The sequence below is a fragment of the Thamnophis elegans genome, chromosome Z (genome assembly GCF_009769535.1).
Source record: "Thamnophis elegans isolate rThaEle1 chromosome Z, rThaEle1.pri, whole genome shotgun sequence".
NCBI classification, from domain to species: domain Eukaryota; kingdom Metazoa; phylum Chordata; class Lepidosauria; order Squamata; family Colubridae; genus Thamnophis; species Thamnophis elegans.
The window spans coordinates 43,447,800-43,685,308 of record NC_045558.1 but is presented as its reverse complement, the minus strand read 5'-3'; the positions used below and the strand labels follow the sequence as shown (position 1 = coordinate 43,685,308).

At 37.7% G+C, this 237,509-nt stretch overlaps 2 protein-coding genes across 2 annotated transcripts; both read right to left on the bottom strand.

Moving 5' to 3' along the window:
- Window positions 1-68,303: 68,303 nt before the first annotated feature.
- CHN2 (chimerin 2) lies at window positions 68,304-166,502 on the bottom strand. Its single transcript, XM_032237338.1, has 11 exons — window positions 166,422-166,502; window positions 155,406-155,437; window positions 153,889-154,002; window positions 152,677-152,965; window positions 111,085-111,162; window positions 89,274-89,358; window positions 79,635-79,808; window positions 76,972-77,049; window positions 72,450-72,587; window positions 72,265-72,370; window positions 68,304-68,867 (listed from the first exon to the last, which is right to left on the bottom strand). Exons 1-11 carry the CDS (start codon window positions 166,500-166,502, stop codon window positions 68,696-68,698), a joined length of 1,347 nt encoding a protein of 448 aa, XP_032093229.1. The 3' UTR covers window positions 68,304-68,695.
- A 37,266-nt stretch (window positions 166,503-203,768) lies between these two features.
- LOC116521142 (mRNA decay activator protein ZFP36-like) lies at window positions 203,769-205,691 on the bottom strand. The gene is given in 4 exon segments (XM_032235837.1): window positions 203,769-203,774; window positions 204,906-205,199; window positions 205,202-205,548; window positions 205,595-205,691. Coding segments are annotated over 4 exon segments (744 nt in total).
- Between the last annotated feature and the right edge of the window lie 31,818 nt (window positions 205,692-237,509).

Genomic DNA, 237,509 nt, shown 5'->3' with positions numbered 1-237,509 from the left:
GCTCCTATAAAGCCTATGGAGCCTGGGGAGGGCGAAAAAAGCATGCAAAAAATGGGGGAGGGCTGCCTGTAGTGCATGCATGCATATTGGAGGGGTAGTGCATTGCATTATGGGTACAGCATGCCCGCACATGCTCCCCCCTGCGCTCCCCCCACTTATGGCATGCGAGCCAAAAAAGGTTCGCCATCGCTTATCTAGAGGGCAGAGAAGAGCAACAAAGATGATTAGGGAATTGGAGATTAAAACATTTGAAGAATGATTATAGGAATTCAGCATGTCTAGTTTAATGAAGAGAAGGAGGTGACATGATAGCAGTGTTCCAGTATCTAAGAGGCTGCCACCATTTAGATATTGTCACCTCTGTATCTGAATGCAGCATGACCCGTCAAAACCGCGGTCGACAAAACCGCGCTCAACGAAAGCGCGTACCTGATGTCATCAGCAGTGCGACAAAAAAAATTACAAATAAATTAAATTGAAATTAAAATAAAATTAAAGCAAGCCGATTCACATAAAGGTAAGGGTTAGGGTTAGGTTAAGGGTTAGGGTTAGGTTTAGGGTTACGTTTAGGGTTAGGTTTAGCGTTAGCGTTAGGTTAAGGGTTAGCGTTAGGTTTAGCGTTAGGTTAAGGGTTAGGTTTAGGGTTAGGTTTAGGGTTAGGTTAAGGGTTAGGTTTAGGGTTAGGTTTAGGGTTAGGTTTGGGGGGGTTAGGGTAAGGTTTTCGCTTTATTTTTAAATTTACCGCTCACAGCGCGATGTTTTCATCGCGCTGTGATGACGTCACGTACGCGCTTTCGGCGCTTTTGTCTACCGCGGTTTTGTGGTGGAACCGAATGCAGAATATGAACTAAAGGATGGAAACTAATCAAGGAGATATTGCATTTAGAACTAAGAAGAAATTGCCTGACAACTATAACAATTAATCAATGGAACCGCTTGTCTCCAGAAGTTGTGGGTGTTTCAATATTGAATGTTTTTAAGAAGAAATGGGACAACATTTATCTGAAATGGTATAGGGTTTCCTGCTTGAACAGGGGATTGGACTTGAAGCCTTCAAGGTCCCTTCCAACTCTGTTATTCTGTTAAGTACTTAACTTTGAGGCTAGGCTTCATATTAGTTCCACAAAAGTGCACCTACTATAGGACTAACAATCCCATTTTATCCCTTATTGTCACTAAAGCATTTGAAGACTAACTTTTTTCATATAATGTATTACTATCTCATGAACTTGGACCTCGTCAAAACCTGCATGCAATTTCCAATTTTCTGAATTCCTTAAAGATGAAATGAAGGTCACTATTTTACCATTTTCTTTTGGTCTAGAATTTATTAGAATAGAATTTCTACAGTTCATCATAAACCTGTCGCCTGAACTGTATTTTCAGATAACTTCTGTTATTTCATCTATCCTCCTCCCCCTCACTTCCTTTCACACATGCTAATGTCACCCATCTCTGCAGCTTATTCTTCTGCAAGACATATGGAGGACATGTTCATTCCCCCCCACCTTGCTGTGAGTCAAGGGAAGTAGGACAGGCAGCAGAAGCTGTAGACTCCCATGATATTTAGTCTTGAACAATTGGATCCCGTTATACTTAACCTTAAAACCTTGAAATATTTAACTTCCCCCCTTTCTATTTGTGTCATAATTGTACCATGGCAACTACACATAGCTGTACAATCTCTATTATTCAAAGGAAAAAGTATACTTAAAAACAACCTCTATAAGCAAGCTTGCACAGCCGAATGTAACATTTATTGGTTGAATTATGCACCCTACTCTATTAGCACTAATATATACTACCACATCTATGTATTATGATATACATAACAATGTTTTCAGCCTGGGCATCTTTAAGACCTGTGGATTTCAACTTCCAGAATCCTCTGATACAAAATACAAAAGTGGAAAAAAAATTGAGAAACAGAAATTTGGAGAAACACGACTATTAAGGCACAAGGAAACAGTTAACATCCCATTTTTAACTTGATGTTTTTCAGGGCAAGCAGACATACTCTCAAAGAAAGCAGTGGTTAGTGCTACCTTTTATCTCTATTTATTCAGAAGGCCTAGAAATATATTATGGGGATCTTTAGTATAGATTAGAGTGGGCAAGACATGCACTCTTTCATGGTATTAAAAGTCTCTGGATTTGTTAGGCCCAACTTTTCCAGCAGGCTCATTTTGCATTTTCAGAAGATTACAGGATTTAAGGCTTGCACATCATTAAGGTATCTATTTCAGTAATAAATATAAATATTCCGGAGTAAAACTCTTCTTACCTGGCTTCTATCACTATTAAGAATTTGTTCTTGAGTAATGGTTCTTCTCCTGAAGAAAGCATCTATCAAAAGGCCATTCCTGCATTATTCTTAAACAATGGTCTCTGATACCATGCAAACCAATTGAAAATCTGATCTAATGTGAATATCATAAATGTTATGATGTCTATGGCTGGGAAGCAGTACGTGACATGGTGCACAACATCATTATATGCAACTGGCAGCAAAGAAGTTGCCAATGGTACTATCAGAAACAAGAGGGTCCTGCAGGCACACCCAACAGGTTCATTTCTTTAAAATTTAAAATCTTATAGACAGTGTGGAGCATTAGCAATTTTTTTGCTAGCGAATGTCCCTCTGGATGTTCCTTAGATCTCAAAGCAACTAGTCTGGTTGCTAATGCTTATTGCTTACATGTCACAAATAAGGACCTTTTGAGGACACCTAGTTAGATAGTTTGAGAAACTGGACCCTCATCTAAAAAGCCTTTTGATATAATCCAGAAAGGCTCTTTATATTCTTGCATAATGCTCCACAACTATTTTAAGCAGCTCTTTCTTTACCTCATTAATGGCCTCCAGACTGAGTCATCTGTGTCTAGGGTTTGTTCTGCAAAGAAAAACTATTGCTATTACTAATCAACATCTTCTAGGAAAAATATTTTTTGAGGCATGCACCCACTCCTGGATGAAATTAGATTTTTCCTTTAACTGAAGCTTTAGGAAATTTAGACAGGAAGGTTGAAGATACTAGAAATAGGAAATCTAGGTATGCACAGGGGACTCAGAATATGGCAGTGGCCCCAGTTTTGAGCTGTTTGTGGATAGTATACACACACTGATTGTCATATCATAACTATTGTCTTACATTATAACAATGAAGACATGTTATTTCATTCTTTGAGTTACTTCCTATGTCAAAGTATGTTTGCTCCTGTAAAGAATAGCAAGAATATTTTTTTTTCTGTTTAGTTAAATGGCTACATTTTATCAGGAAAATTCTCCCAAATAAATTGATCTTTCCTCTTCCAGTTTTCTGAAATAAAGCTATCCATTTTGTGACCTTTAACTCCCTCCCATGTTATCAGTCATGTAGTTTTTAAATTTAACCACACCAAACATAGATTGAAATAACAGAACACAACTACACAATACATTTTAATGAACTATCCAATATTTTACTTCATTATTTTTATTGTTAAAAGATACATATTTTATAAACTATGAACATGCATTTATAGGGTAAAAATAGTCATAAACCCAAATATTGCATTTTGAAATGAATTAATTCAAATCAACTACTTGCTGGCTGACTCCATCTTGTTTAGATGGCTGCTTTTAAACAGAAATAGATAGGATATAGATGGTAGAAAATTTAAATGTTATTCTCAGAACAAGAGTCAACTAACAATATTTAGGAAGAGTAAGACACTTATTTTATCTGGAAAATATATGTCTCTCCCCATTCAGTCATGTCCACTTGTAGGAGATTGCCTGGATAGGTTCCTGCAGTTTTTTTGACAACGTTTTTCAAAAGTGGTGTGCCATTACCTTTTTTCTAGAGTTAAAAGAAACTGACTGGCACACAATTATCCAGCTGGCTTTGTGCCTAAGATAGAACTCACAGTCTCACAATTTTAGTCTGATGCTTTAATCATTATCAAACTGGTTCATAAACATTATGTTAGAGCAGCCTCAATAAGGCAAGATAATTATCAATTTATAAAGTTAGCAAAAAAGAGCTTTAATTAGGAAACAATGTAATGGTTTAATATTCATTTTGAATTGCACTTTGAACTACAATACAAAGATAAATGTATTTATCTTATTTCCATATCATACGCCTGCGTGACCTTTTTTGGACTTGGAAACTACTAAGCAGGATAATATTGGAGTTATTCTGGAATAAAGACTTCTAGGAAGTCCTAAATCCATTGGTTAAGTTAGCAACTTTAAAAAAAAAGTTGCTAACTTAAGCAAGTTAAAAAAAATCCAAGAAAAGGATATTAACCAAACACTTCTGACATTAGCCTTGAATTAACCTTGAATTAAGAATAGCTGTGCAGCACAGCTGCACTTTTCACAATTAAGTAAATTGCTCTTACTTTTGCTTCTGTCCAACTCTTATCTTCAAAGCAATTAGATTTTCAAGGACTAGATTAAAATGAAATTCTTTCCCAGATGTTGTGACTCTTTAGAATGCTAGAAATTTTTAGCTTTGACTACACATTGCCTTAACTTGGATCTTCAAAAGTACTTACATTTTGATATGGTATTTTAAAAGAAAACACTTATTCCTCTGGGAAAAAAATGCTGGAAACATACATCAAATACAAGGGCTGGTTCACAGACCATACTATACCCCGATTGGCAACTCCATTTCTAAAGCCCTTGGAATACTCTGCCATTACAATTCTTGAAAATAAAAAGCACAGATTCCTGCTACTTTGAAATGACAGAAAGATTTAAACTGTCCCAAATCAAAATTAAAACATTTCCCCCATATAAAAGGTTATCAATCTTTCCACAAACAAAATCAGACATATCTGCCTAGCTATCTAAAGTAAACCTATCCATTTTGTGACTTTTAATTCCCCATGTTACTGCAGCTGTTGATCATCAAATATCAGTCACCCATGATTAGTCATGATTTGTTTTTGCCATGGTTTTTGACTAATGCTCTCAACAAGGTATTATACAATATAGGTACCTGTTCATATATAAATTTAAATCACTCACTTTTATTCACATTGAAATTCAATTCACTTGAATTTGAATTCTTCAAACTTCCATTAAAGTTTTCTACATCTACTGTATCTCTTTTAGCAACGGCCAAACACTTTTTTACAGAATCTGATCATAATCAGCTCTGATATTATTGTTCATATCTAAACTGAGGAACTTGAACTGTTATTTTAAGTTGCATCAAAAGAAGTACATCTTCTAAATCACTGCCAGCCCTTTGGAATAGTCCAACCAGAAGACCAACTTTATGAATGTTAATATTATTTTTATTATAAGGTTACTTACAGTAACAGAATCTTGCAAGTCTTCCTTCCTTGCCTTTATGTTTAAGAGAACCAGGGAGGATCAAGTCTGAGACATTTTCTCAAATTACATTCCTGCTTTGGACTCAGATTTCTCCTATCTGACTGTGGTCTTTGTTATTCTCATTACAGTCATAGATAGTACCTGTTCTACTTTCTTTGGTATATTGAGTACTACATTCTGTTATGTGCACCACACTTTACAAAGTTAGACCAATCAGTTCAATGAAGATAAAGAGAATCAGGGAACTGGAATCTATGCTTCATGAGAAGAAATGATGTGAAGTGAGCATGACTGACGACAAAGATAAGTAAGGAGAGGGGAAAAAAGTTTTCAAGTGCTTGAATGGTTGTCAGAAGGAGGTCAAGACCCGCTCTGCATTATCCTACAATGCAGGTACACAGGATATAGTTATCAAAAAGTCAAAATCTACTTGAATTTTACAAAATAATTTCACAGTTTAACCAACAGCTTAGGAAGATGGGTTCTCTTCATTATTCATGTCAAGGACAGAGACATGCTTTAATTTAGATTCTTGCATTGAGCAGATCCCAAATGATCCCTTCAAACTCTGAATTTCTCAGAACTCAGGGATGAAGGAATAAGAGAAATAAAGAGGTAACAAGTAAAAGAACACTTTAAATAAAAATTGTAATATTCTCCAGCACTAAAAATACTTATAGGAGTTTTCACCAAATGGATGCTTCTAATATGTCGTCTTCTTTCAGGGGCAAGTTCCATAACATTGTTATTGGCAGCCAAAAGCCACCACAAAATCATATTTCACCACACACACACACCATTCTTAAAAGCTTGTTTGTGTCTGTAGTAATCATCCCTCCAGACCACATTTCTAAAGAGTACTGTATACTCAACTGAATACATTTTTAAAAGTTATTTAATTATTTTTAAAAGATTAGACTTGCAATAAACATAGAGATAACATAGAAGTACCTACTGAATTATTTGTTTAGTCATTTCACCTCTAAATAAATTATTTAGTAAAGGCTTCTGTATCCATCTATTTTCCTCCAAGGACTTCGGGGCTTGACTTATCTCCACAACAACATATAAGATTGGCAAAGGCTACACACTACAGGATTAGGGAACATATGATCACACAGATGTTTCTGAACATCAAGTCTCAGTAGTCCCAATTAGAATGAACACTTTAAAAATTCTGGGAACTATAGTTTAGCAGCATCTGGAGGCCTCAAGATTCCTGCGGATTCGGGGGGGAAAACAATGTAATTTTGGCACTGATTTCTTTCTTCACTCAATTTAAATTCAGTTACTAAACCATGCCAAAACTATTAAATACAGGTACATCATGTTAAGTCCCATATCAAGCCTGATTATGTGTCTGCTTATGTTTACATTTGCTCAAGAGCCACTGAACAGGAAGAGGAAATAGGAGCTTGGCAGTGGAGTTCAACAGAAGAATTTATGGAAGTTCTTAACAAATTTTTCCTCTACGTCAGGTTTGTGCTTGGCTAACCTGAGCGCTAAAGCCATTTCCTCACCAGTGATTTATGGTAATCTCAAGCCATTGTTGGAGTATTATAAAGCATGTCTTTGATGGTGATATAGTGGTACAGTAATGGTTGATTTACTAGGAATACCAACTTTGAGCTATCAAGGAAATAAAAAAGGGAACAAGAAGCAAGATGAGGAATCCTAGAGGGCAGAGGAGATGTGATTGCATTTAATACAGAGTGTCCTGATACTTGATAGCACCTTAGCATGAGGAGCCAAAACAAAGGCATGCCAACTGGAATAATCGGGTTCTGGGAAGCATATTCTCTGCCTGGAGCATAGAAAAAAAATGTAACAATGATTTCAAATTGTTGAAATTTGAAGTATATTAAGTGGAGTCTATGATAATGGAGTCCAATTATCATTTCCTGCTATTCCATGTAGATCAAATGATACTGAAAAAAACAGCCACAATCACTTTATATGGAATTGAAAGGTCCAGAACAGAAGTTCAAAATCTAGGGAAGTGTTTGAAAGTCCTCACAGCTGAAAGTTGCTATGTTGAGAAATCCTAATGTAGGGGCTCAAATGGTTTTGGGACATGAGGGGGGGGGGGAGAAAAATATTAAGAAGTAAATTACTTTTAGCTAATCATATTTATTGGAGACATTTGGATTCTGAGACTATAATTTTAATTACTGGGATTGATGAATTGCTAATATGAGATTGACTGTATCTCAGATACACAGTAGACATGCTATAAAAAGGAAGAGTGTAGCTTTCATGGAATAGATTAATCCACTCAATACATAATCAGAAAATTAGCTCATGAAGATAATGGAATTAAGAGTAACAATGCACAGAATGTGTGCAAAATGAAAAAAAAACTAGAATGCAGTCCAGAAAGGACAATATTTAATGCACATGATGTGCTCATGTTATGTGACAAGCGAAATCTGATGGGATGACTATTCTGATTTGAGTACTGCAAGATAAAAGGGTTCAAAACAAGCAGAAACAAATGGAATGGATGAAGTGTTAAAATAATCCACCCATATTCAGAAATCCAAGTAAATGAATACCTGGAAGGGGATCCAGGAATCAGTAAGCTTATCAACCTGACATTAATTCATGACCTTAAAAGCACGTCATTAAAAAATTGTTTCAAACCTCTAGAGATCAAAATGGTAATAGATACCAGCATGAATTTATTAAGCACCAATATTTTCAATTTAAAACCATTTTTAATCTAAACATTTATTTGGCAGATAGTGGGAGTGTTATACTACAGTACATTTTAGCAAAATATATTACAAAAAATGAAATTCTTATTAGCAAGCTAGTTAAATGATAATTAAATGATATGATATTTAAGTTAATACATAGTTATCTCAAATATCATAGAGAAATACTGAGTCAGGTACTATGATAATAGGTTTATCTTGTTCAATACTTTATTAATAGTCTGGTGAAAGAGGTAAAGGGAATGCTTACCAATTTGCAGATGATACCATCTTAGGTAGGATAGACAGTAGACAGAAATAAGATTTAAAACAGCCTTCATAGGTTAAGAAAAATAAACCGAAAATAGCAGAATTACATATAATAGAAGACAAATGATTAATTTTTACTTTTCTTTTTTGCTTGGGAAACAGAAAACAAATGCATATAGGGTGGGGATACTTGGCTTGATGACAAGTACTTGCATAAAAGATCTTGGATTGTTGGTTACAAAGTAAGAATGACCCTGTGTACCACAAAAAAAAATTGTACTACAAAAAATCAAATGCAATGGGATATGTGAAGTATAGCTTCTAAATCATAGCTAGTAATAGTTCCATTTCAACAGAAGTACCATAAGCAACAGAAATTGTGGTTGTAAATCGAGGATTACCAGTACCTAAAAGGATTTCACATTGAAGATAATCAATAGTTTCTATTTTTCCAGAGTGTAGAATATACAGTAGAATAATGGTTTTAAGTTTTAAGAAGATTTATTCTGATTAAATGTTAAGAAGAAAAAACTTCATGTGAAAAGTAGTTCAATACTAGAAGTGATTACCTAGAGAGGTGATGGGTTAAAGGAGCTCTAACTCAGGTCTAAAACAGGAAAGCAGAAATTGCACAATCTATGTGTTATTAAGTACACAAGTACTAAACAAAACAGAGTTCAGCAGCTCATGTGAATTCAGTGGCATGGAAATCCTTTTATTTTTGCAACTTTACTTTCTGTGAATAAACTGGAAATGAAAACTGGAATTGATTTCATCTCAGTAGTTCTCAAAATTCTGAGCTAATAAATCTAAGAATTCAACCCATTTGGGCACTCCCAGGTGCTATACACTAATTCATTTGACTGTGGCTCAATAAACCTTTGTAACTCTTCTAACCCCTCTCATTTAGATTCACTATACCTAGTGAATTTCCACAAAACTTATTTTTAAGTAATTGCAACTGAAAGATTGAAATCACATAGTTACGGCTACAATAAGCAAGTAATAATTAAATGCATTGGCCAATATAGCAACTTGCAAATATAGATCCACCTACAGAAGCCCCCGTGGTCAAACCAGAGGGGAAAATTTATTTTCTGCCAAGTGCATTCAAGGTATTTTCAAAAGCCAAATCCAGGCAATTTATAAACCAAACCAACATCGTTCTTTTTAAGCAGTCTTTCATAAATTATACAATTCAATGATCTATTTCAAGCATCTGTAAGGTTTGACAACCTACCAAGTATCCACTGTATTTTTCAGAGTTCTACAGTTCCAGCTATTCCTTTGGCACCTACAGCCACCAATATCTTCAAGGGGATACTTTCAAGGTCACATGTTCTTTTTCCACCCAGTTAAAAAAATCAAGAGGGTTTGGATACTGTTGGTGCATTAAACTGTAGATGCTTGGAGGCACAGGATTTTCAGCATTAGCAATGAAAAGGAGTCCTACAATTATTCCACCTTTTCTTTCTTTATATCTGTTCCCAGAAAAGGTCTTCACAACAGAATAGAATAGCAGAGTTGGAAGGGACCTTGGAGGTCTTCTAGTCCAACCCCCTGGTTAGGCAGGAAACTCTAAACCACTTCAGACAAATGGTTATCCAACATTTTCTTTAAAACTTCCAGTGTTGGAGCATTATTATTATTATTATTAATGTTGCCTTATTAACATAATTCACTAGCACTATCTTCTCTTCTACTATCTTATCTTTTGTCAGAGAGCATCATCTTAATATGTAAAACACCTGCTTTCCTCTGCGAAAGTCATGAATGCAACCCCTACTCTATGTCCTCCCAAAATCCAAGACTACAATACCCAAAGCTTTGGTATTATGTATCCTGCTCATGGGAAATGGGTATGAAAGACAGACGTGTTGTTATATAACTTAGCCCCTTCCCCGCAACTAAATGGAACTTAGTTCTTTGCAGATAGGTTTGGGATTGTGCTAATTTAAACCCGCAACCACCACCACCCCGGAGGAATATCGTTTTTAGCTGAAATGCTTCCCCGTCGCGCTCTAAACTATGGCTTGTTGAATAGCTCCGGGTCTAGGATTCTCAACATTGAGGTTTAACGGTACGTTAAGCCACATATGGTTCAGCGTGATGGGTAAACCCCAGCAGAAAGAAAAACAACGCTATCCAGGCAGCACAAGGCGGACTTTATTTTATTTAGGATGGGGTTGAGGAAAGTGGGGTGGGAAGGGGACGAAGGCGGAGGTAAAACTCCTTGGCTGGAAAGGCAAATGGCCACACCGCTCCCACAGCCCCCGTATCAAGACAGAAATAAAGGAGTTAGGGAGCGCATGGGTTGATTTTCACTGACCTGGAATAAGATAGGAAGAAAGCCCAACCGGCCGGTCTTCGTTATCCGCCAGCACCAGCGCAGCGACTCCAAAGCTACAGAATCCGGTTTCCCTCGATCCGGCAGCAGCAGCGTGGGAAGGTAGGCGGGGCGTCGGTGGAGCTTCGCCCTCACGCTCTCATTTATCCCTGGAGTTCTGATGCAGCCGCTTCCAAGTTGCGGTGGGGAGGGGGGTGGGAACTGGTGAGCGAACTTGGGAGACCAAGCTAAGAGGCGAAACATACAGGCGCAACCCCTGGCATGGGCCTTTGGGAATCCGCGAGACGTCCAGATTAAAAGAAGGATTTTAGCCCTGCCTGAAGTTCGGGTTAAATTTTTAACTTGGTTCCCTTTAACTTTGGTTTTCTTAAACAGCGCCAAGGCCAGCGGGGCTTCTCTCCGTTGCCATAGGAGAATATATTACCGGTTTCAGGAGCTAGAAGGTTGATTCTTGTTCAGCATTTCTAGAATTCCGATTAAGTGGAGCCTGCTTCTGGGTCTGGGCAGAGGGCCGCCCATTTGTGGAATCAAACGAGAGGGCTCTGCGGGTAGTTTCCACCTATGAAACATGAGGTATGAGTGCACCTAGGAGAGACAGCTTACTTGAGGGCTTCCGAATGTACTGTGTGCTATACAGTTGCAAGGTACTGTTTAGATTGTCTGGGGAAATTGGGAGTTAAAGTGTGCACATACATATAAAGTTTAAAAATGCTGATTTAGGGCCAAGCAAGAATCCCCCCCCCAAAAAAAGGAATCCCCAAAGAGGGACACGGTGGTTCAGTGGCTAAGACCCTGAGCTTGTAGATCAGAACAGCCAGCAGTTTGAATCCCTAGCACTGCGTAAAGGAGTGAGCTCCCATTACTTTCCCAGCTTCTGCCAACCTAGCAGTTTGAAAGCATGTAAAAATGCAAGTAGAAAAATAGGAACCACTTTTGGTGGGAAGGTAACAGCATTCTGTACGCATTTAGTCATGCCGGCCACATGACCACGGAGACATCTTTGGGCAGCGTTGGCTTTTTGGCTTTGAAACGGAGATGAGCACCGCCCCCTAGAGTCGGGAACCACTAGCACATATGTGCGAAGGGAACCTTTACCTTTAGGAATCCCAAGTGTTTATTCTCTACAAGCACAGGGGAGCCTTCCATCTGTCTCTTGAGTCATTGTTTACACTGTCCAACTGTCCATTCCCCTCCCCTTCTCTAACATTGGGGGAGAAGCTGCTTTCCTGCAATTAAATGCACTAAAGGTAGTCCTCAACTCATGACCACAATTGAACTTATGATCAAAATTTCTGTTGCTAAGCGAGACAGTTGTTCTGTGAGCTTTGCCACATTTTATGACCTTGCCACAGTTAAGTGAATCACAGCAGTTAGGTTAGTAGTACAAAAAGTGAATCTGGTTTTCCTATTTATTTTACTTCTCAGAAGAATGTAAAAGGTAATCGCATAATCCTCAGATATTACAACTGTCATAAGTATGAGCCAGTTGCTAAGCATCCAAATTTTGATTACATAGCTACAGGGATGCTGCAATAGTTGTGAGAAAAATGGCCCTAAGTCACTTTTTCCAAAGCTATTGTAACTCTGAATAGTTACTAAACAAATGATTGTAGGTCTACCTGTATTCTGTGTTACTCTTCTCTGGATATTTACAATATTTTCCCAATCTGTTAAGGCACTTACCTGCTTGGGAATAAAAATCAAATTAATCTGATAATATTTGATTATAGTAAATGTTGTCCCAAAGGTGCTTTTTCTGGAGGCAACTGGAGTTTCTTGTTTCTTGTTTTTTCTTTTGAAGATGTTTCACTTCTCATCCAAGGAGCTTCTTCAGCTCTGACAGCTTTGATTTAAATCCTTCCATTCCCCACTATCCTGTCAGAGTTAAAGAAGCTTCTTGGATGATAAGCAAAACATCTTCAGAAGAAAAAAAACCAAGAAAGTCCAGTTGTTTCCTGGAAAAAGCACTTCTGGGACAACCATGACCTGAATGACTCAGAATTTCTACAGATGTATAGTGCATGAGGGTTTTTCAGCATTTTCAGATTCTTACAAATCGTGACCCGTCAAAACCGCGGTCCACAAAAGCACAATCGACGAAAGCACGCATTTGAGGTCATCACAGCGCGCCGAAAAAAATTAAAAATTGAAATAAAAATAAAATTAAAGCAAGCCGATTCACATAAAGGTAAGGGTTAGGGTTAGGTTTGGGGGGGGTTAGGGTAAGGTTTTTGCTTTATTTTTACATTTTTCGATCACAGCGCGATGTTTTCGTCGTGCTGTGATGACGTCAAATGCGCGCTTTCGTCGATCGCGATTTTGTTGTCCGCGGTTTTGTGGTGGAACCCTTACAAATAGATCCCAATTAGAAACTTCCAGCGAATCCAAGCTATACTTAGTAGTCTGTCATTCTTTGAATGTCCTTCAAAATTTATTCTCTCATCAACTAGCACACTTCCTGTTATCCTGAATTTCTCAAAGATTATTATCTGTCCTCTAACTGTCAATCCAGGGTATCTCCTAGTCAGTCTATACGAATCAGACGTGATCCTACTTAAAGTGATGATTTTGGATTCTCTTTCAGCCTGCAATTGAAATTCAAAATATTAGAACCTGTTTGACTATGAAGAAAAATACAATAGGTCTTAATGGAAAAGCACTGAGATTTTTTCCCCAAGTGCCTATATATATAGGCATTTATTTTATTTATTTATTTATTTTTATTTATTTAACAGCACATATACAACACACACACACACAAACACACACGCGCACGCGCACGCGCACACACACACACACACACATATATACGCATATATTTAAAGTCTCAACCCCTGGTATGCCCAAATATGGGAGGAAGTTCACTGCTTCCATTCTCTGTCCATCGGCTCATCATAAGAGACCATCCAGACAGAAACCCAATATTTTTACTGTTGCCTTTGTTACTTGTGTTACTTTGTTATTTGTGTTGTATTTGTGCTGATAAATAAATAAAGGGAGACTAGTATAGATCTATTTCAAGCTATTTAGCTCTCATCAGCTAGCCATACCCTTACTGGGATTAAAGTCACAATCAGGGGTTGTGACTTTAAATATATACCTTTCTCCCTGGCTCAGCTGATAAGGAGAAGAAATCAGCACAAATACAACACAAATGTAAGAAAGGCAACAGTAAAAATATTGGGTTTCTGCCTGGATGGTCTCTTGTGATGAGCCGATGGACAGAGAATGGAAGCAGTGAACTTCCTCCCATATTTGGGCATACCAGGGGTTGTGACTTTAAATATATACCTTTCTCCCTTGCTCAGCTGATAAGGAGAAGAACTCTGTGGCTTAATGGTTAACACATCTGCCTAAGATGCAATACAACACAGGTTCTAATCCCAGTAAGGGTATGGCTAGCTGATGAGAGCTAAATAGCTTGAAATAGATCTATACTAGTCTCCCTTTATTTATTTATCAGCACAAATACAACACACACACAAACACACACACACACACACACACATATATACGTACATATGTATGCATGTATTTCCAGTTCTCCCTTTCAAGACAAACAGCACAGTTGCTCAATTTTCCAGTGAAAAATCTGAATTGTATTGAACTAGGAAAGCATTTTTTACAAATATAACAGCAAACACTTCCCAAAGTATTAGTCTTCTAAAAAGTAAAGTCTTCCTTCCCATCTGTTTTTCTGAGCACCACACTTGGCATGATACTAAACAGGTGCCTTGTGTAGTATTGTGCTTTACAGCGATTGATTATCTTCTGGGATGTCTGGTGGATCCCTTTATCATTAGCACTGAGGTGTTGCTGGGCAGGGCACATTAATCAAACATGGTTTTGGAGGGAAAGTCAGGAGATTGATAGTTGGCTTGTTCTTCTGGGGTAGTTTAGGTTTGTTGCATGTAGATAGAATTTTCAAGAGTGCCAAAGGAATTGGTATTGCTTATAGGTCAGTTGAGCCTCTATTGAAAAGGCCAAGTATTTGTCCCAGTGGGACTATGTTAGAACAAGCTTGTAGATTGCTAGGAGTATTTCTATTTTGGTATTTATTTTTCTATACATAAAACTGAATATTGTGTATTCTCTGCAATATTTCTAGAAATAACAGAAAACCATTAAATGTGTAAAGTTCACGAAGAATTGCAAAGATACCTGTTTTAATTTATTGTTCATTTGCTTGACCCTTAGATGTATATCCTGCATTTCTTCAGAAGTCATCGCAACAAATATTTTCTCCCATTCCCCCCCCTCCCCAAGAATAACTTGTATGGGCTGATTGAACTGAGATGCTGGTCCAAAATCATCTGGTAAGTTTATTGATTGAGGCTGGGCTTGATCCTAATCAATACACTAAACTAAGTTTCTAGTTGCAAATATGTTTTAATGCAGCGAAGGGGAAAGCTTTCTAGCTGTTGAGACCAAAGAGGATATCAGGATCTTTTTGAAAGAAACCCTAACTTCACAGCTTCATGCATATTCTGGTAGGGTCCATCAATCAACCAATCAGCCAGTCAAATTAACTTTATTATGATTGTTCACCAATGCAAAAAAAAAAAAGACTAATTCTGAGACAGCAAAAAGAAATAATTTTAAAAGAGAACAATGATAAAATTGATCTCGGACACTGCTCTCTTGGTATACTGCCACATGATTTAACTGCTAGAATTGATTGTTAATCACAAAAGAAATTTTGCAATGAACGGTTCTAGGAAAATGTTGATCAAATATGTGGTTAATCTATGGGGAAAATCTATACAGCCAATTTCATAACAGAAAACAAAGTTTCTAAAATGGACATTTCTGCCCTAGGGATTTATCAAGTTGTCCAGCTATTCCGGTGATACTAATTTACTAGATGATTTTTCACAATGATGGTTTGTGATTCCACAATTCTGAGAAAAAGGAAAGCAAAAGAAAGAAACTTAAAATAGTCCCATCTTGATTATGTTTAGTATAAATTGGGACAGACAAGATTGTGTTACTCTACCTTGCCACAATAATCCCTGGAATCTCTGGGTGTCTATTTTTTAAATTCAGTATACTTTAAAGGGTTGACATTGCTAGACCTTAAAAGGATCTTGTTGAACTAAAATAAATACTAACAACAGCACCCAGAATGATCAAAGAGCAAAGCAACTCCCTCTGTTACAATACTGGAATTCTTGAGTTCCCAAAACAGAAATGATTATTTCAGCTGGCTGGGGAATTCTGAGAATTAAAGTCCATACATCTTCAAGGTTAAGAAACACTGTTCTAGATAATAACATAGCTACAATTGCTTGTTACAATGTTTTGCCAAATCTTAAGAATTGCATGCCACTCATTCACTGTTTTAAATAACCACAGTTGTCCTTATTCAGTATAGGCACTTTTATTTTCTTCCTTTCCACTTTCCTTGATTTAATTGTGCTCTCAGCTTCTATACTTAATAAAGAATCGTGATGTTCTTGTGTATTTTTGTAGAACAAGTTCTTTCTTTCTCTCTTTTCCAGGCAGAGCTCTCTTGCACAGATCCTGCCCTCTCTTTAATGCTATTAAATGCTCCATCCAAGTACAGGCCATCCTTTTCATTGATTCAGACTCAATATGCAAGCCAAACTCTCACTCCCCCAATACATACTACTGTTTGCTTCTCCAAGACCTTATGATTCCACTGTAACCTAAATACATTTCAAAGAAAAACCACAATAAACTTTTCAAACCTCTTGTCACAGTGCAGTAGGGATTTTTTGCCCTCCCCCTCAATTCCTTTCATAGGCTAACAATTACCCATCAAAGAAGGTATAATTGTACCTTATTTGGCTAGCCTTCACAGTATGGGAGTATCAAGCATTCATACCCTATTATTTAACAGTAGGACTAAATACCATCTCTGCAAGTTAAGGTTCACTGTTAACAATAAGCCAGCATATATTTAAGCAAGCCTTTATTGAAGATTCTTTGTGATTCATAAATTTTCCATTTTAAACCAGTAGGTGAGATTCTAAGAACTTTTGAATCAAGATTTACTGTGTTCCATTTCATAGCAAAAGTGAAGGGGCAAATCAGAAGTTATGTGAAACTCTGTAATACCGTTCCCATTGGAGAATGAATGAAATCTAAGGATAATCAGAGTTTTATCACAGCAATTGCTATCCAAATGGTTATATATAGATGTTAATACTTCACCCTTCATTTGCATTTCATTTCTTCAGAATTTACTAGAAAGCAGTATGCTTTGGACAGCTTTGGACAACTGGCTGATATCAAAAGGTTAAGCAGAGTCATAAGACTGGATTGGGTGATTATAAGAAAACCTTAGAGCTATAGATGTGCCTGGAAAACTATTGCAGATAAAAAAATAATGTTAAGTCACTTCCCATGTATTGCCAAGATAATTCCGTAGACAAAGCCATGATTCAAAGGAAAACCAAACACACTTCAGCTACTGTCTACAATGAAACCCACTGAACCTGCATTTTGGGATGAAGGGATATATTTTGTTGAAAGGAAAGCAGCATATTTTTTGTCTCCAGGCCCAAAACATTATGACTCTTAGTTGCACGATACCTCATTGAGTGGATCCAGTATTGAAAATTAGAGTAGTGTGAGTCAGCTTACAAAGTCCCTAAACTAGACTAGACAGGGGACATAGTACAATTTAAGAATGCATGCTTTGTATCTGCAGGCTGACTGCTTGTCAGTAGACATCTATGTTGATGTTCAGTGAGGAAAGCTACAAAATAAATGCTTGTGCTTTACAATAATAGGAAAGCATGTAGAACTCAATAGAGCAATTGTAAAAGTATTAGACAAACTGAGAAATACTACTATATCAATGAGAGAGAGAGAGAGGAAGAGATGGGGGAAGTATTCTCATATTCCCAGTAAAGCATTAAGATCATCCTTGTCCAACCTGGTACCCATATTTTCTGCAGGGGTTGATAGGGGTCATAGTTACTTATAATTTATAACCTTCATTGTCATTGTACATATATACAATGAAATTGATTTAGTCTCTACTTGTGAAATCCATAACAAAACAAGTCCATAATATTTGGGACTGTCAGTTTGAAAAAGCTTCTTTAGGCACACTATGTTAATAGATGGCCACAGTGGTGTGTTGGATTATTTAGAATAGTCTTATTTATTCTTGTTGGTTTTTATATGGTTAAATGCTATTTTTAAAACACTTTTTTCATTTTATTCCACTAGAGGGAGAACTTGCAGTACAACATAACAGTTTCCTCATCCAAGAACTTGCATAAACTCAGATTTATTTCTATAGGGATTATGTAAGGGCAGAAGACTATTTCTGGCTCATTATCATTGTGAAGTTCTGAACTAGACAACTTGTTGAAGGGAGACAGTTCTCTTGAGCTTGCTACCTTGAGAATTCTGAGAGTTGAAATCTCTGCAGATAGCAAACCTTCGCTGAGACAGTAGCCTTAAAAACAAAGCTTGTCTGTCGGCTGTGGATTCATAGGGAATTTAATCAGCCTGCAGTTTGTAACAAGTTTATCTAATCCACTTTAATTTATAGATGATAACATAGGTATCCCAAGACTTTTCTTTTTATTTGTCTGATTTTTACAATGCAATTCTCAAAAGGAACAAAAACAAAGAGAAACATGTATTATTGTCCTTATTTAGAAAACATATTTTCTGAAGAAATCAAATGCTCAAGGAATGTCTTTGGTTTGGGTTTTTGATAGTCCTTGAGTTATGACGTTAATGACCCTGTCCATCTGGTTGCATATCACGGCAGTCTTTAGGTGAAATGTCTTACTTAATGATCTCCTCAGTGAAATGTTAAATGAATGTACAGGTTATTAAGAGAAGCATGGGGTGCCTTGGTGGTGTGTGATATTGCAGGTCTAGCACAGGCCCAGAGACACCTGTGTTGCCACTCTCAAGGCTTCCCCCATCCCTGAAGCACCCCATGCTCCGCTTCCCATGCCTTGGATCCCCACAGGCCTTTTCCCATTCTCACTGGTTCCTACCAGGCTTTAGGCATGCTTCCCTCCCCATCAGGCCAAGCAGCCCTCTCTTCTCTTACCTTTTGAAGACCTCCGAGGCCTTCCAGAGTGCCAGAATTATTTCCTTCTTTGTGCGGCTGCATGATTCAATTGTGAAAGTGGCTGCCATTTTGCCCCAGCCATGAAATAGCAGCTACATTTGCGTCACCATTAAGCAGCCTGAGAACAAACTGCTTTGTTTTGCTGTCTTAACGAGATCTGTACAGTGTTGTGGGAACTGTACAAATCATTACAAAATGAAAAAGTTTGTCTGGAAGTTGCCATTTAACCCTGCCTACAAACAGGCAAGACAAAATGGCAGCCACATTTGGGTCACCACTGCATGGTCCAGGGACAAACTGCTTCATTTTTCTGTCTTAACAAGTTCTGCACAGTGCTACAAAAGCATTTTGCAGTGTTCTGCACTGTTTTGTTTTGCTGTAATAAAGCAAAATATCTATCTAAATAAAACAAATTGTAACAAAAAGAATATTTAGTAAAGAGTGGAAATAATAATGCTAGGCAAGAAACTGCATAGAGAAGCATAATAGCATGTTCCAATGAATGAATTATTTCCCCACAGCATGGGCAGAATATCTGAGGGTGAGTTTTTGGCATTTTTGGTAATGACCATCAATAAAGTACATTTAATCTGACCAAAGATAAGGTTTCTGAATTTTGAGATCATTGTGACATTGAGATATTTACCTAGTGGAGAAAAAGGGCAGAGTGACTCAAGAAGATATTTCTTGGGAGAGCTGGAAAGTTTGTTTGCAGTTTCAATGGCCTACTGTTTGAAATTAGCTAATATGCATTCATAGCCCATAAAAGTGATGGCTGGGCATGGAATAGTGAAGTTGCAATTTGGCATGTATTTTCTGGTGCCAGGAATACTGAAAGGTATCAGTAATAATTAAAGGAGTCAAACCGACTGGAAAAAAGGAGAGCATAAGCCTATAAAAGATGAAAATCCAGGCATAAATAAGCCAGTTTCATGGCAAATAACCATGTTCCAAATGGAACGAGGTACTGTAAAGGTGTTTCTTAAAAGTTGGACTAAACTCTTTCCAAAGGAAGAAATGACCTCAGTTCCCCGCTGAGCTCCAAAAAAGAGTTGGATTCAGATCTTAGCAGAAAAAACTTAGATAACTGGGGTTATATGCTGAGCCCTTTGGAAAAATAAAAGGTCTAAAAAGCCACCACTGTTGTGCATTTAAAATAACATAGTCAACACAAAATTTTACAATGGCTTGTAGTTTAAAAGACAATTCCAGATATCTAAAGGCCTTGAATATTCTATTAGATAGTTATTTGGTCACATCAGAGGTGGGTTCCTACTGGTTCGGACCAGTCTGGCCAAAATGGTAGTGATTTGGCAGCCTGGGTCACTGGAACCGGCAGTAACCCAGGCCTGCCAGGCTCTGAACTGGTTCTCTGGGTGGTGCTATAGGCGTCTCCATCTTGTTTTTTTACTTTTGCGCATGCACAGAGCATTTTTTATTGCAATGCGCATGTGCGCACGCACATGCAGCATGGCTACAAGTGAACTGGCAGTAGTGACTGCTGGAACCAACTTCTGGTCCACATATGTCTTTGAATGCTTAATAAAAATCATGACCTTGGTTTTAAAGTAATTTATTTCTAGGTCTTTTTGACAATACTTAGCTAGTATATGAAGCACCTATTGTAGGCAATCTGTTGTTGAAAAAAAGAAGCACCGCATCATCTGCATTCAGAATAGAAATGTATCTATTTTTCAATTTTTGTGATTGAAGGAATTAGCTATGGTATATAGTTTGTTAATAAGAAAATTAATATACAGATTATTTTTTAAAATGGGGAACTAGAATACACACTTGTGTCACTCCCCTCTTAGCAGGAATTTCTTTGGTGCAGTATCCTTGGGCATTACCTGACATTGCACCTACATCCAGGAGTTGTCCATATAACTTGGATATAATTAAATATAATTTTTTATCAATTGAGGAAGAATTCATTTTTTCTCCATAGTTTGGATCTGGAAATGAGGTCAACTGCACATTTAAGATTAATGAATGCTACATAGTGATGAGCACACTCCAGAGAGGTATTTCTGAACTAGATGTTAGATTGAGCAGTATTTTTCAACTAGTTGAGTGATTGAGCGGCTTTCTCTGATGCCTGTTAGCTAAAACATTCTTAGTTACAACCTAATTCAGAAGCTTATTCTACAAACATCTAGCATATTGTTTGCTGATCCTATTGAGAAGGCTAATGGGGCAGCAATTGGTGGGTAATCTCTGCCTAATTTTTTTTATAGATCTGGATCACCAAAACTAGGCCCCAATCACCAGGAAACTTAGCATGATTCTCAATGTAGTGAATAGGGAAGGCAGGACAGGAGAAATAAAGTCATTTCCATGAAGGTAGTTTTGTTGTTGTTTGTTTGTTTCCGGTATTATCGAATCAATTTTGTAACTTCATAGCCTGACATAGTATGTCAGGAAGGGAGCAGATGAGCTTCATGGTCTAGTTCCTTTTCAGGTGGGGTACATCTTATATGTAAAACAACCTGAACTGTTCTTCCAAATTGCATAAATGATGAAATTCTTAGTTTATGAAAAGCAGATTGACAAGTTACACATTTCCAGAATTGAACTAAATTCTTAAAATGAGCAGCTGAGATTAGTTGGCTCCACAGACTGAAACACAGTCCAATTCTTCTTTGCCTGTAATGACTGTTTATATTTCCTTTTGAATAGGAAAGGAAACTTTTTATATTCATTGAAGCAGGAAACTAGTTTTCTTTATTGTGTGGCAAGCGTTGATTCCTGTTAGCACCAGTTGGATGGGTAGAGAGAATTGGATGAAGAAACTAAAACTAGTTGAATATAAGTTGGAAAAGTCTGATCAGGGGCTTGGCATCCAGAATAGTTGTGTGTAATTGAAGTGCTTCATTAGGGGAGAGCATGTGGGTTAATTTGTCCTTTGTCTGAACTGTACAATTTTTCAAATGTGTTCCTTGGGGCTATCTTTGAATAGAATAGGGAATGTATTTAAAAAGGGAATATCAAAAAGTTTCAAAAGCAGCATGTTGGTACAGTGATCATTCTCAGGAGAGTTGTCAATATGGAACTGGATAACTAAGGGACATAAATTTATTGATTACAGCAATGTAATCAATCAGAAATGGTCTTGTACCTGTTCAATGTGAGAACTGTGCTGGATAGTCAGTAGTAGCGGAGCCATTTATAATTTGCAGCTCTGGTCTATAAAATGTCTGCAGCATCTATAAGTCCATGGAATTGCAAATGTGGTCTTTGGAATCTCTAATAATGAGGGAAGATGGTCTGCAAATTAGTTGAATTTTGAAAAATTTGGCCATCAGCTGATTATCATTTGAACCTAGTCTGCATTGAGATTTCCTGCAATGATGATACAGGCAATAATAAAGTGTATGTTTCTTTGTTTATATACTGCTTTTATTATTTTTGCAAATAATTCAAGGTGGTGAAAATATCCAACACATCTTCCTCCTCTTATTTTTCTAAGAACAATCCTGTAAGGCAATTTAATTGAATAGCATTGATGTAATTTTCTGCTTTTCTACAAAGTTCAACAATACATTGTTGAGGGATATAGAAATCAAAGGGGAGCAATTTATTTCCAAATATATTAATAATAACTGTTTGTGTGAGATTCTCAAATGGGTCTGTTGACATAATCTCAATATTTAGAATGGTTGAAATATGGATGCTCAGACCGGTACATTGTTTACCTTGTCCCATGCCAGGACATTTTAAGCGGAAAAATGATTCATATCCTTCAGTAAAGAGATCATGTTGATCATGTCTCCTGAAATATAAGGATGCTGAACTTATAGAGTCTTTATTTCTGGCTTCCCATTCAGCAATATAATAAGAGAACAAGGATAGCAATTCTGGTGTAAAACTTTCTTGTTTGTTGACAGAGGGAGTGACTGGCAATGTATTGAGGTCTGTGAATGAATGATATGGCTCATGCGGTCATTCTAGAGATGAAATGAAGTCCAAAGTTCTTCAGTATCTAGGAAGACACACTGTTTGTAATTTGGCCAGCCTTTGTGTTATTGCTATATGAAGTCACATAACTTTTGTGGTGTTTTGCCCTTAACATAGTGAACATTAGCAGGTTATTTTTTTCATGTCAGTATAATTTGTTAGAGAGGTTGTTCCATCCTGGGTGATGATTTTTCCCCCCACCTCAGAGGGTGTCATTCTCATTATTTCCTGTGATTCCTGTGGCAAAATTTTGCCTAGAAGACTGTAGTATATGACAATTATTGAATATGTTAAGCAAATTCTTTGAAGTTTCTGGATATTGGGCTATTTCAACAGGAGCAGGATGGAGGAATTTGGATTTGCTCCAGGGCCTTAGTGTTGATGATCTGCATATCTCAATTCCATAGGTCAGAGAAGGGGACGTCTGCCAATAGGTCTTTTCTCAAAGTGATGGCAATTGCCTTGGTAAAACCAAATCATTTAGATATCTGGCTACTTTATGTTTTTCTAAAATTGTACAATATCTAATAATTTCAACTTGTTCTGAGTCTGAAAGGGCACTAAAAAGTTAATCAGATTCCCCCCCCCCCCAAACAAGGACTATGCAGTGTCTTGCTGTGGGTAGAGCAAATTATTTGCCTGGGGAGTCATATCTCGGGGCAGAACTCATAAAGTGTCCTTAAGGTTATCTAAACACAAGTGGTCAAGACAGATTGGTTTAGGAGTAGACAGAATTCTTCTGAATAGAACACGTTTGTAGGGGGATTTGTTTAGGCTATAGATATATTTGTGATTTAAATGTCTCTCAGCCTTAGTTGCATGCCCCATGGGGACTTGTTTCTCTTTCCCTCTAGGAATGGCTATCTTTCTTTGATCATTGCTTTCTCTTTTCTTTGGGGTAAGGGTAAGGTTCCCATGGCTTTCTTGCTGGCTGCTTTGATCACACACTGTACAAGAGATCTGTGCTTTAACAGGGTTTTCAATTGACTGGTTCTCAATATGTTCCGCAAAGACTCTTTTAAGGAGTTTGATTTTGATTTTAAAACGTCAAAGATAAAATAGTTTGCACTATAAGCAGACCTTTTTTATTTCGAAAGTCAGTTACATTTTTGTTCTTAAAGTTTATCAGATTTTTAATCACAGCACTCATCCTATATAGGTAGTCCTCAATTTAAGACCACAATTGAGTTGCTAAATGATAAATTTGTTAAGTGAGTTTTGCCCCATTTTTCGACTTTTGTTGCCACATTTGTTAAGTGAATCACTGCAGTTGTTAAATTAGTAACACGGTTGCTAAATAAATCTCATTTCCCCATTGATGTTTCTTGTCAGAAGGTTGCAAAATGGGATCATATGACCACAAGCCACTGCAGTTGTCATAAATGTGAGTCATTGTCAAGCATCTGAATGTAAATCACATGGCCATGGAAATGCTGCAAGAGGCGTTAAGTGTGAAAAATGGTCATGTCACTTTTTTCAGTGCTATTGTAACTTTGGACCATCACTAAATAAAGTGTTGTAAATCAAGGAGTACCTGTGATAAGTGTGCAGCTGCTGAGTGGATTGCAGCAGAGGGGGAAATTCTCTTTCATCGAAGACAGGGGTATCTACAAGTTATTGACTATCAATCCTTACTTGTAAATTCCACTCTAAAGCATCACATGCATTGGAGGTATTTAGGGAATAGGAATAGTTAGAAAAGTTGGTTGTCTGCTGGTTAGGTAATTGCCAACTTTCGAATGTTTGGTAGGTTTTGATGTAACTTGTGTTGCAGAAAATGTACAATGTCTCTTTTCCCACGATGATTAGTAGTGTCCTGGAGTTTTCTCAGCTCTTTCTAAATGTTGTGGTTTCCAATAAAGCATTAGAGGATGGTATTTAAAACAATTAATTAAAACTACAGTGATAAATACTTTTCTGGAGGAGCTCTTTACAGAGGTTGATGCCTCTTCACCCTATATATATTTAAAATATTAAATAAATAAATATAATTCAGTCTCAAATGTTACATTCTCATTTCTGGAAACACTAAGGAATTATCCACTATGAGCACTGATATTCCTTAAATCGCCTATACATTATTCATTAAAGTGAAGCATTAGAAAGAATATATATTTCTTATGAATTAGGAATGCTATATGATGATTCGCCAGGATAAAAGGGATAACCTGGATTTGTCTACCATGATACCCTCCAAGTATACTACACTAGATTTTTCTACCTAGAGCAGCACTTCTCAACCTTTTATTTGAAGATGTGGGCTTTTACTTACAGAATTCTTCAATCAGTCCTGCTGGCTGATGGATTCTGAGAGTTGAAGTCCACATATCTTCAAATTGCCAAGACGAGAAAGATGACCTAGACCACAGTTCCTATTTGCACTTCAAGGCGAGCAGACTGGGAAGAAGAAGGCAGTTAATTGTCAGTTGCAGGAGTATCTGTGGGGGATTTTTTTTTAAAAAAGTCAAATTGGCAGCTTCACCTATGCAGTTGAAACTCCTTTATACAAGCATCATATGCATAAGTAAAAAAGAGTGGAGCTTTGCATGGCCAGCCTGCCATCTTGGCTTTTTGGACATTCCTAAAACCACCTCTATGAATGTGTGCAGTGCAACTGCCATTTTCCAAAGGCAACATGAGATAACTACCAGTCTGGGGACTGCATTAAATTGAAACCCTTAATATGCACCTCGGGCAGTTCCAATATGATTGAAAGCACTCTAATCCGGAAATGCTCAACCTGATCTTTTGCTTTCTGGCCCTGATTCTTAGTTGGCTCCATTCCAGCATAATTCCACTGGATGGAAGAAAAAGTGACAGAGAAACAATTGAAAGCTGTGTTAACTAAATAAGCTCAAATTAACTGAATGGCTATACAGGAAAAATAACTGCTCAAAATATGGCAATTTAAGCTTGTTTTTCCACACATAGTATTTGGTCTCTAGTACTTGTTGAAATCAGATGTTTTAATATTCTTTGAAAAATAGAATTGGAAAATGTACAGAATTTTCTTCTAGGGATTTTTTTTTTTGAGGGGGAATAAAGAGACTATTTATTTATTTTATTTATTTATTTATTTATTTAATTTATTTGTATGCCGCCCTTTTCCCAGAAGGGACTCAGGGCGGCTCACAACTCAAAAAGGGAGGGGAAATACAAACAGAGTTACAAAAACATAGAAACCATACATAGTTAAAAGCACAACAATCATACCATTCGAAGTGGGGCACTGAGTCTTTAGCCCCAGGCTTGTCGGAACAGCCAGGTTTTAAGGGCTATGCGGAAGGCCTGGAGGGTGGTGAGGGTACGAATCTCCACGGGGAGTTCGTTCCAGAGGGTCGGAGCAGCCACAGAGAAGGCTCTCCTCTGGGTAGTCGCCAGTTGACACTGGCCGGCTGATGGAATTCGGAGGAGGCCTAGTCTGTGGGATCTAATTGGTCTAGTGGAGGTAATTGGCAGTAGGCGGTCTCTCAAGTATCCAGGTCCAATACCATGAAGGGCTTTGTAGGTGACAACTAGCACCTTGAAGTGTACCCAGAGATCAACAGGCAGCCAGTGCAGCTCGCGGAGGATAGGTGTTACGTGGGTGAACCGAGACGCACCCACGATCGCTCGCGCGGCTGCATTCTGGACAAGCTGAAGTCACCGAATACTCTTCAAGGGCTGCCCCATGTAGAGCATGTTGCAGTAATCCAGTCTAGAGGTCACAAGGGCACGAGTGACTGTTGTGAGGGCCTCCCGGTTCAGGTAGGGACGCAACTGGTGCACCAGGTGAACCTGGGCAAATGCCCCCCTGGTCACAGCCGACAAATGGTGTTCAAAAGTCAGCTGTGGGTCCAGGAGGACTCCCAAGTTGCGGACCCTGTCTGAGGGGCGTACTGTTTGACCCCCCCAGCCTGAGAGGTGGAACACTTGGCCAATTAGTAGGAGGGAAGCACAGCAGCCACTCGGTCTTATCTGGATTGAGTACAAGCTTGTTAACCCCCATCCAGTCCCTAACAGCCTTGAGGCCCTGGCACATCACGTCAATCGCTTCATTGAGTTGGCACGGGGCGGACAGATACAGCTGTGTATCGTCCGCATACTGGTGGTATTTTATCCCATGCCGTCGAATGATCTCACCCAGCGGTTTCATGTAGATATTAAAGAGGAGGGGGGACAGGACCGAACCCTGCGGCACCCCATACGTTAGGGGCCTAGGGGTCGATCTCTGCCCTCCGACCAACACCGACTGCGACCTGTCTGAGAGGTAAGAGGAGAACCACCATAAAACAGTGCCTCCCACCCCCACCTCCCGCAGTCGTCGCAGAAGGATACCATGGTCGATGGTATCGAAAGCCGCAGAGAGGTCAAGGAGTACCAGGATGGAGGCATGACCTCCATCCCTGGCTCTCCAGAGATCATCGATCAATGCGACCAAAGCGGTTTCCGTGCTGTAGCCAGGCCTGAAACCCGACTGGAAGGGATCTAGATAATTGGTTTCCTCCAAGGACCGCTGGAGCTGAAAGGCCACCACCTTCTCAACAAAGGGGAGGTTGGAGACTGGACGATAGTTGTTTAGGACGGCCAGATCCAAAGATGGCTTCTTCAGGAGGGGTCTCACCACCGCCGCCTTTAATGCGGGGGGAAAGACCCCCTCACGAAGGGAGGCGGCAACAACCGCCTGGATCCAGCCCCGTGTCACCTCCCTGCTGTTAACAACCAGCCAGGAGGGGCACGGGTCCAGTACACATGTGGAGGCACTTACAGCTCTCATGGCCTTGCCCACATCCTCAGGGGTAACAGCTTGAAAATCAATCCAGTGATGTCCTACCAGATTATCCCTTGGTGCCTCAGCTGGTTCTGCAGAATTGGAGTCCAGGTCCGCCCGAAGCCGAGCAACTTTATAAATAGAATGAAGTTGCTCCTGATTGGAAGACAAATAAATGCCATTTTTCCTTAACATTGCTCAATGCTCCACATTCTCTCAGTATTAACTGCCATCCTCAATATACATAATTATTAGAAACAAAAATATAAACATTATAGTGCTAAGAAGCATTGCGGAAATCAGCTGTTCTACTCATTCGGGTAACTTAAGTGATAATCATATGCTATGGATCATGCTATGGAGATGTAAAAAGCATCTTTCCTTAAATATCTTAAGAAGGAGCCTCAGTGCTGATTCCTAGCAGATTAATTTATCAGTAATTTTTGTTTTTCTCCATCAAAATCTGTAAAATAAGTTTGGCTTCCATACCTGCATCTCTAGAATAACCTTTGAACGACTGAAATAAAGGCTAGCTTTCTCCAACCTGTTGCTTTTCTGTAGGAATTTAGAACTCCTGTTTCCCAAATTCCCAGATAATTTTATGAATTGCAGCCCTGATAATATTTGGAAGCTGCAATATTGGGGTGAAACAAGTACTTAAGGCAATTTGAAATACTTTCTTAGCTTTAGGTCTAAATTTGAATGTTGGCTCCGAATGCTCCAATTCCAAACACTCCAACACAAGAATTGTTTGTGCGATTTTATATATAATTAACATTAATTAACACTTAACACAGAATACTATTTGGGCATGCTTACTGCTTTTACATCAGAATACCTTGCCTCCCAAAAGCGTAAGTTTGATAGCCTGTAGGTCAGGAGTGTCAAACTTATAGACTTATGGATTCATCATACACAGGCCACACTCACCTCAGCTCTGCAAAGGGGAAAAGTGCCATGAAACATCATGTGACGGTAACGTGACGGTTATGTGATAGTTACGTGACAGTTACATGATGGTTACTTGATGCATCCAGTTTGACAGGTGGTGTTCCAGTTCTAATCTAAATGATTCCTGATCTAAATACAACTAATACTATATTTATAATGTATAATGCAACAATAATGATCCAAGCTACTGCTTAACTCTCCATAATGCTTGTTTTAAAAATAAAAGCCATATGACTAAATTCATTACTTGGCTTCAGAGCTAGTCAGTTTTCCAGAGGAAGGGAGGGAGTGGTCACATGTGGGTATTCTCAAAGCCTGATTGGTTCAAAGACTGAGCAAACTCTTAAATACTGCTACTTCCAGTCCTATCCCAGTTTCCTCTCAGTCTTTCTTGGTCCAAGTACTGTTTGAGAATATTCCATAGGTAGGCTTTGTTTCATTGCGATCTGGTTTTCTATTTGGCTTAATTGGGCACCTTTAAATTTTACAAATTCTAAATCCTCGTTGCTGCAGCCCCAAGGGACAGTCCTCTGCCTCGGGTGGTTAGGTTAGGGCCCTGTGGGGCATCCAGCCTCCCCCCCCCCCACGGGCCCGGAGCCTCAGCCCTATCCCTGGGATTGTGGGTGTGCCAGCTCCAGGTGCTGCTTCTGGGAAGGCAGCAAGCCTTCCCGGGCGAAGAGAATGAATTTCGGCTGCTGCAGAGCCACCGTTTGATCTGGGCAGCTGCTGCGTGTCTCCTCTGTTTGCTGGCTTTGCAAGGGGAGTTTGGGGGCGAGGTGTGCATGCCAGTTGGCTACGTGGCTCCCCCCGTCCTTATTTAGAGCAGCGGCGGCTTCTCAGAGCAGGAGCGAAGCCACGAGTGTTTGTTTTAGCCCCCTGCCACTGCAAGGAGTTCTGGCGGCCATTTTGTATGCCGCCACGTGCGCAAGGCCCTTGCCTCGTTCTGCGGCCATTTGTGTGGCTCAGCTGGGGGCGAATTTGGCCGAGTCCCTCCACTCCACCCAGCAGGCCCAGGTCCCGGTGGGGCCTACAGAGGCCAGTGACTTCTCCTTCATCAGACACATGAGTGGGGCATGGAGGAGGGGTCAGATCTTCCCCAGGGTCAGGAGAAGGCCCAGTGGGGGGGTGGAGGCTTTAGTGCAGGGGGGGGGTTTCCCCTTACTAGGCCTAGCATGGTTCAGCACCCATCTAGGGCCTCCACCAAGAGGAGGCCAGGAGACAAATGGCCATTGAAAAGTCTTTTGCCTGAGCAGAGACGGGTCCAAGGTCTCAGGGCCTACTTCCAAGGCCTTTGTCTGGGTTTTCTTCCCCTAGGGATTTCAGCCTTTCTTCTCCTTCTGCCTCTCCTGACAGGGCCCTCTCCTCTTCTAGGCGGAGAGGCTCCCCCTCTCCCTCCCCTTCAGTGTCTCCAGGTTACACGGGGTGGGGCGGTGCAGTCTCTTGGAGGGCTCTTCCAGAGGCTCTTGCTCCTCTCACAGGTGACTCCCTTGAGGCCTAGTTCCTCTTATGGGGATGTGGAGTATTTGGAGCATTTACCAGAGGGTATCAAAAGGCTATTTCTCCTGCCTTTCCCGGGGCTTTGCCCAGAAGGACAAAGGCTCCTTTTTCTTCCAGGCATGGGGCCCTGGGAAGGGCCCAACCTCATGGTTCCTCTCCTTCCATGGTTGGTGGAGTTTCGGTCATGGGGGTGGAGAACCTCCAGGTCAGGGGTTCTCGATGATGAGAATGCAGGCCCCTCAGATGAACCATTCTCTGCAGGCCTTTTTGTCCCAGCCTTGCGCAAGGTTCCATTGGACAGGGCAAGGAGGGCAATCATGGTGGGGACCGGGGACCTTCAGTGCTCCCACCTGGAGGGTTCTGACCTGGCTATGTTTCTGCCACGGCCACGAACAAGGAGGGGATTCCAGTTCCTTCCTTGTTTATGGAGGTCTCCTCTGTGGATCTCCTGGGAGTAATGGCCACGGGCGCTATAACGTGGGGCAGGCTTTGCTCAGGCCGTTCAGTTGCCAGCCATTGACAACCCAGTGGCTGCCCTGGTCTCCTTCCGCTCCTGTGGTATCTGGCGAGGCGGCAGGTAGGTTGAAGCCGGAGGATAAGCAAGCGGCACTTACCTTAAGGAAGCACTTGATGCTGCTTCATGGACTATCAGGTCCGGGGCCTTGGCTTCTTATTTCAGCCACACCACAGTCATGTGATTTAGCAGCTCTGGGAGCGCATTCCCATCCAGGGCTAGCAGATTCACCAAAAGGGTCTACTCTAGATCTGGCGGCCTTCCAGCTTCTGCTGCTGCATCCCTGGACACGGTCAGCTGGCATCCAGTGCCTTGGCCTCTTTGGTCCCGTCTCGCAGGCTCTTATGGCTGCGCCAATGGCAGGCCAAGTGGGATTTGGCTGCGGATCCGTTCAAGGGGCCTAGTCTCTTTGGGGACACCCTCGACCCCTTTCTGGTCAGGGATAAAGTCAAAAAGAAGGTTCTGCCACCTAATGCTAAGAAGCCGGGTCCGGGTCTCATCCTTCCCATAGGCAATAGTGTAGAGGTTCAGATTACAACTATAACAGGCGTTTTTCTTATTTCCGCTCTGACAGGCAGTTTCCCAGGTCGTCCTTTCAGGACAGAAACCATTTCCTGCACCAGTCCAGATGGCCCTTTCGTGGGGGAGGTGGTCGTCCCTACCACTGAGGGAAGTGACTCAACTCCAGGTCATCCCTTAGGTGGCTGCCTTTCCCCCTATGCGGAGCAATGGGATGAGATGGGTCCCATTGGGTCCGAGCCAAACTTTTTCATGGTATCAGGTTGGAATTTCTCTCCACCCCTCCGAATCTATTCAGGTTGTTCCCTCCGTCCCGGAGCCTGGAGCACCGCCACCTGTTGGATCAGGCCATCACCCGCCTTCTCGGCATTCAGGCAGTGGAAGCAGTTCCTCTCGAGGAGCGGGGCCTGGGCCTCTACTCCAACATGTTTTTGGTCCTGAGGAGCTCGTGGGGCTGAGGGGCTATTCTGGCCCTCAAACGGCTGATCCGTTTCTGGTGTACAGGCGATTCTAGATGTCCTCCCCTATATCTATCCGTCAGGGCATCAGTAAGGGGGACTTTTTGGCCTCGGTGGATCCCACAGGGACCTATCTTCACTTCTCTATTCTGGCCGGTCTTTGCAGGTCCCTGAGGTTCTCACATGGGTATCGCCTCTATCAATATAGGGCTCTTCCCTTCGGGCTGTACTCGGTTTCCTGGGCCTTCACGAATGTTCTGGTGGCCCTGGAGGCTCATCTGCGCTCCGTCCTGGCAGGACTCCAATATTATTAGACTATGTCTTGGTTCAGGCGGGGTCTCTTCCTCAGGCCATTTCGGATCTTCAGCTCACCATCCAGAGTCTTCAGAGCCTAGGTTCTCGGTGATCTTCTCCAAGAGCCACCTTTCCTCTTACACGCGCATTCTTCCCCTTGGGACAGTTATATACTCCGTGTCAGGGGTAGTGCGTCTGGCCCAGGAGCGCCAGAACAGCCTGGGTCACCTGGCAGAAAGCGTTCGCAGTAGTTGGTTAGTTTCAATCCTCTCTCTATCTCTGTTATTGGGCAAGTTGGGTTCTTGCATCGGGATTGTCCCGTGGGCTGGACTTCATCTTCGGCCTCTCCAGGGGGAACTCATCCCCTTTCAAAAGGGACATTTGAGCAATTCTCTTCAGTCCCTATGCCTCCCAGTGGGAGTCTGGGTCTCGCTGGGGTGGTGGCTGTCTCTGGCCATTCAGCGGGGCTGCTGTCTCTGGGGGCCGGCAGGGTGACCATCACCACAGATGCGAGTCTATTCGGATGGGGGGCCCTAGTGGGTTCCCAGATGGCTCAGGGTAGGTGGTCGGTCTTGGCTCTCCGCCACAACAATTGGCTGGAGCTGTGGGTGGCCCTCCTGGCTTTGCGGCACTTTAGGCCTCGGTGGAGCAGCATCACATTCTTCCGGACATCCAACAGGGCCGCCAAGGCCACATCAATCGTCAGGGGGGGACCCACTCTCGGGCTCTCTGCCTGGAGGCTCTGAGACTGGGCGCCTGGGCGGGGGGGACGTTGTCCTGGTGTTGAAACACTCTCCGGGCTCTCCAACGTCCGGGCGGAGTGGTTGAGTCGGGCGACTCTGGACAGGGGCGGTGACAGCTCCACCCGTCGTTGCTCGGATGATCTGTCAGAGGCTCTGGTCTCCTCTGGTGGATCTGTTTGCCTCGCCATGAACTCCCAGCTTCCTCAGTTTTTTCACCTGTTTCCAGCCGAGCTCTGCGGAGGGCACGGATGCCCTCAGGAGCCGGTGGCCCTCAGGCCTTCTTTTTGCATCCCTCCCATTCCCCTCGTCCAGCGGACTGTGGGGAAGGTGGTGGTGGAGACGGCCCTGGTCTTAGTGGTGGCCCCTTCTTGGCCCAGGAGGCCCTGGTCCGCAGGCCTAGTCCAGCTGTTGGTGGCCCCTCAGTGGAGGATTCCTCGGGGGGAGGTGGTCTTGCTGCAGGGGGCCTTGCTTTGCCTGGAGCCCGGTGGGTCCATCTGGCCGCCTGACTCTTGGACGGTGGCTGCTGAAGGAGGCTACCCTGTCCGCTGGGGTATTTTGTACCTTGAGGCATCTTGGTGCACTTCTACGACCCGCATCTACAATTCCACCTTGGTGGCTTTTGACCGGTGGTGTTCTCCTCTTGGCATTTATCCCGACAGGGCCACTATTCCTAACGTCTTAGATTCCTGCAGAAGGGCCTTGACAACGGGTTTCACGGTTGTTGCACCGCCAGGTGGCGGCTTTGTCTTTGGTCCTGGGGGCTGTAGGGTCTTTTTCCTTCTCTCAGGTTCCCCTGATCAAACTTTTTCTGTAGGGGGCGGCTAATCTCAGGCCTCCCTCCGTCCACGGGTTCCCCATGTGACATCTCCCCCTAGTTCTCAGGGCTTTGACAGGGGCCCAGTTCGAACCTCTTCGGTCTGTTCATCTGCGTTTTTGAAAGTGGTTTTCCTGGTGGTGGTTGCCTCTGCCCGATGTATTTGGAGTTGGGCGCCCTGTCTTCCAGGGTCAACCTTTGCCGTCTTCTCCAGGACAGGGAGGTGCTTCGCCTTGATCCTATCTTCGTCCCAAAGATGAACATTCCCTTTCGTAGGGCTCAGGAGATCATCCTGCCCGACTTTTGCCCAGGCCCAGGCCCAATGGCGGGGGGAGGCTCTGGCATCAGTTGAACATGCGCTGTGCCCTGCGGATTTACCCCTGGTGGACCAAGGGGGTCTGTAGGTCAGAGGCATGGTTTGTTTCGTTCCAGCTGGGGACGTTTGGTTTTGGGGTTTCCTCGGCCACTGTTGGCCATTGGCTGCGTCAGGCCATTGTGGGGCCTGGGGGCAGCTGGTTGTCCGCCCCCGTTGGGCATCATGGCCCGTTTTTACTAGAAATGCTGTGGCCACGGCGGTGGGGGCCAAGAGGGCCCGTCTGCTGATGTTTGTCGTGCAGCCATTTGGGCTTCTCCGACGACTTTACCTGACATTATCATCTGGATGCCTTTGCTTCGGCGGATGCGTCGTTTGGTCGTTTGGTCTTGCAGTGGGTGGCAGCTGATGCTCCCCTTGGGCCTTAGTGGTTTCCTGTTCTCCCTCCCTGGGACTATAGCTAGGGTATGTCCCACATGTGACCATTCCCTCCCTTCCTCTGGAAAAAGAACGTTGGTCTTACCTGAACATGTCTTTTGAGAGGAAGGGAGGGGATGGTCACAACCCGCCCTGAGTATTGTTCTGTTGGGGCCAAGGGGAGGGCCCGGGTGGTTCCCGGGGGGTTTTGGTTGTTGGTTTTTTTTGTTGTTTCAGTTCTACCGTTCGCCTTCGTGGAAACTGGGATAGGACTGGAAGACACCAGTATTTAAGAGTTTGATCTCAGTCTTTGGACCAATCAGGCTTTGAGAATACTACATGTGACCATTCCCTCCCTTCCTCTCAAAAGACACGTTCAGGTAAAACCAACGTTCTTTTATTAAGACATTACACTTTCAAACTTGATAATTTCATTTCCCTGACTATTTTTATATCTGAATACCTATGTTATGTTAACAGTATTAAAATAATTGGACCTTCTTGCATTAATAGTTGCAAGGTGGCGCAGTGGTTAAATGCAGCACTGCAGGCTACTGCTAGATCAGCAGGTCAGTGGTTCAAATCTCACCGGCTCAGGGTTGACTCAGCCTTCCATCCTTCCGAGGTGGGTAAAATGAGGACCCAGATTGTTGGGGGCAATATGCTGACTCTCTGTAAACTGCTTAGAGAGGCCTGAAAGGCCTATGAAGCGGTATATAAGTCTACTGCTATATTGCTATATAGTTATATGATGGAATGTCCAGTTAAACTGGGCAGAGATCAAGAGGGCCCTAAGTTTAGAGTTGCAGAAAGGGACAAAGGCCAGACCTTCCCCAGAATTCTTGAATCCTTATCTTGTCCTTCCCAAGGAATACAATCAGTCTGGTGAGATTCTTGTAACATTCTTGACTAGCAATAAAACTACTTTTGAAACTTTTTATGAGTACTGATTGCTTTTATCTGACATACTAAAATGGATTATTGAAGATATTTTGATCACCTGGAACAGGTCAGTATTTCTCTTAACTGCTTTAAGATGTGTGGACTTCAATTCCCAGTATGCTGGCTGAGAAATTGTAGGAGATGAAGTCCAAATATTTTAAAGTTGATGAGGTTAAGGAATACTACACAGACAATACAACCATCCAAAATTGGATGTGGGTCATATAGTGCACCTTGTATATTTCTGGGCTCACGTGTTATATTAACTCCAACCATTACCATTTGGAAGCCATAATGTATGGCTTTGGATAGCGCATGCTAAGCCAATTATGGATTATTCAGTAAATCATGTTCAATCAAAATGTGGCTTACAACAATTGCAAAGCCTTTATTATGAATTTATACCAAATGGTAACAGAGGAAGGAAAGGCAGCAACATATTTAGAGCATTCTCCACCCTAATCATCAGACATGTCAGGTACCTATATTTTCCTTTGGAAAGAACAAAAGTTTAAATATGTTTAATAACCTTTGAATCATAATTTTCAATGTAGTTCTATATTTTCATCCCAGGATTATTTATATACTCCAATTCAGTGTTTCACTTTTTATTATCTTGAGACTAAAATTTATCTAATGATAGGCATACATTAGACCAGGGGTGTCAAACTTGCATCGTTATGGTGGCATCACATGACATATCGGGACTTAAACTGGGTGGGGACGCAGCCAGCACATGACGCATCCTGCCTGCAGGCCGCGAGTTTGACACCCCTGCATTAGAAAGCCAAGGAAAAAAAGATAAACCCTGAAGTAATAATTCAACATTGCCTTTTTCAAGATTGAAATGATTTTTCCCCAGGAAACAATTTAAAAAGCTTTTAAAAATATTTTGGAAGATTCAGCATAGAAGGCTTATAAAATAATATAAAATCCTTCAGTAAAGGACTAGTCCAGGTATTCAGCAAAAGAAAGGGGATGCTAATGATAGAAATAATAGAGAATTTCAGTCCAATTTCAACTTGATACAGACAAAATATGTAAATTTATTCTTAAAAATGCAGCATTAGCTGATACCCATTATCAAAACTTACTGATTTTAGTTAATTTTTTTCTAAATAAATAGATATAAACCACCCAGAGTCATTTTGTAGCGTGAGATGGCTGTCATATAAATATAATAAATAATAAGATTACATCTTTAATAAAAAGTACCTGTACACACAGATTAAGAAACAGGACCACAAAAAATAGATGTAGTAGCAAGTTACTTACTTTTACCTAAACAAATTGTATACCGATTTCTTCAGACCACCAAGTCTCAAGAGTTTGACCTAGTTTTTTTCAAAAGGTAGCCTCATCCGTAGAAATGTAAATAAATTTGGCATACAGGTAGTCTTTGACTTAGGGCCACAATTGGGCCTAAAATTTTTGTTGCTAAGTAAGACATTTGTTAAGTGAATTTTGCTCCATTTTATGACCTTTCTTGCCACAGTTGTTAAATAATCACTGCAGATATTAAATTAATAACTCGGTAAAGCTGGTTTTCCCCTTGACTTTGTTTGTCAGAAGGCCACAAAAAGGGATCACATAACCCCAGGGCACTACAACAGTCATAAATATGAGTCAATTCCCAAGCATCTGAATTTTGATCATATGGCCATGGGAATGCTGCAGCAATCATAAGTGTGAAAAATGGTCATAAGTCACTTTTTTCAGTGCCATTGTAATTTCAAATGGTCATTAAATAAACTGTTGTAACCTGTACTGTAAGAAAATGTTCGGAACAAAGGCATATGCAGGGTGGGTAAAACATATCAGGATATTTTGTGCATCTGTGGTTCATCAGGACTTTAGTTACACTTAGCATGGCTGCCATTTTGAATCTGATTTTTTATTCATTTACAGAAGGAATTGTATTCAATTCTTTGTTGTATTTTTTTCTCTTTGGAAATACTTTCTGATCATATTTAGAGACGAGATTGAGTCATTTGCCAGGATGATAGTGCTTACCTATCAACTAATATTATCTTCCAAGAAGCCACATAGTGTACAATGCGGCATGAGAGCAAAAAAACTCAATAACAGTGAAGAAAAATCCTGCATAGCAATACTAATAGTAATTAGACATATACAACTTTACAGAACTTTACAGCCCTCTCTAAAGCAGTTTACAGAGTCAGCCTACTTCCTCCAAGTATCTGGTTCCTCATTTGGAAGGATAAAAGCTGACTCAGCCTTCAGCCTGATGAGATTTGAACTTCCAAAAATGCTGGCAATACCGCATTCTAACTACTGCATCACTCACTCTATAAATTCAGTCAAGCTGATATATTAAGTAAAATATAAGTTAATTGGCTACTTGAGTTTTTATTATTTGAGAAAGGAAATAAGTATTCAGTTTGGCCTTACAGGTGGGAAATTCATTATGTTAATCACTTGATCAATTTATTGTTACAAAACACTCTGATGTAAGTTCAATCAGGACAAAGTTAGCCAGTGTGTTTCTTGACTCAGCAAAGACTTGTAGCTGGTTGTTCTTAGTACAAGTACTGAATCAATCCGTTTCAAAAAGATATGCAAAAATGAGATAGAGGTATTCTTGTATGTACACTAAACCATTTGTTTAGTGACCATTCAAAGTTACAATAGCATTGAAAAAAGTGACAGGGCTGGATTTCACATTTATGACCATTGCTGCATCCCCATGGTCAAGTGATCAAAATTCAGATGCTTTGCAACTGGTTCATATTTATAACAGTTGCACTGTCCAAGGGTCACCTTTTGCAATCTTCAGGCAAGAAAGTCAATGGGGAAGACTTAATGACTATAGTGATTCATTTAACAACTGTGATAAGAAAGATAATAAAATAGGGCAAAGAAAGTCAATGGGAAAGATTCACATAACAACTGTAGTGATTCATTTAACAAATATGACAAGAAAGATAATAAAATGTGGCAAAATACACTTAACAACTGTCTTTCTTAGCAATTAAAATTTTGGGTTCAATTGTTGAAAATTACCTGTAATGAATTATGTTGATCTTACTCTTTATGTTATAATTTATATGGGTCCTTTATGGCAACTGTCTATAAGGAAACTTGAATCCATGCAATATACATGAAAATGGAAACCATCACAGACAACGTCTTTACTTTTATATCATACAATGTAGACAACCCAATGTCGGTCCATAGCAATGAAATATATATCTTTTCTTTTCCTTCTTTTAAACTACTCCTGGTGTTGAGCAGCATAATCATTTAAAAAATAATGATGGCAGTGACTTTTACCTGGAACATTGGGGAAAAAATGAAGAGTTGATTTTGGCTACTTGAGAACAAGCTATTTTAACTAATGCAATAAGGCCAGAATTGAAAAATCATCAAATGATTCAAAGTGCAATTTGTGCAACTTGTGCAAAGAACTTGAAAAAACTGTAGATCACACAAACTAAAGATTGCACAAACTGATTATAAACAACACCATCAATAAAGTTATTCAAAATTATCCTATGTCATACTAAAACATTGGAGGGAATGTATAGTTGAAAAACATAGTCAAAATGAGCAGATTAAAATATTGTGGATGTATGAATTCAAACTGATTTTTCATAGCACACCACATTCAATTGTGGTTGAAAAGAAGAAAGTGTGGATAACTGATGTAGCAGTACCAGGGATAGTAGAATAAAAGACAAAGAACTGTGGAAGATCTCAAAGTATTTAAACATCTGAAAATCAAAGTTGAAAGATTGTGGCATAAGCTGGCTGGGTGGTCCCAATGATTATTGGCACACTAGGTACTATACAAAAAAATCTTGGATGACACTTAGAAAAACTGGCACATTGACAAAATTTTCATCTGTCAATTATATACTCCTTGGATTGGCACATATATTTCACTGATATAGTATGAAATCCTAGGTTCTTGGGAAAAATAGTGCATGAAGGAAAATAACTGATAGCTGTGATTTCTGCATTGCTATGCATATAATAATAATAATGATAAAAATAAATGATAAAATAGTGAGAACTGCATGGATAATATCTGCATTTCTATATATAAGGGATATGTAATGATAGGTCATTTATCCCTTTTAAGCAAGCCTGAATATTACTGTAATTAGTACTGGTGTACTAATTACACCAAATTATTTTTGTAGCCCATGTTGTCATTTGTACCAGCAGCTCAGCCAAATTTGTTTCAGATCAACTATAGTGCAAAAGAACCACAAATATTCCATCATCCACCTTTAGACACTGGAATTTTACAGACCCTGGAGATGAATAAATCCCTATCAGTGGAAATGCTGCCTTGCTACCTCATCTGGCTTCTTAATCTTTTCTCCTTTTAACTAAAGCCAAAATACCCTGGTATCTTTTCACTTGATGTTTAGAAGAGAGAGAAATGTTTCTAGTCCCCCCCCCCATTCCTCTCTTTTTTGACATCTTCCCTTGGCCAGGTAGAAGAAGCCTCTGAACAGCCATAGCAAATACAGTTTCCAAATTCAGCCTGCTGAGAATTTGTGATGGTTAGAGAGTGAAAACTTTCATAGTTGCATGGAAATGATGTTCTAGAAGCAACAACCCCACTACTGACCTAGAGACGGCATTTTAAATTCACTTAATGCCTCTAATGTTGCCTCATCACTATGATTGCCCTCTTTAATTTCCAACAATCAGAAGATCAATGTGAGACTGGGTTTATCAAGTATAATCCAGAAAATAATTTAAATCTAGAAAACATTAGAAGGACATGCCAATTGAATTAGGCATTTTATAGGAGGCAGCCTGCTTAATTGCTGCAGATGTGACATATGCTGTTTTTTTTGCATCCAACTGTTTTTTCTTAATAAACAGTTGTAATTTGACTGCAGTATCCAATTTATGCAATATTCTGTTGATGTAGCATTACAATAATTTAAAATTAATCCACCTAAGTATGCTTGTCTGGATTACCTGACAAAATTGTCAAATGTTTAACTATTACTTCTTGGGGCATATTTTCATGTACAAATAAATTCACACAATATTTAGATTTTTTTCTTTGGTTTTCAGATTGCCTTGCAGAACTGATCATGATTTTTTTATAAGATAGAGGATTTTGCTAATTATTAAATCTGCCCTAGAAGCAAACTGAGTATGCTAGAACTTTCCCAGAATCTTCTGGAATTCAGAAATGTAAATTAATTGGTAAAGTACACATGAAAGCTGTTGTAGGATAGATAACATAATTATTTGGATTGATATACAGATCTTACTGAATTAATTTTCTAAAGAGTGAATTATTTTGAAATCTCTTTTTCTGAAAATATAATTTTATTTTAAATGATAGGTCATAGGTTAATCAGAAATTTAGACTTTGGTTTGACCTTCATTAGTATTGTACAGAACCTTAATTGTAACTGGCAAGAAGATAAGAGTCAAGCATGTTATTTTATGATACCTGCTTTGCAATATTTTTGCATCACACTGATATGCTAGGCTGGAAACCTTTTATAGAACTGTCATAAAGGTTACCTACAGATCTAAATTACCTTGTGAATCAACCTCAGTTTCAGTCTTCTAATCTGCCAAACAATTTAGGCTTGCGAAGCACATTAGAACATGGGTCATTGTGACTTGGAACATGGTGCACTTGAGTCTCAGAAGCATTGCTATTCTTGTCATATGTCTTGCTGTTTTCTGAAACAGCACAAAACATAACAAAATAGCTATGAAAAGTGCCTCTCTTTTTGTATATTAAATGGTGATATTAAATCAGTATTTTTTTTTACTTCTAGACTTGGAAAAATGCAGTATGCTCCCTCCCGTATTTGGGCATACCAGGTGCTTTGACATAACACTTAATCATTTCCTTGGCTCAGCTGATAAGGGAGGAGAGGCTTAGGGGTTAATATAACTGCCTAATATGTAAAAACAGCCCAAGTTCGAATCCCAGTAAGGGTATGGCTAGCTGATGAGAGCTAAATAGCTTGAAATAAATCTATACTAGTCTCCATTTATTTATCAGCAAAAATGCAATATATATGTATGTATGTATGTATGTATGTATGTATACATACATACATACATATACATATACATATACATATACATATATACACATACATACATACCTATCTATAATATCACACACATACACACCTCAGCATATACAGAGTGTGTGATTGTTAAAGTTATATTTTTCTGTATTTGAATATTGAAAAGGCTTTTCAGCCACCAAGCACCCTAACTAGCTTTGTGCAAGTCAATGACCACCATCATATTATAAAATTTGATTTCTCGGAAATTAATAGAATTTGATGTATTTGGCTTTTTCTGTAACTTTTTTAGTTTAACTTACTTTACAAATATTTTGTGAATAAGGCTATGATATTGGCTGCTCCTTAAAACAGCACAGTAGCTGTTATGGAAACTATGGTGTTTTGCTGGAAGCTGCAGAAAATATCAAAAAATCAGAATTCATATTTCTTCATATATTTTTACTACTTTTATGTCTCACCATTGGCCAAAGTGGCTAGGTTTGCTGGGAGTCTTACTTCAGCAACATCTTGACTCCAAAGTCCCTATTCTTATCAGCCAATGATGGCGTACCACCCTTATTACATTTTACTATTAATGTAATGAAAATAGCCTATTTCTGCTTATTTTGCATATTAAACCATAGGACCTTGGTAGATAAAATGACCTTTATGCAGTGTTTTCCAGGTTTCATATTTGACATTTCCTGTTTAAAAAAAATAAGAATAAAATGACAGTTAGGAACTGAAAAAGAGTTTTTTTTAAAGTCTTTGTGAGAGCAGCTGAATATTTTGAAAGAAACTATCAGAAATTGCTTTGAAATCCTGAACTTTATTGATAAAGAAGGAATCCAGAGGAATTATGGAATGAACTGCAAGAAGTTGATAAAGAATGAATGTGAAAAAAGACTTACAAAAACGAAGAAAGGGAAGAAAACAATATTGAAATAATGTGATATCTTTGAACTTTAGCATTGGAAAAGATTTCTGGGAATACTGTCAACACTCTAGAAAACAAACTGATGGATCTTTGAACAAATCAGCCCAGAATTTTCACTTGAGGCATAAACGACCAGACTCAAAATATCCTACTTCAGACAGATTGTGCAAAGATCCAGTTTTCTAGAAGAGAATCTAATGTTAGGAAAGGTGGAAGGACAGAGAAGAAGAAAACGAAGACAGCCAAGCAAGGTGAATGGACTCGGTTACAGTGGCAATGAATGCATTCACAGATGTTTTCAAAGGGAAACTTCTCATCTTGTACGAGAAGTGAAATATTTTCAGGAGGAAAAAACCAAGTCCAGATGCTTTTTAAGATGTTCCTTTGGAAAAACCATGACCCGGATGATTGAGAATCTCCATATACAAGAACACTGGGAAAGAACCATTTATGAATAGATATAGAGAAGATCTGGTTGCCGGGAATGATGTCACATTATAATTTATATTGTGCTTAATATTCTTAAATATTTGGATCGTGAAGATGTTCTGCATATAATGGGGTTGTTGTATATGTGTATGAAATGTGTGTCATGTGTGCACATTGTTTATTCTCAAGATCTTGCTTTCTATTCAACCCTGGGTAGAATGAGGGTGTCTGGGGCTGGCTGGTGTGGCATCTTAGAGGGATGACTGAGGCAGTAGGGTTTTTTTGTTTGCTTTTAAATTATTCGATGGTTTTATTATTGTAAACCATGGAAACTTGCACTTTAAGAAAAGTAGTATTCAAATGTTATAAATAAACAAACATATTATAAATGTTGATTGAAACATAAGTGCTTGTGTTGGGACTCAGAAGAAGTAGTGTGTGTGCAAACTAAAAATGTTTTATCAGAAAGAACAACAAAATCCCTAAAAGCTAACAATCTATACACTAGGAAAGACATTGAGGGTGTGACATTCTTCTAAGGGTGTAAACCTATGAAATTATCAGATCAGTTTCTGAGGGTGTGGAACTTAAGCAGTTGTTTTAACTATTTGTGAATGTTTGCTATCAAATGATAGTCTACATCTTTGTCTATAACACAACTATTGGTTATTATTTTTTGCTTCTTTTAGACTTCTTCTACCAAATGTCAAGTAGGTAACAGCTGAATATAATTGGGCATATATCTCTGAATGAATATTGCAACAGTCTATTTTCCTCCCAAATACATTGTTCAGCTTCGTATTTGAATGAGTCACTGCATCCAAAAAAACATTGTGAATAAAATGCATTGATTTATCCTGGCCCATCTATATATGTATCAGCATTGTGTAGATCTTCATTATTAGCAATAGCAATTGCCCCTAAACTTATATACCTTTCATAGTGCTTTACATAACTTTTTGGGTGGTTTGTAGAGTCAGCATATTGTTGCCCAATGGGTGGGGATCCTCATTTTAGTGACCTCAGAAGGATGGAAGGCTGAGTCAACCTTGAATTGGTAAGGCTCAAACTCCTGCCTATGGGCAGAGTTAACTTGCAGTACTGCATTCTAATCACTGAGCCTCCGTGGCTCTTTTATTGCCATAGATTCTGATTATAATCCAGGTGGCCAACATCAAAGCTGGTGATCACAGTTATAGAATTCTGTAATGTTGGCTGATTTGGGGCTTTTAACCTATCACTGTAGAGAAGACATGGAAGAATGGAAGAACGTTTTAGCTCTCTGAAAAATAGAATTAAAGAAATAGCTAAAAGTAAATAAAGAAGGAAGAGGAAGATGGGTGCATAAAAAAAGACAAAAGCCAATTATTGTAGAGTAAATAGTTGAAACCTGACCTCAGTAATAACTGATTGTAACTGACCTAAATCTACAGAAATATCTAAGGAGAAATTTTATAAACTTTTTAAAAATTGCACATAAAAAGTAATAAATAATTCAATACAAATAAAAAAGAAAGAAAGAAAAAGACTTTGAAATGTTTTCTGAGAAGTCATATAAATGTATGCATGCATGCAGAAAGAAAGAAAAGAAGAAAGAAAGAAAGAAAAAAGAAAGAAAAAGAAAGAAAAAGAAAGAAAGAGAAAGAAAGAAAGAAAGAAAGAGAGAAAGAAAGAGAGAAAACTGGGTGGAGAAAGAGGAACTGATCCAACATCACCCTGCTGGCTTGAGTCTAGGAAGCCTAGACTTCACAAACTTAGGTTTCTAGGGCAAAATAATAGCAACTACATCAAACAGGTTCTCTACAGTTATGTTTAGCAGGATTTTACAGTTTTTTATATTTACATAGTGGTCCCCATAAATAGAAAACTAAAATAGATATACCAACAATCTTGACTCTGTAAATCAAGAGTCTGCAAATATTTTCTCCATTCCGATTAAATGGTCCTTCAGCCTTAATAGTCCTATAAGTTCTGAAGCTAGTTTAAGTTCCTGCTTTGTTCTATAACTAATTAAATTAATTTCCCCATTTGATTATATTTGAAAGAGATTGGGGGAGAATTTGTAAAATATAATTGGGATTCTAAAATAGATTCAGGTTTCTTGGATATGAATTATACACTTGCTGCCTTTATAGATGAAGAGGAAACTTCATTCCCTCAACTTCCTTCAATTAGTGTATTTTGGAATCTATCCCTGGATTTTTTCCCCCTGCTCTAAACATGAGCAGAATCTTTCTGCCATTTTATCATCTAAGTTGGCAGCATTTAAAAAAGCATCATGTTACTCTTTCTATCACTGGGATACACTGTTTTGAGCCTATTTAAATAGTTTGATTAAAAAAAAATAGTGCTCCATTGTGTTGGCTGAGGGTGTGCCTCATCCTGCTTGGCAAACAGAAGTTGGAAAAACCAATGCAGTAAAATGACTCTAACTAGCTCTGGAGTTAAGAACTGAGTACCCCCCCTCCCATAGTATATTGGTAGGGGGGGGGAAGGAAGCAGATAAATAAATGAAGTCAATCTAATAAAAAGGACATTCTAGAGGACAATTTCTAGAAAATTCACAGTAGCTCAAGAGAGCAATGCATTTTTATAGGAAGAGCAAGAATTCTTAATTTTGTGCACTTGAATGGGAAGAATATAGCAATTATTTATTCAATTGTACTTTACAACTATCTGTAGTACCTAGTTTTTCCACTGCTCAGACAATATATCTGAGTGGGTCCGGCTTCAGACCTGGTTACAGCACAGAAACCGCTTTGGTCGCATTGACCGATGACCTCTGGAGGGCCAGAGATGGAGGCTATGCGTCCATCCTGGTTCTCCTTGACCTCTCAGCGGCTTTCGATACCATCGACCATGGTATCCTTCTGCGACGACTGCGAGAGGTGGGAGTGGGAGGCACTGTTTTGCGGTGGTTCTCCTCCTACCTCTCGGACAGGTCGCAGTCGGTGTTGGTCGGGGGGCAGAGATCGTCCCTGAGGCCCCTAACGTGTGGGGTGCCACAGGGTTCGGTCTTATCCCCCCTACTATTTAACATATACATGAAACCGCTGGGCGAGATCATTCGGAGGCACGGGATAAAATACCACCAATATGCGGACGATACGCAATTGTATCTGTCCGCCCCGTGCCAACTCAATGAAGCGGTGGACGTGATGAACCGGGGTCTGGAGGCCGTTAAGAACTGGATGAGTGCTAACAAACTGGTACTCAACCCGGACAAGACCGAGTGGCTGTTGTGCTTCCCCCCCAAGAATTTGGCTAATATACCAACGCTTAGGCTGGGGGGTCAAATTTTATACCCCTCAGATAGGGTCCGCAACTTAGGAGTCCTCCTGGACCCACAGCTGACTTTAGATCACCAGCTGTCAGCTGTGACCAGGGGGGCATTTGCCCAGGTTCGCCTGGTCCGCCAGTTGCGGCCCTACCTAGACCGGGGGGCTCTCACAACAGTCACTCGAGCCCTTGTGATCTCTAGACTGGAATACTGCAATGGGCTCTACATGGGGTTGCCCTTGAAGTGCATCCGGCGACTGCAGCTAGTCCAGAATGCAGCCGCGCGAGTGATAGTGGGCGCACCGCGGTTCGCCCACGTTACACCTGTCCTCCGCGAGCTGCACTGGCTACCTGTTGGTCTCCGGGTGCGCTTCAGGGTACTGATGACCACCTTTAAAGCACTCCATGGTAGTGGATCTGAGTACTTGAGAGACCGCCTTCTGCCGATTACTTCCCTAAATCGACCAATTAGATCGCACAGACTGGGCCTCCTCCGAATCCCATCTGCCAGTCAATGCCGACTGGCGACCACACGGAGGAGAGCCTTTTCTGTTGCTGCTCCGACCCTGTGGAACGAGCTCCCCATGGAGATCCGTACCCTCACCACTATCCAGACCTTCCGCGCAGCCCTCAAGATCTGGCTCTCCCAGCAGGCCTGGGGATAGGCTTCCAATTCACCCGCCCGAGTGTTTGATTGTTGAATGAAAGTTGTGTTTTACTATTTTTTCTTTGTTCACATATTGTTCTGTTTTTGACCTTGCACCCCCCCTCCCCCCCCCTGTGGTTGTAAGCCGCCCTGAGTCCCCTCAGGGAAAAGGGCGGCATATAAATCCCAATAAACTACAAACTACAAACTAGGGTTAGCTGTTGTGCAATATTATGATATGTTTTATGTATTAACATGCATTAAGGAGCCACGGTGGCACAGTAGTTACAATGCAGTATAGCAGGATAATTCTAAAGCACTGTGAAGTAGTATATAAATCTAAGTGCTATAGCTATTGAATTAATGAATAAATGAATGTTTATGGTTAAAATCATAGCTAAACACATTGTGCTAATCTAATCTATAAATAACTGTTTAGTTTTGCCCAACTGTACTTAATTGCAATACATATAGTGAGCCGATACTTTCTAACAGTTAAGGTATTGGACAAAGTCTGAGAATTCAGATTCATGATCACCTGGCATGAAAAAAATATTGGGTCACTTTGATGTAATCAATATTTTTTTCATTTAATCTACTCTGTCAGATTAACTGTTGTATGGAAAAATGGACTAGACAGCTATACCATGTCTCTCGAGCTTCTGGAGAAAGTATGAGATCTAACACGAAACCAATAAATAAGCATTATTGTGTATTGATAACATGAGATTTGCTCTGATTACTCCAGATTTTTATGTATCTGTATTTATATATCCTCATCTCCTGCCTTTATTATTGTCTATTATTGCCTGGGTTTAATGATAGATTTAAAGTGTCATTTCTATACTGTGCTTTAAACCAGTGATTCAAAGATGGTAAATTTTGTAACATTTTGCCACTCTTAACTCTGGAGATCAAGTCATGTGACAAATAATGGGTGTGATCAGAGATGTGCTTTAGGAATGTTGAACAGGTAGAACCAATGACCCAATGTAGTCATTGGTTCTGCTTCCATATCACTCATTGTCCTCTGTCCTCTTCATTAGCATCACATTTACTTCATTTCTGTCTAACTCTTGTCACCTCCCACAGCTTCATATTCTCCCCAGGTTTCAGCAAGAAACATGTGAACAGACCTCATAACTATATTTGGGAAATAAAAAAGTTATGTTGTTGTTATTTTGCTACTGTTCTTGGATTACCAGATGTCCTGCAAAAGAAGGACATCTTCTTCATTTGTCCTCATATTCTCCATATGCCAAGCATGGCCCCGAAGTCAAATATTGTCCAGCTTTTTGAGTATTTTTTAAAAAATTGGATTGTTTTCACAGCAGTAGCCATTCAAATTTTTGGGTACTGTAACTTTGTAAATTGTTTTCTTTTCCTCATATAAGTATATAGACAGATTTAATGACAGATTTAGTCCTTCGGGATTGGGCGGCATACAAATCTATTAAAATTAACAAATTAGATTTATATTAATTTCCTAAATTCAGCAATTAGCTTCATTCCAGCTCCTTCAAAACTATGATCACTATAGTCTATAGATAACATAATTCATAGATTTTTATGATGACATTTGGAATCACGTTATTGTTAGTTTTATATGATTGCTAACATACACCATATTGCCAAAAGTATTTGCTCACCCATCCAAATAATCAGAATCAGTTGTGAGCAAATACTTTTGGCAATATAGTGTATGTTCTTGAAAATAAATATTTTTTGAAAAAACCAATATTTTCAGTTCTGGAAAATATAATTCCATGTTTTGTTATTGATGTTGTTATATGACATTGTTACATTAGCCAGGAGACCACAATGCTATTGCAGAGTAGTAGTTTTGCTGCCAACTTACCAGATCTGTTGTAGGAAATGCTCATATGCTTCCCAAGGTGCACCCCTGGATGGTGAGACAGCTTTGCAACAGAAAGAAAGACGAGCAGCTCTTCCTAGGCAGGAAGGGGGCATCCTAGAAGGCCCCCTTCCTGCCCGGAGCTATCTCACAACTGGGCATCACAACCAGGAAGGTTCAGAACCAGAAAGAATCTGACTGCCTGTATGGAGCACCAACTCATCTCCACACCAAAGCCCTACCTAATTATCTATTTGCATAGAACATGCTTTTGAAGTGTAAGGTGGACAGAAACTGAAGCGTGTAACAGTAGTTCACCTTGCTGTACAATGCTGGACTCAAACTGCTGGAGCAGAGACCTTCATTAAGTTACTGAATCACTGTGCCTCTAAATTCCATGTTGACCTAAATACTTTTTTTGCAGTTTATAATTTTTGTTATGAATGCTAAAAAAAGGTAATGGGTTAATGTGTCCTCTTTTTCAATTGTCTATTCAGATATCTGGTAACCCTATAATTCCTTTTTTTAAAGTCAGAATCACCCATATAATTCCTGTGATTATCTAGTTCCAGTTAGTTCACTCTAATTGACCTAACAAGCTACACAATAGCAAAATCTGTTTCAATACTGTTTTTTTAATCTTGTGTCTTTCCATTGGTTTCCTTAATCTGCATTACTTTAACTTGGAAGCTGCCCAATGAAGTTATTGGGGGTGGGGGGTGGGGAAGAAAATATGAATGAGTATTGAGAAATCTAGGAAGAGATCTGAAATCAGACCAGTCCCAATTCTATTGCAATTCCCTTATATCAAGCTTGAAAATAGCAAATAGGAACTGGTAAATTTTACATGTTTTTGCTGAGTTGAGGCTGTGGGTAGCAAAACTCAATAGTAGAGAAAGGCCTTGAAAACAGAGCAAAGATAGCATTCACATTTCCAGTTGAGTTTATTCCAATATTGGAAAAACAGTATTCTTGTTTGTTTATATGGAACTTTCTATCAGTGTATCTAAAGTAGAGAAAGGCCCACTGATATCCAAATATTTAAGACTTCAGCAATTTATGAAAGATACAATCATTCTAACCGAAATACACAATTGTTCTGCAATTTAATTTGCAACATTATCCAGTTAGAAACCATTTAGTGTCTCAAATTATTGGACTTACTGATATTACTCTTTCTTTAAAAGTTCTTTGGTAAGTTTCAAGTTGATCTTGTCATGCATTGTTGACTCGTAACGAAAACAGAGTGATATAAAGTTGCAGTGGTTTATTTAGGCAACAGGGGAGTGTTCTTTGTGGTATAAGGGAACAGGTTAAAATCGGTGAGTTTGTGGGAGGCAAGGGGAATGCACATAGGAAGACAAAAGCAGCAGTGTGTTCTTGGCATCAGTTAAAAATGAGTTGTTTGCAGATGGGGGGGGAAACATGGTTGCCACAAATAAAGCAAGTTACATACAGTATGTGAAATTGTGGTTTGAAGAAAATGATCCAAATTATTGTGGCTGCCTTCCTTCCTTCTGTTACAGTGCTTTGTGAGAAGACAGTCTTATTGGACTCAAGCTGAGTGATTTTGTGAACTTTGTGCAGTTATTGTGCCAATGTAGATAATAATTTGCCATTATCTTATTTGGGATGCTTGTAAAATTATTTAATTCCCCAGGCTATCCTACAGCCTTCAGTTATTCTGAGTTAGGCCAAGGTTGTCTGCATGCTCCCTAAAGCATGTCAATGTCAAATTCTTTGTGTACTGGGTATTGACTAGTGTAGTGATGTAGTGATTAAAAGTACCAGGCAACTAAGACACCATGGGGTCTAGTCCTTCCTTAGGCACAAAGCCAACTGGGTGAGCCTGGGGCAGTCACATTCAGCCCTAAAAGAGGAAGGCAGTTTTGCCAAGAGAATAGCATGGAGTTGCCAGGAATAAAATTAACTTGAAGGCACCCAAAAATTTTACTATCTTATTTGGTTTCCTTATCAGTAAATGTTATATAGTAAATGTTACATAGCAAAGCAATTTGAGTAGCTTGCAGTGAAAATAGGGCTACAAAATTGTTTCAGACTGTTATACTTTTACTTACATGTTGTACTATACACATTACACTTAAATTAAAGATCCACCTGCAGAGTTCTTAAGACGCTTAACATAACAATTTAATGAAGTATAAATACAGTTATGCTATGTTTTTTACAGGTGAAAAGAGGGTGATAATTTTGTTTATTGTTTTTAACCTACCCTTATTATTTTTATAAGTAACTAGAGCAGTATTTTCCAAACCTGGATAAATTACCCAAAATTGGCAATTAATTAAAATGGTTTTTCTTCATGTAATGATATGCAAACCCAATCACGAAGGCACATTTAAATAAGGACTTTATGATATGCATTTTTGATTATGAAAGAAAAAGTTTGGAAAGCATTTTGCTACAGCATGATTTGTTTAGAAGAATTAGCATTTGCATCTGAAAATTTACTTAATTATTTATATCTAATTGAAGTTTCTCAGTAATTTTTATAAATAACATTTTGGACATTTTAGAATAATGAATTAAAATAATTAAATACTAAGGAAATGAGGCATGTGTATTAGGACTGAGTATTCTATCTTTTTTATGCAAATGTTTTTTAAAGTAGTAATTTCATGGCAAAAAGTTTTTCATATAAGAATTAATTGAATTAGAGCCATAAACTATTAAAAGTCAATGAACTTCTACTAAGATCAGAGACTCCGTTAAGGTTTTTATTTTATGCCACATGGCTTCACTATTAATTATATCCTGATGAGAATTTTTTGAGTAAAAGTAGGACTGAGAACATCACACATTTAAAGCATATGTTTATGATTATTGGCAGTGACAACCAATGGAGGTCACAGGGAATGCAATGAACAGCAGTAGCATGAAGGTTGGCCATGCAGTAAGAATTTTCCAATTCCTGGAAGAATGAAGCTTAGTCACAAATATTCCTATTTAAGATTTATAGTACTTTTACCTCCAAGATTTATATTAAGGATGAGATATCTGTGGACTCCATCATTATTCTTCCCAGCATTCCTCAATTCAATTTCAATTTATTAAATCTATTTCCCAGCAAACTAATTAAAAAGCAGGAGGAGGCCCAAATAACCAAAATTAAAGTCATATAATCAATTATAATATTAGGTGTATTCTCCTTCTAGATTCTCTTCTGCAAAAAATCTCATTGGTATTTTTAGCATATGAAGATTGAAACCATACTTCTCCCATTAAAGGTTTTTGGTAGCTGCAGAAGCTTGTTATTTGGCTTAGATTACTGATTATGTCCTATCTTAAGTGATCAGATATATAACATTCTCCAGGATGAGATTGGACTATAACTCAATTTCCTGCTGGATTATCATATTTTGTTTTGCTTTTCTTTATTTGCCAGAACCCAATCAAGATTCAATAAAGCAGTCTGTGGAAAGCCACATGAATCAGTTTTTTGCATGAGATACTACTTCTAGGAATATTTTAAAAAAATATTACTTAAAGTAAAGTGGAGCATCATAATAAATAATAATCCAGTTTGAGCCAGTCATTAAATATTGAGGCTTATTTTTCATTCAATTCTCCCATATTGAATCGAGGTAACAAAACCTCTAATATTCTATCCAGTGTTTTGTTTTTATTATAATCAGCATAGATTCTAACATAAGGATTGTTTAGAAACATTTTGGAGTGCGGAACATAGAAGTAGGGCTGGGATGAGCCCCCTTGTCAATGCCAAGTCTCCTCTGCCAACTCACTGCTACCAAGTCATTGCAGGATAACTCAACATGGACAATTCTTGGCAGGGACAATTCAGTATTGGGCATTCAGATGGAGAGCCAGGGAAGTGAATAAGCAAGTGGGCAGAGTGCACAACAGCAGCAGCCTGGGGCATTTACATTTTCACATCCCCTGCTGCCACTGCCATTGCTTCCATACTGATGTCCAGGCTATTCAGAATTTGGACTATTTGGTGGTGGTAGTGGATGGGGATGAGGTAACAGCCATGGGCTTCCCATTCTCACATTCCCTGGCTGCCATCTCTTCCCCCCTCACCATACCACACACCACTGCCACCATCAAATGATCCAAACACTGAATGGCTTGGAGATCATAATGGGGGCAATGGCAACAACCATTGTGGGGGTATGGGAAGTATGCTGATGCCACCACTGTGCACTCTGCCCTCACTCACTGACTCTCCTCACTCTGATTCTCCTCACTCTGACTCTCCTCACTCACCCACCTGCCCATCTAACTCTCCATCTGGTGCCTGCAGCTAGTTGTCCCAATAGCTAATTGCCCATGTTGAGGTGCCTTGCAATGAACTGGCAGTATGAGTTGGCAGATGGTGCGCTGAATAATCCTAGAACCATGATGGCGAACGTCTGGCATGGCACACAGAGCCCTTTCTGAGGGCATGCAATTCTGACCCCATACTACTGTAGGGGGTGAGGGATCCTCAACCCCAGATCCCTCAAACCGCTACCAGACTGTGGGTCATTAAGAACCGGGCTACACAAGCAGTGGACAAGTGTACCAAGCTCCACTTGCACATGCGTAATTAGGTTGTGCGTGTGATACCATCCTCACCACTTCCTTCCAGCTGCTGCCAGTCCACAAAGCCAGAAAGGTTGGGGATTGCTGTTCTAGGTTATAAAATACTTTTTCTATCAGAGTTAGAATTGTGTATTACCTATTCAAGGCACGGTTTAGACATCCAACACAGACGTTTGATGGTCATGAAAACAACTTTTTATATACAGAATGACCCAAAGGAAATGTTAAAGCTTTACTATATGCTCTAAGACTGTCAGTGTGTCATAGTAATGCTGCATTATCATATCAAGTGAAATTCAAAAAACCCTGCCTCAGAACAGAGAATTTAGAGATGTTAAGATGATACATTGAATTAAGCAGGCACTCTTAGGCTAACCCATTTAGCCTGAAACCTTCTAGTTCTAGAATAGCAATTAGTAACTTGAAAACTATACTCTACTATTACAATGCATCATGCGATCTGTTTGATAGGAAATACAAGTATCATGCTCCTTTAAACAACTGCTTATGATTACCACAAGCAAAATAATAATATGCTTCCAGGTTTTTTGTTTGTTTGTTTTGTTTTTGCTTTCTTGAAGTGAATACAACTGGGAGCCACAAATACAGTAAAAGTGCTTCCAGATATACTGGTAAGCTACTCCTTCCTTCTCTACTCACTTCCAGATCAGTTACTAACATAGTTTAGAATCTGCAGGTGCTACCAGAAAGTTTGTCCTTGAAATAAGATAAGATAGCATTTCATCTTTCTCTTTTAAAAGGAGAACTTTTAAAACTCTATTGGGCAATAAAGGATCTGCAACATAAAGGAAAAAGATGGAGAAATTTAGATGCCTTATCTTTTTTTTGCTGCAATGAAAGAATTTTATAAAATTCATATTTTAAAACAGTTACTAATTGCAAAAGCTGCTCTGGAATAACTAAATTGCAAGGCCTCACTAAAACAGCAGTTTAGATATTAAATATATCCACATATCTGCTGGTTTTATATAAGAATATTAAGGACCTTTTTTGGGAAGAAGAAAAAATAAACAAGCCCCTCACCCAACCAAATAAATGGTGAAAGACTACACATAAAAAGCAAAGGGTGCATATTATGGCAAGCCTTAAATTTTTAACCATCAAACTAAGCAATAAACCATGGTTTATAAAATACCAAAGGTGTGTTCACTTATTAAGTTCAAACTGAACAATTAGATTGTTGTTGAGCATAATATGTGTGGTTTTCAAATTACAATAGTTCATGTAGTTTGAACTTATAATGGCACTGAAAAATGTGACCTATAACTGGTTTCCATACTTATAACCTTTGCAGCATCCGCTTGGTTGACTTACAACCACAGCTGAGCCCAGAGCTCTGTTGCTGAGATAGTTTTAAAGTGAATTTTGCCCTGTTTTCCAGCCGTTCTTGCTACAGTTGTTAAGTGAATCACTGCAGTTTTCAAATTAATAACACAGTTGTAAAATGAATTTGACTTCCCTGTTGACTTTGCTTATGAGGAGGTCGCAAAAGGTGATTAATGACTCTTGAACACTGCAGCTATCATAAATATGAGTCAATTACCAAGTGTCTGAAATTTGATCATGTTACCATGGGGATGCTGCAATGATCATGAGTGCGAAAAAGATAACTCAATTTTTTCAGTGCCGTTGTAACTTCAAATGGTTACTAAATGAACTGTTGTAGGTAGTCCTCATCTTACAAAAGTTCATTTAGTGACCGTTCAATGTCAACTGCACTGAAAAAACTAACATATCTTTCAAAGTGAGGATCTTTGCAGCATCCCCAAGATCATGTGATCAAAGTTCAGATCTTGGCAACTGGTTCATATTTATGACATGTACAGTGTCCCAAGGTCATGTGATCCCACTTTGTGACCTTCTGACAATCAGCCAATAGGGAAACCAGATTCATTTAACTTGGTTACTAACTTATCAACTGCAGTTATTCACTTAACAATAGAGGCAAGAAGGGTCGTAAAGTGGCAAAACTCACTTAAGAAATGTCTCACTTAACAACAGTGGTTGTACACTGAGGACTATCTGTATTATAAAAACTTAATCTGGCCCTTTGCTTTTGTTGCAAAATATTTAAAACTGGCACATGGAATGTGAGATTCTCCTTATAGTAAACCATATGACTTTAAACTGTTTTAGAGATGCTGGGTTAACTTCACCAAGATTACCTCTAATCATTTGTGATTTATGTATTGTCAAGTAATAATCATGTTAACTTATCCATGTGACTCCAGATGCACTGCAGTTGCAATCAGAAGTGATTTGTGTAAAAATGTGAATTTTTGTAGTCAGATCCAGGATGGGTAAAACTCAATGATGGACTTTAACTTTACAGTATGCCAGTATTTCTTATTTTGGATATAATTCTGTCTGAGATTCCCTAAAAATATTGCAATTTTCTAGATAGTAGGTTTTCTCTTTCCTCAGTATGTTCAACCAGTGATCAAAGAGTCATTATTGGCGGAGATGCATTACATTGGATTCCTAGATTGAAAAGCATACTGATAGTATATGATTCTGTGTAATCTCTAATTCTATATCCTATGTGAAAGGATGGGAGGTGGGGACCTCCAATTCACAAAGTGACTTCAATAAACCTGACCTAACCCTAAAGTGGAAAAAAAGCTAAGCATAGAACCAAACCGAAACCAAGAGAATATGCCTATATTTGGCACAAAATTAAAAACTTTAATCTTGAAATATTAAATTAAGAGGTACAGTTTTTAAAAAAATAAAAGCAATATTTCATCTATTGTTTCATACATTGATGCAACTGAAACTAGAACGCTTCCTGCAAGAGAGTAAATAATTCATAGTGACAATTTCATAGGGAATGTATTGTCCCTGCACGCATTAATTCATGGAGATGTGACCGAAAACAACGAACGGGTGCCTTTATCCTTCATTGCGTCATTCGCTGGTCTCGTCTTACATCGTTTTGTTGCCCCTGAAATGAAAGGCATGTCTTCAACTAAAATAGAAAAGCCCTTATCCCACCAGCAAGAGGGGAGATTTTTCCAAACTAATTTCAAAATAAATGCAGCGCCAAATGTTCATAGAGCAAAACCAATTCCTGCTGGAGGGAGGGCGAGGAACGAAACAAGCAGCAGTCCCCGGTAAAGACAAGCCCCTCCTCCTGTTCTTCTCCCCACTCCTCCACGCCCCAAGCCGGCAAATGGCAGTCAAGCAGGGCGGAATAGGAGAGAGCGCCGGTCACTCGCCCCGAGTCTCTTCGCTGGGATGCGCAGGCGCGGGGCTAGCTGTGGCAGCGCCGCCTCCACCGGCACCTTCAAACAGCTTTTGGGGACTTTCGGCGAGCAGGCTTGCGCGAGGTCGCTTCTTTTCCTTGAAGCGGCCAGAGTGGGAAATCCTGAGATTGCGACGGTTGCCAATAGGCGACTGGTTCTCCCAAGAGTCCGAAGAGTTGGGGGGAGTGAAGAGGAGCTCAGAGGGATCCAGCGGCGGAATTTCTTTGCTCTTCTTTCTACCGGATAGAGATTTCCACCAACTGCTCGGGGAGCTTTTCGCCCCGCCCGCCCCCGAAGGGGTTTTGGAGGCACTACTGCTCTCTGCCATATTCTGAAGGCAGAAAGCGCCCGGGTCTTTCCTTCCCCGTTCGGAGGGCAAGGGGTAGTTCGAATTTCCTGGGGGATTAAAAAAAAGAGGAAACGTTTCAGCGAATTTGCCAGGGCTGGAGCCATCACGGCCTTTGGTGCAAGGAACGGAGGACGGTGGTTTTCAGGATGCGTTGTGTTTCAACGCTGCTTCCCCTAGAACCTATAAGGTCAACTAACTGGGGAGTAACGATTTGGTACCTTCGTACCCAGCTATATCTGCCAATAGGTTTGTTATTTTACTCTAGAAAAGCCACATTGCCTATTCCCCCATTGGGACTTATTCCTACCCTCCAATCATTCAGTAGGGCTTGAAGAGTTAATCCTGTGCTCATCAGCAATGCAATCCTGATTTTTCATTTTTTCAAATGTGTAGTAACCCCAGATATATATTCAGTATAGATGATATTTACTTTTTCTCAGTCATAAGCAAGGCATTCAAATAACGCTCATGAAAAATAAGTTGCAGCACTAAGTTTTTAATCCAAAAATGATTGGCAAAAGACATGCAAATATTGACAAACTATTTATGGGAGGCTATTATAAAATACAATTAGGAGTGTAAACGAAGGAGGATATGACTATCCCATCTACAGATCTGGGGTATATGAAGCAGCTTATCAGCATCTTACTTTCAAGGACTTGATTTTTCTCAAGTGTGGAACAGACTTTTTCAGTATCAGTTTTGTTCAAAAAGGGCTGTGTCCATGCCTAAACACAAGAGCAGAGAAACTATGTAGACTTTAATTCAGCCAAGGTGCTTTGGAAAGTTAAAACCTTTCCATATGACATAGCTTCCTTTTATACTCATGAAAACATTAGCCATAGTTAAACCTTTCCAAGATTGGGCTCAGCAACCAAGAATTTAGTTGCTTAGCACTATTCATCCAAAGCTTCTTTAGTTGGAAGATTTAAGCACAGGGTATTTCTAGTGCAGGGGGTTTACAATGCACAGTGCCTCCTGATGGGCTCAGCTGTGGTGGCAGACTTGTAGCAAAGTTCATTGCTGTCAATTTGTAGAGATTAACAAAATGTAGATAAAATGGTAAGTTATCAGATTTCACAATTTTTCTTGTATGTTGCCCATGATGATCAGTACCAACAATAAGATTTATAGACTAATAATATTCTTCCAGTTTAAACAGGGAAAGGGTTGTACTGCCTCACTTCTTTCACACTAGTTAATAAACATGTGCAAAGATTGAATTGGAAAAAAATGAAATAATCTTGTAAGAGAAACTAAATGTTATACAAGGCTCATAAATCTTTGTCAGCAATCAATGTCACTTAGGTCTGAATGAGAAAAAAGATCTTAGTCTTTAAAAAGAACATAAATGTATACATTTGCAAAGTCTTCCAATCACAGAATCTTTCCTTGTGAACAGTTTTACTTTATCATCATCAATAAATTCACACAACATCTAAAGACAATTCACACAACATCCAAAGCCATTTTTTTCCAACTGAAGGTAAGAATTGCCTTTTTACTTGCAGGTAGCCATAGCTTACCTGCAAGTATTTTGAAGTGCATTCTGTTCATTTAAGAAAAATGTCTTGTTAGTTAACCAACAAATAAATATACAGTAGCAGAATCAACAGTTTATAGACTTTAAGATTATCAAGTACGATAAAACTTACTGAATTACCGAGAAGCATATTCCTTCCAGTAATATATTTAGTGAGAACTCACAACTGAGAATCATTGTATATATCTAAGCAATGGTGATAGATTCATAAAGTCTCTTCTGGTAGTGAGATGTTGAGGCCAAAATAACCTGTTTCCATTAGTAAATTATGCTTCTTGCTAGTCATAGCTAGAGGGCCCTTGTTGCATTCTTTACCAGAATTCGCCCTTAAGGCAGATATTACAGAGGACATGGCAAAGGGGGACACTTTATAGTAAAAGGTATTTTCAACTCTTACAGTGGCACAAAACTCTAGCTTTAAATTTACCAACTTTGAAATAAATCTTATAGGGTTTACTCAGTGCTACTGACTCAAATCAGACCATACTCACCACTGTTCCCTATAGTTGTTCTGCTGGGTCATTCAGGACAGTCTGGAAGAGTTCTGTGGTGTTCCTGCTTGCTTGTTGAATGTGCAGAAGGCTGTTGAGGAATGGTAAAAGTCAAAGAGGGCAAGCATGTTTCAGAACAATTGAAAAGAGAGTGGGGAAAGCTGATGTACATGTTTCATGGGGATTGCTTTAACTCCCATGAGATTTGAAGTGCAGCTCCATGCATCTTTGTTCAGAAATAGATCCAAAGATATTTAAGAAGATTTTCTCCGAGTTCAGGGGATTGTTTTACGAAGAGACGCATATAGGATTAAAGAACCCACCGGTGAGGAGCAAATCTGCAGGGATTCTTGAAAACACCAGGCGGAAATCCTCTTCCACTGGCAGGACTATTCAAGAGCGTGGAGCTGAAAGCCACCTCTGTTCCAGCTCATACAGCGCAACCGAGCCGCAAAGAGACTCTTCCTTTCACTGAGCACCAATACCACCCTCCACCTCCCGCGACTTTAGTACAAGGCGCTGGTGGAAGGCAGGGGGGAGGGTGTTATGACCGGCACACACTCGGCGCCGCGAGATAGGTGGGCGCCGCTCGACAGACCCCCCCTTCTTTTTTCCGGGAAGCGAGAGCGTGAGATGGAAGCAGGACGCTTCTCCCGGGCAACACCTGTGGAAGCTTCCCAGGGGCAAGACTGGGCTCTCACCTGTTCCCTTTGGAACTCACGCTCGCTCTTGCCGGTCACCAAGTGAATGGGAATAAACCCTCAGACCATCATCTCGCGTCCCGCGGAGGGATTGTAGTTACCTGTCTTTCCTGAGAATCTCGCTACCTCAGCAACAGGCTGTCTCAGAGTCAGCCCTCTTGAAGTGCCCGCCCGCTCCAAATGGGAGAGATCAACTTTCCCAGGTGAACCGTGTTAGGGTCGCGCAGTAGAAGAAGCTAACTTACTCCGAACAGCCTCTAAAGTCGACGGAAGGCAGCTTGGGGGGAAAAGGAACGTATAGTCACGAAAATACTTTTGTCCATTATTTTTAAATGCAATGTTGTACAATCTAACCCGCCCGATTCACTTTCTTCAGCTGTGGAAACTGTGCTGGGTACTTCTTGGGAAAACAACCAGGAGGCAGGTGTAGGTGAGCCCTTCAGTAGGACCCGCCCTTTTCTTCTTCAAAAAAGTGATTGGTTCCTATAAAAAAGCAATTTGACAAGCGTTGGTCTGCAGTAAGTAAAAACTCAGCAAGCTGTAACATTTCAAATAACTGGCAAGGATAGCTGTAACAGAGAGTAGGGTAAAAATTGGTCTTTGTCGATGTTGCAGTTGACAAATTGGTTCTCTTCTCTTTTTTCCCCTTGTAAATTGAAGATAAATCATATTGGGACTCACTAAAAGGCAGTAACAAATATTGGCAATAAAATTTGCATAACAAATATTGATAAGAAAATGCACCTAAAAGTCTCTGGGAATAATTGAAGAAAGCAACAAAAATTGAAGAGAAGAAGAGGGACTGTAACTCATCACATAGATAACTATATTTCTTTAGCTTATTTCATATCTGAATATTATTCCTATCTGTTTGGGGCAAGGGTAGAGATATCGTTTTCTGCTTTCTGGAGGGGAAATTATAGTTTAGCATTAAACATATGTTCAAGCAGAGACTTTAAGAGGGGGGACAGGAGGCCCCTGCAGTTCTAGGATTTTGTTTGTTTCTAACATGATTAAAGTCATGTTAAAGTATTATGTTAACATAGATACTTTAACATGACTTTAATGTATTCTGTTTGAGGCCCTGGAATGGCAGAATGAGTGAAGTTTCTTGGGCTAATCAATGTCCCACTGAGGTGATCTCCTAAACCAGGATTTCTCAACCTTAGCAGTTTGAAGATATGTGGATTTCAACCCCCAGAATACCCCTGCTGGCATCACATATCTAGCTTGATGTCTCCTGGATACAGAATGATAGCACATGGAAACAAAATTTTGATCTCAGAAGTACAGTTGAAGGTATTTTGACCTGGAATAGAAAGACAATCATAGAATGTAAATGTCCAAGCTATGAATAATGCCTCAAAGATTTAAGTTTTCTGTGTATGCAGTGTCAATAGTTAAGGTACTAATAACAATTCAGCTTATTTTGTGTTTATCCACTGGCATGTTTCCATTTCAGACTGATCAGTGTGGCTTAAAAAATAAAGCTTTTCAACTTATCACTTGCTTACCACCAAAATCTACAATTTACAAACAAACGTAATTTACAAACATATGCTCTTTTTTAAAACTACCACCTTTTCAGGTTTGTTTTAATACTAAAGATCTTTCTCTTCTTACCCAACCCTAAATGCATTAATAAAAGAACATAACATTTTTGATTGCTTTTAAATAAAAAGAATATGAGCTGAGTTCTTTCAAATTATAACCAATTTGGTAGGCTTAAGACACAAAAGAGCAACAAAAACACACAGAAAGCACATTACTTACTTCTACTTTTTCTTCCGCAGTCTACTCACAGTTACTGCTACTCCAATACTCCCCCAGCTGTTTCGCAGCAAGCTTTTATAATTCACTTTGCCTTGCTGACGCTGAGGAGAGGCCTTGAAAGAAGGAGAGAGAGAAAAAGCACAGGTGCTGGCAGGTTTGGGGGCAGCCTGGTCTCATGGTTATATGTAGTTTGTAAGGACATATGTAATCCTACTAAATGCCAACATTAGCATTCTAGAATAATAGAAAAGATAAATTATGCTTACTACATTTTCTTTTATTCTCTCTCCCTATGTGTGTCTTTACTTATGCCCCAATTGATTTCAGTGAAGTTTGGTCATGTCAATGACTTTACAGTACTTCCCAAACATCCTCCTCCTTTTTTCAGACCTGAAGAAGCTTCTTGGATGAGAAGCAAAACATTTGCCTTCGCTCGGTGAACACTCTGATGGAGCGCAGGAGTTCATGGCTTCCATGACAGCCATGGGCTTGACCCAGGTAATTCGAGGCCCAACCCACTCAGCGGGTCACACGCTCGACCTCGTATTCCTCTCGGAGCAGTGGAGTTATGATCTTGGTCTGAGGGGAAATGAGATCATTCCCCTGTCGTGGTCAGACCACTGCCTACTGAGGCTAGACTTCCGGAGGCCAAACCCCCACCGTAGGGAGGAGGAACCGACCAGGTGGTTCCGCCCCAGGCGACTTATGGACCCAGTAAGGTTCCAGACGGAGCTTGGGGTTATTCCAGATGCTCTCGCCCACAGTTCGGCGGAGACTCTTGCTGCTGCCTGGCACTCGGCAGCATCAGAGTCTCTGGACCGGATTGCGCCACTACGGCCCCTCCGGGTCAGCGGCCCACGGAGGCCTCCTTGGTTCACCGAGGAGCTCCGTGAGATAAAGCGCCGGAGGAGACGCCTAGAGCACCTGTGGAGGTCCGATAGGTCCGAGTCGAGCCGGGCACTGTTGACAGCTTGCACCAAGGAGTATATTCGGGCTCTAAGAACAGCCAAAAGATCACACATTGCCTCCTTGGTAGCGTCCGCCGAGTCCCGCCCAGCCGCCCTGTTTAGGATAACCCGCTCCCTCCTAAATAGGAGGGAGACGGAGAACCCCTTACAGGGTAAGGCTGAGGAGTATGTACAGTTCTTGGCGGACAAAGTTGCTCGGTTTCGATCGGACCTGGACTCCACTCCTGCAGATCCAGCCGAGACACAAGGGAATGATCTGGCAGACCATCTCTGGGTTGAGTTTCAGGATGTTGCCTCCGGGGATGTGGACAAGGCTATGCGAGCTGTGAGTGCCTCCACCTGTATACTGGACCCGTGTCCCTCCTGGCTGGTTGCCAACAGCAGTGAGGTGACACGAGGCTGGATCCAGGCGGTTGTTACCACCTCTCTTCGGGAGGGGCATCTCCCCACCGCGCTGAAGGCGGTGGTGGTGAGACCCCTCCTGAAGAAACCATCCTTGGATCCAGCAGTTCTTAACAACTACCGTCCAGTCTCCAACCTCCCCTTTGTGGGGAAGGTTGTTGAGAAGGTGGTGGCCTTCCAGCTTCAGCGTACCTTGGAGGAAGCTAACTATCTTGACCCCTTCCAGTCTGGCTTCAGGCCCGGTTACAGCACAGAAACCGCTTTGGTCGCATTGACCGATGATCTCTGGAGAGCCAGAGATGGAGGCCATGCGTCCATCCTGGTTCTCCTTGACCTCTCAGCGGCTTTCGATACCATCGACCATGGTATCCTTCTGCGACGACTGCGGGAGGTGGGGGTGGGCGGCACTGTTTTGCAGTGGTTCTCCTCCTACCTCTCGGACAGGTCGCAGTCGGTGTTGGTGGGGGGGCAGAGATCGTCCCCGAGGCCCCTTACTTGTGGGGTGCCGCAGGGCTCGGTCTTATCCCCCCTACTATTTAACATATACATGAAACCGCTGGGCGAGATCATTCGGAGGCACGGGATAAAATACCATCAGTATGCGGACGATACACAGTTGTATCTGTCCGCCCCGTGCCAATTCAATGAAGTGGTGGAAGTGATGAACCGGGGCCTTGAGGCTGTCAAAGACTGGATGAGAGCTAACAAACTGGTACTCAACCCGGAAAAGACCGAGTGGCTGTTGTGTTTTCCTCCCAATAATTTGGCTAATGTTCCATCAATCAGGCTGGGGGGACAAAATTTATACCCCTCAGACAGGGTCCGCAACTTGGGAGTCCTCCTGGACCCACAGCTGAGTTTTGACCATCATTTGTCAGCTGTGACCAGGGGGGCATTTGCTCAGGTTCTCCTGATGCGCCAGTTGCGGCCCTACCTGAACCGGGAGGCCCTCACAACAGTCACTCGAGCCCTTGTGATCTCCAGGCTGGAATACTGCAACGTGCTCTACATGGGGCTGCCCTTGAAGAGCATCCGGCGACTTCAGCTAGTCCAGAATGCGGCCGCGCGAGTGATCGTGGGCGCACCACGGTTCGCCCACATAACACCGATCCTCCGTGAGCTGCGCTGGCTACCTGTTGATCTCCGGGTGCACTTCAAGGTCCTACTTACCACTCACAAAGCGCTCCATGGTAGTGGATCTGGCTATTTGAGAGACCGCCTTCTGCCAATTACCTCCCTGCGTCCCATCAGATCGCACAGGGTAGGCCTCCTCCAAATTCCATCCGCCAGTCAGTGCCGACTGGCGACTACGCGGAGGAGAGCCTTCTCAGTTGCAGCTCCGACGCTATGGAACAATCTCCCCGTGGAGATCCGCACCCTCACCACCGCCCACGCCTTCCGCACGGCCCTTAAGATCTGGCTATCCCGTCAGGCCTGGGGATAAAAAAATCTTAGTTCGTCCCCTCCCGAATGATGAATGAATGTTGTGCTCTATTTTTAATATTATGTATTGTCTTATGTTTTTTGTCTTTGTACCCCCTTCCCCGTGTTTTGTAAGCCGCCCTGAGTCCCCTCAGGGAAAAGGGCGGCCTATAAATTATAATAAACATTCCAAACATTCCAAACATTCCAAACATTTTCAGAGAAAAAAAACCAAGAAAGTCCAGTTGCCTTTTTTGGGGGGAGGGAACACCTTTGGGGCAACCGTAATCTGGATGACTAAAAATGTCCATAGACATCCTTCTTTGTTTTACTATTTCCTATCTTGCCTTCTGTGTTGCCATTTTGGGAGTAAAAATTTGTTACATCAGGGACCGCAGCAGCGGCTGATAATTTTCTGAAGCAACATTTGAAGCTGGTGCCATTATAATCATGCAAATGATGTCCTGAAAGATGCACAGAACTACCACTTCCATGGTATCATTACTAACCACAATATCATTATGTAAGTGCAATGTGCAATGTTCCCTTTGATAAGACTTGTAGTTGAACACATCTGAAAAGCACCAGATTAAGAAAGACTGATGTGGGGTGCTAAAATTGATATTAAGTTCTTTGCTGTTATTCTCTGACAGCTACATGTTCCAGGACAATTGAAAAAATGTTTTGTCCAAACTCCATTTTGTTGATTCAGTATAATCTCCTTTAAACAATAGGTGATAAATAGTAACTGCATCAGTCTGTAGTCAGTGAAATTTGCCTACTCTAATACAGCTAATTTTCAACTTGCAATCATTCATTAGTAATTGACTGTTGAAAGTTACAAGGAAACTGGGGAAAAAATTACTTATGACTGTTTTTCACACGTACACCCATTGAGCACCCCCTTGCTGATCAAAATAAGGATCCTTGGCAACTGTTTCATATTTATAATGGTTGCAGTTTCCCAGGATCAGGTGATATACGACCTTTTGTGAGCTTCTGACAATGAAGAAGCCAGATTCACTTAACTGTGTTAATAGTTTAACAACTGCAATGATTCACTTAACATCAGTGGCAAGAAAGGTTGTAAAGTGGGGCAAAAATTAACAACTGTTTTTTTTTAAGCACAATTGTGGTGGTAAATCCAGAACTGTAGTGTAAAAACGACATTTACAATATAGCAAGAAGTTGTAGAAAACATTTGAGTAGAAGAACATGTATCTTTTCACTTCATTCTGCTTTGTTTTCTTGCTTTATTTTAGGAATCTAGGTTTATTTATTATCCTGATAATTTTTATATAATTACACTTTTAATTTAAAGTTATATAGACGTTGTGTTCAATGTGTGGTAATATTAGACTTCAAATGGAAAAAAAAGTATTCAATTCAAGCCACATTTGAGACTGTTGATCATTATTGCACATTTTCACATTGTAACACTTTTGATGTGATACCTTGTTAGCAAAAAAGGAGAATGTACATTTATTGGGTTTTGAGTTCACACCTGGACTGTCAATGCTGAAATCTGTCTGCAACAGTGCCCAAGAGTTTTCTGCTTTTCTCAAAATAATGAAATCAGTATCACTCATTGCAAGTTATTATTATTTTATAATTTATATAAATTGTACATTTTTGTAATTTTTCAGTGAATGACTGAAATACCTTGAAAATTTTAAATTTTACAAAAATGATTTCCCCAAATAAATATGTTAAAAGGATTCTGGTTTGAGTTTGTCATAGACAAAAATATGGTTAAATATTTAGTTGTGGAGGATTTATGTTGCTAAATGAGACAGTTGTTAAGTGTCCCATTTTATGATCTTTCTTACCACATTTGCTTAGTAACATGGTTGTTAAGTGAATCTGGCTTCACCATTGACTTTGCTTTTCACAAGATCACAAAAGGTGATCACATGACCCAGGGATACTGCAAACTTGATCAATATGATTCAGTTGCCAGATATATGAATTTTGATCATGGGGATGCTGCAACAGTTGTAGCTTGAAAATTGAAAACTGTTATAAGTCACTTTTTTTCAATGCCACTGCAGCTTTGAACAGTCACTAAATGAACTGTTGTAAGTTTAGGACTATCTGTAGGGAAAAACTTGAAACTGGTTAAATATTGGAGATGGTTGCATCTTTCTGTTAGGATATTTGACAAAAAATTCAGTTATTTGAGCCATTTACTTATATTTATTTACTGAAACTGTGTATGTTGCTCCGTGACAGATCAAAGCAGCCCTCAATAACATAGCCTTCAGTATGGTCAATAAAAATAAATCATCATCAATAAAATCACAAAATTAAAAACCAGTCATGGGATCAACACCAGTACTGTATATTGGGATGATCACCTGCATCCCAAACACATTGGAATAGAAGTGTCGTAACTTGCTGGCTGGATGCCTATGTGGAGTTTGCAGCAAATATTTTCTCTTTGTGACTTAAGAGAAAAACATTTGTTGCTACCTAGGATTAAACTCTCAACATTCCATCTGGGAGGTGAGCATCTTTACCACTAGGCCACCATGCTGCTCCAATTAACTATTTTCTGGGGGGTTAAAAAAAAAAAAAGAGGCCCATGTTATTCTGGGAATCAAGCAAACAAAGAAGTCTGACTTTACAACCAGAGCTTCCTAGTTTCACATACTTTGCTACATTACATATATAAGAAGTAGAGTTTCAACCCGGAAGAGGAGGAGATGCTCCTACAATAAGAATCGAGCCATAAGAGCTTTATTGGTTAAAAGCAGTGGTGGGATTCAATTTTTTTTAATACCGGTTCTGTGAGTGTGGCTTGGTGGACATGGAGTAGCTTGGTGGGCATGGAGTGGTTTGGTGGGCATGGCAGGGAAAGGATACTGTAAAATCCCCATTTCTTCCCAATCAGCTGGGACTTGGGAAGCAGAGAATGAATAGATGGGGGGAGGAAGATGGTATTTACCAGTTCTCTGAACTACTCAAAATTTTCGCTACTGGTTCTTCAGAACTGGTCAGAACCTTCTGAATACCACCTCTGGTTAAAAGTAATACTTGAAGTTGTATCTTTCTTGCAGCATCAATATACTGAGATGCAGCAGACTTCATCTGCCAATAGTTGTTGCATTTTGCAGTAAATTCAGCTTCTGAATAATCTTCAAAAGCAATACCAAGAAGAGTACATTATAGTAATATTCAAGTGTAAGATGATAAAGGCATGAGTGAGTGTCACACTGATTAACTCTTGTATTTAAGCTATAAAATCTCAAAAATACATAAAATATGTTTTTGTTTTACAGTGACTACAGTGTTAATGGACTTAACAGGTTTATTTTTTTCCATTTACACTAGCATAAATTACAAAGCATGTTTCACTTCACAAAATAAAATCATTTCCATACTATTTTATAACAGTATTTAGTATATAGCCTACAATATTCAAATTTGTGTAATTTAAGAGAATTTCTAGGACTATTATACCAGCAAAATCATCTAGCCCTCAGCCTGTTTCTATCTATCTAGCCCTTGTTGAAGGATAATTAATATACATTGTTTTCTTGCCCCAATTGGTCTTCGTCTTATTTCATTATCAAAATTACACACTTATTTGTATAGAAACCTATGCTCCCTGAAATTCAGGAAACAGCATAATTGGCTTTCAAAATTTGTAATTCATACAAATTAAGAGTACAGTTTAACAGCTTTTCATAGAGAAAATTCTGATGTACAATATTCTGATGTACAAAAATCTCATGATGAGAAATATGTATATTATTAGAATGAATTGCATTTATTATATTGACAGATCAGTCTCTAGAAAGACAGAATAAACCTTTTGTGAAATTTGAAAATGTACCATTTCTCCTTCATTCACCCTCTCTCCATTATTAATACATTTGCCAAAATACAACGAAGAGAAAAGGCTTAATTTAAACAGGTTTACTTTTATAAATATTGAACTCATTGGCATTTAAAAATAACACAAATTTAAATAAGTGTGAACTTTTTACTAAGTTCAGAAATACCCCAAAATCTGGCATTACTTATTTTAAATATAACTATACTGTATTTCAAGAAGCATGTTAAGTATAGTAGTTGATGGTATTGCCAATAATATTTAATTTTTTTTTAACAACATACCACTTTTGGGAGGTAAAATTAATGTTGATATTTGCCACATATTTACAGTAAATGTTCAGATGGATTTGAACTAAAATATTTTTAAAAAACATTTGCAATTAAAGAAATATGTCAGGATAATACTGTAACAGTGGTAAATGTTTTCAATATAGTTTAACAATAATGCTTAAGAAAAATATACATAAAATAATCAATGCACCGCATTGAATTATATTTTTGCTTAATAAAAAGACATCCCTAAAGCTAACGTAAGTATAAAATATATTTATAAATAAATGTTTTATTTCACCCAGACATATATAATTATGTCATACATGGATATCCATATAGAAGTAACACTAATGAACATCCTGATGCTAATCTCCTGGACAAACTAAGACATTTTGGTATCTATTGCCTTCTGTTTCAAAATTCTGAATGATAACCATTTGTTGCAATCTTGACAGTATCTTCTGCAATGTTACAATGACTAAAGATATCAATTCATATCTTGAAAGTAATATTGTATGAATAAGAATCTCATTGCATTAATTGCCCCTGTTTCTACATATAGTTCTAAATAGAAATGCATGTATGTAGACATGATCTATTTGTATATAATTATGTTCAAAGCTTCTAAAAAAAGAGAGAACTAAAATTTGTATCAAAATGTATTTGCTACACAGATGAACTTTTACAACTTCCTGGGCTGAGAGAGTTAATTTTAATAGAAATTGAGCCAGAATAAGATTTGGGATTTAGCTGAATAGTACTTTTTTTTTGCTTCAGTGATCTAAACAAATATACAATGTTTCATTTCTTTTAATAAGTTAACTGAAGAAATCTGCAACCTTTCTACACAGGGACAAATTGGAAACAAGATAAAAGATTAGACATTTGTTTTCCTAACTTGGTGAAACATAGCTTTTACTAAATATTTTAGTGTACATTTACAAGACACATAAAATGAAACATTGCTCACAATTCTTTTCATGAGGATTTATTTGAATTTAATTTTTATCGCAGATGGTTATAAATTTAGAGCTGTGTTTGTTTAAAACAAAACATCTTCATTTTCTATTAGTATCTGCACAATTAGCTTCTGGTACCGCATATCATTGAGTGTAGCAAGAGTGCTATCTTCTGGGGGCCTCATTAAAGTAGGTCCAAACACTATCCCCAGATTTTCAGCATTCATAAAATTTTCCTTTTCATTCATGGTAATCCTATAATGGGAAGACAATATATATATATTTCTTAGAATTGCTTTTTAAAATACTAAATTTTCTTTACATGACCAATAATTCATATGCTTCCATAACCCAGCTGCCAAAATTATTTTGCTCTTTCACAGTTCCTTATACTTATTTACTTCATTACATTACAAGATCCCCCAGTATCTTGATCTTTTCATCTCTTAACTTCTGATACATCCAGTGACATCATCTAAGTGTACCACTCCAAGCAGTGTATAAGCTTCCTTATTTTCATTTATTATTCTTTTTAGTTGTTTTACTTATTCCATCCAAGAGTATAACAAAAAAATTGTCAGGTGCAGCAATGACCAGAAACACACATGATTTTCCAAGTAAACTAATTTTTTACTACTCATGCTAATGCACAGTAATCTATTCAATGAACAGCATTATTTTGACATTAGTCAAGAAACAACAGAATTCAACAGGAGTTGAGCTTAGTCCATTTGTGGTTTAAGCTGATTCCCTCTCTTAACTCCATCCCTATGTTCTCCTACACAAATAAATATGATTATTTTTCTGTCTCCTGAGTACTCTCTAGCAGTGAATTCCGTGAATTCTCAGTTCCTTACAATATCTAAGATAAAGAATGTGTAACTAAATGTTTATGCGTATGTTAATTGCTTCCATCTTAGGAGTCTTTCTTACTTTTCTTAAGTCCCTCACAGCAATAACCTGAAAGAATATGGGCCTATGTAAATATTCCCTTGATGACTATCTTGTTTTAAAGCCTTCCTGCTTCTCTCTCTCTCTTCCCCCATTTTCTACACACACACACACACACACACACACACACACACACACACAAACACACACACACACACACAGAGTCCCTGACTTACAACAATTTCTTTTGTTACAATGGCACTGAAAAATGTAACTTATGACTGTTTTTCACAGTTATGACCTTTGCAGCATCCCCATGATCATATGATCAAACTTCAGATGCTTGGCAATGGGTTCATATTTATGACTGTTGCTGTGTCCTGAGGTCACATGATCACCTTTTGCAACCTTCTCAACGGGGAAGCCTGGTTTATTTAACAACTGGGTTATTAACTTATCAACTGCAGCAGAGGTGGGTTTCAAATTTTTTTATTACTGGTTTTGTGGGCATGGCTAAGTGGGGGATATGTGACTGAGTGGCTGTGGCCAATTTGACATCACTCATGCACACTCAGTCACATGACCCCCATACCAAGCCGCGCCCACTGAACTGGCCGTGAAAATCTTTGGTATTCTGATAGAGGGAAGGGGGGAGGGGAAGAGGGGAAAAACTCCCAAAAATAGACCAGTGGAGGATTTAGAGTGTGGAAAAGCCATAGGTTTCCTAGAAGGAATAGAAGCATTCAACTTTGCAGCCTGGAAGCCATGCCTGTGTTTATAAATCTAGCGGGTGAATGTGGGGGGCAGAAAACAATGGGAAGGAAAGGGAGGTAGATAGAAAAAAATGCAGGTGGAGATGCTGGACTGTGCAAGCGTCTAGGCTGAGGGGTCACAAACAGGCAAGCACGGTAAGGCATGGCAAGGGAGGGGGAAAGCAGTGGGGATCACACCCTGGCTACCATCAGCTGCTCTCAGTAGCATGCAGAAGGTTCTAGCTACCTCACCCCACCCCAGGTTCCTCCTATTGCATTCTGTTTTCATGCCTTTGGGTGGAGGGAAACAGGCCCTGCGTAGCATCCTGGCTCTGTGCTCTGCAGCCCACTCAGGCCCTGCTTGGCTGAGCACCTCCCATCACCACCGCTCAACTTACCCATTGCAGAAATTTGATTAAGCCAAGCAGCTCCTCTGCTCCACCCGAAGGCATGAAAATGGAACGCAATAGGGCGAACCCAGGGTAAGAGCACCAGAACCTTCTGCATGCTGCTGAGGGCAGCTGGTGGTAGCCAAGGTGTGAGCCTTGCTGCTTTCTCCTCCCTCTCTGTTCCTCACCTTGCTGTGCCTGCCTGCCTGTGACCCTTCAGCCTAAACGGGCCATGGTGAGAAAGGTGAGGTGAGCAAGACAAGGTGAAGTGGGCATTTCAGACCGGCGGAGGAGACAATGAAAAGCAGCAAAAAGGAGCAAGATCTCAGCCCGGCTGAGGCGAACTTGCAAGAGGAAGAGGTAGCTGCCACAAAAGGAGAGACAGTGGTTGAATTGGCTGGGGCATAGTGGAGGCCACCTTGAGCTTCTGGAGGAAAAACATAAAATAAATCTAACAAACAAACTTTTACTACTCAGGTTGTTATGATTGGTGCAGGATCTGTTGATACAATCCAGAATTGTCTTTCTATAGCAATAGCAGTTAGACTTATATACCGCTTCATAGGGCTTTCAGCCCTGTCTAAGCGGTTTACAGAGTCAGCATATCGCCCCCACAGTCTGGGTCCTCATTTTACCCACCTCAGAAGGATGGAAGGCTGAGTCAACCCTGAGCCGGTGAGATTTGAACAGCTGAACTGCAGATAACAGTCAGCTGAAATGACTGCAGTACAGCACTTTAACCACTGCGTCACCTCGGCTCATAAATTTCTATGGGCCTTTGGGCCACAGTATTGTGACTGTAGGGCACAAGCACGCATGTGCACTCCGGGCTTTGCGATTTTCTATGGCCCCCGCTACACTCGGGGGTGTTTTGGGGGGTTGAAGCCTCCTTTCCCCCTGAGTCTGGATCGGGTGAACTTTCCTCCCTCTTGCCCTCTTGCACAGTCCAGCACCTCCACGGCATTTTTCCTATCTCCCACCCTTGTTCTCTTCCCCCCCCCCCCCCAATCACCCACTGGATTTATAAACACAGGCGTGTACTCTAGACAGTAAAGTTGAATGCTTCAATTCCTTCTAGGAAACTTATGACTTTTCCTGGCTCTGCACTCCACAGCCCACCGGTCCCTGCTTGGCTGGGTGCCTCCCATCACCACTGCTCAACTTACCCATTGCAGGAATTTGATGAAGCCAAGCGGTTTCTTGGAGAGCCCCAGATCCAAACTAAATCCGGGCATTTCCCGCTGCCACTGCCCTCTCCTCCCGCCACCACCCTCTCCAGCATGCTGCCCCCACAGGCCAGTTCGGGGATGTGACCAGCCAGCCGTCACTACTGGTTTGATGAACCACGCTCAATTACCACTACCGGTTTGCCGAAACCAGTCCGAACCGGGAGCAACCCACCTCTGAACTGAAGTGATTCACTTAATAACTATGGCAAGAAAAGTCATAAAATGGGGCAAAACTCACTTAACAAATGTTTCACTTAACAACAGAAATGTTGGCTCAATTGTGATCATAAGATGAGGTCTACCTTCACACACACATGCACGTATGCGCACACAGGAACACGCACACACATCATACGCTCAAACCCCATAAAAATAAAGCAATGTAGCTTACTTCTTGAGATGAATCATCAGGTATCTAAGAGTCTCATAATGTGCAGCAGGAAGTAACATTAACACTTCATGGACAGCTTCTAGTCTTTCATCAACATTGCAGATATCTGTGGGACACAGTAAATTTTTTTAGGGGATATTATAGCATATAAGTGATTAATAAAAGAAATCTCTCTTAATACTTACTTGCTGCCTCTATGAATTTAGAGTAAGTATCATAAGTGATAACAGGAATTGGTAAATCTCTGAAATACAGCTTTAGTGCCCCAGCAATGATATTTATGTCAGGATATATATTAGCAGACACATCTGCCTTGTCACCATCTGGAAAAACAATGAGTATCGGTTTTAAGATTATTTTTTCTGGGGGTAAAGTTAACTACTTCTTGTCATAGCCTTTCAAACACTGATAAATAGAACCATACATGCAGCCCACACACCATACTCTTGATATAAAATTATGGGAAAACAAAAGTACAGTTTTTTGATGTAATGGGGGAAATTATCAAACTGAATCTGAAATAGACTATCATTAAAAACTCTATCTACATCTTAATATATTGTTTCTGTTTTCCTTATGTTGCCTGCAATATACACAATATTATTTTTGCTGCAACTGTAGAAAAATATGTTCTTACACCACCCCCATATAGATCATAGCACTGTTGCTTATATAATATGTATTATTATTCTGATTACAACAGTGAATCTATTCCTTATGATTTCATCAATCTGTTTTTTTAAATGCCCAAGGTTGTTAATGCTTTGATTATAATGAACTGAACAATATGTTTAACAATAACACAAATTAAAAATGAGAAAAGACTGTTCAGCCTCTAGCCAAATTACATAGTTGTCATGGAAATAGAAAGGTGCAAAAATAGGATGATAGGACTTTCCTATATCAATTTCAGTAGATGTATAAGGCCACGTAGGAAGAAATTATGCTTTTAGTACTCTGGTTTAAAATCCTTTATAGCTTTAAAGCTGGAAACTAATCATTTATTGTAACTCTGTAGATAAACATAGCTAAACTTTGTTTCTGAACTAAAAGCATTCAGAATTTAACTGGCTAGCACTAGCTAATATTGTAATACTTTGTACAAGTGGAAGTTTTGAGACAGATATCAGGCTAGCCTCTCATAAAATAAAAATTAATTTTGCAGAAAGTGTTATTTCTTTTGTATATTTCCCACTTTGCTTAGGAGACTGTAAGGGTCTTTTGTATTTTTATTGGTTTACTGATTTTGCAGATTGACTCTTGGCACTAAACTTGAAGGAATACATCCACATTTCTTTCTCAACAGAAATAATGGTCATCTGGAAAAGACAAGCTATAAATTTATCATATTAGCAGATTCATTTGTAACAAAAATGAGTTGAATTAAATCCTATTATTTCCAATTCAGTGTGTTGAAATTGGAAAGCAATTATTTAAAACATTATCTGGTATAGCAGAGTGAATTTACACATTAGCATCAGGGGTGGGTTCCTGCCAGTTCTAACCTCTTCTATAGAAGAGGTTCCACAAATCTATAATGCCAGTTTCAGCTTCCTCCCCCCTCCCGTCCCTACATCATCAAGATGAAGAGCGAGAGGAAGAATTCTGGGAGTTGAAGTCCACAAGTCGTAAAGCTTTCAAGTTTGAACACTCCTGGGTTTTTTTTTCTAAAGAGTTAGGAGTGCAAGGGTCTTGTAACTTGACAGCTTTAAGACTTGTGTGCTTCAAATGCCAGAGTTTCTTAGCCAACATTTTGGTTGCTAAGCAAGAGTGCTTTTAAGTGAGTTTCACCATATTTTACAAGTTGGCCACACCCATCCAGTCACATGGCTGGCAAGCCACTCCCACCCAGTCACATGGCCAGCAAGCCACTCCCACAAAGCAGACCACACATACAGAAGAGGTTATAAATTTTTTTGAAACCCACCACTGATTAGCATCCTACTCACTGCTACTCTTATCATCACAATATTTACTTTGCTATACTAGTCTCCTCCTATTTATCTCATATTTGTACCATAGAATTGGAATTATAAAATGTTGTTTGACAGTTCTATTACTCCATAGTACAATGAATGTTAAACTGCTACAAAAGTGAAAAAAATGTTTTTTTTAAAAAAACATTGCAGCTCTACATTATCGAAGAGATGGTAAACAAAAATGGTCTATTATCCAAGCCCTCATTACAAATCAAAACCATTAACTTATTAAATAGAGATGACATTGATAGGTTGTAAAAGCAAATTATATTGCAAAAGAGCTTTAAATAAAATTAATGCATATTGTTTTGCCAATGTTTTGCTTCAAGTAAAATAGGTGTTACAGAAGAAGAAAGCTTAAAAAGCAGGAATTTCTATCCTTCATTATAGCTATTAAAGAAATTAAGTCTGGTAAAAATATTGTTCAAATTTGCTGTGTTTCTCATGAGAATTAACATCTCTAATTAATATTCTTGAGTTAGAAAGCAAGGACATGACACTTCTGTGTCTAATCAATTTTCTTTCATGAATTATGAATATGCAACTTTTTACTTATGTGAAAATTACTCTGAAAATTGGGGTTATTTTATCTTTATACATATATAATATTAAGAGAAACTGGATATGAAAAATAGTAGTGCAGGTTTAAAAAAAACAATGACAGTATGAAAGCTGCAATGCTAAAACATTGATCAGGATTCAGCAAAGGGAAGATCTCAAAAATTAGTTACAGCAACATGCAGACTGTATTTTTCTGCTGTTTTCCTCTTTTTGTAATGAATGGAAAATCTGGCTTTTTATGAATTATTTTTCTTTAAATCAAGAGTAGAATTAACGTTTGTTGGAATAGTGTATGTGTAAGCTAGAAACAAGGAATAAATGCAGCATATAAACATTTCTGAACGTGTGTGAAGTGTACAAATTAAAATTTTTATGTGTAATGGGTAATTATTGTCCAATTTGTTGCATTCATTGGTCTAGTGGTTAAGGATAGAAGCCAGGAGACTGTGATATCTAGTTCTGCCTTAGCCATGAAAGCAGGCTGGGTGACTTTGGGCCAGTCACTCTGTGTCAGCCTAAATGATCTCTCCAGGTTGTGGTGATGAAAATAGTAGATATTCGTCACCTTGACTTATTTATCAAAATACAATGTTTCCCTGAAAATATGACCTACCCAGAAATATGTCCCAGCCTGATTTTTATGTGTGCCTAATATCCCCCTGTCCCCAAAATAAGCCTTAGTGAAAGGAGATGGGTGGGCATGGCCTGCATAGGAGGCAGTGAGCGCACTCAGGCTGATAGTGTTTGGTAGCAGCTGCAGACTGCGCAGCACAGGTGAGTTGAGTACCAGTGCAAGCAGCAAGCAGAGGCAGGGGGCAGGCAGGTGATCCAGATGCGCCACGCGGGATGCAGGAAAAGATGGGATATAAATAAATAAATAAAAATAAAAATGGGCACTCTCCTTTATGTTGAACAATTGCTATATAAAGTTAATCTCTAATGTTAACTATGGCATTGATTCTCCATTTTTTTTATTTTAAGTCCCATTAATCATTTTTTAAAAAGAATATAGTCCCAGCATTACCAAAACCAAAAGGCTTTTTGCCTTTTGAAGAAAGACATTAACTATGAATAGACATTCTATTATTATATTTACTACATACAGTATTTCAAAGCTTACATTTTTAGTGAAGTACTCAGACTGTTTATTTGTAAGTCCTATCTGTGGTACATGTATGACTTGTTATAAATCATTGCACTATGCCATTTTCAGTCAACCAAAAAATACATGCCATGCATGGTATAAATCAGGTGATTTCTGCTCATTCTAATCTCTAGGATAAATTGTGTTGCTGAAATATTCACAAGACAAAGATGAATAAATACATCCATAAAATCAAATAGGTAGGAAGTATAATTGTACAATTCTCTCCTAGTAGTCGGACAACATTACATATGAAATATTTAATATGAATCAGGACAAAGAAGCAAACAAAAGCTCAGAAATTAGTAATCACAATGAGGCCACTATGAACAACTTACACAATAAGGGTTTTATATGCTCGCAGAAACAGAATTGAACAATTCAACACAGTGTGCAACTGTTGCTGTATAACATTCATTTTCATTCAGAAGAATAAACAATCATTCTTGTATTCTTACTAAGAAGTTACAAGTTACACTAAATCAAAAGTCTTGATTTTTTTAAAAATCAGAACATTATCTGTCCTTATAATTTAACCTTGTTTTATAGAAAGTGCAGAAATAGCACATGATACAGCAGTTCTAGGAAGAAGGAATTCAAGTGTGATAGAAGGTAAAAAGGTTCATTTTTGTCTACAGCAAAGCTTCATATGAGCAAGGCTGGAGGTACAAATGAGGATTCCGTTGAAATATGTACTACAGTAAAAATGCAATTTAGTTTCCTATGGTAATTCATGGTGGAACTCCAGAAAACTTAATGTAGAGCAGAATCTGGCTTTACAGTACCATTATTATTTCATTATTGTGAAATAATGAGCTCTTCTGTGTATTTTGGGATACTAGCAATTCTTTAAATAGGCTTTATTTTGATGCATTTGGTAAATGTAAGTAGAAAATAAAAGAATCATGAAATATACAACCTTTGTGAGAAGTAAAATTTACATCGTTGGTACAAAAATCTCTCAAACCTATGAGAGAGTGCAATAAAACAGTAGATGTTTCCAAAGCTAAAGAATATTGTTACCTCGATCAAAGGCCATTTTGACATCTTCAATGTGTTCAGTGAACCCTGAAACTCTGTAAATGCCTTCTGATTTCAAACCTGCAAACCAAAATTCTATCAATTGCTGTTTACAGATACGTTTTCATTCTATGTATTTCTTCTTCTTCCATATTTTCTCAAGTTAATTTGCAACTACAGTAGAACCTCTGGTCCCGAATGCTTCTGACCACAACCAAATTGGGTTCTGACCAAAAAATTCACTTTTTTTTTTCTGCAGCCAATTTTCCCTTCTGTGCCCTTTTTTTGTTTTTTGTAAGTGCTAAATTTCCAAAATTCAGTTCGGATCACAAACAAATCAGTTTGCGGCCAAAGTTATGGAATGAATTATGGTCATGACCAGAGGTTCTACTGTATCTTTTGATAGATCTTTCATTTCAAGTGGAGAGTGTGGCTTTTATTTAATTTAAAAACTTTCATTTAATTTAATAAACTACAGAATTATCTTTTGCTAGGTTAAACATAGTTTAGTGACCATTGTTTTCTTCTTTGTTTAGAAATTGCACTAAGCAGAGGTTTTCTTAGCTCTGCAATGCTTTCTAATGGACTAGTGTAGTGTAGAATTGTTGCATGTAAAATGGGTATAGTCACTGTAGATCTTGTTGCAAAATAGTGGTTGGAACTCTGTTTTAAACGTAATAAGGAAGGATCTTCAAAACTGATGGCTTGTTTCTAAAAACAATTACATTCATGAAAGGAAGTTTCATGTTCATCCTTTTTTAATAGAATCCCTTAAGCCTGAAATCTCTTAGAAGACCACAAACCATTAGCATACTCATCCTGGACCAGAAGCACATTAGCAGTCAGTATAGTTTCTGTATAAGCAGCGGTTATAAGAAGAATTGTTTTCAAGTGGCTTTTGATAGCAACTTAGCTGCCATATTTTGCCTGAGATACAGCCTCTACATCATCTTCAAGGGTAGTCTCATGCAGTGCCTACTTCAGAGGGAAAATTACAAAATAACTACTAATTATTTCTGAGGAATTACTACACCACAGAGATAAATTGACCATCCCTATGAAATGTTATCCCAATCTAAAATACCTTCCCACGCTCATTTTGAATTAAATAAAAGTTATAAACCACAGACTTCTGCAAAGTGAAAGATTTCAGGAATTGTTAACATATTTGTAATGATTCATATTTCTGTTCTTGGTTGACTTATAAGAAAAAACATTTTAAGTGATATATATCTATATCTATAAGGTAAAGGTTCATCTTGCACATATGTGCTAGTCGTTCCCAACTCTAGAGGGTGGTGCTCATCTCCATTTCAAAGCTGAAGAACCAGCACTGTCTGAAGACGTCTCCGTGATCATGTGTCTAAATGCCAAAGGCGGATGGAATGCTGTTACCTTCCCACCAAAAGTGATTCCTATTTTTCTACTCACATTTTTTACATGCTTTCGAACTTCTAGGTTGGCAGAAGCTGAGACAAGTAATGGGAGCTCACTCCATTCTAAGGATTCAAACTGCCGAATTGCTGATCTTCTGATCAACGAGCTCAGTGTCTTAGCCATTGACCTACCACATACCATCTATATCTATATATCTCTATCTCTATCTCTATATCATCCATATCTATATCCATACCTATACCTATATCCATCCATCCTTCCTTTCTTCCTTTTTCCCTCCCACCTACTTCCTTCCTTCCTTCCTTCCTTCTTTTCTTCTTTCCTTTCTTTTATTCTAGTCTAAACACTCTTAATTATAGCCTTAATATTAAGGTACATAATTATTTTGATTTTCAATTATCTTTCAATAATTTTAAATTTAATAGAAGTTTTCAAAATAAATTATTGGAAAGAAAAAAAGTAAGTATGCAAAATTATTTAAATAATTAAATAACCTATATTAGCAAATGAAAAAAATGTTTTTTAGATTTTCTAAGATAGAATAAAAACATTTCAATGCTTTTCAAAATCTATGCATCTAATTAAAGCTGTGATGTCTCCCAGCTAGAACCAGTTGCACAAGCCAAATTCACATCAATAATTTCAAGTAGCCTTTCCCAACTTGGCTCTCTCCAAATGCACTATGGCCACAAGTCTTGGAATTCCTAGTCAAAATGCTAACTAAAATTCTGGGCTACAATCTCAACCCACATTGAGACCATGATCAGGGAAGCCTGCTTTAGGAACTAAAAACAAAAGGATGCTTCTTAACCTACACTCACTAATTTGGAATTTCTGATTAAAGCCAAAATCAATTTTAGAAATTATTTTACATTAAAATTACAAATTTCCTCTTTGTCAGTTCTATATGGAGAGGTCAGATTAAAAAAGTAACAGCTTTTTAAAGCTCTAATTATTACAGTTGGAGCATTATAAATAGGAACACATTCAGACCTATTGCAAATCATCCATCTTTAACTTGAATCTAACCTCAACTTACTCAGCTGATTGAAATTTAACATATGGGTTCTTAATCTTTCACTTAGAAAAGTTTATAAAAAAATGAAAACAAAATACAAATAATAACCTTGATATATTATTTTAATCATTTTTGAAATATTATTGACTTGATTATATCTAATAATGATTTATCAAAATATGGAATGGTGTCAGAATTTCAGTAATTGAAAAATTAGAATTCTGATTAATCAAAACATAAAAAACTATACCTCTTGATTCAATTTCCCGTATGCATATGTCGACCACCATGGGTCTCTGTGCGTTGTGGGCCTTGACTAGCGTAGTGAGATCACAGCAATAGACCCGCTTGATTCTCTTAAGGTCTGGTTGGCAGTCATTGGGAACATACTTTGAACATTGCTTGTGAACATTTAATCCACAGTCTGCCGAGAAAATATTAGGGTTAGTTATTTTTTTTATTGATTGAGATAAGTGGCTATATAAATTCAATAAATAAATAGTTGACAAGAATGAAACATGGGATATAAAATTATATATATTATATTGTATATGTTTGCATCTCAAAAAATATTTTTAACATATCCTTTAGATTAAGCTAATGCTCAGAACAAACTATACTGTTATGATGCCTGGTTCTTACACAAAAGCAAAGGCATCATATCTGGCTATTACCAAAACAAGCAGCAGATAGTACACTGCCTTGAGCTTTTAATTAAACCTCATAATCTACAACTGAGACATATATGGTCTCCATGTTCCCAGTTTTGGAAAAATGTTAGACATCATTAAGTGAAAACTATATTAATTGCTACTTTTATTCAACAAGTCTTCAAGTCAATTTACATCAAAATAATATAAAACAGTTAAAATTAATTATACTTTAAAAGATCCAAATTTTAGAAAGCAACATAAAAGCCCAATAACAAAAAAATATTCAGATCTTAAATTTTTATCACTTAAACAATTATGTATAACAATTATTAATTCAACAATTTTATCACTTCAAAAATTAGTATATGTTGTAAAGACCATTCCATAACTAGACTATTGTCTATGAAGAATCTCTTTCCTTGATTATTTCCCTCTCCCTGCCTCAAATGACAAAAATGTTTTCAGGAGATCATGAAAGGAGGTTTTTAATGTAGCAACTTGCACATATTAAGTTACTGAAATGGAAGAAATTATGCAAAGTATCTATGTAGAAAAAAGTCAAAATTGTTGGAACAGTGAAATATGGGGTAATTCTAATAATTTGATAAGAAAGTTATTATTATACAATTGTATCACAGCGACCAGATGTTTCGCCGGATTTGGCATTGGTTACTAGTCGGGCCCCACCCAGGGGCCTAGGACGTCGTAACGTATTTTCGTAATATGCGTGCAGATCCAAGCAGTGCGGCTTTTTGCATTTCACTGATGGTGATTTTGTCAATTTTTAACTGTTTTAAATGTAATTCCAGTGCTTTTGGAATAGCACCCAGTGTGCCAATTACCACTGGAATTATCACTGCTGGTTTGTGCCATAGTCGTTCAATTTTGATTTTTAAGTCCTGGTATTTTGCGATTTTTTCATGTTCCTTCTCGGTGACCCTGCTATCACCTGGTATTGCGATGTCTATGATTGTGACCTTTTTCTCAACCAGTGTGATGTCTGGTGTATTATGTGCCAGTATTTTGTCCGTTTGTATATGGAAATCCCACAAGATCTTGACCATCTGATTTTCGGTGACTTTTTCAGGCTGATGTTCCCACCAGTTTGTTGCTGTTTTAATATTATAATTTTTGCACAAATTCCAATGGATCATTTGTGCTACTGAATTGTGCCGCAATTTATAATCAGTCTGCGCGATTTTTTTACAGCAGCTGAGTATGTGATCAACAGTTTCATCAGCTTCTTTGCAAAGTCTGCATTTGGCATCATCAGAGGATTTTTCGATTTTGGCCTTAATGGCATTTGTGCGGATAGCTTGTTCTTGCTCAGCCAGGATTAGTGACTCTGTTTCTTTCTTTAATGTACCTGTTGTTAACCATAACCAAGTTTGTTCACTGTCTACTTTATCTTTTATTTTTTCCAGAAATTGGCCATGCAGTGCTTTGTTCTTCCAACTCTCCATTCTTGATTTTATCACATCTTTTCTGTATTCTTGTTTCGTCTGTTGGGCCTTCAGTAGATTTTTGTTCTTTACTTCGATTAATAGATGTTCTTGACTTTCTTTTAAATAATCAGCCAGTGCATGTTTTTCTTCTTCAACTGTTTGCTTCACTTGTAATAATCCTCTGCCACCTGATTTTCGGAGCAGGTACAGTCTATCAGTATCACCACGTGGATGTAAACTGTAGTGCATTGTCATTAGTTTCCTGGTTTTTCGGTCCAAAATGTCCAAATCAGCTTGTGTCCAGTTAACTATACCAGCTGTGTATCTTATAACTGGTATTGCCCAGGTATTTATGGCCTTGATTGTATTTCCACCATTCAATTTAGATTTCAAAATTTTCCTAACTCTGTTGATGTACTCTCACCTGACAATAGTTTTTACTTCTCCATGCTTGATGTTATCCAACTGCAGAATGCCTAAGTATTTGTAGGCTTCATTTTCGTTGCATTTAATTAGTTGGCCATTTCAATTCCCTCACATGCAGTGATTTTGCCCCTTTTTATGGATACAGTGACACATTTTTCCATGCCAAACTGCATTGAAATATCAGTGCTGAATACTCGGACTGTGTTTGTCAATGATTGGATTTTTATTTCTGACTTTCCATAGAGTTTCAAATCATCCATACATAAATGCAAAAATTTTTCAGCTTCTTTGGCTGTTTGGTAGCCTAATTTCATTTTTTTTAAGATTACTGATAGTGGGATCATTGCGATGATAAAGAGAAGAGGTGAAAGTGAATCACCCTGGAAAATTCCTCGCTTTATTTATTATTATTATTATTATTATTATTATTATTATTATTATTATTATTTAATGGATTTATAGGCCGCCCAATTCCGGAGGACTCCAGGCAGCTTACAAAACAAAGAAAATAATTAGTAAAAATACAAGAAGACAATTTAAAAACATCACCATGCACCCAATCTAATCGGGGCTGGACCTCAGTAATGAGGTCAACAGCCCCAGGTCTGCCAGAATAGCCAGGTTTTAATGGCTTTTTGGAAGCCATGAGAGTGGGTAAGGTCCGGATCTCTGGGGCTGGTTCATTCCATAGGGTCGGAGCGGCCACAGAGAAGGCCCTCCTCTGGGGAGCTGCCAGCCGACACTGCCTGGCTGATGGCACCTGAAGGAGGCCCACCCTGTGCGATCTCACCGGCCATTGGGAGGTATGCGGCAGTAGGCGATCTCGCAGGTATCCTGGTCCTAAGCCATGTAGGGCTTTAAAGATAATGACCAGCACGTTGAATTGTGATCGGAGACCAATAGGAAGCCAGTGCAGCTCGCAGAGGATAGGTGTAATGTGGGTGTATCTTGGTACACCCAATATCGCTCGCGTGGCTGCTTTCTGGACTAATTGTAGTCTCTGAATGCTTTTTAGGGGCAGCCTCATGTAGAGCGCATTACAGTAGTCTAGCCTTGAGGTGACGAGGGCATGAGTGACCATTTGATGTGCCTCCCAGTCCAAATAAGGCCAAAACTGATGCACCAGGCGAACCTGGGCAAAGGCCCCCCTGGTCACAGCTGACAGATGGTGTTCCAATGTCAGCTGTGGATCCAGGAGAACCCCTAAGTTGTGGGCCCTCTCTGAGGGGTGTAAATTCTCACCCCTCAGGATTAAGGATGGATTATCTGGACTGTCTTTTGGGGGCAACTTCCACAGCCACTCGGTCTTGTCAGGATTGAGTGCAAGTTTGTTCACTCCCATCCAGATCCTGACAGCTTCCAGGGATCGGCACATCACGTCCACCGCTACACTGAGCTGGCATGAGGTGGAGAGATACAATTACGTATCGTCCACATATTGATGGTATTTAATCCCGTGCTGATGAATGATCTTACCCAGCAGCTTCATGTAGATGTTAAATAGGAGGGGGGACAGGACCGAACCCTGCGGCACACCACAGGGTTCGGTCCTAGGGGCCTAGGGGTCGACCTTTGCCCCCCAACCAACACCGACTGCGACCTGTCGGAGAGGTAAGAGGAGAACCACCGTAAAACGGTGCCTCCCACTCCCACCTCCTCCAGCCATCGCAGAAGGATACCATGGTCAGTGGTATCAAAGTCCGCTGAGAGGTCAAGGAGGACCAGGATAGAGGAATATCCCCATCCCTGGCCCGCCAGAGATCATCTGTCAGTGTGACCAAAGTGGTTTCGGTGCTGTACTCAGGCCTGAAACCAGACTGAAAGCAATCTAGATAAGCTGTTTCATCCAAGGTCCATCGGAGTTGAAAGGCCACCACCTTCTCGACAACCTTCCCCAAAAAAGGAAGGTTGGAGACAGGACGGTAGTTCTTAAGAATAGCAGGGTCTAGAGAAGGCTTCTTGAGGAGGGGTCTTACACCGCTTCCTTCAAAGATTGCGGGAAAGATCCCTCCTGTAAAGAGGCGTTTGTAATCATCTGGAGCCAGTCTCATGTTACCTCCCTGCTGGTCGAAACCAGACAGGAGGGGCACGGATCCAGTAAACAGGTGGAGGCACTCATTGCTCCCATGGCCTTGTCCACTTCCTCAGGGGTGACAAGCTCGAACTCATTCCAGGAAATCTGATCAAGACTTTCCCTCAGCATTTCTGCTGGTACTGACCAAGTGACGTCCAGGTCTGCTCGAATCTGAGTAATTTTGTCCGACAGAAACTGAGCGAATTCCTCAGCCCTTTTCTGCAAGGGTTCCCCCGCATCCTCACCCTTCAAGAGGGAGTGGGTTACCCTAAACTGGGCGGCTGGGCGAGATTCCGTGGACGCAATAAGAGCAAAAAAATGTGCACATTTTGCCGCCCATATCGCCACTAAATAAGTCTTAATAAAGGCTCTTAAGTGTCCGGTCGGATTCGGAGTTACTAGCCCTCCAGCGTCGCTCTAGGCATCTCTTTTGGCGCTTCATCTCCCGGAATTCCTCGGTAAACCAAGGTGCCCTCCTGGATTCCCTGCTACGGAGAGGCCGCAAAGGCGCAATCCGATCCAGCGCCTCAGTCACCGCAGCATTTCAGGCAGTAACCAAGGACTCTGTCAGATTGTGGGCAAGGGAGTCAAGTATCTCTCCAAGCTCCTTCTGAAATCCCAACAGGTCCATCAGGCGCCTGGGACGGAACCACTTAATCAGCTCCACCTCCCTGCAATGGGGGAGTAGCTTCCCAAAGTCAAGCCTCAGCAAGAAGTGATCTGACCATGACAAGGGCGAGATCTCTATTCCCCTTAATTCAAGATCACGTCTCCACTGTCCCGAGAGAAATACGAGGTTGATCGTGTGTCCCGCTCTATGAGTCGGACCCTGAGTCCATGGTTGTCATGGAAGCCATGAACTCCTGAGCCCCGTCAGAGTGTTCGCCCACAGATGGCAGGTTAAAGTCCCCCAGTACCATTAGTCTGGGGAACTCCACCGCTAACCTGGCTACTGTCTCTAGGAGTGCAGGCAGCGCTGTTGTGATGCAGCTGGGAGGTAGATACGTCAGAAACAAGCCCAATTGAACCCCTAGGTCCAACTTCAAGAGAAGAGACTCACACCCCACAATCTCTGGAGCAGGGATCCTGTGAGGAACTAATGACTTTTGGATAATAACTGCCACTCCCCCACCCCTTCTCTTGTGTGGTGGTTAGTGGGGCACCTGGAACCCTTCTGGGCATATTTCTGAGAGGGGGACTCCTCCCTCATGGCCCAACCAGGTTTCAGTAATACATGCCAGGTCTGCCCCCTCGTAATCATAGCTGGATGCATACAATATCAGAATTACATTCAATGGACTAATATCACTCTTGATATAAAATTAGTGAACATATTCAAAAATAGACTATGGAAGCCATATGATATTTTAAAGTGATTAGTTGAAATTAAATTTAGACAAAACACATGTGGAGTCAGTAAATAGGATGGTAGACTTGAAGACTGAAGTCAGCTTGTCTTTGTTGCATTCTTCATGAAAGAGAAGAACCCAAGTGTAAGAGGGCTCTTAATTTTCAGCTGTCACTGGATATATGAGACAGCTGCAAAAACTCCACAAAAGTGTACATCTGAGCTAAAAATTGGTTTTACAGCTAAGAAAAGAAAAGGAGTAAACAGTACTGTTAGCAAAGGGAGTTGACCTGATCTGGAGGCAAAAAATAAACATTATGTTTATAGCAATATTATGATTCTCCCTTTTTTCTTTATTAAAGGAAATTATGGAGCTTTTTCAGGACAAAGGAAGAAAGGATATTTTCATTCTTGTCACTCTTCTATAAATGTCAGAGTACTAAAAAGAAGCGGAGATCTTTCCATAGGAAAAATAGTATGGGGAAAAGTTTGGGATTCTTATGTGTGTATCTATGCACAATAAAGAGAAAATCAATATATGTAAGTCAAATATGTAAGTATGGTAAATAACTTACCTTACATTAGATCCACTTATAATTTGAGGATCCTGCACTCCTTGCCCATAAAACTAGGTGGAAACAGCTTAAGCATGCAATCTTATGCCTTTATATCTAGAAATAAGCTCACTGATTTCAATGACTCTTAATTTGTAAGATTGATTTGTAAGATTGTATTTAATTTCCTTAGTGAACGTTGGGATAAAATATCTCCTATACATTTGCAGGAAAAGGTCTGGTGTATTAATGAGGGGGATTCCCATCTGAAAATCCTGGGATACCTTCAGATATATCATTGCATTGTTTATTGATTGATGGAGAGTTATCATATTAACTAATTATTTAAAATAATAATAATATGAAACAATTTTTTGTCCCAGGACAAAAGTGGAGTGTGGCTTTTAGCTCAGAAAATCTATGTCGCACATAATAATAGTTCAAAATAATTGTAAGAGGCAGATTACATAGTGCAATAAAACATTTAACGCAATCAAAGAACAACATTTGTCTGTCCCAGGACCTTGTGAAGGACTAGATATGATAAAAATGCCAAATCCAGTCTAAACATTTGACTGACAATGTAACTAACCATAATAATAATACAGTGTTTATATGAGCACATGAAACATGGTCCATTCACTTGAACTTTAAAAAATGGTTTTACATCCATAAGTAAAATTTATATTTTTAGTCCAATACCATCTAATGTATTATTACTTTGTTAAATCTAAACAAACCTGCCCACCATAAGAATTCTCACTAGAAAGTTGTTTGCCTTTTTAGAGTTAATATTAGAAATTCATTAATCAGAACATTACATTTTGCATGAAAGAAATATATTATTTCTGAAGTTATACTTTTAAAATAATAAACCCAGAAATACATAGTATATTTAATACATTTATTTCTATTCCCATACATAGAAAACAATTTATCATATCCTAAGATGATGTAATACTTCACTCCTCCTCTCCTAATAGCATCTGGATATTTTGGGATACAAATATTTAATTAGGAATTTTGGAATTTGTAAATTCTACCACATCTGCAGCTGTAACTATTGGCACTATGTATAAGTGTATTTATTTAACCTCAACCCTAACCCTATTGATTTACAATTGATTTACAATAACACAAGGCAGTGACCACTGCTAACATTTCTTCGTCCTATTTTCCCCAAAGCAATGCTGTGAGATGAGTAGGCCTGATAGGGGGTGAGTCACACAGCCAAATTCACACAGACAGCTTTCATGGCCAAGGGAAGACTAGAACTCACAATCACTCAACTTCTAGCCTGGGCACCTAATTACTAGACCTGTTCAGTTAATCAGAAATCTCAATCTCTCTCCCTCTCTCTCCACTCCCTCCCTCCCTCCCTCCCTTTCCTTTATAAGCATATTATTTTTAATAAGATGAAGAGACTCAGTTAAATTGTGAGAAAAGGAAGAAATATGTAATGCCATTATTATGATTACATTTTTATGTCAGGAAAGCCCTCCATGACTATAGCAACATAGCCAAATCTGACTATGAGCCACCTTGTTTTAGTGGGAATGTCAAAGGAAATGGCAACTCTTTATTATTTTGTTTGATCTCAATAAAGATAGCAATTTTGGACTGGTTCATTCTTGAGTTCCAGTTCTATAGATAAGACTAGAAATTGTTAAAAAAACTATCAGGGATGAAGAAATCGCAACTACTTTTGAATTCCTGCAAGAAAACAAGTACAGGTTGTACTGTTGGATACCATTCATTTAGTAACCGTTGAAAATTATAATGGCACTGAAATTGGTGACTTGCAACTGGTCCATCCCACAGTCAGATGATCAAAATTTGGGTTATGGCCAACTGGCATATATTTACAATGACTGCAGGTCATGTGATTGTCACTTGCAACCTTCTCAGCTAACTTCTAACCAGAGAAGTCTATAAAAGAAGCCAGATTCACTTAACAACCATGTAAAATCAAGTGCAACTCATTTAACAACCACCTTATGCCAAGTGTGGTCAAATCTATGGTTATAAACACATATCCATAAGATTGCTAGTTCTGATTTAGAGAGTTTTATCTTTGGGAGAAGAAATGTTTTACCTTTGGAACTGGACCTGACCTATTAAGATTTAATTAATATATAATGTTCAGTAGATGTTCTCATTTAGCTACATGGCATATAAAGCTTTATCTTTTAATTCTTTTTACATAAGACCAAAGGTAGTATTCAGCAGGTTCTGACCAGTTCTGGAGAAATGGTAATGGAAATTTTGAATAGTTCAGAGAACTGGTAAATACCACTTCTGACTTGCCCCATCCCCATCTACTCTCTGCCTCCCATATCCCAGCTGATTGAGAGGAAATGGGGTTTTTGCAGTAACCTTCCTCTGGAGTGGTGTCGGAATGGACGTTTCAGTATCCTTCCCTGCCATGCCCACTAAGCCATGCCATTCCACACCACCAAGCCACATTCACAGAACAAGTAGTAAAAAAAATTGAATCCCAACATTTCATAAGACATGAGAAAAACTACTATTGGTTGATTCTGGATATCTGTAGGTATTTCAATACCAATGTGGAAATATCTCAAACAGTATGCCAGCACTTAGAAGCCAAAAAAACAGTTTTACTTTTATTGTACTTTGGAAATCTCAGGATAAATAATCCAAATATATTTTAAGCAAATTTCTGATATGGTTTAACTTAAAATCCCATAAGAAACAATGTTGCTTTCTTTATCATTAAAAATCTTCTATAAAAAGAAGAGAAAACAAGAGAGATAGAGGAAGAAATCTAGTTGGGTAGCTGACTGCGTGAAATGGATATATCTGTTTTGATGTAGCTATCATTCTTACCTTATTCAAGTTGGATTTGCATTGAATTGGACTTGGATCAGAGGTGGGTTGCTACCGGTTTGCACTGGTTTGGACAAACTGGTAGTGGCAAATGGGACTGGGTTGCCAAACCGGTAGGGATGGCAGGCTGGCCATGTCCCCAAACTGGTTACCCGGTCACCCATGCCGTTGCCGACAAGTTTTTTTTGTAATTTTATAATATTCTGTGCATGTGCAGAACAATTTACAGACAATTGCACATGCACAATGCATTGCGAGTACGCATGAGCGAAGCGAACAGCGCACGTGCAAAGTAAACTGGCAGTAATTCTGACTTGAATGAGAGAGAGTAACTGTCTCAAAGTCAACCTGCTGGCTTTCATGACTATGGTGGGAATAGAACTTACAATCTCCTAGTTTCTAGCCTGATGCCTTAACCATGAGATCAAATTAGCTTTTATAGGTTGGCTCTCAACACTCGTTATGGTAATTTCAAAGATATTTATATTTCTATTTTTTTAAATAAAGCACGATCTGGATAACATAGTATTCATAATTACCTGAACATCTTACACCCTGAGCAATGAGTCCCCACATGAAATTGGCACAGTATTCGCACCAGTGTGGACCCCGAAATGTGTGGACCTGTAAAAGAAATGAGAAACAAAATCCAAGGTCACTGAGTGGCAGATGGCCTAGCAGATGGAATATGAAGAAACAGAAACAACAATGGATTTAATTAAGAACAAATGTACTTGATGGTTAGCTCTGTTCCAAGGACTCAGGATAATGAGTCAAGGGGAAAAAGATTGTATGAGCATCAGAATTTTCATTCATGTCATAGGCAAAATTAATTATTTTGCATGAAATAAATGAGTTATATTGTTTGACACATTGATTCTGGCATGTGTGGGGTGGGGGTTGAAATTTAGCTTAATGAGCTATAATATAAAAAGGTAAAGGTTCCCTCGCTCATATGTGCTAGTTGTTCCTGACTCTAGGGGGCAGTGCTCCTCTCCGTTTCAAAGCCAAAGAGCCAGTGCTGTCCAAAGAGGTCTCCGTGGTCGTGTGGCTGGCATGACTAAATGCCAAAGGCACACAGAACACTGTTACCTTCCCACCAAAGGTGGTCCCTATTTTTCTACTTGCATTTTTTACATGCTTTCAAATTGCTAGGTTGGAAGAAGCTGGGACAAGTAACAGGAGCTCACCACATTATGCGGCACTAGGGATTCGAACCACTGAACTTGATCGACAAGCTCAGTGTCTTAGCCACTGAGCCATGGTGTCCTTGACTTATAATATAGAAATACCCAAATTCAGACTCTGGCAATTATGGATGTTGTTGCTAATAAATAAGCACAGATAGTCCTAGCTTAGCAATCATTCATTCAGCAACAAGTTGGAGTTATTATGATACCGAAGAAGGAGACTTATGACTAGTCCTCAAATCTCCTGTTGCAGTGTCTCCACAGCAGTGATGAGTTTCAAAAAGTTTTAGAACCTCTTCTGTAGGTGTGGCCTGCTTTGTGGGAGTGGCTTGCTGGCCATGTGAGTGGGTAGGAGTAGCTTGCCAGCCATGCGACTGGGTGGGAGTGGTTTGCCAGCCATGTGACTGGGTGGGCGTGACCAACTTATAAAATGTGGTGAAACTTACTTTTTTTTAAAAAAAAATCTTTATTAGTTATACATTTTTTAAAGAGTAAAACATACAAATACAAATACAATTTTAAACATACAACCCCCCCTCCCCCCCGCGGTGACAGTCATTCACAGCCCAACTTTTTTTTTCCTTCCTCATTGTTAGGTCTCTAAGCCACATCTTCTCATTACAAAATTCAGGGATCTATTACAATACCCATGTTCACTTTTAACTTTCCCCGTTTTAAGTCCCTGCTGTTCTCCTTGTCGCCCACATATACCATAAGTTCCAGCTAAGGTAATGTTCCGTTTCTCCTTTGTCCCTCAGCCAACCCATCATTCTGTCCATTTCTGCACATTCATAGATCTTTTTAATTATACTTAACAACGCTCTTAGCAACCAAAATATTGGCTCAGAAACTCTGGCATTTGAAGCACGCAAGTCTTAAGGCTGTCAAGTTACAAGACCCTTGCACCCCTAACCCTTTAGGAAAAAAACCCCAGGGGTCTTCAAACTTGACAGCTTTAAGACTTATGGACTTCAACTCCCAGAATTCCTCCTCTTGCTCTTCATCTTGATGATATGCAGACGGGCGGGGGGAGGGAGTTGGAACCAGTTCTAAACGGCACTGTAGATTTCTGGAACCTCTTTTATAGAAGAGGTTAAAACTGGCAGGAACTCACCCCTGCTCCACAGTCACAATAATTGGGAATTGGGTGCTTGACAACCAGCATGGTCACAGTGTCCCATCATCACAGGATTGACCATTGCAACCTTCACTGCTCCAAAAAACAAAAATCATTGTGAAGCTGGCAATAAATTGTAAGTTGCAGTTGTGTTATGTCATGCTTGACAACTGCATGATTCACTTAACAACTGCAACTGGAACTGACATCATCAGTTGGCATGATCACATTGTATTGTAACTATGTCACTGACCAACATTCCAATTTTGATTGCTAGCTGAAGACTATTTGTAGTAGGATGCTCAGTGCAATGTAAATATGCTGAAGAGATGAGTCAAGAAGCCATCTCAACATACTAAACAACATTTATATAGTATTCAATCTTCCTTTTTGAGCGAAAGTTGTTGAGAAAATGGTTGTGCAACAGCTTTGGAGGATTTTGGATAAAATGGATTATCTTGATCCCTTTCAGATGAGTTTCAGACCAGGGTATGCGATGGAGATGGCATTGGTCATCCTTCTGGATGACCTCTTTTTGGAAAGGGACAAAGAGATCTATCTTTGCTTACTTGATTATTCAGTGGCTTTCAAAACCATCAATTGTGGTATTCTTCTGGACACACTTCAAGGGTTGTAGTTGTTTGCACTGAATTGTGCTGGTTCTCTTACTTCCTCCCGAACTGTGTTAGTTAGGAGTGAAAAAAACTGCTCTTAGCCCCTACTGTGTCATCATTTCCCCCTCCCAAGATGATTACTCCAACCCTGTGGGCTTTTTGGAAGGTCCTTAAAACCTGGTTCTGTCATTGGACTGAAAAAATGTAGCCCATAAATAGCTGTTTCTGGGTATAAGCTCAGAATCACAACTATGTTTTTGTTTTATTACAGCTTAAACTTTTAACTATTTTAATGGGTTTGTTTTTAATTATTTTGATTGTTTTTTAATTTTGTGCACCTCTTGAAGCACAAGTATGAAATGGACAGCTATATAAATTTAATGAATGAATGAACCTGGTGTCCTACAACTATAAAACTCCATGCTTGCTGAGAATGCTATGTATAATAGTTCAGAAAGTCTGGAAGATGCATAGTAGAATCAGATAGAATTGTACTTATTATTAAAGTCAGAGTGTACATAGTTGTTGGCTTCATGTCAACCATCAGACCTAAATGGTTTACTTCTAGTTAACAGTTGCCATGAAAAATAGATGCTGAGGCCAAATTTACACAATCCACAAAGATGGTAAAGCAGACAACTACACACAGGTATGCAAGGGGAATATATTTTCCAATATTTTTAGTAAAAAATATATCTGCCAATAAATAACAACAGAAGCAGCACTGGGACATTGTTTGTTTTTTCTCCATGGAAAAATAAGATTTCTGACTTTCATTAAATTACTATACTATAATAAATAATCTGGTCCTCATACATGTAATGATTGTACTATATAATCCAATGTATACAAAATGCATCATACAACAAGAAGGTGGATAAGACATTCAAAAGTCATATATTAAGGAATGCTTTACTGCGTGTCTGGAAAAAATATCAATAAAAATTAAATGATAAGATACCTATCTGGGCAATTCCCAGACATGCAACAGAGAATGTAAGTATAGTACAAAAACATGATGTAACTACATATAGACAGCTTCTTACTATAGAAAGAGGTATGTTTCAGTTAAAACCCTTGAATGTATTAAAAGAGGAGAAGGTAATCCAAACATGGTTTCAGTATGGACAGTTGCAGGCCAGATGGAAAAAAGATCAGAAAATTGGTATCATGCAAAATGAGGACAATCTACTAAAACAAATCAGGGATCAAAGTCAAATGGACATAAAAAGGTTATACAATAGAAATGGATAGAAATGATTCTGAAACAGAATTAGTTAAAGATTGTATGATAAAATGGGCACAAATTTTTGAAGAACCAATAATGTTGGATACTTGGGAAAAGATATGGGTAAGAAATGTAAAATTTACACAAGTCCAAAATCTAAGAGAGAACTTTTACAAGATGTTTTATAGATGGCACTTAGATCCTAAAAAATTGGCTTGCATGTATCCGAATTTACAACCTATATGCTGGAGATGTGATTGTACTGGTGCTACATATTACCATATATGGTGGACTTGCAAAAAAGTTAAAGCATTTTGGATTAAAATATGGTGGATTATGCAAAATATTTTTAAAAAGAGGATAAAGTTTACCCCTCAGTTATTCTTGTTAGGTATAATTACTGATTGTACTGTTATAGAGACTAATGTGATTTTGAACCTAACAACGGCAGCGAGACTGTTGGTGCCGCAATACTGGAAGAAGGAAGATTTGCCTACTATTCAAGAATGGACATTAAAAGTAACAAATTTAGCAGAGATGGCTAAAATATCAGCATATCTTAAGGATCATTCAGATGAGAAATATAAACTGGAGTGGACAAGATGGATTGACTATTCAAAATAAATACGGGACTAAAAAATTCCAGATAGCTTATGATTGAAAAAGCAAGGAATGATTTAATTTGTTTATAGTTAGCTTAACAAAAGAGGAGTTAAAGCACAAATGAAAGAGGAAGCCAAGTTACTTTTAGTTTATTTTAGAATATGATTGTTAAAGATTTATACCCTGTATTTGCCCTGGGAAGTCGGGGGGGGAGGTTGGGGGGGGGAGATGGGCTCGGGTGGGGAAGGTGGGGGAGGGAGGTAAACATTTGTAAAACCTTTTGAAAATTTTCAATTAAAAAAAATGCATCATAATGAGAAAAATAATTAAGGATTTCTCTCTTTTACTATATAAGACTGACGGATAGATTTTTTCCCAGATAGTTCTTCAGAGTGAGAAAGAATTGGACAACCCTTTGAAGAGGATGCAGAAGGAATCTCCTTGTGGCTTCAGGTGAGTATCAAGCTTCAGATGAGACTGAAACATTTTTAAGAAAAAGCAACAATTTTTCATTGAAATAAATCATTTAATTTAATAGCTTGAATTAAAGTCAAACATAAAGTCAAAGAATATTCTGAAAACTATACATACTTTGTGACAAATTAGGGTAATGTATAATATGAGTTTTCTCATGTTTCATAGCTCAAATTACAGTGCTGCTAATGGGTTTTAACCAAACCCCAAATGATAATCTATACATATTCAAAGGACGATATTTTTAGACCAAAGTACTGACATACTTGCTTTAAAATCATGTAAACACTAAATGTAGAGCACGTGTTTAAATTGGTCTATCTAGAAAGTGTTCCACCTTAACCTAGAAAAATGTTTTCTGAATTCAGAGTTAAGTAAGAAAATGCCTTGGGATCTATTCCCAAATATTGGTTTAATTATGTGAGGTTTCTTTTTTTTTTTTAATTATTCTTGTTGGGTTTAGAAGCAATCCCTGGGTTAAAAATTGGGTTAAAAACAATTTATAGACAATTTGTACTTATGAATAGAGTGCCGTTCAGTCTATTATATTAAAAATTTGAATTATATATAATGATTCATAGTAATGAACACACAGCCACACCCACACACTTTCTCTTTTATGATATTCATGATAATAATGTGCAGCTTCAGTTGTTTATTGGCCTGCAGAAGAAGAATGCCATATGACACTTTATATACCAGTATACATTAAGACAAACATTTGACTAACTGGTGACTTACCTACAAATTACCTACAAACTTACCTACAAACATCTGACTTACCTACAAATTTGGCTTAAATACAGATTTAGGAACAAATCTTATTCATAATCTCATGTTATTTTGTGACAATACAGGTAGTCTCAACTTATGACGACAATTGAGCGCAAAATTTATGTTGTAAGTGAAACATTTATTAAATGTGTATTGCTCCATTTTATGGATTTTCTTGGCACAGTTGTTAACTGAATCATTGCAATTGTTAAGTTAGTAACATGGTTTCTCTATTGATTTTGCTGTTAGAAGGTTACAAAAGGTGATCACATAACCCTAGGCAACCATCATCAAGATGAGCCAATTTCCAAGTATCTGAATTTTGACCATGGGGTTATGGCAATGGTCCTAAGTGTGGAAAATGGTTGTAAGTCACTTTTTAAGCGCCGTTTTAAGTTTGAAGGCTCATTAAATGAACTCTTGTAAATTTAAGATTACTTGTACTGAATCGTTTCTTAAATTTGGAGAGTTTTTCAAATATTTAATAAATTCTAATGAAAATGAATAATGCAACTGTTGCACAAAATGTTATATAACAGGATAATGATGATGGGTAGGAATCTTATATTTGAGGGTGAGCCAGATGCTGTCACATACATGTTAGGGTTGGCGTTTCTAGATGTTTTGAGATTCGGTGTTATTGTGTCTTTAGTTTGACTTCACAAAAGTTTCTATGTGTTTGCTTGTCTCTGAATGGCAGAAAGCAGTACCGTCAATTTTCATTAAAAAAATTAATAGCAACACATAATCTATGGATAATAGATATTATTACTTTGCTCAAAATGAATAACATGATATTTTTGCAGATCTTCGGGGACAGTTTACCAGTACCGATTCTGGAATGTTTCAATCAATTATGCAAACACACTATTTTTGTTTTCTTGTCTTTTCCAAGTTGCATGAGTAAACTTGCTTCATTCAAACTCTAATATACAGAGAGATTCTTATTCAACAAAATCACAGAAAGTGCCATTTGATTGAAATAAGCAGAAAAAAACAGGGTGAGGAAAGAGATGAAATATTATACTGGTCTTAATTCTGCAATAGGGGAAATAATAATAAAAGGACCTTTTGAAATTTAAAGTTTGGCCATAGCCAAATCTAAATTATTTGCTTCTAGACCTTTGCCCTAAAAAGGTACTTCTCATACTTATTTAAGCAGCTGGTCAAGGTGGTTAGAAATGCTGATTGTCCTGCAATGCATAAGAATGCATGAATATATATATAGTGACATATGTTATTTAAGCATATTTTTCAAGATATTCGGGAACATTGGTTATTATTAAACATCTCCGGGCAAGGACTGAGGGTCAGAATCTTCACTGCATTCTTTGATAGCATCTATTTTAAGTTTTTAAAAATTACCTCACATCTTGGTTAAGGACTATGATAATTAAAATCAGATGGTTCTTCATCACTGTTGTAATATGAAATGCTTTTGTCAGATATTGCTAAACAAGAAATAGTCTACCTTGGGCTATTTTGGCTTCAAACTGTTAATATATAATTACCAATTAAAATATCAAAATATTAAACAAACCAGTAAATTGGTGGATGTGAAATAAAAGACACAGCAGCTGACCATCATAAAATAACTATCAACAAGGCCAACAGATGGGCTCTCTAGGACTCTATCTGGCCTTGTAAAAGACCAGATGGCTCAGGCTAACCTAATCTCAGCTAGAATAATGTTCTCCAGGGCAGAAGCTGTGGCAGAAAAGGTCCTTGTCCTCAGCTCCACTAGCCAATACGTCTGCAGCATGCCCCACCTTCCAGACAAGTAAGATGGTTAAAAACAATTTGGAGAAATGGTCCCATAATAAACCAAATAAAAACTTCAGAAGTAACTATCAATATCTTTAATTGCACTTTAAAGGATATAGAAACCAATACAGCATGCAGAATATGGTGTTACATCTGCTGAATAACCAATGCTATTAACTATGGTACTTCCAAGTGTTCTTCAAGAGTAGCCCAATGTAGAGCATGTTCCATGAGTCCAATTGCCCAGGCTCTAGTTAGTTTCTTCCCTAACTGAAATTAGTATGTTTTAAACCCTTTCCAAATATATATGCATTACTTTTTGGGAATATTAGGAAGCTAATAGCCTAGGTCACTATAAAAAGGTAATAGCCATGAATAACACTTGGGTCCTGAAAAACTACTAAATGTGAAGAATCTGAGGGAATAAGAAGGCATTACCAAAATTGCCCTTAAGGCTGCACATATGTATTTACTTATTACATCTCTGTAGCACAAAATCTTCCATCTATTCTCAGTGATTTACAATAAATAAGTGGAAAAAAGTTTTGCAGGTTCCTAAAGACTAAATCAAAAGTGTCTTTACTCTTATATCTTAAAAATGGGTTTCTTCAACAAAGTCCAATGAAGGATATATGTAAGGCAACGGGGAAAGCTATCAATGGAAAAGCGGGGGGGGGGGGGGGAGAGAAAAAAGGAAAAGTTTCATTCACAAGGAAGATACACTGGAAAGAAGAAATAAAGGAGGCTTCCTCTTCTTAGGTATCTCCTGGGAATTTAAATTCATCACACTAAATTGAAGATAATATAATGATGATATAATTATAGGAGGGGAAAAAACAGGTGGAAAGCCCTTAATGATTTTGTTCATTTCCTCTCCCTCTCAAATTTGCTCATGACCTTGGCAGATAAAGCACTCTGAATAACAAATGGAATTACTGGGAGGAGAAGAGTACAACATATGTGGGGAAAATTAGCATGTGAATCAAGCGTAGGATATTGTTGGCTGTTTAAAAACTTTGTTTAGACTCGTTCTAAAAATATACTGAAGGTCTGTTTATAAAGTGATAGGTTTTCCTAATTTTTCAACATTGTTTCTCTAAATGAATTAATCTTTTTGTACTTGGTACAAAAAGCAATTCAAATATAGTCATGATGGCAATCCAAGTGTATATATTTCAGTCTAATGAATCTCTAATACTTTTGAACATGAGAGTTAATTTATCAGCTGAAGCCCCAGAAGGGTTGGTAAGGCCCCAGATACTCCTCAATTGAAAAGATCCTAGTCTCTTTAAACAGGCTATAACACAGTCTCTTTCCTTACAGTGAACTGAAGTTAAAAATGTAAAATATTTTTAAATCAAAAAGCATTAAATATTTATTATAATCAGTTTCTTTGAAATATGTTGGAACAATTTCATTTGTCCAACTTTCTCTTTTATATATAAAAAAACAAATTTAGAATATAGGACAACTTAAATAAAGTTAGTTATTAAATAATTTTGAAAGGGAGGGAGAAGAATTCCATACAGCTGGTACGTGAAATGCTTATGTTCATAGCCTGCCGCAGCACCTTATTGGTGGATGTAATTTATGACACAGACAGAAGGGAGGGGATATAGTTCAAATGCAATTAAGTGGAAATCAGTTTCGGCTCCACAGAAGAACATGCCAAAATGTTGATACTAATAAATGACTGGATTTCTTTTGAACTTTGTCTCGAGGCTCGTAAATTAATTAGGTCATTTTTTGGAAACTTCACATCAGGTGTATTTGAATGAGTTTCACTGTGCTAGTTGCAAAAGTCAGAAATCTGGAGGAGACTAGAATTCTTTCCAATCATTATATTTAGTCTGATAGGTCATTGCTCTGCCATTGATGTGAATTACAACTTTAATGTGGGTATTGTGAAATGGGAAAAATAATCTAAGTAGTTCTTTTTAAAATAGGGAAGAAATTACCTGCTAGGTAGCAGGAGCTGGGAACATTAAGGTTTTTTTTTTAACTCAATGCTATTAAAAATGACAGCTGAAATTACAAGAGAAAAGGTCAAAGTAGATCATATTCCACTTAAACAGAGTAAAAAAGAACACATGGTGACTATCAAATTGTTAAGCCTTGGATGTTGTTTCTCAGAGTTCATCCACACATCTGCGATTGCCATGCCCTTTTCGCATCCTAGAGCTTGCTGTCACCAACTTGCTCTTATATTGTGTATGAAACAGGACCATTCTGTGCTGCTCTCTGTACATCTCTTCTGTAGGCTACTGTGAAGCCAGTGATCAGTGATTTATCCACTGAAATGCTAACACCACTAACTGAAAGAAAAGTTGCCACTAATTACTGAATATAATGCATGCTCAAATTGCTTGCATGATTATTATTCCTCCTCCTCTTCCTCCATCATCATCATCATCATCATCATTTGATCTGACAACCATTACATGGAAACAAAGAGTTTATTTCTCTTAATTGCAATTTATAGTTCAGCCTGATTAGTTGTCTTGATGCAGCCTCTCATTATAAATACTTGGAGATATATATACTTTAAGTCGAAAACACCAGCCTGAGGATGACGAGTGAGACCTTGCCGAAACATTGCCAAGACAATCTCAATCTTACCCAGGAAAAGACCTGAATACAACAAAACCAGCATACCTACACCCGTGAAAATCTACAAAAACAAATATATCTATATCTCGATCTCGATCTCGATCTCTATCTTGGTAACGTTTCGGCAAGGTCTCATTTGCCATCCTCAGGCTAGTGTTTTCATCTTAAAAGTGTGATCAGAGCTGCCGTCTTTCTATAAATCTTGGTGTGTGTGTGTGGAGTGCTGGTGTTGTTTCAGTAAGTGGATTGATTGGATGTGGGGCTGTATCAAGATCAGTAGATTGGTGATGATTGGTGCTGGCTGTGTGTCCATTGTTGTTTTGTGTTGTAATGGCCTGGGTGGTGGGTGGGGCTCGTTTGTTGACTAGGGCTGGTTTCCAGATATCTGGTAGATGGGAGGTATCGTCACGTTTATTCATGCTGTGGGGGTGTTTCTCTATTTTGATGGTTTCCATAATTATTCTCTTGTTGAAGTGACCCATAGTCAGCTCCATAGGTTCACCTCTACAGAATCTTGCCAAATTCCTCACCAAACAACTCCAACCCTACGTAGAATCCATCACCTCACATGTACAAAACTCACTCCACTTCATAGAAACAATAAAGAAACAAAACCTACAACTCAGTGACCTACTCGTGAGCTTTGATGTCATATCCCTCTTCACCCAAGTGCCTATAAAAAAAGCCTTGACAGCTATCCAGAACAAGCACAACCCCCCTAAACACATCCTGGACCTGACCAACCACTTCCTAACCAACACATACCTCATCCATAATGGACAAAGATACAAACTGATAGAAGGAGCACCCATGGGATCACCCCTCTCACCCGTCATCGCAAACTTATACATTGAACATTTTGAAACTAACACTTTAGATAAATCTGAACACAAACCCAAACTCTGGCTTACATATGTTGATGACACTTTTGTGATTTGGCCACACGGGAAGGAAAAACTGGACAACTTCCTCACACATCTCAACAGCCTACACCCCAAAATACAATTCACTATGGAAATAGAAGCAAACAACCAACTTCCCTTTCTGGATGTCCTAATCTACAAAAACCTCAATGGCTCCCTAGGACACACCATCTAACAAAACAAAAACAAAAACAAAACATCAACTGCTACATAAATCCACAATCCTATCACCACCCTGCACAGATCAACTCTGTAGCCAAGACCCTCATCTCCAGAACCAAACGCTGACAAAGACCACCTGAAAATTGAATTACACATTCTCACAAACATATTAATCTCCAATGGATTCCAAAGAAAAACAATTACCAACCTAATCCAAAGGGAGACTCCCCACAAAAACCAAGACATAGAACAGGACAACGGCATCGCCCTTGTCTTTTACATCAAAGGCACCACAGATAAAATCAGCAAAATTCTAGTATTTATTATTATTCTAGTATTATTATTCACTAATATAATATATACAAGACAGGTCAATAATCAGGTTTTTTTGAGGGGAGTGTTTTGAATCAATGATATAATAATTATATTAAAGTATTAAATTAGGAAGGATAATATGTATTGGGGTTTTTTGACGTACCTTTTTTTTTCTTGCTGGTTTGGGTTTTTCTCCCCCCCCCCTTTAAAATACTTTTCTGGATTTTTTTTAAAGTTTTGCATTTTGACCTTGTTTTGAATAAAATAAAATAGATGCAAAAAGATATTGATCATTTGTACTTTGACAACTCTGGATCGATGTGTTCTATGATCTATTTGTTTTCTTAGCTATTCAAGATCAAAATTATCAATAATGTTTCTGACATATGTCTTCAAAGTCCAATTTTCACACCCATCATGTGTTATAAGGAAAGCAATTGAATCCATGATTCAAATCTTAATAATTGTTGATTCCATTATTATGGTTTTAATTTTCTAAACTGATTGAAATGTTCTAAAATTAATTACAGGGATATTTTGGATCTGGATAACATCATAGAAAGGTAGTAATTATGGTCTTAACAAATAACAAAGACCAACAAATAGAAATTGAATGACTGTGGCAAAAGAAAGCAAAAGTAGTACCAATAGTAACAGAAACTTTGAGTGGAATTTCAAAACAACCGAAGCACCATTTGAACACCATCAACACTGACAAATTCATCATTTGCAAAAGACAATTTTATTTGGAACAGCTTAGATCCTGCAATGATATCAGTAATACAAGCAAACATCCGGTGTCTGCCAGGTGCTACTGCCAGCAGAGATAAGAGGCATATTCTTAAGATAGTCAGGAATGCAAGTAAGGACTGTGACGTTCATGCTATTATACATCTTGGCACAAATGATCTGTCCCAAAAAGATGTACTTTTTGTGAAGAATGATTTCCAGATCTTGGGGTATGAACTTAGTAGTGTAGGTTGTAGGCTTATCTTTTCAGGGGTTTTACCAGTATATAAGGAACAAAAAGGGAAGGGCCAGCAAGTAGCAGAGTTTAATGTGTGGCTAAAGGAGTGGTGTAAAAGGGAAGGCTTTGGTTTTATTAGTCATGATGCCTGCAGCTGGTCCAATGAAAAACTGTACAAAAGAGATGGTTTGCACCCATCCAAGAAAGAGACTGAGTTACTTGGCATTAAATTCACAAATTTTTAAACTGAACAGCGGGGACAGAGAATTAATTGATACAGAACATTTCTGTCCCCAGCAATCTAAAACTCATAGGATTATCAGTGCATGTAACATAGATGTTTGTGCAGATAAGATTATCACTCCTGCTGTCAAGCAAAACCAAGCATTTAATAGTGAGTGCCATACCATATGCATGAATCATACAAGTGGCAAGAAAATAGGGGGAGTCAGGCATAACACAGGTTATGTAGACAGTTATCACAGGGTCAATCAAAATGGACTCAAATGTCTATACACCAATGCAGAGTATGAGGAATTGAATTGAATTGTTTATTATTTATAGGCCGCCCTTTTCCCTGAGGGGACTCAGGGCGGCTTACAATTCATGGGAAGGGGAGTGCAAGACAATATAACACAATATAACAATATAACACAATACCGAGGTGGTGCAGTGGTTAAATGCAGCACTGCAGGCTACTGCTAGATCAGCAGTTCAGCGGTTCAAATCTCACCGGCTCAGGGTTGACTCAGCCTTCCATCCTTCCGAGGTGGGTAAAATGAGGACCCAGATTGTTGGGGGCAATATGCTGACTCTCTGTAAACCGCTTAGAGAGGGCTGAAAGCCCTAGGAAGCAGTATATAAGTCTACTGCTATAATACGTGAATAAACAAAATAATAACAATAAAACACAACAGTCATTCAACATTTGGGTGGGGCGGCGTAATCCTTATCCCCAGGCCTGACGGGATAGCCAGATCTTAAGGGCTGTGCGGAAGGTCTGGACGGTGGTGAGGGTACGAATCTCCACAGGGAGATCGTTCCAAAGGGTCGGAGCTGCTACAGAGAAGGCCCTCCTCCGCGTAGTCGCCAGTCGGCACTGACTGGCGGATGGAACTCGGAGGAGGCCTAATCTGTGCGATCTAATAGGTCGAAGGGAGGTAATTGGCAGGAGGCGGTCTCTCAAGTACTCAGATCCACTACCATGGAGGGCTTTATGGATGGTAAGTAGCACCTTGAAGCGCACCCGGAGATCAACAGGTAGCCAGCGTAGCTCGCGGAGGATGGGTGTTATGTGGGCGAACCGCGGTGCGCCCACAATCACTCGCGCGGCCGCGTTCTGGACTAGCTGCAGTCGCCGGATGCTCTTCAAGGGCAGCCCCATGTAGAGCACATTGCAGTATTCCAGCCTAGAGGTCACAAGGGCTCGAGTGACTGTTGTGAGAGCCTCCCGGTTCAGGTAGGGTCGCAACTGGCGCACCAGGCGAACCTGGGCAAATGCCCCCCTGGTCACAGCTGACAGGTGATGGTCAAAAGTCAGCTGTGGATCCAGGAGGACTCCCAAGTTGCGAACCCTATCTGAGGGGTGTAAAATTTGACCCCCCAGCCTGAGCGATGGAACACTGGCCAAATTATTGGGAGGGAAACACAACAGCCACTCGGTCTTGTCCGGGTTGAGTACCAGTTTGTTAGCCCTCATCCAGTTCTTAACGGCCTCAAGACCCCGGTTCATCACGTCCACCGCTTCATTGAGTTGGCACGGGGCAGACAGATACAACTGAGTATCGTCCGCGTATTGATGGTATTTTATCCCGTACCTCCGAATGATCTCTCCCAGCGGTTTCATGTAGATGTTAAATAGTAGGGGGGATAAGACCGAACCCTGAGGCACCCCATATGTTAGGGGCCTAGGGGACAATCTCTGCCCCCCAACCAACACCGACTGTGACCTGTCCGAGAGGTAGGAGGAGAACCACTGTAGAACAGTGCCTCCCACCCCCACCTCCCGCAGTCGTCGCAGAAGGATACCATGGTCGATGGTATCGAAAGCCGCCGAGAGGTCAAGGAGAACCAGGATGGACGCATGGCCTCCATCCCTGGCTCTCCAGAGATCATCGGTCAATGCGACCAAAGCGGTTTCTGTGCTGTAACCAGGTCTGAAGCCGGACTGGAAGGGGTCAAGGAATAAACAGGATGAATTAGAAATTCAAGTAAATGAGGGCAAATATGATATTGTTGCCATTAGAGAAACTTGGTGGGATGAAACCTACAAATGGAACATACAGCTAGAAGGATTTAAATTATTTTTAAAAAATAGACCAAGTAAAAGAGGAGGTGGAGTTGACTATATATAAGAAATAACTACATCTCTACAGAAATAGAGCACAACAATGATGAGAACTATCTTGAATGCATTTGGGTCAATATTAAAGGTTGTGGGGGAAATGACATTGCCATAGGTCGATACTACAGGCCACCCAACCAAGCAGAGGAAGTAGATGAACTTTTTGCTAGTCAGCTAACTACGGTATGTAGGAAGCACACCACAATAGTAACGGGGGATTTTAACTACCCTGACATCAACTGGTAAACAAACTCTGCACCAAGTAAAAGATCCAACAGGTTCCTAATAAACCTAGCAGACAACTTTCTTTCCCAAAACGTAGAGAAGGGAACAAGGGGATCGGCCATATTAGACTTAATTTTCACTAACAGAGAAGAAATGATAGAAGATGTTGAAGCCATAGGAACCCTGGGGGCAAGTGACCATGCAATATTGGAATTCAACATTATGCAAACACAAGTAGTAGAACAAAGTCAAACTAGAGTCTTGGATTTTAAGAGAGCTAATTTCAATAAATTTAGAGAGAGCTTGGGAAGAATTCCATGGATGAGAATCCTCAAGGGAACAACTCAAGAAGTTTGGGAAATTTTGAAAAATGAGATTACAAAAGCTCAGTCTAGCACAATACCAATGAAGAAGAAAAATAACAGCTCCCAAAAGAAACCAGCTTGGCTGCATAAAGAACTCTGACAAATTGAAAGACAAAAAAGTTAAGTATAAAAAGTGGAAAGAGAAACATAACTAAGGCAGAATATCAGCAAATAGCTCAAGCCTGTAAAGATGAAGTAGGAAAGCTAAGGTTCATAATGAAGAAAGGCTTGCCACAAAAGTAAAAAATAACAAAAAAGCTTCTTCCAACATGTTAAAAACAAGAAATAGGTTAAGAAAACAATTGGTCCATTGCTGGGAGAAAGTGGCAAGGTGATAAGCAACATGGAGAAAGCAGAACTATTTAACTCATGTTTTTCATCTGTCTTTACACAAAGGGATAAGACAGTCCAACCTATCAAAAACAGCACCACAAAAATCAGATTAGTAACACAAATTGAAATAGGGAAGATTTCACAAATTGAAATGGTAAGTGAGCACCTGTCTACCCTAGACAAGTTCAAATGACCAGGACCGGACTGATTATACCCCAGGGTTCTGAAGGAACTGGCAGATGCAATCTCAGAACCACTGAACTATATCTTTCAGAGATCCTGGATCACTAGGGAATTGCCAGAGAACTGGAAAAGAGTTGATATGGTTCCATTTTTGAAAAAGGAAAAAAAATAGATCTAGGAAACTATAGACCTATCAGCCTGACCTCAATACCAGGAAAGATTCTGGAAAAGATAATCAAGCAACGAATTAGTGATCACCTAGAAGTAAACAAAGTAATAGTCCAAAGCCAACATGGGTTTGTCAAAAACAGATCCTGCCAGACTAATCTTATTGCATTCTTTGACAAAGTGACAAAATTAGTGGACCAGAAGAATGCCGTCGATATAGTTTACTTGGACTTCAGTAAGGCATTTGATAAGGTACATAACCTACTACTAGATAAAAAAGAAGAATGTGGGTTGGACAGCATCACCACCAGATGGATTTGTAACTGGCTGAATGACCGCACTCAACATGTAGTCCTCAATGGAACTGCATCTACATGGAGGGAAGTATGCAGTGGATTACCCCAAGGCTCTGTTTTAAGCCCAGTACTCTTTAAAATCTTCATCAATGATTTAGATGAGGGAATAAATGGAGAACTCATCAATTTTGCAGATGACACCAATCTGGCAGGAATAGCCAACACTCCAGAAGATAGGCTTAAGATACAGAAGGATCTTGACAAACATGAACATTGGGCACTATCTAAAAAATGAAATTCAATGGTGAAAAGAGTAAGGTTCTACATTTAGGCAAGAAAAACAAAATGCACAGGTACAGTATAGGTGGTACCTTGCTCAATAGTAGTAACTGTGAGAGGAATCTTGGAATCCTAGTGGACAACCATTTAAATATGAGCCAGCAGTGTGCAGCAACTGCCAAAAAAGCCAACACAGTTCTAGGCTGCATAAACAGGAATAGAATCAAGATCACGTGAAGGGTTAATACCACTTTATAATGCCTTGGGTAAGGCCACACTTGGAATACTGCACTCAGTTTTGGTCACCATGATGTAGAAAAGATGTGGAGACTCTAGAAAGAGTGCAGAGAAGAGCAACAAAGATGATTAAGGGACTGGAGACTAAAACATATGAAGAACGGTTGCAGGAACTGGGTATGTCTAGTTTAATGAAAAGAAAGACTAGGGGAGACATGATAGCAATGTTCCAATACCTCAGGGGTTGCCACAAAGAAGAGGGAGTCAAACTATTCTCCAAGGCACCTGAAGGTAGAACAAGAAGCAATGGGTGGAAACTAATCAAGGAGAGAAGTAACTTAGAACTGAGGAGAAATTTCCTGACAGTTAGAACAATTAATCAGTGGAACAGATTGCCTCCAGACGTTGTGAATGCTCCAACACTGGAAGTCTTTAAGAAGATGTTGGATAGCCATTTGCCTGAAATGGTATAGGGCTTCCTGCCTAGGCAGAGGGTTGGACTAGAAGACCTCCGAGGTCCCTTCCAACTTCATATTGTATTATTGTATTATCCACATCTACCTATTCCAGATCTTTGAAAAGGACTCATGAGACAAACAAAAATATGAAATCCAGTCTGAACCTCTGGCTGATTATGCCACAAACTATGACAATAAATTAATCTTGTATGCCACCCAACTTTCAACAACTCTAGGTAGCTCACAACAATCATATTTTTTCACATATTAAAAGAAAACCGTAAAAAAATCAAGCCAATCTCATAATCCATGTTTTGATAGTATTTGTTTTAGTAAAGTATAGGCATGAGAAATTATTTTACTGAACATATCAGTGAAAATTGATTGTTAAAAATAAAATTGGGGGAGTCCTTGCAAGTTCTGATTCTTTTCACATAATGATGTACTATAATTTTACAAAGTCTTGCCAGCTTGTTGTCCATCAAATGTATTGTATTTCAGCTCATATTCCTGGCTTGAAGATTATAGGAGTTGAAATCCAATACATCTGTTGAAGATTGATTTATTGTTATAGTTCAATTTGGCAATAGTTCTATTTATTTAATCTTTTTGTAGTTGCAGAATTTAAATGTGAACTCATATTTTATATGGCAACTCATATTTCAATCAATTGATTCTTTAAAATATATTAGGATTTTAATAGACTAACATTTTTAGTATTTTCTAAAATAGGAAATAATAATAAACAATAGCTATTTAAGGAGTATATGAAAATAGTTGAACTAATTTGTAGGTTGTAGATAGACTGTAGAGAAATTTAGTTCAGACCTTCAGAAAAGGTAGGAGAGGAAAAATAGCTATTGATTCTAGGAAAGTAGAGAATATGAGAAAAAAACTCAAACAGCTTCTCCTTAATCTTGTTCCCCATAAAAAAGGGACAGTGAAGGTTTGGGACAAGTTTTTAAGACTGATATCAGCCCTTTGAAGTAAGCCAGGAGATGAGATAGACATTGCAAGAATTCCAGAAATACTACTTTTTGTTGTATGGCAAATTAACAGTACTTTGAATCAATCATTCATGCCTTGGTCACTTTGAGGTTGAATATTATTTGACTAATAAGAGAAATATACTACCATTTCCCCCTGAAAATAAGACCCAACTGTAATATAAGGCCTACCCAAAAAATAAACCCCAATTATGTTCGTTATTCAGAAGACTCATTCAATATTGTATTTCCCCCATAATAAACCCTACAGCTTTTAATACAGATCTTGGTCTGATTTTTGGGGGAAACATGGTAATAAGTAATTTGATATTGTATGCAAAATTCTAGAAGCAAAACAATGTAGGATCTGGTCAGTATTTTGATGGAAGATCATTGTGAGATTTGTGGGCAGTTAACATGACTTGTAGATTACAAACATCAATTTGTAATCAAGCTGAGATGTCCATGGGGCCATTTTTGTGTAATCTTTGTCAGGTAGTCTAGACAAAAATCACACTAGAGGAAATACTATCTCTATTTTTATTGTGACTTGGGGGCAACAGGCTGATTCTGTAAACTGCTTAGAGAGGACTGTAAAGGACTATAAAATGGTATATAAGTCTTAAGTATTATTGCTGAAATGTAACTTCATATCTGAATACGTTATAATTCTCTTATGAAGGCACAAATTCTTTTTTTTTCAATGTTAGGACTAGACTGTAAAATAGTGGTCCTGTGTATGTAGTCACAACACTATCCGTTTTTAATAAAATGTTACCAATTTTAATTGCCACTCTTTGCTTTTAATGTCTGTTGTATATATAAATGTTTTTTTAATAAATGAATTAAATACCACCTTGGATAAATGCTATATTAAGGCAAATTACTATATAATTTGTCTTGATATGTTAATGTTAATGTTACATATATACCATATTATATTTTATAATTCAAGGCAGTGAATAAACACAATAATCTTTCCTCTTCCTCTTTTCCCCACAACCACAGCCCTCTGAGCCTGTGGTGCCTTTCATGCCTAAGGTGGGACTAAAACACGTTGGTGGGATTCAAATAATTTAACAACCTGTTCTTTGCTCTAATGACTGGCTGGGTGGGCATGGCCATGGTGGGCATGGCCAGGGGGTGTGACAGGCAGCACTCAGCCTCCTACACTTCCCTGGAAGCAAAAACAGGCTATGGGGTGACATCTCCCCCTGCATGCCCCATTTTGGATCCAGTAGCCTTTGCTGCAGCCTCCTGGGAGCAAAAATAGGCAGGGGGGGCATCCTTGCCCCCTGTGCCCTCTTTTCTGCCTAGTAGGCCTGCCTGCAGCCTCCAGGGAGCAAATGTAGGATGTAGGGGGTTGTACCCCCATGCCCTGTTTTGGGCCTCATAGGCCTGCCTGACTTACCTGAGAGCCAAAACAGGGCACGTGGGGACTCCTGTAAAGGTCTGGGCAGGAAGGGGCGGTGCCAGCCAGCAATTTAATAACCAGTTTGCCCGAACCTGCCCAAGCTGGCTGAAAACCACACTGACTAAAAGTCACGGTCACTTGGCTTTTAGCTTGGTATTTTAATCATTAAATCAAACTGGGTCTCATATATATAATGAGATTACTTAAGGTGAATAAATAGTAAATGTTACATTGCAGAAAAATGTCTTAATTTTTTCAAAATAGTTTACAGCATGTACATTGACAATGTTTTATTTACTATAATATGACTTAAAATAGACATTTGCTCTATTAGGTAATAGCTATATGGTCATTTCAGATTTTTAAACTTCTTATACTAGCAAAAACATATATCGATTTTTTTAGGCTATCCATTTAAGGTTTGTAAAAGAAATTATATGATTTACTGCTTAAACTTAAACTTTTTAAATATGAAGAAAAAGGCTATGCTAAAGAGCTACAGTGAACAAATAAAAGATTTTTAAATACCTTTATAAATAAAACTGGGCACATATCCAGTTTTAAATCAGAGACCAAACAAAAGAATTTCAAAGATGGAAGAAAGAATGCATAGGTCAATGTGAAAAATATGTCCTGAGAAAATATTTTTCCAACTAAAGTGAAATCTTTTTTTTATGATGAATGATTATTAAAAGGAAATTTATAAGAATTAAGAATGCTTAAAAGAGGATTTAAAAAGGATTTCCCTTTTCTCTCTTTGAAAAAACAATGACACGGATAATTAAAATGTTATTTCAATACTTTTAAATCCTTCAACTTAAAAGTACTAGGACAATGCTTTAATATTGTTGCTCAACACTGTTCAATGAAACACATATTTCCATCCTTTCAAAAATGAACCATTTTATAAATGAACCATTTGCTAAATAACTTAAAAATGCATTGAAGGTCTTGTCAGAGAAGAAAATGATATATCTGATAATTTTTTGTTGACTAAATGATTTCAAAGTAATGGGCTTGATAGGTTTGTTTTGTGTAATTACACTACCTTTTGTATACTGTTTGAATCAAGATAAAATATTGCTATCTCCACAAATCTTTATATGGGTGTACTTATTCAAATTACTGCAATTGTTTTAAAAAATGCAGTAATCTGCTATGCAGGTATGCATTCAGATATATGTAGAAAGAGTATGGTTTGTGAACACATTGTGTTTGTTCTTGGATAGGGTCCATAATAGCTGCCATCTGTCCCTTGAAGAATAAATTGTCAATTTAACAAATCCTCTGGCAATAGATTTTTGTTTTTCTTTACTCTATTACATTAGTAATTGGATGGTGTCTGCATATTTATTGCTCAATATTTATACAAAATCAAATGCATATATTCAAACAGGAGTTCCATACATTCAGAATTCCAGAGCTATTTTTAAGGCAGTGATTAGCACAAGCATAACTTCATTGCCAATAAATGAGGCGTTACAGAATGTGTTTCCAAACCTGATGATAACTATGGGTTTTTCTTTATTTATTCTCAAGAGTTCAAATACTTTTAACTGCAATAACTGGACAATGTCTCATTATGGAATGGATGCAGCTGTTCCCACTACAGACACAGATCCAGATGCTTGGAAGCCAAGTACTACAAAATGAGTCACCTTTCATACTTACGCACGTCATCCCAAACACTGTCTGAAGGGGAAAATGACTCTTTCTAAATGTAAACCCAGAGTGAGGAAGTTTTCCTTTATTGCAACAGCTCTGGTTACACGGAGTCTAATCACAGGCCACTCTTTATGTGTCTCATAATTTCATGTACTTTTCATTTGACATAAACGGTAAATGTAAGGATTACATTTCGTAGGCAGAAGTAAAAATCTGGCAGAATCATTTAGATATTAATTTTATAACACACATAACTATGAGAAATCATGAATCAGACAAATGTACTTACAAAGCATATAGTTGCAATTTTGAGTTGAATCCTATCAGGATATATTTGAAAATACAGCACTGAATTATTACTAATTTAATGAGACTTTGTTTCACATGAAGCCTTATGATCTGTGAGTCACAAGGAGGAGAAATTTCTGTTTCAGCAAGATCAACTGCAATTAGACCCCCCCTTCTTTTTTTGGAGCCCTAGCTTTGCATTTCTAAGCCAGCCAGTATTTCTTATCTATATTAAATGAATCTTATTTCATCTCAAAAAGAAGTCACCCAGAGACACCAACACTCAGGAAGCAACAAAACCTGACAGATTAAGTAAAAGATAGGTAAGCTATAAGTTCACAAAGGGTTTACAGCATAAAGGTCCTTACCTTAAAATTGTGTGTTTTTTCATAGTTGAAATGGTTGTCATTCTGAGTCAGTGCCGCTCTTCTGACCAAGGAGGTTATCTGTGAATAGGCAAAGAGTTTCAGCGGTTGCCACAAGAGTGCCCCTTTCACTCCCATCTTAACCCCCAAGGCTACGGCCAGGAGTTCTTGGCGCTTCCGTCCTTGCTTTGATTTGTGAACCACAGCATGGGCTTTCTCATTGTCAAGCCACAGCTCCTCAGCAAACATAGCGTTTGAATCCCAGATCTTTTCCTTGTCTTCTGCGGAGGCTGGGAAGCTGACTGCTGTCAGCTTGGTCCAACTGCTTCTTATGTTAGACAGCAAATTTGAAGCAGCTGCGACAGCCCATTCTGAGGAGACCTCTGGCATGTGACTTGAATGGGCTGTCTTGCGTGATGGAAGGAGCTCCTGCATCTGAATAAGTAACAGTCTGCTTTGTGATACTTTAAAAAAAAAAAAGTATGCACAGAACAATAGCCTGGATTCATATACAGAACGACTCCCGCTTCTGGCCCTCCCAGAGCAGAGGATCCTGCCAGGCGCTGAAAAAATACCGACAGCTTTACAGTTTCATGCCACAACACATCTCCAATGATAGATCACATCTACCCAGGAGCACTTTTTTTTGTTTTCATAAATAACTCTAATGCTGCATCCAATTGTGCTCAGAACTGGAGACCTCTGAGCTCTTCCAGTACAAACACCATCATATTAAGCCTTTAAACCACAGTGATTCTTTAATCTTGTGGGGGGGAAATACCCTCCTCTTTTTCATATCCTGTACAAGGGAAAATCCAGTAGCACTTGAAAGATTAGTAGCCATGGCTGCCAACCCATTAAATGGAGATTATTTCTGGCATTCTCTACTTTTGCAATACATAAAATAAATTGCAGTTTTTCTCTTCATGATTTTAAAATAACATTTAAAAGAATGTCCAGGCTATTAAATTGCTTAGGGAAGGGTAAAAGAGGGAGAAAAAGAAAATCTCAGAAGAAAAAAAAAAGATTAATTGAAGTATAAAAATTCAGCTAGCCATGCAATTTTTATGGTACAGTTGAGATTCCTTCTATATTTTGTGTGTGTGTCTCTCTGTGTGTGTCCACACACACACACACACACACATTTATAGACAGACCAAATGCTGTCTACAACAAAATGTTGCAGTATTGAACCAGTCAATCCTATATTCCTCAGCATCCATTTCACTATTCCAACTTCTCAATGATTTCTGCCCCCTCCCCGAATGAAACTAAATATCCATCCATAGATTCTTCTACAGGTAGTCCTTGACTTATGACCACAATTTTGTCCTAAAATTTCTGTTGCTAAGTGAGACAGTTGCTAAGTGAAATTTGCCCCATTTTACAACCTTTCTTGCCACAATTGTTAAGTGAATCATTGCAGTTGTTAAATTAGTAACACAGCTCTTAAATGAATCTGTCTTCTCCAATTAACTTTGCTTGTCAGAAAGTCACAAAGGGGATCACATGATCATAGGACACTGCAATCATCATAAATAGGAGTCACTTGCCAATCATCTGAATTTTGTTCCCATGACCGGGGGGATGCTATAATCATTGTTAAGTGTGAAAAATGGTCATATATCCCTTTTTTCAATGCTGTTGTAACTTCAAACAGTCATTAAATGAACTATAATAAGTCAAGGACTACCTGTGCAATATTGAGGAACTGAACCAATAATTAGTTGCCTGAACTTTGCTATAGAAGAAATTCTGCAAAGTGAATTTGGCCTGAACATGGGGAGAGGGAAGTGGTCTTCCCATTGGCAGGAATTCCCAATTCTCTTATCTTCTGGCACTTCTTCCCTCCCTCTTATTGCCAATGTACTGTGACAAGGATAAGCCCCCCCCCCTCTCTTGCGCTCTCTCTCTCTCTCTCCCTTCCTCCCTCTCTCTCTCTCTCTCTCCATACGTAGAAGCAAACTGGCAGCTATAAGCGTTTATGTGCTCCAAGTGGAAGAATTGTTGCTTGAAAATACAGGAGGATGAAGTACAGAAGAAAGGGCCTGTGGTACAAAATTGTTAATGAGGATAAGAGAATGGGACAGTGTTTCTCATCATGGCAATTTTAAGACATATGGATTTCAATCACCAGAATTCCCCAGCGAGAATGAAGTTCACACATCTCAAAGTTGCCAAAATTGACAACTACTAAGCTTAAGAAGACATTTAAGAAAATACCTCAAATGTTTTATGACTTCAAAATGTTTTCATTTCTCATTTGGCTTTTTCTGGCCATTAAAGTTGTTCTTTTTGTTCTTAGAGAACTTAGGTCACCAAACCTGCCAATTTCCATCTCTACTCTAAGTTTCAACATCTGGAAAATGGAACATTATCAGAGCTGATTCTATGGAGGCATGCTCCTTGATTAGCATTTTAAAAGTCAAGTAGACAATATAAACTAATGTAAAGGATGATCATTAATATGACATAATATGTGCATGTAATGCAATTCAAGGAATTTCTTAAAAACTATTTGATCTGGCCAAATGCAAGCAAATACCTAGCTAATCACTACAAAAGAACTCTTGCCCATTAAATAACAATTCTGATCTACATTTTTACAAATTTCTATTAGATTTCAGGGTCTAATTCAAGATATTAATCTTAATACTTAAGGTCTATATGGCATTAATCCTAGCATTTCTCCAAGACTTTAAAGCAGTGGTGAAATCTTTTTTTTTTTTTGTACCAGTTCTGTGGCTTGGTGGTGATGGGGGTAATGTGAATGGGTGGGTGGGGCCAACTTTTTTTCACTTTTTAAAGCATTTTTTAAAGCAGTTCAGGTGAATAGGCAGGAAAAAAATGCTGTAAAAAGTGGTGGTGGTGGGGAGGTTCTGACGATCGCATGGCTCAGAGCTGATCCGAAAGATTGTCGGAAACTTTTCCTCCCCTTTGTAAAACATTTTTTTTTTGGCCTATTCATCTGAATCAGCAGGAAAAAAATGCTTTAAAAAGTGGGAAAAAAGCTTTCGATGATCTCGCAGCTCACAGCTGAGCCATGCAATCCTGGAAGCTTTTTTTTTTACTACCAGGTTGCAGAACCAGTGACAATCATTCCTCCTCGTTCAGCCAAACTGGACCAGGAAGATTTCACCCCTGCTTTAAAGTTTATTGACCTATTCCATTTTATCACTTTGTAGTTCAATTAAACTCATAACTCCTAGGGTTTCTCAAGAAACTCTAAACTCTGTGCTAAATCTTCTTGTCTTCTCTCACTTCCTTTTGGAAACAAGTCAAGACATTCCACTAGAAAATTAGAATGTATATAAAATAATTTGTTAATTATAGTTTATTGTTTTGTGGTTTGGCTAATAATCTTGGCATTTTAAATAATTATTATGTTGATAGGTTTGCCAACTAGATTGATAGTTTATAAGCAGTATTAATATGTAAAAGTATATACAATTGCTCTCTAGATAATATAAATATTAAATTTATATTATATTAAATTTAAAATATTAAACCTTTAAATATTAGAGCAATTTATCCAAATCTTATTGGCCTATTCTTATTTTTCAAAAGTCACAGAAAAGAATGTTCCATGTTATCCTAATCTATATGGATCTATTTGTAGAATTTCATGGACCCTGAAAGTTTGCTGTTGAAATTATTTTTTTAGCTCAGGGATCACATTTCTGTCTTTTTTGTTCTTTTTGTTTTCAACAATTTTTACAGATCTCACTGCTGAAATATTCACAACACTCTGCTGCTAAATAAATCCATTTTCCAGCTGATAAGACAGCTGAGAGCTACTTTTAGGTAGGCTAATAGAAAGGTTTGGACCTCCTCAGGGATAAGGTTTCATGCTTTTCTGCCCTACCCTCATGGGCCAACAACTAGTAGATACTAGATTCAGATCAATGTTCTTTAAAAAAAAACTTGTGCTATTGTAGTTCAACCTTTGGCTCTGTGTTTCTTAACCATAGCATCTTAAGATGGACTTCACCTCCTCGTAGCCTTGTTCCAGCATATTTATTGGACAAATATGGGAACTTAAGTCCACACATCTTAAAATTCCCAAGGTTGAAAAACACTGCTTACCTGAACAATATGGCAGAAATCCTATACTCATTTGCCTCGGATTAATAGCATAATTGAATTCAGTGATTTTCCCCCCAGAGAAGATTTGCTTGTGATTACACAGTACATTGCATTAGGCAAGGCTGTTTGATATCCACCATTTGATCAATTTTAAACATCTTATCTGTGCATTTTCTTCCTTAAGTTGATGAAAAATGAAATTATGTGTCTTTAAGTTACATAATATCAGTCCTTATTTATGTTAAATGGATATTTAAAAAAGGAAATGTTAGCTTGTAACATTTGCCTTATTATATTTGATTTTTCTTTTGAGTGCACAACGCATACTGCTAAAAATTATCTCACAAGCAATGCTGACACTTTGCAATATACCTGTTTCCTTATATGCTCTGGACACATACAATTTTTGTGACATTGCTGGAATAATTTAAATAGGTCAACAGCACCAACACAAAACTCTGAGAGAGAGAGGTCAATTGGAATTTGTATTATATCACTTAAATTATAAAATCCCATTATATAATGTACAATACATCATTATGCAATACTGCAGTTACTCTGCTCCAAATACAGGATTATACATAAAACATCTTATTAGAATCCTTACTTTAATGAAATAATTTTAGGAGAAAAATGCAGTAGGAGTATTTCTCCTAGTTTCATTAAGACATAAAGTTAACCTACATGTCTCCGTAATTTGTGATAAGCATCATAACATCTATTCAAAACAGCCTTTTTCTTTTAGTTGTATTATTGTATCATAATAATGTCTTTTATTAAGAATTCAGTTTTGATTTTGGCCCAAATCACAGTAACTTCATGAACACATCCATGTAGTTTGCTTAGCAACAATATTTGTGCACTTATTTTAAAACACCTTTCCTTCGGGTGCTCAAGGCATGATGTTCAGGGAGCGGGCTACAGCTAAATGATGTTTGTGCAAAACAGAAGAGTGTATACTGACTTCAAGAGGACTGCAAAGGCAATTGTGTCTATCCCTTTTCATTCACAGAGGTGTGAGAGAGAAAGCCTCAGATGTCCTGATATCTGTCTTGTGGGATACAAAGGATAGTTGCTTAGTAACAGGGGCAGCTGCTCTGTTAAACATTGGTGTACCTCTCTCATTCTCTTCATCTTCTCACTGGACTAGAGTGAAAACATATTCCAAAACTGGTTGCAGCAGAACTAAAACCTTGATCACATTCCGGCAAATACACATTTCTGTATATTTAAATACACTATTCATAATTTTATCTGACATGCAACATGATATGCAAAAATAATATAATAATACTCTTCAAATTCAAGTTTTCAAAGGATTGGCATTATGAGAAAGTCACATGATGCACTTGGACATCCACAATATACCTCTCAGCATTTCAAATTAGGAAAGAGATCGGATTCTTAAAAAGAATTTCGATGTGGTAGCCTGTGGTAACAGCATCTCAGACCTTGCCTTGTGTTTTCTTGCAATTGTAACACTGAATTTCTACACCTGACCAATTAGACAAAGAGGAGAGAATGGAATCTATCTATCTATCTATCTATCTATCTATCTATCTATCTATCTATCTATCTATCTTCTATCTATCTATCTATCTATCTATCTATCTATCTATCTATCTATCTATTTCTATCTATCTCAGTGACGTGCGGTGAGGATTATGGTTGGTGAGACAAGAGCGTGGCAGCGGCAAGAAGCAACGTCCCCGCTGCTGTGTCCGACAGGCCAGGCGTCTCGCGTTTATGGCAGACATAAATGTGAGACGCCTGTCGAACACAGCGGCGAGAACATCCCTGCCTTTGCCACACTCTGCCGCTTCACCCCCCGCCTCCTCCGACCCCACCGCTATGTCCGACAGGCCAGGCGTCTCGTGTTTATGGTGGACATAAACGTGAGATGCCTGGCCTGTCGGACACAGCGGGGAGAACGTCCCTGCTGCTGCCGCGCTCCGCCGCCTCATTTCACGCCTCCTCTGACCCCACCGCTGTGAAGAAACAAACACTCACGCGCACGCACGCACATACACAAATTCCTCACAATAAAAAATTACAAATTAAATTACAATAATTTTGAATTCCCCCCCTCCCTCCGTCCGATCCACATACCTTTTCCAGCTGTGGATTTCAACTCTCCTCTTGTCTGCCCGCCATGATGAAAATGTAAAAAATTAAATAAAAAGGCAACAGGCACGATTTGCTGCTGCCAGATAAGGAGGCAGAGAACCACGTGCCTCCTTTGCATAAGGAATTTTTTGCCTTTTAACCCTTGCTTAACCCACAGTTCTCTTGCCTCCCCCTGCAGTTAGCACTAAGCAGACTCAGAGTCATCCACAAACATGATGTGGAGAGTCTAGAAAGAGTGCAGAGAAAAGCAACAAAGATGATTAGGGGGCTGGAGGCTAAAACATATGAAGGACAGTTGCAGGAACTGGGTATGTCTAGTTTAATGAAAAGAAGGACTAGGGGAGACATGATAGCAGTGTTCCAATATTGGTGTTGCCACAAAGAAGAGGGAGTCAAGCTATTCTGTAAAGCACCTGAAGGTAGAACAAGAAGCAATGGGTGGAAACTAATCAAGGAGAGAAGCAATTTAGAACTGAGGAAATTTCCTGATAGTTAGAACAATCCATTAGTGGAACAGGTTGCGTCCAGGAGTTGTGAAAGTCCCAACACTGGAAGTCATTAAGAAGATGTTGGATAGCCATCTGTCTGAAATGGTATAGGCTTTCCTGCCTTAGAAGATCTCCAAGGTCCCTTTCAATTCTGCTGTTGTATTATTATATGTTGGACTTTTCAGAATACTTGGAGAAACAAAATAAAAAGTAAACAAAAGAAGAATTGAACCTTACTGTTAAAAGTTTTGGAAGATATGAATTTTGGACACATTTAAATTAAATGGATAAGTGATTTGTATTTCATCAGAAATGAAATAACTGTCAATGGAGATCTAATAAAGCCTTGAGAAATACAAAAACAGACAACATAGGGATGCCTGTTTTCTTATTTCCTGTTTATTTTAATTCTTGAAATATTGAAAAAATATTCAATAAGACAAGATGAGAGAATTGTGGGATTAAAGATTAACTGCAGTCCCTTCCAAAATAGTGCCCACTTCACAGCATAACATGGCCTCCATATAGGAAGGTCATGTGGCAGATTAACTGGTTCCCATTCCCAAAAGTGATAGAAAAGGTAAGTGAAGCGAAATGAGATGGAAGGAGAGGGGTGGATGGGAAGCAGGGAGTGGGGTGGGGCCCAGTGGAATAGGGAATAGGAATATTTCTTTATAATGAAATATTATATAATGTTTATTTTGGCATTTTAAAAATATTCTTCTATCAGCAGTTTTCAAAGACAAAATATCCCCTATTATGAAAGAGATTGCCCTTGTGGACAGGGTATAATCAAAAAGCTAATTTGGATCCTGCAATATTGCTCTTTTTAGAGGATTTTCATATTACTTTGATGTATCCTATAATTTGCAAAATCCCTGGTTCAGTAGATGATTTGGTGGGTTTTTTTTTTGGCTGGCTATTTCATTGCACTAAGATTCTAGAATTACATGGTAAATTGTAAAAGTTTCTCTGGCTGCTTGAAGTGACAATCAATGCTGAGGACTAACCTGATGTCCCTGTGTGTGGAAGAATGTATACATTGATTAAGCAGAGTAATGATCTGGGTGCTTATGAAAAAATTATACCTAATTTTATATTGTTGTTTGCAATATTTATTGAATATATGTTGCAGGATATAATTAAATGACTAATAAAATTTAATTACTATGATTATGTAAAACATAGTGTTGCATTTATCTTGTAAATATGCAACTCATACTACTTCCAAAATGTTAACCTAAATATCAGTTCTCAACTGCATTTTTGGCATGCTTTTTGTTGGTAACCCCCCACCCCTACTCTTATTCTTAACTTCCCCTTGCTCGTAAGCATTCTTTTCTTGTCTAAAATTGTCTTGTGAAAATAGCCCATTTTTGTTAGGATTAAAAAGTTTGATCACTGAAATATTTTCTATTTAAAAAAATTATCTTGGGAATCTGTAGTAATGCGTATGCATTTAGACACTGACCTTACTGCAATAAACAATGTTGCCAGCTACTCTGCAACAACACCCAAAATTTGTTGGATGATAATCTGTGCTACAAACTAGATTTAATGAGCAGCTAGTTCACCATATTAGAATGCTCTGCAACTTGATATAATATTTCACATGTGAATCTTTTTTTATCACTGCACCCATCTATGATAATGGTCCTATCTCTTCTTTTAGATTCTTGCTTTTAAAATATACTTTACTTTATGTCTTCCAGCTTTTCATATTTTTTGTTTTTTATTGTTTCTTTTGATGCATCCTTTATTCTATTTAAAACACTATACCCCATCATCCTTATGCTGGTCTATGACAATAATAAAGATTTGCTTTTATTTGATGGTAATGCATAGGTCTTCGCCATGAGGCAGCAACAAGTGTCAGGATGTTCATACATCAAAGAGGCTTCCTAATTGTTAACAGCTTTAATCATATATAATTAATTAATCAATATTTAATAATTCTGAAGGTCAACATTCATCTGCAAAAGTAACAGGCAACAAAGTCATTACAGACAATTGGTTCCTTCCAATTTTACCATATAAGGATTGCTTCAATTTCCCAGAGCCATCATTACCATACAAAAACTTTGGGTAGCTGAGCAGTCCGCAGAACTATTGATCTATGTTTCTGTCCTCATATCATCTTCTCTTTTTCAAAATTTAATAGAGGGGTCTAACCTTTTAATTTTTTTAAAAATTCCTGAAAGCAATCATTCCCAATCTAATTGGGAACTATTTGGCCATATAGAAAATTTCTACATAACCCCAGCTAGCAAATGCACCTTAAAGCATGCCTCCTTCCTGATCTATATCCTAGTAAGTAAATCAAGGTATAGTATGAGTAAAAAGATACCAATGAGTTACAGAAGCCAAGTAGTATAAATGATATAGTTTATAGTTAGCCCTGTAGTCAAAAGTAGTATGTGAAAGGGAATCCATGCTTACAAATATTATAGAATTATAAATCAGAATAAGCTAAACACACACAATTCAGTATTATTGAATTATTAAAGGCAAGGAGAGTGATAAAGCAGAGTTGTGGCATTGCAATGTAACCTGGAGTTCTTTTCCATGTGCAGTGCAATGTCACACTTGTGCCTAGAGGGGCAGAGCTTGCAACGAGGACCAGTGGACCCTGCTATCTGTAATTTAAGAGAAATTACTTTCAGTAGAAATAATGATGATGATGAGAACGATGAACTATTGCAGCCCCACACAACAATTACAATCAGACATCTGGGGCTCAGTAATCAACTTCAATAGTGTTTGCTCACAGCATCTTAGTTGTGATAGTCATTACCATGTGTATTATCCACCTTATCATAGTGTGCTTAGTTTGCAAAAGCAATTACAACAAAAGCTATCCTTGAAAAAGCACTGGATGTACATAAGTAATCTCTTTGCTCTTCATAATAAACTTTTTCTATTTTTCCTTTCATCTCTTACTCTCCCACTTTCCCTTTCATCCTCTTCAATTTATCTCAGCACTGTTGTCATCAATCAGCTGTTTCTTGTGAAAATTCACTGTGATATAATTCTTCTTACTTCACCTGCTTGTGCTTCTGCCACTATTTTGTTTCTCTCTCTTTCTATTTGCTGATTTTTCCTATTTCTAGCTTCAATTCATAAGCCGTTGTTCTGTTTCAGTTCATATATTCCTTTAAATGTATGTTAATTTTATTGCTACACAATTTATGCAGCTGACAGTTGTCACTAATATTATTTTCATTTTCAAATGGATATTTAAATTAGGGAGATATCTGTAGGCTTAAATTTAACCAACATTTCCATGATAATGTGTAATATAATGTCATCAGTATATTTTCTTTTGTTATAAGCCAGTGAAATATTCTAAAAAGGTAGAATATTTCTATAATACATTATCTTGAGAAGAAATTACTTTACAGATAGTAACTGAAATAAGTTTTCTTTGGGATGTAGTCTGTTAGCAAAAACAGCTCAAACACTTGCACTATTCAGTTGGTAACAGTCTAGTTACAATTTAGTCTACAACTGAAGGGAAATGTTTGTCACATTAAGCAAATGTAAAGGATTAGCACTATATGACAAAAGTTGAGATAGCAAGGTAAGCAAGGAATGTAATAATCCAGGACAGATGAAGTTTGGTATTTGAATAAGACCAGGCAATGATTTTAAAATAGTTTAAAATATTACCACTTCATTAATCTTGCATGCTACTTCCGATATTAGTAATTTTTGATCTCCAATATGAGGGGGGGGGGGGGAATCCAAAAGATTTTTATAGACATGAACACAGATTGCAGTAATATTTTGAAATTGTTCAAAATGTGGTTCCAAACCATTCTATGACTTCATATTAATAAAAAAATCTGTAAAATTATTAATCTGGATGATCCAATCCGTATGTCCCCAGAGACCAAAAGGCACCAGAGTAATTTGTGAAATTTCTCCAACTATTTCATAGTCACAAACGGATTTTCATTTCTCTTCTTCAAGCAATATAATTCTTCCAAAAGTCTGTACTTAAGGCAGCCTTTGAAAACTCTCTTAATCAACGTCAGTCAATTTAAAATGCATATTATAATTTTAATTTGTTCTATTGCTACGGAGTACAGCTTTAGAGATCAGAAACTGGATGCAAACATTGGTTGGTAAAACAGAAGTTATCCATTCATGAAAATGCGGCAATAGGCCATTCTTGTGGGTTAATTTGGCATTTGAAACATTGAGCTTTGGTTTATTCTCCAAAATCCTTTTAAAAATAATTTCTTGGCGAAACCGAACTTGGCCATAATACTTTGTCATTTAAGGATTCAGTAATGTGAGGGTTAAGCCTTCTTGAAGAAAAGCCCTAAATGAGCAGTCTTGTTACATAGCCACACTCCTTTCAAGTTCTTCATTGCCAAAACCAAACCTGGATGTGCATTGAAAATGCAAAGATCCAGGCCCTGTTGGATTATGACCAGATGAAGAGGATGATAGTTTTTCAGAAATGTTTCCCAGAAATCACAGACCTAGATATAAATAGCACTTCTGTTCTGAGCCATCAACCACTCTTTTGACCTCTGAACATATTGTATAAGCAACTTTGGGCAAAGCAGACAGAACTGAAAGCCTCTACTGTGGATTTATGTGGAAATAATAACAAATATTATCATGAGATTTGTCCTGCGAGCAAAATTGCTTAAGATAAATGAATTCTAAAGACACCTATCAGATAAAAGATTTATAGCATTACTTATGAATGTGAATTTGCAATAACATATAATGAAAATGTTCTGTTATGGAAAATCCTGAAACATCATATGATGTACAAGTTTTTCAATTATGGTATTTTTTAAAAACCCTGGCTTGCTTTTTAAAAATTGTTCTATATTACATTTTAAAAATACAACATGTTTCTTCTTCTGCTAGTCTCAAAAACTGCACATGTATCTATCTCAACAATACTACAGTTAGTTTCCAAAATTTGTAATTTTTAATTTTAGCCCCATCAGCATGACTGAAATAGTTTTGCAGCCCCCCCCCCCAATAAATGTAGTTCTTGTTTTATCTTATACCTGGTCAAATAAATTCTATACAAATTTCCTGATATGAAACAAATTAGAGTGAATAAGTTCCGAATATTTGTCCAAACGTCACAGAAATTTACTTCCAAAATATCTTACGAGGTTCTCTCTCGAATCAGTTATATAGAATCTAGCCAATATGTTTCAAATGAAAGCAGTCCTTACACTATTTGTAAGCTTCTCCTTTAGAATAAAGAGCAGAAGGCCTATATATGGTCTTTGACTTATGACCACAATCATATAGCTATTCAGTGAATCCTGATTCTGTCATTGACTTTGTTTATCAACCCTAGCCACCCCACAATCATAAATGGCTCTGGGACCTTGCAACTGTCATAATGCATGGCAGTTGCCATCCCCACATTCAGATTCTTATGGCAGAAAAAATCATAGTAGTCCATCAAGTTTTCCCTTTGATTTTTAATTTTTTTAAAAAAAAATCAGTTTGATAAAGTTAGTTTAAACTCAATTACTGATGACTGAACCACTACTTCCACTGAAAATTGGTTCCAAGGTTCCATTACTTTTTCTGTGAAATAATACTACGTAACATTACTTTTGAACTTCCCTCGTCAGCTTGATGTAATGCCCTATGTTTTGATTTTTGCTTAATACTGAAAATACTAAAACCTTATTCAGTCCCTTAATATATTTAAAGGTTTCAATCCTCTAGGTTGCACAAGTCCGTCAGATCTTGCATCATTTCTTTTGTTGACTCAATCTGATCAATTATATATTTTCTAAATGTCATCTCCAGAACTGGACATAGTATTCCAAATGGGGTTGATTAAATGATATTTTGACAGTGGTAAGTGAATCCAACGTTAGGGATTGGAAATACAATGTATTTAAAAGAAACCAAAATTACTAATGAAATAATTATGTCATTAATCATTTGACATCTACTTATCAGCTGATAATACCTAGGATACTTCTGTAAACTTATATAAGCAGTATTTCCACAATAAATTTTGGAATGTTCTGTTTGTCTCAGATCAGTGAAATTAACTGATTAACTAAGAACCAAATAAGGAACCAAATAAGGAGCCGGTAAGTTTTCTTATTTTATATTACAGTTTTGAGTTTTTCTGTTAACTAGATAAGGAACTTTGCAAAAATTGTAAGATTGACTGCAAACTTTCCACTTAGTAGTTTCCTTTTACTGCTATGAAGTTAAATATTCAAAAGTACTTAAATTTCTCAAGTTATTCTGCAGCTGAATATTGACAAAGTGTTTTGTTACTTTGAAGGAAGTGAATAAAGAAAGCACATTATTGATGGTTTGAAGGGACAATGAAAAAGGAATGGATTGAAAAACAGGAACACTTTCAGGTACACTGTGCAACATTTGTCCAACAGGAACAGGGAAAAAAAGTATCAGGTAGCAGACAGAGTATAAGAAATTTGAGAGCCAATTTGATTTAGTGGTTAAGGCACCAGGATTGAAACCAGAAAACTGTGAGTTTTACTTCTGCTTTAGACAAGAAAGCCAGCTAGGTAACTTTGAGCCAGTCACTGTATCTCAGCCCATGATATCAGACCATTGCAGCCAGTGGAATAACAGTAGGTTGATCCAAAAAAGAAAAGTGGATCCTGGGGGAGCGGGAGAGTGCAAGCAGCAGCACATATACTGTAATTTGGGCAACTAACTGGACACATTTGTCAGTACCTTGAATTCGATTTTCTAAGGGTTTGGCTATTCACAAAGGAAGTACAGGTAGTCTTTGACTTAGGAGCACAATTGAGCCCAAAATTTCTGTTGTTAAGTGAGACATGTTAAGTGAGTTTTGCCCCCTCATATGACTTTCCTTGCTACATTTGTTAAGTGAATCACTGCAGTTGTTAAATTAGTAACACAGTTTAATGTATATGGCTTCTCCATTGACTTTGCTTGTGAGAAGGTCACAAAAGGTGATCATATGATCTTGGGGCACAGCAATGGTCTTAAGTATGAAATAGTTGCCAAGCATCTGAATTTTGATCATATGATCATAAGGATGCTGTAAAAATCATCTGTAGGCAGAATATAATCAGAGCTTTGTTTTAATGGCTCCATTGCTGAATGGGCACTTTTTGTCCTCTCTTCACCTATGTTAGTATTAGATGCAGGACAATACGAAGTAAAGACATCAACTGTATAGTTTGAAAACCATTTTGTGCCATATATCAAACAAAATTAGGGATTTTGAATTCTGTAGCCTTGCAGTTTTCTTTATGTAGCTTCTCATAATATACACATAATATCCTCTTGGAACATTGCATTCTATTGAAAAAAAATTCTACTGAATTCTTGGAAGATTGTAATGTTCTTACTGCAATAGTATTTCAGTTGTCTTCTCTGGAAAAAGAACATTCTTCTGTCAATCATCTAAACCAGTATTTCCAAACATCAACTCTCAGAATATTTAACAAGGGCCATGTTGGCTTAGGAATTCTAACAATTGAAAACCATACATCTAGTATTGTAATAGTTCTCAAACTAATTCTCAAATTGCCAATTTATACTTCAATTCCTTACTTTTTTAAAACAGCTCTGTGTGTGCATGTGTGCGTGTGTGCGCGTGCGCGGGTGCACGTGCACATGTGCAAGTAAAGCAGCCAAAAAGAGATGTTTTTCTCTAGCAGAATTCTAGTAGTAATAGGAACAGTAATAGCAGCAGTAGGGATGAATGGAGAAATTATGAGTATTTAGCATGTGAGTATGTGTGTTTTATGTAGTGTGGATGTGTGTTTTGTGCAGAAATTGTATTGTTATTGGCTCTTTTGTTTCTTGAACTTATCAAATGTTTAAAAGAACCTATGACACTCTGTGAAAGCTGCATAAACAATAGCAATAACCAGCACTGCAACATCTCACATAGATTCTCCATCAGCTCCTGAATATCTATTAAATATCTATTAAACAACTAGAACTTCAAAACTTTCTAAACATTAACAATAAAGCTTCAGACCTATTTCCAAGGATAAATGATTCGTGGGAGGAAAAAGCTCTGCTCTGGGTTTTCCCATTTGTGGGGATTCTTAGTATGCACCTTCAGTTGGACTGCCCTGGAAAGACATCCAAGTATGTATGGCTTGAATGACAGCAATTAATTAAAACAACCATGACTGCTGGTATTTCAAGTGCTTCTGGTAAAAACTAGATTAAAAAAAGACAAAGTATAAACTGGTTCTTTCCAGTTTTCAGTTACAAGAACCCAAACAGCTGACGGAATGCACAAGTGCTATGTCAAAATGAATTCATTATACATTAGTGCATTAGAAGCAAAAGAATAGTTATCATTATTCCAACATAATATAATATTACATTATTTTGGAACCCAGCACTAAACTCTGCTATGGGTGTTCTTTTGCCATAATTGTTTGTTTCCCTCCCTTTTCGAGTTGTAAGCCGCCCTGAGTCCCCCCAGGGAAAAGGGCGGCATATAAATAAATTACTCAAATATTCAAATACTCAAATAATATTAGCAATGTTTACAGAAAGTCTTGGGCATCAAGGAAGGTTTCAAAGTCCTGATATTATATTTATTTTTCAATTTAAGTAGTAGTTTAATTTAATTTAATGTTTTTAATTTGTTGGATTTCTCCATGAATGATGTATTTTGCTATTACTGAAATAAAAGATACATACAAAAAACAACAGGGTACCACATACATCTTTCCTCCAATATATCTGGTACAATTTAACATTAATATCATTGTAAAAACCTCCAGTTTCCAATCTACTATACTCTGGTATAAAATGAGATATTGTGGTTATAAAAACCACAATAAACAGTGATTGTTCCAAGGGAAGATATTTTTTTCCAATTCTTTATTTATTTTGGGAATTAATTACATTCAATATTAAACCCGGTCTTAATTTTTCCTTAAAATACAAAGTATACGCACAAGCATAATCCTGGGTGAATATTGGGTGAATATTACTCAATGTAAGTATGTACATAATATATAGTTATTATGTACAAATCCAGCATAAAGATATAAAGTTGAATGTTGCTTTAATATCTGAACAGCTACTTTGTAATACTTGTGAATATGGGTTGCAGACTGAATAAAAGTTCCACCATCTGACAGTTCAATATATACACATTAATGCCTGGTATCTTCAGAAATCACCTTGCCGCTATATATATATATACCAAGCAAATATAACAAATAAATACGTAAGTTTTTTTTATTAAAAAAAGAAAGCAGAGAGCAACTTTAAAAGTAAATTTTAGAACCAGATGAAATGCTTAGTGTGATGAATGATTAAGAGCAGAGTCATCTCTTATGAAATACATCCATTTGTGGTTTCGTTTGTGTTTTCCATGACTTTGGAAAGACAGACCTAATATAAACATTACAGGAATCCTCACTGCCAGACTATGCAAGCTATGGCCTCCAGCTGGTTTGTCTTTTAAGTTTTTATTTAAACCAAAGTAAACCATATTATCTTTAGTGAGTATTTGCTATAGAAGTCATTCATCATAAATTACTGAATCTAACAAAGCAACATTTGGATCTTTGTTCGTACTAATTAATCAATATTCAAACATAAAGTAATTTACAAAAAGCATAAAAATGCTTTTATACTTGATAGAGTAGTTAGAAAATAGCATATTTTATTCTACTAATATGCATTTATATCTTTAGTATAATTTAAATACATTAATGAAAAATTATCCAATAATTATACCTTAAGATGTAATTCTTGTAAGATTTTGTGATAACAGAAACAGCAGATTTATGGAAAAGATTTAGCAATCAAATTCTCAATAATTTTGAACCAATACTTGCTATTTTGATATTATCAAGATCACTAAAACATCTTTCAAGAAACATCATTTGGAATTGCACCCTATTTCACAGTCTCAAATGAGAAAATACCCAAGTAGATTGCATTTCCCAAAGTAGAGAAAAATAATTTAAAAATGCAGTTAGGAATACACAATTTTGATATAAAGAAGTAGCAGTTATCAACCTCAAATAGTTTCAGGTAATTGTAGATAACATTTTATCATGATTTTAGGATCCAGAGTCCCACTGTGACTCAAATTATTTTACACAGAATAATGATGATTTCAAGAATTACATTTTCAGGTTTTTTGACACTCAAATGACAGCTTGTGAGATATGCAGCAGAGACCATTGGATTTTCTGTTCATTTTGCTTTTCTATTTGTTTTGTATGAACTGATACAAATGAAACTGATATGAGGATTCAATGAAAAACAAAATTTTAGAATTTAAAAACTTATTTTTTTAAATTTCTACTTTGTAGTTATGGTTGAAAGCTTAAACAAACTTTGGTGGTTCAGGCTCATCACATTTACCTAGAAATATGCAGATGATTGTACTATTAAATAGTTAGAATGATTTTCTCAAGATATATTTCAGATTGGACTAGAAGACCTCAAAGGTCCCTTCCAGCCCTATGATTAAATATACAGGAAGACATCATGAAAAATACAATTAGGGCATTGCAATTTTGTAGATCTGTGTATCTAATGATATGTGAGGAATAATGCAGTAAACCAGAAGTTTAAGTTTTAAAACTTTCCCAACATTTTCCGTGTGTTATCATTAAGTTTAAAGCTGCTTTAAAACTTTCATTACACTTTTCACATGCTATTTTTTTCAACTGGCAGGAAAACATGGCATCGGTTTTATGGTAATCAAAAGAGAATAGAAGAGACACCACAAAAAGAATCAGTGGATCAATTTCAAATTTCCTTCAATTCCATATGTATAATTTATTCCCAATTTCCTATATATGCAATATATGCTGATGGATATTGAGAACAAATAGAAACAAAGATGATAAAAGTAGTGAAATTGTTGGTTAATTATTTTAAAATGTTACAGTGGTGGGAAAGCTTTTATTTAAAAGAGTTTTGTATCACACTACTGTATATATTCTTCTCTTTTTAAAAATGCAGAATACTGAAAATATTATGCTACAACAAACCTATATATTCAAGAATAAAATCCATAATTTGTACAAATCAAGATTGATCTCTAATGTATTTATCCGTCTCTTCCCCAAATGTAGATTTTAATATGCATATACTATATAGTATATAGTTTATTATTGTCTACTATGTATTAACAAGCTTAAGGTCATAATACTGTATGTGGTTGAAACAGGAACTCTCTTTGACATTTTAAATTTAGAGAAAATAATTTTGCAAATTGCTATGTGGCATATTTCACCCCAAGGAAATATATCACACAGGATGAACAATATGGAAAATAGAGAAATTGCTCCCCAAAAGGAGGAGTGTATGGAACTCATGTAAAATCCAATACATAGCAATACGACAAAGGATAACATAGAGCTCTCTCTGCTCTGACTATACCAAACCTTTCTGAGAGCCACAAACAATTTCTGGTAACAAGATGGTTTTGATCATCATCACAATTAATAAATTTTAAACCATGTTTATATGTAATTCAATGCAGAAAACATAGCTATTACAGTACTTCTACCTATATTCCCCATAACACACAAACCTTTTTTTTTTTTTACTACCGGTTAGGGTGAACCAGTCCAAACTGTATCATTTCACCCCTGATTTGAAGTCAGAGTCTCCTGGTTTCTAGCCTGATGCCTTAACCATTAGACCAGTGGGTCTCAAACTTCCTAATGTCGCAACCCTCATGTTGTGGTGACCCCCAACCATAAAATTATTTTATGTTTTCCATATTTTTTTGAAAATATGAGTTTTTTGATGGTCTTAGGTGACCCCTATGAAAGGGTCATTCGACTCTCAAAAGGGTCCCGACCCACAGGTTGAGAACCACTGCATTAGACTGAACTAGCTCTCTCTTATGATATGACAACCATAAAAATGTGGCCTTAGCGTGACTTAATTTCCACCTAATGCAAAGATAAAATTTTCAGAGAGTTCCCTATGTCCTGATATTAAACTGATCACCCAAACACATATCGCCTTTATTTTATTATTTTATACTATTTAGAATTATCTTTGATTGTTACTTTCCCCCCTTTTTTCTTTTCTTTTTCATTTGGAAAGTTTTTCTTGAACTTTTCTTGAAATTCTATTAGACTATTAGTTCCATCAGACCGTTATGAAACTATCTTCATTATTGCTATTTTTTACTCAAAATGACCTTAATTTATCACAATATGCATATGCTTCTGCAAATAAATATTATGTGTACACCTCTATATTGGATACTCTGTTTGCCCTGTGGTTTCAATCCAAAGATGTCTTTTGACCTCCTTCTGACTCATTAAAAAAAAGTTAGTTGATAAGATGTCTGCATTGTTTTAATATCAATTTTCTTTATTATCAAATGTAATGGAACGGAATGGAACAAAAAATAGAATAAAAAAGTAACTTACCACCCTATAAAGTGTAATGAGGGTCACAAATAAAAGGAGGATGGAGAATAAATAAATAAATAAATTCCTGTATGTTGCTAAGCCAGACATACAGTATAATAAGATCCACATAACTGCAAAAATGACCATCAACACTCTTGAGTGTTTACAGATGTATAGTAATAGGATGTTGTGTGTGTGTTTGTGAACTCGGATTCAATTGTAACTGGAACAGCATATAAGTTCATTAAACACCCAAACTGCACAGTTCTCATCCATGATAATTCAGTGAAGGAAGGATAGAAACTAACCATAATGGTTAGTTCATATCATATCAGAGGAATAAAGGAAAATTTTCTTCCTTCCTCTTAATCAAATTTGTTTGACTAAATAATTAAATCTTTGAAAATGGAATGAATTATCAGAATATTAATTCATATTATTCACTTTGAATGCCATTTCTTCAAATGCCCAAATAGCAAAACATTTCATTCCTGCTTATATCTAGTCCAAATGTTCGTATGGAAGGTATTTTTACGCAAGAAGATTCATGAGGATACCTGCAAAACCCTTGCAAACACTTAACTGAACTAGATCTGCTTCTTCTTCCTGAAGCCATCCCTGTACAGATAAGGAGAAAACAGGAGCTGCAGAGATGCAAACACTTTTAATTACTTTTTCTAGAATCTTCTTGAGAAAATGACAAAAAGTTTTGCAGAAGAAAAAGCATAATAGAAATTAATGAAAATTCCCTCTTTCTTGCATATGGTATGTAGTTCCAGTGAAAATGATGAGACAAGTGAACCATGCCTATGATAGAGGAAACATTTGCTGTTTTTTCCTGCTTTGAACTACTTGTAATGAGTCAGGGAAATGATGATAATAATAATAATAATAATAATAATAATAATAATAATAATAATAATAATAATAAGCGGCTTACAATAAAAAGGGGGATACAAAAATACAAACAACAGTTTAAAATTGCAACAACATTCACAACCTAAGGTGGGGCTGGACAATTCAACAGCCCCAGGCCTGCCAGAACAGCCAGGTCTTTGTCGCTTTACGGAAGGCTGGAAGGGTAGTGAGGGTCCGGATCTCAATGGGGAGATCGTTCCAGAGGGCCGGAGCAGCTACAGAAAGGCCCTCCCCCAGGGGGTCACCAGCCTACATTGGCTGGCTGATAGAATCCGGAGGAGGCCTAGTCTGTGTGATCTGATCGGTCTATGGGAGGTAATTGGCAGGAGGCGGTCTCTCAGGTAGCCAGGTCCGATGCCATGTAGGGCTTTAAAAGTAACAACTAGCACTTTGAAGCATGTTCGGAGACGAATGGGAAGGCAGTGCAGCTCGTGGAGGATAGGTGTAACGTGGGTGTACCTAGGTGCACCCACAATCACTTGCGCGGCTGCATTCTGGACTAACTGAAGTCTTCGAACACTCTTCAAGGGCAGCCCCATGTAGATATGTATTTCAACTTGTTCCATACTATAGCTATACTATGAAAAAGACACTTTACGAATCAATGATACTCCTGACACTAAATACTTGAGGTTTCCTGCTGTGAATGAAATGGCTACACTGTACTTATATTTATTTAAAGGTTAATGGGGAAAATAGCAATTCTGAACTGCTTTCTTTTCTCTAAATTCATTAGACATATATTAGACACCACATAAGTACTGCAGGCCACATCTGCTACCTGCCAGCTGCCTGCAATTTGGCAGTTTGAGTCTCAATGCTCAAGGTTGACTCAGCCTCCCAAGGTCAATAAAATGGGGACCTGGATTGTTGAGGGCAATAGGCTATTCTGTAAACCTCTTTGAGAGGGCTGTAAAGCACTGTGAAGATGTATATAAGTCTAAGAGCTATTGCTATTAGTGAGCAATTTCTGGGGGAAATGAAGGTCTATGCAAATGCTACAATATTCTCATAACATTCAAAAAACATATCTATATTTTTGCCCTTCATTTGAGGAGAATAAAGATGTGGGACTAAATACCATTGTGAAATTCCCAGAAGATGACCTAATTAATTTACGAGCCTTGAGACACAGTTCAAAAGAAATCCATTCATTTATTAGGATCAACATTCTGGTATGTACTCCTGCGGAGCCATTAACTGATTTACACTTAATGGTGTCTGAACTTTACCCCTGTGTCCCCTCCCCTCTGTCTTGGTCATAACTCACATTCACCAACAAGATGCTACGGCAGGTTATGGACATGTGCATTCACATGCTAGTTACAAGAATATGAGACCTGATTCTAGCCAAAAGTATGCATGGAATTATCCTCCCTTCTCTATGCCACTTGATAGTAGTCATGGCAACATTTTACAAGTTGATATCCATACATTTTAAAATTAGCTAAGTTTACTGTATACCTGCTGCTAAAAGTTTAAGCTTTAAGTGAATCTTCCAATAAAAAAAGTTGTAATTAAATTTAGATGTTTTGTTTGAAAATAGTTTAAAACCTGTGAACTTATGAGAGGGTATAAAGGGAGGAAATTTTATTTATATATCTTAACTTTATTTTAGATTTAATTAAAAAATCCTCGACTTATTCTAAAGTAATCTTTATTATTGAAAATAGTGTAATAATAATTTTTGTAATAGTGACTTAACTTTTATAAAAAAAGGTTTTAATAATTATTGATTCACATATTTTACAGTACTTTTACACTGCCCAATAGATTTACAATTGTTCGTTTACAAGAAGAATTAAAATTAATAATGGAGCTATGCTATGGTAAAATGGTGGCTCCCACACACAAATTGTCTACGCTTTGAGGAATAAAAAAAATGGGGAGGGGTAATTGAATATACAGAGAAGGAGTTCTAGAATATGAGGGCTGTTATAGGCAAACTGCTTTTAAATCCCTATTCCTTTGTATTTACATAAGGAGGGTAGCCTGCCTGTAGGCCTACAGAATAGACTGATCTATGGTTTTAAGATCAAAATCATCACTTGAGAACATGGAAAGCCACAGGAAACTAGTTCAACTGCTAAAAATCAGCCGGAACCTTCAGATCCAGAAGCTGAAAAGGTTGACCTGAGCCTGTGCTACACTACAGGCATTAACTGAAAATGATGCACCTTTCATGGGTTGAAGGCTCAGTGAAATGAACTGCAGACTGATATAGGCAAAGTCCAGCAACACATCACTTATTAAATATCTTGACTTGACAGAAATAAGTACCGTATGATTTAGAAAATTAATTATGCTAGAAATAGTACCTAAAAGGAAATTATAGCTTGATTTTTTCTCTTTATGGCAATCATTATTCTATTATCTTGTGAAGTTGGTAGCACAAAACATGCAGTGAATGAATACTAAATTGAGTATCTATGGAGATTCTCAGTCATCCAGATCATGGTCGTGCCAAGGATGCTTATTTCAAAAGGCAACTGGACTTCATTTTTTCTTGAAGACATTTCACTTCTCATCCAGGAAACTTCACAACCGAAGAAAGGAAAAACCAAAGAAAATGCAGTTGTTGGGGATTTTTTTGGAAAAAGCTTCTTTGGGACTCTAGATGTAATACTTGCAGTAATTGTCTTCGACTTTGTTGCTGCATTCTGCACTAGCTGAAGTTTCTGAACTGTTTTCAAAGGCAGCTCCATGTGAGATGATATTCTAATAACAAGTGAAGTGGACTTTTTTTTTGCTTGTATATGTTATAATTCATCACTACCACCTTGATAAGGAAGAAATTAAATAGTAATTATATATGTGAAAAAAATTAGGTTAAAGGTAGAGTGAAGCCCAGGACAATGGTGGGAAGTACTAATAACTATCATCTACATTATGGATGTTGGTGGCCTTTACATGTTCTAATTGATATGCAAAATATACACTATTGTAATACAAGCAGTCCTCAACTTATATCACAATTAGGACCAGAATTTCTGTTGATAAAGCAATTATTAAATGGATTGTGCCCAATTTTATGACCTTGTTGTCATGTTTGGTAAGTGAATAACTGCAGTCAACTAAATCTGGCTTTCCCCATTGCTTGTCAGAATCTGGTTTGGAAGGTTGCAGATAACAATCACATGACTCTAGAATGCTGTTAAAAGTACATGCTGAGGAGACCGGAAGTACCTCAGTAAGACAGACAGAAAAAACGTGGGCTCTGAAGAGCCTCACATAAATTCTGGCTGACAAACTGATGCCAAGGATCTTCGGATCAGAATTTTCCTGAAGGGAAAGTGAAGGAGCTGCGTCTCATTAGACCCAGAGGAAAGCAACAGGTTCCTTGTAAGTCAGAGATTAGCTCTCTGAATTGACTTCGGGGGAAGTGGCATTGTAAAATGGCTGCTGCAAAGCGGAAGTTTCTGGACTAAGCATTTGAGCAGGAGCAGTGTTTGGAAGAAGTGATGAGACCTGGTAAGAAGATTTAAATAATCAACTGACACAAATCAGAATTTGGAAAAGGCAAAGAATCTTATGAGTATAAAATAACATTAACAGACAGATTGGGATTTTGGTGGAAAGAAAAGAAAGAAGGAAAAAATTGTGGTTTAAATCGTTAAGACCAAAGAGAACTGCTTGCTTTAAACAATTTGGAGACAGAAATGAGAATTGACTAACTCACTGAAATGCAAACTTTGAATTTGGATCTGAAAAGATTGCATCTTTAAAAGAGATTACTTGACAATTGGAAACCTCACAGGAACTGACACCAAGGAAACTTGCTTTGTTTGAGCTTGTTCTAATTTATACATCTTAAGCAATCCTAATCAATGAGATAGCAAGAGGAAAAATCAAGAAAAGGCTATTTTTTCCCTTCATAATTTTATCTTTCCTAGATTTAGAACTGGATTTAAAAATATCAAGTTGTATTGCCGAAAATCATTGAGTTGAAAGAATATGGAGCCATTTGCCATAGGGAAGAACAAAGAAAGCGAAGCATTTAAGGTAGATTTGAATTTGTGGCTATGGAAGAAAAGAAGAATGTCTCCGCCTTTTCTTTCTCTCCAACTGACCTGGAATATAGGAGCTGAATCAGAATTGGGAAATAAGAAGAAACTGTGGAAATTAAATTATAATTAACTTTTGAACTGGACATTATGGAAAGTTGGGAATTCAAAGAAATATGTGAAATTATAAAAATATGCATAAGTCATTAAAATTAAACTTAAATAGAATTTTGAAGTTATAAATTAAGGAGAAACAAGAAGCAAGGGAAGAAGAAGAGGAAGGTGGTGAAATTACAGAACCAATAGAAAATAAAAAGCCGGTTTTACTGGATTTGACAGTGACACAGGAAAAATTGAAAGGGGAGATATGTCCCAACAAAGAAAAGAGAAGGGATTATAAAAGAAAGGAAAGAAAACAGACAGACAGGAATAGAGAAGAAAGAGAAGAAGTGATAAGCGAAAAGAGGAAGAGAAGACAGGGAGACAGAGGATACGTCAAAAGATGCAGCAGTGGGTGATGGGAAAGTTTGAGAAGGAAGAATATATACCCAGTAGAAAGAAAAAGCAGCTTAGAGTTTGGGATAAAAGGCTCACTAGGAAGAAATGGAAACAATAAGGCGGTGAAAAAAAGAAGATTGATAAGAAAGAGGAAGAAGGGAAGCATACGCATATATAGCACATATATTAATATGAATGACTAGCTAATTGGATATTTAGAAATTACTATGTGGAGAATATAGAGATATGTGTTTACTCTTTTACATGATAGTTAAACTTAGTTGCTAATTAATTGAATATGATAATGAAAAGGTAATCAAATATAAGTTAAAATATATGAAATATGAATACATATTTTAAGATGAATATAAGTGAGGTGCATATTGCTTGTTATTTTATATAGCAGATCAACAGAATTGTAAAAAACATTGAATAGCAAGGATTGTAATTAGAAGATAATCAAATGTAAACTAAGTAAAGATATGGAAAAATGGAGGGGGAACTTGAAATATACTTATAATTGGAAAATTGAGATTATAAAGAGAAAACTAAAATTTTGGGGAATATAATAATGTATAATTATACAATATTATGATGAGAATAGCTGGAAATTGTAACCAGGTCCACACTTCTGCCAAAAAATAAATTTGCGGGCGGGGGGGAGTTTAAAAATATAATTGCTATATATGTTTATTTTTTTAAAAAAACAAGGATATATGTTAAAATATTAATATGAATGATGTTTATTGAAATGAAATTACTAACAGCATCAACATTAAATGGAGCCGCTCAGATGCTGAAATACACCATGCAAATGAGATGAAGAGGATGGAAGAGAGGAGAGAGGCAAGAGGAAGAAGAGAGGGTTAGTTGAGAGGGTAAGGGGGGGAGAAGAGGAGAGAAAGAAGGCATGGAAAGAGGAAAGAGAAGGAGAGAGAAAGGGGAAACAGAGAAAAGAAGAATGACAGAGGGAAGAAATGAGGTAGGGAGGGGGAGAGAGGGAGAAGAAAGTAATGGATAGGGTATAAATATGATGAATGTAGAGCAGAAGAGCCAATGATAGTTTTTGAGGGTTGATCGTAAGATGAATTGACATAATATTGAATAATACAAAATACTGTTGACATAATATTGAATAATACAAAATACTGTTGGTTATGTAATGGTATACATGTGGTTATTTGTATGGAAATGGTAAAAAAAGAAAGTACATGCTGGTTGCCCAGTGCTCAAATTATATTTATATGATGGAAGAATGTTGTGATGTCATATTTAATTTATTTATTTAATTTATTTAGTTTGTCACTCATGTACAAGATAATAGGAATAAGAATAAATATGAATAAGAACACAGGAAATGGGTACAAAGAAATGGAGAAGTAGGACAGGGGTATTAGGCATGCCTGTGCACTTATGCACACCTCTACTGACCTCTTAGGAATGGGATGAGGTCAAAAGTAGAGAGTTTAAGGTTAAAATTATGGGGGTTTGAGGATGTAACAACAGAGCCAGGTAGTACATTCAAGGCATTGACCACTCTGTTGCTGAAGTTGTATTTTGTGCAATCGAGTTTGGAGCGATTTACCTTGCGTTTGTATCTATTGGATTTGGATTTAGATTGGATTTATTACATTTATATGCCGCCCTTTTCCCCGAAGGGGACTCAGGGCGGCTCACAATTCAGTCAGGGAAAGGGGTACAGACAGGGGATAAAAAAGACAAACATAACAGTACACAATTTAAAACACACAACAACCATACCATTCGAGGAGGGGGGCAGAAGCTCTTTAGCCCCAGGCCTGTTGGAATAGCCAGGTTTTAAGGGTTTTGCGGAAGGCCTGGAGGGTGGTGAGGGTTCGAATCTCCACGGGGAGTTCATTCCAGAGGGTCGGAGCAGCCACAGAGAAGGCTCTCCTCCGGGTAGTCGCCAGTCGGCATTGGCCGGTGGATGGAATTCGGAGGAGGCCTAATCTGTGGGATCTGATTGGTCTATTGGAGGTAATTGGCAGCAGGCGGTCTCTCAAGTACCCAGGTCCAATACCATGAAGGGCTTTATAAGTGACGCTTTTGTGTGCTTTTATATTATTGCGGTTGAAGCTGAAGTAAGAATGTGAATGTGAATGTGGATATGAATGTGTATGTATATGTATATGAAGTATGAGTATATGTGAGGACAGATCATATGTCGCTTTTTGCAAGTAGAATGATCTCTAAATGAATGGTTGTAAGTCAAGGACTACCTCCAGTGAAAATGCAACATAGCAAATAGAATGAGTGAAACCATGCCCTAAAATGATGTGTATGTTGAGATGAGTTCAGGTCCATGTTGACCACCACTTAACCTATGAGATCTCTGGATTTAATTAACACACTTTCTTGGAGAACAGACATAATGGAACACAAAATATTTGAATCATTTATTCAGTAGTTGAATAGCAATTAACTACTATGTTAATTAAAAAAAACATGCAACAATTTTGGAAATGGATAGATGCACCAATATTTGAAAAGAATGCTAAAAGATACAGGAAACTTCCTTAGGAAGGATGGATGGATGGATGGATGGATATATGTATATGTATATGTATATGTATATGTATATGTATATGTATATGTATGTGTATGTGTATGTATGTATGTATATGTGTATGTATATATATATATATATATATATATATATATATATATATATATATATATATATATATATATATCTCTTAGTGTCACAATCCCTGGTATGCCCCAATTATGGGAGGAAGCTAACTGCTTCCATTCTCTGTCCATCGGCTCATCACAAGAGACCATCCAGACAGAAAGCCCAATATTATTACTGTTGCCTTTGTTACATTTGTTTGTACTTGTGCTGATAAATAAATAAAGGGAGACTAGTATAGATATATTTCAAGCTATTTAGCTCTCATCAGCTAGCCATACCCTTACTGGGATTCAAACCTGTGCTGTATTGCATCTTAGGCAGATGTCTTAACCATTAAGCCACAGGTCCTCCTCCTTATCAGGTTGAGCCAGGGAGATAGGTATATATTTAGTGTCACAACCCCCGGTATGCCCCAATTATGGGAGGAAGCTAACTGCTTCCATTCTCTGTCCATCGGCTTATCACAAGAGACCATCCAGACAGAAAGCCCAATATTATTACTGTTGCCTTTGTTACATTTGTTTGTATTTGTGCTGATAAATAAATAAATGCAATACAGCACAGGTTTGAATCCCAGTAAGGGTATGGCTAGCTGATGAGAGCTAAATAGCTTGAAATATATCTATACTAATCTTCCTTTATTTATTTATCAGCACAAATACAAACATATTTTGCTGGAATTGATCTTGCCTTGAAAGTTCTATTTGAAATTATGAAACTGAATTCAACTCCTGAACTTGGGCAAATCCTTGTTCCTTTTTTGACAACTATACAATAAGGTTAATTCCCAAATGACAAGTAGTCAATGACTACCATACCTACAACCCAGTTTTGAACTTCAGACAACTGCTTCCCTGCAGGCATGTGATTACAGTTTTTGTAGTTAGCAACTGATTGGCATTTACTGCAGTTTGCAACCTCCCATATTATGTAATTGCAATTTTTGGATTCCACTCCTCCCCCGGAAATCAATATTTATTTTCTGCCAAAAAATAGCCACTGGCTAAACTGAATTCATTTAATGTCTGAGGTATTCACTTAATGTTTGATGCAAAAAAGTTATAAAATTAGAATGCGGTCATGTGCTGATTTATTTAATGACCGCCATGATTTATAACTGTAATTCTGGTCTTAATTCTGGTTTTAAGTTGAGGACTACCTATAGTGATTTGGCATTGCTATCTGTCAGAAAGTTTTTTCAGATTCCAAATCATTTCTACAATCCTTTCTTTGTTACTAGAGAAAGCTTTGCTTTTCAAAATTAATCAAGGTCCATCATTTGCTAATGCTTATTATGACTTATATATTGAAAATAAAAAGTACCAGTAAAATAAATCCAGGATTTTAGTAATTCTCATCCTGAAATAATGTCAATAATATTCTAGCAAAGATTATAGCTAAATTTCAATTGAATTGCTATATTTTAAAAACACTGCAGATTTTAGCCCAGGCACTCTCATTAACCCCTTTGCTGCGACTTCTTGTAGTATCTTCTGTGGTGATGTGGAATTCAGACATTTTCCTCTGAGGTGGTGGTATCTCGTTGATATCTGACAGATTATCTGAAGATGAATTTCTGAAGCTGCATAAATTAGGCACAAGCCAAAAGAAAGACCTTCTCTTGTCCTGGGAAGGAAAGAGGGGAAATAGTAAAGAAGTACAAAAGGGAACCAAAATTGGTTAGTTCTCTTTCCTTCTATTGATTTTTAAGGGTGCCATTTCAAGCCACGTATTAGCAAAAATATTTATAACATATCCAAATTTCTGTATAGAACAACACTTTCTCCTATGTAAATTGTGTTTACTCTTTGCAATGTTTATTTTTACACAATTTATTTTTATGCCTTATTATTTCTATAAATTTAGTTTGTTTGAAGTACTCTTGGGGTTTAAAATGAATTTAGGCAGAGGATTTCCAGATGGGACAGAATATACCAAAGCCCAAATATTTAAATTATTAGTTTAATTTCCTGATATTGGTGACTATTGGTTTCTAAAAATCTGTCTTTTAAACTGTTTAGTCAAGACTGAAAGCTTGACCTTACAGAATAGCTTGCCAGTTCAATTATTTTCTCTAGATTTTTTTCTAGGTTCCAGTACTAAATTGGTTGTCAAATGAGAGATATACATATATCCTTGTCCATAATGAATATTAAAATTGTTATTTAACTGTTCTTACAGAATGATTGCACTTCATTTTTTATAAAGATGTGCAATAAGAAAAGATTTTATCTATATTACAGGTTCTAAATTTCTGCTGAAATGCTCTGATACACACAAGTTACATTATGGGCTATGAAAAAATATATAAAGCATTTTATTTCTTTTGTTCTGTTATTCCAATAAAGTAGTGACTATATTCATATTTTTCACCAAAGGAAGTTGCATCCTTATTACACAATGTATTTTTGTTTCTAGTTAACAACAAAATTATTTTGAAATGTGGTTTATTATATGCTGTCTGCTACAAAATAATGGTTGGCATATGTAAATTAATATGGTTTAATCACATGAAATATACAGAGAAATGCAGACTTGATACAATTTATTACACATTTCTTATATTTGTATTTGTTTATACTTCATATTAACTATCCATTTTTCATTTCTCTGATCATTGCCCTTCTTAATTATTATTGTCAGTTTTAAGTACCATTAAATAGGCAAATACTATTTTTTAAAAATGTAGCTTGTAGATAGGAATTTGTCCTTCATTTTGCCAATCAAGTGAAATTTTACATTCAGCCTGGAAAGCCTATTACCTTCCTCAAACTCTGTAGTAAATTCATAGTGAGGACATTGAAGATTAATGAGAGATTAGCAAAATGGATTACTGTTTCATTTGGCTAAATGTAAATCAGAATTCAAAGCATACTTTAGCATGTAGAGATTCAAATTCTACATACTGCACTAAAATACAAGGGAAATTAAAAGGACATGTGCCTTCAAATTAGGCCATTAAAGAACAAGAGGGATTGAAATGCTCAGGGCAATATTTTTTTTTTACAGAAATATATTGTTCAGTATTTTCAAAACCTGGAACAATGTCCCTCAAGAGAAGAAATGTTCCTTGGCTGTTTAGCATCCCTAAGTGACAATTAAAAAGGGAAAATGGAGAAGGAGCACACAATGTCCCGCTTCCGCCACTTATGCCATCTCTATGGAGGAACTATAATTAGCTGATTGGAAATCCATAATGGAGCATTTAGGATCTGCTCACTCATCTTCTGCCTTCTGTTTTTTCTCCAAATGTCACTTTATTCCCCCAAAAATGATGACTTTAAATGGAATATATGAGATTATAGTTGCTGCAATTCCGATTTGTAACTTCCTTATAAGAATCTGGAAATTGTTGTTGTCAACCAAGAGGCTGATCTTATATGTGCTTTCTTAAAAATGTGAATAAACATTGTATCATATATAATTCAACATAAAAGTTCTATTGGGTCTGAAAAGAGCAAAATGGCTCACACAGATCATAGTCAAAACTCTTGAACGGCAGAACCGGGAGGTAATTCATTGTACAAATGAGTTGATTATCCTATATGAACAAGGTTGACCCTGTCCAATATCTACATACATTTTTTACATCACAGCTTTGCTTTTCATAGACCTTTAGGAAATGTTTCTCTACCCATAGAAGAGAAAGAGACTTGAGGGATCAGTTGAGGAAAGACAGAATAACTGGCCTAAAGTCATCCAATGAACTGTGTGGTCAAATCAAGATTTAAAAGGGTTGTTCAATCCTAGCCCAATATTGTACTCTCTATATTACTGTGGCCTTTGAATTTTTCATAAAGATGAATCTGAATAATTATTTTTCTGCTAAATTTTATAGTTTAGCAAGGTTGAAGGATCCTTTATGTCAAACCACTAGTTGATTTTTATCACTGTGTCACCAGTATCTCTCAAGCTTGGCAGTATGTTAAAAAAGAAAGGAATATAAATGTAAAGAGAAACCATAAAGAAATAGCCAAAAATGAACTGTTGAGAAGGATAGAATAGAGGGATTCAAGCACCATATCCAGAATATATACCAACATACCCTTTACAAAATGTATTTATACATTAATAAAGAAATAAAGTCAAACATTTGAACCTGTCTAAAAACAGAAGATTACACACACTCACAAACTCACACTCACATCCATACACCATACACTAAGAAGAAAATTTAGATTAACATTTTGCTAGTAGATCAATGTAGGAATAGAAGCCCTTCCTTTATTAAATACAAATTGTATCGAGTACACGCTCCTCCTTCTCCCTCTCCCCCCCTCTCCTATCTCTCTCTCTCTCTCTCTCTCTCATCTATCTAAAACATTCTTAAGGAAAATTAACATATTGACTTGTGTTTAATTATTCATGCATATTTGTAACATTTAAGTAATCATTTCTGAAATGTAAACTATTAGGGTCACTGGGCTAAATATTATAAAGCCTTAAGATATTTGCTTAAGTGGGATACTTTTTATAGAAACTGTTGTCACTTTGAATTAGCTTCTTCCTTCTCAGATTATTTTTAGCTTCTTTGAACTGTGTTAATTTGCATATTATCCTAAGGCAAACCAATTATTCATTTTCTTTATCCTGTTATTCTGCAAGTTATATTAGTTGAAAGGACACTTCCAAAATCTTCAACCTCTTTGCAATAGAATTGCAATTGCCATCTCAATGCAATTACAATTACAATGTATATTTGACTTTTAAGTAGTACATAAAACAATGTTTTCAAATCATATACCAGTCATAGAGAAGTTGATATAAAGCCCAAAGAAATAAAAGTTAGCTGACTTTGCTTGCCTTTTACCTACTGTATTAAAAGTCTAATGCTAAATGAAATGAGTAAGAACAATAGAGTAAATTAGTGTATCATAATATTTTGGAGAGCAACAATCTGCAGAAAATTTAAAAAACAAAGATTAGGATCCTGTTCACTGACAAGTTTTCTGTATTACATGATAATAATGATCAGAATGAAAATAAATAATTTAGACTGTTGTTATTGAATATGTGTTTATATGCAACATCATGTGATATATAGTATCTGTTAAAATATGTTCATTTTTGCTCTATCATTCTTGTTTTATATACTAGAACATAAATATAAGCCAGCCATTTGGACAGATTTAGTCTCACTTGTCAGTACAATTTTAACATATGCATAATCCAAAATATTCCAAGGTTTTTAAAGTAATACAGTAAAAATTCAATATTTGTGGTTCTTTTAGTCTGTAAAAATATTTTTATTTAGTATTATTTGGAATAATAGTCAAACAGCTGTTATAGTCCTCAACATGCCTATAATTGAGCACATACTTTCCATCACTAAGCAATGCAATTGTTAAGCGAGTCGTGCTAATGTTACAATCTTTTTTCCCATAGCCTGGGAGCCTGGGAGTCTGCAACCACCCTAAATACATGACAATTGCCATGTGCCTGAATTTTGATTACATGACCACAGGGAAACTGTGACAGTTACTGTATGTGAGAGCTAGTTAAAACTGCCACCATAACTTCGAATGTTCATCAAATTAATAATCATATACCAGTCATAGAGAAGTTGATATAAGTTGAAAATTATCTGTACCGTCAGAGTTTCTTTCTGTTTTCTGTTAAAGAAATATCTGATATTCATTGTCTTTTTTTCTTGTCAAGACTTGAGATTTCAATTATATCTTAGGTGATGGCGAAGAAAAGTTTTATTATGCTTATTCAGATAAGCAGTAAGAACATTTTAAAATCAATCAGAAGTTCGTAAGTATCCCCTAAAATCTGCTGTGTTCTTTTTACCTTCTTAAAAATAGATAACGTTTTACAACACTTAAAAGTAAGAATGTCAACATTTCATAGACCAATCCTACAAACTTAAATCTGCGTCATTGGCACTGATAGTGGATTGCAGTAATGGAGTAACACAAAAATTATTCAAAAGAACAAGAGTAATGCACTTTGATGCAGAGGAATGACTGCATACAGTAAAGACTATTTTAGTACAGGAAAGACTATTCAAGGATAGGAATAAAGCTGAGGTAATAGTGCTGTCTGGGAGCTGGTCATTCCTAAGGCATCAACACATCTCACAGGTCTTCAGTGATCTTGAAAAGATTGGGGAAATAGCCACTGAACTGGAAAAGCCCTTGCATTTAACAGTGTAGCACAGACATATATAAATGACCAGCAGTGCACTACAATAGGATATTTGCGTATGTGGTTTCATTCTTCTCTGCTATCAAGAAACTAGCCATGTAGTGTTTGTGAGATTTCAAAAAACAACAACAATCCCCCCCCCCGAACCCTAGTACTTGAGATTTACTGGAAAGCATGCCACAAAGCCTGACAAATAGGGTCAAAGCCAAAACTGAACAGAAGCATCTCTCTCCCTCCTCCTCCCTCCCTCCCTCCCCCTTCTCTTTTGCTACTCTCTCCTTCTCCACTTTTCTCTTTTAATTGCCCATCCAATTTTCTTTCCCTTTTGCACACTGGCCATATTTTATTCAAACTTTTATCAAACAACCTCCATTATTTTCTTGCAACTATCTTCTTACACATATTTCCCACAGCCAATACAAGTTGGTAGCTGATCCACAGCACTTAACTAGAGTGTCTTCAGAAGGACATAATGGTATTTTATTGTAGCAATTGGATTTTTCAGCTTAAAGGCTTAAACACTCTCTTACAACCAATTCATTTCTGAATTCCTACCCACTCACAGAATGGGATTAAAAACTTAAAAGAAGAAGGACCTCTATCAATATTAATATCATAATGACAGTCTACTTGCTTCCTATATATTCAGGGCATCATGGAATAGATGAAATGGGAAAATGCGTTAAATCAAATTAATGTGAAGTAAAAAGAAATTTTTCTTTACCCTAAGTTTTAAGTATTGCTTTACTGTTAACAGCTAGAACCCATCCAATGGTTTACATATACTATTATTATAATGAAAATTTCAAAAGCATAAATGATAGAAAAAACATTATTGTTCAGAGTGAAGAGAATCAGGAACGAGAAGTGATGCTACTCCATTGCCACAATTCAAATTCTACCCTCTTACAAATCTCTTTATTTGTATAGGCTTGTATAGTTACAACAATCACATCAGTAACACAATATAAAATAGACCAGGAAAACTTAGTTTACAAACCTGGTTATATTTAATGTGATCCACTCAGATATTGCATTATCTAACCAGTCAGTGTAATGATTGTTTCAGTGGAGCTCACAAGAATAAAATACATTTAGATTCTAAATGAAAATTAAAAGGAACTTCCAATTGCATATATGATTCAGTATCAAGACAACAATTTATAAACAGAATGTTTATTTCACAATCAAGAAAGCCTATACCCTTATCCTCATGAGTATATTGGATTGCGTTTTTATTCTTATTCTTTTTTCTATTTAATTTGCTTTTTTTATTCTATTTTTATAAGTGGTTTTATCAATGTTCTGTGTTTTCTGTTCTGTATTTTGATTTGGCCTAATGATCATGTAACAATAATTTACTATACACACATACTTTTGTAAGATTTATATGGTCCCTCATTCATTCCTGGTGACTCTGGATGGCTTACAAACAATAAAAAACCAAAAATAAAAAGAATAAAAACAATACCCCCACCTCTCCTAGCGACAACAAGTGATCAAACAAACCACTTGATGGGGTCCACCCCTTTCTGGTTTCCCCAGGCCTGCTGGCAGGTATAGGTATTCATTGAGTGTACTGATACATTGCGCCAAGTGACATTTGTTGAACTGGCTATATCATTTATAAATTATGATTGTTAGATTTGCATTTTGCACTGGGTCAAACTAAGCAAATCATATTATGGCTTAGTAAAATGAGTAAATTCAAGCATTATCTTAGATAATACAAACTGTCAGCATTTCTGTTTCAAAGGTTTGGGTGAATCTTAAGAATATTTCCAAAGGCAGCTAGTGAATTTTTAATTAACGTTAGAGGAATATTACCACAGCCAATGTTCACATAATGAACATTTATTAATACACCTTTAATTCAGAAACACTTGTTTATTTGTTTTTAAAGGAATAAAGTAATTTGTTCTCAAATTGGAAATGCATGCTGCAATACAATGTAAAAACCATGGTATAACTACCATTACTATACTATACTATAGTAGTTACACTACTGTAACTACCATAAAAGGCACTGTGATATTCAAACAGATTATAATCATAAAATGCCTGTTATTCTAATATGTGCAGCCCAGTCCTATCAGAACTAGAGATGGATAATCCAGATTCAACTGAAAAATAATAATTGCCATCTACTTGGCAGGAACTGCATTTTGAGGCCAGAAAGAACTAGAAGCTAAGCTCAAAGGATAACAACAAGAAAGCATGCTGCATTGTCAAAGCTAGCAGTTGAAGGTACAACTTGGCATAAAACAGTTGGGCAGATGGGATTATAAAACTAACAATTACTATCAGAGCCACATATTTTGGTGAAAGAGGAAATGACAGCAAACACAAGATATAGGATGCGTGAAATAGTGGGAATTTGCTAGCATTACTAATCTAAATATAAAACTAAGGTTTTATAATTAATTACTTACTGCATTAAAGATGTGGTTTTTATGATATTATTTACCAAAAAAGACTACTGCAATAACAATCTTGGTATTTACTTTTAGAATATTTTATTCAATTAGATCAGGAAGTCACCCTGTTAACCAAGATCCTCTCAAAATTTTAATCCAGCTAATAGAAGCTAACTCAGCAATACATAAAGTTTCAATGTTGTGATGAAAATGTACTATCTGATGAACACTTCTAAAAATTAAGTCTTACAGAAGTGAATTCTGCTCAGAATAAGCATACCCGAATAAGATGGAATTGCATACCCGAGGATGGGCAAACACATTAACTTTAGAACTATAAATATACAGAGAAACACCATCAAGATGGATTGTGTTTATATTTTTCCCTGTTAATGCTTATTAACAGTACTTAATAGGTCAACATTACTAATGACATCTGTTTGGAAAACATTTAACATAATGTTTCTTAGGTCACTTTGCATGTCAGTTAGAACCCGGTGAATATATTGGGAGTTCTTTAATCACACAAATGAATAAACAAATAGATATGCAAAAGAAATTTGCAATTCCATTAAACAGACCAAGAATGTAACATGTATATCCTACCCCATGAAGTAATTGATGCTGAATTATTCCAAATTATTGTTTTATATCTGATGAATCTCCAGGGTAAAAGTTTTGATTTAGCCTAATGACCATCTTTTTAAAGCTAGAATAAAGCAAAATGCATGAAAAGTCCTAAATAAAACTGCCACCTAGTGACTGAAACACGTAGCTTAACTTTTTCAAAATCTTTAATTAATGACTATACCCATAAAGTATAAAGAAAACATATTAATTTTGAACCTTTAGATACAAACTATTTGAATTAATAAAGATATACAAGTTTGAATAATACATACGTAATAATACTAATGCTGATTTTTAATGCTAATTAGGATTCCTGGGAAAATTTAGAAAACATTAAAAAAATACAAATACAAATATTATTATTGAAAATATATTTCATTTTTTTTAAAAAAATACATAAATAAATAAAAATGAAGCCACCCAGAGTCATTAACTGAGATGGGTGTCCATAAAAATTGAACAAACGAACAAAAGATGAGCAACTTAAGTATGAAAAATTGTAAATATTAATATTTAAAACCTTGGGAAAGCAGAACAAAGATGACAATTTAAAAAATAACATATTCTGCTACTTTGATCACATAGCCCTGGCTATGAAAATTGAAAAAGTTAAGCGTTTCAAGTATCCAGGGATTGTCCCACATGATACTGCTCTTGGAAAACCCATATAGATTACATGAAACAATTAGCACTGAGGAGTTTAGCAAGACTATTAAATTTCTTTATGCCAAAGGCAAAGGCAGCAGCATCAAAGTCATTTGAGGCAAAGGTTACGACCCATGTACTTTATGATGCACAGTTGAGCCAATTCCCTAATTACAAACTGCTAGAAACAGTACCAAACAGTTCCTATGATTAATTTTCCATGTTCCTAAATGTGTGCCAAAGTTATCACTAAGGCTAGAGACAGGATCATTGAAACAGAGACAAAAGCATGGCATACTATTTAATTATAGTCAGGTGCCTATTTTTTTTCCAGCAAGATTGATCCTTTAGTTTTGAGAGATCAATTTCACGTTTTAGTGCTGGTATCAACTAGCATTAAAAAAGAAAATGACTCTCTTGGCCTTCCACTTGACCAACTATTGTCCTTAGAATACAAACACATATTTCAAGAGATTAAGAAAAAATTAGTTGACATGATGAATAGAATTTAGTTTAATATTACATCATATTAAGGAATATTTGGCACCAAGGAGTTATTTAAGCATGCTTTCTAGTGCCACACATAATGTTTAACTAGGTGAGCTAAAATTCCTTTTTCCAAAATAACTTTTTGTTGCAATTCAAATTTGATTAACACCCAGCATATTAAAGCAGCCATCAATTTAATTTCTCTAACAAGCCACCCTTGTTATAACATATACCAAAAATTTAAAATAAGATTTATTTTGTTTTATTATATACCAAATAGCAAAAATTTTGTCACAGCTTTTAAACCTGAAAACCAATATAGAATTAGATCTACTAAAATGAAGGATAAAAACAAATTATTTAAAATGAGTTAGAATTCAAATTAGATCCACAAAAGTTTCTGCTGTGACCATTTGTAAGGTCTAGAAGATTCTGCTCATTTCCTTGCAACATATCTAATTTAGGAATTCCATTAGTTTTGTTGTAAATCTGGGAAGTTTGTGCTATTTATGCTATTACATTATGAAAACTATTCCTGTCTTAAGACTTTAGGCCAAAGTTATGTATTTTTAATTCTGCCAATAGATTTATATTTAAAAATTACAACATTAAAGCCCTGCAGGACATCTTAACACCTTTCAACACCTTGCATGGACACATCACTGAAGCTTAATGCACATTTGCTGATTCATCAAGGATGTCACACCATTACACTGCAGCAGCAGACAGAAAAATATCTGCTTTCTTGCAACTTGCAGGGTAATTTATGACACCCAAATTTAGTTTTAAAAACATAAACTTTTTCATTAGCAAACACAAAAGCGCGCAATATATTTATCTGAACAGCAAGCCTCAATATACAACTGAAATGAAAGCTGTACAAAGTCCCAGAGGTGGTTTCCGGCTGCTGCTACTGCTGGTTTGCTCAGGGACACACTTCACATGCGCGCTATGCATGCTTGCACAGTACTTTAAAAAACAAGATGGTGGCGCTTACGGTGCCACCAACATAACTGGTTCAGGGGCGTGGCAGACTGAGTCACTACTTACTTGGCCAAACCGGTAGGAACCCACCTCTGAAAGTGCCGTTCCCTCTTCACTGAATGATCCTTCTATTTTAAAAATTCTAAAATTTAATATATGAACAAAAACTTAATTTTGGCAATTCAGAAGAAATGAAAATATGCAACTATAATACTTCATAGGAGGTTATCCTAAGCAGGGGATGATAGAAGACAACAAAGTAAGCTTAGTATTGTCCTGAACCAAATGTAAAAATGTTTCTTTAATTTGATAATTAATACAATCTACTAAAATGAGAACAGTAATGTTTTCTAATTAAAGCAATGTCTCAATTGTATAATAAAACGTATTTCATTTCCACAGACAAACTAGATTTCATATCAGAAATCTTGAAAATATTATGTTAAACAAATCTTATTTATTGAAGTATAGTAGCTTGCAATTAAATAATAATTATCAGTTCTTACTTCTTGAGTTCAGTTCATCAGTTTATGAGTATAAATGTTTTACTTGTTGAATAAGAAATAAGAATATTTTACTTGTTGAATAAAATTAGAACAGCTTTTCTGTTCTAAATCAAAATCTGTGGGAAAATTAGTAGCCAAGAAACTATATAATGTCAGATTGAAATAAATGTTTATTCTAGTTAAAATTGATTTTTGCAAACTTTTTAAATTAGTACCTCTCTTCCAATAATCAGTAACTCAAATGTAATGTCAAGATATTGAACTGGCATTTATAGTTTATACAAATGTAGTTGAGATGTTTCAGAAGTCTGACTTCTCTGTTTGGTACTGAAAAAAGTCATGTAAAAGATCTATTTGGCTGATGCAGATCAAGGAAAAAGAATTGGGAAATTAGCTTTTCCCCACAGATTTAGATTTAACCATAATCAGACAGTATGCAATCCTGCATCCATAAATGAAATAAATGCCACTGAATGCAATGGAAGAGCTATGTAGAAGATTAAGTCATACATGATTATCTATTGCAGTTTTTCAATGCAAGTATGTTAGTATGAATAATTCCAGATCATTTTAATGTTTCTAAGATTCCATTATTTTAATTCCATTTATTATATCTATTTTTTAGATTTTTAAATTTCACACTTGTTATTCTTATAAATAATTCAAAGTAGCAAACTTATATAATAGCTATTCTTACTATTACTTTTCTCCAAAATTACAACCCTATTGTTGTGGCCTGCTAGCGGTCAGTGGAGCTGGCAGAAGATTCGGACAGTGAGGAGATTGGGGAGGAACATGAGTCAGTCCTGGAGTCTGGAGAAGGCTCTGATGAGGGCTCTGCATCAGAGGCAGAGATGTGGCTGCCTGAAAGTTATCAGCTGCCTACAGTGTTGGACATCAGTGAGGCAGACGAACAGCTGCAGCCTTTTCCCAGAGTTGCCAGATGAAGGAACAACTAAGGAGCAGGGGCCAACTTGGAAGTAAGGCCACAGGTGGACGATAAATGGCCACTCCCATAGAGAATAAAAGAAGAACAAAAGGAGAGTGGAGTTTGCAGGAGACAATTAGTTTGCTTAATTGGTTTGTGACTATTAGAGGTTCCTTGCCTAATTTGAAGATATTGGCCTGGCAACTTTCCAAACCAGGTCTGTGACTATATATATTCACCCTTGAAAGCTTTTGCTGGATGTGCATGAGAGGAATTCACAGTAACTTAATAAAAAGAGTTTTTTGTCAGGACAAGGAGTCTGCTTCATGGTTTGGGGAAGCCTAGGTCAGAATACCTGTGTGGTGAGGTGAATTTAGACAGTGACTGGCCTAAGTCACACAGCTAGTTTTTCATATAGTTTTTAACTATATTAACTGAATGTAATTCATATGACCATGGAGATGCTGCAATGGTCGTAAGTGTGAAAATAATAAGTCATTTTTTTCAGTGCTGATGTAACTTTTAACAGTCATTAAGTGAACTGTTGTAAGTCGAGAACAGCCTGTATCAATTCCCCTAAAATACCACCCTCCCCAAAAACCTCTCTATTCCATAGGTTTGAATTTTCCTTGATTTATACTAGTTTGTAATCAAATATAGTTAATTTAAGAGATCTCCTTCTTGAAGACAGAGTACTATCTCAAAAAATGTCTTTATAGCACAGAAAGTATCATAAATCTTTTGAGCAGCTATGCATTGCATTTCAAAGACAGATCAGCAAAATCATCTCAATTGTGATTCAAATGTATTTCACCTTCAAAAGTGCTTAGGCTAGAAACAGAATCTGACACATATTTCAATTTATGGAGAAAGAATATTCTCAAATAACCTTTATAAACTCATCTATCATTTACTTATAGTGTGAATTGTCTTATAATGAAACTCATAGAGAAATAGAGCCATCATTACTGAACACATGTAACTATTGTCGAAAATTGTAAGTGTGAAAAGTAAAACTGGAAAGAGTAGAAAAGCCAAGGTCCCAGACAAAGATCCATTCACCAAAGGCAAAAGAAATGTTCATTTTTATAGAAAAAGTCACAAACTTGAGATTTGGTGATAAAATACTCAAAATATATTCTAACAATGGGAAATCATAAATAAACCTGTAATCTATTTTATATTAATACTATTAATTGGGTTTTATCTTGGGTGTAGCCATGGTTGAGTAGTATGGTAGCACTGAATATAGAAGATCTCAGATTTATTACCTCTAGATAGGAAACCTGTTTAAATAATTGGAGCTGTTTTCAGTCTTTTGTGAGGCAATATTAAGCAAGAAAAACAGCTTTTTATATTTTCAATTTGTAAGTATTTGGGTGAATAAATGGCACTGTTTTAAAAAACAAATGATCCCATTTATTTCATCTCTGGATCCTATCTGGACTTGTAATAATCTCCACTGAAATCAAGGAGAAATGCCTAAAGGCATGACATGGAGTTCAATAATTAATCTCATTAATTTAGTAAAGATAAAGACAAACTCCTTAACTTTCCTGAAACATTTCCAATATGTCATATTTGACTTTATCTCGGAATGTTTTTCAACAACTTCTATCCCTGAAAGACATGAATAATTTTAATAAAGATATATGTATGAATTGATTTCCTTTAAATTGGCCACCTTACCTTTTCAACTGGTGCATTTTCTTCACATGTTGTTACACTAGCCTTTCTTGATGCAGTTTTTGATCTACTCAGTCTACGGGATACTTTTTCTCTAAGCAAAGTAGCATATCCAATGTGCTCATAAATAGGATTTGTCGTCATTTTGGAAATATATTCAGAAGCCTTGGTCTCTATATATAGTGTTATTAAGCCATCTGTTACCAAATCATGGATTGATTCAAACCTCTTCTCCCCTACAAAGTGCTTTCCATCATAGAAAAGACGGTAATTTAAGGTCTGATTCCCAAATCTGCATCAAAACACAGTAAAGGTGTTTGAGCACCACAATTTTATTTTTTATAATTATATACATTTTAAATACCCTTTATAAAAATAGCTGAGAAAAGAGTTACGTAATAAATATTGTATACAATTAAAGTAAGCATATCATAAAATGATGGGCCAGTGCGGAGGAAAAAATTCCATGAATTAATCATTGCAATGAAGTTTGGAATAATTCAATCTCTACTTTTCTTTCAAAGTAAACATTTTCTCATCCATCTCCTGACAGAATTAAACACAGTTAATATTGACATTACACTATTGATTGCTGTTAACAGTTTCCCTGTTAAGTAAGAATTGCAACTAATTTCAACTTTAAAAATAGCCGAAAACAATGGAAACATAACTGTATTTTAAACCGTCAGGGAAACTTTGCTTTTTGAGGTAAAAGTTAATATAAGAAATAATGTTAAATGATCATTGTTCATATTTTTAAATTGCAATATTAGGTCTGCATTAATTTTTGTTAAGGTAAGGTAGATTCATATTCCTCAGGTTTTTTTATTTGCAAATGCATTGACTACATTTATACAATATTGTACATTTTGTAAATTATATTTTAAATGCTTTATAAACAGCTTGTTAAAATACAGCTTGTTAAAAGTCAGCAAGTTGCAATATCTAATAATTTCAAAGGCTGAAATAGTTTAACTTCTCCAGTCATTCTCCAGTCATTTACGATGGCTGTTGTAGTCCATCTATAGTTGTAATACGATCTAAATATTTTGGTTTCCTTTTTGTTTGAATTAAATCAGCCTTAATATATTATAAATCATGTTTTAAGATATAGTTTGCATGTAGTTATTCACATGTCATTAACGAATTATCCCTTATATTCATGATACTAGCAAACATTTCTTAAAATTTATGAATAAATGTGACAGAATTTACCTAAGGGCCAGAGTGTAGCACCCAGGTTGCCGCTGACTTTCTCTAAGAATATATGCTCCCTCTATTCCTCCAAGCAATTCATCAGCTTGCTCACGAGAAATGATCCCATGAAATCTAGAAACATAAAAGCAGTTAATAATTCTTATGGGGATGAATGAATAAATAAATTAAAAGCATTTGATATTGGAGGGTGGGGAGAGAAAATAGAAGAATAAACCCCAGAATTTCTAACAGCCTCAGCTCCAAAAGTATAATACTATTAATATGTGAAGCTGAAAGTTTTTAAATAGAAAGACATTAAAATTGGAATCACATTGTGTTATTTATTTTTAAAACATGGTCTTTAAACATTTAGTGTTATATCTTGTTTGATTCCTGAAAGGTTCTGCACCCCCCTGCGATCATATAATTGCATTTTGAATACTTTACATCTGTTTTAAGAGCATCCTATGAATATATGGATCATGATTTTGGATGTTTTTTGCCAGTTTCCAAGATTTACTTCTGATTCCTGGCAAAAAAATGCACATTGGATAGAAACTGATTTTGTTAATGACTATTACAAAAAAGGTTGCAAAATCAGATAGGATCATATCTGCTTAATGATCATAAAAAATTATGATTCCATGTTCAATTATGATCATAAATCAAGAACTACCTGTATGTAATCTTATGATTTTTATTATGACATCACAGTGAATGTGTATAGACTTTGTTTATATATAAAGGACTACCTGTATGTAATGTTATGATTTTCATATATCCTTTGTTTATAGTTTGATGTACACGCGGCTAATTATATGATGGAGAAAGAGAACAATATTAATTACTAAAGCAAGTTTGGGTCTTTGAGTCTTTCATCTAGGCAAAATAATGTGCAGAACAATTATTACATGTAGATATATGCAGCTCATTAATTCAGTTTCAATTTGAAACTGAACACTAATTAATATAATAATTTGGAGCTTTTCAAATTTAAACTTTTAAAAAAAAATATGCATGTTAAAAGAAAGCAAAAATCATTTTTTGATAGTGTTAATTGTCTGAAAGGCATAATCAAATTCAAAAGTGTAAAAAATATTCTGAATCTAAAACATTTCCATTAAAATGTTCTGATCTGAGTTCATAGATGTTTTGAATTTGAAACAGTCTGCAACAATCTCACAAAGAAGTCACTATTATTCTGATATCGAGGGAGGTAGCCCTCAATAATTCTCAATAAACTCAAAATGATGATGTTTCAAGCTGTGAACACTCAAAGCATTGGGTCAGCATGGTTCAGGTTTATTTATTTATTGATAATTTATATACCACCTTTTAAGATTATTTTTACAAATAACTTGAGGCAGCAAAACATATCTAACACACCTTCCTCATCCTTAGATTCAAAACCTTTGGAATTTGAAATGTTTTGCACTCTCATATTTGCATTAAAAATGACCCATTAAAATAATCAAAGTTTTGCTGAGTATTTCTTAATATATGCCACATGAAATAACAAATAGTTTAATACATACTCTCTTCCATAATATTTTGGTCTGTTCTCCACCTAAATGTAATTAAAAAAAATTAGCAAAATTGTTAGATTTGAACTAATGATATTAAAAAAAATCAGGTAAAAATTAGCTCCAAATGTAAGGTGTTTTTTTTACATTCTGTGTTGTAAAGAAAAGTAGATAGAAACACCAGTAGCAAACCATTCCTCTTTTGTGACACTAAATTGTACTCATACATTTAAAGGTTGTATGGATGGATCAGTTCTGCAGTTAACCTAATGAAATTGTACTGTAGCTGACATATTCCTAATATAGGATTTCTGGAAATGTATTAAAACACTTACTTCCTTTTATGTATTCATCTCTGGTTTTGCTTAATGAAGTCTTTTGATGCACTACAAAATGTCATTCTATTATGAACTTTGGCTTCCACAATCTTCTTTAAAGAAATTCCATTTCATTGTAATGAAATAATTAAAATGTACACTCCAAGGAGTGCATTTATTTTAAATATAAAAGTCAATATCAGATTTATAAAAGGATAACCGTAGTTCATTTCAGTGCAAATAACTTTTACCTTCATGTACTTCAGATTGTTACTAAACATTTTTTCTAGTAAATGCATTTTCAGGAGATAGTGTTCCTATAGTAAAAATATCACACTGAATGTATAACTATCACACACAGTACAATTTAAATTATCATTGGTAAGCAAATACATGTTAGTCCAGTAGGGGGCAGATCCTTAAAAAATATAATTTGTACTTAATTTGCTTAGGTTTATTTTAATATTGAAAGAAATAATGTTTCCAGGTGTCCTTAATTTATCCAGTCATATACTGTATAGAGATAATTCCTGTCATCACTCATATTGTCAGCTGGCATATATATATTGCCCCTTTCTTCCTTGGCAAAGAATTGAACAATTTTATCAAGAAAACTGGGCTTCAGCTAAGCGGATTTAAGCTGAGATTGGTCAAAAATGACTGAATAGTAGCAGATTGGAAAAAATTGGGTTAATCAATCAAGTTTGTGCAGGGTATTTTTCTTCATATTTTGTTAGTGTAATTGAATAGTCTCTTTTTACAAGAAATTATATATTTTTGACTTTATCTGAAAATGAAGTCAAAATTGTGTTCATGAGCCAATAATTGACAGCTTGGGTGTCTCAAGATAGTGTATAAACAAACATAAGGTGGGAAATATAATGATCCCATTGTAAGAAACTTCCCTTCTCTCCCTCTTTTTTCCCTGCCCTTGTTTTTCTTGTGCTGCCTATTTTGGAAGCTGCTATTTCAGAGACTTTACCTAAATACAAAAAGAATTAATATATATGTACTTCATTTCCATTCCAATAAGATTATCCATTTTTTAATTTTTTCCCATAATTATGCAATAGCGTTATTATGCCTAGCCACAAAAATTGCTAATGTAAAATCAATGCACGGAACAAAGTTAGGGAGTATGCTTTTAGTAACACAATAATGAAGTCCACACAATAATGAAGTCAGATTTATTTTGCAAACAAGCTGAGGCTACACCTCCTTTGGATGGCTGAAAGTATACCTTCTTCATATTGTTGGAGTTTTGGAATTTATTTTTTCCCATTTATGTTATATATAAAAGTTCCACACATTTTGCTTGTATTATAATAATAGTCTATATCATATTTTGTGACTTGATCATTAGTGACTACTCCATACAATGGCTGTACTTTTTCATCAATCTTGCCTTTACCACCTTCATAGGTTTTTAAAGCAAAGGGATGCTGAAATAAGATCATAAGCATTGCCACAATTTTAGCATAGTCACAATTTAGCTTAGCAACCACTTTACTTAATGACCAAATTACTGGTCTAAATTATGTTTCACACAATTTTCTACCATACTTATTCTCTGAAGACAAAGAAAAAGCTCTTTATAACAGCAATATCTTCTAGGAAATGTGGAGAAATGTGGAGGAATTCACATCTCAATGTATTTTATCATTTGTAAAAACTCTGTTTTATAGTACTTGTTAATTATCCAGTCTGCAAGTTTCTGCCGTATCAGGGGTGAGTTGCTCTGATGCATGTGTACTATTCAATGTAATTGTTCTTCTCACATGCGCAGAACAATTTACACTGAACTGCGCATGTGCAGTCACTAAAATCCAAAATGGCGGTGGTCCAGCAGCGACAAGAGAACCAGTTCGGGGGCATGACAGTCCTGGTTCGCTGCCGGTTCTATGACCCAGGCCTAAATTCCACTATCAGTTCAGCCGAATCGGGAGGAACTCACCTTTGTGCTGTATGAAGTATCTCATAGAAAGATGGTAAACTTTGTAGCACTTCATGCAATACAACTTTTATTTCTTCAGTATTAACAGAATAACAGAGTTGGAAGTCTTCTAGTCCGATCCCCTGCTCAAGTAGAAGAACCTATACTATTCCAGAGAAGTGGTATCCAACCCAATCTTTTATTAAAAGGTTCCAGTGATGGAGCACCACAACTTATGAAGGCAAGTGTTCCACTGGTTACCGTATTTTCACCCATATAACCCGCCCACGTAAATAACCCGCCCACGCGAATAACCCTCAGGTTTGCAAGATCGTGTAAAATGTTTTCCGTATACCCCGCCCACTTATATAACCCGCGACGATTAAGGGAGAAGGGAAACTGCTGAGATCGGGGGAAGGAACGGAGGAGAAAGCCTGTGCCAGCTGGGGAGGGGTTGGACGGCAGTCAATCTGTGTAAAAAAATATTCGTATACCCCACCCACTTTTATACCCCGCGGGGGCGTGCTGTGTATGTAAAAACGCATATAACCCGCGGGTTATATGGGTGAAAATACGGTAATTGTTCTCACTGTTAGGAAATTTTTCCTAGTTCAGAAGTCGCTTCTTTCCTTGAAAAAATACTTTTCAAGTATTACTTTGAGGAATTACTTTGATATACTTTTGTCTACATCTGAGTTTTCATTGTTCAAATTGCTTAGAACAGCTGCTATGTGAAAGTTTCTGGGAAGCAGGGAAATGGTGTAACAAAAACGTAAGAAAACCAAGTAAAATTTTTTAAAAAGGGCATGAACAGTCTTTAGAATGCTTGTAGAGTGCTCCTGGCAAGGGGGGGGGGAAGAAATGAGCAAAAAACAGCCTGTTTTTTTAAAAAAAATAGGCCCGTTTTTTGTCAAAAAAAGGGCAGGTATAGCCTTTTGCAGGCTTATAGAGTGCTCTTGGGTGCTGGGGGGGAGAAATTGATTTCAATTCCCCCCCCAGCCCCCAGGAGCACTCTAAAGACTCTGTTCTGCCATTTTGGTGAAGGAGCGGGGTTTCGGGAGGCAAAAATGCTTTTATTCAGTGTATAAGACACATCCAGATTTTCAGCCTCTTTTTTGAGGGAAAAAGGTGTGCCTTATACTCTGAAAAATATGGTAACTATTATTAAATGAAACAACATAAAACATTGATAAGTTAGATAATGTAATATATTTCAAAATTTAAAGGTCAAAAGGCATGAAAAGACTTTTGCTACTAAGAGGCCTATTAGTTTTAATAAATATTTTACAAGTATTCTTTTTGTATAAATATTTGAAATTTTCCTTTAATGCTAATTGATTTTCAGGATTTAAAGATAAATTATGACTACATGTGGAATAATTATTAATGACATCCATTCCATAGTTTGTATACATTATGATACATACTATTCCATTCAGAATGGTATAGTATGTATCATAATTTTAAAAAGAAATGGAAGAAAATTAAATGTGCCCATTTATGAATATAATGCTTTTAATTCTCTTTCCATAATCATCTCTAGTTGACAAAATCAAAAGAGTTTTCATAATGCACACAGAAGGCGGTAGTGATTATTATTATAATAATATTAATATTATTATTAAATATTAAAAGCATCAAATTCGGGCATGAAGTTGCTAGAACTAAAATAATGATCAAGATATAAATGTGATTTAAAATTTGTGTTAGTTCAAAATAGAAATGTTGTGAAAAATTGAGACGCAATATAGAAAATAACCTTAATCTAAAAGTGCTGTGAGATTTTTTTCCCATCTAATGATCAGTTAATGAAAAAAAAACATAGGCAATTTTTAAAATATACTTTTTAATCTCCAATATTTTGGAAAAAATATTTTCCAAAATTAACTAATACCCAAAGCAAATCAAAGCACACTTAAATAGAAATTTGAAAATGGATATTTTTACTGGAAGTGTAAATGTATGTTTTACTAAAAAGTATTTTAGGATTTTGTAACTGGCAATGGTAGAGTCATCTTTACACACTGCCAGTATCTGAAAATCAATTTACAGCTATAAAGCAATTTTGCTTCCTCTATAATTATCTTTGTGCATCCACCTACCCACATTGCTTAATCTCTAATGTATTAATGATGGGAAAATATGAAAAGTGTATTATGAAGACATTCAAAATCCCAAATATAAACATTGAAGATGTCTTTACAATGACCTGTAAAACATCCCTTTTCAGTAGAATAAAAGCAGATGAATCCATCTTTTGTGTACTAGTTGCTTTACAATGTATTTTTTTGGTAATAGGTGGGTTAGGGTGTTATTATAGGAAAACGCATCTAGTAGAATAAGGGGTGTAACTGATTAATTCGCAAAGCTGTCTGTTCTAGAAACTAACAGCTGCAATAGTTGCAGAAATTACAACATCTGAGAAGTGATATAACAAGTCCAACTCTAAAGATTTACTGAGCCAATCTCCCCTGAAGACATAAAATCAATATGTCAACTTTTATCTAAAATAGAGTATTTAGCTATCTCTATACTATATAATTAATGAATTCCCGTTTCCAGTCAACAAATTGAGTGATGAAATGGATGGATGGATGGATAGATTAATAAATTTCAAATGCTGTCTTTTGGATATGATTAACAGACACCGATATTTGCCTTATCTACATTATTTTTTCCAATTAAATTGGACATTTCTATATAAAATCTTATGATAAAAGCACAAAAAAGATTAGAATGATATACACTATTCCATACAAACTGCTATTTTATGGTTGACCATTCTTATTTCTCATTTTTCTTTGGTATGATATCTTCATTATATGTAAATAATAATTTGCAGATAAATTGGCAAAATCCAAGGAATTTATCCAAGTTATGAGGAAATACATGTTAGCTGTAAATTTTCTGTATTTATTTAAAACTCTTTGAACTAATGTGTTACCAAGGTAAAATATAAAAGAGATCAGAACCATTTCAATTGTTCTTAGTAATGCAATGCCTATTGCTGTCATATTAAGAAAGTCATTGTCAAATATAGAAAACCTTTGCATATGCATCTGGATTTTCTACTTTCAAAGTTTGGGATTCACAGAAAGAGTGTGTATATTGCATGAGAAGAGGAACATTTTCACTCAGACCTTGATTTGGTCTCATTGAACAAGGGCAACATGGGTATGGATACCTCCTTGACAGCAATGTTCTTTGACAAAATTTTCAACAGAAATCTTTCACTCTGTTCTCTTATCTTGGAAAATGAAAGATGACTCAGTGTGATGCCCCATAGCATGGAATCTACAACTAAATGTCTAGGTTTCCTCAACCCATTGAAGTATCATTTGTTTACTATATATTAATGAATAACTACATTGGTTTTGTCCACTTGGTTCTGTCCATCTGATAGCAAACAAACATACTATTAATGAGTGTGGTGAATGATGCTAGTCAGACTCAAAATATCATGTAAGATATGCAATCTGCTTAATAAATTAATTGTATGTATTGTGACGCTCTTGGCTGGACTATGATTCACTCCATGTGCCAGGTTCAGGTTGATAGACTCTGAAATCATGACAGTTGGGTGACCTTGAACCTATTACTCTGCCTCAGCCTACACTTCTCCTTAAGTTGGGAATTTTTGTGGGTGGATTTCAAGGCTGATAATTGGCCAGTTTGTGTGTACAGTAGAGAGGAACTGCTCCTTCAATAAGGGTTCCTTTGTATTTTATAATCTGTAGCTAGACCAACAGAAGAAGTTAAAGGGGAAAAATTTATATATGATTAACTTGAATCTATTTCACACCAAATTATGGAAAACAGAAAATGTAACACAGACGTTGTTATTTACATGAAGGAATACTGTTAATCTGTTACTATAAATTTCATCTTGAACAAAAAGTACTATTTTTCTCTAAACTTAAACTCCTTTACACAATAATAACCTTATATAAATACAAATCTATCTTTTCATATATATAGTTTCAGCCCTAGAGATTTTTTTAAAAGTTCTCAATAGGAAAATAGTAAAGCACCTAGTAAAATGTAATCTTATCAGAATTCTTAAAATTAATAATGGCTTATGTCTCCAATAAAAGAGAATATTTTGCAATATATTGCAATGAGGGCTCCTGTTGCTCTCTGAGCTTGGTTGTTTTGTTCTAGGTTTCCTTACCCAAACTAGGCAATATGATCAGTACTAGTCACTGTTACTGATGAGGTTACCTAGTGTGGGTAATAAAACAACTGCAAGAAAGCAACTAAGCTCAGAATCTTCTATCTCCCTAAAGGTTGGCTACATCATCCCTATCTTCCAAATTATTTCTTTCATGGCTATGAATAAAAGGTAGATCACCTTGTGTCCTAATTTTCATCTCCATTCTGTTGTATTTACATTTAAAGATTGAAGTTGGAATAACCAATGGCCATTCCATTTGGGACTATCTGTGCTTACAAAATAAATATAGTTCTATTGTATAGCCTTCCAGCTTCAACGGTCCTTGGAGGAAGCCAGTTATCTCGACCCCTTCCAGTCGGGCTTCAGACCCGGTTACAGCACAGAAACCGCTTTGGTCGCATTGACCGATGATCTCTGGAGAGCCAGAGATGGAGGCCATGCCTCCATCCTGGTTCTCCTTGACCTCTCGGCGGCTTTCGATACCATCGACCATGGTATCCTTCTGCGATGACTGCGGGAGGTGGGGGTGGGAGGCACTGTTTTGCAGTGGTTCTCCTCCTACCTCTCGGACAGGTCGCAGTCGGTGTTAGTGGGGAGGCAGAGATCGACCCCTAGGCCCCTAACATATGGGGTGCCGCAGGGTTCGGTCTTATCCCCCCTACTATTTAACATCTACATGAAACCGCTGGGTGAGATCATTCGGAGGCACGGGATAAGATACCATCAATACGCGGATGATACTCAGTTGTATCTGTCCGCCCCGTGCCAACTCAATGAAGCGGTGGACGTGATGAACCGGGGTCTTGAGGCCGTCAGGGACTGGATGAGGGCTAACAAACTTGTACTCAACCCGGAGAAGACCGAGTGGCTGTTGTGTTTCCCTCCCAATAATTCGATCAGTGTTCCATCGCTCAGGCTGGGGGGTCAAATTTTATACCCCTCAGAGAGGGTTCGCAACTTGGGAGTCCTCCTGGATCCACAGCTGACTTTCGACCACCATCTGACGGCTGTGACCAGGGGGGCATTTGCCCAGATTCGCCTGGTACGCCAGTTGCGACCCTACCTGAACCGGGAGGCCCTCACAACAGTCACTCGGGCCCTTGTGACCTCTAGGCTGGAATACTGCAATGTGCTCTACATGGGGCTGCCCTTGAAGAGCATCCGGCGACTTCAGCTAGTCCAGAATGCGGCCGCGCGAGTGATTGTGGGTGCACCTCGGTTCACCCACATAACACCTATCCTCCGCGAGCTGCGCTGGCTACCTGTTGATCTCCGGGTGTGCTTCAAGGTGCTACTTGTCACTCATAAAGCTCTTCATGGTAGTGGATCTGCGTACTTGAGAGACCGCCTCCTGCCAATTACCTCCTTGCGACCAATTAGATCGCATAGATTAGGCCTCCTCCGAGTTCCATCTGCCAGTCAGTGTCGACTGGCAACCACACGGAGGAGAGCCTTTTCAGTAGTAACTCCGACCCTTTGGAATGATCTCCCCGTGGAGATTCGTACCCTCACCACCGTCCAGACCTTCCGCACAGCCCTTAAGACCTGGCTAGCCCGTCAGGCCTGGGGATAAAGATTATGATCTGTCCCCACCCGAATGATGAATGAATGTTGTGTACTATTTTACTCTTATGTATTGTTTTGCGTTTATTGTCTTGTACCCTCCCTTCCCTATTTTATGTAAGCCGCCCTGAGTCCCCTCAGGGAAAAGGGCGGCCTATAAATATTAATAAAATCACTAAAAAAAAAAAAAAATCACATCGGTGATATATTGATGTCTGCAGCATATTGAAATGAAGATAATATAAACTATTGTTTGTTCTTCATGTATCTCTTTGTATCTCCCCCCCCCCCGCTTTTGCCCTATTTTGGCTGTTAGCAATTTTTATGTTTATTGATGTTTAATAAATGAGCCTTGAAATATACTTTTGCTAGTTGAATGAGCAATGTGTAGCTGTTTCTGATATAGGAATTTACTGCATGCATGCTGAGTTCCAATACACTGGAAATTACCACAATAATTTACCAACAATTAAAATATTATTTAGAACAGAATAACAGAGTTGGAAGGACCTTGGTGATCTTCTAATCCAACTCTCTGCTTAGGCAGGCAATCCTACACCACTCAGACAAATGGTTATCTAATCTCTTATTAAAAACTTCCAATAGCAATAGCGATAGCAGTTAGACTTATATACCGCTTCATAGGGCTTTCAGCCCTCTCTAAGCGGTTTACAGAGTCAGCATATCGCCCCCACAATCTGGGTCCTCATTTTACCCACCTCGGAAGGATGGAAGGCTGAGTCAACCCTGAGCCGGTGAGATTTGAACCGCTGAACTGCTGAACTAGCAGTCAGCTGAAGTGGCCTGCAGTACTGCACTCTACCCACTGCGCCACCTTGGCTCAGAGTTGAAGTATTCACAACTTTTGGAGGCAAGTTGTTCCACTGATTAATTGTTCTATCAGGAAATTTCTCCTTAGTTCTACGTTGCTTCTCTCCTTGATTAGTTTCCACCCATTGCTTCTTGTCCTGCCCTCAGGTTCTTTGGAGAATAGCTTGACTCCCTCTTCTTTGTGGAAGCTCCTGAACACTGTTATCATGTCTTCCCTAGTCCTTCTTTTCATTAAACTAGACATATCTAGTTCCTGCAGATGTTCTTCATATGTTTTAGCCTCCAGTCTCCAAATCATTTGGTTCTTCTCTGCACGCTTTCTAGAGTCTCCACATCTTTTTAATATCGTGGCAACCAAAATTGATGCAGTATTCCAAATGTGGCCTTTCCTTTTGCTTTACTTCCTTTTTGCTTTACTGGATAAAAAATTTCCTTTTAATTTACTTGATAAAATATTTTTATTTACACTAGGCAATCAAATTAGAAATATAATATCATTTAGTTCCTTAAAATGGCATTTAACAACCATAAAATCCACAATAGAAAAGTAATATTCCATGAAGTACTAGGTACTTAACTATCTGGAAAATTACTTAATAATCAGTATTGTATTCATTCCTATTTCATTACTTAGGCAGTGAGTATTACATGGAGGCTCTCTCAAATGGGTTAATGGAATTATTCTGATTTACAGTTTATTAATGCTATAAAAATCCACATATTAATTTGGCTCTGCATTATGGTACTTAGTGGTATTTTGATAAATTTGTGTTGGTACAAAATCCAGATATTAATAAAAATGCCCACAATTATTGGGCTAGTGACAGGTCCTGAGAGCCTATTCTATAATTTTTCTTATTCTTACTAATTATAGTCAAGCTTTTATTGACAAAATCTAAAACACGTGGAATATTTTCCTAAAAAGATAACTTGAGGAAATTCATATAACCAGAATTTTCTCAGATGAAGCCAATATGGTTTGATTCCCTTTTATCTGGAATATTCTGTTGTAGATATGTAATGATGCCTCACAAAGAATAAAAGAAAATTAATTTACAAGCTTTGGCCAATTTTGCATAAATGGAGCTGCTGTTCGAAAAATCTCCTGCCTGATTTTTGAAATAGAACTCTTTCCAGCCAATTGCTGATTATTGGCAGGAACAATTCTATTTGAGAAGAAATGTTTAAATTCTTTGTTATAGTCTACTAAAGCATCAGAAAAGATTGCTAAGCCCTGAGCAGATCCATAAGGAAATAAAATTTAATCTGCCTGTTGAAATCCATATTTCATCAGACACACTGACAAATTGTTACACCAGATTGATGATCTGCACTTGGAACTATTTTAATGTTCTACACAAAGGTCTTGCAAATATCCCCTGGAATGTGACAAGCAAAGAAAACATCTCATTAATTAGATATTTAACAACCATAAAACCCCTAGTAGAAAAGTAAGCTTTCATGAAGCTGAGATAGACCGTTAATAAATATTCATGATATTTTTGGAAACAATAGGTAATTATAGATTCCATTCAAAATATTTTGCAAATAGATGTAACTACTGTGAACATGAACATGAATATGAGCTAAGAAACATCTTTTATTTGTTAAAAAATGAATATGGAATCAGAAAATAAATTATCAGTTTTTTTAACTGAATTTTTCACATTTCAGTAATATAGAAAGATCAACTGTATACAATTCATTTTATTCAAAGTATTCTTGGGCATTTATCAAAACAAATCTTGCCAGATGACATATTTGTTTCAAAAACTAATACCAATTAAAAACTGCATATACCGAAGTCACTGTAATTATATAAATGACTACATGCTTTTACCTACAGTCTAATACAGTGGTTCTAAACCTTCCCAATGCCATGACACTTTAATACAGTTCCTCTTGTTGTGGTGACCCCCAACCATAGATGAGCGGTGTCTTGGTTCCTAAGACCATCGAAAATATGTGTTTTCCAATGGTCTTAGGCGACCCCTGTAAAAGGGTCATTCGACTCCCAAAGGGGTCCCGACCCACAGGTTGAGAACCGCTGGTCTAATATATAGCATATTGATCTAACCACTTTGTACATTAAAAATCAAGATTTAAAAAGCTTTGATGATAAAATATATCTACAATACTCAATGAAAGATGATGATCAGTATTATGAATATATTGCTAATAAAATAGTATGTGCAAAAAACTAAACTGACCTCATGAGGACAAATGATCCTCTTGGGACGAGGTGCTTCCTGTTGCAACTGATATACTGTTGAACATAAAAGTGCAATCATAGTTAGAAGTTTGCAATTAATACTAGCATTTATTTTCACATATTTAAGACAAATACTTTGAACTAAATTGAAATGAAGTGAGAATGGCTGAAAAAGGAGATTCTATACTAACATTCAAATGTATGTGTAAAATAGTACTAATAAAACTGGGCTGCAGAAATCCAAATGACCTGTAAAGGGGCAGCAAAGAAATGCAGAAGATTCTAATTTTTGCATTTACAAGTCAGACAAATGGACGACCACTTCAGGTGTGGAATCCAATTGGGTGACTTGAAGAAAGTAGTGGCAAATCGCTTTGGCAAATGATGTCTGGAAAACCGCATGGAATTGTCCCTATAGGTTGCCGGGAATCAAGATTGTCTCAGAGACGGAAAAATATAAAAGTAAATAAAAAATAATTAGCAAGTTAAGTTTGTAATAATATATTTTATTTAAAAAAAAACATTGTCCATGAGATGAACTAGGCAGAATTTCTATGTCAGCTCCATCCTTGACTTAACTTTTAGCTTCCTTCCCCTCTCTCCCCAGAATTACTTTCCATTTGTACTCTAATGATCTTATGTCAGTAAAGAGCTGGCCAGTAATAATTCAAGCAAATTAAATACATTACAAAATTACCTGGGTCAGCCAACAAACAAACAAATGGACAAACAAACAAACAAACAAACAAAAAAAGCCCTGCATTGTGCAACTGCATTGTACAGTAAATTAGAAAAGCTTTTTAGAACCTAGCTGTAATCATTTGGTTAGTTAAAAATAAGCCTTTTTTTCTTCATGATTTCCTATTGCTGTTGCTGGAAGATAAATTCATATTTGCATAGGGATGAGTGTCTTTGCTGAATATCTTAGATGTTCAACAAGGTTCTATTAGAATATTAGAAAAGTCAAACAATAAGTTGATTTTATTCTACCAACATGTATTTCTCTTGCATCCATTATAATGGATTCAGTGTTTCTTTCTAATACACTTCCCCTTAGAAATTACTATCTAAACATTGTGTACAACAACCAACCAGAAACTAATACCACATTAGGCTGGAGAAAGATAACAGTTCTATTTTATTCTATAAAAGAGGGCTGTAGCTTATCTTCTTTGTGATTAAGACATCTTACATCTGAAATAACAACTTATTATATATTCAAGTCTTGCCTATTATGACTATTCCTCTGGCAGCTCTTGAATTCTCCTTGATTTCTAGAGAGAGAGAGATTTATTGCCTAGACAAGCTCTGAAAGAGATGTTGATAACAACAAAACGATCAAATCCAGCAGTCCATAGTAATAGACACAAACTGTGGTTATAATCTGAAAATCCTATCTATCTGTTCTTCAAATTCTATTCTTTAAATGCATTCACTTTAAATGTAGGCTGTCCTTCTGTAGGAAAAGGAATAACTGACATTTTATTCAATATTTCCTTGGAAATCTACAAGGCAGTTTCCAGGAAGCAAAAGCTGCATTCAAATCAATAGTATCTGTCATGAATAAATGGTCTGAAACCTGGAATCAAAGTTGAGAAAAAAAGCATTTACCTCTGTAAAATATCTATTAGAAGCAGGTAAATAACTTCCTCAGTAGCCTTCAGATTGTTGAGGTTGCAACTCTGAGAATTCTCTATAGGGTTGCAGCTCTGAATTTGATTACAGACAGCTAAAGTTCTATAGCAGGAAATCTTTTACATATATTACAGGTTTAAAATAATCCAGTCATACATCTCTCAAAAACATTTTTTAGATCAATTTATAATCTTTCTCTGATTCAAATTTTTAAAACATTTGATTTTAAATATTTAAATCCTTGTTTATTTCTTTTTTTATGGTTTTTTTCTAGGTTATAACTCCAAATTACATATATTGATATCTACATTTCCAAATTAACTTTCTTCCCTCTTCCCATTCCCATTTTCTAAATTCTGAATACTCACAGTATGATTTCCATATTGGTGGTTGATATTCTTCAGCATCTAGAATAGTAATAAGATAAACTTCAATAAAGCAACACAGTGAACATATCAAAATTACTGCCTTTCCTACAGAATGATATTAATTCTTACACATGACAGTATTTTATTCATGTTATGTCTTTATATTATGGCATAATCTTTTAAAATTCTACAAAGTAATAAGGTATATGCCCACCACCTATTTATATAACTTTATTAAGGGTTAGGGTTAGGGTTAAAAATTGCATTCAACGGTTATTTTTCTCATCAAATATCTCAGTTGCTCTCATATCAGACCACTGGAACATGATTAATATATTAATAATAAATAATTAATAATTTGTGACATAGCTAGAGTTTGGTCAATGTAAAAGTGAAAAAACTCTAGTACAGGACAAATATAGATAGACCTGAGTTTTCCATGTTTTCTTCCCTTTTCCAAAATCAGATATGGTCAGTGTTAGAATCTACTTTATTTGCAAATCAAATGAAGCAGAACAAAAAAACAAAGGCAATGGAGTACCAGTGTCTTTGACAGATGCGGTAGAGCTGTCCTTACAGACATTTCCTCTTCAAGCAGTACACATCAGATAAAGAATCAACAAGCAGTGGCAAAATTTGTGATATGAAATAATATTTTTACCACTGCACTTTCACACATTTACTTACTCAAGAACAATTACGACAATAAGTTATTGGTCATTTTCTGCAACTTATATACAGATGGACACACACACACGGCAATATCATTTATCTACAAAACCTCTAATTGAACTTTTTTCCATTTTTTTTCTAATTGATGTTTTTACTCTTTTACAAGATTACCGTATTTTCACCCATATAACCCGCCCACGCAGATAACCCGCACACGCATATAACCCGCGGGTTTTCTGGATCGTGTAAAATGTTTCCCGTATACCCCGCCCACGCAGATAACCCGCACACGCAGATAACCCGCACACGCAGATAACCCGCACACGCATATAACCCGCGGCGAGTAAAAGAGAAGGGAAACAGCTGAGATGGGGGGGGAAGAAACGGAGAAAGAAAGAAGCCTGCGCACGCTGGGGAAGAGGAAAGGAACGAAGGAGAAGGAAACAGCTGAGATCGGGGTGGGGGAAGAAACGGAGAAAGAAGCCTGCGCACGCTGGGGAAGAGGAAAGGAACGAAGGAGAAGGAAACAGCTGAGATCGGGGTGGGGGAAGAAACGGAGAAAGAACCCTGCGCACGCTGGGGAAGAGGAAAGGAACGGAGGAGAAGGAAACAGCTGAGATCGGGGTGGGGGAAGAAACGGAGAAAGAAGCAAGCCTCCGATCGTGTAAGCCTCCGATCGTGTAAAATATTTTCTGTATACCCCGCCCACGCATATAACCCGCAGGGGGGCGCTGTGCATGTAAAAACCGCATATAACCCGCGGGTTATATGGGTGAAAATACGGTAATAAAATAATGTGCCTTTCTTGAACCAATGCATAAAATATTATACATAATCATAAGCATGTGCAAAGGCTATTTTCTAATTTAATAATTATTTGTAATTACAATGGCTCCTGAAAGAGTGCTTTATGGCCCATAAAGCATTTCCAACCACTGTAAAATGTGCCACTTCTCCTTCTCAAGTCACATGGCCGTATTTCAGGCACATGACACCTGACTTATATATAGTTCAGTACTGTTACAACATCCTACTGTCACATGACCACAATTTGCAATGTTCTTTTCCGGTTTTTGTGACAATGGCTTCACATTTATGATTATGTGATTTTCTTAATGGTTGTAAAATCAGGTCTGGTCACATGGGTGCCTTGGCATTCGACAGTCAAAATGTACAACTGAAATTTCTGTCCCAACTGTAGCCATAAGTCAAGGATTGTCTGTAACAAATGTTTTCTTTGAAACAACATATTAATTTGCAAATTAATGAAATGAATTCAGAGTTAATTATATTTCATTAATATTACAAATGATACATGTAGAAGTTGAATGCATAATTCAGTGGAGGTAGTATTTGTTATTATATCTTCTTATTCAAATAAATTGTTTCTTGCTAATTCAATTTTCTTTAAAGATCATAGCTGAAGGCCAGAAATGACATTTTTCTCTCTCCCACTATTCAAGTATTTGGCATTAAAGTTTATTAAATTATCTAATTGACCTCAGCATTGATCAATAATTAGATAATGTTTGAGTTGATATGCATGTAAAGAAAAATGGTGGTACATTGTAAGGGTAAATATTTATTTTTCTACCATAGTTTTTTTTTTAAATCTTGCTATATCATTTCAAAAAGAACCAAAGTAATGATGAGGATTAGAAAAGTAATTTTTATATCCTAATTAAAGTTTAATATTTGTCATATTAACTTCATTTATTAAAAATGAGGTTAAAAATGCTCTTGAATGAACAAATGATTCTTTTTCATTATTATAGTAGTGTGATGAAGACAACTACTCACTATTAGAAATGATGTTTGTGTTTAAATAACAGCATGGAAAAAGACATATACTTTTTAATATGAAGTAAGAAACATTTCAAATTTCTAATCTACGTTTGGATCCAAGTCAATGTTACTTATTTATGTAATGGTAGCCTAATAGAGCAGTGTCCATGAGGGAGGAAGGCTCTCCAAAAAACCCCAACAACCTCAAGATGAAATATCCTTAGAAATAATTAAGCTACAATTTATTCAAATACAACAAGAAAAACACTACAATTAATAATTACAGTGAATAGAGTACTATTTGTATGTGGATCCAAGAACTAAATGATCTCTTGATTCAATTTGCTCTTTCTGAGATAGTTTGATAGCACATACTGTATATGAAATCTTCACTGCAAAATCCAAATGATCAGAAATGGCAACCAACAGTTTATATATACAATACTTTGCTTCCATCTAGTTGTCAGCCTTAGACAACTAGGCTCCTATATACATGGAGCCCTATACGGTATGCTTGTTTAATACAAATGACCTAAAGATGGGGGAAGATCAAGATTCACTATTATGTCCAGCATCATCATGATTTCCTGATCCAGCTTTCTTGAGCAAGGAAGGTCACAACTTTCATTAGGATTGATTGTTGAGAATTCTAAAGAAGAAATAATGCCAAATAACACGCTGAAGAACAAAAAGAAAATCTAGGATTGTACAATAAGGTTAAAGAGAAAAGCAGAAGCAAGGAATCAGGACAAACTATTGCAAAATGATTACGAAATAAATACTGCCAATGCTTTGTTGCCAAATTTTCTTAACAGGAAAAGTCAGGATGCAAAAATCACAATGGACTATAAGGAAGAAAGACAAATGAACAAAAATATTTAGTAATAAAGAGATTCATCATTTCAAGGTCTACCTTTCATCTCAGTTACTAGAAAGCCTGAAGTTCAATGTAGGTAAAAAGACAATCAACATACATGAAAGTAAACAGCAATTCTTCATTGAAGTGAGGGCTTTTATAATAATAAACTATGGATCATGAAGTCCAGCTTTCTGTGCAATTAATAAACATGCATAGGCACAAACGCATACAAATAGGGAGTCAGTTTGCTGTAATGTAAGAGGCAGAAACTTGAAACCAGGAGACAGGACTTCTAATCCCACCTTAAACACAAAGTCAATTGAATCACTTTGGGCTAGTCATTCCCTTTCAACCTTAGGAAGGAACAAATCATATCTGAAAAACCTTGCCAAGGAAATTTATCCATGCAGTCTCCAAGAATTATGCACAACCAAATGGAAAAATTACACCTCCACACACACACCTAAATGTAATATAAAACTCAATCTTGAACATCTCTCAGGATTTCAATACTTGTTCTTAAGGATGTCCAGCCATCCAACCAAGCAGATATTCAGGGAGCTTCTCTGCCAAAAACAACATACTCGATTTTATTCTAGGCTCTTTGATTGCAAAGAGTTTCAAAAAATTAACGCAGTTGTGTGGTTAGAGATGAGAATTAACAAATGATCTGAACTAGGTGTACAATTATCTGAATGGTAGGAAAAGAAATCATCTCTGCATTGTTTGCAATGAAAACACTTTCCTTGAGCCTGTTTAATGTCTGGGTCTTAAGCTTGTTTGCAGGCAGATTGTATTGATTCTACTTTGGATATGTACACATGCAGGCCAATATTGGGAATAGACAGCTAGTTCTCTATGTATTCTTCTGCTGAGAACTAGCAGATGTTCCAACTAGAAAAAATATTTATGTTGTCTTTTATTTGACTAATACCAAGGAACATCATACGGGGATTGAAATATTTTTTAAAAATTGATATGCTCTGGCAAAGCAATGATTATGTCACAATGCATTAGATTATCCATTTTACACAAGTTTAAATAAGTCAGCAGCACTATGGATGTGTATTTTATTTTGTCATATGTTTAATGTATGTGATCAATGATCATAATAAAGTTTGTCATTGCTGCAAAGAGGGAATTCAATTCACCAGCAATTATGCTGCTGGAAGAAGCACATAACTGCTATATTTTCAAATACTCTTGTTGGCTTATTGAGTTTGAATGAATCTTTCAGTCAAGATTCTGCTATCAAATTGGTCCTTTGACTCTTGTTTCAACCATGTAGCCATCAGAATAGTGGAGGTGAATGAGAGTTGAAGTATCATGAATGAAGGTAAATATACAGATCCCAGGATAATGTTGCAATAATGATCTGTTGATTACCAGGACCAGAGTTTTAGTCTTCTGAGCTTTTGGACTTCTGAATTTTTGGACTCTCATCCACAGGGAACTTTTTTCTTACCAGAATGTGTTGAAGTATCATTTCTGATGATGATAGGAGTGTCTATTCTAGTCCTGCTTTCAGCACTTAGAAAGGCAGGACAAGTAAAATTTCACCTGCAACCAAGTCATTTAATAGCAGTAAAATCAAGCTATGTAGCCCTGAAAAAGGGTGAAGACCAAACCTCTGGATCAGAAGCAGGAAACACTCAGGCTTGGAGAAGGAAACTCCCTCCCACGGAAGGAAGCAATAATTTTGTCTCCCATTGTTCTAGAGGAGAAGTCTCCCCAATCATAACTCAAAATCCTAATGATGTTTAATTCTTGTCATTGTTATAAGAAGTATGATCTGTTTTACTATTTAAGAAAGAAATCATTGTCAGACTATTTGCTAAGCAAATTCCTCTTTGAAACTTCAGAGGAACCTTGAGCCTTCTACAAGGACATCTAGTAGTTTAGGAAATGCTATAAATATCAATTTCCATAGGCATAATGACAAGTGAGTTAGGTAATATATCCAACTCTGCCTTCAAGTGGAAAATTGTTGGTATATATAGATTCTTTTATACTTTTGAAAGTTGTTCTTTTTGTGATCTTATCTTAAAATCATAAACATTTCTTTAGCCAGAAATGTACCATTTTTCCCATTAAGTCCTAATTGCCAAACATATACAAACAAAGTCATATCAAATGCATTGAATTACTTTACAGTCAGTTTACTTTTATTTAAGGATTTCAAAAGCTCTTCTAGTAAAACAAAATGTTTTACTTTTGTAAAAAGTATAACAAGTATAAATTTACTAAAGACCAAGTAGATCTATCTGCAAGTTGACATTAAAACCATTTAAAAAGATAATTAATTAACTGAATCTTGTAAACATTTGAATATGTCATCCTCGTTTTTTTATGTTTGCAATAATATAAAAGCATGGTTAAGGAAGACACAAGCAAAGAAAATATAAGACTGAAGAAGGAAATCAGTTCATCATTCTACGATGATTCTTTAGTGAATACTTTTAGTTTGTAAAAAGTAAAATCTTCAACCAGGAAAAGCATGTTTTGTCTTTATCAGTCACAATATAGGTTGTTCTCCACTTGCAATAGTTTTAGTGACTGAAGCTACAATAGAATTAAAAAAGTGAAAAGATATGAAATTATAAGCCACACTGATATGTTAAAAGTAACTCAAACTTTTATTAGGTATTATTTAACTGAGGGTTGTCAGGGATTTTTTAAATAGCCTGCTGATATTTTAATAAGAACATATTTTTATCCTATCCTATCAAATCAAACTACAATATAATCAAATGACTGATTACTGTAATAGTTAATGTAACTACAATAAAAAAGGGATTTCAGGGAATGTTAAAACTTACAGGTCAGCTAACTTTCATTCCAATAGGATGGGAAGTATTATAAAGCATGAGAATAAAAACTGAAAAATAATTAATAAGATTTCTGCACAGATAAGTCTTGTCTCACTTGTAAATACTTTTTTAAAAAATTTAGTACATAGACAGAACTGTTCTAATTAGGACTGTTGGGTTTTAGATTTGAACTTTTATAAAGGTTGGCATTGATTCTGAAAGAACTTAACTTATCCTTTGTAAGTGAAAGGGTAAGTGCTGTCATGGATTATTAATTTGGGTAAATATTGGCAGGAGTGAGAACAGATGGATAATTCTCACATTGGAATGATATGCTAAATGGCAACCTGTAGGGATTATATTGCAATGGAGTACTTTTCACTTGTTCATGAATAACCTGCAATTAGAAATGAAAAATTAGCTGTATTATAATTTTGTTGATAATTGCAAAGTAATAAATTAAAAATAGGTTGAAAGATTGCTTCAAACTGCCATTCATAAATGGCAACATATTTTAATATAAAGACTGAAAATAAAAACCTTCAAAAGCTTTCATATACACATAATGAAATGGCAATAACTGGTCTGGAACAAGCTCTTAGGATGATAGTAATTAGTTAAACAGATTAAAAGGCAAATTTTATGTTAGCAACAAATAACAAAGGATCTGAAAATAAAACTACAGTATAGCTCAGCTATATTGCTATGATGTATTATATTTCCTCTTGCTTACTTTTGCTCTGAACCACAAAGCTCTACTTCAATGATGACAAACCTTTTTGACACCGAGTGCCCAAACTGGAATGTGTGTGCGTGCATGTGCATGTGTGTGTGCGGGAGCGCTGGAAACCTAAAGACCAGTTGGCCAGAGTGCCTATTTTTGGGGCATTTCTAGCGGCATTTTCGGGGCATTTTTTGGGCGGTTTTCAAGGTGTTTTGGGGGCCATTTTTGGCCTGAAAAATGGCTTGAAAATGCCCAAAACACATCCTGAAAATGGGCCAAAATGCCCTGTTTTCTGACCATTTTCAGGCTGTTTTCTGATGGTTATGGATGCAGTTTTCCGGCGCTCCAGCACCCACAAAGACCAGAATCAGAATCCAGAAGAGCAGCTGGTGATGGTGTACGTGTCTACAGAGAGGGCTCTGCATGTGACCTCTGGTATAAGTGCCATAGATTCACCATCACGCCTCTATATCCTTCATGACAGATAAACTTAGTCCACTTTGATTTCTTGGTAGTCCTCAGATTTCTGAATCCTATCAAAGGATTCAATCCAGCTGTCCAGCTCAATTTATAAGGTGGAGATACTCTGAATCTCTTTCTCATGCTTCTTATCAGGAGACAGAATTCTCTTCTGTAAGTACTGTAACTCCTTCTATGTTATGCTCCTTCTTCTGTTTTTCAAAAATCTATTAGACATTCCACAATTTCTCCTTGTAGGTAAGCTGCTTAACCACTACTAAAACATATTTGTCTCTTTTCTATATTTTATCCAGATACAATATTCTTTTAAAAGTAATGGTGATTAAATCTATTTATTCAATGAAAATATGTTAAAGTGACATAAAGTTGTCATTATCATGTATTCTATTGATTAATATTCATATTACTATACTTTACTATATAAATAGGTCTTTTCATGTGTTCATATCTATGAATTATGGAAATTTTAGCTCAACTCTTCTTTATTTATTTAATTTATTCCAATTTTGCAATCAGAATTAATTTGATGCTCTACAACTTGTGTAATAACTTACATAAAAATGGGAAAGGACATAACAATAGTTACAATTTTTTTATTGGCTATGCATACAACTTGTCATTTCCTTGTAATGCAATTTGTCTACTTACATTTGCTTTTGGTAAATTGATAACAATCACATAGATTGACATGCATATTATAATCAATCTTTATTCTGGTTTGAGTAATTTTTTTTCTCATGATTCTAAACAAGAGTTTTAAAAAGTGCATGTTAAGATATGTAACCTCTGTCCCAAAAATAGAGCAATATAATACAATTGCAACTTTTAATTAAAAGTTGAAATTTTAATATTAATCTCAGTAGGTAACAAAAAAGGTAAAGTTAAATCTGTATCTCTTGACAAAGAGAAGAAAACAAGCATCAGAGTGGAGGACAAGAAAAATGGATGGAAACTAATCAAGAGAGAAGCAACCTGGAATTAAGGAGAAACTTTGTCAGGGTGAGGACAATTAACCAGTGGAACAGCTTGCCTTCAGAAGTTGTCGGTGCTTCATTACTGGAGGTTTTTAAGAAGAGACTGGACACTCACTTCTCTGAAATGGTATAAGGTCTCCTGCTTGAGCAGGGGGCTGGACTAGAAGACCTCAAAGGTTCCTTCCAACTCTATTCTGATTGACTGAAAGGGGAAGATCAAGCTAGAAAATAAAACCTACGATTTAAGATCAAATGCAAACTAGAATAGATGAAAGAAAAAAGCTGAAAAACAAGATGATCAAAGAATACCTGATCAAGAAATATCACTTAGAACAAGTAAAATTAAGGAAACTCTAGAAACAATAAAGCAGCAAATAACAGCAATAGCCAAGAAGTTAGCAAGTATGAACCTTGAACTGCACACTACAGACAACAATCTCCAATTTCAATCAAATAAAAAAACATTTCTAGCAATCAATCAATGGAGACTGCAGTAGGCCCAATCAACACTTGACAAAGAAGAAACCATAGATTTTCGGTGCACTTATGGAACAACCCAAAGAAATAAAACAAAAATACACCCTGGCTAAACGAGGTGGGAAGAATAAAAAAATACGCTGAAATGAAAGAACTTGTAAATGCTGAAAAAGATGGCAAGAAAATCAAGATGCAGACAACATCAGGTTAAGATGAATGCATGATTTTTGTTTGATTTTTGCCAAGCAGTTTAACAGCATACTTAAAAAAGGTGAAATTGAAGAGTGACTAAGAGTAATCTTTTTGATAATGAAAGATCCAGCAAAAGGGGAGCATCAGGCAATTACAGGCCAATAACTGCTTACCAACAACTTTCAAGTTGCTAACTGGTGTAGTAGTTGATGCAGTCTGTTAGATTGGGTAAAGGAAGACACACAACGGCTTCAGCAACAACAGCTCTTTATTGCAAGTCAGAGGGAGCCCCTTTTAAAGGAATCTGTCAGACTCTTTGACCAATGGGATTGGCCAATGGGATCCAGCAGGAACAGAGGACCTTGGTGGAAACTTCTGTCAGTGGGGGGGGGGAGAGACACCCTCCTCTCTAAGATAGAACAATCCAACTGGTGATGTAGTCAGGCAGGTAGGTGGGCTTTTGCGTAGCTCTGCCTGACCTGCGCAGTTCAGTGGGAGTGGTTTCTTTGGACAAGTCGGACGGACTTGTTTGCTCCGCAGTTCTGCCTGGTGGAAACTCCTGGAACCTCTCACAGGCCGTGGCTGGAGCATCTGGAGTTGACACACTAGGAGCTCGCTGCGGGCCTGCATCAAAATCAGATAAGTCTTCCAATATACTCAGGCTTGAGTTGGATGTGGAAGGACTGCTATTTTGTTTTGTAGGGCTTTGACTAGCATGTGCAGGAGTTACTGTTGGTTGTCTAAGCATGGAGCTGGAAATGTGACTACTGAGTTGGTCAATATGCCTTCTCCAATTCCTACCATCCTTGAGCTGTACTAAATATGATCGAGGACTGGTAATTCCAATTACTGTGGCAGGGATCCACAGCGTTCCCCCAGTGTAGTTGTGGGCGTATACTGAATCTCCTATGGTAAAAGATCGAACCTTGCTTGTGGAGTCAGGAGGTGATGAGGTAGAATAATTTGGATGTAACGGGTCTAAGTGTGACCTTAGGCGGCGGCCCATGAGAAGCTCAGAGGGGCTTCTCCCAGTGGTAGCACTGAGTGTGATGTATTGAATCTGTAAGTAGTGGTCAATTTGTGTTTGCCAATCACCTGGGCCCATCCTGGTGAGGGCCTCTTTTGCAGATCTTACCATTCTCTCCACCTGACCATTGGAGGCCGGATGGAATGGCGCGACCAGGGCATGCCTGATTAACTGAGATGCTAGGAAGGTCTCGAATGGCATAGCTGTAAATTGGGGCCCGTTATCAGAGACCAAGACATTGGACAGGCCATGCATGGAGAAAAGTCTCTGTAGTATCTTGATGACTGCTTCCGCTGTAGTGGAGGTCATCAGGACTACTTCTAACCATTTTGATTAAGCATCCACAACTATGAAGAACGTTTGGCCATGTACCGGGCCAGAAAAGTCAATGTGCACCCTGGTGCTTGTGGTTGCTCCCACTCCTTAGCGGCCACTTCTGGGGGAGCCAGTCTGGACTCCTGACACGATGTGCATGTGGCTACCCATTCTTCAATCTCCCTGTCCATGTTAGGCCACCATACCCAGGATGCCCTATATGTAATGCTTCTAGTACTGCAATGCGCAGTTTGGTGGGAATAACTATCCAGTCCCCCCACAGCCATCACCCGTTAATAACCAACAATTCATCACGTTTGGCAAAATACATATTGAAGTCAGCCCCAACAGGCCCCTTGAGCCACCCCCTCCACACCCAGTTCAAAATTTGCTTTATTGTGGAGTCCTTTGCAGAATGGCATGCAACGTCACTAGATGAGATGCCGTTTCCAGGCAGTCAATGAGAAGGACCAGCATCTCAGGGGTGGGGTCGGCGAGAACTTCAGGCAATGGGCAGCGGCTCAAGGCATCCACGTGCTCTAAAGTGGAGCCGGGTTGGTGAATGAGATGTTAGGAGTAGGCAGCCAGGAAAATAGTCCACCTGGTCATGCGGGGGATAATGATACTGGGGTGGGGCGATCCCCAGCCAGTAAGCCCAACAATGGCTTGCGGTCCGTAACCAGTTAGAAATCCCGGCCATAGAAATATTCGTGGAATCTTTTTACTCTGGCCATTGCAGCCAAAGCCTCACGGTCCAATTGGCTGTTGTTTTGCTCCTCAGTGGACAATGTCCTGGAGTAAAATGTGATAGGGGCCTTGGTGCTGTTAGGCATGCGGTGGCTGAGGACAGTGCCGATACCAAAAGGGGAAGCATCACAGGTCAGCACCAATGGCAGGGTCTGGCTGTATTGTACTAGAAAAGAATCCACTGACAAGAGTTGTTTTACTGCGGCAAACACGTTGATCTCAGATTTGCCCCAGGACCATTTCGTGTTCTTGGCTAGGAGGTGATGTAATGGTTCAGCAACAGTGGCTTTCTGTTTGAGAAAGACGCTGTAGAAATTAAGGAGCCCGAGGAACGCTTGCAGTTTGGTCTGATTGCGAAGTGTGGGAGCATCCTGAATAGCTTTAATTTTTTGGTGAGGTCGGGTGGATTCCAGACCCTTTGATCAGGTACCCTAGGAATTCAACCTTTGATACATTAATCTGACATTTTTCTTTTTTGAGGCGGAGACCCTTGTCTCTAATTCTGACCAAAACTGTTCGTACGCATTTTAAAAGTTGCGCCTCATTTGCAGCTGATACCAAGATGTTGCCGAAATAGAGGACGACTCCTGGAATCCCCTGCAAAAGTCATTCCATGATGCTTTGGAACAGTCCAGGGGTGATACTAACTCCGAATTGCAGGCGGTGGCATTTGAATGTAGCCCTGTGCGTCACAATGGTTTGGGCCTCCGCGGTAGTGCCATCTACTGGCAATTGTTGGTATTCCTGCACCATATACAATTTTGCAAAAACTTTTCCTGGGCTGAGCGAATGTAGTAGGTGCTGTACAATGGGTACAGGGTAGGCGCTTTGCTGTAACGCTTTATTAATTGTGCACTTATAATCCATGCAGATGCAGACAGACCCATCATATTTGACAAGTGTCACAATAGGCATCTCCCAGCATGCGTGATTGACTGGCTCTAGGATGCCCTGGCTCACGAGCTTGTCAATTTCTTTCTCAATTTTAGGACGGAGAGCGAAAGATACTCTCCTAGGTTTTAGCCTAATTGGGGCTATAGTGGGGTCCAAACTAAAGGAAATTGGGGTTCCCTTGTACTTACCCAGACCAGTGCCAAAAATGTCCTCGAATCCCTTAAAGATGGCTTCAGCGCCATCATCCTGCATGGAGTTGATTCCAATCACTTCCATCCCCAAAGCTTGGAACCAATCCAGCTCCAGGAGGCTCTGAAGGTTGCCACTGACCACCGTCATGGGGAAGTTTTCACAGAAGTATTTGTAGTTCACCCGGAAGGTGCCTTGGCCCACGATGGGGACCTGGTTTCCCTGGTAATCGCGCAGGCGGACATCAGGGTTTCAGAGGTGCCGCTTCTGTAGCTTTGGGATTGCTTGCTTGAGGACTGACCACGGTATTATGGTCAGTGATGACCCGGTGTCGATCTTCATCTCGCATGGAGAATCCTCGATGAGGACAGTGACTTTCAGCTTTTTGGGGAGCCTGGAGCGGATTTGTCTAACTGGGACACTGACATTCAGCTTTTTGGAGTGCCCAGAATGGATTTGTTTAACAGACATATGATTGGTGACTGTTGTCACCTTCAGACTGCCATGGATACTTCTCATGGATACTTGGGCCTCTGTTGACGGCTATGTTTATTTTTGGGCTGTCTGCTGGTGGTAGGAAAATAGCTGTGCCACACCTTGGCGTTGTGCCTCTTCCGCTCGTACCACTGGCAAGTTGCATCACGGAAACGGCAGGATGGTCGGACATGGTCTTCGCCATAGCTGGTGCAGGGCGGAAATTGTTAATTGAATTTTTGCGCCAGCTTGATGCGGCTACTGTGCATGCGGTAACTGTCGTCCTCCTCGCTTTCAGAGCCCTCAGGCTCGGCCATCTCGCAATGTATGCGGGTACTTTTAGAAATATGCTTCTCTATGTGTGTTTGTGTGAGTGTGTATACGTATTGCTAGAAAGTCCATTTTTTAAAATCAAGTCTTTGAAAAGAAAAAAAAGCTACATATGAATTGGGAAATTTAAGAAGAGGGAAATATAACCTAAACACTGATTTCTCAAAGGGCAGTAGGGCTTTGTACAAAGGTCCTAAATATATTGAAAATATGCTTAATAATTATCTCTTTGTTTAAAAAAACTTGAAGTGAAAAGGAGCTTCAAGTGATATTGGAGTAAACTCTACTATTTCCTGACAATCTTAAGTTTGGAATTGCAAATAACAAGAGGACATAGTTAAGTATGTCCAACTGTTTAGAATTTCAAGATTTCTGGTAGGTTAATCAATTTCATTCTAAAATCATGTAAACTTATCATTAAATATTTAATGTTTCTGAAGTAGAACTAAGCACTCTTACTATATTTTATAATTTTGCACTCATGTTAAGAGTTTATATAAAGTATAGTTCTAGCCTTCATCTATAATTTAGTTAACCTACGATACATTTGTGTGCTTGCAAGTCAGTTTTTGACTTCTAATGATTGCCTGGACTAGGCCTGAAGGTAGTTTTTGACGTACAACAGTTCATTTAGTGATCATTTAAAGTTACAACGTCACAGAAAAAAGTGGCTTATGACCATTTTTCACACTTATGAGTGTTGCAGCAGCCCCATGGTCACATGATCAAAATTCAGATGTTTGGCAACTAATTCATATTTACAAAAGTTAGTTGCAGTGCTTGGGGTCATGTGATCAGCTTTTGTGACCTTCTGACAAGCAAAGTCAACGGCAAACCCAGATTCACTTCATATACCATGTTAGTAACTTAACAAAGGCAATGATTCACTTAAAAACTATAGCAAGAAAAGTTGTAAATTGGGGAAAACTCTCTTAACGAGTTTCTTAGCAACATGAATTTTGGGTTCAATTGTGGTTGTAACTCATCTGTCTTTCAAATGTTTCCTTGGCTAGTAAATTTGTTTTTGTTAAGATCCTTCTTTTACTAGATTTTTCTGCTGACACTATAGCATAGACCAGTTACAGGTCCAAGATTGGCATGTTATATAATTATAATGGAAGATCTTTCCTGTCTGCAAAATGAATCATGCAAGACAATCTTTGTATCAATTAAATGCATGAGGCTTTGAGAATCATATATTTTCTTCAGAAAATTTCCAGTGGGGGCAGGTTGATTGCAAATGCATTCCTGTGCACTTCTAAGTAAAGTTCATTCTGAGGGATTTTTCTGGCCATCTCTTACTCTCTGGACTCTGGAATTCCAGAATTATATTTGTCTGCAATAAGATGTAACCCTTGACTTTATCACCTTTCGTTTAATTACCGTTTGAAGTTACAACAGTCATGGAAAAAGTGACTTATGAATGTTTTTCACACTTACAACTGTTGTGACATACCTATAGTGACATGATCAAACTTTTGGTGGGAAAGAAGAAAGATGGGCAGAGAGGGATAGGAGAGAGGGTGGGAGGGAAAGGTGAGAAGGAAGGGAGGGAGTGGATGTGGAGAGAGGAATGGTAGAGGGGGAGGGGAAGTAGGGTAGAGGGGGATGATGGAGGGAAGATAGTGAGTGGTGGGTGGTGGAAGAAAGAGGTGTATGGAGAGCGGAGAGTTATATTGGGTTTCTATTTTCTGGGGCCTAGTTGACAAGAGGAATTGATGCAATTATTGTTTAATGCTGTATGGTGTTGGCTATGTACAGTATACATGTGAGTGTATGAAAATGAAAATAAAAATTTGTGAGGGGGAAAAAAATTGATGCTTGGCAACAGACATATATTTATAACATTTGAAGTGTCCCAGGGCCACCCTTGAAAGTTACCTTTTGTGACAAGCAGAATCAATGGGAAGCCAAATACATTTCACAAATGTGGTAAGCAAGGTCATTAATTGGGCAACACTCACTTAACATAGGGTGACCAGACGTACCGATTTCAGCGTGACAATCACGCTTTATAAAAATTTTTCCCGTGTCCCTCCGCCTTTTAAAAAAGTCCCGATTTTCTGGCTTCATGTTGAAAGCCCAGTGGATTTGCTTAAGAAATCCTAACCGAGGCAAGACAAAAGACATCCTGTCTAATCCCCCTCTCTCTCTGTCTCAGTACTTTCATTGAAGATATTAAAACATTAAAGCAACAAAATGGACCGCCCCCTCCCCCCACGCGCGCCGGTCGCGTTCACCTCATTTTATAAGAAAAAAATGATCTAGTACCATAGTGCTGCAGGAAATGGCTAGAGAGGTCGCCAGAGTTACTTCCTGGATTTTCCGGAGGGGAGGGGCACGGAGGTTGGAGGACTGCTTCAAAATGGTGGGAAAGTTGACTTGGAGTTTCTGCCTGCTAGTAAGTGTGCTGGGTTTTTTTCTTTTATTTTTTAATGCATTTTAAAATAATGTAGGTTTTTAAAAATGTGCAGCTGCTGTTTTTTTATTCAAAACAATATGTGATGTACCATGGAAAAATCATTAAAAAAAAACCCTGAAATAACAAAAGGTTTTTTTTAGGGTATTTTCCTGATCAAAACTATAATTGTTTCTGCATGACATCCTTAATCACAAATAGCCAACTACACTTCATTCTAAATAGTTTTATTTCCTTTATTGTATGTGATTACTCAAGTCCAAAAACTGAGTTAATTGGATAAACTCAGCTCCACAATTTACTAAATATACAGTTACAGGAATTTCATGTATAGTATGCTGTCTCTTAGGGTTTATTGAACATAGGAGAATAATATGAGAGGGATTTGATGTAAAATAAGCTCTTTTAATGAATTCAAAATCAACACAGCAGACAAGACATGGGAGTGAACATAATACACACTTTAACAATATTTTTTTTCTTTTAGCCATCAAATACTGCAGCAAGTGTGTCAGTAATAATAGCAAGACAGGCATAGGATCTTCCAGCCAGGTTAATTTTACTTTTTTATGGTTTTGATGTTGTATTTAATTTTATCTGTATTAGAAACTTATGAAGGCTGTGCAACATTTTGAGGTGATATAGAGTATGTAAAGGCATGAATACAGTAGAACCTCTGGTCACAACCATAATTCGTTCCATAACATTGGTCACAAACTGATTTAGTCATGAATCAAACCTAATTTTGGAAATTTGGCGCTTACAAAAAAAATGGTGCAGAAGGGGAAATCAGCAGCGGGGGGGGGGGAGAATATGAATATTTTGGTCAGAAGCGTTCGTGACCAGAGGTTCTACTGTATAACATCTTCACTTGAGACTTAAGATTCACTTAAGATATAACATTTTCACTTAAGATTCACTTAAGAACTGTGGCAAGAAAGGTGGTATAGTGACCAAAGTTACAATGGCATTGAAAAAAGTGACTGATGACCATTTTTCACACTTAGCGACCATTTTCACACTTAGCGACCGTTGCAGCATCCTCATTGTCACGCAATCAAAATTTTGATGTTTGGCAACAGATTCGTATTTATGATGGTTTCAGTGTCCTGGGGTCATATAATCACCTTTTGACAAAGTCAAATGTGGAAACCAGATTCACTTATGTTACTAACTTATCAGCTACATTTATTCACAAGAACTGTGGCAAGAAAGGTGATATAGTGACCAAAGTTACAATGGCATTGAAAAAAGTGACTGATGACCATTTTTCACACTTAGCGACCATTGCAGCATCCTCATGGTCACGTGATCAAAATTTTGATGTTTGGCAACAGTTACAATTTATATTTGTAAATTGTAGTTATGTTGAAATAAAAAAAAACATTACAATACTATTTTTGCGTTGTATGAAAATTTTTGTTGCTCCGTATAAAATTTTTAATCAACCCCCCCCCCCCCGGTCAAAGGTGTCCCTCTTTACCAATCTGAAAATCTGGTCACCTTAACTTAACAACTATTAAGCAAGAGAACTTTGGACTTCATTGCAGTCATCAAGAACCTATAGTGTTAATGATATTTTCTTCTGTTATGATCTGTTTCTGATAGTGAGGAATGGCTTAAAATACTTATATACTCTTGTTTCAGTATTAATCTGCATTTTCACTGTCTTCCTAATTACACAGTTTGTCTATTGTTTCCATAATTCTAAGCCACTAAAGCAAAAGTAATAAGGAGGAGGAGGAGGAGGGGGGGGGAGAGGAGAAGGAGAAGGAGGAGGAGGAGGAGGAGGGAATGAGGAGGAGGAGAAGGAGAAGGAGGAGAAGGAGAAGGAGAAGAACCATAACAACCACCACAACCACCACAACCACCACAACCACCACAACAACAGAGGCAATCTGCAGAATGAGAGTCATGCAGAAGAAAGGTCTCCTGAACATACCAAATGTTCATCAAAAAAAGAAAACAATCATTCCATAACCAAAGTACATTGGAACATTATAAATTATTTCCTATTCTGAAAAAAATATTCTTCTTGAAAACTGCCATATTACCAGAACTATTGGGTCATCATGATTCATACAAAAAAAATGGAGCAGTCTACTGTTCCTGTAATAGCAGGTTTGCCATATCCTTGTACAGAAGGGTTATGTTTCCATGCTAGGAAGCAATATAAATATGCAACATTACAGCCATAATATTCTTTTTCATGGTTTGAAATCCATTCGTAGGGCCAGAATATATTGACCCCTTTTGGGGATTTTTTTTTCATTTTGTGTTCTTTGTAACATTCAGAAAACTATTTATATTTTGAAGAAAAAGAAATAAAGAATAATATTTTAATACTTGGTGATAACATCCAGATCAAAGAGATACTTTTAAAATGTAGAAGAATGAAATGTAAATATTGTACATAATTAAAGGATGTGGTATGGTGTGTTTTCTTTATTTTGTATTGTGCAATTTGTAGTATTAGATTAAGTACCTGAACATCTGGATCACATTTCCCTCAACACTTGACAGTTTGACTACACAGAGAGTTAGAGACAAGTGGCTATGAAATGTCTCCACAGCCCTCACAAGGAGGAGTTATGTGTTCTCAGCACCTTTGATCTCCTGCTTCTATCACCAGAACAGAAACAAAGCACATCTGCTAGTTTGTCTTTGACTCTGTATATCCATCAGCTGTCACAACCAGATGCCACATTTTCTTGTACAAAGAAAAGAAACAAATGTACCAGTACATGCTGCTGGCAAAATGTCAGGAAATAATAAAATAGCTAAATCAAAGAATAAAATCTAAAAATTTATCTGTGCAGTGTAATTATGAATAAGACAGCAGAACCTCAGGTACTATTATAATAAGCAAAGGCTTATTAAATCAAATTTACCCATCCCTCAGGTCTGGCAAGAAGCATATTGGGGCCCATCTATGAAGGAATGTCACAAGAGGAGGGCTTTTTCTGTTGCAGCACCTGCCCATTGGGATATCATTCCCCACCCCCTGGTCAGATTGGCACCAGATTTGGGGAAGAAAAAATAGCTTTTCCAGCAGGCTCAGGAATTAGGTGATACAGACCTGGAACTTGCAAATGATTGTATTGCTGAGATTGAGTGAAGTATCGCATGGATTAGCTTGTTTATGGTTTTAAATTATTTCTATTATTTTAATTTACATTTAATCTACATTTAATTTAATCTACATTGAGGGAAAAGTAAGATTCTACATTTAGGCAAGAAAAACAAATGCACAGGTACAGTATATGTGGTATCTTGCCAGTGGTGGGATTCAGCCAGTTGGCATCACTTCGTTGTTAAGTTTCTGAACAGTTTGGTGAAGTGGCTGTTGGAAGAAATCATTAGGGCAAAGAACCGATTGTTAATTTAATTGAATCTCATCACTGTACCTTGCTCAATAGTAGTAACTGTGAAAGGGATCTTGGAGTCCTAGGGGATAACCTTTTAAATATGAACCAGTCCTGTGCAGCAGCTGCCAAAAAAGCCAACACAATTCTAGGTTGCATAAATAGAAGGATAGAATCAAGATCACGTGAAGTGTTAATACCACTTTATAAGTGGTAAGGCCATACTTGAAATATTGCATCCAGTTTTGGTCACTACAAAGTAAAAAAGATGTTGAGACTCTAGAAAGAATGCAGAGAAGAGCAAAAAAGATGATTAGGATATTGGAGGCTAAAACATATGAAGAACGGTTACAGGAACTGAGTATGTCTAGTTTAATGAAAAGAAGGACTAGGGGAGACATGATAGCAGTGTTCCAATATCTCAGGAGCTGCTACAAAAAAAAAGTGAGTCAAGCTATTCTCCAAAGCACCTGAGGGCAGGACAAGAAGCAATGGATAGAAACTAATCAAGGAGAGAAGCAACTTAGAACTGAGGAGAAATTTCCTGACAGTTAGAATAATTAATCAGTGGAACAGCTTGCCTCCAGAAGTTGTGAATGTTCCAAAACTGGGAGTTTTAAATAAGAGATTAGATAACTATTTGTCTGAAATGGTATAGAGTTTCCTGCCCAAGCAGAGGGTTGGACTAGAAGATCTCCAAGGTTCCATCCAACTCTGTTACTCGGTTCTGTTCTATTCTATTATAATATTTTAAATCATTTTTGTTGTTTTAGAAAGTTATTTTTGTTATTGTTTGTGTTTTCTAAATTTTGCACACGACTCAGAAACCATGTATGGGATGAGAGACTATATAAATTAACCAAATAAATAAATAAAGATAAAATGTCAACCTGTATCGATACAGTATATATAGGCAAATAAAATTCAAAATGCATGACAGTCTGCTATGGAATAATGACTTAAACTACAATATAAATTCTATTAGGATGACTTTAAGCAGTAAAAATAACCAAATTTTGATAAAACTTTCATAATTTATCAAATATTTTAATTTATTATCAAACACTTATAAACATGTGTCCTACCTGTAAGTTTAAAACTATGAAGGCTTGAGTGTCCAAGAAATATAAAAAAGGAATATTTAAGATAGGATATAATAAAGAAAGCACCAGAACAGTGCTATTAATGGATGACTTCATGCAAATATAAGAGCAGAATGTTAAAATGACTTAGAAACAACTGGAAATGGCTTCGGTATGTGCTAATGCATTATTAGATAATTCAGATCAGATTCCAATATGGAAAAAGGAAAAAAAAAGTTTAGCTTTCTTCAAGTGCTAGCATACTTACTCCAGACTGTCTTCCAAATTCTCCTGATTTGATTTGCTTAGATATAAATGTTTCTGGTTTATATATACGTTGTTACAGATAGAATGATAGCACCTAGGCTTGTTGAGATATTATTGTTTCATTGTCTTTCCTGATTGTTTTATCATTATGTTTGGATATTATTTTTTAAACTAATAACTTGATTCTATCTACTGTTGTTTGTCACTCCCCCCAAAAGGCAAGAATTATTCTTTGTTTTATAAATAGTTAAATAGTTAAAATGCCCACGCCCATGCACGACCCCCTGTGTTCCCCTTATGGCACACGAGCCAAAAAGATTCCCTAGCGCTGCTCTATACAAATGTTCTTTAAAATATGATCAAAGGAGCCTGAGGTCCCTCCAAGACCCTCTCAGAGGTCTGCAAACAAAATTATTTGCCAGATATTGAATATTTTTGCAAAAAATGTAAAACAATAGCACTCTTCTCTTTTTTTGTTAAAATAGGGTGAAAAATACTTCTTTTATCTTAATATAAAATGGGTTTAAAATTATTATTTTTACATGTTTCATGCATTGATAAATACAATCTACACAAAAAAAGGCTCTTTGGGTTCTCCATAATTTTTAAAAGTGGGAAGAGAGCAAAATGTCTAAGAAATACTGTTCTGTGAATCTGTTCCACTGAGTTCTCTAATCAAATGGTCGCTATGCCTTGTAACAGAAAATTCTATAATAATTGCAACTTCTCTGGCGAAGTAGTTTCGTTTTCTGTAATGGCAATGACTGATTGAACATAGTTTCCTTGCTATGTTAGTTGTTTGGCCTGGTTGCTTGATTCTTCTATCCGTCTCTTGTTGATACTTTTATAATGCCAGGAGACAATATTCTGTGTGCCTAGTATTGAATGTTTGAAAATGATGGCTAAAGCGTGCTCTTGCACATATATATAACTTATAGATGAAAAATATTTTCATATACTACAGCATCTAAAGCTTGCTCCCAGAGCACATGGTCTCAGTTCTATCCAAATATTTGTGACCTTGAGTATCTGCATTATAATTTCTAGTACTTCCAATAAATAGTCAAAACCCAAAGCCTTTATAATACCCATACTCCTAATATAACAACGACTTAGTTTAATGATAATTTGCAAATATGATGGCAAAAAAATCATTTTCTGATCAATTGGTCAATTATGATAAAAGTTCATGACAACAACAACACACACACCAGAGTGAGAGTAATGTTGTCATTGCTGCATGAGTAAGATGACCAGACGTCCCGATTTCTAACAATTTGTCCTGTGTTCTGCGGCGTTTTAAAAAAGTCCCGATTTTCTGGCTTCATGTTGAAAGCGCAGTGGATTTGCTTAAGAAATCCTAACCGGGGCAAGACAAAAGACAATCTGTCTAAGTTAACCCCTCTCTATGTCTCAGTACTTTCATTCAAGATATTAAAACGTTAAAGCAAGAAAACAGACCCCCCCACCCCTTTTACTTCTTTTTATAAGAAAAGATGACCCAGTACCATAGAGCTCCATGAAATACTTTGGCTAGAGAAGTAGCGACTGTTCCTTCCTGGATTTCCCGGAAGAAAAAGGTTTCTTTGAAAAATATTTCCCTGGAACTAATTTCACCGTTTTAATTTGCTCAGTTTTTTGTATTAACATCTATATCATTCTGGATTGACTTGGCGTGCCTGCCTGCTGGTAAGTGAGCTGGGTTTTTTCTTTTATTTTTTTTAATGTATTTTAAAATAATATTTTATTTATTATGCATAGGATTTTTTAAAATGGTTTTATTCTGTGTGGATTCTTTTTTTAAATTGTCTTAGACTATTTAAAAAAACGATTCTATCCAAAATAAATTGAAAGACCATTGGCTTACCTGAATAGTCATTCTCTCGGCGCTGCTGAGTGTCCAAGCACGGGTTAACTTCAGCTTGCTGCCCAAGGAACTGAGTTTAATTTTGATTGTAGCTCCGCCTCTTGGTTGCCTCAGAGGCTCAGTTTCAAAAAATGAAGAAGACCAATAGTTCATGACCGAATTAGTCAGAGTCCAAGTCCAAGATATGAAGGTGCTGATAATACACCTCGTGGCCTCACCTTAAGGGTGGGTTTGGACACTCTGCAGCGCTGAGAGAACGACCATTCAGGTAAGCCAATGGCCTTTCTCCTAGGCACTGCTTGGAGTGTCCAAGCACGGGATATGCCAAAGCTATGTCGAAGTCGGGAGGGAAGAAGAACTGTCCAGGGCCGCGGTGCTTACCACGACTCTCTGCAAAACTCTTCTCCCAAATGATGCCTCAGCGGAGGCGAAAGTGTCAAGTCTGTAGTTACGGATGAAGGGAGACGGACCAGACCACATCGCAGCACGGCAAATTTCTTCAATTGGTGTTTGAGTACCCCAGGCAGCCGAAGTCGCTGCGCTCCTCGTAGAATGTGCTGTGATACGCGGAGGAACCGGTCTGGCCTGAGTCTCGTAAGCCATCTTGATGCTTGCTCTGAGCCAGCATCTGATGGTGGAGGATGTGACTTTCTTCCCCATGGAAGCAGGTTGGAAAGAAACAAATAAGGCTTCCGACTTGCGGAAAAGAGCGCTCCGCTTGATGTAGATGCGCACCGCCCGCTGCACGTCCAACTTGTGCCATGTTAGGAGAGCCGGGGTGGCGCAGTGGTTAGAGTGCAGCACTGCAGGCTACTTCAGCTGACTGCAGTTCTGCAGTTCGGCTGTTCAAATCTCACTGGCTCAAGGTTGACTCAGCCTTCCATCCTTCTGAGGTGGGTAAAATGAGGACCCAGATTGTTGGGGGCAATATGCTGACTCTGTAAACCACTTAGAGAGGGCTGAAAGCCCTAGGAAGTGGTATATAAGTCTAACTGCTATTGCTATTGCTATGTTACTTCCATCTGGTGCATGGGGCAAGGACAAAAGTCTGGAAGTATCACCTCCTGCGCCCTGTGGAAGACGGTGTTAATCTTCGGGACAAAGGCAGGATCCAATCTTAAGATTACCCTATCGGAGTGGAAGATGCAGAGGTCGCCTCTAACTGACAAGGCGGCCAACTCCGATATCCTGCGGGCCGAGATGATGGTGACCAGAAAGGTAGTCTTAAGTGTCAGGTGGCGTAGGCCCCCCGTCTGCAATGGTTCAAACGGTGGCACGGCAAGCGCCTGCAGTACAACAGTCAAGTCCCAGGTAGGGTACCTTTGGATGGGGGGCGGACAGAGGTTGGGCGCCCCTTTTAGGAAGCCCTTAACCTGTGGATGCCTGGAAAGCGGTAGCTGAGTGTCAGAAGACAGAATGGTGCTTAAGGCAGCCACCTGACTATGGAGAGTGTTTGGCGCCAGCCCCTTGTCCAAACCATACTGTAGAAAGTCGAGGACCTGCAGGATGGTTGCGGAGGATGCCACAAGGTGACGGGTGAGGCACCAATGGAAGAAGGCTGACTAAGTTGCCTTGTGGAAGGTCATCTAGAGGCTTGAATCGTCTGGATGATTCTGTCGGAAAAGCGATGAAACCTCAGGAGGTCCCCCTCAAGTGCCAGACGGCCAACTGCAGCCACTGGGGCTCCGGATGTTGGATGGCCCCCTGGCTGAGGGAGATTTGCTCCTGAGGTATGCGCCACGGCCGGGATACTGACAGACTGACCAGGTCGGCAAACCAAGTCCTCCTCGTCCAGTGAGGAGCTACCAGAAACACCTCCGCCCCCTCCTCCAGTATCTTCCGAATGACATGCGGAATTAGAGGAAGAGGAGGGAAGGCGTACAGTCGACCCGGAGGCTAGCGGGACCTTAAAGCGTCTGTGCCCTCCGCCATGGGGCAGTGGAACTGGGTGAAGAACCAGGGGAGGTGCACGTTGGCTGATGAGGCGAATAGGCCGACCATCGGGCGTCCGAACATCTGGGACAGCTGGCAGAACAGGCTCGGGTGCAGCCGCCATTCCGAGTTCTGGATGGTGGTCCTGCTGAGCCAATCTGCTGTCATGTTGTCCACAGATGTGGTCTGCTCGAATTGATGCCAGATGTCGCCCAGCGACCCAGGGCCTCCGCTTCCGACACCAGGGCCAGGGATCACATGCCGCCCTGGTGGTTGATGTAGGCTTTGGCGGCGATGTTGTCCATCAGAATCAGTACATCGCAGCCCCTGACCTGATCAAGGAAGTGGCACAGGGCGAGCTCCAGCCAGGTTCTTAAGGTTCCCTGAAATGACTGCCCTTGAGGAGAACATCCGACAGCCACCACCGGAGGGATCGGAGGACCCTCGAGGGGACCCGTATCACCCATCTGGAGTTGCTGGCCTTCTTCCTCTGGAGAGGGAGCAGGAACCATTGCAGTTCTCGTGTGTGCAACCGCACCCACAGGACCATCAAGATGCATGACACCAGCTTCCCCATCAGCTGCGAGAGGGAGAGGACTGATGCAGACCCAGTAGAGCAGATGCTCCTCACCAGGGTCCAGATGCTGTCTACTCTTTCCTGGGTGAGTAAGACTTGGCAGGTCTTGGAGTCGATGATCGTTCTGAGGTACTGGATCCTGCAGGTCGGGTCCAGATGGCTCTTGGCCAGGTTGACTGAGAACCTAGGCCTGCCCCCTGGATGACGAGTGGATAAGGATGTCGTCCAGGTAGCATTCCAATCACACGGGAAGAGACCGGAGCCGTGCAGCCACAGCGGCCAGCAGCTTGGTGAACGTCCACGGAGCCGACGAGAATCCGAAGGAGAGGGCCTTGTACTGGTAATGGCGATCGGCGAACTGGAACCTCAAGAACTTGAGATGTGCTGGGTGGATTGGAACATGCAGGTATGCTTCTTTCAGGTCAATCGAAGTCAGCAGATCGCCCCATCTGATGCAGCCCGGGATGGTCTGTAGGGACTGCATCTTGAAGCACTTGTACACTAGATGCTTGTTCAGCTTCTTGAGGTCCAGGATCGTCCTCAACCCCACCCCCGTCATGACTTGGGGACCAGGAAGAGGATGGAATAAAACCCCCTGCCCTCTTGACCCTTGGGGACCTCCTCTATGGCCGCTATCTCCAGAAGGTGGTCTATCTCTGCCCTCATCAGTTGGAGCTTGAGGGCGGACCTGGACATGGGGCAACGGAGAAAGGTTCTCGGGGAAAGGACAGGAACTCCAGGGTCAGCCCATGGCGTACCGTGTTCCTGACCCAACTGTCCGTCATGGTTTCCTCCCACTGGGTGGCATAGAGCTGGAGCCGGCCGCCTATGGGGGGAGCCCTGTGATGGCCACTTGGATTCCTAAAGGGCTTATTTGAATAGCCCCCTCGGAAAGACTTGCGGAACCCTTGCTGCTCGCCTCTGTCCCTAAACGACGACCTATCCTGGGAGCGATCCTGAGGGGGGGCGTAGGTGCGACTGGGTCCGCCCGAGGAAGTGGAGGGCTCGTTATTCTGAAAGGAATTCTTACGGAAGGGCTGGCCCTTCCGTTCCTGTTTCTTAGTGACCGGAGGGAGCACTTTACGCTTGTCCTTGGTCTCGGTTAGAAATGGATCCAAGGCCTCCCCAAAAAGCTTGCCCCACTTGAAGGGAGTGGAAGCCACCTTCCATTTCGCCTTCATGTCAGCCTGCCAGTGGCAGAGCCACAGCAGGGGCCTCAAGGTGACATTCGAGGCCAGAGCCCTGGAGGAAAATTTCGTGGCCGCAAGGGACGTGTCGGCTGAGTACTCCACGGTGGCAATAATTTTGATGATGTCCTGCCTCGTTCTGGAGTTCCCTGCCGGAAGCCCAGCCCGCAATTTGCGGAGCCAGAAGAGGGCTGCCCCGCCAAAATAAGAGGAGCTGGTGGAAGTGCGTATGGCCCAGGCGGTAGCCTGGTGAGTCTTAAGGGCCATGGATTCCCTATTGTCCGCTGCCTTAAGCCCTTCCAGCAATTCCGTGGGAAGGGAAGAGGGGGAGGTAAGGGACATGATAGGGTTGTCCACCTGGGGAAGCTTTAGTAGCTCCTCCAGTGGGGCCTCCATAGTGAACAGTTTCCTGTCCGTCCCGCTTGGATTGGCCATTGTCCCCGGCTGGGCCCATTGCCGTTGGATAATGTCTATAAATAATTGAGGGGCTGGAACTAGGTCCAAGGGTGGAGGCACCTTCTTAAAGAGGCCTGCAGCAGGTCCTGGGGACCTATGGTTATGCCCGTGGCCGGGTCAGATGGAGGTTTGGCCTCGGGGGGCCAGAAGACCCATTTGGGGCCCCGCTGCCCGGGTCTTGGTAAGAAGGGCCCTAAACATGGCTGGATTAAACAGCCCTGAGCCGGTGGCCTGCTGAGGGTTGGGGTTCTCATCATCAGATAGAACCGGAACCTCTATCTCAGCCTCCTCCAGGTCTGACACCTCACTAAGCCCCGTTGGGGTGGGGGATGGTGCCCTAGCTTCTGAAACCTTAGGGGCCTTGGCCTGGCTGGCAACTGGCTTGGGCGCCACAGAAGGCAACCTGACCGCTAACTGCACCATGCCATCGGAAATGCCTTTAGATATGGCTCGAGCCACAACCTCCTCCATGCTTCTAGACAAAATGTGGGAGGGAGCTCCAATTCTGAGGGAGCTAAGGATTCCTCCTCAGCCCCCAAATCCAAGTCTGCCAGAGAATCTAAGGCCATGGAATTGGCAGGTAATCCCAAGGATGCCCTATGAGGGTTGGGGGAAAACCCAAAGTCCTCACTCCCTGGGCCTAAGGGGGATTCCCCTCGCTGGGATTCACCTCTGGGAGACCCACTCTCAATCTCATTTGGGAAGGGCTCCACAGGATTCTTGCGCTGTGCAGCCTGGGCCTTCTGGAATTGTTTTTCCAGGGCCTTCTGGTGGCGCAGCGCCACTTTTTCCTCAGCCTTGGAGGCCATCCCTGCCTTTGGCTGATTCTCCCTTGGGGAAACACCCCCACAACTCCCTTGGCCGATGGATTGGGCCTGCTACGTTTGCTGGGATTAGGCCCGGTCATTTCCCCTTGTCTCTCTTCCACGCTGTGAGAGCTGAGCTCCACACATCTCTATCCTGGTGCGACAGTAGACCAGGCCTGAGGTAGGTCAGAGCCTGATCCACGCGTTAGGCCTCCGAGGGACACTGAGACCTAGCTGGCTGAAGAGAGGAGAGGGAGGCTGGAGCTGGCTGAGATGAACAGCCTCGCGCCAGCGGATCCGCACTAATGGCAGGTAGGCAGGCTGATCAGGCCCAGGTTCCCTGCAGCCGCTTGATTAAAAGGAAGGGCAAGAGCCTGCTTGGCCACCCAACACTAGGCTCCGGGCTTATGGTGGCCCTCCGTGGTGATCCACTAGTTCTGACAGACTGCGCGACAAAGGCTGGAGCCTGGGAGCGAAAGCGTGCCAAAATGAGGCTTTTAAAGTGGCGGCCGTTCGCACGCGCCTGGAGCATCGAAGTACGGAGCCTAAACGCTCCTGTCAGAGACCCCTGACTGACTGCCTGCCCCCTGGTACTCACAAAAGTTGCAGCCCTGGAGGACTCCCGACACAGCGACCTGCCCAAGGCAATGCCCAGGCTGCCAGCGCTCCAGGGAGCTTGTCAGCACGATGCGAAGGAAGATAGATTTAATAGGAGACTAGCCCTGCACTAAAACCAACTGCAACCTAAACTAACACTTTTAAATTCAAAGGAGCTACAATCTCTATGATTAAGGTAAATTTTGGGGTCTAGCTTGCTGCACAAGGACTGGAGCCCCAGAAAAGACGTCCTGTAGGGCGACTGAGTTTTTTGAAACTGAGCTTTTGAGGCAACCAAGAGGCGGAGCTACAATCAAAATTAAACTCAGTTCTTTGGGCAACAAGCTGAAGTTAACCCGTGCTTAGACATTCCAAGCAGCGCCTAGGAGAAATAAACAATTTTAAAAAATTCTATGCACAATACTTTGAAATGTATTGTGCATAGAATTTTTAAAAATAGTTTTACTTCAATTTATTCTGTGTGGAATAGTTTGAAATGTTTTATTTCAATTTATTCTGTGTGGATTCTATCCAAAATACAAAATACCAGCTGCAGTTATTCACTTAAGAACTGTGGCAGGAAAGGTGGTATAATGGGTTTAGTGACCAAAGTTACAATGGCATTGAAAAAAGTGACTTAGCGACCATTTTCACACTTAGCGACCATTGTAGCATCCTCATGGTCACGTGATCAAAATTTTGATGTTTGGCAACAGATTCGTATTTATGATGGTTTCAGTGTCCTGGGGTCATGTAATTGCTTTTTGTGACCTTTTGACGTCCAATGGGGAAACCAGATTCACTTATGTTACTAACTTATCAGCTGCAGTTATTCACTTAAGAACTGTGGCAAGAAAGGTGGTATAATGGGCTTAGTGACCAAAGTTACAATGGCATTGAAAAAAGTGACTGATGACCATTTTTCACACTTAGCAACCATTTTCACACTTAGCGACCATTGCAGCATCCTCATGGTCACGTGATCAAAATTTTGATGTTTGGCAACAGTTACAATTTATATTTGTAGTTATGTTGAAATAAAAAATATTACAATGCTATTTTTGCGTTGTATGAAAATTTTTGTTGCTCCGTATAAAATTTTTAATAAAGCCACCTCACCCCACCCCACCCCGGTCAAAGGTGTCCCTTGTTACCAATCTGGAAATCTGGTCACCTTATGCATGAGAAAACTGCATCTGAGCGAGATGGCAGCGATCTTTCCAGTGACCTCTCTGTGATATTTATTTAGCTTAATGATATGCTAATTGGGGTGGGAATTTGATAATTAAATGAGAAGTGGAAGTATAGCAATATCTGCACTTTCTCTTATCTTTGGATCTGTAACTGGATCTCCTTCTAGATCCCAATACATACATACATACTTACTTACTTACTTACTTACTTACTTACTTACTTACTTCATTTGTCATTCATGTATAAGATAACAGGAATAAGAATAAACATGAATAAGAATACAGGAGATGGGTACAAATAAATGGAAACACTAGGACAGAGACGTTAGGTATGCTGGTGTGCTTATGCATGCCCCTACTGACCTCTTAGGAAAAATAAGAGCAAATTTGATAGGGGAAAAATAAAAGAAATAAGACAAAATATAGGCTTCAGTGTCAGTTATGCTTTGAATAGAGTTCAATTTAATGTAGGTAGAAAAATCATGCCTACAAAATATTCATTATTCAATCTAATTATCTGAAACTGACAGCAATGATAAGAAGAGATTGCTACACTTAACCATTAAAAGTACAATTCTGTTTGGTATATAATAAAACCTGGAAAAAACCAATGCTTTCAATGCTAAATTAGAACATTCACAAAAACCATGAAACAAGGACAAGCAAGAAGAGTTTCAGGAATGAAGAAGCATAGAAGAATAGCATAGAAGCATCTGTTAATGTGTTCAAATGGTAGCACAAAGCAGATTCTGTAATAAAAGTCAGAAGTGCCAAGTAAGTGTGAAAAATGATATTAAATTATGCATTCATGGCAATAAAAGAATAAGTACTGTATTTTGGGGACTATAAAATGCACCAGAGTATAAGACGCACCATGATTTTGAAGAGGTAAATAAAAATAGTTTTTGCACTTTGCAGGCTTCCCAAAACCTCTGCACTGTTTTTTGCACAAAAAAAGGCATGCAGAGCTTTGGGAGGCTTGTAGAGTACTCTCTACAAGCTGAGGGGGAGGGGGGAATGAGCAAAAATAGCCCAATTTTTGCTCTCTCCAGCCCCTTTGCAAGCCTTCCAAACCCTCTGCATGCCCATTTTTGCAAAGGGGACAGGGTTTCAGTAGACCAAAAATGCTGTATTCAGTGTATAAGACACACCCAGATTTTCACCCTTTTTTTGGGGGGGGAGGTCTTATACTCTGAAAAATATGGTATATAGTTGGCAAAAAAGAATAAATTATAAATTAATTATATAAGTGATAAAATATGTTATCATTTAAAATATTCTAAAACATATTTAGGAATAAGTAGGAATATGTATACAGAATGTGAATGCATATGAACTCAAATTTTGGTTCTGCAACTAGATCATCAGTTAAGATGACAAAATTGTTTTTGTTTATTTTCATATGATTAATGCAAAAAACAATATATATGGAATAAAATTAGATTTAGTGCTCTTCATAAGATTATTGTAAACAGAAACACATTATTATTTTTAAATAAAGGAAATTATATTTATTCAAGACAATATATCCCTGAACAAAGCTCTGCTTTAAAAATGTATATTCTAAGAATTTCTTAATATTATGGTTTCACTATACACTATTTTACTATCTCCATAATTCATAATCAGCCTGCATAGAGGTCACTGACTGGAAATTATGCAAACTATAGCATAACATATCTGAACAATTCTATATTAGGAAATAATTTTCTTTCAAAAAACGAAGTACATTGAAAGTAAGTTAATCCACCAATTGTTACTATAAAAACAATCATAACTCTTAAACTCTATCTACATTTCAATTAATCATTGAAAAATTTTCTGAGGGTAAACAAATCTCATTGTGGTTTTCATAATTGATTGCAAACCTAAATACAAAAAAGTTGAAAATAATATGTAAGTAGACCCAGAGAACGAAGGATAGTCAATCTGCAATTTTAATAAATCCATCTTATTATGTATTACTATTTATAGAATGTTTACTTCCTGAAGGGAGCCTTTATTTTACTATTGATTGATGTTCTACAGCCACTGATACTATAGTTATCCAAATTCAATATCAAACTCTTCAATAATGAAAAAAAATATTGGTAAATAATTTTAATAATATACTTTTGCTATGGATGCTTTTTGTCATAAAGTTAACAGAAACAAATGAAGTAATTTTGTAGAATATGACGACCAGGAAAACAGAAATTTGGGAATCACTCTAACTCCCATTGCTTTTTTGTTTGCCTATTGTAATTCTATTTAAATAATGAAATATCCCTGAAAGGATAATATAACTCATTAAAGCACAGCACACAACAGTAAATAAACCTACAACAGTAGTTCCATTTTTAAAATTGATGTGACTATTTCAAAAGTCACTATATAAAAGATCTCCAACCATCCTCCAAAATACAATGGGCACAAGCTAGATTTTTTTCCAAACCATTCTAGGACTATCCCAAGAACAAGGAGCCTTTTTTGAATGTAGAATATTTGTTTTGAACTGAACACCTATCTGTCTCTACCTTAAAATTGTATTTAAATCAATTTGCCTTAAATTGGAAAACAAATGGTAAAAAATGGCCATTAGAGATGCAGTGATATTGTATTAAGTTTCTAATTAACAATATTTTAGTCAATATGAGTTTTCCAAATACCAGGATGAATGAAAAAAAGAGCACTTCAGTGATAACTAACATGAATGAACTATTCAGATTAAAGCTCAATCTGTTTTCATAATCTTGAACAATGTAGAATTATATTAAGGCAAACAAACCAGATTTGATGGTCTTTAAAACTAAATGAAAGAATGAAAATATGTAAACTTTGTTGCTGTCTTTGTTGCATCTTTGGGTGGATGGGTGGGAGAGTAAAATTTTACTACAAGTAAAATTAATCACGAATGTCAAGCATTTGGGTAATCAGGAGATCTAGAAACTTCAACTAAGCATAAAGATTTATTACAAGCATACAAAAATCAAAACTATTAGCGTTGAAAGGAAATTTGTGGGTGTTAAGAATGAATTCAAAGTAGGCTGGATATTTATGGGCACAGGGATTCATAACTGATGATGTGTTTCACCCCCTCCCTCAGATTCAATATGTCATCTACAATGATCAAGCTGTTGGTAGACTTGAAATCCAGATTGAGGAAATACCATTGTAGAGATATATGTAAGTGGTTGCTAAGAATTGACATCAACTTTATAGCACATAGTACGTCAGAAAACTTGCACAGTAGTTCCTGGCTTGAAGAATTCAGAGCCACATGTCTGCAATTAGATGCATTGTTTCCTGTGAAAATGTATTTATAAATCTACTATTAACTTCCTTAAGTATTTATTGCTACCATTGTATCGAGAACAGGACAACTGGTGAATTTTCCCTCTTTAAGTGTCTCTACATCTCAAGATGCTCTCTAGTATCCCAATTTGTAGCTGGCTTTGTTTTACCACATAGGTGACATATTTCCGCATAAGCAACCATTAGCATATAGATTGTATATAAAATCCAGAAACTTTCTCATTAAAAAATGATACTAATTACTAATGCTTTGCATATAACATATTCTCATTTTACAAAAAGAATTAAAAGAATATATCATCTTCACAGAAGCTGTTGGGCACCAAATAAAGGGATGCATATACCTATAACCTCCAAGCCTACACTAATGCATTCCACACCAGATTATTGAATGCGAAGAAATCCTACTTAATTCTTAAAGTACTGCAGTAGCCACCAATTTATTTCTGGACAAAATGCACAATATTAATCATTACATTCAATCTAGTTCTCTAATTTTTATTTTAACTGTTTCTACTGTTTTCTGACTTTACTGTGCTATCAAGTTAAATAAATAAAACAAATATTAAATAGATCAGCATCTCATCATAACTTTACCTGCATGTCCCTAAATAATATACAGTATAATATACATTTTGAGAATTCTGTCCATTGTAACATGTAACACAAATATGCCAAAAAGGAGCTACTTTTATCTTTATTTAGAGACTGGCTGATTTTTTAATTTGTTGAAATTTGTTATGGTATAGCAAGCCACTCTTTTCAACTAATTATTAGAACATAATCTGCCTGTTCCTCTGGTGAGAGCACAATAGATCCAGGGCACACCCAGTACCTGATTTTCCCATGGGCCCTTTAATGAATGAAAGTGTTTCACATTTTGTTTCTTTGTGTTTTTAAATTACAGTCTCAGCCCATACAATTTAAAATTGCACAATAATGCAAAATCTTGTGCTGAGCACTAAAGTGGAATACATGTAGTAACTACCGTATTTTCACCCATATAACCCGCGGGTTATATGCGGTTTTTACATGCACAGCGCCCCCCTGCGGGTTATATGCGTGGGCGGGGTATACAGAAAATATTTTACACGATCGGAGGCTTACACGATCGGAGGCTTGCTTCTTTCTCCGTTTCTTCCCCCACCCCGATCTCAGCTGTTTCCTTCTCCTTCGTTCCTTTCCTCTTCCCCAGCGTGCGCAGGCTTCTTTCTCCGTTTCTTCCCCCACCCCGATCTCAGCTGTTTCCTTCTCCTTCGTTCCTTTCCTCTTCCCCAGCGTGCGCAGGCTTCTTTCTTTCTCCGTTTCTTCCCCCCCCCCATCTCAGCTGTTTCCCTTCTCTTTTACTCGCCGCGGGTTATATGCGTGGGCGGGTTATATGCGTGTGCGGGTTATCTGCGTGGGCGGGTTATATGCGTGGGCGGGGTATACGGGAAACATTTTACACGATCCAGAAAACCCGCGGGTTATATGCGTGTGCGGGTTATCTGCGTGGGCGGGGTATATGGGTGAAAATACGGTAACCATTTTCTAAATAGTAGCAGCTTATTCTGCATTCTCCTGCAGAAGAATAGATTGCCCGTAGTCTCTTGGCATTTTGATAACAGGCCAAAGCACCCTTTTTCCAGTTGATTTTGGCCTTTAGCTTAGGAGAATGCTACTTTTAATATAGATTTTTTTTTAAAAAATATTGACTTGTATTATTTATGTATAATAGTAAGACTTTTTTCACAAGATACATTAGGATTAGAGTAGGTTGCAAATATTATGAAGATAAATATTAATTAAATATTTTTAATCAAATATGTGTATGTGAAAGAATTTGGAATTATTATAATCATTGTTTCTATATACCATAGGCTAGATCACAATTCGAAATCATAGTGTTAAGAGCTAGCTGGTTACTTAAAGAAAATACAATTTATATAAAAATCCAAGAGTGATAATATATTTAAAACTTGTCATATTCAAAAACCTTATACTTTATTTTATTAGGTAATAAGGTGATATAAAAAACTGCTTCATGCTGAATCAGATTATTTACTCAACTTGTTCAGTACTGAATTCAGTGGTTGGCTGGCCGATCTAGACATGTCAGGATTAAATGAGCTTTAACTCTTGCGCAATATAGTAGAAATAATAGGTGTGCAAGATCTTACATTAATCTTAATGAATACTTGCCCAAACTCTTCTAAACTGTATGCTTGATTATTAAATTTGTTGGCTTCAAAGTCAGTGACACATGCATAAGACAAAAGTTTCCCAAAGCATCAAAACTGGAAATGTTACTCAGGTTTTTCTTTTTATACTAATTATGGAATCAGACTTTGGACTCAATTAGAAAGTAGATCTTGGTCTTTACATGCACATGACAAAATAATCTTTCAGAAAACAGAGAGTAAATGGAGGATTTATAGAAGAAAAATGGTGCCAGGAGAAGATTATTTGAAAATGACCTTAAGGTTCAGACAAAGTTTAAGTTAATCTTGAAAAATAGAGATAAAAAAATAAATAAATTAAAATGTTTAAATGTTTAATTTTTTAAAGTCAGTTGTAAAAATGAAGAGTCATACTGGATGAAACTGAAAGTGGGGGTTAAAGTGACGACTGGGGGAAGCTTCTTTGCAAATAGACAAGTACTGTACTGTTTTTTTAAACTTGTAAACTTTAAACTTACTCTAGAGGGTTCCACCACAAAATCGCGGAGGACAAAATCGCGCTCGACGAAAGCGCGCATTTGACGTCATCACAGCGCGATGAAAACATCACGCTGTGATCGAAAAATGTAAAAATAAAGCTAAAACCTTACCCTAACCCCCCCAAACCTAACCCTAAACCTAACCCTAAACCTAACCCTTAACCTAACCTTAAATCTAACCCTAAACCTAACCGTTAACGTAACGCTAAACCTAACGCTAACCCTTAACCTAACGCTAAACCTAACGCTAACGCTCTAAACCTGACCCTAACCCTTAACCTAACCCTAACCCTAACCCTAAACCTAACCCTTACCTTTATGTGAATCAGCTTGCTTTAATTTTAATTTTATTTCAATTTTTAATTTTTTTCGTCGCGCTGTGATGACGTCACATGCGCGTTCGTCGAGCGCGATTTTGTCCTCCGCGCTTTTGACGGGTCACGACTCTAGAGGTTTGGTCATTAACCCTTGATAGGCTCATATGATAACTGAGGGAAATATTCTCCCTAGCATTAGATCTGAAAACCTTTTACCATGTACATTCATTATTTATTACCAATAGTTCATATTAGCATAATGCAACTAAGAGCAGGATTATCAAGGCAGAAAATTATGATTCTAAGTCCAGATATAGGCCAGGTACAACACATAAATTATAACTGGCAAGAAAAGGCATAAGAAGAAAATTCAGAATTTAAATCCAGGATATAGGGCACAGGTTTCAAACTAGATTGCGTCACATGACATATTGTGATGTGTCGTCACTTTTTTTGCCTTTCTGGAGCCAGGGCCTTCACGCGGCCCACTGGCCACCAGTTTGACACCCCTGATATAGGGCATCAGTGACGTGCAGTCAGGGGAGGCAAGGGAGGCAGAGCCACACCACTGTCATCATGAAAAGAAAAAAAATGTAAAAGGAAAAAGGCTGAGCTAGTTGCTGCCAGAGTCACAGTGGATGAGTCTGCTTAGTGCTTAACTGTTTAAAAAGCCTCTAAAAAAGTGTCCTCTACAGCAGGAGGCCGGACAACCATGTGCCTCATTTAGTCTGACTTTATCACTTGATCACTTGAGCAGAGACTTTATCACTTGATCACTTGAGCAGAGTTAAGCAAGGGTAAAAGCCAAAAAATTCCTTATGTAGATGAGGCACATGGTTCTCTTGCCTCCTCCTGTAGAGAGCATTTTTAGAGGCTTTTTTAAACAGTTAAGCAGAGTCATCCATTGGGGACTCTGGCAGCAGCTAACCCAGCCTGACCTCACAGCTCTTGCCTTTTTCCTTTTATATTTTTACATTTTCATGATAGCAGGCAAGAGCAAATCCTCTGTGAAACAGCTGGAAAAGGTAGGTGGGTCGGAGGGGGAGGAATTCAAAATTAATGTAATTTGTAAATAATTGTAAGTAATTTGTGTATGTGTGTGTGTGTGTGCATGCATGTGGTTATTTCTTCACTCAAACAAACTCTCTCTCAATTGGAGAGAGTTTGTTTGCAAAGAGAGGGAAGGGAGTAGGAGAGGCAGGGAGGGCAGCCCACCAGCTTTCTTTCTCTGTGTCGGGGTAGCCTGCCAGCAGAGGTGGGTCTTTTAGCCACCTCTGCTGGTGGGCTGGGGCTTTCTTTCTTTTGCCCAGAGGTGGGCAACTCAGACAGGCTGCAGCCTCTGGGCAAAAGAAAGAAAGAGGCTGCATGCCGGGCTGCCTCTATGTCGGACATAGCGGCGGGCAAAAGAAAACCAGAGGCGGGGGGCCACTTTCTTTCTGAGAAGTAGCACTGGGAGTTGTGGAGTGAGCCAACCCTGACGACTGCCTTCCTGCAGTGGCAGGAGCAGCAGCCCCCGGTGGGGGTCAGTGCCAGTGAGTCCCCAAAGGAGGCCACCAGGGCGAGCGGGTCCAGGTTGAGGTGCTCGAAGGCGGGCGAGAGGAGCTTGGCGGAGGTGGGCGGCGGTGACACAGAGGGCGCCCGGGTGAAGGAGGCTGGGTCGGGCAGGCTGAGCAGCGGAGAGGCGCGGTGGGCACTGAGCATCCCAGAGAAGCTGACGCTCTGGCACAGGAGGTGCGGGGAGGTGCTCCGTGCCTGCCGAAGACCTGCGCCTCTTCGGGGAAGTGGATGAAGTGGCAGCGGGAGCCATAGGGACCCTCGCTGTGCAGGTAGAACTTGTGGCACAGCTCTGTCTTGTACTTGGGGTGGCAGCTGATGGAGTGGAGCTCAGATGAGCCGTGGGCGAACTGGCACTTGGCGCCATACTTGCAGCAGCTGCTCTCGTTGAAGGTGCGGCACATCTCCGTCTTGTAGCAGGATGACGGGGCGGGCGCGCTGGGTGGCTTCAGCGGCAGGAAGCCCAGCGGCAGGGGCGGCAGCGGTTGGGCCGCCTTGCCTTCGATCAGGCTGACCGAGTGGTCCGGGTGCAGCAGGGGCCGCAGCTGCTCACCCTTGGGGCCTGCCACTGCCTGGCAGCGCCGCCTTCGAGGAGCAGGCTGAGCAGCCACAGGAGAAGTTGGAGGCGGGCGCGTCCAGCTCTTCGCTCAGCGAGAGGTTGATCAAGTTCTGGTAGAGGTTCCGGACATCCAGAATGGAGCTCATGGTGCCGCCTGCTTGTGCTCCGGTCACCAAAAGCAGCACTGAAAGGCCGCCTCTGGGCAAAATAAAGAAAGTGCCAGCCCACCGCTGGCTTTCTTTTGCCTGCCTCTATGTCGGACATAGCTTTCTTTCTCCTGCCTGTCAGAACTCAGGCGGGCGAAAGAAAGAAAGCGCTTTAGACAGTGGGATGTCGGGAGAGAAGACTGCCTTACCAGCCATAAACCTCACTGCACGTCACTGTAGGGCATGTTATATATATATATATATATATAAGATACCTTTCACCCTGGCTTCGCTGATAACAGATAAGAGCCTGTGGCCTAATGGCTAAGATGTCTGCCTAGTATGTAATATAGCCCAGGTTCAAATCCCAGTAAGGGTATGGCTAGCTGATGAGAGCTAAATAGCTTGAAATAGATCTATACTAGTCTCCCTTTATTTATTTATCAGCACAAATACAACAAAATGTAACAAAAAGGCAACAGTAAAAATATTGGGTTTCTGCCTGGATGGTCTCTTGTGATGAGCCGCAGGACAGAGAATGAAAGTAGTGATCTTCCTCCCATATTTGAGCATACCGGGGGTTGTAAAGAAAACAAGCTTCTACAAAAATGAAGAATCTAGGTACGTACGTACGTACGTATGTACCTAGATTCTTCATTTTTGTAGAAGCTTGTTTTCTTTATAATGATGGTTCTTTAAATATAGCAAAATTTCTCAAGCTGAATCCTTGACTATTAGATGGCTAAGTTCTTAGTGAAACAAGAATTAATGCATTGGCCTGGGGACAATCATTCATTCCAAGATAATAATAAATTCACCTATAACTCTCAACCATTATATCCACATTGAAATTTGAATATGATTAACAATGTGAATTTCTACAATTTACATAATTTTAACTACAATATTATTAGAATATTATAAAGTAACAGCACAATGAGTTACAGCAATACTACTTACATACAAATGAATATACTGTTTTGTAAAACAACTAATTTGCAGTTCTAAATACACTCACTTAAAAAGTTCATTAAGTGGAACTTTCTTTTGAGTAAAAGTCCATATCCATCAATTATAAATGTTTTGTTCTTAATAAGAGCTTATGTTGTTACCTAAATCCATTGTATGGTACAATATATAAAAATATTGAACAGTTAATTATGGTACTTTTAAAAGATTGTGAAGATTTAAAGCCAAGCATTTCAGCCTATAATAAACTACAATACTTAAGCTAAGTCACACTTCCTATGTAAATCAGTATAATTTCAATTGCTAAACTACGATTTTATGAAATTTTACTCAGTGTTATAAAACCATCGGACATATGAATATGCATGATTGTAAAGAAAATATTGTACAATCCTCATTATCTGAAGAAAACTTGTTTCCTAAGAGGTTCAATAAAAGATAAACTACTAATATTAATTATTTGACTTATAGAAATATATTGTGTATTACAAAATATTTTAAATGCTAATAATTATTTAAAATCTAACAATTACAATATCTCTGCTTTAAAGCTTAAGCCATATTCATTCCAGACATAAATTTCATGTACAAGATTTTTACATATCTGTTATAATTATAGAAACATCTACTTTATTGTTGTCATAACTAATAATTAACTTGGATATCAACACTGTATCAATATAGAAGTGCATAACATGGCAAAAATAAGAATGAAATAGTTGACTCCCTTATTATACAGATATATGTTTACCAATAAAAGGGAGACAAAGTTTTTAAAACCCAAAGTCCATTCTGAACATCTAATAAAATGCTAGAATAATTTGTTTCATTGTTTGGAAAGGAAATTCCTAAGTTCACACTGAATACAAAAGATAAACCATGCATGTCGGGTATTTCGTCTTATTTTGATGTACAACACCCTACTGTCCAGTCATAACAATCTTAAAATCCTGGTGTTTTACAAACAGCTTTCACTTTTGCTTGGATAACATTCTTGATTGTCAGAAAGAGAGGAGGACTTGAAGTAGAGTAATGATTTAGAAAATACAGATTAAAATGTTGGCGTCAGAAACTTCCCAAAGTTTTACAGATTTATGTTCCATGCTGAGAGAATTCTTATTCTTTTCCATGCTGAACAGTACATGCTATTTATATTTATACACTATTTATTTAGTGTATAAATAAAATTAAAACACAAGCACTGTAGTCAAGGTTTATGGGATAACCCTGATGTTAATCTGCCACTTTCAGGCACTCTTTGCTTAACAATAGTAGTTCAATGAAATCTATAGTAAAAACATTTAATTGAGTATAAAGTAAATATACCTAGATTCAGTGGTGCAATTCAGCGGGTTCTATCTGGTTCGGGCAAACCAGTAGTGATGGTGATGATGTCCATCCGCCTGGACATCATCACGTCCCGTTTTTGATGCTCTACACATGTGCAGAAAGACCTGCGCATGCGCAGAGGTGACATGTGCTCACATTTGTGAACTGGCAGTGAAGGTAAATTGATTTCACCCCTACCTAGATTACTGGGATAAATGTCATATTATTATTCTAATTCTTGCGTAGCAGAATGGTCCCTGAATCAAACACAAAATAAGAATATTAAGTACTAGTATTTTAACAATTAATATAGAATTACTAAATTAATTCCATTGATTCTTGCTCTTTCCAATATTTATCATAATCTGGGATCTTGCATCTTGAAGCTAATATTCTGTTTCTTACTGTCTAATATGGATAAACCTCATGTTTGTGAAATTTTGAAACATTACATAGTAGTTTAAATCTTCTCTTTAGGTTATACATTTTAAGATCTTTGTCCCTCTTTTCACAAGACTTTGTTTATATTCATATAATCATCCACAATGACATTCTCTAAATTCATTCTCACTTGTTTAAATGTTTTTTTAAAAATATGGTGTCAAGAAGCGGATCCAGTCATTGAATCATATGAGTCTGAATAATGCAAAATAAAATGAAATGATTTATTCCGTTACATGTATATGTATGTGTGTGTGTATGTGTGTGTGTGTTAGTCATCTTACTCCTATTAACCATGAGATAAACTTTGCTGAATATGCTGATTAGTAACAGTAACCAAATTATTTTCAAATAATAAATTGTTTTCACATACATTATTTTATTATCTTTGTTAGAATTCTTTTCATAGGTTTTAATATTAAGCTGAATGGTCTGTAGTTCCCTTTATTCTCCATTGCCACATTTTAAGATAGGAACATTTTCTGTCCTTCAGTCATCTGGCAGTTATTAGGTTTGTCTCCAGAATTTCTTAAAGATATGCCAACCACCATGGAATTCATATGACCTCTGGCATTTAAATTCAAATAAACCATCTTCAAGATGAAATTGGAAGAAATTGTCTTTTGTTGGGAAAGGAAACCAGAATAGAAATTGAAAAGCTTATTGTTAGCATTTTGCTGAATTTTAAATTTTTTTGCTACTTCTTTTGTCTTCTTTATATTCTAAACATAATTGAAACCCTTTTGTTGTCTTTAACATTCTTTACCAATATAAACTTATTCTTAATTTTAATATTTGTGATGTTATTGTTACAATCCTGGATTATTTCTATTTATTCTTTGTAACTGTTCCTCTTTCCATTTCTTTTTTTTTTTTTTGAATACATTTTATTTCATTTTCATTTTCATTTTATACAATCACTTATATACTGTGCGTAAAAAAAAAAGAGAAAAAAAAAACCCAACATGACACTTCATTCCCCCATACACCCTCTCTTCTCCCCCTCCAACTTTCATTTCACCCCTCCAGCATTCCCCTCTTCTACTTCCCTTCCCCCTCAGACATCTCCCCCTCCCTCCATCTCACCCTCCTTACATTCCCTCTCACTCCCTCTTTACTTCTCCCTCCTCTTTCCCTCTTCTCCTCGCTTTGGTGTATCCATACATTTCAGTTTGTTTTAAAAGAGAAAAAGAAAAAAAGAAAAAAGAAAACGAGCCGCAGTATACAAGTGAATTCTTATTGTTCTAAGAATTGAAACTGTAATTCCACCCTCCCCCCTCCCCCCTATAATCCCCCCTCCCTAACCCCCTTACGGCTTCGCAGGTCCCATACCCGGCATAATTCTTTAACAAGCATTTGAGTATAATAAGGCCAGCTAACTTTAAAATTAAAAAATAAAATAAAAGTAAAGCCAAAGAAAAAAAAAAGAGAATAGTAAAAATACAAAATAAAAAAACACACACACACACACAAAAAGAAAGGAGAAACAAGAAGGGTCAATAAACCCACTACGTTAACACAGCTTCCCATTATCTGTAAATCTTAAACAATGTAGCTCATTCCAAATTTCGGTTATTTTACTACTTGCAGGGTTTCAAACTGTATTAGAGCCAGGTAAGTTGATCAATTAGGATTCCCCAACTAAAAGTCTCATTGCTTTGTCTATCTATTCAGACCTTTAATTTATCTCTTTTTTATCCGAATATCCAAACCTTTCTATAAAACCATTAAACTCAAGTACTTCTTTCATTTTTCATTTCCAACACCTCCCTTTCTATCCTTACCCACCTCCACATGTAAATTTTTTTACCTTCCACCCTGCCTTTATCCATATCCACATATATATTTTATCCGCATCCATTGCTCCTCCCATATTTACTCCACTTTCCTGAAGACTCTCCGACCAATCTTTCTTGACCTTATATTGAAATAGCAACTCAAACAAACATCAGCTTGCATTCTAGCCCCAGGTAGTCTAATTAAGCTTTCGCTACCCTTCCCTCTCCCACGCGCCTCCCAACTCCGTTCGTCCCAGACCACAACTCAAAAAGATCGCAATCTCCGCTCTCCTCGCCTAGGAAAATAATTCATGCGCAATTTGAGTTAGAGTTCAGACAAATCTTATATACAATATGTGTCCACAATCAGCAACGCTTCTTTCAGTCTCCATGTCTCATCATCGATATACAACTTTTCCATTTTATCCCAGACGGAAATCATAAAGCTTTAAGAACATCGCTAAGTCTTTATTCTTTAGTCTTCTGCCCTTCCGGAAGAGGAAAGCAACACCCTCCGCCTTGTAGCCACGTGTCTCGCTGTTTGTCTTCTCCTTCTCCTTGTCTCTCTCCAGGTCCGGATGAATCAGGAAGTCCCGCCTTCAGGGTCTCGTAGTAAAATTCTCGGGCTTCACAGACAGAATTAATGCGGTGTTTTTGGTTGCCAAATGTAACTGTAATACCAGCTGGGACTTCCCATTTGTATGGAATCTGAGAATTTCTGAGTTCTCCGGTTAAGAAAGCGTACTCTCTCCTTGTTCTTAATATTTGAGATGGTAACTCTTTAAAAACAATCAAGTCCTGTCCATCAATTCTCAACCTCTTGCTGTAAAGCCTCTGTATTATCTCATTTCTGGATTCCCTTGTGGTAAAGTATATAATTATGTCCCTCGGAAGCTGTCGCTGTTTTGCTACCCACGAATTCTGGCGGTAAATTCTTTGAATCTGCCAATCAAAGTTAAATCCCGGGCTTCCCACCAAACGGCTGAAAGCCTCAAAGAAGATCTGTTTCAAATTCTCCTGTTGGTTTTCACGCAATCCTCTAACTCTTATGGCAAAGGCAGTCTTATTATAATTTATCATGACAAGTTGTTTTTGAGCATTTTCAATTTCCTGTTGTAACGTTTGAATTTTGGATATCAAATTAAGATTAGTTTCTTCCAAAAGTTCCAATTTGTCCTCCGTTTCAGCAATATAATCTGTCATGACTGTCATTACTCCGATCATATCCTTCTTTGCCTGAGCAATTTTAGCATCAAATTGATCATATAAATCCGATATCAGTTGATTAATTTCCTGTCTGAAATCATTAAGCGTTTTGAGAAGAAATTCTTGTGTTAACAAATCTCCCGTGGAGGGTGTAGGAGGCAAGGGTAGCGGCTTCATAGCAGTTTTTGGAGATATGTTATTAAGGAAGCGCTTCTGTTTAGATTTGGGAGCCATTCCAGAGTAAAAATAAAAGACAAGCAATCAAGCGAGCCAAAAATCAAAGTCTCTGCTCCCCTCAGTTAATCTTTTAGCAATTAGTACGGAGAAGCCTTCAGGAGGGTAGGGCTGACTAAGTACGTCACATCAAACACAAAAGCTACGAGATCGCCATCTTGTGACGCAGCTAAAAAAGAAAGGGAGCCTTTTGCGAAATTGAAGCTGGTATTTTAGATAGTAATAGAAGAAATTCCTCAGGAATGGTCCCCGCCCGGATTGACTTTTAAATAGCTTAGCTTTGTCCTGGGGGGGGGGCAATCTGCCTAGGGCTGCAAAAAAGGCAGCGCGGAAAACTGGCCGGAGTAAAGGCTCAGCTAATGTTGAACCTCTTCTCCATTCACAGCAAAAAAAGGCTATGAATTACAAAGAGATCCTAACGACTGACCTTCTCCCTGCCCCTTTCTGCCAGAAAGGGGAGATATCTATAGATCTTATAAGATATACGAACCAGAATCCTGACAGGAGCTTCGTTGAGCTCCCGACGGCGGCAGGCTCCTCCCCCCGAAGCCCCCTCTTTCCATTTCTTATAATGGGAGTTTTGTAATTTATAATGATCAAAAGCATCATTCCCTATATTGTCTGAATCACAGTTAAAACACCATTGCAAAAAAAAATTATCATTATCATTATGCCAGAAGAAATATCTCTTTATCAGACATAGTTTAAATAATGATTCATTTTCTTCTTTTATAGCATATTATTATATGCTAATATTTTGCGCAGTTTTGTTTACTGACTTACAAAATGAAGATAATAGGCAACATTAATCTTCCTGTGTATTTTTAACATAGGAAAAGGTTCTGGTTTTCCAGTCATTTGAAGAGAGCCTATACAGCACGACAAGACCTTGTATCTGAAATACATGTTTTATAAATATACTATCCCGATAATGTATTCCAATATTCATATTTGCTGCTACTTGCAAAATTTATTCCCTCAGATCTGTAATTACAACATAAAAACTGTAGTACATCATTCTCTATTTGACAAACATAGCAAAAATATTCAGCTCTGCTCAAAAATTATTGACTTTGCAAATTTATCACAAAAGCTACTATTCCACAAGCATCTTGACTAGAAATCTTTGCTTTCAATTTATAGCTTAAAAACAAAAACCCACACCAGATTTTGAATATTATCTGGGAAAAGTGATATTGAAACTAATAAAAAGGATAATGCATGCTTTATGTAAAAGTTACTTTCTATCAAACAGTTTATAACATCAGGCAGAAAATGGAATCTTTCTGTTAAATAAAAATAGCAAAAATCTCAAACTCAAATCACATCAAGAATCTCACAATTTTTCACATAATCACTTTGAGCTTTCATCTAAAGTACAAATACTAGATATAACTACATTAAGAGAAAATTAAATGTATTCATGTTTCTTGGTATGATGAAAATAAGGGCCAGGTGATAATTGACAAATAGACAACATCATGGATAGCTCAATTCAGTGGTGGGTTTCAAAAATTTTTAGAACCTCTTCTGTAGGTGTGGCTTGCTTGTGGGAGTGGCTTGCTGGCCATGTAACTGGGCGGCAGTGGCTTGTCAGCCATGTGACTGGGTGGGTGTGGCCAACTTGTAAAATGTGGTGAAACTTACTTAACAACGCTCTTGTTTAGCAACTAAAATGTTGACTCAGAAACTGTGGCATTTGAAGCACGCAAGTCTTAAAGCTGTCAAGTTACAAGATCCTTGCACCCCTAACCCTTTAGAAAAAAAATCCCAGCGGTGTTCAAACTTGACAGCTTTAAAACTTGTGGACTTCAACTCCCAGAATTCCTCCTCTCGCTCTTCATCTTGATGATATGCGGACAGGTGGGGGGAGGGAGCTGGAACTGGTTCTAAACAGCACTGTAGATTTGTGCAACCTCTTCTATAGAAGAAGTTAGAACTGGCAGGAACCTATCCCTGACTCAATTCATTCTTTCACTAGAGCTTACTTACTACCAAAATACTCAGAGTATAGTTTCAGAAACTGGTTAAATTTAATTTAAAATGTCATCTACAATTAAAAGTAAAAATAAATGATTATATATTATATTTTAATTAAAGTTTTTAATTAAATGTAGGATAAAACTGTGTGTTATTTGTAATTGGCATTCAATAAATTGTTAATACTCTGGGGTACACCAAAATGGTGAAACTATCCTAGCATGTGATAATTAATTTCACAGAAACTGTTGAACTGATATCTTCATGGCTATCACATGCACATGCAGCAAAATCAAGTAATGGCAGAGAAACCAGCTACACTAGCTAGCTCTTTTCTTTTATACTACTAAACTGTTTTGAATAACTTTAAGAGTCTTTACTTTTCTTTCATGTTACATTTCACTTTCTAAATTCAACAAATGTAGGAATTTATTTATCTACAGACAAATGTTATGTTTCATAGTGCGTATTGTAGTGTTAATATAAAATAAGAGATAAGGCAAGAATAGTTTCAAAAATGTTGGTTTTTATTTTTAAGAGACAATTTTTTCCTCTAACTTTTCTAAAATGGGTCAGTGCAAAATCTGTACACACACAGACACAAAATTGGTTCAAACAGCAAAAAATCCCACTCCTTAAATTTTCTCCTCTGCTAACATTTCAGATTGCCCTGCTTGGTTGCAGGAAGAATCAAAGAAATTGCAAGGTCGCAGTTCTGACTGCCTAGCTATAGACCTGTCTATTAAACCATCATATAGAAATATCTAGATATTTCATCTTCTGTTTGAAAAGGTTTCTATATGATTTCTTTTATTTGCAATTATTAACATATGATGTGACCTTTGAGCCATATTTTAAATCTACAAAGAGATATACTACACCAGTTTATCTCAATGGTCCTCACTGATTGTGCTTTGACAAATTATTATATTGACCTACCAGTATATAGCAAAGTTATAAAGTGGATGCTTTATCTAGAGTCTAGACTCTCAACTGTTAATTTATTGGTCTTGTGTTTTCATACTTACGCAAACAACAGAAAATCTTGCAATGGAAAGTCAAATGAATAAAATAATTATATATCATTTGCAAAACCTATTTTTAAACCCACATATGGTATGCTGTTCATCTTTAAAAGCTGGATTCAGTGTCTACAGGCTAATAGAAAATGGTGGAAAACTTGCTGAGCTCTGAGAAACAAAAACCACAACCAGTCAAATGTGGTTGCATTGAGCCAAATATTCTGGAGTCACTGCAGTATTTGAAAACTTTTCTGCAAGGAGGGGGAAAATGACATACTTACTATGGTCCTAGTTTTCCCTGCACTTCTTTTTATTTAGTATTTTTATTTACTAAAGAAGAACAGTCAGTTGAAATTGTGATTGACAAGTTCAAGAACAAAGACAAAGACAAATGTTTCTTATTGAAGATAACTTTACAAAGCATTCCTATAATTTAAAATTCATTCATATCAGAAACAAGTCTTTTTGCTTATTAATAGCAAAAATAATAGTGTATTAATAGCACTCAGTAATATAACGCCCTTAGTAATTTTTGTATTCTAAATTACTAAATCCTTAAACTAATCTGGCTAAACTCACATGGAACATTTTTATTATAAACCTAATAATGCTCAAGCACAGCAAAGCAGAGGCCTATTTAATCTGGGTATTAGTATAAAAAGAATGCCAAGTTTTTAAAATCCTTGCTCAATAAATTTCAACATGAAATTAACTATCCACTCCAATTTTACAGGTGGTTCTCAATTCCACCAGCCCAAAATTCCACAAGTATATGGATATACAATAGTTAGGCCATTTTATCCAAATATCTTTTACTATGTGGTAAACATGCTGGGACAGTGTATTTAGGATAGCTAATTATTTATCTCTTTATTGCGATAGGATCATACTTTATCTACTTTAGAATGCATAAGATTCAACCCTCTCTTGCTTTCCCTCTCATTGGATTTCTTCCATGAATTTTGTCCCATTTTATTTTAATATGGCTGTTTCATTAAAAATGCTAAATCATAGTATTGTTTGTTAGGCAGTGGTTTGCTTAGCAGGATCTGTAGCCACAACTACTTGGTTTATAAATTAAGGTTATGGCTCAGCATGTTGTTCAAACACAACCAAGTATGGTTTATTTCATAAGCTATGATTTATTAAAGGTTAATAATTTAGAATATAGCATGAATCAGGTCATTAAGCAATAGCCTTCTGGCATATTGCATCTTTAGAGTTTTTTCCTCAGAGACGCAATTTACCATAAACAATTCTTCTCTCTGGTGCTCTTCATCTTTTATTTTTTAGTTGGTAAAAACATTAATCTGAATAATACTCTTATACATTATAATAAGTATGTAGTACTTTACATCAGTGCATCACCTGAGGATACTGCATCTAGGCTATATAAGTCAAGTAGAACAGAGACACCTGCAGAATCTCATAGTTTCATCAAAATGATGACTAAAGCATTGTAACACACCCAGCTTCCCCTATTTTAAAGGGATGTTACTAATTTTATACCAAAGAAGCAAAACTTGCACCAAAATAAAGCCATTCTGCTTTTGCCATTTACAGTATTCTCCAATTATCCATAGTTGAGAATAAATATAGATGCAGACACAAAAAATATATAGGATAACCAAAGATGCCAGAGTTGAGACTTTCAACATAATATAAACTCTGGCTCCAAAACCTTTGAGCATTTCCACATTGTATAAAGACTAGCATCACTGAATCTAAACTTGGATAAATTATTACTCATTTTGATGAACAGACTTGGAAAGGTATTTCTCTTCTGTATTCCCACTTAGTATTAGATTTACAAATTGCAGTTCATCCCAGATGTAATATTGACACAGGTTAGACAACCTCATAGCACTGGAAGGTTTTTTTAAAATCAGCTTTGGCTGATAACCTTAATTTGAACAAGATTAACACCTTCAATAATTGATGCAATGATAACTTTAGAGCTGGATTATTGTAATTTGCTTTTCATAGAGTAAACCTTGAAACCTTGAAGAAGTGGTTACTGTAAGCAGTATGTCACTTGAAGATCTTGTAGATTTCTTGTGTCAATAAAAACTGTCCCTTGATTGGGAGTTACCATCAAGCCCATATTCAATGTTCTTAGAATAGAGAACCTTAAATGTTTTAATCCATTTTTTCCATATATTTAAGTAATTAACGGGATACCGTTGCAAGGCCCCCTCACTAAATAACTAATTCTATTTTTTCTATTAAGAAATCAATTTGCACTGGAAATAAAACAATATTTCCTTTTTATCACAGAGGGTTCAAATAATCTTTATTTAGACCTTTCAAAATTTTAACATTGTAATATTAAGTATTATTTTAATTTTTAATATTTTTATTCTTTAATTTTAATCATATTATTACTGTTTCCATTATAGCTTTGTAAGATATCCAGAGGTGTTAAGGGAGTGAACAGCCTAATACATTTTAAATAAATAAACATTCCAGTTGCTGAAGTCCAAATAAAATATCAGCAAATATAATAACATTATGGGCTAGAATTAATCAGGCTATGCTCAAGTGCTATTTGTACCTTCAAATCTGCAAAAATACATAAGTACAAGCCCTCATTAGTATTATTCTGTTCACAATTTGAATTTTTTAGTTAGCATTATATTTAATGTCTTTAAATAAAGGTCTGCTTTTAACTAAGCCAATAAACTAAAAAAAAAACCAATCAAAGAAGCTAAAGTTTTTATTAAACAGTAAACAGCTTGAACACCTAATGGAATAAATTAAATTCTTTAACTCAGTCAACATTTCATATGCATACTATATTCAGTATGGTATGCACTCCAAATTTTTGTCTGAATATGATAAAGTTAACCAAAATCGTCTTGGTGGTCTTTTGAAAAAAATATCTACATGCCTTCCAGTGCTTCATCTTCTCTTTCAGATCTCTTCAGATACCCAGAAGTTACAGCAAAGAATGGAAGAACTTTATGAAGATTTATTTTCCTCTGCATTTGAGAATCCTAATATCTTAAATGTTGTTTGCTGCTAGTCACCACCCTGGTAATGTAACCAAGAAATTACCTCTCCTCAGCTATGAGAGTGACTCATCTCACTACAAGATGTGCTATGTGCTTATCCAGTCTAGGTAAGAAACTAAGAAAAGGGGAAATTGGTCTCTTTAATATTCCACTGCTTACACCATGCATCTCAGCATCTGAACAGGTGTAATCACACCCTTAGAATAAACTGCTTAGCAAAACACAAGTGTTTTTGGAGATTGTTGGTTCTGGAATTATCTTGAATAGTAATGATGCATATTTTTGTTCCACCATGTCAGTTGGATATCAGGAATGTCTCCTGGTTATTTTTGTTTTTACTTGTGGATTAGATACTAATGTAGTCTTTTGAGTTTTAATGACTCTTAATTATCAGTGGGGAGAAGAGCCATGGGATTTAATGCTAGATCTTTCCACAATGATCTTCTCTCAACTTAGCATCCAAGGAAAACATGCACCTCCCTTCCCTACAAAGTGTTTCCCCCTTTTTCCTGCAAATGGAATAAAGGCAGCTGTATCCAGACTCCGGTGTTCCTACTACAGAAAGAGAAAGGGTAAAAGAGCAACTTAGTAGGACACAGGAAATTACAATAAGGTTCCCCTCTCAAACTTTCTACAAATAAACGGTATTTAAACCAAGGGAGCAACCAGAAAAGTAAGATACGAGGTAGGTAAACCCTGCCAGCTAAAGGGAGGCAGTTATTGTAAACTCACCTGAGGAAACAGAGGAGCCAGACAAACTAGAGTTGCTGGATGTGGCCATCCTCTTCCCTTCGGCCTCCTTAGTGACTTGTCCTGGCGATTCTGGTGCTGTTCGGTTGCCTCCGCCGCTCCCGACCCATTTCAAAGTGCGGGAGCCGCGTCGAGGAAAGCAGCCACAGCAGGCGATGCCTGGCCTTTGCTCGCTCCTTGTCCGAATAACCTGCTGTTGTAACTGGTTTATTTGCGTTCCTTTGAGGCTTGGCAAGGAGGAGAAGCTGGCCAAGGAAGGGTGCCGGGATGTGTCCAGCTCCTTCCTCTCTACCCGAGGAATAAAAGGCTTCCCGATGGGTAGAGCAGCCCCAGCAGTTCTTTTCCCCTCGCCTTTTCCCCTCCCTTCGCTTAAACGGCTAAGCCTTGACAAGCGAAGCAGCAAGCGACTCCACCTCCTCCGCCGCCACCGCCTAAGCTTTCCTCACGCACACAAAGGAAGCGGAGAAAAAGACAGGCTGCAGCCCCTGGGACAGCGGAGGGGACAGCCCAGGGTTCGGGCACCGACGGAGTCCCGCGCGAGAAGCGAAAGAGGCGCCGAGACCGTCCAGTCGGATCCTGCCCCTGTGGCTGCCGCTCTCTTCGCTGGCTGGCATCAAGAGAGCTCCCGCTCCTTCCATGTGCCAAGGCTGGTTCAACATTCAACATGGGAAGTGAAGGCAGGTCGCGCCGCCTTCTGGGGGAGGGGAGAAGCGGGGAGGCAACTACGAGAAGGCGGGTCCCCAGCGGTTGCCTTGGGGTGCGCTGGGTGCCTGTTGCGTTTTCCGATTCCTCGGTGCCAAGTATGCACGTCTGATTTGGTCACCTCTTCTCCCGCCCCCCTCTGTTGAAACAGGAGAAAAGTGTCTTCTGTTAATCTCAATTGTTGTAAAGCTTGCTGACCAGGTCACCTGTTGGAGGTGTCAATTTCTATGAAGGTGGTGGAGAGCAGATAAGAACGCTCTTACAACTATTGGAGCGGTGGCACGGGGGTGAAATTCGGTAGATTCTGACAGGTTCTGGAGAACCAGTAGCAGAAATTTTGAGTAGAACCAGAACCAACAAATACCATCCCTGGCTGGCCCCAGAGTGGAGTGGGAATGGAGACTTTGCAATATCCTTCCCCCAGGAGTGGGGGGGGGGATTGGGAATTTTGCAGTATTCTTCTCCTGTCACACCCACCAAACCACACCCACAGAACTGGTAGTAGAATATGTTGAATTTCACCACTGGTAGCGCACCATTTTGATGCTTCTTCATCCGTCTTTCATTCACACTTCTTTAAATTGGTCTTCTACTAAGCAGTTAATTTTTGGATTGGGGAGGGCCATCATGTCCTTTGCCTCAAGCTGCACAGTAATTTGAGCCATCTCTGGAGATAATTATTTTCTAGAGGTTTTCATACTGTGCTGACAAGTAACCTTAAAGGAATTCCTGTCATAAGCAAGAACTATTCAATATTATATGTATCTTCCATATCAATTTCTTTTGTATTTATATATGCCTTTTCAATTGGTCTTTAAAAACACATTTTCTTCATAAAATACTTATCTAAATCACAGTTTATTCAAATGACTTTATGGGAATACAGGTAGTCCTTGACTTATAATCACAATAAAGGCCAAAAAATTTATTGCTAAGTGAGACATTTGTTGTGAATTTTGCCCCATTTTACAGCCTTTCCTGCTACGGTTGTTAAGGGAATCATTGCAGTTTTTAAATTAGTGACACGGTTTTTAGGTGAATCTGGCTTCTTCATTGACTTTGCTTGTCAGAAAGTTATAACATATTACATATTCCTGGGACATTCCAACCATCATAAATACCTGCCAGTTGCCAAATATTTGAATTTTGATCATGTGACCATGGGGATGCCACATGGTTATAAGTGTGAAAAAATGTCATAAATGTCACTTTTTTCAGTGCCATTGTAACTTTGAACAGTCACTAAATGAACTGGTGTACGTCAAGGACTACCTGTACATCAGAGGTGGGTTGTAGATATTTTTACTACTGGTTCGTGCGTGCTCATGTGCGCAACCCTTCTGCACATGTGCAGAAGCATCCAGGCAGGTGGGCGGAACCTTCTGCCACTGCTACTCCCGGTTCGACCAATCTGGACCAAACTGGCAGCAATTACCTCTGCTGTACATAGTGCACTGCACTATAATCATAACTTAATGAAACCATCTCAGTCCAAGTAATACACTAGGCTGAAATGTAATTGGACTATTTATGTTCAGTATATTCATGATCACAGCCATTGTCAACATTGCCCTAAGTTATCATATGGCTTGTTTGGTTTTAAAATTAAGTATTCTGTTATGTCAACTACAGCTAGGATTCTGTAGATTTTATTTTAGCTCTGTGGCCTCAGGATAAATTAGCTAAAATTGAAACTTTTCCACTGATACTAGTAGTAAGAATTGAATGGTGCTGCATTCTCATGGCACTCAAATATAAATTAGCATTCTGCCTGTTTCAGAATGCACAAAAGGCATTAACTAATAATGCACTAATCAACTGGTTACCTGCGATTATATTGGGGATGGATAGAGACAAAACTGGGCAACCTGTATGAGAGAATAGCTTTTGTGCCTGTATACCATATACTACAGCATATTATGATTTATAATATTTATATTTTATAACTGTAGGTTGATCTCCATGTGCATACTTTATGGATATTTGCATTTATGGATATTATGCTTCCTACAATTCCTATTTCAAATGTTCAAACTTTTTTATTTTATGGAGATCATTCTGTAGATCTGAAATCAAATTAAACTCTTTTATTTCAAAATATGTTGGCTGCTGACCTTAAGGACTGTTGCTTATGAGGTGCTAGTTTTTTTCACTGAGCATATACACATACAACCTGAACACCTATTCCTTTGGTTATTTGGAATTATGACAAAGGAAACTGAAAGGTCATAGTTGACATAGTGTTGTTTTACAACAATGTTTTCTGAAAAATAAAGGAAAGAAGAAGCAGATGCCCATGTCTATGCTTCTTACTGCTTCTATTACTTAGGAGACAATATATGTGAGACAATGTGTAACATGTGGGACTTGAATTCTCATTCAATTTCTGGTTGTCATTTATTGTTTTTCAACCTAGCTAACTAGTGCTTTAATGTTCATCACATGATAATAGGGAATACTGATGGAATAAATGCAAGGACTATTCATAAAGTTACTTTTCAGTGTAACTATAATTTAAAATGGTTGCTAATCAAGATCTATCTGTATAATTTTGAAATCCATGAAGTAGCCAGTTTGTAACCTGAGATAAATCCAATTTGGTAAATTTATTTGTTTGTTTGTTGATTAAATTTATTGGCATAAACCTCACTCTGGAGGATAAGATGTTACAAAGGACAGGAGTGACAGCAGAGAATGCTCTTCTCCTGGACGCTGCCAACCAGAATAAACCAGCAGCATGCCCACTCTACCAGTACAGATGGCATGACCTGGAAGCAAACCAGCAGCCAATGCAGCTCATTGAACAGTGGTGTTACATGGCCCCATTTATTTTGGGGACCCCAAAATAGTCAATACTGCCACACTCTGGACCAGTTATAGCTACAAATGCTCTTCAAGGGTAGCCATTGCATTGCATTGCAATAGTCAAAACATAAAATGACTAGGGCTTGAATGACTGAGGGCAGGTATTCCTTATCCTCCTATAGCCCTGATCCTACACAGGCTGCAACTGGCACACAACTGAAGTTGTACAAAGGTTCTCCTAGGACCTAGTCATAACTAGGAGAGTTGAGCAGAAGTTATGAGTTCAGGAGACCCCCAAGTTGTAGACTGGAACCATCTTGGGTAGCGCCATTCTATCTAGAACTAAAAATGTCAAAGACCTGGATCTTTCTGCTACCTTAAATTGATAAAATTCCAGGAAGTTGCCATTGATTTTAAAAAGCTTTTCCACATACTCCAAAACATCAATATTGAGAGGAAAATATTCTACACAAATTAAAATAAAGAGGATATACGTATAAAATAGAAGACGTATTTTCTTCTGCATTAAATGCAAAATTAGATTTCTGATTAAGAATATAGTCTCTAACATTTTCTATTAATGTTGTAATGCACCAGTTAGTAAATTTCATGTCTTCAGTAAATATTAATTTTGAAATATAAATCATGACTTTGATAAACAGATAAGCACTGACAAACACTGATTAACAGATATGGAGATTGGGCAAAGAACATATTGTATTTTGGGACAGATCAGATTCTTTTTCCTAATATATAATTAGAAATTTTTCTGACTGCTGGCATGCAGCACATGTTAGTTATCTAAATTAATTTAAATTAAGGTTAAACAAAAATTTAAAACATTCTCTATCTTAGAGAAGATTTATTATGAGTCTAAATAGATTAGGTATACAAACAGGAGATGTTAGCCTCTGTTTCGCTATTTGCTTTCGGCTACAATTGAAATGGGGTAGTGGTGGTATTTGGGAAGTTTTAACTACAGGAGAGATTGTAAAAAGGGAGTTTTGTTCTCATCATCTACTGCGCATGTTCGAGATAGTGCTTGGTGTGGTCAAAGCCAACCATCCTGCATACCAACCTGATGATGCTCCTTGAAGATGGAACTCACATGACATCAGGGGTGGGTTCCTTCGCACAAACTGGTTTGTCGGTGAACCCGGAAGTAATTAACTTCCGGGAATGACGGTACCGGTCCTGGCCCCTGTCGCTGCAAAGCGCCCTTTTGCCGGCGCGTCGCAGCTCACTTGCTCATTCCCCTGCCCATCCGTAGCTCACTCCCTTGCTCCCCCGCCCATCCGCACTAAGCCCAGCTTGCCTCTCACTGATTTGCTGGAGTCCAGCCAATCAGTGAGCGGGTTGGAGGCGAAGCGAAGCTTTTCTCGTGCTTGTCCTCTGTTTGAAAATTCCCTTTGGCCTTCGCTTGCTGCTTCCCCCTCGGGTAAGCAACAAAGCCCCAGCGGTGGGACTCGGGAGGCTTCGGGTGGTTGGTGGCGGCCCAGCTTCCATGAGGGAAGGCCTCCAGGCCTTCGCTCACGAAAGCTGCGGGCTTGCATGCACTACGCGGCCGAAGCTGGGTGGGGTGGTGGTGGTAGCGTCGGCGTCGGCGTTAGTGGCAGCGTTAGTGGCAGCATTAGCGGCTGAAGTGGGGGCCAGCGGCCTAGCTTTCGTGAACAAGGCTCGTATGCACTACGCAGCCGAAGCTGGGTGGGGGGGTGGCGTTAGTGGCGGTGTCGGTAGCGGCTGAAATGTTAGCGGCGGCAGCGTTAGTGGCTGAAGCATTAGCGGCAGCGGCGTTAGCGGCGGCGGCATTAGCGGCGGCACTACGCAGCCGAAGCTGGGTGGGGAAGCGGCGTTAGCAGTGGCATTAGTGGCAGCGGCGTTAGCGGTGGCGGTATTAGCAGCAGCGGCGGTGGTAGCGGCTGAAGGGGGCAGCGGCCTAGCTTTCGCAAGCTAGGCTCGTGTGCACTACGCGCCGAAGCTGGGTGGGGGGGGGTGGCGTTAGTGGCAGTGGCGTTAGCGACGGCGTGTTAGCAGCGGCGGCATTAGCGGCATTAGTGGCTGAAGTGGGGGGGCGGCCTAGCTTTCGCGAGGGAAGGCCTCCATGCCTTCCCTTGCAAAAGCTGTGGGCTCGCATGCACTATGTGGCCGAAGGCAGGTGGGGGGGGCGGCATTGGGGGCGGCGTTAGCAGCGGCGTTAGCGTCGTTGTTGTTAGCAGCGGTGGCGTTAGTGGGGGCGGCGTTAGCAGCGGCAGAGGTAGCGGTGGTGGTGGTGGCGGTAGCTGCATTAGCAAGCTACTCCCATCCGGTCACATGGGTAGCAAGCCACTCCCACAAAGGAGGCCACGCCCACATAGTAGGTTCGAACAATTTTTGAAACCCACCGCTGCATGACACCTAAGGGATTTGCAGATTGGACTGTGGGATGGGGTTACCAGGGGGAGTGGGTTTGGTCACATATTGATATGTATGGTTTTGCACGCTTTTGCCTCAGATCTTGCTTTGCTTAGCTGCTATCTCTTCATAACCAGTAAAAGTACTCTTAATTCTGCGAAATGGAGTTAAGTGGTTTCTTTCTTGGTTGCCGAGGAGGCCGGTTTGACAGGAATTATGATAGCAATTAATTTGCAATGTATTGCTGAAAATAAAATACCCCCCAAATCATCTGTTTAAAAAGATATCCAGTCCTAATCTGAGTTAAAATTATGAAACACATTCAGAAAGCAGAACAATAAAAGTTTTCTATTATCAGTTATCACCTGAACAATTAACTGAACAAACAGCCATTGATTCCATCTTTCTATTAAGGAGAAATATATTTATATTTAAGTTATAATGATTATGAATTGTATCTGTCTATTGTATCAGCATATGCAACTTCTGTACAAATCTATAAATCTACTTATCATTTTATTATACATTTTTCTTGCAATTAATAAATTGCATCCATAGGTACAGAAAGCAGTTCTCTGAATGCAATGAAACTATCTTATCCTTATAATAAAATGAAAGCTTTGAAGAGAGACAAAACAAAAAAATTATACCTTAAATATATAAACGCATATGCATAAAAAATCTATTTATTGAAGAATTCATGTACAACAAAGAGAGACATAATCATTTACTTCTTGCATCTGAGGCTCCACAATGTTCTAATCTTTAGCAATTTACAAGCTTCTAGCTATTTGTTTTTTTCAAAAGCGCCTAAGAAAATGAAATCTCAGGTGAATGTGATATCTGCATCAAGAATTATACTACAGAATAGAAAACTGCTAAAATTGCAAAAATATTATACCAAAATTGCAACCCGAGTAATGGAAATATTTTATTTGTGGCATTTATCCAACTCTAAATATCATAGATATCCTTTCCCAAGTCACAAGAGACATTAATTCTGTATATGAGGATTGTTTTAGATAACTTTATTGGCAAGCTATAAAATGAATATATTTGTGAACACAATATTCTGGTGGAATTCTTTTTTTTTTTAAATAAATGTTTTTTTAATTTTAATTGAAACAAGTACAGCATCTTTCTTTACATCTGTAGAAAATGTATCAATCGATTACAGACAAACTTTGGTACATCTCCTCCATGGTCAACAAACATAACTCATATTAACTCAAGCATTATCATATATCCATTTTCATTTGACTGTAATTATTATTTAAAGATATTAATAAAAGTAATAATCTTGAACAATACCTGCCCACACCAGTGGGAAAAGAAAAAATCAAAAAGAAAAGGCAAAATAAATAAATAAATAAATTAAACAAAAAAAAAGACAAAAACGACAAAGGACAAGGCAGGAGAAAACAAAAACAAAACACAGGTATCTATTATAAAAAAGAAAAAGTATATCAACTGGTTACAACATGCTTTGGTGCTTCTCTTCCATTAACTCATATTAATTCAAATATCTTAACTCAAATGTTTACCATATTAACATCATTATACCTCCAGTTTTAATTACCTATAGTTATTTAAACATCCTTCATCCTTAGCTATGCCAAAGAACTAATCCATAACACATGCTGACATTTCACCCACTCACCCGTAAAATCCTCCACCAACATCAAATCCCCATATCCTATTTTAGCTGAACATCCACAATATTTAATCATATCATATATCACAACATTTTCCCAGTATTGATTAACATTTGATTGTATGTATTTTATTTAGTTTTTATAATAGTGATAATAATTGTAATTAATACTCTTTATGTATAATCCAAAAATGTTTTCTCATATCCAATTGTTATTTATCATATCGACTCCACATAACATACATTACTATCAATATCAACCATTATTCAGCTATATCTGTTACAAAAAGAGCAATTAGGTTTAGCTAGTTTTCAATTGTATTCTTCAATCTATCAGCCAATTCCACATTATATACATTACCATCAATATCAATTATTATTCAGCTATATCTATTACAAATTAAAGTAATCAGATTTAGCTAATTTTAAGTTGTATTCCAAAAAACCCGTCCAAAAATCCTTCGGAATAGAGGAATTTCAGGAATTGCCTGAAACTCCGTCTTCTCACTGCTAAGCCCCGCCTTCTTCCAATATTCTGGTGGAATTCTTGATGCTTTAATTCTAGTCTTGTTGTTAATTCAGTTTCTCAGTTGTACCCAAGACATTGAGCTACGTACTAATATGGTGATCTTTGCTTCAGTCACTCAACAGGAAATGGAAGCGCAACTAGTATGCATGGTTGGTCAATATATTACTAGTATATAATATATCCAATATGATATATATCACTGAAAAATTCTTGCTAGGGCTCTTCCAAGAAATAATTCTATAGAAGTATTATGTATGTTAATGTAGGTGATGTTATGCTTTGCAAGACAAATTGAATTGCAATCCCATGGTTATTAAACTGGTGGAATGACTTTATTAGCACTCCACATGAGATTGTCTTCAAAGATCATTCAAAAAGTTCAATTCATTCAGAATGCAAGTTTAGGCAGTGATGCGAATGGCTTGGCAGGTCAATTTGACTTCAGTGCTTCATGGGCAGCTGTGGTTACTAGTATGGAAATTTTATTCAGATAATACATGTAGTTGTCATTTAACAACCTTTTGTTCCGATACCATTCAAATTTTACAACAATGCCAAACAAGCGGTAGTTACAACCAGTCCTTGTACTTATGGCCTTAGTCACATAAAAGTAATGAACTTTCCTGTTCCCACTGCATGGTTTTAGGCAATGAAGGCAACTGCCAGACTACGCATTATAGTCCTGTGCTTTTTCAACTTATAACAGTGTCATTTAATGACACAGTTTCCAGTTACAATTAGTGTTGTTAATCAAGGACTGGCTGAGGTTAAAGAGATTAAAACTAGTGACATGAGAATACATACTCTAAGATTAACATCAGATTGACAATCAAACTACCTCAATCAAGGAACTGTTAACAAATCAACAGTAAATAGCCCAACCAAAGACCCTCCAAGACCACCCCATCAACACTGACAAGGCAAGCCATTAGAATATAAGTGACATTATTGACTGCCCACCTTACCATAGAGTAATTTTAAGGTTATTGTATGTTTCCACTTTTGTGTATAGTTAGCTTCTTCCAGGAAGCTATGCCTCTTTCCAAAACTAAAGTTTTACGGCAAATACTGTATCTTTATTAGATTTGTTTGTATTGCTCAGCAACTTCATATGCTCTTTGGCAGTTCAGCAATATATGTTTTCTTTTTAAGCACAACCAATTGATTCAGCTTAGCAGACAGAAGAGCTTAATCAGCTGTATCTAGATCTATTGATGGAAAACCATCACAATGCTGATTGATGAGACTCAGAATAACAGAAGTAATACTTTGCCGAAGTTACAGCAGAGAAGAAAGTTTTGAAGTGTTGATTCTCATCCAGAATGTCACAGCACACTAGAATGGTACAAACTTCTTTTTATCTTTGATAAAAAGAATCTTTTTAAAAATAATTATGAAATGATTGATTGATTGATGTGATTATGTACTCAAAAGTTAATGTTGACACTTTGTGACTACATGGATAGGTTTTCTCCAGGACAATCTTTCCAGGAATGTAGTACCTGCAATAGAGTCCAATCACCTTGCTGATAGTGATTCTTTTCTTCTCTTTCTTTTCCTGTTTTCCAGAATTAAAGACGTCTCTAGAGAATTAGATTTTCCCATTATGTATCTGAAATAAAATAATTTGATTCTGAAATTTATGAAAATTGTCACAATTATGGTGAATGCATTTTTTAAAAAATCTAAGGTGGGTTGGTTGACAAGCTAGCCTTCACCTAAAAATGTTTAAACTTTGAAAGCTGTAGCTGGTATGATGTAAAATTGTCTGCCAGTAACAAAAGCAGGGATAGTTAATCCTTAAGTAACTATTAAAAGGATATAACTTGATAGCCAATGAGACATTGTTGTAGTCACTGGATAAGAGATTACATGGCATGTCCTAAGCATCATGATAGATACATTTGTCAATAAGAAATGGAAATATGAAGATGAGACGATGAAGCAACAGACTGCGATAGAAATATAAGTGGAAAAAGACAAACGTTCTTCCACCGTAAACAAGACTAAGCACTAAAGAATATATTCTTATTCAAGCTCATTTAGCATAGTGATTAATTTAGTTTTATTCCAGAATGTATCATTTATGGTGATGATAGATTAACTAATAAAACATTAAAACCGAGTAAGACATTTTGCTATGAAACCTCAGTATTACTTAGAAAAGCTTTTAAAGGCTAGGAAATAACATAGCTTGAATTTAGCTAAAACGGAACAGTGCTCAAGAAGGCTATATTTTGTAGCAGAACTACAATCTTCCTACTTACAGTGAAATGTATAACTAAACAGAAGAATCAAGATTCATTCACTACATGTCTTTATTTAAATATATTTATATGCATGCTATATACTCAAACTAAGTAACATACAATTCTAAAGTATCAAAAACATCAATGATATTAATAAACAATCATCATAGCACTTTGGGTTGAACAAACCAACTCTTCTCTCCCAACATTCAATGCTGATCAGTATATATAACATACTTATTTCCAAAAATTATGTGAGAAATAATCTATGATCTTCCTATCTAAGGTAGGAACCATTCATACTTCACAGTTTAAGTTAGGCCAAGGTGTAGATTTTTGGCATGGAGAATATTATGTCAAAGACCAGAGCCAAAAAGGGCTATATAAGCAATTGAATTGAATCCAGAAACAAATTGGCTGTCAATGAAGGCTATCAAAACTAATGTCATTCTGTTGTGTATGTTTACACCAGCACAATGCAGGTGTTCTGTTCCAGTTATAATTTTGTTCTGTTTCTTTGCTTTGTCTCTCAATGTTATTCCCACATATAATCACAGATAGAGTACATACCTTCCAGCCTCTAATTGAAGATATTGAATTTTCATGTGGCAGTAAGATCCACCATCTGAAAGTTTATTCTCATTTTGAGTCTGGACCTCCTTCTTTATTAGTTTAACCTACCTGTTTTCTAAATTTCTTCACTGTCTCTCTTTCTGAATTATGGTGCCTAAACCTGGACATAATACTCCATATGGAGCATTGTTCAGTTCAGCAGGGATCACTTTCTGTGATCCAGACTCTTTGCTCCTATTAATCTTCTTCAAGATAGCATTTGTCTTTTTACAACTTTATCACAGTGCTAGTTGATGTTTAATTTGTGGTTGGCAAGGTTACACTGATCCTTTTCATAGATACTACTGCCTTGTTTTGTACATGTCTTATATTTTTTCTACTATATGTAAAACTTTATATTTCCCCCTCATAAATTCTATTATTTCAGCTCACCACTCAAGTCTATCTAAATTTTTTGAATTCTTCTATTTCTATTTGAGTTCTACAATCAAAATTGAAAGACCACTTTTCAATGCCTTGCAATGGTGGCTATTTCCCTTACTTTACATAAAGCTCTTCATTTGTAGTATCCTCTGTTTGAAGAGCTTTTCAATCCAGGCTCAGTTTAAATAAATATAAGGAGATATTTGAGAGTGATAATCCAAGTTAGCCCTGGATGGTAGACTATGCAGTTATGTAAAGTCTCCTCCCCCATTATGAAGAAACATCAATTTAAATTGCACTTATAATTTCTAAAATTAGTATCAGTGTGTATAAAATACCATGTATAAATGTGGTAGAAATTTGCATCGTTCCCTTGTCTTTTAAAAAATTGCTTGGTAGTACAAAAATATATTTCACTTTAATCTTGCTTTAAGTCTGGATCTTTCATAAATTATAAAGATGCAGATGAAGGCTGATAAGGCAGCCAGTGGACAGAGAATGTGGTTACAATGTGAAACAAGACAGAAAATGGGAAGCAAGGGAAACCTCAGGTAAGGCATATGAAGAGCTGGAAACCTGGGAAACAGTGAGTTGGGAAACCAGCAATGAGAAAGGTGGAGGGAAAATATGACTAGACCAGTGATAACTAATCTTTTTGTCGTTGCATGCCAAAGGTACCTGTGTGACAGCACACATGCATGCCCACATCCATAATGCAATGCTCATGCATGCTTTCTGCACACACACATGTGACTCCCCACCCACACCCTCACCCATTTTTTCTTTCCAGGTTGGTGCAGGGGGCCTTCCAGGCCCAAAATGGGGCATGGGGAGGAGCGTGTTTCCCATATCCCGTTTTGGACCTGGAAGGCTGTCTGCACCAACTTGGAAGCCAAAACGGGATATGGGAAGGCCATGTGCAGTGCTTGCGCCACATTCTGGGCCTGGAAGGCCTCCTGCACCAACCTGGAAGCCAAAATGAGGCATGACATCATGCAAACCCCCCAAATGCAATACAAGTGCCCCCTGTGCATGTGCCTCGCCTCCTGCGCTTGTACGGCAGAGACCCAAAGACCAGCTGGGTAGCAGGAGGCACGCACACATGCATGGTGGAGCTGGGCTAGAGTAACGGCTGTCATGTCCACAGAGAGGACTCTGTGTGCCACCTATGGCATGTGTGCCATATTTTGCTATTATGGGACTAGACAAAGAAGATTGAGGGCCGGGACTGGGAAGAGACACATTGCATACCACATCAAATTGTTGTGCTTCTATTATTTAATGGCATGTCCTCTTTTTGGATGATTACACTGATAGCTTTCATGGTGAAAGGAGGAGCTGAACCTAAATACGTATCTTAACCACTATACCATAATGCAGTGATCTTCTTTTATTCCATCTGGAAATCAAAATTATGTTCTGTCTCAATTATTATTTAAACCAGGGAAGGGTACCATTATGCCCTTCAGATATTTTTAACAACTAAAGCAACTTCAATAAACATGTTCATTTGTTAGAAACTATAGGACTTGTAGTCCAAGATAACTGTAAAAAGCTCTTTTGCTTATCTCCAATCAAACTTAGTTTTCCCAATCAAACTTGGTTTTCCCAATCAGATACTTTTAATGTATAATGGAGTCCAATCAGTGCTAAAATTCAAAGTTTTGTACTACCGGTTCTGTGGGCGTAGCTTGGTCGGTGTGGCAGGGGAAGGATACTGCAAAATCTCCATTCCCACCCCACTCTGGGCCCAGCCATAGGTGATATTTGCCAGTTCTCCAAATTACTCAAAATTTCCACTACAGGTTCTCCAGAACCTGCTGAATTTCATCCCTGAGTCTAACTCTTTTTTTCCCCCCTATGATGACTAGTTCATACTTCAGCAAACTTAAGGTGGCACCAGATTCGGAAGGCAGAGTTAAGTGAAGCTAAGTTAATATCAGGACATATTTAGTTTTCTCAATTTGTTTAAAGGAAACATACATAATTTTACCTTCTGTGCCTAGATTGTCCAGACAGATCTGTTCTGTTCTATCAAACTGACAAGCCAAATGAACTTTGACAAAAAAAGGCTAGTGAAATAATTAAATATCTATTCAATGTGGGAAAAGCATTGTGCTTAGGAAAACAGAATGCTTGGAGCTGCCAGAAGAGATTTTATATTATAAGAATGGATTGTTACGGGACAGCAGATTTTATTTATAGTGATTTGCCTATGTTTATCTTTCACTTTGCATTAAGGGCAGAAGCTTCTTAGAATAATTTATCAGAGAATATTTCAAAAATATATAGTTAGGATTTGGAATAATGGGTATTTATTAATATTAACATCTATTATAGATACAATCTGCCATATGATATCTTACTTATTGAACAATTTTCTGGTCAGCTGCAACTTCTATAATCCAGATGAAGCTTTACAATATAACTGCAAACAAAGGAAATCAGTACTTTCTCTACTTATCACTAATTTACCTATCTTCCTAAGCAATACAGATGTGTGGCAGCTCCTATGCTTTGAAATAGATGTGGGAACTGCACATCTGTTGGGTACATTTTGATTGGAAAATAATGTGATGGAAGTCCTATTGCATAATATCCTTGGTTTTAACTATAAAAGTTTGGAAAATTATATTTATCTCTTTTTCCCTGAAGAACTGACAAGAAAGAAAGACTGTGAACAGTAATTTCATTATGAAATATATCCAACTGGACATATTAACTTTTGAAAAACCAAAAGAACTCTTTGTTGCATTTAATCAACTCTTAACGTGTAAAAGAGATTCACATCATTAAATGAACAACACAAAATTACACAACATTCTTCCTGTTTCAAAATAAAGTAAATGCTTTCAAATTAAGAATTTCATATTTTGGAATGTATTCCAAGGTTGCATGTCATATGAAATAATTTTTAACTCTTCTTTTTAAAAAAATCATTTGAAAAATAACATCAAACACCCTTCAGATAGAAAGATTAAAATTATACAATTTTGTGGATTCCGCCCAAGACTACCAGCAGATTTTGACTGATAATTTAGATTTTTTTTCTAGCAGTTGCCTGTGTTATTAGTAATTGCCTGATATGGAAAAATGTGTTTGTGGGTGAAGCAATTTAAATGTTTTTTTTTGCTAAGTATTAAACACTTCTTTTCTGCAGTTGAGGCACCTGGTTAGAAAAAACATTGGCAGTTCTTATTTGGCAAGCAAGTCATTTCCTTATCTACACTATTACATTTAATAATATTTTGAACTTAATTTGGTCAATAAATTATACCTATCTCACTAAACCAGAAATACATCAAATTATGTCTTAAGTCTAACCAAGGATTGTATTCAAACAACAACCTAAACATGGCTTACAGTTAGCCAAGGTAGCCATTCTACCTTGAATTTTGTTATTAAACTTTTTAAATTTGTTTTAATTGATTGATTGTGTTAATTTTTTAAATTTTGCTTTAATTATTTTAATATACCGGTATTTCATTTAATGGAGTGAAATTAATTTTTGCAATTTTTTTCAGTGAAGAGTTCTAAAAATATGTGTTTTTACAAGAATTCAAATCTGCTGTTATTTTTGCAGTTGCACAACATTTAGCTTGACCATATAGTCCACAACCCAAATACTATTAACTTTATCTTCACCAAATTACACCTTGTGCTACAAAAAATAAAGTTTTTTCTGCATGAATCTTATCTAGTTTAGCAAAAAATAATCCATTCGATCATAAACTAACATAAACTAATTATCTGAGTTACAAAAATATTTAAGTGAGTATCATCAAGTCTTGTTATGATTTGTTCTTTGACATTAGTCGTTGACTTGCTTCTTGGACTCTGATATAACCCTCACATTTCTCATGTGTATACCCTCTGCTTGCTGACTCTTTAACCTGTTTTGTCCTATATCCATATGTTTGATCAGTAGAGAGAATCTTTGTAACTCCTTCATGTGGAGTACACAAACCAACCAGATCAACTTCCAGACAAGCTTGACTTCTACCCAGTGCATGGCACCACCTTCACAGCCAGGATTATTTAGAGAATCTCTTCCAATAACCTTCAAGCTTTTTTGTTCAATGCTTTCTTGTTCATGAGATACATGAACAAGAAAGCATTGATTTCTCTAGAGTGAAATGATAAATATATCTTCCACCCAGCTTAACTACACACAGAATAATGTTCTTCTTTAATTGTGCTGTGTAATTGCTGGTCTGAACTGTTTGCTTTCTGATAACTTTAGTTGCATCCATATGACCATCAAAGATGGTCCTTCTTACAGAACTCATCAAATTCTTGATTTAGGCAGTTCATAATTTTTCTTAGCTCTTTTCACTTTATTGTGATTAACTACAACTATCTTGTCTTCTTTGGCGATCAAGCCAATGCATCTATGAAGCTGACTGTGGTAATGGTAGCAATGGCATGTAGACCAACATCGTATCTTATGCTCTGTATAGCGACATTTGTTATTTCTAGTATATTGTATTATGTCTTTTCTTTTGAAGTACAGAGGACATATGTTTGGTCTAAGGCCTCTTCATAACTCCCATCACATTCCTCTTCATTTTCATCACAAGAGATAATTGCTTCATTTGTCAGTATCGAAATTTCCGCAATATTTCTCTACTTATATTTAGCAAACTTTTGTGTCTTGCCATTTTTGCCTTTGAACTAATTGTTTCTGCTTGGGCACATCTGCCCAAAAAATCTGGTGTAATCCAAAAGAACCAATTTTGTTTTTCTGATCTTTAACAAAACCAAATGCCTTCCATGGAATCTTTGACTCCTTGAGGCAGATAAAGGTAATGTGATCTTCCTTTTTGCAGCCAATAAGGCAGCCAAATTCGGTACACAGAACAATTTGACACTTGCAGTTGAGGATGTCAAACAGTTTGCCAAGTTTCACAATGAAAGACTCTTTGACATCTAGCTTTCCTTTATTAAGAGATAAATTTTTGGCTTGATCCCAGCTCTCTTCGAACTTGTTCAAGATTGTCACTTGTGAATTTATAACAGGGTTCACAAAAGAACTGTTCGCTCACTCCCACTTTTCAAGCACTTTTGGATATATGTCTCTTGCAAGATTGGCTGCAGAGAGTTTTCTAGTATCATCAATACTTTGTTCTCTTAACAGTAGGCTATTTCTGAGAATGTTTTGCAGTGCTGGGAATTCAGATGGCAAAAGGTTTCAGCTAATCCCAATTAGGTTGCTCATATGAGTGAATGTTCCCAGTCTTGTTTTTTTTTAGAAGCCATTACAGATCAGTTATCACACTCACAAAAACAACGCCTGCAGTATTAACACTCTCAGACAAAATAACATTTAACAAAAAGAGAAAGACAGCTAAACCTCAAAATGAAACAGAAACAAAATTTTAAAAAGTTATGACATTTATGTAGTTACTTACCAAGCACATCTAAATTATATTAAAGTATATTTATAAAGTAAATTATATTAAACCAAAATATCTTTACAATCCCCAAGGCTGTCACAATTTTTGAGCACCCCTAATGTTTGGAAATTACAGTTTAAAAGTTTGACATGCCTTATGTGGCCAGGGTCATATACAAATGAGATGAGCAGCTATATAAATTCAATAAATAAATGAAAGCTATCCAGAGAAAAGTATTCCAGACAGCAGTAAAAATTCAGTTCCATATTTCCAGTCCCTTCCTTTTTCATAAATGTCTCAACAAACTTTGAGGTTATCATTTTTTTTCCTTTTTGTTTGATTTTGCAGACAACAACAAAAAACTTTCACAACACATGCTGGATAATGGTATCTTTCATCCCCCTTCTTTTCAAATAAAGAGAAAAACAAAAATGTAATAGATTTTATTGGAGGGTTAATAGCTGTTGAACCATAAACTCCTAGGCTACGTTCATAAATGATTCACTTCACCATAGCTGAAGTGCCAACTTTAGAACAAAGCATAATTGCAGATTATGGTTGACAATATGGTTTAACAAGTTATTCCAGTGTTAGTTTATAAATAATAGGGCATTTACACAACATGCCAAACTTGGTGAATAGGTTATTTGTGGCTTGGTAAATTGTTTAATCCAACCTGTTTGGCTTGTTCATATTTCAATATTACATGAATTCAAACAATAGAACTAGATAAAATAAGGTTCATCTGGGTCTTTCTTTTTTGTGCTGGGAATTGCATGATTTGTTTTCACTGTGGCCTAATTCATTTATGTGCTGGACCCTAATTAAATGAACAATTGTATTGCTGATTGTGTGAGATATTGAATCATGGTTCTTCAATTTATTATTTGCATAACACATTAACTATACTAGCTAACTTATCACAGTAAACTACAACTAACCAAACACAAGAGCATATAGGATTATAGCATGAGTTTTGGCTTTTTCTTTCATTTGCTTAGCTAATGAATTAGAAGCAAGAACAAATTCTAAGATGCATGGCAACATTTAAAAAATTTCATGGTTATATTGGGATCTAAAGATAGTTCCATCTAAAAATGCCAAGAGCATTTTAATGTAGTCACCCTGTTCAATGATACATATGCAATTAACTATGCCAGATAAATAAAAGAATCTTATAGGAGTTATTTCTTTTTGGCTAGTTTTTTCTAGCTCTTAAAAATTTGTGATCTCAGTATTTGACTTGGAAATAAGTTTTGGATTTTAGTGAGACTGACTTCTAATAATTATGATTATAAAAGTTTAGCAAAACAAAGTTTCAGAAAGTCTAGGCATGATCAATATCTTAGGAAAGCTGAAATTATGTTCCAGAAAGTTATTTTTTTTGTTTGAGTTCTAAAATGATAATAAACATGGAGAGATAGGAAAAACAATTATAAGGTAAATGAGTAACAGGAAGCAAGGAATTGTTTAAGCTGAAAGGAAATAAAACTGTCAAGAAAATTACATATGGAAAAGTACCAGGAGTAAGATATTGATCTTAGAAAGAGAAGTGATATATGGAATAATTGCAGTTCAATAGCCTTAAGGAAAAATTATATAGCACTTTTCTAGGTAATTCACCAATTAGTTAATGAATAACTGCATGTATATGACATTGCTATTTATTTTAAACTAGCTATATGTGTATTCCTGATTCTTTTATTAGTGTCATATTTGAATTTGTATCATTTAGCTTGATGTTGCATGCATCCATCTACTGTATTTTATTAATCATGACTTATTCAAGAAATTGTACTTAATGAAGCAAGAATTTGTCACAATCTAACAACACTCAAAGAAAGTAATTTTATCATTCTTGAATGAATAATGCTTACACTGTTATACAGTCCTATAAGAGTTACCTATTTGTCTGGAAGAATTTAGAGACCACTAGATGGCACCAAAAAATACTGTAAAGAAAGTTAATTCTGTTTAGTGTATTGCAGTTAGAGAAATGAGGTAGCATAACCTTCATGCCATGCACTTAGAATTTGGACTCAGTGAAGCTTAATTACAGGAAAGTAGATACAATTTCATGCTGCTTAAATGATGTGTGGGTACTTCTATAGCCAACATGTCAATCAATGATTCTGGTCACTTACAATTCAAAAATTGAATTTCTTGATATTTCACCTCCTGGCCCAAATTGTACATACATTAGGTAAAAAACGGGCTATTTGCAGCTTCAGGAATTGTATTCATTGTGTTAATCATTGTTACATATAGTGCAAATAGTTATTATGCAGCTTGTGACACATGGTGTTAGGATTAGAGACATTTAGCTGTCAAGTTACATGACCCTTGCACCCCTAACCCTTTAGGGAAAAAAAC

Bases quoted from the DNA above. Each gene is read 5' to 3' on its own strand.
- CHN2 (XM_032237338.1), bottom strand. From the start codon at position 166,502: ATGATTGCACTTTTATGTTCAACAGTATATCAGTTGCAACAGGAAGCA. The intron at 152,966-153,888 runs GTAAATTCTGTC...GTTTTGATGCAG, and splicing joins TGCTACACTCTGGCCCTTAG to ATTTGGGAATCAGACCTTAA. The intron at 72,371-72,449 runs GTAAGTATTAAG...TGTGTCCCACAG, and splicing joins TAAATTCATAGAGGCAGCAA to ATATCTGCAATGTTGATGAA.